The 251,327-nt window shown below is 37.7% G+C and overlaps 12 protein-coding genes, 4 long non-coding RNA genes and 1 pseudogene across 23 annotated transcripts in view; 8 read left to right on the forward strand and 9 right to left on the reverse strand.

Annotated features, from left to right (window-relative positions):
- Positions 1-6,706, forward strand: part of LOC136237703 (mucin-2-like) — a 9,007-nt gene extending 2,301 nt beyond the window's left edge. Inside the window, exons 2-5 of the mRNA XM_066027918.1 lie at positions 1,630-3,699; positions 3,827-6,187; positions 6,240-6,455; positions 6,510-6,706. Of these exons, the coding sequence (XP_065883990.1) occupies positions 1,630-3,699; positions 3,827-6,187; positions 6,240-6,455; positions 6,510-6,541 (4,679 nt within the window). The 3' untranslated portion in view covers positions 6,542-6,706. The remainder of the gene's footprint in view (positions 1-1,629; positions 3,700-3,826; positions 6,188-6,239; positions 6,456-6,509) is intronic.
- A 2,902-nt stretch (positions 6,707-9,608) lies between these two features.
- Positions 9,609-17,206, forward strand: LOC136239644 (uncharacterized). The gene is made up of 5 exons (XM_066030419.1): positions 9,609-9,755; positions 12,069-13,955; positions 14,076-16,631; positions 16,683-16,910; positions 16,964-17,206. Exons 1-5 carry the CDS (start codon positions 9,695-9,697, stop codon positions 16,993-16,995), a joined length of 4,764 nt encoding a protein of 1,587 aa, XP_065886491.1. The 5' UTR covers positions 9,609-9,694; the 3' UTR covers positions 16,996-17,206.
- A 6,401-nt stretch (positions 17,207-23,607) lies between these two features.
- LOC136239648 (uncharacterized) lies at positions 23,608-32,849 on the forward strand. Its single transcript, XM_066030424.1, has 5 exons — positions 23,608-23,746; positions 29,478-31,988; positions 32,121-32,300; positions 32,366-32,581; positions 32,639-32,849. The coding sequence occupies exons 1-5, from the start codon at positions 23,686-23,688 to the stop codon at positions 32,668-32,670; spliced, it is 3,000 nt and encodes a 999-aa protein (XP_065886496.1). The 5' UTR covers positions 23,608-23,685; the 3' UTR covers positions 32,671-32,849.
- Positions 32,850-36,562: 3,713 nt separating this feature from the next.
- On the reverse strand, positions 36,563-49,315 carry LOC136237704 (uncharacterized). Its single transcript, XM_066027919.1, has 4 exons — positions 49,153-49,315; positions 48,512-49,084; positions 37,206-42,288; positions 36,563-36,791 (listed from the first exon to the last, which is right to left on the reverse strand). The coding sequence occupies exons 1-4, from the start codon at positions 49,313-49,315 to the stop codon at positions 36,719-36,721; spliced, it is 5,892 nt and encodes a 1,963-aa protein (XP_065883991.1). The 3' UTR covers positions 36,563-36,718.
- Positions 49,316-54,384: 5,069 nt separating this feature from the next.
- LOC136239650 (histone lysine acetyltransferase CREBBP-like) lies at positions 54,385-77,170 on the forward strand. 7 transcript variants are annotated; one of them, XM_066030429.1, is made up of 15 exons: positions 54,385-54,650; positions 56,384-56,519; positions 62,482-62,564; positions 62,610-62,892; positions 63,080-63,187; positions 63,311-63,415; positions 65,103-65,190; positions 65,292-65,409; positions 65,517-65,613; positions 71,059-71,141; positions 71,205-71,362; positions 71,417-71,490; positions 71,875-71,979; positions 73,538-73,648; positions 77,027-77,170. In XM_066030429.1, the coding sequence occupies exons 2-15, from the start codon at positions 56,402-56,404 to the stop codon at positions 77,077-77,079; spliced, it is 1,584 nt and encodes a 527-aa protein (XP_065886501.1). In that variant the 5' UTR covers positions 54,385-54,650; positions 56,384-56,401; the 3' UTR covers positions 77,080-77,170. The 7 variants fall into 7 exon arrangements, with proteins under 7 accessions (XP_065886501.1, XP_065886499.1, XP_065886500.1 ...); XM_066030430.1 differs by lacking the exon at positions 54,385-54,650 and adding exons at positions 61,404-61,486; positions 61,531-61,739 and having other exon boundaries at positions 56,383-56,519; positions 71,205-71,490; XM_066030427.1 differs by having other exon boundaries at positions 71,205-71,490; positions 77,030-77,170.
- A 34,481-nt stretch (positions 77,171-111,651) lies between these two features.
- Positions 111,652-123,035, forward strand: LOC136239643 (mucin-17-like). The gene is made up of 12 exons (XM_066030418.1): positions 111,652-111,836; positions 114,075-116,573; positions 116,692-116,844; positions 116,894-117,121; positions 117,234-117,455; positions 117,895-118,299; positions 118,410-118,612; positions 118,680-118,824; positions 118,879-119,033; positions 119,453-119,920; positions 119,970-122,695; positions 122,916-123,035. The coding sequence occupies exons 1-11, from the start codon at positions 111,767-111,769 to the stop codon at positions 122,031-122,033; spliced, it is 6,612 nt and encodes a 2,203-aa protein (XP_065886490.1). The 5' UTR covers positions 111,652-111,766; the 3' UTR covers positions 122,034-122,695; positions 122,916-123,035.
- A 110-nt stretch (positions 123,036-123,145) lies between these two features.
- LOC136237705 (N-acetylglucosamine-6-phosphate deacetylase-like) lies at positions 123,146-128,293 on the reverse strand (annotated as a pseudogene).
- A 331-nt stretch (positions 128,294-128,624) lies between these two features.
- On the reverse strand, positions 128,625-136,956 carry LOC136239652 (N-acetylglucosamine-6-phosphate deacetylase-like). The gene is made up of 9 exons (XM_066030435.1): positions 136,693-136,956; positions 134,221-134,354; positions 134,112-134,166; positions 129,656-129,871; positions 129,523-129,611; positions 129,251-129,470; positions 129,068-129,197; positions 128,963-129,009; positions 128,625-128,911 (listed from the first exon to the last, which is right to left on the reverse strand). The coding sequence occupies exons 1-9, from the start codon at positions 136,892-136,894 to the stop codon at positions 128,718-128,720; spliced, it is 1,287 nt and encodes a 428-aa protein (XP_065886507.1). The 5' UTR covers positions 136,895-136,956; the 3' UTR covers positions 128,625-128,717.
- A 79-nt stretch (positions 136,957-137,035) lies between these two features.
- LOC136239651 (transcription initiation factor IIA subunit 1-like) lies at positions 137,036-138,682 on the forward strand. Its single transcript, XM_066030434.1, has one exon. It carries the CDS (start codon positions 137,154-137,156, stop codon positions 138,585-138,587), a length of 1,434 nt encoding a protein of 477 aa, XP_065886506.1. The 5' UTR covers positions 137,036-137,153; the 3' UTR covers positions 138,588-138,682.
- A 1,879-nt stretch (positions 138,683-140,561) lies between these two features.
- LOC136238406 (von Willebrand factor-like) lies at positions 140,562-149,786 on the reverse strand. Its single transcript, XM_066028860.1, has 8 exons — positions 149,509-149,786; positions 145,862-146,146; positions 145,127-145,379; positions 143,738-144,649; positions 143,417-143,584; positions 141,820-142,737; positions 141,213-141,386; positions 140,562-140,785 (listed from the first exon to the last, which is right to left on the reverse strand). Exons 1-8 carry the CDS (start codon positions 149,695-149,697, stop codon positions 140,688-140,690), a joined length of 2,997 nt encoding a protein of 998 aa, XP_065884932.1. The 5' UTR covers positions 149,698-149,786; the 3' UTR covers positions 140,562-140,687.
- Positions 149,787-150,763: 977 nt separating this feature from the next.
- LOC136238109 (uncharacterized) lies at positions 150,764-156,388 on the reverse strand. 2 transcript variants are annotated; one of them, XM_066028439.1, is made up of 6 exons: positions 154,384-155,719; positions 153,325-153,525; positions 153,053-153,241; positions 152,902-153,003; positions 150,936-152,843; positions 150,764-150,855 (listed from the first exon to the last, which is right to left on the reverse strand). In XM_066028439.1, exons 1-5 carry the CDS (start codon positions 154,993-154,995, stop codon positions 152,133-152,135), a joined length of 1,815 nt encoding a protein of 604 aa, XP_065884511.1. In that variant the 5' UTR covers positions 154,996-155,719; the 3' UTR covers positions 150,764-150,855; positions 150,936-152,132. The 2 variants fall into 2 exon arrangements, with proteins under 2 accessions (XP_065884511.1, XP_065884512.1); XM_066028440.1 differs by adding an exon at positions 155,933-156,388 and having other exon boundaries at positions 150,770-152,843; positions 154,384-155,874.
- LOC136238110 (uncharacterized) lies at positions 150,861-155,845 on the forward strand. Its single transcript, XR_010692760.1, has 13 exons — positions 150,861-151,291; positions 152,144-152,310; positions 152,357-152,658; positions 152,719-152,834; positions 152,890-153,018; positions 153,103-153,252; positions 153,299-154,235; positions 154,397-154,512; positions 154,566-154,642; positions 154,695-154,888; positions 154,998-155,144; positions 155,209-155,486; positions 155,538-155,845. It is a non-coding gene; the product is annotated as an uncharacterized lncRNA (long non-coding RNA).
- Positions 156,389-167,665: 11,277 nt separating the features above from the next.
- LOC136239514 (uncharacterized) lies at positions 167,666-168,090 on the reverse strand. Its single transcript, XR_010693501.1, has 3 exons — positions 167,954-168,090; positions 167,826-167,902; positions 167,666-167,765 (listed from the first exon to the last, which is right to left on the reverse strand). It is a non-coding gene; the product is annotated as an uncharacterized lncRNA (long non-coding RNA).
- A 38-nt stretch (positions 168,091-168,128) lies between these two features.
- On the reverse strand, positions 168,129-168,699 carry LOC136239166 (uncharacterized). The gene is made up of 4 exons (XR_010693379.1): positions 168,607-168,699; positions 168,490-168,558; positions 168,352-168,437; positions 168,129-168,245 (listed from the first exon to the last, which is right to left on the reverse strand). It is a non-coding gene; the product is annotated as an uncharacterized lncRNA (long non-coding RNA).
- Positions 168,700-168,741: 42 nt separating this feature from the next.
- Positions 168,742-182,522, reverse strand: LOC136237706 (uncharacterized). Its single transcript, XM_066027920.1, has 15 exons — positions 181,653-182,522; positions 181,190-181,238; positions 174,152-174,405; positions 173,111-173,263; positions 172,357-172,602; positions 171,225-171,356; positions 170,505-171,074; positions 170,333-170,446; positions 170,111-170,278; positions 169,888-170,058; positions 169,634-169,722; positions 169,403-169,527; positions 169,232-169,359; positions 168,954-169,166; positions 168,742-168,906 (listed from the first exon to the last, which is right to left on the reverse strand). The coding sequence occupies exons 1-15, from the start codon at positions 182,520-182,522 to the stop codon at positions 168,742-168,744; spliced, it is 3,447 nt and encodes a 1,148-aa protein (XP_065883992.1).
- LOC136238252 (uncharacterized) lies at positions 178,298-243,486 on the reverse strand. The gene is made up of 13 exons (XM_066028611.1): positions 243,396-243,486; positions 243,215-243,340; positions 238,288-238,373; positions 237,738-238,233; positions 229,551-229,655; positions 215,235-215,910; positions 215,132-215,183; positions 214,929-215,079; positions 192,256-192,800; positions 181,653-183,833; positions 181,190-181,238; positions 178,825-178,887; positions 178,298-178,698 (listed from the first exon to the last, which is right to left on the reverse strand). Exons 2-10 carry the CDS (start codon positions 243,267-243,269, stop codon positions 182,598-182,600), a joined length of 3,402 nt encoding a protein of 1,133 aa, XP_065884683.1. The 5' UTR covers positions 243,270-243,340; positions 243,396-243,486; the 3' UTR covers positions 178,298-178,698; positions 178,825-178,887; positions 181,190-181,238; positions 181,653-182,597.
- Positions 203,380-204,171, forward strand: LOC136238253 (uncharacterized). The gene is made up of 3 exons (XR_010692865.1): positions 203,380-203,543; positions 203,597-203,656; positions 203,742-204,171. It is a non-coding gene; the product is annotated as an uncharacterized lncRNA (long non-coding RNA).
- Positions 243,487-251,327: the final 7,841 nt, after the last annotated feature.

The following is a 251,327-nucleotide window of genomic DNA, read 5'->3' on the forward strand; positions in this document are numbered from 1 at the left end:
GTTGCTCCTGGTTTGGTAGGGTTTCATTTAATAGTTATGCCTTGGCTTTACTCCTGGTTTTATATGGCTTTGCAATTCCTCTCAATTTTGTGAGGCTTTGCTCCTGCATGCCTGCTGAACTTCTGTTTCTTTCTCCCACTATATTTTCATGATTTCAGAACTTATCACTCTACACCAACCTGTAATTTGAAATCACATTTTGCAGCTCTTGTTCGATTTTGTGAAATCTTTTGAAATCTTGAGAAATTTGTTCAATATTTTGAAATCCGTACCCCCTTTTCATGAGTTAGTGACCCCTCGCAAATCCCATATCATTTCAAAGGAATTAAATTAGACAGTGTACATAACTGTTCGTTACCTCAGATGATTGCTCTCCAATTCGAATAAAAGCATTGCATTGCCAAGGCAATTTGTGTGTTAACATCATTGGCATGTATTAATTGGCTAGTATGGAATTTCTGCTCTAGAAATAATATGGCATCTGTTTTTGTGAAGATGTCATTCACTGTTTATTTATCACTGCCCACATGGTAATTCCACTAGTGATGTCATAATCAACTGTCAAATACGGTGAATCATGATACATGTTATTTCACCTTGTGTGGTACAAAGTTAGTAAGGAATTGGTATACATTTTTTGCCTATCTTTGCAAGGGGTGCAGCTTTCAGAAAATCTTGAATTTACAAAGTCGTAAAATAAAAAAATGGTTGCCAAGAAATGGCTGAAATGATGTTAAATCACATGGTGATGCTATCATTGTTGGAAATTAACATCACTGAGTTGTATCCTTTTTCTGCCTTGGTGAATATATATGGTAGCCAAGATGGGCTGAACATCTATTCCATGGTCAGGAGTGTATGTATATAGTTGTGTTGCAAATGCCAAATAGGGACTGATTTAAATTTGGTTCAGCTGCTTGCTTAATACATAAAAGAGTAATATCCTTACTTTTGATTCATATAGTACTGACAGTACATGCAGTCATTAATGACCACAATAAGATACCATTTTTTTGAGGGGAAAAGCATATGCACTCTATGCTAGGAAAAAGTTTTAAAATGTTATTGTGAAGGAATTCTGCTTAGGGAAGGGAACACTTGATACACGTTTTCCTGGAAATCTGAAACTGTAGCAACATTTTGCCAGACCACACCTTAGGTCGCAATGCATAAAAACACATTCACTGTAACTTGTGTGTTAAACTAACTTAAACTAACTCAAACATTGTCTCCATATTACTAACTTAAATAGAAACTCTTATTTCCATCGTCTTCCTTGTTTGTGGAATGCTCTTCCTGTAATCAATACCAATTTATCAATTGCAACCATCAAGAAAGAAATTTATGTGGAATCATTTTGTAACTCATTTTGACGATGACAATCACTGTACCTACCATTATCTATGTCCGTGCAGCAAATGTCACGATCTCTCGCCACCATCAAACTTTCAAACACTATAGCTAAGTTATAATTAGTTAAAGTAATTATAATGTATGTATAACTTGTGTTTTTAGGCTGCAAGCACCAGTTGCTTGCAGACCCTTGGCATACTTGCCATAAAGTAATAATAAATAAAAATAAGTAAATAAACTATGTGTTGCACCATTGTTTGTTTGTTTGTATGATAGATGCTCTCACTGTCACTACCAACTTCAACATGGATGGTGTTAAAGGAACTATCACATTCACACAACAGTCACCTACCAGCAAAACTGTAATAATAGTATCACTGACTGGTCTGGACCAGTATCCACTAGAACAATATCCCTGGCATGTCCACAGTTATCCTTTTAAGATACGACCTGACCCTTGTAGTGCTGTGTCTGTTGGAGGTCATTTTGACCCATACATGGCTAGAAGTCAGCAAAATTATTTAACGCTGTGTGCAAACAATCTTTCATTGTGTGAAGTTGGTGATTTAAGTGGGAAGTTTGGTCAACTGAACCCTAGTAGTATGACTACTGAGACATTTAATGATATGTTCTTGCCATTGTATGGAGTATACAGTATTGTTGGCCGTTCTGTTGTTATACATCGTGGAAATGGAGCTCACTGGGTCTGTGCTAACATTGAATACCCAGGCAATGTCGTCATTGCCTATAGTCCATTTCGTCATTTCTTATTTGGTGAAATCTACTTCATTGAACCTTACATCCCTGCAAATTTAACTTCTGTGTTTACTAGCCTATTGTATGGATTGGAAAACTCTACTGGCCATAACTGGCATGTCCATGAAAATGCTATTGGGGACACCAGCAACTGCCATGATGGGGGACCACATTATAACCCCAGGAGAATTCCCATTAATGAACCAACATATCATACATATTGTAATCCATCCAATCAGACTGGTTGTGAGATAGGAGATCTTTCTGGAAAATCATCACATTTGGACTTTATAAATGGCCAGGCTACACTATTCTATTCTGATACAGAACTACCATTAAGGGTTAATACTCTTGGTGAGAGTATAGTCAGACGATCAGTTGTGGTTCATGAAAAAGATGGTGGAGGTCAAAGAATTTCCTGTGCTAACATATTAGAATATACTCCTAGGACAGCTATTGCAAGGTTTCAAGTAGACAGAGTTAGTGGTCAAATCACTTTCCACCAAGTGTCTCCATTTTCACCCACAACTATTACAGTAGAGTTGACTGGATTATCCTCCAGAGCAGGTGGCTATCATGTACATGATTTTCCAGTAGATGAAACTGTTCCAGGTAGTGAGAAATGTGCTAATGCTTTTGCTGGTGGTCACTTTAATCCAAGAAATGTTGTACAAGACACATCCTCACAGACAACATTTGATGCATATGAGATAGGTGACTTGAGTGGTAAATATGGTAGTTTGGCTGATCAAGACTCCATCAATGCTATCTATTCAGATCCTTACCTACCACTGTTTGGTGTTGACAGTATTATAGGTCGATCTATTGTGATACATTATCTAAATGGTAGTCGGTGGTTGTGTGCTAACATAAAGTATGACATGGATACAGTTTCTGTTACAGTCGACATCACTTCAGGAACACTTCAAGGGAAACTTGTCCTCACTCAGTTATCTAATGATCCATTCTCAGAGACTATGGTATATTTAGATCTTTCATTGGTGGAGGCCACAAACTTTACCACACTAACAACAACACAGGCATCAACCAATGTGTTTCCTATTGTTTCAACAAATACTCCTGTAGTCACACTCATAGCATCTACAACTCTTTTAGTAATGAGCACTTCGTTACCAACCATGAGCTCAACCATCGCAACTAATCCTACATCATCAAACTCAACTGTGGTACCAACTAATACTACACAATCATTACCTAGTACAACCCTAACCTCAGCACAAGCTAGTATTATTCCTAGCCCAGAAATACCATATATATCACTTACTTCTTCAGTGACCCCATCTTCTATGCTTTCCACTACTGTAACACCATCACCCTCTGGTACAGATCCAAAGAAGAGGGATGTAGTTAAAAGACAAACACAGGCTTCTGGTGGTTTAATTCACCTCTCAATACAGACCAGTTGTGAGGAAGAAGCTCCAGTATTTAATCCTTATGGTGCTCCACTGACTTGTTCACCTGATAACCAACTAGCTTGTCCAGTTGGTGACCTGACAGGTAAACATGGAGTATTATCTGAGAGGAGTTTATTGACTGATCTTAACTTACCATTAACTGGACCAAATGCTAGTAAGTACAACATTTGTGTGTGTGTGTTTTTTTTCATGACTATAAGATTTACAGTTGTAAGTTATGCCCCTGTGAGCTGTTGTCCATTTGTTCATTAGGTTATCATTCTAACTTTTTCTTTCTACAGTTACTGGTTTGGGGCTGACAGTCAGACTTGGAGAAGCTAACATGTTATCAATTGTTTGTATATTACTGCCAAAGATAGTTCCTAAACATACTTCATCTGTAGCCACTCCCACTGCTTCTGCAACTTTAACTACTCCTATAACTACCTCTGTCACCACTGGCTCGGCTATTCCTATCACCACTGGCTCAGCTATTTCTGTCACCATTAGCTCAGCTATTCCTGTCACCAGTAGTTCAGCTATTCCTGTCACCAGTAGTTCAGCTATTCCTGTCACCAGTAGTTCAGCTATTCCTGTCACCACTGGATCAGTTATTCCTGTCACCAGTGGTTCAGCTATTCCTGTCACCACTAGTTCAGCTACCACTGGCTCAGTTATTTCTGTCGCCACTATTCATGTCACCACTGGATCAGCTATCCCTGTAACCAACGGATCAGTTATTCCTGTCACCAGTGGTTCAGCTATTCTTGTCACCACTGGATCAGCTATTCCTGTCACCACTAGCTCAGCTACCACTGGCTCAGCTGTTCCTGTCATCACTAGATCAGCTATTCCTGATACCACTGGATCAGCTATTGCTGTCACCACTGGATCAGCTATTCCTGTCACTACTGGATCAGCTGTTCCTGTCATCACTGGATCCGCTATTCATGTCACCAGTGGTCCAGCTATTCCTGTCACCACTGGATCAGCTATTCATGTCACCAGTGGTTCAGCTATTCCTGTCACTACTGGATCAGCTATTCCTGTAACCACTATTCATGTCACCACTGGATCAGTTATTCCTGTTACCAGTGGTTCAGCTATTCATGTCACCAGTGGTTCAGCTATTCATGTCACCAGTGGATCAGCTATTCCTGTCACTACTGGATCAGCTGTTCATGTCACCACTATTCATGTCACCACTGGATCAGTTATTCCTGTTACCAGTGGTTCAGCTATTCATGTCACCACTGGATCAGCTATTCATGTCACCAGTGGATCAGCTATTCCTGTCACTACTGGATCAGCTGTTCATGTCACCAGTGGTTCAGCTATTCCTGTCACTACTGGATCAGTTATTCCTGTAACCACTATTCATGTCGCCACTGGATCAGTTATTCCTGTTTCCAGTGGTTCAGCTATTCCTGTCACCACTGGATCAGCTATTCCTGTCATCACTAGATCAGCTATTCCTGTCACCACTGGATCAGCTATTCCTGTCACTACTGGATCAGCTATTCATGTCACCAGTGGATCAGCTATTCCTGTCACTACTGGATCAGCTGTTCCTGTCATCACTAGATCAGCTATTCCTGTCACCAGTGGTTCAGCTATTTCTGTCACTACTGGATCAGCTATTCCTGTAACCACTATTCATGTCACCACTGGATCAGTTATTCCTGTTACCAGTGGTTCAGCTATTCCTGTCACCACTGGATCAGCTATTCATGTCACCAGTGGTTCAGCTATTTCTGTCACTACTGGATCAGCTATTCCTGTAACCACTATTCATGTCACCACCGGATCAGTTATTCCTGTTACCAGTGGTTCAGCTATTCCTGTTACCAGTGGTTCAGCTATTCATGTCACCACTGGATCAGCTATTCCTGTCACTACTGGATCAGTAATTCCTGTAACCACTATTCCTGTTACCACTGGATCAGCTATTCCTGTCACCACTGGATCTGCTATTCATGGTTCAGTTATTCCTGTCTCTACTAGCTCAGATACCACTGGCTCAGTTATTCCTGTCTCTACTAGCTCAGATACCACTGGCTCAGTTATTCCTGTCTCTACTAGCTCAGATACCACTGGCTCAGTTATTCCTGTCTCTACTAGCTCAGATACCACTGGCTCAGTTATTCCTGTCTCTACTAGCTCAGATACCACTGGCTCAGTTATTCCTGTCTCTACTAGCTCAGATACCACTGGCTCAGTTATTCCTGTCTCTACTAGCTCAGATACCACTGGCTCAGTTATTCCTGTCTCTACTAGCTCAGATACCACTGGCTCAGCTATCCCTGTCACCACTGGCTCAGCTATTGCTGTCACCACTGGATCAGCTATTGCTGTCACCACTAGATCAACTACTACTAGCTCAGTTATTCCTGTCTCAAGTGGCTCAGCTACTAGTTTAGCTATTACTGCTATCACTAGTTCAGTTACTCCTATTACCACTAGTTTAGCTACTAATGCTATCACTAGTTCAGCTACTACTGCTACCACTAGTTCAGTTTCTCCTACTAACACTAGTTCAACCACTGCTGGAATAGCTATTACTGATGTTATTAGTTCATCTACTTCTACTGCTATCTCAAGTTTGGTTTCAAGTTTGAGCGCTACTCCTACTCCACATCCAGGCAATTCAGCTACAACTAAAGGTAACTAGCACAGTTATATTTCTTGGTTACGATAGTTGTAATATTATAACAGATAACAGAACAACCATTATAATTGCTTCTGGGACAGCTGGTGGTGTGGTTGTTGTAGTATTTGTGGTGTTGCTGTTGGCTATTGTATGGGGACGTCAACGTCATAAACGACAAAGCCGTTACTTTAGAGGGTCCAGTCAGTCAACTGTAGGGTATCAGCCACTCTCTGTGGAGCTGAACAAAAAGTCTAAATTTAGAGGGAAAAGGAAATATGAAGGTAATTGTGGTTGCTTGCTTTAGTAATGTATGCAGAGTTTTTTTTACTCTACAGAGAATGACGGAGAAGATTGTGTAGCACTGTGACATCACTTTCACAATAGGTTTACCAAACTATGAAGCATTTTCAGGTTAATAACTGCTGTATATACTGCTAGTTCATTATATTGCTAGTTCGGATCCAGTACAGATAGTATACTTTCCTCTAGATAAGATAAGTGTCTATATTATTATCACACATTTGAATTTTGTATGAATGTAATATATAAATAATAATATTATAAAATTCAATTACCTAATGTTTATTTATGAAATTAGTTGGCATCACTGCTTGTGAGCTAGCTAAATATTGTAAATGTATTTCAAGTTTTCTTGGTATAAATTCTTGTATTATCACCAGAGCTTGTAAAGTTTTTATTTTAAGTTAAACTACTGTTTTCAGTTTTAAACTGACCAAGTGAACTACACACATCTAAAACTTTTAAAAGTAATTTTTGGCTGTATAAAACCTTGACCAACACTAATCAGCTGCTGCAGAAGTTGTAAACCAGAAATATACAAAATTGTGTTGTGTGCGGTAGTGTACATTATCAATTATGAACTCAGCTATGAATATATATATAGTCCTCAATCATCATAAATACAGCCAACTTAGTTGGAAATTAAAGCTAGTCATCTAAGTCATATACCTCCACTCCACATACATGTTGCATAACATAAACGATGTGTTACTGCTTCCTACAGTGATAAACTTTTTTGCAATACAAGCTTTTACTTGGGATGTTATTTTTATTGTTGTAGTTGTTAATTGGTTTAGGTGTAGTAGTCAAAGTATACTCTCATGTATTTCCACTAGATAAGTGTATTATGTAAACTGTTATTTATGCTGAAAGAGCGTACGTGTTTCATCGATGATATTCTCAAAGTGTATGGCTGCATAGAATTATACGTAGCTACATATACATGCATAATAAAGAAAGATTGTACCATGTACATTTTTTGACTGTCTGTCCTTCATCTCTGCCACAATCCCCCATGGGAGGCACTAGCCTAGCCAAAAGAGGCTGAGTAATAACCTCATTACAAGCCTTTAATTTGTCCATATGATCAGTGCCAAAAGGAGGGTGGATGTGAGCCACTTCTTGGTTTGTCCTCACTGAGACTGTACAGATGATGTAAGTTTCATTGCTGGCTTGCGAGACTTACTCAACTGAGAGCACCTTGTCCCTGCCTGGTTACCACCATGGTCAGGGACAGGAATGCTAGCTGCCATTACATCCACACCACCATGGGTCCATGGTGTATTATCAGGTCTACCATGAGGAGATTGGCAGCATGCACACACAAAGTCAGTGTTATGTGTCAGTCTGTAACTAGCAATGGGTCAAATTGACCACCTACATAGTACTGTTGCAGATGCAAGAACAGCAGATTTAGGTAAATAGCCTGTTGACAATTCCATACCATGTGTTTTAATAGCTGCTTGCAGGGGCAGATCCAGATTTTTAAAAAGGGGGGTTCCACTTTGGAATTGCAACTTCAGCCTAGCTGTAGGTTGAAGACCAAAAAAAAAAAGTCATCACTTACTGACAATATATAGCTGCCCTCACCAACTAGATTCATGCATAACTTGCTACACCGCTCCTCAAAAGACTACTGTGACTGCTCTATTAGAGTATCTCGAGTAAGAGAGGCTCTCTTAAAAGGGGGGTTCCATGGAACCCTTTGAACCCCCCCTGGATCCGCCCCTGGCTTGCCATCATCATCATTACTATCATCATTACCAGTGCCGCCCACGGGGGGGGCGGGGGCAATTAGGGCATTTTTCCCTGGACCCCCATCAAGGGCCCCTTGAATACCTGTTTAAAAGATTGTTATACTCTAATAGAGCAGTCAGATCTCGATACTCTAATAGAGCAGTCACAGTATTCTTCAGAGGAACAGTGTAACAAGCTTATAAATAAGGAAATATAGTTGGTGAGGGAAACTATTGTCATTGTCAGCATGTAATGACCTTTTTTTTGGTCTTCGACTTACAGCTAGGCTGAAGTTGTCCCTGGCGCCCCACTTTAACTCTTTGCCCTGGGCCCCTTAATTTCTCTGGGTGACCCTGACATGTACAAGTTTCCAAAGATCAACTATACCCTGGTATACATAGTTCACACATTTCTCAATTCATTCAACATACTCCAAAAATAGAGCACTAGGCAGCCTACAGGTAAACTGGACCTAAAAGTGTATTTAACCTAAGGCCACTCCAAATGAATTCTCTGTTTCCCGTCCACCGCCCGCATCTGGTTACTGCCAGCTCTAAATATTCCATTATTCCGTTATTTTCCGGTTATTCTTGCGTACTGATAGACTCAGTAAAAGCTATCTTGAAACAGTGTCAGCTCACGTGTCAGCAGTGCTATCAAGTCAGCACAAACGTCGCGTTTGTGTTATTTTTGCAACTTACTAAGGAAGGAGCAAGCTTAAGCATGCTTTTATGCAGCCTTTTTGGTTGTTCCAGGTAAATAATGGCTTGAAAGGCTAGCCAATCTTATAATGAAAAATGGAAGGAAATGGACCGCCCGCCCGCATGCTAATATGCCAGTGTCCAGGACGGGAAACAGAGAATTTATTTGGAGTGGCCTAACCCTGAACGTTGGTGTACTACTAACTATATGTGTTGCCCTGTAAGTTACTTAGCTACTACGATTAAACACACACTCATGACACACTACACGCTGTACTGCTTGTCTGCCCTAAACATCCATGGGAGATACCCGTCTGTTGTTGGTTTTAAGTGAGGAAACCATAGGCCTGCCGGTGCCCCGGTGATTCAATCCTTATGTATAAAGCAATTGACAATTAATTATTTTGGCTCAGATGTTCCAGTTCATTCATGAATCCCACCACACATCATGAATGTAACTTTTTTACTACCAAAGATAGCTACAGTCTCCTTCAGATTATTATTTAAACAGAATCATCGATGTCATTTCTATTGTGTAACTACATAGCTTAATGTTGAACAAGTAAACAATGCAGCTATTACATTAACCACACAATTTATAGCTATTAAACTAGTTTGTAAAATAAATCAAGTTACCCACAATCGCACTATCAATATTATAGCGCCAGACTTCTGCGGGCGCTTAGCGCACGTGCATGGTTGTGATGAAACACGTGACACAAACAAACAAATGGGTGCTCTGGGGTTGACATCGGAAAAACCTGAATAATAGATGAGTAGCTATGGATCGATGGAGTATTTGTCACATGCTCCTACTTATGGCTATCAGCTGGAACAACAGCGGTGAGTCGTACTGGACGCATGAAGCCACGCAACCAATCCGGCTGTTCTAACGAGCTATCGCCGGTGTGGCGAGTCTGCATGTATTATAGAGCACCATCTATGAATGTATCATGTATAGCTGCATGGTGCTAGGGAGCCTGGGGAAACTTTAAAGCGTAAAGGTCTGCAGGACGTGGTTTGTCACACCGGCCGAACCACGCCCAGTTATGTGATTTTTCAGGGATGACAGCATCAGCCAAGTCAGGCTGCTTTTCAGCTGTGGACTGGCCATGCGATAAACACTAGTATCCTGGTTTTATAACTCGGCCGGTGGCTGGAGCAATGGAAGTAATTATAAGATTTCTGCTCAAGGAAATAGAAAATCCCATTCTGGGCATCAAACCTGGAACCTTCCAATTATCAGGCCGATCCCCTATCATTTGGGCTACTGCTGCTGATTTTCCTAATAATAGAATTAGTGGAAATGCCAGGCAAGTTTGATTCTGCAGTTTGAATGACTGTTTATCATCACTTTAAAACTCCTAGGACCTTGGAATTTACAGTGCTTATAAACGTATACTTCCACCTGCAAGTCACAGTGTTTAGTCTTTCATGGCCAGACCACTTTCTCTGCCTTGGTGATTATTATATCATTCCTTCGGGGTTGTTGCTGCTTACTTAGTGGTACTAAAATTACTTCCATTGAATAATTATTTGTCAGTACAAAGTTAATTAAGCTTCTAAAATATTTATAGCTAGGTGATATAGCAGAACAAATGTACTCATTGTGCAGAATGAGCTCGAGTAACTGGTTGTGACCTATGCCAGACCCGGCCCTTTTAGTAAGCACTATTATTGAAACCAGGTCAGGTCAACTGGGTCATTCAGTCATCCAGGTCTGACTTGCTTTACAGATCATCTGTGTCTCGCCGAATTGGATTACATGTTAATTTGGTTGGTGGTGTAGAAGTGTATTAGCACATTATCATCTAATCCTGTTATATAGCCTAACTTCTTTTGTATGCCATGTCCACTAGTCAGGAGTTGACATACGTACAGCCACACCCATTTATTAGTAGGTCTGTAGTATGTACAAATCCATGCCCATTGCTGTCTGCAGGCTTACGTGGAGCCAAGCCCACCAATCAAATTTTATTGTAGTCATGGCTTAGTCTTCAGCGGCCAGCTTCTTCATGAGCCACACCCACTTTAAGGTTGGTATGCTTAATACTATTTATGGTATACATGGAACCATGCTGATTTATCAGTATACGGTGTGTTTGTATGCACCTGACACCCACTTATAGAAAACGTGGTTTAGACTTGCATAGAAACATGCCTACTTACTGATTGTTAGTTATAAAAGTTACTTGCTATCATATAGCTACCCATTTACTTACCTAGTAGAGCACCCAAACGTTTCCCTTGGTGCACACCTTGCTTTAATTCTAGGTCACATCCGGATCATGATCAAATTTGGGTGTGATCCGGATTTCTATTGGGTCATCCAGGTCAGCGGTAGTGAACCAGTTTCAACACTGGTAGGCCGCTCTTACAATTTAAAAAATGATATAACTATTGTAGGTATAATGATAAAACGTTGTTGGGCTGTTGGCCATGTGACTTGCACAGGTATCTAGGACAAGTATAGAATTTGTGAAATGGTATAAAGTTCCAAGAAAAGGGGTCCATGCAAGGTTCTAGGTCCTTTGGTCGTCTGTTTAGCCAACCTGTAACTTTGTACTAATTTTATGTCAAACATACTATAATTGGGTGAACCACGGTAAATGTCTACAGTATAGTTATACCGCCCTGTGTGGAATGCAACAATTTGGCTTGTGACCAGTTATTACTATTTAGCTATAGCTATGTACTATACTGTAGCCATGCACTTAACAAATTTTGACATGTAGCTAAATAATTATAACCCTACTTCTGATTTTGTAAAATTGACAACTGATGCATGCAGCTCGCATTTGTAACTTAAAGTATAAGCATTTATATCAGCTGGCAAATTTGCTGGACATAGTTTACAATAAACTTAGACACAGAAACATGTAGTGTGCTTTATTAATCAGACAAAATTTTTAGCGTGCAAGCTACTGGTAGCTTTGTATGAATTTCAACAAGGAAGAGAAGCTTTACCAATCTGAGTAAAGTCTATTATGAATCAGTATTTATTTTTGTGCAATACTGTTTGTAAAGTACACTATTTAACACATGTTTTTGAAAATCATTTGATTTATGATTACACTCTACTTCAGGTATTTTGTAATCCATTTACACTACATTGTTGCAATATAACTAATGTATGCATCATTGTTTGTGTGTTAGATGCTCTCATTGTCACTGCCAACTTCAACATGGATGGTGTTAATGGAACTATCACATTCACACAACAGTCACCTGCTGTAAACAAAACTGTAATAACAGTGTCATTGACTGGTCTGGACCAGTATCCATTGGAACAGTTTCCCTGGCACATCCACAAGTATCCATTTAAGACACGATCTAACCCTTGTAGTGCTGCATCTGTTGGTGGTGGTCGTTATGATCCATTTATGGCTAGAAGACAACAAAATTATTCAACTTTATGTGTGAGCAATCATTCATTGTGTGAAGTTGGTGATTTGAGTAGGAAGTTTGGTCCACTATATCCTAACAGTACAATGAATGTGATATTTGTTGATGAGTACTTGCCATTGTATGGAGTATACAGTATTGTTGGCCGTTCTGTTGTAATACGACGCAAAAATTATGGTCGTTGGGTGTGTGCTAATATTCAATATCATAGTAATATCACAGTTGCCTATAGTCCATTTCGTCATGTCTTATTTGGTGATATCTACTTTACTGAACCTTACATCCCTCCAAATTTAACTTCTGTGTTTACTAGCCTATTGTATGGATTGGAAAACTCTACTGGACATAACTGGCATGTCCATGAAAATGTTACTGGAGACATTGACAATTGTGATGATGGGGGACCACATTATAACCCCAGGGGAATTTCTACTAATGAACCAACATTGTATGCAAAATATTGTAATCCATCCAATCAGACTGGTTGTGAGATAGGAGATCTCTCTGGAAAATCATCACAATTGGATTTTATAAATGGCCAGGCTACACTGTTATATTCTGATACAGAACTACCATTGAGGGTTAATACTTTTGGTGAGAGTGTAGTTGGTCGATCAGTTGTGGTTCATGAAAAAGATGGTGGAGGTCGAAGAATTGCCTGTGCTAACATATTAGAATATACTCCTAGGACAGCTATTGCAAGGTTTCAAGAAGATGGAGTTAGTGGTGAAATTATTTTCCACCAAGTGTCTCCATTTTCCCCTACAACTGTTACAGTAGAGTTGACTGGATTATCCTCCAGAGCAAGTGGCTATCATGTACATGATTTTCCAGTAGATGAAACTGTTCCAGGTAGTGAGAAATGTGCTAATAGTTTTGCTGGTGGTCACTATAATCCAAGGAATGTTGTACGCAATACATCCTCACCAACAACATTTGATGCATATGAGATAGGTGACTTGAGTGGTAAATATGGTAGTTTAGCTGATCAAGACTACATCAATACTATCTATTCAGATCCTTACCTACCACTGTTTGGTGTTGACAGTATTGTAGGTCGATCTATTGTGATACATTATCCAAATGGTAGTCGGTGGTTGTGTGCTAACATAAAGTATGACATGGATACAGTTTCTGTTACAGTCAACATCACTTCAGGAACACTTCAAGGGAAACTTGTCCTCACTCAGTTAGCTAATGATCCATTCTCAGAGACAACAATATTTTTGAATCTATCAGTAGTTGAGATCCATAGCACTATCACACTGCCTACACAGGTATCAACGGTACCAAGTACTATGCAATCATTCATATTTTCAACCAGTTTAACACCATCTGCAACTCAGAGTAACAGTACAGTGACATTATCACCCTCTGGTAATGGGACAAACAGTGGTCTAAAAAAGAAGGTTACATTTAAAAAACAAACACAGGGATCTAGTTACTTTATTCACCTCTCAATACGGACCAGTTGTGATAAAGAAGATCCAGTAGCTAATCCTTATGGTGCTCCATTGACTTGTTCACCTGATAACCAACTAGCTTGTTCCGTTGGTGACCTGACTGGTAAACATGGAGTATTATCTGAGAGGAGTTTATTGACTGATCTTAACCTACCATTAACTGGACCAAATGCTAGTGAGTACAATATGTTTGTGTTATTTGCATGTCATACCCCTGTTTAGCAATTGTTGAGCTGTTGTTGCCTTTTTCTTCACTCATTGGGTACTTGTTTTATAATTTCCCTTTCCATTACAGTTATTGGTTCAGGGCTGGCAGTCAGACTTGGAGATGCTAACATGTCATCAATTGTTTGTATTGTACTGCCAAGCATAACTAGCACAGTTTCTACACCTACTCCAACTGTGGCCACTTCTACAACTACCTCTGTTACCACTGGCTCGGCTGTTCCTGTCACCACTAACTCAGCTACCACTAGTACTGGCTCAGCTATTCCTGTCACCACTAGCTTAGCAACCACTGGCTCAGTTACTCGTTTTAGCACTAGTTCAGTTACTCCTACGAGTTCAACTACAGGTACTACTAACACTAGTTCAATTACTCCTACTAGTTCAACTACTCCTATTAACACTAGTTCAATTACTCCTACTAGTTCAACTACTCCTACTAACACTAGTTCAATTACTCCTACTAGTTCAACTACTCCTACTAACACTAGTTCAGGTACTCCTACTAGTTCAACTACAGGTACTACTAACACTAGTTCAATTACTCCTACTAGTTCAACTACTCCTACTAACACTAGTTCAGGTACTCCTACTAGTTCAACTACAGGTACTACTAACACCAGTTCAATTACTCCTACTAGTTCAACTACTCCTACTAACACTAGTTCAGGTATTCCTACTAGTTCAACTACTCCTACTATCACTAGTTCAGTTACTCCTACTAGTTCAACTACTCCTACTATCACTAGTTCAGTTACTCCTACTAGTTCAGCTACTCCTACTAACACAAGTTCAACTACTCCTACTAGTTCAACTACAGGTACTACTAACACTAGTTCAGTTACTCCTACTAGTTCAACTACTCCTACTAACACAAGTTCAACTACTCCTACTAGTTCAACTACAGGTACTACTAACACTAGTTCAGTTACTCCTACTAGTTCAACTACTCCTACTAGTTCAACTACAGGTACTACTAACACTAGTTCAACTACTCCTACTAGTTCAACTACAGGTACTACTAACACTAGTTCAATTACTCCTACTAGTTCAACTACTCCTACTAACACTAGTTCAGGTACTCCTACTAGTTCAACTACAGGTACTACTAACACCAGTTCAATTACTCCTACTAGTTCAACTACTCCTACTAACACTAGTTCAGGTATTCCTACTAGTTCAACTACTCCTACTATCACTAGTTCAGTTACTCCTACTAGTTCAACTACTCCTACTATCACTAGTTCAGTTACTCCTACTAGTTCAGCTACTCCTACTAACACAAGTTCAACTACTCCTACTAGTTCAACTACAGGTACTACTAACACTAGTTCAGTTACTCCTACTAGTTCAACTACTCCTACTAACACAAGTTCAACTACTCCTACTAGTTCAACTACAGGTACTACTAACACTAGTTCAGTTACTCCTACTAGTTCAACTACTCCTACTAGTTCAACTACAGGTACTACTAACACTAGTTCAACTACTCCTACTAGTTCAACTACAGGTACTACTAACACTAGTTCAGTTACTCCTACTAGTTCAACTACTCCTACTAGTTCAACTACAGGTACTACTACCACAAGTTCAGTTACTCCTACTAGTTCAACTACTCCTACTAGTTCAACTACAGGTACTACTAACACTAGTTCAGTTACTCCTACTAGTTCAACTACTCCTACTAGTTCAACTACAGGTACTACTAACACTAGTTCAGTTACTCCTACTAGTTCAACTACTCCTACTAGTTCAACTACAGGTACTACTAACACTAGTTCAACTACTCCTACTAGTTCAACTACAGGTACTACTAACACTAGTTCAGTTACTCCTACTAGTTCAACTACTCCTACTAGTTCAACTACAGGTACTACTACCACAAGTTCAGTTACTCCTACTAGTTCAACTACTCCTACTAGTTCAACTACAGGTACTACTAACACTAGTTCAGTTACTCCTACTAGTTCAACTACTCCTACTAGTTCAACTACTCCTACTAGTTCAACTACAGGTACTACTAACACTAGTTCAGTTACTCCTACTAGTTCAACTACACGTACTACTAACACTAGTTCAGTTACTCCTACTAGTTCAACTACTCCTACTAGTTCAACTACAGGTACTACTACCACAAGTTCAGTTACTCCTACTAGTTCAACTACTCCTACTAACACTAGTTCAGTTACTCCTACTAGTTCAACTACTCCTACTAACACTAGTTCAATTACTCCTACGAGTTCAACTACTCCTACTAACACTAGTTCAATTACTCCTACGAGTTCAACTACTCCTACTAACACTAGTTCAGTTACTCCTACTAGTTCAGCTACTCCTACTAGCACTAGTTCAATTACTCCTACTAGTTCAACTACTCCTACTAACACTAGTTCAGTTACTCCTACTAGTTCAGCTACTCCTACTAGCACTAGTTCAGTTACTCCTACTAGTTCAACTACTCCTACTACCACAAGTTCAGTTACTCCTACTAGTTCAACTACAGGTACTACTAACACTAGTTCAATTACTCCTACTAGTTCAGTTATTCCTACTAACACAAGTTCAGTTACTCCTACTAACACTAATTCAACTAATTCTACTACCAACAGCTCAGGAAGAAATAAAGGTATCTATACATGCATTTTTGATTACTGGTAGTTATCATAATCTACAACAGATAACAAGGAAATCATTATTATTGCATCTGGGACTGCTGGTGGTGTAGCTGTGGTAGTATTTCTGGTACTCCTAGTGGCTATTAGTTATTGCATGTGGAGACGCCACAAAAAACGGAGTCAATATTTTGGAGGGTCTGGTCAGTCATCTGTAGAGTATCAACAGCTTCTTCCAGTGGAACTGACCAAGAGATCTAGGTCTAAATTTAGAAGGAAAAAGAAACATAGAGGTATGCATGCTTGCTTGTTATCCTAGTGTATACAATCTTTTGTTTCCATACAGATAATGATGGAGAAGACTGTATTGAACTGTGAAATTGCATACCGCATTAATTTTATCTAACTGAGAAGCATTTTTTAAGTTGATGATATTTTAAAGTTGCTAGTGTAGGTATAATACTTTTTTCAGATAGAATGATAGAGATATGCATTATTTTTGATTAAATATGTAGCTACATTTGTATTGCGTGTAGTGACATGCATAAAGTGGTTTACTGCATTTGTGTTTATACATTTATTGGTATGACTTTCAAAGTGCACTTGACTCTGCAAGCTTACAGCTCATCGACTATACATACATTGTGCATTTATAGCAAGTATACGTAGTGCTGAACGATTATTTGGTTATTTGACTATTCAGTCAGGCATGACACTATTCGATTTGTTAACACACCATTTGAAGATTCGTTAGCACTGTACAGATTAGATGGATAAAGCCAGCCTTGACACTTAAGATATTATTGTAAACAAAGTGGCATATTTATGCTGTAAAAGTTCTACTAGCTCTCAGGCTTAATTACCTTGCTTCCTAGCAAAGGTTTTTACCACTTATTCAACAGAAATACATGCTTAAAGAATAATTGAATATTCGGTCGCTTTGTTCACAACTACATTCAAATAGTAAAAATTGCTATTCGCTTCAGCACTAATAGCAAGTATTATGCAAAACACTGGTGGCTGTCATTTAGTTAAACAGCCCTGTCTGATATAATGCACACTGAAATTGTTTCATTGCATTTACGTAGGTCTGGATATGAAAATGCATGTTTGTAAATAACGTCACTGTTAATTTTGTATCTTGTGTTTAGAGCATGCAAGTATAATTTCCCTATGTCGGATCTAATGTTGTTTTATATGGAGGCGGTATTTCAAATTAACTTGATATACAGTAGTAGCATATGATAATTGATATTTGTATACAGTAGCTATAGTTCCAGTGCTCAGTTCAGTGAAATAAAAGTGATGCAATATCATACTATGCCACAACACTATAGTACGAGTGCTGGTGTTAGGTGTTTGTGGGACTTACTTCCATTCTGGAAACTGAAGTACGTAGTACCTTCTGGATACACTGTGTATTATGCTGATAGGAGTCATCATGGTAGTGGGTTACTGATTGCCATTGTCAATACATTACAGAGTACTATTCGCCATTTTGATCTGGAAAAATTGGAAGTTGAGTTGCTCTGGATACAGCTTCCCTACAATTGATTCCACCTAATTTACCCATCTATTTGTGTGGGGATTTTAACTTAACTTTGGTGAACTGGGATATTTCAGGACTTACATCCCCCAACAAATTGTCATTCAGTTTTGCAATATACTCCATGATTTTTCATTGTGTCAACTTGTTCAAGATCCTACCAGGGGAGGTGATGTATTGGATTTAGTTCTTACTAACAATTTGTTCTCTGTTTCCAATCTCCATGTGTGTGACAATTTACCAGGCACTGACCATGATGCTGTGCAATTTACATTTTTCATTTTACCTCCTAAACAGCATCCCATTCACTGTTACTTGTACAACTACAAAAGGGTTGATTTTGACAAGTTTGAGAAACTCTATCATCTGTTTCATGGGAAATGGCTGAGTCTAGTGATATCGATTCCTAGCTGGTGGGAAAAAAATGTTTTTTTGCTGCTCTTTCTACTGATGTTCCTGTGGTACACTGGTGTAGGTTCAGAGTCAGGATGAAGTGTTGGGTCTCTGTTGTTACCATTAAAGCTGTTAAGCAAAAACGTATTGTTTACCGTAAACTTAAGTGTAGTCCTTCTGATTATTTACAAATCAATGCAGAATCTAGTGTGTAAACGTATCAGAAAGGATTACCAGATTTATGCTGAAAAGCTATCTAGTTCTCTTGGCACTGACCAAAAGGTCTTTTGGAACTGGGTCAACAAAGTTAAATTTTGCCGTCATCCTGTTCCTCCTATTCATAGTAATGAATCATTGCTGATTTCTGATTTAGACAGGGCTCGTCACTTCAATGAATATTTTAGTTCAGTGCTTACTATTGAAGATACTTCGTCTCTTGATCTACTTTACAAAGAATTGAATGATCACGACTCTCCTGTACTTCTGGACTGTGTGAAGACATCAGTTGAGGAGGTATGTTGTCTTTAAAAGCAAGTAAGGCTTGTGGTTGCTTACTCAAAGAGGGAGCTGCCAAATTATCTCCCTAATTAACTGCCCTTTTTAACAAATCCTTACAGGATGCCGTTTTGCCTTTGGATTGGGTGAGTGCTAATGTTTGTCCCGTTTAGCCAGCAATGTGCTTCTAATTATTGCCTCATCAGCTAAGAGAGAATTATTTATTCCAGGTTAATGACACTTTATAATTGAACTGTCATGCCCAGTAGCTATCATTTTTTAGCTGAAAATGACTGGGAGCACTTTATTCATTTGCAGTGATATTAAAACTGCAGCAGGAATATAATCACACTAGAGTAATTTGACTACTGTGGTGGCTGAAACAAGCACTAGAAGTGTGACATGTACATAGATTGCACCATTCTTTTGTGATGCTATTGGCATGGATTATTATGTTTGATGATTGAAGACACACATACAAAGTCTCCTGCTGCTACACCACTATTTCAGTGCAAAGGCTTATCGATTAGAGATTATAAGTGCCTGTGCTGAAAACGGTCTGGCAGACTTTCAATAGGCTGGCAAATAAGTTACAGGTGCTTAATGAATCAATCATAACTCACGACTGAAACAAGCTACTAATCTATTCATCATGAACTGACAAACAAGGTATAGTGCTTTTCCTGTACTCCTTCATGTGTATAAAGAAGCAGGCTATTTCAACATGGAACTTACGATGACAACCTACTACATTGTAAATTAGCACCCATAACTTGTGTATCATTTGCTGTGTAAGTATTACGTACTTCATGAATTCTTCTAGTGTTTTCCAATCTTACTTAGTATACACATGCATACAAAGTACACAATACTTAAAAAGTGCTTAAAATACTTATAAGTACTTTAATTACCCAAGTACTTAGCAAAAAACTTACAAGAAATTTGAGGTAAAGCCAGTATTTTCAAATTTGTACTTAAGTATAAGTATACTCATGTACTTGGACCCATATTTGTAGCAGACCCTTTTCAGCTCAGGTGTTTATAATCATCCCTTGCATTAAAATAGTGGTCTAACACATACACAATACACATACACAAAGCAAAACCTTCAGCTGCTGCTAGCGGTCACACCTACCCAGTGAACCATGCAGCACTGCGCTACTCATGTGTTTCAAGTCAGCGCCGGAAGATCTTCCTGGGGCAGGACTAGTAATCTGCAGGAGGCTGTACCATGTCTCACAGGTGAAGGTGTGGGCATCCAAAGTCCCACCTGGACCTTCGAAGATGTGGACAGTTGGCATTTGGTTCTCCATGCAGTTTACACCAGGTACCTATTAATGTTACAGCTGAGTGGGTTGCTACCCTAGTTGACTTTCTCATTCTCTAAACTTTAGCCATTTCAAGAGCTCCAATCACAATTCTAATAAAGCATGGCAGCACAGCACATTTAGCATGACCCCATATAAGGCAATTAATTGTTTCTCATTCCTACCTGCATTAATTTTAATCTTCCCGCCTCAAATTTAATTAATCACATGTACACGTATTTTGATCCTGGCCTTACAGTACAGAAAAAAAAAATCCCAGCTCAACAAAAGTAAGCGATAACTTTAAGAAGGCTAATTTCTGCATAGTGGATAACCTGCTTTTGCAGTGGTTTGTGAGCATTTTGTTCAACAATGAATAATGTACCTATCATCTGTAACCCTAGTACAGGCTTGGTAGGTGAGATTTACCAACAAAATATCCTGCCAGGTGTAGGCCACTGCACTGTCATACATCTAATGACAATAGCTTATGCTAGTTTACAGGTAGCGGCAGTATTCCAGCAGGTAGCATTTGCTTTTCCCACTTGATCACCACCCTAGCTGCCTGTATGGGCAGTACGGGGTTAGCATTATACACAGTATTATTCAGTAGATAGTAATTATTTAGTCATTAGCTTATTTTTCTAAATCATTGATGTGTAAACAAAACACCTAATATTGTAAACAAACACATTAAATGTTTGTGTATGACTTGGAGCCAGTTGCTATCACAGCTTCCATGGCAACTTCAAATGTGCCATAATCCACAGCAGTGCATGGCAAAGTCAGAGTCATTGGGCATGTTGCCGCTGTTATTGCTGTACTGGCTATGCGCCATGGCATTGTCAAATTCGATTAGAATTTTCTTGTTAATCCAGTTACAAACTTCAGAAACTCTGTATAAAACAAAATCATATAATAGCATACATGTAACCAATGCTAACATGATAGTATGTCATAATAAACACTAGTATAACTATGACTATCGAGTATATCATTGATAATGTGACTACTGGTACAGTCTGTCCAGTTGTACATCTCTTATCACTTACACATTCTACAGAATCAAATGAAAGAGTGTATCCTTCCTCACAGCTGCCACAAGATCTGTGTGAAAGACACTGATTTGTTCTGATTGATGAGAGTTGATAAAATCCAATGGTTGTTTCACAACAGGTGAAATTACAATAAATATTTGGACAAGGTAAGACAGTGGATGCATTATTAGCTACACCAAACCGATAGCCTTTTTTGATGGATGATGTCACACACAACATCACTACATATACCACTATAGCCTACACATTTTTGTGTTTTATTGTCATAGTAGAAACTAGGGTGACATGGAGATAGTTCTGCTATTACTTGGATAGAAAAATTGTCTTTAATTTTGATTTATCACCATCATGTGAAGTAACGGTCATTGAAAAGTTGTGTCTGTTGGATAGTTTAATCTCAGGTTTGAAGGTTCCCAATATTATGTGTTTGTTCTCTGCGATGTTTTTAAAGGCATTGGTAACTATAGTGGGAAACAAACTATCCAACAGACACAACTTTTCAATGACCGTTACTTCACATGATGGTGATAAATCAAAATTAAAGACAATTTTTCTATCCAAGTAATAGAAGAACTATCTCCATGTCACCCTAGTTTCTACTTTTAGTGAGATAATGTCACACACTGTGAAATATAATTATTTCATTAAAAAATATTATGCTTGGTCAAGAAATTATAATTGATGTATGTATATTGGACTATTATGATGAACCTGCTGATGGGACGGAGTTTGTTGTGAACGGTGAAGACAAGATATTTCACAGTGTGTGACATCATCTCACTAAACACGATGTAAACATTTGAAAGCAAAATATATAGCCATCTGCTACATCTTGCCTAGCTACATTGTTAAAAAATGATACTGATGAATTTCTTAAGATTGAAGTATTAGAGTTACCAGAGTGCATTGCTCCACCATCAACAGCAAAATTATGTATAAAACATTATTTACCTGTAAAATATGTTCAAGTACCAAATTTGAGCTTACGCTACAGTGCATAGCTCCACCGGTTTCTGCATGATTAGTTTCAAATGTTATTGTAGAGTTTCCATATAGCAAAACAACGTGTGGAGTATACAGGTGGCTCTATTGTTCATAAGTCACTTTTGAGTACCCATCAAACCTGATGTTGCACTAAGCATAAGAATTTACAGATCCTCCATTTTCACGACCTTCTTTACTATTGCAAGTCAATATTGTGTTTCCATTAAATGATATTAATTGAATGAGTTCCAGAGAGCACTGCCCCTCTAAATTTAGCTGATCCATTGTCCTTAAATGTCACGTTTGAGTTTCCATCAAATGTGAAGAATCAATGCCTCCTCCATTATCACTAACTTTATTAGCTTTAATTTGTATGTCACTATCATGTTAGCACCAAATGATATGTATGGATAAGTTGCAGAGCGCAGTGCTCCTCCAAATCTTGCTCCATTGCATAAATTCCACCATTAAAGTTCCATTAAATAAGATGCTACAGTTCAAGTAAGACTGAATTCCCTCGCCATTTTCACTTGCTTCATTACTATCACATATCACCATCGTGTTTCCATGAAATGATATTTCTGAATAACTTCTCAAGTGTACTAATGCTCCACCATATTGAGCTCTGTTGTCAATAAATGACACATTTCTACTATCAAGGAAATCTGACCATTTTATTATATCAATACTGAGCCCCGGCTGCCATTTGTATCAGCTTTATTATCTTTATACCTCACTGTAGTGTCTCCATCAAATTTTATAGCTGAATATTCTGTAGAGAATATAGATCTCCCAAATGTAGCATTGTTCAGTGATGGCTAGCTAAATGTCACAGTTGAGTAGCTAGCTAGCTATTCATCAAATTAGTGTGACGATACATTTCTCATGAAAGTAAAGTAAAGTACAGTACTCCGCCACTTATACTGGCTTTGTTATTTCTGTGTATCAGTATCATGTTTCCAGTAAAGCCAATAACTTCTAGAATAGGTAGCTATATAGCTATAACTCCATTGTTATTGTCACTACTAATTGTCACTTAATTTTGAATATCTATAAAATGCGTTGTCACCATTTTTTTTCAATTTAAAAAAATATATTGTGCCTTGAAAGTGCTGGTGTGTATCTGTACGTGACGAAAATTGGTGTATGGCTATGCACGCGAGACTGTATAAACATGTTGACAATTGTATACTTTTGTTAAAATTGAATATCACGTGCCATAAACAAACTATCGGATGGTGATCGGTGAATCTGGAAATCGAAGAACTACCCGGTATGAGCAATCATGACGGGATGGAGTGTTTGTCACATGCTCCTACTTCTGACTATCAGCTGGAACAACACCAGTGAGTTCGTACTAGTCGGCTAGCCAGACCACTTTTTCCTCGACTTTTTCTTACTTTTGTATTGGGTCGAGAAAAACCGACTCAATACAAGAGAAGAAAAAGTGGTCTGGCTACGCATGAAGTCACACAATCAGTCTGGCTATTTTGTGGGCCACGTCAAGGGTGACACGTACGTGCACTCTGGCGAGCTTGCGGTATCATGGAAGTATTACGTAGTGCACGGTGGTGCTAGGGAGGGATGAAGACCTTAAAACGTCATACTGTGTTTGTCACATATACAGAGCCACGCCCACAGTTGGGGTTGCAACCCGGAGAACGAATTTTAATTAGGTCACTTATTAATTATTTGTAACCGGATTTAGCAAAATCAACCATGTGGATGCAAGAGCCAAAAGTGAGACAACACCAGCATGAAGTTGCTGCACTATCAGGCTAACAATTTCCATATCAAACTCGCCTTCAACTTGTCAGGTCTGATTTTGGTGGACTGTTTTCTGACAGCTCTGTACAGGTCTGTGAACAACAGGGAAGTGCTTTGGGGTGTTCATACATTCTGTACAGACGAGCGGGGAGCTGAATGTGTGGTGTATGTCTGTTTTATGAGATTTCAGTCTATTTCCTGTCTCTGACAGGCTGTTTTGTGGTCTGGTGCCTTCAATTACCATACTCGTCCATTTTGTAGTCTATCTCTTGCCCACCCTGTTCCCCACCCTCTGAGCAACACTGGTGAAAAAACCTATCTAAAATGGTGGGAAACTCTACAAGGATTACCTTGGCCACCAAGTGCTCTTAAAGGTTGTGAATTGCTCCATCTTTGGTGAAAAATCCATATGTGTAGCTGCCAAGGCTGGTGAGTAACAACACTGTAAATTATTAAAATACATTTTTTTAAATGCATTCGTAAGGGTGATTTTCCAAAATCCAGGCACATCAATTTATGTTTCAGATCCCCATATCAAAAACTTTGACACCAGGTACGAAATTGTAGTGTGAAGAAACTTCGTTTTTTCATATGTTTTGTGATGTATTTTTGTAGAATGGCCAGTCAAGCCATTAGTTTGGGCGGATTCATCAAATGAGACAAAGTTTAGCGAATTTGGGTAAAGGCAACCCAGCACACTTTTGAGGTTTGCATACTGAGGTAATGAATTTCTCCTATAAAAAATTGTATGGAGCATGCATTGTGGTGGAGTCAACTGTAAATAGCTGCCACTATGAAAGTGTTACAACAATAGTTTGGATGCCATTGTATAGAGAAATTCAAGGGCTTTATGGTTTGTCGGGCAAATTATCGATTCTTTTTTTATTTTTTAGACTTTACAGCATATAGTATACGAAGGCATAGTGATGGGAAGAAAGAAGATACAAATGTTAGAGTATGCTGATGGTCTGGCAGCAACCTGTGCTGCCAGCCAAACAAAAAGTAATTACTAACAAAAAAAATTAAAGTTAATAAAACTACTTACTTAATTACTTAGCAAAACCACTAATGGGCACACTTTTGCCTTATTTGTATATAACGCGAATACATGTATTTTCTATTGGGCAAGAAACAATGGCTGTTGACAAGATTTTTTAACTGATAAGTGGGACCAATCTAAAACTACAAAAAGGACATAAAGTAGTTTTTAGGCTGTTTTAGTGTAAGAATTGGGGTTAAAATTTAATGCTTTGTAAAATTTTCCAAATGTGACAATTTCCAATAGCCTTTTCTGATATGCACCCACATTGCTATGTCTCACCGCATGATCCCCTGCCCGCATCGCTCTCTATTCGGTCGAAGTGGCCTGCGTTGATCAAGAACTGTGTAGGAATCAGTGACAGTCACGAATAGTTCAGTTATGAGCCTAATGTCATAATGGCATGCAAAGAACCATGTCCATTTAATTTGCAAACAAATCCTAGCAGTGTGCCCATGGAATTATAGTTCAGATGAATATTTTGTCATACTTAGCAACAACTGGTAATCTCTTACATGTGGTGACTGTTCTATTAGAGTATTTGACTGACTTCTCTAATGGAGTATATCTTGATCTTGTATGGATTTATTTTTTCTTTTGTATGTGTGTGGTGTGGGAGGGGCACGTGCCTTCTATGTCCCTCCTTGTATCCGCCACTGACAATTAGTCCAGTCATTTTAGCCAAAAAAATGGGTCAACCTTTAACTAATTGCAACAAAAACAGTTTCAACTGTTTCTGGTACAGAAAAGTGTGCTCTACAACATATTAAAAGTCTCGGTAAGTCTCGTGAGGGGAAAGTGCTTTTTTGTGACCTTTTATGGCCAATTTTAGTGATTTTCAGTTCTATTTCATCTGTGCATTATCAAAACCACTCAAATTGGGTATAAAATGATTGGTCTTACCATAAGGAACAATGTGATACTTGTTTGGTGTCCATAGCTTAATCTGTTCAAAAGTTATAACCATTTTACCTGTCACTTTAGTCCTGCCCACGCATATAATTGAATTTTGTTTAAAGCAATTTCTATTAATGATACTTTAACTATGGCAGGAGACACATTTTCACAACAGAGGGTCATGATGAAACCTTAGATGTATTTGTTGCCATGGAAACACATAAGTACATACTTTTGTACAGTTATTGTAATTATTGTAAGATATGAACAATACTTAAGATGATATGCATTACAGAAGATGTACACAACTGAGTTGGTGCAAGTTTAAAGTAGAATTGTTTTCAAGTACTTCTGAATTAGTACATCCTGGCCTTCCCATAAGCAACAGAGCATTTCACATTGTGCTTCTTGCATGTGCAGTTGTACACTTCATACTGCCAGCTAAAGTCAGCCTCACTTGGTGCTTGTGGCAAATCAGAAAGTAATGGAGTTTCATGCCCATTGTAGGGGGTTCATTTTGCCACAGCTACCTCTTCACTCAAATATTTGAAAATAAACTTAGCATTTTGTATGGATGGGTAAAAGGTGCGTTTGTGGCAAATTTTTGTTGATATGTTTGTGGCACAGAATTTTAGTGACTCACCAGGTGTCAAATTGTATAAAATATCTAATGTTTGTTCTGCAACGGAAATTTCTTCAGGGGTAGCTGACTCTTTAACATTACAGGTTTGGCTTGTTCTCAAATGACTTGATGGATATGTGCACTTTACGATACCATACAGGTGTGAGGTAGTATCACAGCCAAGGAATGCATGCAGAGAAAGGACCCAATTACTCATTTATAGCCTTGATGTTCAGCTTTTTTGTGCATTTATTGGAAGAAAAAGTAGACTGAGACTCCAGACTGGCATGATAGCATAACCAGATGTGACTGTCAGGCTGAGTGTACTATCTAATAGACTTACCAGTGTTATTGATTTATAATTACTAGAGATTTAGATTGGCCGTCACTCGAATCTAGACAAAGAATTGATCAACTGCAAACATTTTATGAAGGGATCAACAACTTATCAGGATTATCTGTTCCACCAAATTTCTTGTCAAATCAGTAATCCACCAGACACCACCACACTCACCAATTTTTCCAACTCAGTACGGTCCAGTTATTACCAACACTTTATTTTCGAGAACAATCAAAGATTGGAACAGGTTACCAGTAGCTGTCTCATAGAATCAGAAAACATACGTAGATACATTTACCAATTGCTTATTGTCTATCTAATCATTTGCTGTATGTTTTGTGTAAATGTGATGTCTTTCACTCCCTGGGTGCATTGACAATTGCTGTCTGCACAGTAAAAATAAATTAATAAGTAAGCAAAACGTTTTCTGTTGCTTGTGGCAAATACAGAGAGTCGGGATGTACTAATTCAGAAGTAATCAAAAGCAATGATGATGATGATGATAATGATGAAGATATGAGTAAATATATTTGTATTGCACTCATTCTACTTTAGACTCAGTTGTGTACATCTTCTGTAATGCATATCATCTGAAGTGTTGTTGATATCTTACAATAATTATCACAATAACTGTACAAAAGTACACACTTATGTGTTTCCATGGTAACAAATACATATAAGGTTTCATCATGACCCTCTGTTGTGAAAACTTGTCTCCTGCCATGGTTAAAGTATCATTAATCCAGAAAGAAATTGCTTTAACAAAATTCAATTATATGCGTGGGCGAAACTAAAGTGACAGGTAAAATGGTTATAACTTTGAAACAGATTAAGCTATGGACACCAAACAAGTATCAAATTGTTGCTTATGGTAAGACCAATCATTTTGTACCCAATTTGAGTGGTTTGGATAATGCACAGATGAAGTAGAACTGAAAATAACTAAAAATGGCCATAAAAGGTCACAAAAAAGCACTTTCCCCTCACGAGACTCACCGAGACTTTTGATATGTTGTAAAGCACATTTTTCTGTACCAGAAACAGTTGAAACTGTTTTTGTTGCAATTAGTTAAAGGTTAAACAGTAAAATGACTGGACTAAATGCTGTTACTACGATCATTACAGTTGATTTTTTGTCACCATAATTATTTGATGTCTCAGATTTGTAAACTTGCACCTTTTTATCACAACTTGGCTTCTTGATGTTATTACCCAAGGTAGACCGAACATGCAGAACACCAAGGCCATGGTCAGGTATGCAGAGGCATAGCCAGAACCCTGGCCCAGGCCCAGGCATCAATACTTTGATATACTCTAATAAAGCAGTCACAGTATCAGAGAAGCAGTGGTATGCATAATAGTTGGTGGAGGGCAGCTATTGTCAGCTGGTAGTAGTTACCTTTTGTTTCTTTTTTTTCAGTCTTTGGCTTACAGCTAGGTCCTGACATCACCAAAAGTCTGGCTACACCTCTGCAGGTATGCACTTGCTGCAACCACAAACTCTAATAAATAGGGACTGCATGGTTTAGCTCATACCCTATTTTTGTTTTGCATTACTGGAAGTGCATGCAGCCCCATGCACCTCCATGCATTTTGAAACACCCTTGATTGCCAACTTTGTCTGGACTAAGATATATATGGCAATAAAAATGAACCTCTTTTGTTTCTTCTCCAACTGTAGGTGATTATATCAAAGTCTACATCAAAACTGAAGTCTAATATAAAATTTACAATGATTCCCCTAGCTTGCTGTTTGTGTAATGTGCAGTTCTTTTCAGGGTCTTGAATAAAAATGAGCAACAGTGTTAGTAATACTATTCATCATGCTTAAGCACATAGCATGATGGTCATTATAATGAATTCATATTGTTGGGTTAATGGATGCTGATAGTAGAAGAACAATTACAAATGATCCACTTGATTTGATCCAGAAAGGTTTCTAAGAATGAATAATTCTATTTTGTGCATCTCCCAATAACCTATACATTCCTTCCAGCAACATGGTTGTATCACAAACAAAAGACGTTTGCTCTGTTTAATCCAACGTTTAAAATAGACCATTAGTATGCTCTATTCCCATGAGTTACAAGTTAGGATCAATTTTAGTAAGACTAAGAATAAGCATTCATCAGCTGGTGTCAAATTTAGAGGATCTACTCTTAGGCATAGAAACATAACATTACTAAACTTCATATTAGTCACAAATTATATCATGCAAGTTACATACTGTGCATGTAAATTTTAACAAGGTACATGTAGGACACTAGATAGGTTGTGTGTAATAAACTTGCATAACCTTTATAGCACCACGTGATTTTTATATGGTAGTTTAGGCATTAATTTACTGGTATTTGACAGTACAATGTATGTATGTTGCCATAGTAAATGTTGCCTTTTTGGTTTGTGTGTTAGATGCTCTCACTGTCACTACCAACTTCAACATGGATGGTGTTAATGGAACTATCACATTCACACAACAGTCACCTACCAGCATAACCATGATAAGATTATCACTGACTGGTCTGGACCAGTATCCATCTGAACAGTTTCCCTGGCATGTCCACAATTATCCGTTTAGGACGAGACCTGATTTCTGTAGTGTTGCATCTGTTGGAGGTCGTTTTGACCCATTTATGGCCAGTAGTCAACCGGATTATTCAGCAGTTTGCATGAACAATCGTTCATTGTGTGAAGTTGGTGATTTGAGTGGGAAGTTTGGTCGGCTAAACCCTGACAGTATGACTAGTGAAGTGTATGAAGATGTGTTCTTACCGTTATATGGAGTATACAGTATTGTTGGCCGTTCTGTTGTTATACATCGTGGAGATGGAGCTTGTTGGGTATGTGCTAATATTGAATACCCAACTGATGTCACCATTGCTTATAGTCCATTTCGAAATGTTTTAGCAGGAAATATTTACTTCATTCAGCCTTACATGCCTGTGAGTTTAACAACTGTATTCACCAGACTATCAAATATTAGTGGATCAGTGAACTCTATTGGTCATAACTGGCATGTCCATGAAAATGCTATTGGGGACAGGGGTGATTGTGTTGAAGGGGGACCACATTATAACCCCAGGAGAATCCCTGTTAGCTCACCAACATATGAGACGTATTGTAATCCATCCAATCAGACTAGTTGTGAGATAGGAGATCTTACTGGAAAATCATCACGTTTGGATTTTATGAATGGCCGTACCACATCGTTGTACACTGATACAGAATTACCATTGAGAGTTAATAGTGATGGTTACAACATAGTCGGTCGTTCAGTTGTGATTCATGCTAGCAATGCTGGAGGTCCAAGAATTGCTTGTGCTAATGTAACAAAATACAGTCCTAGGATGGCTGTTGCAAGGTTTCAAGAAGACGGAGTTAGTGGTCAAATCATTTTCCACCAAGTGTCTCCTTTTTCTCCTACAAATGTCACAGTAGAGTTGACTGGATTATCCTCCAGAGCAAGTGGCTATCATCTACATGATTTTCCAGTAGATGAAACTGTTCCAGGTAGTGAGAAATGTGCTAATAGTTTTGCTGGTGGTCACTTTAATCCAAGAAATGTTATACAAGACACATCCTCACCAACAACATTTGATGCATATGAGATAGGTGACTTGAGTGGTAAATATGGTAGTTTGGCTGGTCAAGACTCTATCAATGTTATCTATTCAGATCCTTACCTACCACTGTTTGGTGTTGACAGTATTGTAGGTCGATCTATTGTGATACATTATCCAAATGGTAGTCGGTGGTTGTGTGCTAACATAAAGTATGACATGGAAACAGTTTCTGTTACAGTCGACATCACTTCAGAAACACTTCAAGGGAAACTTGTCCTCACTCAGCTAGCTAATGATCCATTCTCAGAGACTATGATATTTTTAGATGTGGACTATACTGGTCCTCCTATATCAGTCATGTCTAGCCCAAGTATGACACCAACTCCCACCCAGTTGTCAACCAGCATAATGTTGTCTACGAGTATGTCCATGTCCACGTCAATTTCCACTACGCTGCCATCTTCTAGTAGTTCAATGATATCATTGTCATCTTCGGTTTCTACTATGCTACCAACTTCTAGTAGTTCAACAATGACATCCATGTCCACTTCTACCGTGCTGCCGTCTGTCGCATCAACTTCCACATCAACGACTACCTCTGTGATGCAACCATCTACTCCTACAATGCTACTGTCTTCTAGTATGGTGTCCATGTCAACTTCTACTGTGCTATCTTCATTTGCAACTTCAGTGATGACATCTATGTCAACAACAACTTCAACAATCGCAGCTATGTCAACTACAGCTCTTCTGTCTTCTTCATCTACAATGATGGCCTCCATGTCTGCATCATCTGTGCAGCCACAGACAACAAGTATGACACAGTCTGTCTGTAGTTCAACTGCTGTAGTATCATCTACTGTAATAGTCTCTACAACACCTACTATTGAAGTTACTACTAGCACACCTGCTGTTACCATTTCTACAACTTCTACTAATGATGATGCTAAAACAACAAGTTCTGAAGTGAAGGAGGAAACTACCACTAGTGTTACTGAAGCACTCACTACATCTAGTACCAGTCTCACTGTTAGTTCTATGATGTCAGTTTCTTTTGACCCTGATCCGATGATGACAATGGACATGAGCTCTATGCTTCCGTCACCCACTGGTGGAGCTCGAAGGAAGAGGGATGTTTTTAAAAGACAAATACAGGGATCAGATGGCTTTATTCATCTCTCAATACAAACCAGTTGTGGGGCAGGTGCTCCGGCAGTTAATCCTTATGGTGCTCCACTGACGTGTTCACCTGATAACCAACTAGCTTGTCCAGTTGGTGACCTGACTGGTAAACATGGAGTATTATCTGAGAGGAGTTTATTGACTGATCTTAACTTACCATTATCTGGACCAAATGCTAGTGAGTTTGTTCATACATCTTTTAGTGACTGTTATTTACTGCTAGTATGTATGTTAATTTTTGAAACTATTGATGGCAATGCAAAATGTGGAATTCATACACATTGATTAAATGATATGCTTCTTTCTACAGTTTCTGGTTCAGGGCTGGCAGTTAGAGTTGGAGATGATAGCATGCTACCAATTGTATGTGTGCAATTGCCAGCAGCAAATGTATCCCCTAAAGTGATGACTACAACAACTTCCACCGTTTCTGCAACTCTACCAACCACCCCCACCCTCAACCCTCCTAATTATCAACCTTCTGCAACAGGTAATAAATTGTAACCCGTACAATACATGGTTAGTGAAAATTACTACACTTCTATGTATATATAGATAAGAAACTAATTATCATTGCCTCTGGAACTACCGCTGGTGTGATTGTGGTAGCATTTCTGGTGTTAGTATTAGCTATTAGTTATTGTCTGTGGAAACGTCACAAAAAACGAAGCCAATATTTTGGAGGGACTGGTCAATCAACTATAGGGTATCAACAGCTTTCTGTGGAGTTAAACAAACAGTCTAGATTTAGAAGGACAAAGAAACATGAAGGTAATTATGCTTACTTGCTATATATATGGTAAATTTTTAATTTGTTCTAATGTACAGATGAGGATGACGAAGATTGTGTTGAGTTGTGAGATTACACCTAGCTATGAAATACTTTTAAGAACTATTTTTAAGTTGCTAGTTATATGCATGCTAGCTAGTATAGCACTTTTCCAGTGGATGGAATGACAGCGTCTGCAATATATGTCATAGTAGACCTACATTTTTGTATAGCTGAATAAAGACAAGGTTACTGCCTGTTTATGTTTAACACTATACACACTATTGGTTGCCCAAATTATATGTGACCTGAATGTAGGATTTTAAAACCAACATTTGGTTTGGCTTTATCATATAGGGTTCATGCATTGTGACTGCCTGCAGCTGGCAGATCATCATCAGCAAGATCAAATGCCACAAAACTCGACTCTCCTAACCAAAATTAATTATGACAAAACAAAAAGTTTTGCTACTCATAAACATTATAAACTCTTATGCCCACAAACACTTATGCTTTTAAAAATACTTTAATTAGTTAATATAGTTGGGGTCAAATACTTTGAAAATAGAAATACAGATACTCTGAAAACATGAAATACAAAATACAAATACTTTTATCCAGGATGTATTTCAAATACAAATACTTTTAACAGCATTTAAATATTTTTGATCTGAACTACACTTTACACAACCAAATAGTACACACCTCTGTTTTAATATTGTTCTAATAAAATTTTAAGTGTATGGTAAAAACAACTGACCACTTGTAATAGCTTAGTAACTAGTTAGCTACATTTACAGATTAAGTCATACAGATTCTCTTCCAAGCAAAGTATTTGCAGAAAGTATTTTAGGTTTTTACGTAAAGTATTTAAGTACAAGTACATGTTGTTTCAAAACTTCACAATACAAATACCAATACTCAAAAATAGTACTAAATACAGCTAAATACAAATATTCATGTACTTGACCCCAATCTTAATATAAAATATCCTGGCTGTGCTAGCTGATTTACTGACAAAATATAAACTCTGTTTGTCGTGATGAGGTCTCCAAATGCGCAATCAATAACAGATACCGAACAGAAATATTACTAAACAACCCCATTTGAGCTGCAGTAATGATCATACATACTAGATGCAACCGTTACCACTTAATATGCTAGCATTATGCTGGCATAGCACCCCAGCCTATCATGCTTTTAATTATGCCACTGGTATATTTGACACATTCCTAACTGGTAGGTGTGAACTAGGGAGCTTAATTCCATGAAATAGATCAATATACTCCCTAATAGAGCAGTCAGTGGAAACTGCATTGTGCATCTAATAGAATATTCACTTTGTAGTGAAATACTCTAATAGAGCATTCATACATTAATACTATTATTGTTACTAAAGCTTTACAGTGACCAGCACTAAAGGTCTGACAGCAACATGTGCTGCAGCCTTTAAAATGTTCCAAGATAATTGTTGCTAACCTAGGAGCATAATGCAAGAAGCACTGAAGAGCATAACAGGCAAAAATTTAGAAATTCCTGAAAGCATTTTGGGAAAAATTTTGAGCATATTTGACTCGGGCCTACTATAAGTTCAGCAACTACTCAAATTGTGTATAATTCATATTGTTACCCAACCTGTAACCCTGAATGCTACCACAACCATTTTTGATAACTACACTAAGCAAATGTTACATATTCAACATTAAGCCTTCTGAATGCAGATCATTAACTACTCTATTTGCAAGCATTAGTGTCACAAGTACAACTCCCACCACTACTTTAGGTTTAAGGAAGAAAATCCATCCCTCCTGGAGGAAGACTGAGTGTGGCCCCAACTAGACATTGGGTGACCTGCAGTTTGAATCTTGGGGTTGGAGGGATTTTTTCCTTACTTTGGCCCCTTTCTGTTACACCTTTTCAGCTATAAGTCATTAAGTCTAAGTCCTTGAAATTAGGTTAGGTAATCCTAAGGCTGCAGCACATGTTGCTGTCAGACCTTCAGTGCTGGTCACTGTAAGGTGTTAATAATAATAATAATGCTCGTATTGTCAAGTCAACAACTTCAATAATATTATTCTCATCCCAACTGTAAAAAATATTTAACCTCAATATACTATTATCAATTCAAAATTTACTACAATGGCTGCTATTATCGTTTCAACAACTAAGTTTTCAAACTTGATTGCTACAACTGGTTTAACAACCATTCCATTTACAAGTAATTCTGTGATTAATTCAATGACAGATGCTACCAATTCATCTTCGGGCCTGAATACTGGTTTAATAACAACAACTTCGAATATAAAGAAAACATATGAACTACTCATCAAATAACAATCACCACAAGATCTTGCAATAGTAACCAAGGCAACCCCAAGGTTTTTATTGCATCATTGTATATGACATCTCCTTTGGAGTGAATTATTAATGCTTCCAGTCTTATTGTCACAAATTGCCAAAGCTTGTGGTTTCTTAATGTTGTAGAAATTTGTGGGTGTGATGTTTGTGGGTGTGATGTGTTCATTATTGTAATTGGTTGAGCCACAAGTGTCTTAGTACAACCTATACAGTGACTGTGTGCTGCTAGGAGGGAAGAACTTCCCTCCAATGTGGGTGAAACCTATGTATACTGTACTAACTACGGTACCTGCTAGTATGCCCTGAAGGCCTGAACTACTGAAATACATTCAAACAATAATTTCATGGTTAAGTTGCATGTGCCATTTTTGAAGGTAAATTATACTCTGAATTTGAGGGTTTGTTGAGATTTGATATCAGTGAGTCCAACTTAGGTATGTTTGTGCAATGTGTGATTTTGTGTGTACATGTGTAGTGTTGTGTGTGTGTGTGTGCATGCGTGCGTGCGTGCGTGCGTGCGTGTGTGTGTGTGTGTGTGAGGCGGAATAGTCTGGCAATCAAAAGGTTCCAGGTTTGATTCACCGCTTTGGTGTTGTTGCTGTTTCCTTGAGCAAGACACTTTACTAACATTGCTCCAATCTACCCAACTGTTAAAATGGGGACCTGGTGGTCTGGTGCCAACTGAGGAAGCAGCCCACCCACATCAATGGTGTAAACTGAATGCCAACTGTCCATGTCTCATATAGCAGGTGAAGGAAGGTTCAGGTGGGACCTTGGGTGCCCACACCTTTGCCTGTGAGACATGGTACAGCCTGTTGCATGTTACTAGTCCTGAGGTTTGCCTGTGCTGACTCCTAGCACCTGAGTAGCACACAAAGGCTTTGTTCTTTTGCTTTGGCACTGAAGACTTAGTAATGACTTAAAGTTTGGAAGAGGAATCATTAATGGAAAATATGTTTTTTATACCCCTTTTAACTGTCATATGAGGGAAGAAAGGTACAAACACAATAATACAGTTATGCATATGCATATCAACTATACTATAATTCAATCATGAACGTTTGCTTACCCACATATTCTATACAGTTAATTGTAACTTCAGTTATAGGCAGTGGAAATGAGAAGGGAGTAGGGGTCCTTGCCCCCATATTCATTGCAGGATATTTAATAAGGCAAGATGGCGTTCCATTGGCCCAGTGTGAACACAAAATGACCCACACAACTCATGGATTCTGCTCCAATTTTCTCAGCACTAGTTCAGCTTTGTGACTAATACACACCAACATAAGCTGATTGGCCCAGTGGTATACTACTGGTGGAGCAGATGTCTGGTTTGGGCCAGTTTAGCTCAGAGTCGAAACACTTATCAAAAACCCTGATTCATTGGACAATGGTTGTAGTTAAAGATCATCGAGAGATCGAGATACTCTAATAGAGCAGTCTATCATTCTAATAGAACAGTCACCTTTATATGCTGTTAGTAGCTACTTGATTTATTTGCAAAATATAGTGAGATCATCATACTGTCTCAGAGCTTCTAACATCTTTTCCTGGGAACAAGCCCCCCCAGACCCACATTCATACTACTGGCTTCAAATTCCACTGTATAAGTTTCATTTCCCCCACAGTCCTTGATCTGAGTGACTACACACAGCTAGCCATATTGTTGTGTTATAGACATATGGTACAACACTGATGTATTTTGTATATAGTGAATTTTGATATACAAATGTGTCACAGAATGGCCATATTGTCATACTTAAATAATTTGCATACAAAAATCAGTCTTCAATTTCAATCATCACTTCCAAAAAAGATTCACGGTAGCAAGTAACATCTTCATCACGATTTCCTCTAAAATTTATGTACACAAATAAATGTTATGTTTGATCCCACAATATAATTATGTATGGATTTGTAAGGAAGCTAAAACCTAGGAAGTCGGAAGCTTTACATGAACATGGAGAAAAAATCCCAGGCTAATATGGCAACCTATTCAACCTGCAGTCTATAGTTAAAGGAGCCACAGAGCATATAAGGTTGGGATCCCATCTGTATTCAATCTAGTAGACATAAACAATAACTTTTTGTAGAAATAAAGAGCTTACTATCCTACTATATAGGAGATATTCAGAATGAGTAAAACACACATTAAAATGTTTACACTTAGACACTTTTACTGTTTTACCTCGCACCATGTACATATACACAATAATACATGCACAGGTACATACTCACATACTCACCAGTATGTATGTATACACTTACATTTCACATATAATAGCATTTCTCCTCATGTTATCATCCACAACAATACCAATATCATTCACTGGCACTTCACTGTCAGCAGTAGCATTAGCAGTATCAAGTGTAGTTCTACAGTGTGGGATCACTGTCTTGATAGTCTCTTTGTTTACTAATAATTCCATGGCAACAAACCCTACTAGTGGTAGTATCACTAAATTGAAAATGATTACTAACAACCCGTTGTGATCAAAAGTGTCAATGAGCGGCACCATTAAAAGTAAAGTCACTAACTGTAAAATAAAGCCATCAAAAAAGTTAAGAGTTTTATTTTCATATGGCTTAACAGTTATTAGGATGAGTGCCAATAGTGTACTTGCAATGATTAGCAGAAACTGTGCAGTGTTGTTGTTTGATGGGTTAGCAATGATTATCAGAATAATAACCAGTCGGCAAATCATGTAATAAGCTGCAAAGTAACGATATTTGTCTTTGAAGCATCCTTGGAACTGATCCAGCAATGGTTTAAACCTGGTAAAGTTGATCTTGTGGTTAAGGAATGGTTCTAGTAGCAGTAGAAGTGGTAGACCAACCACAATCACTAGTGTACATAACACTGCTATAATGAAATATGGTAAATGACGACCATGAAAATACTCTACATCTGGCGACAAGTAGATGTATACCTTATCCAGGTTATGAAACGTCAGTGATCTTAATAGCAGTAAGGAAGTTGTGGCCACAGAAGTGTAGGATAGTAGTAACAAAAAGCAGACAACATGAATTATTCCCCTGCTAACAAATGCTGAAAACCTGTAAGATATTCTTGCTGATAGGCAGATCGTTATTACAATGATTGTGACAGCTAGTGGATGGACATAATGTATAAACTGTTGATCAATGCCAACCATGTTTTTCACCAGACAAAGCTGTCCTAAAAATTGTGGAGTAACTTTAGCAACACTGGACATAACATTAACAGATATGAATAATCCTTTAGATGTATTCAAATTTCGGCCCAGTAAAGTATCCAGCATACTGTAATAGTATGTAATAGCATACAAGTAACCAATGCCAACATGATAGTATGTCATAATAAACACTAGTATAACTATGACTATCCAGTATATCATTGATAATGTGATTATCAGTACAGTCTGTCCAGTTGTGCATTTGTTATCACTTACACATTCTACAGAATCAAATGACAGAGTATATCCTTCCTCACAGCTGCCACAAGCAATGCCAGATCTGTGGGAAAGACACTGATTTGTTCTGACTGGTGAGAGTTGATAAAATCCATTGGTTGTTTGACAACAGGTGAAATTACAATAAATATTTGGACAAGGTGAGACAGTGGATGCATTATTAACCACACCAAACCAGTAACCTCTTTTGATGGATGATGTCACACCACTACAAGACACAACATCACTACCACTATAGCACACACATTTTTGTGTTTTATTATCATAATAGAAACCAGGGTGACACGGTGATAGCTCTGCTATTAATTTAATAGAAATTGTCTTTAATTTTGATTTATCACCATCATGTGATGTAACAGTCATTGAAAAGTTACGTCTGTTGGATAGTTTGTTTCCCACTACACTAATGCCTTTAAAAACATCGCAGAGAACAAACACAAATCGGGAGCCTTCAAACCTGAGATTCTTGTCTCCGCCACTCACAACAAACTCTGTCCCATCAGCAGGTTGATCATAATAGTCCAAAACACATGCATCAATTATAATTTCTTGACCAAGCATAATGTTTTTAATAAAATATATTTCACACTCTGTGTCATTGTCACCACCAATACATTTAGCAGGATCACCTAACACTAGTTTACTGGGAGGAGTATTAATGTGCTGGCTAAGCTGAAGATTTTCCTTACTGATGCCCACAACACTATGATTTAAGCAGACATCATCGCAAGTTGTGGGTATATCAATATAAACAGAGGAACCTATAAGGGCATTGTTGCTATAAAAATTGATGACATTATTATCAAACGTGATCTTATTGTTAGTATATTGGGGTAAATCCCCATATATGGCCCCACCATATTGATTAGCAGTGTTACCATGGAATGTAATGTCACAGACATCAGTGAAGGCTACAGTAAAGTTACTTGTAAGATACATCGCTCCACCGTTCTTTGTAGCTGTGTTGTTATAAAACCATGAAGAGGAATTATCTGATAACAATAAATTAGATTTCAAGACAGAAATAGCTCCACCATACTCAGCACTGTTCTTTGTTAACTTCACTGAAGCATTTCCTTTAAGTATAACATCAGAATGACTTTCTAAATGCATGGCACCACCATATTGAGAGACTTTATGGTCAGAAAAAAGTACCATAGAGTTATCTTTGATGGTAGCTGTAGAGTTGTCAATGACGTATAAAGCACCTCCACTCCTTGTGGCTTCATTATTGTAAAGTTTAACTTTTGTATTTTCTACAACACTTAAATTAATTTTGTCATTAAAATATGCAGCTCCGCCATAAAATCTGCCATAATTTTTGAAAAATAGTATTTTAGAATTTCCCTTCAAGTGAATTAGACAGTGACTAAAAGAATACACAGCTCCTCCACTCAGTCTAGCTCTGTTGTTAAGGAACATGACAGTACATTTTTCTTCAAATAAGACACTTGATTGGCTGATGACATACAGACCACCACCTGACTGCATTGCTGTATTGTTTTGAAAATTTACAAGGGAACTTCCTTTAAATTGTACTGTAGTGTTGTCAAATGAATATATTGCACCCCCATGCTGTATTGCCGTATTGTTTCTAAAGGTAGCTGAACAATTTTCACTAAACACGACGTGGACATTTGAAAGCAAATGTATAGCTGCTCCATCTTGTCTAGCTACATTGTTATAAAATGATACTGATGCATTTCCTAAGATTGAAGCATTAGAGTTACTAGAGTGCATTGCTCCACCGTAAACAGCAAAATTATGATAAAACGTTAACTGTGAAATGTGTTCAAGTACCAAATTTGAACTTACATCATAGTGCACAGCTCCACCAGTTTCTGCATGATTAGTTTCAAATGTTATTGTAGAGTTTCCATAGCAAGACATATGAGAGTAACGTGTGGCATATACAGCTCCTCCAAATTTGGCTCTATTGTTAGTAAATGTTACTTTTGAGTACCCACCAAACCTGACGTTGCAGCTTGCATAAGAATTTACAGCTCCTCCATTTTCACTAGCTTTATTACTGTTGTAAGTCACTGTTGTATTTCCATTAAATGACAATTCTGAATGAGTTCCAGAGAGCACTGCCCCTCCAAATTTAGCTGCATTGTCCTTAAATGTCACGTTTGAGTTTCCATCAAATGTGATGTCACAATTCTGATAAGAATCAATACCTCCTCCATTTTCACTAACTTTATTAACTTTGTATATCACTGTTGTGTTAGCATCAAATGATATGTGTGAATATGTTGCAGAGTGCATGGCTCCCCCGAACCTTGCTCCATTGTCAGTAAACGCCACCAGTGAGTTTCCATTAAACATGATTCTACAGTTCAAGTAAGATCGAATACCTCCTCCATTTTCACTTGCTTCATTACTGTCATACGTCACTACTGTGTTTCCATGAAATGATATTTCTGAATAACTACTCAAGTGTACTGCTCCACCGTATTGAGCTATGTTGTCAGTAAATGACACATTTGATCTACCATCAAAGGAAATGTGACCATTCTCATACATATCAATAGCCCCACCATTTGTATCACCTTTATTATCTTTATACCTCACCATTGTGTCTCCATCAAATGTTATAGCTGAATATTCTGTAGAGAATACAGACCCTCCAAATGTAGCCCTGTTTTCATTAAATGTTACGGTTGAGTATTCATTAAATGCGATGATACAGTCTTCATGAGAGTAAAGTACTCCACCACTTATGCTGGCTTTGTTCTTATTATGTGTCACTATCGTGTTTCCAACAAATGATATTTTTGAATAACTTCTAGAATACATTGCTCCTCCAAATTTAGCTGCATTGTCACTAAATGTCACTTCTGAATATCCATTGAATGAGATATCGCAGTTCTGATAAGAATCAATGCCTCCTCCATTCTCACTAACTTTATTATTTTTAAATGTGACTGTTGTGTTGCCATTGAATAATATATGTGAATAAGTTGCAGAGTGCATGGCTCCCCCAAACGTAGCCACATTGTTACTAAATGTCACGTTTGAGTTTCTGTCAAATGTGATACAGCAGTTTTCATAAGAATCAATAGCTCCTCCATTTTGACTAGCTTTATTATCTTTACACAGCACTGTTGTGCTTCCATTAAATAATATCTGAGAATTAGTTGCAGAGAACACGACTCCTCCAAATGTGGCAGTGTTGTCAAGAAATGTAACAGATGAGTGATTATCACATGTGACATTGCATTTATCATTAGAGTAAATAGCTCCACCACTCCCACTGGCTTTATTGCTATTGTATGTCACTGATGTGTTACCAATAAATGATATTTTTGAATAAGTGCTAGAGAACACTGCTCCTCCGAACTTAGCCTCATTGTTACTAAATTTCACTTTTGAGTTCCTATCAAATGTGACATGACAGTTATTGTAAGAGTTAACAGCTCCTCCATTTTTACTTGCTATATTACCTTTAAACACCACTGTTGTGCTACCATTAAATGATAAAACAGAATGGCTTGCTGAGTATACTGCCCCACCATATTCAGCAACATTATCATTAAAAGTTACTGTTGTGTCTTCATCAGATAATACACTACAGTTTTCAGAATACAGAGCTCCCCCACGTGCACCAGCCTTGTTGCTTTGAAATGTTACTATTGTGTCTTCACCGAATGCTATTACAGACTTGCTGTTGGAGAACAGAGCACCACCAAATGATTCAGCAACATTGTTTGCAAACTTTGTGGTTGAAGTTTTTCCACAATATAATTTGGAATTATTAAGGAATATTCCCCCACCTTCAGTACTTGCTGAATTATTGTAAAAAATAACATCAGATTTGTTTTTAATTGTAATTACTGAACCACTGCTGAAAATTCCACCACCAGCAATTGCTGTATTTTGCTTGAAAAACACATCACCTGAAATGTGTAGGCTATGTTGTGAAATGTAAAGAGGTACTCCTTTATTGTTGGTAAACACTGAATTTTGCAAGTATGAATACTGTAATGACATGTTACCTGAACCACCAATGTATACAATATTTTTAGAAGCTCTGTTGTAAGAGAAGTTACAGCCATCCATCACCAACCTTGTTTGTGTAACACTTGTAACCTCAGGAGTATAGTACAGCGCTGCACCGTGCCCTTTATTTTGAATGTTATTTGTAAATAAAGAATTGCTAATGTGAATGCTTATTGACACATCTGAGAAAACCACAGCTTGTCCAGTCGAGAATTTAAAAGAGCAACTATGAATGTTAAGGTTGGATGATTTGTAAAAACTGATTCCTGGATAATTTAGTTCATTGCTAGAACCACATTTCTCCCAACTGATTCCTGTTATAGTAACATTGATGCAGGAGGTAAAGCTTACTGCTCCAGTGCCATTGCAGTTCACTGTAGGATTTCCATGCCCAATTATTGCAATATTTTCTAACTCTTTTAAATTCACCTTAAAGGTAATCACCACATCCGTCATTATTTTGATAAAGGCATTACTAGTGAAATTGTTGAGTGCATCATCAAGTAAATAAAAGCATTGATCTCCAATTACACAGCACGGATGTTTATCTTGATCTGATGTATTGACTAAGTCAACTTTACATTGATCTGATATGTTGACCAAGCCTTTAGACTGAGTTGCATTAGTAATTCCCTCCGTTTCCTTGTAGAGCAGAGCTAGTAGAAAAATGATTGAAATTATTTTTGTTAACATGTCAGTAGTACACATGTATAGCAACCGCAAACTTGAGAGCTGCTCAATATTAGCATTTGAAGTGACATAGTATTTAAACTGTCAGAAACCATACATAATTTACCACAGCCATGACAAGGAAGAGCATAATGCCATAATACTTGAAAGTCCGTGACAGTTGAAGACATGCATGTAAACACAGTTAACTGAACAATGCAAGCAGTATAATTATACAAGACATTTGTGTGGCAATACAAGAATGACAATTTATGAATAATTGCAAAAACTATATAGTTGTGATACTTTAAAGGTATGACATGTGACTGGATTTGCGAAAAAGTGCTTTTTCCATCCATTTTACACACCAGCAAACAAAATGTCATAACAGTTGATTCCTTACACTGATTAAGTTGCTTTTTGCATACAAATGCAGCCAGATACTGTAGCTTCACTCATGGATGATTACGTATATGCAATGATTAAAAAGTTATGAAGTTGTAAAGTGTGAAAAATGGGTCAAGATTTGTGTGTAAAAAAGGTACATTTTCTTTGCAAATCTGGTCACATATATTGTCTGCCAAAAGCCCATAATATACCCGTACTATAATAACTCCATAATTGTCAGTTTGCCTACAATGATACTTATTTATGCACACAAGAAGTGCCAAATACTACAAACTTCCTTGCAGGAAATAATACTGTGGTCACCTATCCCACTCATAGTTTTGAATTGTGTCTATATCTTTATCAAAATACTTCAAGTTCTTATTAAACACTCCAAATATTCACCAAACACTTCAAGTTCTTACAAGAAATTTACATTGATTCTTCAGTTCTTGTATGTAATTTGCTGTGGTGTAATAGATGTAGGTATGTGCTAATGTACTGCCTCCATGATTCCGTGAATAATGAATGACACTGTCCATTTAACTAGAGAAATCCAAGCATGTAGCTATGCATGCAGTAGTATAAAACTCACCTTTAACTAAATCATTTGAAACATTTTTAACAAGGCTTTGCAGTATATTTATGTTTTATAAAAAAAAGCCTGCAAAGTCAGTATATAGTCTTACTAGAATTCTATAAGAGAAGTAATATTAGCATAATCAGCACTCTTGCAGCAGGTGCCTATAGTTGATGTACAATAGTGCATGATATCACACTCCCACTCTATTATGACTTCAATATACAATACATGGATTAAATGTTATATGTCCATTGTTATAACTCACTCTAAACAGATAGCAGCTGTGATGTATTCTCAATTCTATAATATGTTCAGTTATAAGCAGTTTTCCTTCAGATATAAGGTGTTGAAGTAATACTCTCTACGTACTCGGTGTAAGAGTCTTGTAAAATAGCAATCAACAAATCACTGAGTTGGCCACAAGAGATCAGCACTCTTTAAAGCATAGGCTATTTTAGGATTCTTTTAATTTGGGAATGGTATCACCTAATATAGTAATTACTATTCTAAGCAACTTGTACAGCTATAATATAATGATAACCAAATCTTTATCAGTTTGGCTTCTCATAGCTATATTTCCTTTTCTCTTTATAACTACCAAGAAAAGATCAACACACTGTAACCATTGCACGTAACTGACATAATTAATATAATTTATTATACTCTGTTCTGTTAGCAGTGGTGGATCTCCAAAATGGGATTTCTGAAAATTACATTATAGATAGCAATAAATAAGAAGGTGTCTGAGGACATGCCTCCAAAAACTTTAGAAGCTCTACATGCATGAGATTGGATTTTAGGCTACTTTCATGCTAGCAGTCATGCGCAGTAATCCAATGTTTTAATAAACAAACTAACTGCAGGGTAGCAAAAGTAGAGGCCATAAGCTGTAGCTTTGATTGTTGTATTAGAGTAGCTACTTGACTGCTCTATTAGAATATCTTGATAATTTTAATACAATGGGAAACGAAAAATGAATTGAGCATTTCTGAGAGTTTATGGATGCTATTTAAATGCAATTATATGCCACACGCATGCTACGGAATACAGTACTATGAATTAATGGTATGCTCACTGCAGTCACCGTCTTATGCAGTATGATGTACGCACTTCACAGTAGCTACTATGTGTATAAGATCCAACTACATATGTTTGATAATTGAGATTATACAACTTTCTTTAATGTATATGGTGCATGGCTATTAGTCACAGGAGTCCATGCTATGTGACTGGGGTTGTGAAAACAGGGCTTATGGGCATATCAAATTTGCCTACTTAACAAAACTGCATGACTCATAACTTATGCTGTGTTGCCATGACAGTACAAGATTCTACTCTTATTTAATGGCTAGCTAAATGGCAAGTTACAGCCAGAATCCAGATATTCCAGACTAGTAATTAAATATAACTTGTTATGTGATGGGATGTAGTTTGTGTCCACATGCAGATTTGGTTTTCTCAAATATTATAGCAGGCCTATATAATGTCTTGTAATGCCATCATGCTAACAAAAAGAGTCCTGACATTCTAAATAGAGTTTGAAAAAGAATTGTTAAAGAAAACTCTGTGCATTTTACTTGCAAAATTGGTTTTAGAAAAAAGAGAGTAAAAATTGGTCCAGTAGTCCAGTCCATGCAGTCCGGTGATTAGACTCTATATACTTACATTATACTAAGTGATCACAGGGAGCATACCATTAGTTTACAGTGAGTGGTAAAAGATAAATTGTCAATAATAAAGCTAATTAGGCTGCCACTGAGCTAAGTTGCTAAACCAGGCATGCCCATAGGTGGCTTTTGGCTGGCTGTGGGCTCGCACCTGGTTTACTGAAATTGTTTTCCAAAAATGTGTATGTTTGTATGTATATGTATGTATGTTTGTATATTTGTTTGTCTTTCTGTACCCATGTGAGCTAAATGGCTTATATTAAAACAGCCTGTATGTGAGAAATCAAGGCTGCACAGAACCAATATAAACCTTCTCTGGTATGTAAGCTTTTGCTTTGAGGTAGTTATTTTGAAAAAACGAGTGAAGCACATTTTTGAAGACATTATGAATGCCTTTCACAACAGGTATATGGGAGTAAAACAATGGGAATATTAACTGCATGGGCACCTGGTTTGTAGGAAGTAGGGTAACATCAACTCAAGTTGTTGTTATTGATGTGACTGCTGGCAAAATATACTGATGTGCTTTTTTAAAACTCATTTCCGAGAATACATGGTCACCGGTGTACATAACTACTACCGGTGAGTTGTTGTCATTCCAGACCATTTCAGACCTCTCGACTAACTTTAGGCTGCCAGAAAATACAGCTATAGGTCTACTCAAAGTCTCTACAATGCAAAACATAGCAGCCTATCAGTTCTCGGCCTGTACGTGTGTACAAGAGTCATTGATTTAAATTTGTACTGCAGTGTGACAGACAACTGATCATCATTACAAGTTTATTAGTTGACAGAATCATCCTCGGTCTGTAAAATATACCCTGTAAATTTGAAAGTATGAATTTCATGCCAAATAGATGGCAACTTGAGTCATCCCTTCAGTATGAAATTCATACTTTTAAATTTACAGTGTAACCTTCATACAAATATTTCTTCAGTTTCTATTAACTGTTTTGTGTGTATGTATATACAAATATTAAACTGTCCGCTGATAAATAGTAATAATTGTGCTGCACTCTGAAAAATCCTCACAGCTAGCGTAAGTTGAACATTACATATTGTCAAATTTAACACACTATAAGTGAGCTATACAATAAATAAAAACCAATCAAGGTTAACTAGAGACATATTGAGCTGTAATGGCCAACAATACAACACTTGAAATAATTTCCTTTAGTAGTTTCTATTGGTAAAGTGCTCCCCTCCTTGCATAGGCTTTATAGTGGATATGTGGTGGCATGAAGTGAACAAAATTACAATTACTTCTACACTATAACTTCTCACCGCAACATCTTTCAATTTTTTTGACTCTGATGATACTGAGAGCTAGCTACCTCAAAGCAGCTATAGATAATTTTGCATACCTGCATACCTAAAATCTCCACTAAAAATGCCCACATGGTTCAATTCATATATATGCCACAAGATAAAATGCTTAGTTAATTGCATACGATAAAAAAGTCAGCATGATCTGCAACAAATTATTACAGCAGCAAGATTAGATTATGAGCCTCACCTAGTTTTCAACTTTGCCCATACCAACAGTAATAAAATCTTTCAATACATTCTTCAATACAGCTTACCATCACAAATGTCTCATAACAATTATTCAGCATCCAACGACAAAGAAAAGGCACATCTATGTACTTTTATTCAGTATTTTCAGTCAACGATAACATATCAACCTTTGTACCTGACATGTGCACATTTTCCAACTCTCTTAGAGGCATAGAAATGACTGAGCCTGATGACCTTGCCATTCTTGAATCATTAGATGTCAACAAGACATGTGGAATTGATAACATCTGTCCAAAACTATTCAGATACTGTGCTCTACCACTATTCTCCATAAGTTTACGTACACACTGTGTCATCCCTATCTATATAATCTGCATGGAGACAAGTCCCTTGTAAGAAACTACCAGCCTATTTCCTACTTCATATACTTTCCAAGGTCCTATAGAGGAATTGAAGTATATCTTAAAGAGTGTTTTACAATTTATCAGTTTAGCTTCCTCCCTGGAAGATATCTGCCTTACAACAATTACTACTATAGTGCAGTAGATAAGTGAAACACATGTTCACTTCTAGCAGAAAGCATAAAAATTGGTACCTTGGGGTTTTAGAACATGCTGATTCAGACTTTTAGTGGAACCACTTCATCAGAGTATGGCTTCCCATTCAAAATGAAGATTTTTTAAAATTATAAATAAAATTTGACTGATTTCTGTTCTTTGCACAATAAAATTCTGCTGATTGTATTCTGTGCATATTACAATTTTGCTGATTAACAACAAAATTGTAATATGCTGTAACAGCAACCAGGTGTCAGCAACCAGGTGTCACATAACAGCAACCAGGTGTCACTGCACATGCTCAATATTGTGCAGACATATCACTTCGTGTTTACACTTGTAGTGGAATAGATAAGCAACAAAAAAGGCGAAAATGTTCACTTCTAGCAGAAAACACGAAACTTGGTATTTGGGGTTTTAGAACATGCTGGTTCTGAATTTAAGTGGACCCAGCTCATCAGAGCAAGGCTTCCTGGTTAAGGTTGAGCTCAGTATGGCTTTAGTCAAGATTTTTAGTTTTGACATTAGTTGTTTTGTTAACTACATTCTAAGCAAATGTTATCATTATATTAACTCTTGTTCTAAACAACACAGTCATAAACTTAATATACCATAATTATTGTTCAAATTTATTGTATCTCTTGCTCAGTGCATTGTCCACTACAATAGCACAACATTGTGCACTTCAAGTTGGCCTTGTGGCATTTGCAGTGTCCAAGACAGCGTTTCTTGCAGTTACATTTGATCAGTTCTCTGCATTGTTTTGAAGCTTCCGAAAGTGTTGTCCATAATGGTGTCCATTTTCCATCTGCATCCTTCTTCCAACCCCAATCACCAGGACTTGGAAGAGATGGGTTAGCTATCAGTGCTTGTCCCCAAATATAGCCTGCTTGGAATGATGCACATTTCACATGCTGATATAGAGCTGCTCTCGAAGGAGGAAGATTTTCCAGCTTTCTATTCCCATAGGAAAAGAGTTGCTTTCTTGCAGCATTGACAGTGAGAAGTTGGGAAGTACGGCTGTACAATAAAACCACAAATCTTTCTATCTCTTCCATGTAATCATCAATAATTGCCTCTGGAGTATGAGAAAGACAACCAAACAGAGTTGTTAGGCTTGGTAAAGACCTCCAAACATCCCAAACAGTTTTCTTTCCTATACCACAGAAAGATGAGACTGTATCACAGCCTGAAAAAGCATGCATGAATAACAATCCCTTGCACCAATCATCTCCAAGTTTAGCTGCAATTGTGTGAGCTGCAATGTATCTGAAGTTCTTATTGTGACCAAGTGCTAGCCATATCTCACATCCTTCCAATACACTATGGCAATTACAAGCACATCTGTGTCAGTTGCATGTACCATAATCTTCTTCATACCATGTTGGTAAGCATGAGCACAATGAAGCATAATAAGATGGTCAGCTTCTTCTTGCGTGCAAGGCTGAAGAGCAGAGATGTCTAATGTGTTGGTTGATATAACTCTTTCTCCTTTTGTGGAGACAAATATCTTCCCCTCAGGTGTGACAGCAGATTCAATCATTGAAGTAAGAAACTGGAAGAGTTCAGTTTTGTTGGAATCAACACGCAAAAAGCTCCTCCAGTTCTGAGGTATATGTGCTCTCTCAGATAAAACGATAATTATTTTTAGAGGCGCTTATTTCATATGAAGTTTCTATGGTGACAGAATAAGAGCAAAAGGCAATGAAATAAATGCTTTTCCATTATTTGTGTTTGCAAAAAAAAGGTTTTTATTGACTGATGGTGGATAAATTAAGTGGATTTTAAAAATTATCAGCAGCTTATTACAATAATTATAATATTAAGACTCTTCCAAAGGTACTCCATGGAACCTTTTGAACACCCCTAGATCCACCCTGACCTCCTAGTTATTTTATTACCTCTAAATCATTTAGCTAACCCCATGCATGAAAAACTCACCTTGATCCAGGACAGAGCACTCAAATCTACTCAGCAGCTAGATCTATGACCAGTATAAACATGAAAGTGATATGTCAGCACATTACTGAGCATGTTTAGTGACACCTGGTTGCTGTTATGTATAATCAGCAAAATTGCTATGTGCACAAATACAATCTATTGTGCAAAGAACACAAATCAATCAAATTCTGTTTATAAATATTTAAAACCTTCATTTTGAGTGGGAAGCCATACTCTGATGAGGCGGTTCCACTAAAATTCTGAATCAGCATGTTCTAAAACCCCAAGGTGTCAATTTTTACGCTTTCTGCCAGAAGTGAACATCTTTGCCATTTTTTGTTACATATCTGCTCCACTACTATAGTTACAGAAACTCTCCTCACAGCTAGATCCACTCATGCCAAACCTGACATTGTCTACATGGACTTTACAGTGTGGCTCATGATGGCCTTCTACAGAACATTACATGGCAATGGCTTAAATCTTCCTTAAAGTACTTATCTCAGTGTGTCAAAATAGGAAACTGTTCTTCAGATTTATGCAATGTTCTTTCTGGTGTTCCACAAGGTAGTTGCCTTGAGCCACAGTACTATTTGTCATTTTTATCAATGATCTCCCTGAGTGCATTCATTCTTCAATGCCTTTTCTGTTTGCTGATGGTACTAAATGCCTGCAGATTATCAATTCACCCGATGACATAAACCAATTTCAAGAGGACATTACTACAGCATCTCACATTGGGTAACACTGTACTAATCTTCTTTTATAATGAAGCTAAGTTTATATTCATCTTCACTCTGGCCAAGAGTTTCGACTACTCCATATGCATATAAGGTCAATGGTAAAACAATTCTCCAAAAATCAATACACAAAGACCTTGGTATTACCTCTACAGACAGCCTTCACACTATAAAAACTGAAGTGTTCACAGGACACCAAAATGTCCAAATACAGACACCATTATATTGTCACCATCCAGTGGTGTCCGTGTTGGAACATTTTGGTATCCTGTGGACACTTCAGTTTTTACAATCAGAACACTATAAGATTAAAGCCTACCAAACTCTGGGACTTCTCCACCATACTTTTAAGACAAACAATATCCAAGTGAAAAGCAATTATACACATCCCTATATATATAGTCAGATCTCAGTTGCTCTAATAATTGTTCTTTGGAGACCACAATTAATCAAACAATTCCTATACCACTAATAGCTCAATAATGTTTCTAGTAGTAGCTAAAGTGCCTTATCTGATCATTTTAACATCCATCAACATATAAAATTTTCCGAAAGTTCTAGCTACATATACAAGATCCGGAAATTCCTGCAAGTTAGTCCACTCCAAATCATCTTCTGTACATCAGCATTTCTTCAGTATAGAATTGTCAGACTGTATCTTTTTCAATTCATCAACTTAAGCAAGAGAGAGAAAACCATCACTGTTGATGAATAACATAGTCAAGATACAAAAGTAACTAGTAAGTGCATGAGTGAGTCCTTGGATACACACTTCCATGGATAAGGTAATAAAATGCTCCACAAGTAGATGTGGTAAGGAAAAATACACTACAATAAATAAGAGAATTAAAGCAGTCAACGTTCAAGATTCCCTGTTTTGGGAAATTTCTTGCCATGAAAATTCTTCTTGAAGAAGACATTGCAACACCAGCAGCTGAGTCAAAAATCCGTCTGCAGGTTGATTTAGTGGCCTTGATCTAATTTTGAATAATTATAGTGAACAAATATAACAAAGGTGATGGCAGATAATGGCGAGGATAATGGCCTACGTAAAACGCTTAGTTCAATTGTATCATAAAAACAATTAAGCAACCATTTTATAGCTAAACTATCCCTGGGAAGAATTCTTAACTTGCACTTTTCATATTGTCCGTCCCTGTTATCAATGCTCATGCTGCAGTTCTTCAAGTTTCAACTTCCACACAATTAGCTATTCATAACTCTGATCAATGACTCAACACAATTTACTTGTAATTCACTCATGCACACACCAGAGCTCCCTTTCGGATTGATATCTTGCCAAAACTATCCTTCTTTGAGGGGGTTGAATACCGTGAAAAATTCAATATACCCTGATAGAATGCTCAAACACCCTAATAGAACAGTCAAAAAGCTTCATAAAATGTGTTCATAAAGTATAGTCAAAAAACGGGAAAAAATTGCTAACAGCGGGAAGCAAATCACCAACCTCTTACTTGAGAGTTGGGTTGGTGTATTACCACTGTACTACCAAGTGTTTCCCAGGCCTGTGAGCAAAGGTTATCCAGCAGTATTCAACTATCCCTCTAGGGACCTGTAGGGAGGCAACAAGTTGGCACAAGGAGTCAGAAACCTGAACCTGAAAACTATGTTGAATGCAGAAAAAAAAACAAAAAAAAACCCAGACCTGGTGGTGAGTTGACAGGGGCGGAGTTTCTGAGGTTTCCAGAAACTGGTCAAGTATATTCAGACAATCAGAATTGATTTTGCATTGATTTGCAAAGATATCAAAGGTTTAGATCAAAGTACTCTAATAGAACAGTCATATCACATTTATATTTATAGTTTATACCTGTACCAAAAATTGCTCAGAGCATTTAAGACCTGAATTTTTCCTGGGTGCATGCCCTCAGATCCCCATGCAGAATGGCATCCATGTCGCTTGTATGCTTCAAACTTAACAGCTTCACCTCATCACTCTTTAGCATGCTCCTGATTATGAAGCAAGCATAAGCAGCTATATCAACTTTTAAGATATTTTTTGGAGAGATTGTTACCAGATTTGATCTCAGAATACATAATTTTCAAAACTTTCCTTGGGGGGACATGCCCCCATGAAGATTTAAGTGTGCATGTAATAGAAAATTTGGAAACCTGTCACCAAAATTCCTGGAGCCACCCTTGGTTGATCCACAGACAGCTTGCTATATTTATAATGCTGTATGCCAATCAACATTGCCAAAAGTGTTTTTATTAACTACAAATAGCTAGCCTGCTTTGACTAAAAAAAGTTGTTGGTTAATTGAAAAGCTTCACTTGACTCCTGTAAATTAATTCCGGTGAACTTTGAGATATTCAACTGTAAAAACTAAAATGGCTACAGCTTTTGGGGGGCACAGCTCCCTAGACCCCAAGATTCTATACTCTGGTCAGCCCCACCTCACATCAACTACTTCTTCCGCCACTGCACACACCGTATGTACAGCTGTAGCCTTATAAGTTGTTTTTCGGGATACAGGACCGCCTAGTCCTGCAGACTTTCTGCTGTGAAATTTTACTGATAAAAGGGACACAACAACAACAATAACAATAATTAATGCATGTACTTCCAGTTAGGAGACTTTCAGGGCTGGCTTTAGCATCCTTGACCCTAGACAAAATGAAATTTGGATTTTATGGCTGAGTAGATGGTATTCATGCAAATCTTAGAAGTGCTTACCATAACATACTGCATTCTAAGCTTTCTTTTAAACACCACATTGATGCCACTTGTCAAAAGGCAAACCGCACACTCGCCTTTATTCGTCGAAATCTGAAATCCTGCATAAACAAGTGAACTGGATGCTTACAACATATTTATCAAACCAATCTTTAATTATGCTGCCACAGTTTGGACACCACACTCACAATGTCATATTAACAAACTTGAAGCTATTCAAAACCGAGCGGCACGCTTTATTGTCTCAGATTACAGAAGAACAAGTAGTGTATCAGCTATTAAGCATTCCTTAAATATCAGTGAAATCAGTACAATGCCAACATGAAGAATTACGATTACTAATGTTTTTTTAAAATCTTACATGGTCTTGCTGAACTAGAAATGCAATTATATTACACCTGCAATCAGTACTACACGTGGAAATAGTATCAAATTTGTCCAGCCATCAGCTCAAGTTGATTCTTATAAATTCAGTTTCTTCTCCCAATCAATTCACTTGTGGAACAAGTTACAAATTGACAGTACTATTACCTTTAATGACTTCAGATCTCTAATTATGTTGTAGATATTGTACCATACTCATATATTTTGAGTTGTACAATTAACAAATACAAACGTAAATAAACAAAAGGAACTGCCTGAGTGTGAATGCAATCAGCTCTATGAATAGCATTTTAACAAATAAATTCATCGATAATCAGTCTAAAAGTTTGAGGCTGCCTACTCAGCTTATTGCCCGTTATTGCCTATTGGTAAGGCCGGCTCTGGAGACTTTGTTCCACTCTTCAGTTGCTGAGTACCAAGTTTTGACATACAATCCCTCGGCGAGCCTAGCGGACTGAAACCATGGTTGTTACTATAGTCTGGTCTGGTGACGACATACCAGGGAGCCTACGGAACTTGTACTCGAATATCTATGGTATGGTTATAGGTGCTACCGTTGGGCTACCCTTGCTGGTCAAAATAACTCGTGAACGGCATATTCAATCTCCGCAAAATTTCCGGTAAGGTAAATGCGGGTATTTCCGGACAGCGTACAATTCCGGACACTTTTGTACCTTTATTAAGCTAGCCGAGGAACGAAACAACGGATTGCCTTGAAATTTCTGCTGTGAATAGCTATTCTTATAGGGATTATAAAAATCGAAAAGTGTGTTCTAGTTGATTCATTCTTGGGTGCTATACACGAAGTGTCCGGAATTGTGCGCTGTCCGGAAATACCCGCATTTACCTTACTCGAATATCTCAAAGTGGCAGGGTAATTCCCTAGTCAGTAATTCGAAACCGAAAATTGAAACACTGGTCATGATCGTTGAGTGAAGTACTGCTGTTCGATAATACGTACCGGTGTTTGAGGAGTACGTGGTAAACGATAGGTTCTACTGTTTCGCGCATAACTCGCAGTGTACCGGCTGGTGTGATTTACTTTCAACTTTGTACCCAGAGACTCGGAGAGGCCAAAGGCTGTTGTCCAAACCGGAAGTCTGTGCATTGTTGTGGTGAGGAATTATAAGAAAATGTGTTCGATAAATGGTGAACCCGCCTTGTCTAGTCTTATGCACCTATCAATGTCACGCCCCACCTACCCCGGGTATCACTCTTTTCACCCTATTTCATAACCCTACAGAACTTAGACAAAAAACGGTGAACCAAAAAGGCGAAAAAAAAGTGCAATAATGAAGGGGGATCGAACCCAGGATCCTAGTGTGATGGTCCAGTGTTCTACCGATTATGCTACCGCTGCTAGCTCCCTTGATTCCCTTCTTTTGTATCTTATAAATGTGACTAACGAAATAAGCTGTATATAGTAAGAAGAACCTAACCCTAAAGGTGAAGAAAAAACCAAAGCTGAACTCTAACCCTAACGCTAACACTACTAGACGCTTCCCCTAAAGTCTACTACTCGCCGCAACTACTGGACGCATCCCCTTAAGTCGACTACTCGCGGCAACTACTAGATGCGTGCCCTAAAGTCGAAGAGAGAGAGCAACAACTACAGTAGGAAGTCTGGATGTTTTTGAGCTTAATATTACGTAAGGGTTATGAAAGGTGGTGAAAAGAGTAAAACCCACCTACCCCAGGTTGGGCAGCAGGTGGGGATTTGTAGGGGATTTGTCACCCAAGCTCGTCCCCAGGGTAGGGGCATTTGCAACACGAATATCCGTACTTTTCCACACTGTTGTGATTCCCGGGATAATTAGTAGGGGATTCGTAACTCAAAGTTGTCCCCAGGGATGGGAAATTTGCATTCTCGCATTTGCAAATCCCCAACAATCCCCACCTCTGGGGTAGGTGGGGCTTGACATTGATAGGTCTAATAGACCTATACTTTTCTTTTGTGTGTGGGCGTACCCACACACAAAAGAACAGATAGTGGTCTGGAATGTGATACTGGTCATGGTCCTTAAAATATTATTTGTCCATAAACATACAGAAAGTTGTTGAAGTACGGTGGAACCTCTATTACGGACGTTTTGGGACCCAGCTCACTTTTTGCTGTAAGATAGAGGTTTTCCTCTTTCAGAGGTAAAAAATGTATTAACCACACCTGTTGGGACCAAAATTTTTGTCCTTATTATGGAGGCTTTGTCTATTGTGTCCTTAATTCAGGGAGATTGTTAAGAGAGGTTCCACCACTTTAGGTGAAATACCTCACCACTTTAGGTGAAATACCTTTGGTACAGTTAGCAATAGGATGAAGAATTGACAAAGCAAAAGGTGTCGAGACCCCAAAACATTCCACAACTAGTGGAATGAATGCCTACCACTGTAATTTGATAACAGTAATAGTGAAAACGAAACTGTCAAGATAAATTTGAAAAGAAACTGTCAAGATAAATTTGAAAAGAACAATGTAGAGTTAGTGAGATCATAGATGGTATTATACCTCCGAAGGTATATACTATCTATGGTGAGATATGGCCACTCAAAGTCTGTCTGTATCCGTAATGATGAATCCCACTGGCGGTACAGGCATTGCCAGCTGTTCCTATGGAAATTATCTATGCTTCTAGTAAAACTAAAAGTTAAGTATATAGCTATCAATGTCAGTTGTTCTTATTCAACAGGCTGGTAGCTAGTTACACTACAGCTGGTTGTTAAGAGTCCCTGAAGAAGTTTGAACACTAAAGCATCTCAAGTTGAATCATTTTCCTGTTTTCTAATTGGTCTCTGTCACGCCTTCCAGTGCAAACTAGTAAAGTTGTTATTGTTATATATTTTTACTGTACAGAAAACATCTGGGCATAAGATGAGCAGCAGAATTACACGTAGAAAAAGAAAAGGCAATGCTCAGACAAAGATAACTGAAGGTGACAAAGGTACTGCAGTAGGTGCTAAGCATCTGAAGCTTGATAAGGCAAAAACTGGTAAGTAAGGGAACTGGTGAAGAATCCAAGAGATAGTCTGGCATACCTGACCAATGTACAAAGTGCAAGTGTCTGGTGATAGCCATATTACACACCTGAGCCAGTTGTATGAAAACTAGTGCATCCAATTGAATCTGTCAGTGATCAATTAACATGGTTTTACAACATGATTGCTGCTGTGGCCGCTTTGAATTAATTCACACATGCCGTACAATTAAAACATGTTGGCAGGTAACAGTATAGTAGTGTCCTCTTCCCTAGTGAGTTTGTTATATCAAGTTCAAATGCTGTGTGTAGCTAACTGGAAATTGTGCATATATTTTTGCACACATTTTCAAATTATTTGCATTTCATGGGTGTAACTAATCACTGGACTGACTTATTTTTTGGTTTTTACACATTCTGAGATGGTTTTATGAGTCCTGCTAGCCAAGTGCTTTCAGAAAACTTGTAGTCTGCTACTAAAATGATGAGTGTGAGGAATGGAGTAAGCAAAAACTGACTTCTCACTACTTGTTATGCTCTACAGCATTTATATACTTCTTAGTATTGTGTTTTGGAGATTGTAATATATAGCAATAGCTAACCAAAAATCATTTTATTATATTTGTACTACCTGTGATACACTGTATCCTTGAACTAAATAGCTCAGACCCCTGGGACACAACCTTTCCTTCCTAGGACAATCTATTGTAGTTAAATTCATTCCTACATGCAATATACAAACTCATTACACACCTGTAGGCTTTTTCTGCTATCATGATTAGTTCTTACATGTGCTGGTTGGCATACTATAATATGTGACCAAATTTATTAGCATTGTACAAGCTTGTTACTACATCCAAGATGTTATCGTTGGTTAACCATAACTAGCACATTCCCTGCAGCATACTGATAAGGAGTATGGGTATATGCACTGTAGAAGAACATAATAAATACTTGTAGAGGTGAAATCACTAGAAGTCAGTTTTTGCTTACTCCACTCCTCACGCTCATCATTTTAGTAGCAGACTGCAAGTTTTCTGAAGGCCCTTGGCTAGCAGGACTCAATAAAAGCAACCATAGAATGTGTAAAACCAAAAAATATGTCAGTCCAGTGATTAGTTACACCCGCATTTCATTTACATAAGTGTTCAATGTGGCTGTCACCAGACCCTTGTACTTCTCACATGTGCCAGATTACGGAAGAAGTTCCAAGGATTCCACCCCTCCCGTGTTTTTGACAGGCTACAGCATTAAGAGTTTTGTGAAACCAAAATCAGTACAGTGGAACCTCAGTTATCCGAACCCCTTGGGACCAGGGGTGGTCCATAAGTCTGAAAAATCTGTATCTCTGAAACTGTATAAATAACATTAAAATAGCATAATCAAAATTTATAAAAATATCAGTATTTCAACTACCCTAATAGAACAGTCACCACTCTAATAGAGCAGTCATTTCCGTAATCTGGTTAACCAAGAATCCAGATAAATGGGTCCAGATAACTGAGGTTCCACTGTATTTGATATATTATTTCAAGCAACCGTTGTGTGCTTATCAATGTCATGTCTTACCTAACTATTCCAGTCAGTATATTACCTAGGAGTGTAGTGTGTACTGTAAGTCAAGTAGAGGGTGCGGATTTGTATATAGGGAATTTGTCATCCAAAGGGTTGGAGCATTTTCAACTACCGTATTGAGCATAACCGTGTTGTATAGTGGTTCCCTGGGTAAATTGCTAAAATATGATATTTGATATTTATAGCTGTGAAGTTGTCCCCAGCTGTGGGGGAATTTGTCATGTAGCTTTATGAATTGTTAGCTCTGCCCTACAGCACTATAGGGAATTTTGATGGAATTATAATACAACCAAGTACTAAGAATAATACGAAATGTGGTTGAACTTATAACTTATATCATAAATTAATAATTAAATTAATGAATTAATGTTTGAGAAAACTACTAGGCCTAAGGCTTCACACTCACCGGAATGCAATCTATAGACACAAGAGTATAATAACACCTGGTGAGTGAAATGGTACAGCAATTCTATTTTATGCTGATCAGAACAACTAACATAATTTCTATAGCAGGAACGTGTTCACTATGGTTTGGTATAACCCTAACCCTAAAGTGTTTGCTATGGTTTGCTCATTGTTCCAAGAGAGATGAAGGACCCTATGGAGATGACACGCAGATGTACAACAGGTTATTCAGGTTACATGTGTTTTATTGCAGCTGGTTGTTTACAGATTACTTATTAAATACCGCTAATGCTGAGTTTCGCTAGCTCATAAGCCTGATGAAGAGAGGGTGCTTGCAAGATAATGTAAGAAGACTCTCTTTACTATACAATTGAGATGCTCTAAATATAGCGGTCACTTAACTGTTACAGTAGTAGAGCATGTGTTTTTAATTACTCACTCTTTGGTTAGCTACCCTGCAGTTCATAAGTTTAAATCACTAAAGTAATTAAGTCCTGTGTATTCATCTTGCAGACTTGCTTAGTTTGTGTACTCTAATAGTAGGGATGTCAAACTAGGGCTAAAACGATCATGGTGTTTTAGCAATTGAGTACTCCCTAGAGTTATTGATCGGGTACTTGCAAATACTAGCCACTTGTAGGCATACCCATATGACATGTTTTATAAGTAACAACAATGATACACACACTGTATTAAAATACTGATGTTAGTGTTCCTGACAAGAGATTATGCCAATCAAAACTCTATAGCTTTCATTATGTCACTCCCTTATGGCAAATGCATCATTTGTGTGATCTTAACTAGTACTCGAGTATCAATTTTACTATCCGAGTACCAAAATCCTTAATGAGTACTCAAGCATTTGCAATATTTATTTCAGCCCTATGTCAAACTCCACAAAATTATGGAATTTTCTTCCGAAAATTTCATGGCACAATCCTGCAGACAGTTTAGGCATGCACTACATTTTTTTCATTTCGTAGTGATGACCTGGTCAAGGTAGTGCTCTTCTGGTGAGATTAGAGTAGCTAGTAAACTCCAATCCCGCCTAGAAAATGTATGGAAGATAATAGCAGGCTAGTTTTGTCGATCACCACCTAGAACAGTGTTCCAGTTTATCAATGGGGTGGTTTTCAGTCAGTACAAAATGTAGCTTGAACATCTGTATTAGTATCATTGACATTTGGCAATGGTACACAATTGATAGTACAAAGTGACGTAATCCCCCATACGTCACTTGTTTTTGTTTTGTGTCATGGCTACCAATGGCGCTCAATAGAGAAGTCTTGAGAACCACCTATTTGCTAATAAAAAAGCAAATGTGGCAAACCTATGTACAGTATATTTAATGTTCAGTATTTTTTGAGCTGTACAAGATGCTGTGGCTAAAACATACATTGTCATACTTTTAAATCCATCCAACATACCTACTAATAGAGTGATCACTTACCCTAAATATATCATAGTCAGTTTCAAACCCTTAATTCTGTTGTAGCAGTGACATCTATGGTTACCAGCATGCTGATCTATGTAGGTGTAATACACTTACATAATACTGTAATATGTTTGTAGTTTGTATTGCACCACTGGAAGTAGTTATTGTTTGTATTGTTCTTGTGTGCTGGCTACACACCGTATATGCCTTGCCCTGTTGTTAGGTTGTCCCATTGGTACATGTACTTGATTGTATGTGACCCGGTCTTAGTAATAGTAGTAATATCAAACGGTACGGTTGTACCGTTTAAGTAGGGATCCAGGTGAAATGTTTGCGCGTTGCCCAAAATTCTGCCTTAAAAATCATCTTAGAGATATCTTACGAGATGAAAATCACCTTTACGGAAGAGTACTAGTCCATATAATACGTAAAACAGCATTAAATACAACAAAACACTTACAGGTGGCCAGATACAGAATTTTTAAAAATTGCCAAAACTTGAATTTTAGCCTGACTGACTGACCACAGTCGCAAGCCTAGAGGCCAAACAAAGCAGTGCACGGACACCATTTTACGTCACAATGACAAACTCACCAGTGGGATGTGCCTTTTGGGGTTCTGACGAGTGTGTGCCCACTGCGCCTTGTCTTATTCTTTTATCTTCAATCAGACTGCTTGTCTTCTTCATCCAATGAAACCATATCGAGGCATTAATTTTCCGTATCAACACTTTTCTTTAAGCAGCATAATAGACGCCACAAGATTATTTAAGGCGCTTAGACTACACTACTGTATGGAGGTACCGGTACTACGTAGTTTTCACGATAGACCACAAGATCACGCCCATTCTTCATTCTACGCATTATCAATCTATCGATTGAAACCACGATGACACACCCCTTTTACGCTAGCTGTATTTCAGTGACTACACACCTTCAAGTTGGAAGGCTGACTCGAGATGCTCTAATAATCGATCGAAACCACACCCCTTTTTGGCAAGCACACATCTTTACAGGCTGGCTCAAGACAGCAGTCACCCTAATAGAACAGTCACATGTTTATAGCTAGCTGTATGCCTTAACAAAATACTAAACAAACTAGTATATTAAAAATTACTAATTTAAAAATAAAGTAGGGATCCAGGCGATAAAAAATTGTGAAACAAGAGATGAACGATGGTAGTTATTACAGCATAGCTCGGTGGAAAATCCCTACTTTGGCATTGAACACAAAATAATTGCTATACCATGCCAAAGTAGGGATTTCCCACCGAGCTATGCTGTAATAGCTACCATCGTTCATCTCTTGTTTCACTACTTTTTATCGCTTGGATCCCTACTTTATTTTTAAATTTATAACTTTTAATATACTAGTAACAATTAGTATGAATTGGTCAGCTTTGAATTGTAGCTGATGAGGCTGGTACCTGGTGGGTAAGGATGACTCACCTTAGCAAATCCACTGTCTTACTATAACCACTGTAGTAGATATGAGCACATCTGATAGCGGTGATAATTAAAAGTTAAAGATACAACATGAAATCCAAAAGCAACACAAGGAGAGAAAGGTGGAAATTACAACAGATGTTACCTAATTAATGTGTACATACAGTCTTTAGGAGTGGATGTTTAGATCATGATTTTCCAGTTCCTGGGATAACTGGATGCTTTGCACACTATTGTCATGTAACATGGTAAAACTTTTCTTGTAAGCAGTGTTGTTCTTTGAGTTGATACTAGTGTTTTTTTTGTTTCTGATGGGCTACGATAGTTGCAGAAGACAGTAGAAGGTTTTGCAAGACCATGATGTGATGTACATGCGTGCGTGTGTGTGTGTGTGCGTGTGTGTGTGTGTGTGTGTGTGTGTGTGTGTGTGTGTGTGTGTGTGTGTGTGTGTGTGTGTGTGTGTGTGTGTGTGTGTGTGTGTGTGCAAAGGTTGTAGTGTTGAATTAACAATGTAGGACTGTTTAATTCACTGGTCTAGTGATATGTAACTGTTTTGTTTGTGCCCAATCTGTTTATATCATTTTGCATCTTTGTTGTGTTGTTAATTACTTTGCGGCTTTTGTTAAACACAAACAATGTAACTAAGCTCATAAGTCTATAGCAATTGTTGTGAAGTGTGGTTACTAAGTAGTTTAGCGTACTGGTTAGTGCTGAGCAGTATTAATTTTTAATAGATAATACTAGGCCTGTGTGATAATCGAAAATGTTTGATTATTATAGTTAGAAATATTATTGCGATAATGATTAATTCATAAACATTATTGACGATGATGCTCACATGAGTATTGATGCATGTGGTCACTGACAAATGGCTGATGACTTATTATACTGTAAATAGAATTTTAATTAATTTGACTATCATCCTATTCCCTGATTATTTCCCACCCATTATTCCCAAAAATAATTACTCCAGCATTTTCAGTGGGTACCTACAGCTAGATGAAGCAATATCTATGTACATTTTTTCACAAAAAACAAAGTTCATTTGTAGTATATAATAAAAAGTCGTTTACATTTACAGCCATGACTAGATATATCATTAATTTATCTGCTTTAGAAACATCAACTAACAACACCAATCTAGCCACTACTAGTGTTAGTCAAGATTCAACAGTTGCTTTGCAGTCATTCTCTCAGCAGGTAAGTATGCATGACTATTCTGTATCTTATGAATGTTGCCTTTAGGCTATGAATAGTGATGGAGTGACCAGCACTACTTCCACTTCTAATCCTAACTCAAAACAACCATCAGACAATGGTGGTGGACTCTCTGATGATTTGGAGAACTGCAATCTCGTAAAACAACAACAACTTCTTTTATTGCTGCATTCTCACAAGTGCCAGAGAAGAGGAGAGCAAGAGCAAGCAAATAACCCTGAGTACCAACCATGTAGATTGGCTCACTGTCGTACAATGAAAAATGTTCTCAACCACATGACAGAATGTACTGATGGTAAAGAATGCCAAGGTGTGTTTAACGAATAACTGTTGTAGACTTTGTGATTTTGTTTTTAAAGTGTTTACAAATAAGGGTCCAATTACAAATGGTTTCTGATCAATGGGAAACCCTATTAGCTATGTTAAAGATTTTGAAAATGTGGTGTGCTTTGATTGGGTTACTGATATACTTTTATGTCGTTTTGCCATCACTACAGTTCCCCATTGTTCGTCATTAAGGCACATCATTAAACATTGGAAAAATTGCACTCAAGTAAACTGTCCTGTGTGCTGTCAGCCATTAAAGAGTATAAGTGACAATAGAGGTGAGATAAATTTTAGTATGAGTGGTGTATAGTGTCTACATGTTTTGCTATATGTGTAACATGTTGTATTTGTATCTGTCTGTCTTTGTAGTTGTGTATATGGGTGTGGTACTTATATATTAGGTCAGTTTAGTGGTCCTGTGGCTAACACTAACCAAGATGGTGGTAGTATGGATGCAATGATGCCATCACCTTTATCACAAATGCAACCAGAATTCCAGCAGCCTGGTAGGTTATTTGTATTGGTCTTTCTCTCTTCCTTCTACCTCTCACTGTGTTCACGCACACACACACACACACACACACACACACACACACACACACACACACACACACACACACACACACACACACACACACACACACACACACACACACACACACACACACACACACACACACACACACACACACACACACACACACACACACACACACACACACACACACACACACACACACACACGGACGCACATACGCACACATACACGCACCCACGCACGCACACACACACATGCAAGTGTGTAAATGAGTCTATATTGTACTTATGTTAAAAAAAAAGCTTTGGTGCATGAAAAAAGAAATAACCAATTTTACATATATTACAAATGTGATACAGTGGAACCTCTAGTAATAAACTTTCTAAACTAAGAAGACAATAGAAAATGCTACCATAATAAGGGCAAAGATTTTGGTTTAATTATACGTGTATGTTTCTGATCTTACCAACTCCCCAATCATAGGGACAGACATAGTTGACATATACTGTAATTTCAGTTAGAAAATGGTATGCATAATATGCTCTGATCTTTGGAGGATAATGAGGTCTTTAAAATCCACTAAGAGACCTGCTAGCAGGTTCTAATGGTTAGAAACCTGCTAGCAGAAAATACCTCAAGCATCACAAATCTCACTTTGGTTTGCAATGCTCCCTCCAAGTATATTCAGGCTGATAGCCTGCAGTGGGTGACCAGTCACCCAGGCCAACATGTGGTTAGCCACTCTATTCATTTTATAGGCATACCTAAAGAGTTCGATTATGGGAGGTACAATCTAATGTTGTATGTATACATTTGTTATGATGAATGGATCGAGAAGTCCAGAAATATCACGGAAAAGTCTGTTTAGTGCCCATTTGTTTCTAAAGTGTTTTCAGGCTGTTTTTGTCTTCTATTAAACTATGGATGGACTTTACTAAGACCTAAATGGGTAAGCTCCTTGTAGAAGCGTTATTTTGCACTGCATGTAATGTAGGTGTTGTCCATATTAGAAATCGTGTCTGTTCTTCGTAGTACAGTAGCGTCACTGAAGGCACAATTTGTGACAACTCGTTCCCATCATATAAATCCACACAAGCTGCTTCTTTGACACACGTGTTCTGTACACTACTGTGACGCCATAGGCACTGGCTACCACTAACCCGGCTCAACATTATTGATCACTGCCATTTCCCAGCTGTGCCAGATCCAAGTCTAACTTGTGAAAGGAAGCGGTGTGAGCTTCGATTTTTCAACACTTGGACGAAAGCACATTCAGTCTTCCGTGATTATTTTAACACTGTGTGACGATTTTAGAGCATATAGCCCAATCCCACTATGACTCCTCCTATATTCCCATATATTGTACTTTGGGTGAAAAGATCACTATTAGAGTTTATCAATTGAGCACTGGTTGGTTTTCGTATTATAACTTAATTGTTTTTAATCCAATTTCTTCTCAATGACAAATCTTCTACAGGTATACATGGCAAATGTATCCTCTGGAATTCCTTTGATCTGAGGTGTGAGAGTGTTACATTGACACTTAAATTTGTATGTGGGTAGCACTGTAAATACCACTTTGGGTTTTAACTTAGTTAGGTAGTATAGTAAGTGTATCTATTAATAGAATGAATGTGTGTTTGTTGTAAATTTAGTACAGGGTCCTAACCAACCAATCCAAGGCACACAGTCATGGCACCAAGATGTCAGCCCTGATCTTAGACAGCACCTAGTTCGAAAGCTGTAAGTATCAACTGTCACATGCTTATATATATTGACCAGCAACTACAGCATATGATATTGTTGTTAATGTATTCTGTATTAATGGTTATTACGTGTTATAGGGTTACAACAATCTATCCAGTACAAGACCAGACAGACCTTCAGGATCGCAGGGTGATGAGTCTCATACAGTATGCTAAGAGGGTTGAGAAGAGCATGTTTGAAGTAGCTCGAAGCAGAGTGAGTTTATGTATAGTGTGTGTTTTTAATATATTGTCTGTGCTGTGTGTGTTGTGTTGCACAGTGTGTTTTTACATGAGTTTTTGTACTTTACATTATTATTTTAGGAGCAGTACTTTGAGTTACTAGCAGAAAAGATTTATAGGATTCAGAAAGAACTTCAAGAGAGAAGAGCAAGAGTACCAATGCAGGGAAGTAGTAAAGGTATAGTCCTCCTACCAATTCACTTGTTTGGTTTACTCCCCAATCTGAGGCTACATAGGCGTAGTAACCTGGGAGGAAAGGTGGGGGGGGGGGGCTCCAGGGCTGAAAAAAAAAGATCGAGATGCTCTAATAAAGCAGTCACGGTATTCAGAGAAGCAGTGTGAAGTTGTAAATGAGGATTTTGATGTGCTTTATCAGTGATACAATGTATATTTGGTGGAGAGCAGCCATTCTTAACAGTTATTGACATTTTTTACTCTTCAATACTGTGCCTACCAAACCTAGAGTCTAAAGCCCCCTATCTAAATATGCTATGCCTATGGTATAAAATAATCAACGGTTTATTTCCTCACAGAACAAAACAAGTTTATTTTCTTATAATGTCTACCATAGACAATATATTTTAGTTACTAGTATTTTAATTTAAATAGGGATCTATGCAAGAAACAAGAGATAAATGATGGTATTACAGCATAGCTCAATGGGAAGTCCTTACTTTGGCGTTGAACAAAATAATTGTTATAGCTAATGTGCCAAAGTAGGGACTTTCCCACTGAGCTATGCTGTAATACCATCATTCATCTCTATTTTTATTGCATAGATAGATCCCTAAAATAGAAATACTAGTTTGTTTAGTTTTTTGTTGTAGCACAGCTAACTACATTGTAACTTGTAACTGCTCTATTAGAATACCATACGTGACTGTTGTATTAGAGTATTTTTCGAGTCAGCCAAAGAGGTGTGCAGCTAGCTAGACCAATAAGAGGTGATAAGCAAATAGCTAGATTGTTAAAGGTCACCGTACTCTATCACTATTAGTCCACTTAGATCTTTATTTGATGGGTGTGGTTGTAAACCTATCGCGAATGGGATCCCAATCGCAAAGTTGCAGATATCTATCTAGTATACCTCTTATAGTAGCGCCATGACTGAAACCCTTCTGAAATCCAGCTCTGAAATAATTCTGTGGCATCTAAATATGCTGCTGAAAGAAAGTGTTGATACGAATACTGAAAATTTATGCCTTGTTATGGTTTTGTTGGATGAAGCGAGACTAAAATTCAAGTTTTGGCAATTTTTAAAAACATTCTATATCCGGCCACCTGTAAGTGTTTTATTATATTTAATGCTGTATTATATGGACTAGTACTATTCCATAAAGGTGATTTTTGTTGCGTTTGATAGTGAATTTATACATGTTCGTTTGTAAGTACTCGTTCAGTGATTCAATCTGTGAATTGGCCAGTAATTTGATAACTGGTAACATTTTAAAGGTATTAGCAATCATTGGAATGGACTGGTAAACTGGACTCATATTTGTTTTTATGGCATATTTGGATAACTGGCTGTACGTACATAGCTATTGCTACACTAAATGTAGAATATACAGGTGGACCTGTCATATTTGCACAGCCATGAAAGCTACCAACTAAATTTTGAGTGTAGTGTTAAAATGCATGCATAACGTGTACTTATCCATGCCAATACAACCGAGCTGTGAAAAAAAATGCAACCTTCAAAATAGCCAGGAAGGTGGCGGCAATGATGCTATAGCTAAATATGTGGATCAGAAACATCATAACACCTTTTATGGTGACTTAATTGGCAGTATTGGTTGGTGTAATCAAGTCCCAAAGTGCCTTCAGGGCGACCCAAAATGCTTCAAAAAAGTTGCTACAGATAAATAATTTTTATTGTAGTGGGAATTTTGTGTGCACTGTCAGCAAATAATAGGACTCAAAGGTAAAGTAAGTATCCTACATGTTTTGTACATCGAGACCGCCTGTTTATGTATCCTTTCCACACAGCTATAGTAAACTCTGAGTACTTTCTGGGGAAAAAACTACATGGTCTTTCATGTTAAGTCTTTCTTCATGTGCATGATCTATCTTATTACCACTTTGAAGCAAATTTGCTTCTTGCAGGTTCACTTGCCATTGATCTTCTGTTGTCTGGACATTGTGGCTGAATCAATCAGACAGCAGCCTTACAAAGGCAGTAATATTTAATTAAGCTGTTTGTTTATGGTTTGTGGCCACAAGCTTTACTTCAAGCCAACCAAAACAGTGAGGTTTGAACACCAGCCCACTCATTTATGAATGTGCAAAATGTATTTAAAACCATATTATCTGTTGCCTTTGACTTGTGGGATGTATGAAGTTTCATATTAATAGCTTAGAGACACTAGAAACAGTATGTTACATTATTTTAAAAGCTTACAACTGGGTACCAGTATATACATTCTTATGTTTTGGCAGTGCAAAATCTGTGTTGTATTGGCAGTTCAACAGTATCAAAAAATTTACCGGGAGCCCTGAGGTCCACTTCCAGGTAGTGTATAGCAATTCAATGAGGCCTGCCATATAGAGGGAAACTTTGGCGGGGGAAAACTTTGGCGAATTTGGCGATTCGTTACAAATTCGCCAAAGCTTAACCCGCCAATTACTCGTAGCGCTGGCGATTAGCTATAGATTGAGCTTGAATTCGCCAAAGTTTATTTCACCAAATGCAATTTAGCTTGTTATTTGTCAAAGTTTCCCCCCGCCAAAGTTTCCCTCTATACGGTATGTAGTCTGCCAGGACATTTACCATGAATGATTTTTATTAATAATTAGATTGTTGTAAAATAGCCACAGCTAAAATAACTATCAGCAAGGAATACCATGTGGGTTATACCAATGAGTAACTTGTCTAATCATCCTTTATGCTATTGTCCATTCAGCTTCTCTCAAAAATGCCATTCCTGGTTTAAAACAACTCCTTTGCCCAGTTTCTGGTTCTAGAATGTGTTAAACCCACCTAAGCCGAAAAGCATCTCTGCAATCAAATAGTCACTATTATGAAAAATATGGACAATTTCAGTTACAAAGCCATCACGTGCTACCACTCAACACTTTTTGCTGTCAGCAAATATGAATGGGACAGAAAGGAGGACACTGGTAAGTCCATGAAGAATGCATTGTACATACTGCGGTATGCCAAAAGGCACCAGTTGGGCCAAAGCGACGTCGAACAGTGAAAAAATCAAGCCTGTAGTTTTAGCCGTTATAGAGTTACGCTTGTCTGAAGGCATCAGTCAGTTACTGTCAGTAGAAAATTCTGTTAAATAAGTTGTTTTAAAAAACAATTCCATAGCAACTTGTTGAAAATGTTTTGGGTCAATCTGAAGGCTTGTTTGGGCTTAGTTATACTGCCTCATCATCGTCAGGAAAAATTGAGGCTGCTATTTGGGTGATGTTATCCTGTGGGCCATGCCTACTCCTTTGTGGTCCCTACTATATAGTTACTATCATACTGTATATGATAGTACAGGTTGAGCTGTCTACTTTGCACTACCTGTGCATTTTAACATAATAAGCAGGTATCATTTGCCAATCAATCTTGAAGGAGACAGCTGTTAGCTACATCATTGTGTTTAAATGAAAGTATGTACTCATCTGTTTTACAGTCAAACATTTCTTGCATGGCATGGTCTCCAGAGAGTCATATCATGGAGTATATTAATCGTACAGTACGTAATCTACATATATATAATAATCATGCATCCTAATACAAGTAATGGTCTTCCGAGTCAGCAAAATGAAGTGATTGTCTTTCTATTCCATCCATTGGTAGGCGATACATACACCCTGTATAACTGTAGCTGGTCAAAGCTGACATATTCTGGCATAGCTACACTGCTTTCTTTTGTGTGTGTGGAGGTGGGAGTGGTCTAACTACATAAGATTAGCATACTCTATATAACAAACAATAGCTAGTTGACCAATATTTGGTGAAAAAGGAAAAAAAAAATCAGTCCAGTAGTCCATTCCACCAGTCCAGTCCACTAGTCCAGTCCAGTGATTGTATACAGCCAGTTTCATCCTGTACTGTCTACTCAGAATTTGTATTGTGACCAGTCCATTGGCTAATCACATGGTAGTTGGCTTGAATTACTGCTGATAAAACATTAGCTATACAACTACACTGCAAATGCTTGGAGACTATGTGCACAAGTGTTTTATACATATATTAGAAATTTGAGAATGTCAGCAGGATCACAATCTGAAGGTTAACCAGAAACTCCAATTTCAAGGCTTTATATAAATTATAATGGCTTGCAATTGGTGCTAAAGCGTAAATGGTACTAAGCCAACAATTCCAATCTACATTGCAATGATTTTAGATTTTAAAAAAAGCTTGATATGCAGTGGTCTCCCATCCCTTTAAATCACCTTTGAGCTAAGATAGTTTACATTTGCAAGAAAAACTTTTTTGCATACATATAAATGGTTAGGTGTGTAAGGTTGATAGTAACGTAACAGGGATGTATTGTATTGACAGTCTAACACTGTTGGTGATACATTAAATGCCACATGGCATGGCACAATCTGCACAAACCAGATATAATGTTTTCATCTTTTCGTGGGAGATTATTGTGATCATTTACCAAATAACAAAGAAAAGTAGATCTGGTAGATGAAGGGGACACATGAAATTTGTTCCTATTGTTGTTTCTAGCATTTCTTTTTTTCATTCCATAATATTTCCTGGAGTGATTCCTGAAATACAGCAATTCACATCTGTATTCTCCTCCAACTATGTATACTAGCAAGCAAACAAATTGTTGCTTAGAAGATTGAAATACTCAAATAGAGCAGTCACATTACGTATGGAGGGAAACTTTGGCGTCATTTAAAATTTGGCGAATTTGGTGAATGACCATGAATTCACCAAATTTTCCACATCCAAATATTTTTGCTGGTGAAGAAAATAGCAAGCCAAGCCTCAGATTAATCAATTTTCTACTCGACCAAGGGCTACTGGGCCAGGCATCATGCTAGAGCAAGGCTTGCCTCAACTATACCTAACTAGGTAGCTAGCTATACTCAACTGGCTACTGTACACGTATCCTCAAACCTCACCTCGAAACGGGTGTGACAAGTAGCAAGTCCTACCATATTAAGTACGACATTCACTATTCCAGAGGGTGTAGATCTACTGTTAGTTGATAGCTGACTCCAGGCGCTGAAGAGTTGTGGCACTCCCAGTTCTCTCTTCAGACACAGCAATTAGTAATCTAATTAATTAAATAGGGCGTGCGCTTTAACTAATAATTCGCCAAATTTTATTTCACCAACAGCAATATTTTGCTTGATTCGCCAAATTTTTCCTCCTCCAAAGTTTTCCTCCGTACGGTATTATGTGGTAGGTGAATGCTCTATTAGAGTATCTTAATCTTTTCTTCCTAGTGGTGTCTCAAAAAGACTTTTGCATTATACTGCAAGTCATTGTTTCTGAAAATCAGCCTACTCCTGATTTTTATTTTTCTCAAACTTAGTCCAGCATATTCTGATGAGGCAATATTTGGCATAGTAACCACAAAAACACAGCTCATTTGCAGTGTATATTCAAAAAATTAATTTCCTTAACAGTTATAACTATAAACAATTTATCTGTTTTTAGAAACATCAGCTAACAACACTGATGTAGCCACTACTAGTGTTAGTCAAGACTCATCAGTTCTTTCGCAATTATTCTCTCAGCAGGTAAGTACTGCATGCATGACTATAATTCTGTATTGCTTGTATCTTATAAATGTTGCCCTTTAGGTTATGAATAGTGATGGAGGGACCAGTACAGCTTCCACTTTTAATCCTAACTCAGAACAACCATCAGACAATGGTGGTGGGCTCACCAATCCTCAGTCAGATCCAGAAAAGCACAAGCTTATACTACAACAACTTGTTCTATTGCTGCACGCTCACAAGTGCCAGAAAAAAGAGCGAGAGCAAGCAAATAACCCTGACTACCAACCATGTAGATTGCTCCATTGTCGTACAATGAAGAATGTTCTCAACCATATGACAGAATGTCCTGATGGTAAAACATGCCAAGGTGTGTTTAACCAATAACCGTTAGACTTAGTAATTGTTTTTCAAACATTTTGATAAACACTTGGTCTAATTACAAGTTGCTTCTATAAAATACATTTGGAAACCATATTGGCTGTATTAAAATAGATTTGAAAATGTGGAGTGCATTGATTAGTTACTAATATACTGTAATTTGCTTTATTTTCAATTTTCATGATACAAATTTTCATGTAGAAACTTAATATTTATGTGAATGACAGCTCTATTAGTCTTAAGAGTATTTTGATCTTCTGCAAAATTTTGCGTAAGACATTTTCATATAATTTTTGCATACAAAAATTATTGCATAACAAAAAAGAAGCAAATTACTTTTATGTACTATTATGCTGTGTTGCTATCACTACAGTTCCCCATTGTGCATCATCAAGACAGATCATTCAACACTGGAAGAATTGTAGTCGACCAAACTGTCCTGTGTGTCAGCCATTGAAGGGTAAAGGTGGCAATAGAGGTGAGCTACGTAAATCTAGAGTTTTAGTATGGGCCGGTGGTGTGTATTGTCTATATACTTTATCAGGAAAATATTTGCATAATTTGTTGTACCAGTGTACTTTTCTCATTGAAAAATAATGTGTGAAATAATGTACTTATAAAGAGATTTATGTTTTAAATATTCTGTTACACACAATACTCAAATTGATGAAACCCATGTACCATCTTATTCACCTGCTTGTGGAGAGTACATAAGAACATTTTTGTAGCCTAAAAGTAATGCTATGTTTATGCTACAAAGAAGAAACATAACACCTTGGTGGATTGCTGATTCATTGCGAACATGTTGAGTCGAATCCTAACTGTATAGACCAATGTACACACAAGATGTGCATGGCTGAGAATTTAAACACTTGTACTTTTAATTTCAGTATACTCATTTTCTTTGCTTTAACTACTGTCTGGTGATTAGTGCTCTGCAATATATCGGTAATACCGTTTATCGTGATAAATTATTGTAACCAATTATCATACCGTGACAGCGTTTGATAACCGATATATCAAAATACTGGTATACCGATAAATACCGGTATAGGATTGCTTTTAACCCAGCCTTTGGTGTTTAATTATCCAATTTGTTGATGGTTTAGCAGACACGCCCTAAACAAAACTTGAGGTTGTCACATTATAACACATGCTTACTTGTGCTGAACTATATAGTTTTTGGTTTTTGGGATGATACCGCTTCATACTAGGCCCAAGAAATGATGCAATAGTTACAATAACAAGCTAACTATATACCGCGATATTTTCCTGTTACTAATACCGTGTATTCAAATTTAAATACCGCCAAGCTCTACTGGTGATTACAAATAATCTTCTGTGACACATTCCTTAGACACTGTAGATAATACTAAAACAACTAAAAAAAATTTGAAAGTAATACAAATTTTACTGAGACGGTCACACATGTCTTAGTATGTGTGTAATGTATCGTGAGTGTGTGTATGTGTGTGTAAATGTTGTGTTGTGTTATGTACACTGTCCTTCTGACATGCTGTATAGGCAAATTTGGCGAGATGACTTTGATTCGCCAACAAAATTCTTGTCCAATTTTTAGTGAACTAAATAGAGAGACTGCAACAAGCATTCACCAAAATATTATCCACCATATTCTATCTCAAGTTAAAAATTGCCAATAATTATTTTATTGCAAAAAAAATTGTATTGCCCAGTACATTATGTGAGGTGTGCATACCTGTGTAGTCTTGCCTTTTATGTTATGTAGTGTATGTGGTCTGTGATTGTGTATAATCATGTATATACTTTTGGACTTTTCATCAGTTGACTTTTATATCTATAGGTCAAAGTACAAATAGAAATCAGCCAATTTGAAATATATAATATATATTTTGAATTGGCTGATTATACATATATATAGGACGTCTCATTTATATAATAGTAATTGACGTCTCATTTATATAATAGTAATTAATGTATACCAGTGATATACTTTTTGTTCCACTGAAGTATGCAAGTGATTGAAGTATATATTGTTGTTGCTATATGACTTGTAGGTCAGTTTAGTGGTGCTGTGTTTAATCCAAAACAAAGTAGTAGTGGTGTGGATATGATGATGCCGTCACCTTCATCACAGATGAGAGAACAACCAGAGTTCCAACAATCTGGTAAATTATTTGTATTGGTCTCTCTCTCTTCCTTCTACCCCTGTTCTCCTCTCTTACATGCATACGTACACATTATACTGTGCACTGCCTGTGTAAATTTTAAAAATGAAGCTACATATATATTTATAGAGTTTAGTCAGGATAGTTGAAACTGATTGATGCTGTGATGTTTCTGAAATCCTTTCTGGTAACCTACTAAAGGTCTGCTATGTTGTCTTGCAATTAATTCCCATAGAGCCCTATGACATATGGGAAGGTTATTCACAAAGTCTGTAGAGAGAGTCACTACATCTGTACCACTTCTGGTCAATGAGTCATAGCTTACCTGTCTGGAACTTTAATTCAGAATTTATTTCCTACATAGAAGCTGATTGCTCACTTGGGTGCATACAGATAAGCATAGCTACATAGTCTAAAAAATGAATAGGAAATTGTAATGCTGACAAAATCCACAAAGTATTATAAATCCCTATGTTGTCTTTTCTCCAAAGACATAATTGGATGTTAATTACTTTAAAGTTGTCATAATTTAAAGGGATCTATGTAATAAAAAGTAGTAAAACAAGAGATGAATGATGGTATTATAACATGGCTCGATGGGAAAGTCCCTACTTGGCATTGAACAAAATTATTGTTAATGTGCCAAAGTAGGGATTTTCCCACCGAGCTATGTGTGATACCATCATTCATCTCTTGTTTCACTACTTTTTATTGCATAGATTCCTACTTCATTTTTAAATTAACAATTTTTTAAATACTACTTTGTTTAGTTTTTCACAGCTAGTTACAGTGTTTAACTTGTGACTGTTCTATTAGAATATCATACATGCCTGTTGCATTAGAGTGACTGTTGTATTAGAGTATCTCGAGTCAACCAAGGGGTGTGCAGCTAGCTAGACTTACTCCCACAGACTCTAAGAACTTAATCCACCCAGTTTACTTTACTGCCGCACTTGAATGGACCTGATTATGACTTATAAAATTAGTATCAGTGCAAATGGGATCCCAACATGAAGTTGCAGATATCTAGCTAGTATACACTCCTATACCTCTTATAGTAGCACCAGAACTGAAGCGCTTCTGAAATCCAGCTCTGAAATAATTCTGTGGCGTCTAAATATGCTGCTAAAAGAAAGTATTGCCAATATGGAAAATCAATGCCTCAATATGGTTTCATTGGATGAAGAAGAACACAAGCAGCCTGATTGAAGATAAAAGAAAAGACAAGGCGCAGAGGGCGTACACTTGTCGGAACCCCAAAAGGCACATCCCAATGGTGAGTTCATTATTGTGGCGTAAAATGGTGGCTACGTTCTGCTTCGTTTTGGCCTCTAGGCTTGTGACTATGGTCAGGCAGTAAGTGAGGCAGGCAGACCAAATTTCAAGTTTTGGCAATTATTTTAAAATTCTATATCCAGTCACTGGTAAGTGTTTTCTTGTTTTTAATGCTGTATTTCATGTTAGATGGACTAATATTATTTCGTAAAGGTGATTTTCATGGCGTAAGATATCTCTAGGATGATTTTTGAAAGCAAGGCAGCGCGTGTCATCATTATTGGGGGATTCCCTACTTAAATAGTACTACCATACTGCTTGATACCACTCCAATGATACTCATTTTCAAGTCAAAATAGGGATGTGGTAAATCCATTCTTGTTTTGTGGCTTTGTCAGTGATCCTTATTCCCCTTTTTAAATTTCCAATTTTTATTCACTATAATTGCAATTTTGATAGAGCATTTTCTGCTTTGAAGATGAGAAACTGATGAAACAAATTGCAAATTGTGTGATGTACTTCTTATATGAACTAGGATTTGCATTAATAGAAACTTACATAGCTCTTAAATATGGTGCAAGTTTAGTTTATATTTTCAGGTGTGCTTGACTGTTTTATTAGAGTAATATACAACTTCTATCAGAGTATCAGACTTTTATGGCATGGACATCCACTTTACAGCAAAGCTTTGAGCACACATTAAGTTTCCTTTACATTTTATTTATATTTAATGCAACAGGTTGTAGGCAAATCCAACTCTGGGCACAGTCTTGTATGACTTCTTTGTAGCAATGGCAAGAAAAATTGCCTTGTTTGGGATGTTTTTACTTGAATTAAAAAAAGATACTCAGTTGCATGCAGACACACACCATATGTATTGTATCATAGTACTCATTAATGTAGGAATTGCCCTTAATTTCCTTATAGAAAAATTGTGCTGATGCTCGATGAATGCAGTGAATTCCACACCTCCTTGAGTCTGTAACATCATAAATTTGCTTCATTTTCATGCATTAATTGTGACCAGATTTTACAAAACCGTTTCAAATTGCACATCAGGCAAAATCAAACTAGTGGCGTTCGAGCGTTAATTGGATGGCTGCAGGTTCGAGGCTGCCTAGGTCCAGTCATGGATTTTTTCTCCTTTCTCCACCTTTTCAAACACACTTTCTGTAACAACTTTAAACAGGCTGTAGGACCATGTGTCCTACAGACCTTCAGCACTTGTGCTGTAAAGCCTTAATAAATAAATTTAAAAAAGAAAAAAAAAGAAATACACTATTGTACTACCAGATTACTACTGAAACTACTCAAGGCTGGTTTTAACAGACGTCTTTTCTGGGTGGTGTGGAGAGCTCGAATGGCAGTTTCAGGCACGATTTTTCTGTTGATTTTGTTGCATATCAGCCACTAAGATGCCAGCACAGCCCTGTAATCGTGGTCTGACTCCATTTTGAAGTCTATCTCTTGCCTCCCCTTTGTGAACACTCGTGATACTACTTCACTCATCCAACTGCTTAGATTTATTTTTATTTGATGGGAAACTCTACAAGCAGCTACAAGTACTGGAAGTGGTCTGAAAGGTAATAGATTGATGCACATCTTGTATAAATTTCATACATGCGCTTGCCATCCTTGGCGAGTTATGCTGACTTGAATTCTTTATCTCGAAACTTCTAATGTGCGATTTGGAACGTATTTCCGAAATTCAGTCACAATTCATAATAAAATTTTTTGTGTAAAAATATTTTCATATTATTATTATATTTGACTGCTCTATTAAAGTATTTTGGTCTTTGCTACAGTGGTAAAAGAGATTAAGAGCCATGCATATTTTTGATGCTTAATTTGTGACTTAGTTGAAAGCTGGCCAATACAGTATTAGCTAAAGGTAGTAAGCCACACAGTTATAAATGCTTGGAAGCTTTCTGTAGTTGTGTGAAAATTTTGTGTAAGAAATTTTGAATAATTTAATTTACGACACTAAATGAATTACTGTAAGCTGCAAACTGTCAACATGGGGATTATATACTGGCCTGGTATTTTTTCTGTATATTGATGTATCACAAACTGGTATTATAACAACTTATTTATGCAATTTAGCAGAAACTGTGATGAAGTCATTACTCACTACCATGAATCTTTTTTGGAAGTGATGATTGAAATTGATGACTAATGCTGTACCATTGTATGACATGTCCATGCATAGCTATATCACAATTTTCTATGTAAACTACATCAGCTTAATTATGCTGTAATGCAACAAAAAGCTAGAGTCACATTGCTCCATATAAAATTTACAAAAGTTCATAATTAAATAGTCAATATACAAAGTCTTTACATTAAATAATTTGTGCATAATTACCTGCTACAAATATAACTGCGTTATTGTGCATGCACCTTTAGGGGTAAAGAGTATTTTCATTAACAATTTAAACTCTCAAAATTTAAGTCAGTACATGTCCACTAACACTGAATATATAATGATAGCATCAAAAAATAATTTTATCATGGGTTAACGTTAATCAGTCAGTTTGATAATGAGAATGATACCTACTTCAGCTTTATAAGGTATTCAGTTGATTGGTCCATGAAATAGGGCTGAGCAGTATTGTCATTTTATGATATTTTGGAAGCATCAATATCACGATATTTTGCTATTAACTATTGTGATAATATGTCTGTACATTAGTGTCATTAAAATACAATTTGTTATGCAGGTTAGGTCAATAATTGGCTAGGCCACCCACCTACCTGGTTAGCTATACATTACCCCTGGATAGAGGTGTGAACATCATTACATAACTTCAAAGCATGTATTATGATCATTGTTACTGTAAACAAAGACGATAGTGTATAGATAATAATGCCCCTGCTAAACAATACAAATATAGGTCCAGCATTGATTGTACTGTAAGTATCATGAAGTATTTACTATCTTGATTAATTGGTTTAGTGTCACTAAAGGCAGTATCGTTCAGCCCTACCATGAAACATTAAGTAACTACATGGCTATAATCATTGTGGCCAGAAAAACATTGTACACTATTAGTATACTGTGAGGTAGTAAATAATATTGCACACTGTCAATTTCTATGGTATCTATATGCAAACGAGATACTCTTGTATAACAATCAATTGCCGTAATAGTTCAACCATTAAAATACTCATCATCACTGTATATTATATGCCTCATTCACAAAGCTCACTCACACAGACGTATTAAAGATACTTTATGTACACTGTATATAGTGCACATTATTGCCATAGCTAAGGGAAACTTGTCCTCACCACCTGCACCTTGGTCTGGGTGTTCCCCTCCCTAGCTCCTGAATCAGGGAACCTGTAAGCTGCCAGCGTTTTTATTGGCTCCTGCAGGAATACACATGTAGTAAACTTGTATAATATTTTTGCAGACATTACCATTCTATATGTATAGGGAAAATTTAATACCAGCTGCAGATACTGGACCCTGCCTAAGTAGCAACTTAAAATTATTCCTTAATTAAAAGTTCATGCATATATCATTATATGCAACAGAGGCGGATCCAGGAACTGGCAAGGGGAGGGGCACATACACTCAAACAGGCTAAGTTGTAGGTGGTTAGGGACAGCCAGATTCTCTTGTTAGTTGCTGCACTTTTGAAGCAGCAAATAATCACCTCTTAGTAGTGTCTCACTGATGATTTTTGCCATTTTGGCCTTTGCAGATGGTTGTGAAGTCTCAAAAGTTGTTTTAAAGGCTCCGAATGTCCTAAACAACAGCAATATGATAATAATTTTTAGAGGCGCTTACTACTCATGGTTTAAGACAATCTTTGTCATCATCTGTGTATATGCACTACTCTAGCAAGCAGTCATAATTATACCAGATATCTTGTCCATCTCCAGAGGAAGCTGTTGAAACTCTATAGTTGACTGACCAGTCCCTTCAAAATGTTGCTTTCATTTTTTTTGTGAACCTCCGTACACAATAACTAATAGTACTAACACCAGAAGTACTACCATGACCACACCACCAGTTGCTCCAGAGACAATAGCAATTACATATACATATACTTTGATTACTTTCTTATTATCATCTACAATAGAAATATAGTAACCGTCAGATACTCATTGAATATGTACATGTGTCACAATTTATTATGTAGACGTTAATCTCAATCTTAACTTTCTTAGTGTCACATATGTACTCAATCTTGTAAGCATTTTTGACTTGAATCATTAGCTCAACACTAAATGATTTTCATCAACTTCAGGAGGAAACATGGCCTATGCAACTAAGTAGTCACTATATTGCAACTACACATCAAGTAAGCATGTTCAGAACACATAGCTAATGGCTACTGAAGAGAAAACTGAACATATTGTACTCACTAGTGTTTTGTCCAGTTAATGGTAAGTTAAGCTCAGCCAATAAACTCCTCTCAGATAATACTCCATGTTTACCAGTCAGGTCACCAACTGGACAAGTCAGTGGAGCACCATATAAGGATAGCTCCTTCCTCACAACTGGTCCATATTGACAAGTTTAAAAAGGCACCAGATCCTTGTGTTTGCCTTTTGTGATGCAACCGCAGTGCTCATCTCATGTCCATGCAGTATTTATCCCACTAATATTGCAGTTTCTGAGAATGGATAATTATGTAACTGATCACATGAGTGATGCTAATGTATGTACATTTAGTTGAGATGTCCGTGAGGAGAAGTAAATTCCATGGCCAGTTGTGGCCATAACACATCTATAGTAGTTATACTATATTTTGGTACACAACCATTTGGATAATATATCGACTGTCAACACCAAACAGTGACAGAATTATAATGGATCTTGATCAGCCAGTTACCACTCAGGCTATCTTGTATGCATCAAATGTTGTTGGTGAGGACATCTTGCTAGATGATCAAGTAATTATACCCCTAGTTACCTATCTACCCAGTGAACCATGCAGCTGTGCACTACTCAGGTGCTATGAGTCAGCACAGGTAAATCCTCCTGGGGCAAGACGGACACACACAAAGTAAATCCAATGGCTATTGCTGCCCACTGGTGACCAGTGAACCAGCACTGGGATGCTTGTGCATGCACCGGCCACTTGGCTAGGCACTTGAGCCTTGTGCAGGGCTAGTAACCCACAGAAGGACTGTCCAGATCTCACGGATAGAGGTTGCAGAACCATAAGTTCCAATACAGCCCTGCATTGCTAAGCAATTCAAGACAAGGACAGTTGGGTATTTACTTCCCCAAGTAACACCAGGTACCCACTGATGTTACAGCTGAGTGGGCTGCTTCCCTAATGTGAGTAAATTTCTTACTCGTGAAGGAAACACCAAATTGGCATAACTGAGTATCAAACCAGGAACCTTTCAATTACCAGGCTGATGTTCTAGCCACTTTACAGACACACACACACTGGCACACAATAAAGAGACTGCGCATGATTATGACATACCCAGTACTTACTGAATAGGTAGTTAGTTGTATAACATCAGGTTTGTAGCACTTTTGCTGACTAGCCGCAGAATTGCACACTAAGATTCAAACAGACACATTATGGGATTTAAATTAATTGTGTAATGTGCACTTGTCAGCACACTTTCATAAACAATTAATACCAGATCAAGAACTGACCATAGTTTTAATTTATTACAAACTATTATAGTAATTGACCATATTTAATTAATATCATAATTACGTTCATGTTGTGTTGCTCCATGTCACCATTAACTATTATGATTCAAATATAGACACATGTATGCACACCTATAGCCAGCTCCTAGCTGTAGCTATAATACAACTGTGTAGTGCATGCATGTACGTAGTATGCAAATATCCAATCCCATGCTTAATTCTTTATACATATATGCTGTACATCAGCGTTGAAACCGGGTCACTACTGGATGACCCACTGACCCGGATTAGTTAAAGCCGAGGCGTGCGATAAGAACTATGTTTCAGGTAGTCTCAAGCGAGCGAGACTACGTTTTGAGCGTTTGATTCGTGTTGAGTAAACGAGTAGTTATGTGATAACTACACTGTAAAAATTTAGGTGCTACCACAACACTTTATATAATTTTCTAAAAACTAAGGGGGTGTTGTTGCAGCACCCCTGAAACCACCTTAAGAGGTTTATAGTCATACTTATTGGGAGTTGACACCTTTAATTGTTCATTGGAAACCCCAAACAGAGTCTAACACTTCATGATAGGGTTTAGTATTATGACTGTAATTGCATACAATTACTAGCACTCTTAGAAGTGAGGCAGAAACACTTAAATGCAATTTATTTATGGGCCAAGTGATTTATCGGCCCTCATGACAACAGCACATGCTCTGAATTATCACGAAAGATAAATGCCTGCAGTTTAAAGTGAATATAATTGTAGCTATAACAGCATCAGATTTTACAAAACTGATACAAGTTGCACATCAGACAAAATCAAATGCCACCAGAGGGTAGCCACACTACCATACTAGTTCATGGTTTTGAGCTCAAACTACTTGAGGCTGGCTTTAATGGTGCAGGTGGTGTGAAAAGCTTAATGGCAATTTCTGGCCTCGGTAAGGTTGACCATCTTGGGTTGACAAGAATTGATGGATGGCCTATTTTAGTTGTCCAACATAATATTCTGTGTTGATAATAGATTTTGCTGCATATACACCAGGCACTACTGAAGGAGCCAGCACAGCTCTGTAACCTCATGCATGTCTGGATTTCAATTGTGGTCTATATTTCCCACTCCCCTTCCACCCCTTTGTGAGCAGCCATAATTCTACAATAAAAAGTGTCATGTGTATGGGTTTTGCTCTAAAAATATTGTACATAGTGTGGAGTCCTGTAGTGTATGTGATGTGTAGGAGATGATAGTTCACATTAAATAGCAAATGTGAACTATTATCTCCTACATATTACTTACCCCACCTAAGTACATTTCATGCATATCACATTTACAGCTCATCACATATGCACAAATATGAATTTTATTGTAGTGAGCTAACTAGTTCGCTCATTAAAGTCATCTAATTTTCTTTCTTATTTGGCAGGAACTCTACAGGTATCTGAAAGGTAATAAATTGATGCATCTCTGGTATAAATTTATGTGTGCCTTGGCAAGTTACAATAGTTTTAAATCTAAACCATTTTTTTCAAATTAAAACTTCTAAATAATTATTAAATTAAATAAATATGTGACCAAATTTGACAAAACAACCTAGGCTTCCACACACATCCAATTTTCTGACTATAACCAGCTGTAACTTGACTGTATATTCAGCAAGCTATTGGCTTAAAATTTGCACAAAGTCCTTCCATAGCATAGTACAATATACCAGGTCAAAGCTTGAAACTAATGGCATATTCCTATACATAATGATTGAGTTGTCATAATGGTACTTCAAAGTCATAAAAGTGGATGTGTGTGGAAGCCTTGTTTTGTCAAATCTGGTCACTAATGCGGATTGGTTTTCCAAACAATAGTTGCATAAATGCTTTTCCATTGTGCTAAAGGAAACTTGTTTACTATGCATGAAGTGTTGCACTTCTGAATATAGATGACTGATAATCAATGCAACTACATTTCATTGATGAAGTGTAATGGGAACACCCTTCGCACCTACAAGGGTGTTTCTGTGAATGAAACCCCACAATTAAAAGTTTCTTTGGTAGTTACGTTATAATTACAAATTGCAACTTACATAAAGAGTGTAGAAAGATAAGCAAGTAAGTGTATTTGTGATCATGTTGAATTACTGTATTTTACAGGTCATAATAATTATGTGTTTCCTAAATAAACCATCAACGAAAACGAAGGGATAGGAGGAGCCCCACCCCCCATGAAAGTGTCGGAAATTAAGTGTACCCCACCAGACACCCTGGATTTACACCTCCTGTAGCACTTTTATACTATGGTGTTATATTTCTTGCAGCACCTTAGCACTCTTCTTTCACACCCTCCAAGTGTCACCACAGCACCCTTTTCTAACACCTGATGAAGGGAGTTGTTTTTAAACATGCAACTGGACACCCCTAAAGCGGGTGCTTTGGTTACACCTGAATTTTGTAAGCGGGTAAGTTTATAATTTAAAATCAGTCAGTGGGTTTAGTTCCACGTAGCTAGTGTGACAGCAACATAGGATATGCACACTGTATTATTCGAAAGAAACGGTTTATAATCAATTACAGTAGTGCGGTGGCGCCGGCTTTCCAAAAAAGTTCAGTTACGGTGAACGACTATTGAAATTTTGTGAAAATTTTTTAAATTCGGACACAACTAGGCTTATTTGTGTTGCATTGTATACTATATGCCTCACCTTCGCCCTTTTTCCAATTTATAAACGCTATCATAGGGAAACACTATCTCGCCCAATACCTCCCTGTACAAAATCCCCACACTAGCACGGCCATTTTGTTTTGTGACGTCAGAAAACGTCATTGCGGATATCGTTCATAATCGATTAGTGGGCGTGGCTCCATGTAAGCTTGTAGACAGCAACGGACATGGTTTTGTGCTACAGACTGCACTTACTAATAAATGGGTGTGACTCACGAATGAGTTGTGCGATTAGCGTTGCTTTCCACGTTGTCAAAGCATCGCTTAACCAAGGAAAACTACCTTCTGACTGGAAATCATCTAATGTAACACCCATACATAAAAAAAGGTAAAAGAACAGATCCTTCAAACTACAGACCAATTTCCCTGACTAGTGTTTGCTGCAAGACTCTAGAACACGTAATATACTCATCTATATTCTCACATTTAGAAAACCATAAGGTATTAAATGATAGTCAACATGGGTTCCGTGCACGACGATCCTGTGAAACCCAGCTAATTGGTGCCATCACTGACTTCCACCAATGCCTACATGATAGAAAGCACGTCGATGCTCTATTTCTTGATTTTGCTAAAGCGTTTGACAAGTCTCTCATGACACTGAGCTCTGTCACAAACTATCTCATAATGGAATTAATGGACAACTCCTTTCATGGATTAAAGACTATCTATCTGATCGGTCTCAATCAGTAGTACTTGATGGAATATCTAGCAGACCACATACAGTTACTTCAGGTGTCCCACAAGGGACAGTACTAGCCTCACTGCTATTTCTACTATACATCAATGACATAACTACCTCTGTAAATAGTACAATCAGACTGTATGCAGACAACGTCCTAATATAAAATGACTGCCTAATCTTACAAAATGATATCAACAAATTAGAACACTGGGCTGACGTATGGTCAATGAAATTCAATCCTACCAAATGTGTGCACTTAACAATAACAAACAAGAGAACTTTCTTTAAACACAGTTACAGTATTTATGACCAACAACTGCAACACGTTTCATCAGCCAAGTATCTGGGAGTCACTACTGACCGCAGCCATCTTACTTGGAAAGATCACATCAATGATATCTGTTCCAAAGCTAACTCTGCAAAGGCGTTTCTACAAAGAAATATATACCAGCGTCCAAAAGCCATAAAGTCAAATTGCTATAAATCACTAGTCAGGCCAATTCTAGAATATGCTGCACCAGTGTGGTGTCCCTTTCTACAATGCCAAACTTATCAAATAGAGAAGATACGACGTAGTATGGCACGCTTTGTAATGAATGACAATTTTCGGCATAGTAGTGTCACAAACATGATGAATCATCTATCTTGGTCCACATTAGCAAGTAGACGAAATTACCTAAAACTGATTTTGTTCTACAAAATTAAAAAAGAATTTGTTGAAACCACTGTAAACTTACTGCCACTAACTACAGTTACACGAGGACACCCTTGTCGTTACATCATCCCTCCAATCAGAACTGAGACTTTTGCCAACTCTTTCCTACATTCCACTACCAAACTGTGGAATGAGCTACCTGAGCCACTAGTGGTGATAGACAACTTGTCTGGTTTTAAGGATCAACTATCACAGCATGTCACGGTTTTGTTATAACTAGCACTTAATTGTAATTGTATCTGTGTGTTTATACTCCCTGTGAGGTTCTATACAGTAATAATAATAACAATTTCGTTTCTCACGTGATCCAATCCGGGTCAGACCTGGATAATCTGTAAACCGGGTCGGACCCGGATGACCCGACCCGCTTTCAAAGCTGCTGTACATGTAGCACGTGCAATCCCATACAATGCACTAGCTATTAGACCCTATATAGCTAACTGATCCATCAGCACATGGTACCCCTGTGTCTAGGCCCCTGTATGCTTGTAATGTATATTTTGTCTTAATCATTAAGACGTTTATTCTCGGTGGGGTCTATTCTACGGAACGGAACGGAACGGAACGGAACGATGGGCTAAACTACGGAACGGAACGCTTTCCCAAATTGAAGCCTGCAGATTACCATTGCTGAAACTGGCCTTACAAGTTATCAACGGACTTCTAGTTGGTGATCAAACATACCTCCAAGAAAGATAGAGATGATTAAAGGATTGATTGTGGGTTCGTGTTAGTCGTTATTAGCAACGAATTTGTAATTGTGGTATTAGCTGTCTCAGTGACTGTTCTCCTCCCTAATATACCAAGCAGCGCTCTTTAATTCATTTATTGATGACCGAGGCGAGTTTGTTGCAGTGGCTCAGATGCCGGATTGGAAGTCAGTTAATTGTTTCTGCTGGTATTGACAAGCTATTCAGAAGGCTAATCAATTTCATCAGTTTCAGAGCACAGTCACAATAAACTGGCTACATCTTCCAGAAACCAGAAAGGCACTGGTGACAGGAAAAGGTTAGTTGATCACAACTTGATTCAGTCTAACTTCAGCATAATAGCTATGTGGCTGAGTGAGTGAATTATCACTTTCAGAGTTTCAGACCACATGTGAAGATTTATGAGATTGGATTCATCAAATTTTAGTTGCAATGGACTATGATGATGATGTTTTTGCTTGTACTCTTTTATACACAATACAGATGACTGTGTTGCCTTGCAACAAGATCTGGACTTGCTAGTCCAATGGTCTCACACTTGGATGATGTCAGTCAATCCTCAAAAATGTGAGTTTTTAAGAGTGACAAATGAGAAGTCCCATCGTACATACTTTCTACATTGAGAACACACTAATCAAGGAAGTTTTTGTCTGCTACCTATCTAGGGGTTTTGATAGCAAGCTGACTTTGAATATCATATTCAGAAGAGCCAACCAAATCAATACCTTCTATATACACAGAATTTTACATCACTGCGTTCCCAAGTTGTGTAAGTGCAATTGTTACAGAAGCATGGTTAGACCTATTGTGGAATATGCATCACCTGTTCGGGATCCCCACAAAAACAAAGCTGAAGCCATCCAGAAGAGAGTTACCAGTCTCTGTCTAAATGATTTTTTTCGAGATACTCCAGTGTTCTAATCTGCTGATCTACCTACACTACAACAGGGAAGAGTCAGAGCTAAACTCACAATGATGTACAAGATTATTAATGACCACATTGATATCACTAAAGATTTCTTTATCCATTGTGACCCTCAGTTAAAGGAATGGATATTTTCAACTAATGACAAACAGAACATTGATTCATATAAATTTTTTTCCCTTCAGTAATTAAGCTTTGGAACCCACTCCCCCTTATGTAACTAATTCTCCCTCCTTCATTCAGTTTTGTAATAACTTAAGTACATGTGAATTATAATCTTGTGTGACTTCTGCACAGTAAACAAATAAATCCAGTTTTACTGACGAGCTGAATTTTTCTCTAAGTAAAATGAAATCTTACTGCATCTTTAATTGCAAAAATTCTAGCCTCACATACAAGTAGCTATGTACTAAATATAATTAATATATATGTGCTATCATAAAGTATGTACTAATTACAAATACACTTGAAGTTGGTGTTTCTGACATATTATAGCTAAAACCAAGGACCTTTTAGACAGCACTGTCAAAGATGATTCATTAACTATCCAAAACCATACTGACTGTGTCATAATAATCCACTCTATCTTCTCTTGAATGGGAGTGTAACAAATCAAATATTATATCAATTTCATCATGTTGTGTGCAACATAGCTACATAATTTTTTAATTTGTGTACATATTTTCGAGTGATTCCCAGTCCAGCTGGTCCAATGGGTTCATAAATTCATGTATTTGTCCTGCTCTGTATGCATGTTAGCTTCTTTGTACATGTGCAGAGAAGTATGTGAAATGTTACACTACAGAAATCCCTGTGGTGGCTATCAACATAGTATACATACATGGGAGTCTTAGGAGATCTGGTTGGTCTCAAGTACTGATTAAAGGCTAGCAGTTGAAAACAGAAACTTTTCAACTCACTACTGGCTTTAGTCCACTGCAGTAGTTAATGGATTCAGGCATGCCACTTTATTGATGCTCACAGAATATAGCCTCCTTATGCATGGCACACGGCCCAGTCTGTCAGTATCATTTCTCCACACACTGCATGAAATTCCTTAACTTTTTGACTGAGTTAATTCCACTGACTCTTTCTTGTCTCCTTGCTTTCTATGTAGTGTACCTCCAGTGTACAGATGCATAATTGAAACACCGGCCCAGGCCCCAGAGTGTATAAGTAAGCATAAACAACTCACATACTATTAGCCTTGATGAAACAAGCAATGAATTAAATACCCTTCGTGATAAATTCATCACTGAGACAGTTAATCCCACAATAAGTACTTCGTTACTAATGATAACCAACAAGAACCCACAATCAGTCCTTTAATTGTTTCTATCTTTCTTGAGAGCATGTTTAATCACCCTCTGAAGGTCCGTCGATAACATGTAAGAGCAGTTTCAGCAACGGTAAACTGCAGGCTTCCATTTGAGAAAGCGTTCCGTTCCGTAGAATAGACCCCACCTTTATTCTCTCTTATAATATTACTAAGAAAACTTTTAATAGTAAACAAAAGGACAGTGCATACTTATTAAACATATAGCTGCACACATAACTTAGTAGTAATATAATTCTTTACAGTACAACATGATAAGTTTTAAAGATAGTTTTACATACATTGTATTGAAGGTCGACTGTGTTAGTGACCAACAAGAAGAATCATATTGGATTGGTGTAGCTAACTAGCTATTTAGCTACAAATTTTTGTCTCAGAGATTTAAGTATAGTGCGTCTTGTACTCACTGGTCCGTGACGTGTGCATCTTATGATGAAAGATTTTTCATCTTGAATGGTTGAGAAAGTATCACAGTGTTCCATTGCCTGACGATCATAAGCTTTTCCGCAAACCACAATACTTTTGATAGTAATCCTGCAGCTTCTAGCAGAGCTTCCAGCAAACCATTTTGTAATCGAACTTGCCTGCTGGGATTGTTGGTAGCGCTTCGTAAGTAAGCATTCAACACTCTCCGCCACTTGGAGTAAAGTCCTTATTGTACAAGGATCAAAAAAGCAGTCTATTGTTTGACTCTCCCTGTCCTCTGTTATCCAGAGCCTGCGGTTTTTCGCATCGTAATTTATGTGAGGAATACAGGTTAGAGTAAAGGGCAGTGTCATTGCTCCGAACAATCTTCACCGTGACTGGACTTGAGAGAAAGAAATATCACTTGCAGACTTGAGCCACTTGCCAAGACACTTAACTTCGATCGCTATAGATTTTTTGCTAGCTAGTCAAATAAGTTAAATGCTTATTCAGCCTGTGAGGGCTATTTTTTTTAGGGCTTTAACCATAGATACTATTACACCTACCTGGGATTGGAAGCCGGTTGTTTATGACACCTCTATCCGCACCTCCGTTGACACCTTTCAGTCTAGACTACATGAAATAAATCTATGCTCTGCCAAGTTATCAGTTCCCACTGTCGATACTGTAGTCAGCAGTAACAGTAAAAGAAACTTCCAAGGAAGCACCAAAGTGGTTGCGAACAACGTAATTCCTGCGCGTTCAACTGAAACAGTATAACATTATGCAGTTGAGACTTTTTTTTTTTTAAATAGAAAATTTTGTTTTCAAGGCTATAGTTGAGTTTCAAACTGTGTTGGTTCAATTAACTGATGTCTTATCTATCAGGAAATGAAACGATAACTTTCGATTCGTTACGCTAGAGCTAGCAAAACAAGAGGTATGCACCGCAGTATTAGCTACCAATAATAATAATCAAGACACACGGCCCAAGAAGCCGGCGCGCAACACCCGTGAATATATTGACAGGAAGAACGAAAACGCAATTTTCGCACCTCCGTAGCTCTGTGCTACCTTGATGAAACAAGACAATTTTTGTTGTGGACACGCCCTCCAACTTCAGTACTCCACATTCCAAATTTGAGCGAAATCGCATCAGGCGTTCCCGAGATATGCGACTTCAAAAATTGGCTTAGTTTCTTCGTTTTTTTTCTTCTTATTTATCTTCCTCTTTTCGCACACTTACAAAAACTGCTATAAAAAGCGAACGCCTTATCCGATTGCCACACAGAAGGGGGGTATAAAGGCGCATCTCGGTACCAATATTGGTTGGAATACGATAAACAGACAAAGAATTATGAGCAATTATTTACGAAAAATAACACCAATATGTTGTCACGCCTACAGGGTAAACCGCGTATGGGAAGAAGCTGAAAATCGGTGGGTGAATAGGTTAACTATTGAACCTCAAACCTTTTGTGGTTTGAAAGACTAAAAACCAGAAAGATACAACAAAAAAACCAACAGTGTGTAACAATTACGCAATCGAGATTAGCTAATAAAAAACGACTACTTGCCATGCCTACCAGATAAACCACTTGGGATAATGCTTTGAAAATCGCTTTACAGATGGAGTAATCATCTTAGAAAGGCTCTTCAATGGTGTAGAAGAATCAGACTTAAAGCCACGGAGTTATAACATGAAATCCAACTTGGTGTAGCAAGTGCGAGATCGAGATACTCTAATAGAGCAGTCATCCTAATAGAGCAGCCACCCTGAAGAGAATTCAAGAGATCAGTTAGAAACAAGTAACCTGTATAGAGATCAGCTACAAATAAATCACCCTGTAGAGAGATCAGCTACAAGAAGGTACCTTGTAGGGAGTTCAACTACGGAAAGAGATAGTTCAGCTAGAAGAAATCACCTTGTAGAGTTCAGCTACAAAGAAACCACGATGTAGAGAGTTCACCTACAAACAAATCGCCCTGTAGAGAGATCAGCTAGAAGAAGTTACCTTGTAGAGAGTTCAGCTACAAAGAAACCATCATGTAGAGAATTCAGCCGCAAACAAATCACCTGTAGAGAGTTCAGCTACAAACAAATCTCCCTGTAGAGAGATCAACTACAAGAAGTTTCCTTGTAGAGAGTTCAGCTACAAACAAATCACCCTGTAGAAAGATCAGCTAGAAGAAATCACCTTGTAGAGAGTTCAGCTACAAAGAAACCATCATGTGAGAGTTCAGCTACAAACAAATCGCCCTGTAGAGAGATCAGCTAGAAGAAGTTACCTTGTAGAGAGTTCAGCTACAAAGAAACCATCATGTAGAGAGTTCAGCTGAAAACAAATCACTTGTAGAGAGTTCAGCTACAAACAAATCACCCTGTAGAAAGATCAGCTATGTAGAGAATTCAGCTACAAACTACTGACACTGTAGATACATCAGCTAAAAGAAGTTACCTTGTAGAGAGTTCAGCTACAAAGAAACCATCATGTAGAGAATTCAGCCGCAAACATATCACCTGTAGAGAGTTCAGCTACAAACAAATCTCCCTGTAGAGAGATCAGCTACAAGAGGTTTCCTTGTAGAGAGTTCAGCTACAAACAAATCACTCTGTAGAAAGATCAGCTAGAAGAAGCCACCTTGTAGAGAGTTGAGTTACAAAGAAACCACCATGTAGAAAGATCAGCTAGAAGAAGCCACCTTGTAGAGTTCAGTTACAAAGAAACCACCATGTAGAAAGATCAGCTAGAAGAAACCACCTTGTAGAGAGTTGAGTTACAAAGAAACCACCATGTAGAAAGATCAGCTAGAAGAAGCCACCTTGTAGAGAGTTGAGTTACAAAGAAACCACCATGTAGAAAGATCAGCTAGAAGAAGCCACCTTGTAGAGAGTTCAGTTACAAAGAAACCACCATGTAGAGAATTCAGCTACAAACTACTGACACTGTAGATACATCAGCTAAAAGAAGTTACCTTGTAGACAGTTCAGCTACAAAGAAACCATTCTGTAAAGAGCTCAGCTGCAAACAAATCACCTATACAGAATTCAGCTACAAACAAATCACTCTTCTGTAATGCACTCCTTAGACACTATAGGGCAAATGTAAGAAATTTGGAAGTACTGCATGCACAGGTTTTGCTGAGATGGTCACACATGTCTTAGTATATGTGTACTGTAATGTGAGTGTGTGTATGTGTCTGTGTGTAGTCTGTCTTTTTATGTAATGTGCACTGTCTGTAGGCACCAGCCTATTATGCTAGCATAATTTTGAGCATAATAGGTACCTGAAAGCATCAAGCATAATGCTAGCATAATAGGCAGAATAATTGTCATACTGTAAGCAAAAATGCATGCCACAGAATAAGGTTGACTTACAATAATAGAACAGTTGATACCACTGATATGGCATTAAGTAGTTATCTGACACAACTGTTATTATAGTTTACAATGCAGCCAAATTCTTACTGCACAACGAGTACTTTTTACATTTAAGCAGTTGTTCATAGCCAAAGTTTACCATTATCCATAGAAAGTAACAAAACATTGGAACTGCATGTGGCCAGCATAGTTATGAGGCATAATAGGCAAATTTTTGAGCACTGCAGCATAGCATAATAGGCAAAATTAAAAGCATAATAGGCTGGTGCTTAACTGTCTGCATAATATGTTTATATACATACATAGTGTGTGTATGCATTCTGGCATGCTGTATATATATATTATGTGAGGTGTGCATGCCTACGTAGTCTTACCTTTTACACTATGTATCTATAGGGTATGTGGTCTAACTTTTTGCATGCTGTTGGTCTTTTCATCGTGATATCTATAGGTTGAAGTACAGATGGAATCAGTCATTAGAAATGTATAGGACATCTCATTTGAAACTAACAAATAATAATTAATGAATACCAGTAGTAGTTTATAGTAGACTTTTTGCCCCACTGAAATACACAGGTGATTGAAGTATGCATTGTTGTTATATGACTTGTAGATCATTGTAGTGGTGCTGCAGCTAACCCAAAACAAGGTGGTAGTGGTATGGATATGATGATGCCGTCAGCTTCATCACAGATGAGAGAACAACCAGAATTCCAACAATCTGGTAGGTTATTTTTATTGGTCTCTCTCTTCCTTCTACCCTATTCATCCTCTTCTCACGTGCATACACATGTTAATGTGCAATCCCTGCATGTAAATTTTGAAACTGAAGTTATATTTATAGTTTAGTTCGGATAGGTGATGTGATATTTCTAAAATCCTTCCTGGTAACCTACTAGAAGGCCTGCTATGTTGTTTTACATTTTACAATAGTTGATACCCATAGAGTCCTATATGGGTATGGGAAGGCTATTCACCAAGTCTGTAGAGAGAGTCACTACATCTGTATACTGTTTCTGGTCAATGAGCCATAGCTTACCTGTGTGGAACTTTAATGAAGGTTTTATTCAGAATTTATTTCTCACATACAAACTGATTGCTCACTTGGGTGCATACGGATAAGCATAGCTACATAGTCTAAAAAATGAATAGGAAATTGTAATTCCACAAAATATTATAAATCCCTATTTTGTTTCTTCTCCAAAGGCATAGTTGGATGCTAACTACATACAACTCCGATGATCTTCATTTTCAAGTCGAAATAGAGATTGTGGTAAATCCCTCTTGTTTTGTGGCTTTGTTAGTATTCCTTATTTCCCTTTTTAAATTTTCAAGTTTTTTTCACTATGATTGCAATTTGGATAGAGTATTTTCTACTCAGTCCATCTTTAAAAATGAGAAACTGATGAAATGAATTGCAAATTACTTCTTGTAATGAGCTATTAGTAGAGACTTCCATAACTCTTTAAAGATGGTGCAAGTTTAGTTTCTTTATATTAAATTTGTGACCGAAATTTGGAAAATCACCGTTTTGGTCATGCCTTAAACAATTTTTGAAACTAGCATGGTGCTGTTAATAGCAGAAAACACTTTTCAAATATTTCTAAAATTTTTCTTGTGATTCAAGGGGTCTATGGTTTATTCTACCCTTAAATGGGTAGAAATCTAACTTATATAATGCTGTGTTTCAGAATAGGTAATGTGTTGAATGCATCCATAGAAATGATTTTCCAAATTTCAGTCACATTTTCAGGGACTGTTTTATTAGAGTAATATACAACTGTTCTATCATCTTGATATAGACTATTCATGACATGGAAATCCACCTTGCAGCAAAGCCTTGCATGAGCACACATTAAGCATTCTTTTCATTATCGTACTTCATGAACAACAGGTTTGATAACAAACAATATACGTGGGCAAATCCAACTCTGGACACTTCTTTGTATCAATGGCAAGAAAAAATGGCCTTTTTTGGGCTGCCTTATTTGAATTTAAAAAAACTTGGTCGCATGTAGACATGCAAACCATATGTATTGTACCATAGTACTCATTTATGTAGGGATAACCCTTAATTTCTTCATAGCAAATTGTGCTAATACAGGATTGAATGCAGAGTGAATTCCATACCTCATTGAGTCTGTAACATGAATCCTTGCTTTATTGTCATGCATAAATTTATGATAATTTTTTTTTGTGTAAAATATTTTTACTGAATTAAAATTATTGTATACATGACTGCTCTATTAGAGTATTTTGGTCTTTGCAGCATCAGTAGCTACAGTGGTAAAAGATGCATAGTTTTGATGTTTATTTGTGACTTCATTGAAAGCTGGCCAATAGTTACAGTATTACCTAAAGATAGTAAGCCACAAATGCTTGGAAACTTTCTGTAGCAAGTTATGAAAAAAAATTGTGTAAGAATAATTTAATTTATGACGATAAATGAATTACTGTAGGCAAAACTGTCTGTGTGGGATTGAGTTACCACACTGGCCTGGGAATATTGGTGTATCACAAACTGGTTATATTATACTTATGCAGTATGTAATTTAGCAGAAACTGTGATGAAGTCATTACTCGCTACCATGAATCTATTTAGGAATTGATGATTGAAATTGAAGACTAATGCTATATACCATTGTATGACATGTCCACGCTTATGTCACAATTTTCTATGTAAGCTGCATCACTACTGTAATGCAACAAATAAAGCTAGTTAACTAGAGTCACATCCATATGAAATTTCATATGTTCATAATTGAATAGTCAATATACAGATTCTTTGTGACACATTAAATAAATTGTGTATAATTATCTGCTACAGACATTAATGTGCATGTTGACAATTAATAAATGGAGTAAAAGAGTATTTTACATTAACAATCTAAACTCTCAAAATTAAAGTCAGTGTGCATGCCCATTAACACTGATACATATAAAATGATTGCATCAGAAAATTAATCTTGGGTAGGTTAGTCAGTCAGTTTGTAATGAGGACGGTAGCTAATTCTTCAGCTTTAAAAGGTTTATACATAATCCACTTCAGTTGATTGGCCCATGAAATAGGGTTGAGCAATATTATTGTTTTACGATATTTTGAAAATATTGATATTGTAACTATCATGATATTATTTGTGTACGTTAGTGTCATAAAACACAATTTGTTATGCAGGTTAGGTCTATAGGACAGCTTAAGCCCACCTACCTGGTTAACCATAAATACCTGCAGAGAGGTGTGAACATAATTACATAACTTTAAAGCAAGTGTTACAATACAGAGGATTGCAGAATCTTTGCAATACAGGAAGTCACCAGAAACGTGACCTATTAATGTTGTGGTGATGCATTTCAAAGTTAATGGATCACTTTTTTTCGGTTGGCACTTTACGGTTGTGTTGCAAACATTCCGCAAACCTCTGTAACTGTTACTGTAAACATTGATGATAGTGGGGTAGGTAACAATGGATCCAGGGACTGGGGATCCAAGGCCCTGGGGACCCTACGTTTTGTAGAATTTGGGGAATTCTACAATGTTTATACATTTCTATCCTTGCATGAGATACCTTTGCTAGTCACAGTGGTTGCAAAGTAACAGACTGACTATATAAGCCTCCTATAGATCACTTTTTCTCAGTCTGTCCTGTCATCATGACAATTCCTTACACAATGCCTAGAAATTATAAGTGCCCTGTAGGTCACTCATTCTTCATGCCTTCAGTACCTGTACGGGCTTGTTTCTAACAGATTACTGCCTTCGTGTGATTCATGACACAAAGTCTGTTTATCAAGCTACTGATGTACTTTGCAGTAAATGCTTCACTGAAGCCATTTTCATTTGCACTGAGCTTTATTAAATAGGCTAGCGTGCTCTTTGTGCAGCACGAGTAGCCTACTGCATGCAATTTTCAGAGGCACTTGTTGAGAGAGAAAAACCATCATTGTTGATTGATGTGATATAAAAGGCATGAGCAATACACTTAAAAAAATGTAATGTGTCTACTTTCTGTCACAATTTGTTATCTGTGACAATCTGTCTTAATTCTTAGTGTCACATATACACTCAATCCTATAAGCATCTCCGAATCATGAGCTCAGCACTGAATGGTTTTCATCAACTTTATGAGGAAAACATGGCCTACACAGCTAGGCATTCAGTATTGTAACTATACATAAAATAAACATGTTCAAAACACATAGCTAATGGCCACTGAAGAGTAAACTGAACATACTGTACTCACTAGCATAAAATTCTGTTCTGTGAATGCTATCCCACTATATACAGGGACCTGTGAGAATTAAGGGAGTCAGAAACATGTAGCTGAAACAAAAAATTCATCCAGTTAATTAATGTTATTAGTTAAGATCAGTCAATATACTCCTCTCAGATAATACTCCATGTTTACCGGTCAGATCATCAACTGGACAAGGTAGTTGGTTATCAGGTGAACAAGTCAGTGGAACACCATAAGGATTGCTGCTTCCTCACAACTGGTCCATATTGACAGGTTAAAAAGGCACGCACCGGATCCTTGTGTTTGCCTTTTGTGATATAACTTACTGCAGTGCGCATGTCCAGTATTTAATTCACCCACTAATATTGTACATAATTTCTGAGAACAAATAATTATGTAACTGATCACATGAGTGATGCTAATGTATGTACATTTAGTTGAGATGTCCGTGAGGAGAAGTAAATTCCATGGCTAGTTGTGGCCATAACACATCTATAGTAGTTATACTATATTTTGGTACACAACCATTTGGATAATGTATTGACCGTCAACACCAAACAGTGATAGAATTATGATGGATCTTGATCAGCCAGTTACCACTCAGGTCACCTAGCTATCTTGTATGCATAAAATGTTGTTGGTGAGGACATCTTGCTAAATGATCAAGTAACTATATGCCTAGCCTAGTTACCTATCTACCCAGTGAACCATGTACCTGTGCACCACTCAGGTTCTATGAGTCAGCACAGGCAAATCCTCCTGGGGCAGGATACACACACACACACACAAAGCAAATACTATGGTTATTGCTGCCCACTCATGTGATGACCACTGACCAGTGAACCAGCACTGACCACTCAGCTAGGTGCTTGAGCCTTGTGCAGGGCTAGTAACCCACAGAAGGACTGTCCAGATCTCACGGAGAGAAGTTGCAGAACCAGAAGTTCCAAAACAGCCCTGCACTGCTAAGCAAGACAAGGACAGTTTGGTGTTTACTTCCCCAGTAAACACCAGGTACCCACTGATGTTACAGCTGAGTGGGCTGCTTTCCTAATGTGAGTAAATTTCTTACTCGTGAAGGAAACAACTTAACAACAACACCAAATTGGCATAACTGAGCATCAAACCAGGAACCTTTCAATCTGATGTTCTAGCCACTTCACACACAATAAAGAGACTGATTGTGACATACCCAGTACTTACTGAATAGGATAGTTGTATAACATCAGGTTTGCAGCATTTTTGCTGACTTGACAGGGTTGGCCACAGAATTGCTCACTATAAGATTCAAACAGACACATTATATGATTTAAATTAATTCTGTAATGTGCATTTGTCAGCACACTTTTGTAAACAATAATACCAGATCAAGGGCTGACCATAACTTTATTACAAACTATTATAATTGACCATACTTAATTAAGGTGGCGCTGAAGTAATTATGTGAAGCCGTACAATGCCCATCTGTCACTATTAAAATTAGCCCACGTGCTTAATTAGCTATTTTAGGGTGGTGGAGAACTCTGCTTGTGAACCATGTAGTCTACATTTAAAGGATTCTTATGATAGTCTTTAATGTTGTAGCTTAGCATGCCAAGTTCCGTGAAATCACCCGCTTTAATTTCGTGGCTATTAAACTCTGAACTTACGAGCCGATTTTAAAAATAACTCACCCCAGAAACAACCTAGCGCTAAGCCGCCTTGGCTCTTATGGTTTCTCACCTTGTAGAACAACTCTATGGAATCCTTTTTAACGATAACAACGTGGAAACTGGTTAAAATGCAAACCCGCATTTTTCAACAAGTGATATCACGCCCGTCAACAGCGAATCGCGAAAAATCTTTCCATAGCCCTGTAAAGAAACGCTTCACCAGTGCCTCTGCCAAATTTTGAGAGTCTATGGTAAGTAAATATGGAGTTATTTCACGAATTGTGGGACAGTGTAACTGGCCAGGGCGCGCTCCGTAAAGCAGTAATCACGCGATGACAGCTGGTGTTGTTCGCTGTGAAGTTACCAGAGTTTTGACAAGGCGATGAAGTCAGTACGTGAATATCGTTACTTGTATCAGCAATAGTAGCCTGACAGTCTGATAAAGCTGGTTCTTTCAATATTTCGAAGCGCTTCGCTTTGTTCTATTAGTTTTCCGTGTTTTTTCGTGCATGACCACAAACGTGATGTCCCATTGGCCTTGTAAGGCTTCATTTGATTACTTCAGCGCCACCTTAATATCATGTACCACGGTATCATGTACCACGGTAGTGGTACATAATAGGGATCAGGCAGAAATTTTTCAAAACACTCTAATAGAACGCACGCCAAAAGCAGCCTTCCGGGCTTTAAATTTTATTTCTAAAACATTCTAGACCTTTCTTTTGTGTTTACAACACTAGCCAACAAGTATTAAAAGTAAGGGAAATGGTTTTAGGTGTTTTTTAAAATTTTGAAAATGGTTAGATTCTCCATCTTCTTCTTTCTTTCTTCTTTCTTTCTTGTTTCGCGCGCCTACAGCTCGTAGGAAGTAGATATCAGCCCTAAAAACGTATGGCGTATTTAAAAAACATTCGTACCCAGGTCTGTGTGGTATTAAAATCTTCCCTCTCTAATGCGATTGCGAGATATAGAGCAAGAATCACTCTTCGAGACGCCATTCGATCGAGAAGCCATACAGATGATAATATAGAATTGTTTAAAATTCCATTGCTTTAGCTCACAGGACTAAAATGCATCAAGTTGTATCACACTAAACATTAAACATAACTATTGTTCACTGAAACTCGGGTTTTAGACTTCCTTCATTACGAGACAGTGAAGGGGGTGTGGCCCGCACCTCGTCACTTAAACTATTACTGTACGCCTTTCGTGTATACTTTCTATTATATTCTTCAGCTGTTTACCAGCTAAGAGTCGACATAACAAGGCTTGTAAGCTATTGGAACACACTGGTAAATTTCGAATTGAAAAGGGGTGTGTCCCTTCCGTACGCGATTGAAAAATAAAAAGCGGGATACTCCGTATACTCAGCACTTTAATTGGAGTCGACCACGTTTTGTCAAGCGTGTGTTTTACTCGTGTTGAGATTTCGCACCGCTTCGTTGCAGTAAACGGTCACACTAGTGGATTTATCTACTCGTCAAAGGAAAGTGGTATTGTTTACTGTATTGTTAACTGTATTGTTAACTGATTGTTTATTAAACTTATTTATGTAATTGTTTATTGCCAGTTGATATTACAATGGGTTTCTTTATTAAACAATCATGTACTGTTGAACGTATATTTAAGAAGTAGTCCATGTGCATGGACATGAAAAAAATCATGAAACTAGTGGGGCAAAAAAATTATTAATTTTCAACAAGTAGAATAGGGATCAAAGATTTGATTTTGAAAAAAACTGCGTAAACAAGAAGTAATAGGGATGATAATCCACAAAATTCTATGCATCATCAGTTCAAAGCAAGTTATTTGAATAGTGTACACTCAATTTGCGATTCCTATTTCAACTTGTGGTTAAATTTTGTTAAAATGTTGAAATAGGAATCGCAAATTGAGTGTACACTATTCAAATAACTTGCTTTGAACTGATGATGCATAGAATTTTGTGGATTATCATCCCTATTACTTCTTGTTTACGCAGTTTTTTTCAAAATCAAATCTTTGATCCCTATTCTACTTGTTGAAAATTAATAATTTTTTTGCCCCACTAGTATAATTATGTTCATGTTATTGTTGCTCCTGTCACCATTAACTAATGATTTAATATAGACACATGTACACACACCTATAGCTAGCTTCCCTATAGCTGTTACAGTATATTAAATGCAACTGTGCAGTACATGCATGTATGTAGTATGCAAGATCCAATCCCATGCTCAACTGTTACCTGGTACATATATTATGTATAGCATGTGCAGTCCCATACAACGCAGCTCTGGCTGCTTATAATACTAAGAGAACTTTTAACAAAAGGACAGTGCAGTATAATAAATTACATACATTTTATTATAAGTATTCAACATAACAGCTACACACATAGATCAGTAGTAATATAATTCTTTACGGTAAAACATGATAAGTATTACAAAAGATAGTTTATTTACATACAGCTATTATTATTATTATTAATACTTTACAATACAGTAAAAGTATTGAGCTATCCCACTAGGGACCATTGTATTGAAGGTCACACTGTCAAGAAGAATAATCATATTGGATTGGTATGCTATATAGCTATTTACAAATCAAGTTGGCTTAGCAAATTTTTGTCTCAGAGATTTAAGTATAGTGCGTCTTGTACTCACTGAGCCATGACGTGTGCATCTTATAATAAACGATTTTTCATCTTGAAGGGTTGAGAAAGTATCACAGTGTTCCATTGCCTGACGATCATAAGCTTTTCCGCAAACCACAATACTTTTGATAGTAATCCTGCAGCTTCTAGCCGAGCTTCCAGCAAACCATTTTGTCATCGAGCTTGCCTGCTGGGATTGTTGGTAGTGCTTCGTCAGTAAGCATTCGACACTCTCCGCTACTTGGAATAATGTCCTTATCGTGCTAGGATCAAAAAAACAATCTATTGTTTGACTTTCCCTTGGATTCCAGTCCTCTGTTATCCAGAGCCTACGGTTTTTCGCATCGTGATTTATGTGAGGAATACAGGTTAGAGTAAAGGGCAGTGTCGAGTCTGTCGACGTCATTGCCCCAAACAATCTTCACTGTGACTGGACTTGAAAGAAATATCACTTGCAGACTTGAGCCACTTGCCAAGACGCTTAACTTCGATCGCGCTATAGATTTTTTGCTAGCTAGTCAAATAAGTTAAATGCTTACTCAGCCTGTGGGAAGGGCTATGAGGTAAAATCCCTTGATTAGCTCGTATACGTCATAATCACTAAATATTTAACATGTGGCTACGTAGATTTCGAAATCTTTTAACAAACAAATAAAATCCAAGTCGTGTCAAATAACTGATTTGCTGCTGGTTGGGAGTGGAGAGGTCCCTTTGAGCTGGGTATGGCTGGATGGCATGTTTTTCCATTGCTGGTATTCTGTTCAAGCACTACTGAGTGCGGTGAGTCTCAAGAGTACTGAGTTTTGTCACACGATTAAGGGCTACCAGGAACTGATTAGGATTCGCGGCGAACACCGCGTGATGGCATAGTCTAGTCGCGCCTCGGGTCTAGTCTCCACTAGACAAGTTCATGTACGTTTCATAAGTGTAGGGAATGTATACCTTTAATCTATGTTTTCATAGGTCCCAAGACTGATCAATGAAATTGGGTTTATACAAGGGGGTGTCACCATAGGGTGTCACGTATGTTGGTATGTACGCGCTGTAGGTAGATCTGTGACCGCGGTCAAATCTTGACCCGCCGAAATTTCGTTTTGACTTGTGACTAAAAGCCTTTTTTTCAATCTTTGACTGGTGACTTAGCTCAGCACTTTTCAATTGTTAATTGGAAGTTTTTACCCTTGACCGTTGATTTGGCACAGATTTGGTGGCCTTGACCTTTGATTTTGACTGTGGTCACAGATCTACCTACAGTGAGTGCCTGTATGTCACCCCCTTGTCATACAAGGGATAGTCACTTTAATACTGCCAGTTGATATACTTGCAACTGGGATAAAGAAGTTTGGTCTTCAATATTTCACCTTGATTGCTTGATTTCACCTATAAAAGAGCCTTGATTATTGATTGTTTATTAGTAAATTCTCGTGCTGGCTTACATCTTGAGCTTGATCATTACTTTTGTGGACATCTTGATCGCTTAATTCACTGTACAGAAGCCTCTTGATCACTTGATTGAATCTTGATCCTGGTCGTAAGACTTAGTGCTTCAACATACAGTATTGAGGTGACTACCCCTTGGTTTATAGGTCTAGTGCTGAAACAAATAGCATTTTTTTTTATTTCGAATGTCTAGCTGTGAACAAAATGAACGATTATTCAATTATTCTTTAAACATGAATTGATACTAATATCTTTGTTGGGCAGTAAGGTAAAGCCTCAGAGCTATTTCTATCTTCTAAAATGGGAATTTTTTTTGCTACGAATATATATGCCACTTTGTTTACAATCTCAAGCTTCTAGGTTGGCTTTATTCACTGATCACAGCTTACTACAGTGCTAAAGAATATTCGAATAGCATGTTAATATTGTCATGCCGACCGAATAGTTGAATATCCGAATAATCGTTCAGCACTTGTTAGGTCACTCAGTACAAATACATTAATGTACAGACTGAGGTATGAATATTATTGTACATGTGTATGTAAGTGTGGTAGTATAATTAGTGTAGATTATAAAGTCTCTCTTTGAAAGTTTGTAAATCCGGTGAACTTATCAGGTACTGGGGTAAAGTATTCCATAATTTGATCACTTGTGGAAAAGGGAATAGGTGTATGCATTCACTCTACAAGGTAACTGTTGAAGTTTTTCAGTATGTCCTCTTAGTTGTAACGTTGATGGTAACGGAATTGTATCGGTAGGTACATCTACCAAGTTGTTCATAATTTTATACTTCATAAAAGTTCTCAAGGTGTTGCATCTGCTTTCTAAAGTATCGTATATTAATCATTTCCAATACGCTTGCATACCTATCAAACTTGTTTAATGTATATCTGGCAGCATGTCTTTTTACCATTCTATTGCCTTTACATTACATTTGTGGTATGGTGACCAGGCTACACAGGCAATGTCAGGTATATTCTAACATTGGGCGAACAAGTATCAAGTAGCACGATGCTTTAACATCTGGTGAGCACTTCTTAAGATTACGCTGAAGGAACCCTCTCACTGTGTTTGTTAATTCTTCCCATCCTCCGCATATTTGCATGTGGGCTGGTGGTTCATTTCCATTGTTTCATTATAAGATTGGCAGCTTTTCAAGCTATTATTTGGCTGGGCACAACCATAGCAACTGCCTAAAAGTAGTCTCGCATGAGCCAGACATTTTTCTTTCTTTTGTGTGGCCCCCCACACATAGATAATATACCTACTGACTAGGTATATTACCTATGGTATAGTACACTGTACTAACATGTGAGTTGATAACGTTTCTACTGAGCCTGTACAGTATGCAAGAGAAACTGGAAAATAATGGAACATATTAGAGCTGACAGTAAACAGATTCGGGTGGTGGGAATGGCCTTATTCCCAGGTTATTCGCAATATCTAGCATAGCCACTCTTCCATACAAGAGTAGTTCTTAAAGTGAGCCATGCTAATATATCGATCGATGTACAAACCTGGATTGGTAGTAGTAGTGTGATAGGGAGTCTCCAGAGCTTTATAACTATGACTTGTAGAACAAATAGCATATTTGGCCCAAAAAATTAAGCATACTTTCCTATCAGTATTAAATTTTTGAGATACATCAATAAGTAGCCTTTAATAATACCAATAACAAACCCCTAAACTTCAGTTTCTCTTCATACCTTCTTTAATGATCCTTTCTGAAGTGTTTGCATATACAATTAGCTAATGTTTTTGCATATACAGATTGGCAGTGTTGGGCAAGTTACTTTGTAAAAGTAACTAGTTACATATTACGTATTACTTGCAACAGAACTATTTAGTTACAGTTACATATTACCCATAAAATAAAGTAACTGTAATAATATTATATTACTTTGTGTCCACAGCCTTAAGCTGTCACGTGTGAAACTACCACCTTATCACATGACATGATTGCGTTGTTGGACAATGTGCATATCTTGGTTATAAGTAAGAAGCTGGTGAATAAGCTTCATTCAGTAGGCCTCGTTACTTCGTTGTGGCTAGGCGTTACTCAGTGGATTACTAACGAGATTAGTAACTTTGTTAGTTTTAATAATAATATTACGTTATATTAGACTCGTTACAGTAGTTATATTACTTAGGTAATGCGTTACGTTTGTAAGTAAAGTATCTTGCGTTATATTACCTGTTTTCATAGTGTATTTCGTTATATTACTTTGTTACCACAAAAGTAATAATATTATGTAATGCGTTACATAAGTAATGCATTACTCCCAACACTGCAGATTAGCTTGTATGCAGGGAATGTCCTATAGTCATCACTGTGACAGTATGGGTCAAGTTTTTATGTGGTTCACTAATCAGCCATTATTAAGAATCATCCTATTAATCCACTGTAGAGGTGCGCTGATGTAAAATATTGGTGATAACGCTGTATCGATAATGTCAGAAACCGATTTGTTGATTTTAAGCGGAACTTATTATCATCTCTACCTATTATCGGACACAGCTTACTGAACAAACTAAACAATATGTCCTAGTGAACTGTAACAAAACAATGTTTTTCTTTAGTATTTTCTATCACTCAAATGGAATATGCAGAAAATCATACAGTACGGTAGTACTGCATATTAGGGATCATGGAGGTTTGGGGTTTTCTGGCCAAAAGTATCACCCATAATCCAATTTTGCAATACTATCCTGCTGCCTTAGCAGTATTGGTTAGATATAACCAAGCCCAAAAGTGCTTTCTTACATGCTTCCGATTGTTATGAAATTTTGATTTTTTTTCAATGGAATTTTCTAGACTAACTGCCCTTCAGGCAAGCGTAACTTGATAATGGCTAAGGCTATGGGCTTCATTTTCTCACTGTTTGATGTCACTTCAGCCCAACAGGTGTCTTTTGGCATAATGCGGTATGTACAATGCACACATCATGGACTTCTCTTTGTCCTTTTTTGTGTCCCATTTCTTTTTGCTGACAGCCCAAAGTGTTGATTCACGGTAATGCGGTGGCCTCCATATGTACGTTTATAAATGGGAATTGCATGTCCTCTTGATTTAGAACATCACCTTGAATTAGCCCGTAATCGGAAGCAAAATACATCGAAATATTAGCTGAGCTGGATCGTTTGAATATTTTGCATTGTTACTCAAATATTGAGATCAGTGTCCTGGGTCATTTCAAGGCAATCAAACTAGTTTCATACAGCCTGATCAATTACTTACTACAGCCTGATCCATTACTTACTACATTCATTGTTAAAAACCTTTTAAATGACATGGCAAGAGCTTTAATTTGTGCTTCTGAAAGAATTTTTTAGCAGGAATTATAAGGAATGAACAGTTAACTGCTTATGTATTATTTTGTACGTAGCTTCACACACACTTTTCCCTTCACATTTTCTCATTTGATGATCGTCTTAATAAATGAAGCCACTGAGTCTGTATTTTCTGTGGTGACTGGATTGATTGCAGAGGTGCTTCTCCTACTGTTCTTTGTTTGGAGCTCTGTATACAGGCTGAACATAGTTGAACGTGAAGTGAAATGGCCACTTCACTTTCAAGTCAGTAATTTATTATTATTATTATTATTAGCGCTTTACAGTGACCAGCACATTGATAGCTGGGGCACACATTTAGATGAAAACATCAACTCTGGTGCCATCCTTTCTTTTGATGCAGTATGCATTGGTTCACCAGTCATAATAATGTTACAAAAATGTAAATTAGACAGTTGATTAGGAATCATAGAAAAAAGTAGAGAAACAAGGAAGGTCGCCTACACCTACAGATATACTAGTGGACGTTTAATGCCTAGTTCAGTCATGAGTATAGACTGAATTAGGGATTAAATGTCCACTAGTATATCTGCAAGTATAGGTGACCTCCCTTGTTTCCCTACTTTTGCCCCTACTTGAACTTAAAATTCCTAATTTTTCCTTGTACTTGTTTGTTTAGGGTCACTGGTATGTCTGCAGGTGTAGGCGACTTCCCTAGTTATCACGACCAACCTGAATACACACAAATCTCACAAATGGCATGATCAGTCTCTGTGACATACACATATATAGTTATCCTGTATTTTTATTTATTATTATCAACTTTACCAGTTAGACACTGGAGGGGGCAGAGCCTGTATGATGTGTTTACCACTAGCCTAGGAGGCTATTAAAACAAAAATCTTTGAGTAAAGTATCCTAAAGTGAAACGGGACAAATACCTAGAAAGGCTGAAAAAAAAGCCAACAAATTGTGACTTGATCTGTAGGCTACCTGGATTCCAGCCAGGCAGGTAGCCACACTCAGTGCCAACTAGGGGAGGCCACCTAGGAAGGGAAATTAATGTTACTGTATTTATTATCAACTTTACCAGTAGGCAGATATCTAGCTACAGGATACTTTACTCAAAGATTTTTGGTTAGGCTCCTAGGCGCTAGTACAGGCTCCTCCTTCTGTGTTTTCCCTCAAGTGCCCACTGAAAAAAATTCCCAGTAAATGATAGACTAACTTTTTGATGCTTGTTGGTTAGGTAAGGCATTGCTTCTTCACAGGCTTTGGGTGTGTATGTGCCCTGCCATGTCCTTCCTTTGCATTTAAATAGTTAATTGGAAATGGCCTACCTTGTACTACTACCAAATATTTCGGAACACTTGAACTCCCATCAAAAGACTGCAATATATTTCCGTTGCTGGAATGATAAGAATTTTAGCAGACAATGCGAATTTAATACCAGATATGATTACTACCCATGGCCTGATTATCACTTATTTGTACTTTCTACCATCCTATGCATGCAAATTATATTACAGGACTCCTGGATAGACTGATATATTGTGAATGCATAATTGCAGGTAAAGCAATGGTAACGTCAATTTAAAATTAGTATTGTTAACTTGAGTTAAGCTATATGGTTAAGCGCTAAAAAATATGTTATGCATCCTGTAAGTATGTTGTGTATTACATGGTAAACGTGGTAGTAGGTCCATGTTGGATCACTGTGCTAATGCCACTCTAAAACTGGAAAGCTGCATGGTAGTCCCTAGGTCATAATGAAGCACAAAAACAAAGTGTAATTTACTCTGTCAATAAATTTTCCAAAGCCATGTTGTCATGCATGGCTTCACTCATTGTTTGAGTCATGTTCACAAAGATGTCTCACACTTGCCAACCAAAATCTAGAGTTGTTCTATTAGAGTAGTTGATGTTCACTGAAATGCATTAGTGTTTTATTAGAAAGTTCGTATTTTATTTTTGATGAATAAATCTATATGAAACCACAAGGTCTTTAAACAGTCATTAAACATTGCTGAAGAACATTTTAATCATGAAGAGACATGTCTCTCTATATTCCATGTGGAGCAGCCAATTTGACCAACCAGCCATACTGAAAACAGTGTGTAACAAACAGCCATTAGTTGGTTTGCTGGAATTTTCCACCTCAATTAAGTTAAAGTGCTGATGTGGTGTGGTAGCCAAGTTCCATTGTAATTTATAATGTATGCATTTTATGTAGCACTCTATGATTGTGTACATGTCCTGTGGTTACACAACATTGTGTAGGTACATAGCAGTAGGTCCACTTTGGATCACTGTGTTATTTCCAAGTATGGGCTGACACAAGTAAAAGAATACATGCATACCACTGTTATGTTGAGGCCTAGTCCAGCTAGTCTGGAAAATAATCATTATAGCATATTATGCAGATCTGACCCTCCAGCAGTCCAACTTTTTGTACAATACCATTTGAATATGTTAAACTGTGGGCATTCACGCCACATGTGTCAATCCAAGCTATATAAATACATGTAATGGTATTACTGTGGCCAGTCATGTGACAGCTTTATTTTATCAAAATTGATGTGTGACTGTTCTATTAGAGTGTGTTGAACTTTTTGTTTTGGTTTTGAATTCTGTGAAAACTGATAGAGCTCATTCATTTCCACCAACAAACACAAGCAAAAAAGCCTACAGCAACTGTGCTATTGCCGCCCAGTGAACCAGCACTGGGATACCTGTGCACCACCCAGGTGCTTGAGTCTTGTGCAGGCAAATCCTCCTGTGGCAGGGCTAGTAACCCGCAGGAGGACTGTCCAAAGGTTGCGGAACCCGAAGTCCCCTGCAATGTTAAATGAGACAAGGACAGTTGGATATTTGCTTCCCCACTAAACACCAGGTACCCATTGATGTTACAGCTGGGTGGGCTGCTTCCCCAGATGACACCAGGCCACCACATTCCCAATATACAGTGGAGCAATGTGAGTAAAGTTTCTTGCTCAAGGAAACAATAACATCAAATTGGCACAATTAACCAAGCATCGAAACCCGGAACCTTTCAATTTCCAGGCCGATGCTCTAGCCACTTGGCTATGCTGCCTCACCAACACACACACACATGCAGTGCTCCCTATGCACTATACATGCTTGCTTTATTGGACATATCCCATTGGTGTGTACAGTGGAATCTCAGTTGTCTAAACCCTTGGAGACCATGTCACCTGGTGCTCAGATAACTGAAATGTCCATAAGTTGTGGGCTGAACAAACGACATGTTCAACACATTGTAAATTTGAATTTTCAATTACTACAGTAGAACACTCACTATACTCTAATAGAATGATCATTTTCAGCATTCAGTTAGCCAAAAGTTTCAATAGCTGGTGTTTGTATAACTGCATGAGGTTCCACTGTAATTGATTGTATGTGACCCAAGCATAGTTAGTGGTTTAATTTTACATCAAAATTCTGATACCATATAAGGTAATGAAGTTCTGCAGTATAATACATGTATGTCATTAATGTTTACATGTAGGTGCTATTTTTTTCAAATGGCGTAGCTGAAAATGGTTTGAAAACTATTTCAGTGGTAGACTCAGTGGTTACTTCAAATGGTTTGACAACCATTTCTAAATCAGTGATAGACTCAGTGGTTACCCCAAGTTCAACTGCGAATCTTAAAAGTTTAACTTCCAGCTTAACATTTATTACCACTCCAAGTAGTTCAACAAGTACAGTTGGTCCATCCCAAACAGCTCCACATTCAAGCCCAACCTCTCCTGCAAGTAGTTCAACAGCTGCTATAAGTCTTACAGAGACTGTTTTAAGGTTAACTATAAGTATGACTACTACTCCAAATAACTCAACAATTACTTTAAGTTCAACTACAACTGTTACAAGTTTCACTACAAACCTGAACACTACCACGAGCAGTTCAACTAATGCTGTAAAAACCTCAAGCTGTAGTGCTACTTCAAGTATGTCAATAACGTCTGTAAGCACGACTTCAAGATCAATTTCATGTCCAGTTGCTGTTTCAACCACTAATCAATTGCCTATGACTTTAACACATACAAGCACCATGGCCACTACTACTAGCCATTCAGCTCCCAGCCCCACGAATGGATCAAGTAATAAGTCAGGTAAGTAAATGAGGTTCACTTACACTCATGTAGTTACTGAAAACTGTTGCATGTGTTTTATTACAGACAAGAAGATGACAGTCATCATTGCGTCTGGAGCAGGTGGTGGTGTGGTCATTATAGTATTTCTGGTAGCACTTTTGACTGTCTGTTATTGTGTGTGGAGACGTCACAGAACACATGGTCGACATTTTGGAAACACTAGTTAACGATATCAGCAACTTCCTGGTGAAGAGAACGAGATTTCAAGACAGCTGGAACATGAAGGTACATAGTTGTTTACTAGAATTTGTATTGTATATGATTTATCTGTTACAGATGATGAAGATGAAATTTACCTTGAATTGTAAACTGATACACTATAGCTTGATTCATCCACACAGTATATACCTTTAGTAAACTATAAATCATCTTGTGCAGATACTGCTGTGCTTGTGTCGTACTAACATTTATGTGTGTTGCATATGGACAAAATCCTCATCACGATTATAATTATAGTTCAAGATTTACACTAATATGGCAAGCAAATGTAATTACTTTCTACAGTTGACTAACTGGTTATTTAAAACTACAGGGTTTGTTTTTGGTGATAGTGCACACACACGACCACAGCATCATCTGTCCCAATACTGTATAGTGAGCTAGCTTACCTATAGCAAATTTAAAAGTAAAATTTTCACAAACAGATCACAGTAACCTATGCATGCTGGTTTCAGACATTGCAAAGAGTTGTTTATTTACAATATATTGCTCAAATGCCCATACTTAGATGTTTTATGAATAGGCATATACTATATCCTTTCTGTAGGAATAACAAAACCGGACTATCCCTCAACTTTTGTGTAGGCCTATAACCAGAGAGGATGGTTATTGCTTTTCTATACGAAAACCATCAACATGACATTATTAGACCAAGGAACACATCTTGTTTAACAGTCAACTAATATCGTTCTGTTAAATTATTTCTTGTATATACATTCACAGACATACCACTGGAGAATACATAGTCCACTAGCTGGGAAATACTTTTAGTTCTTATATATTGCCAGTTAGAAAGGATCCATACATTAATTTTAGATTTCAGTTACACTTTTTTCAAGAATGACAATGCCTATAATTTTCTTCATGCATGCATGGTGTACCTATATAGCTGATGATTTACTTTTTCTGACTGCTAGCTATCATCCCTAATTAATTTTTTTTTTTTTTTGCCAGTCTGGTGTATGCATGGGTAAGAAAATAATAATAGCATCTTTAATGGCACCAAACTCACGGAAAAGGTGAGAATTTCAAACAATAGAAGTAACACTTAACTGTTATTCAAGCACAGCATTTGCATTGACAAAAGGAAGACAATTTTGCCCCATATAATTAAAACTTTGTGGATGGAGCTCATGTTAAGAGGTGATGCTTTCAGGATATAGTATAGGATATATTAACCTAAAAATTTGTTTGGAATGGCCTTTTAAAAGCACACTGGCCATGGCCTTGCAGTGCTCACTGCTCAGACATACATAATTACAATAGACCAAACACTGATGGCCATATGCATTATATGATTTAATAGCCCTGTGTCTCAACCACTAGTGTAGAGGTTAGGTCTGGCTATGAAATGACATAAATACATCACAGTTCTTTGGTGTATGTTTTATTAGAGTATATGGTATTATCAGTTCCATATAGCCAGCTCTGAAGGTCTGATAGCAGCATGTGCATGCTGAATTACCCTAACAAATACAAACTAGAGATTATATTATTACGTAGAGAGGTCCAACACTGTGCTAGCTAGATATCAGTATAGTACATTCTAATCCCTCTGGAATTTTCACCATTTTTTCTTCTATACCTTTTATGTTGCCCTTGAGTGATTGTTGAACTATGCATGTTCTGTAGAGAAGCGTAATATTTGACCAAGTGTACATGACTATGTGTGTTGAGGCATCACTAGTGTAGCTGTAACCAGTGTTTTGCTAACGTGTTAGCTATCATTAATTTTCTTCAGCACTTGTTTAGTAAGCTACCACCAGTACTCATATAGTTGCTGTCTTATACAACAAACTATGAGATGATCATCCTCACAACTGGTTGTTGCGTGAATGCACAAAAATAATGTCAATCACCTCAAAAGTTTTGAGATTACAGTTACAATTTGATTGATAACATGTGGTTATTCCAATGGTCAGATGGGCTATGCCATCTAGATCTCATTACGCACCAACATGTTAGCATATAGGCCAGCACTGTGTGTTTAATAAGAGTACATGCAATGCACCAGACAATATATCATTTGTGCATGGTAAAGTGTAGAGCAACTGTATATACTTTCTGTTGCTGCATATATACCTATAGCTATATAGCTAACTATGTCATGATTTAGCTGAGCTCTTTATTGGCTAACATGCATTTAAACTAGCTATATGACTGACATTTAGCATATAGCTGCTTCTGTAGCTGAAGCAGCTACATGTTTAATTGATACCTAGAGGGAACTGAGACAAATCTCTGTATGCCATGCACTGTGACATGCCGGGATACTGGTGGGATTTAGCTATATAAATCAAGGCTAACTGTAATGACTAACTCGCAAACTAAGGGGTTGACAGCAAATTAGAGGTAGCTGGGTGTACTTCAATTTTACCGTTCTTTTCATGCCAAATATGGGCATGGTGCATGTATTGTGTTATAAATACCATGGAATCAGTGTATGCTTGTAGTCTAGACAGTGTAAATAATTGTCAAGCCATTCAAAATCCAAGCTAGCTTGACATTATACTAGCATAGACTTATAAGGCAATGACACAATATAAAACCACAATCGCATCTTTGTGGTAAAATTTAAAGTCACGAGAATGGATCACGTGACACAAACAAACTAATCTCCCCCAGTAGCGATCCTGAAGAAGAAACAGAAGAGCTTTGTTCTCTGTACTAGTAGGTTTTGCGTTATAGGCTACTGTAAGTAGCCATGGCTCGATGGCGTGTTGATCACTCGCTTCTACTTGTTGCTGTCGTAGTGATTGGCTGGAACAAATGTGGTGAGTTTTTGTCAAGATCATCGTTTTGTTTGTGGGCTAAAAGAATGTGTAGTATTATCTGGTATTGTAAAGGGTTTGACTATTCAAGCTTCATATATTGCAAGTACCCAGAGCGCCTTTATATGTGACATCGTTGGTCCGGTAGTGTGTTGCTTATGAAAAGCGTTGGAGCGGCACATGTAGGCTGGCATTAGGAGGAAAAGCCTAACTTGTTTATGACAAATATCGCACTCCCTAGTGTTTAATGCTATACAAACGAAAGTACTCCCTTGCAGTATTTGGTACCAGTTCGTGAACTGTCATATGGCTTTGGAAGCCATACACGTAACTTAGCCTACACATGTGTGTTCTGGGGGAGCCACACACTTGAAATAAATGATGCAATTCTTTTACTTAATAAGAAGCTCTAGTGTCAAGGTTAAACATCTTGAATGTGATGTAACTGTATAGCATCATGACTTTAAAATTTCATGGATTAAATTTTCAAGCTTAAGGTTAGGGATTTTCAAAACATTTCGTGAACATATTTTGGAGGATGCAGAGAGTAGTTTTGCAGTGTAGGAAAATCCTCACAAACATAAACTTTTGGCTATTGAAAATCTATGTATGCAACGTCAATTATTATTTGTCTGCCGTAATGAAAACAATTAAGTTGAAGTTCAATTTGTGCTACTCCAAAAAACCGTATGTCCTGTTAATACTGCCTCTTGAAATTAATCTACTACAATACATACTATGCTATTAGCCGATTGCCTTTATGCAGCAACACTATCAGTTATTGTAATTTAATTTTTGTAATTCATCAATTCATTGCTATGCACTGCTGAGGAAGCGAAACTACTTTAAACCACAATTCACAGTTATGGACAGCAGTATCCTCTCAACTGTTTTATAGTTTATCTATTGTGTTTCCTTGTTGAAATTATCTACATAAAAAACCTCAGGGCTGTTCTACATTTCTTGTATTCAAGTGGACAGATAATGTCCCTTTTCAGCTGGAAGGAATTTAATAATCCTAGTAGCCTTGGCGGCCAGCTACACCATTTTGGGGGTTGCTGTATGCCTGTGTGAAAAACACTTTCAACATCTTTGTAAACTTGCTTCATCCATATTCAATCAGACCTAGCTTCTGTGCATGGAAGTCTAATACTGGCTTTGAACAGCCTTCATTTCTTGCATACAGAATGCTTTTAGCTTAACTTTTGTACACATGAAGTGTTGTAGAAAGACGAACAGATACATATATACATACGTACATACATACATACACTATTACATACACATTTTTTTCAGAAAATAATTCACGAATCAGATGCGTGGTTGGTTTTAATATAGTATGTAATAAATCATGTAGTAAAATTGTATATGATTGCAGGCTGAGTAAGTTGTTTCCAAAAATGCCAGAGAGTCGTGGTTGAATGGGTAGTTTGGTTTTGTAAATTGTAGCATGCCTTGTAGTTGCTTACAACATGAAGCTGCTTTACTGAAACTAGTGGAGATTCCCTGCAGGTGGCAAGAGTAATATGATATCACATTGAATCCCTATGTATAAGTTATTGAATGCATATCTTCCTCTTGTAATTTTTGGAGGCATATAAATTTTGTAATGATATAGTTGCTGTCTGTGAAATTTATATTTTGAGAATCCATGCTAAGGTAGAATACTTTGATTGTCTATATGATTGTTTGTTTTGATTAGTGGCAAGTCATGACTATTTGTGTGTGGAGTACTGTAAGTGTTTGTGTAGTCTCTTAAAATATTCATACTATGTACTTGTGTATGTAAGTATTACCCTTTATTTTGGTAACCACAAAACCAGTTTTAGTGTTTTGTCTGCCAAAATTCAATTTTGCCCCATCAAGTCAACCACTGTTGTATTCAAAGAAGCACAATCTGAAGTTGAATTGCTTGTCAATCATTAGTTTGTTGTTTGTTCAGAATTATTACACAAGTGCGATGACCTATGGACTAGATAGAGTTTAAAGTTTAACTGTGTTCATCTTACAGAAAGTTGTGTGGTTAGGAAACCAAACACAGACAGTTCTAAATTTTAACATGTATATTGAGTTGCTTATTGTGAATAAGAAATGTCTTTATTGTGGAGCCCTAAGAACTATTAGTCATCCCTGGAAAATATGTAACCATTTGCTATACATATGTACATAGACTACATACGTATATACAATTGGTACCACGTGCACATGTATGATGTAGTTGTCATTGTTGGTTTGTGTTAGATGCTCTCACTGTCATTGCCAACTTCAACATGGATGGTGTTAATGGAACTATCACATTCACACAACAGTCACCTACCAGCATAACCATGATAAGATTATCACTGACTGGTCTGGACCAGTATCCATCTGAACAGTTTCCCTGGCATGTCCACAATTATCCGTTTAGGACAAGACCTGATTTCTGTAGTGTTGTATCTGTTGGAGGACATTTTGACCCATTTATGGCCAGTAGTCAACCGGATTATTCAGCAGTTTGCATGAACAATCGTTCATTGTGTGAAGTTGGTGATTTGAGTGGGAAGTTTGGTCCACTAAACCCTGACAGTATGACTAGTGAAGTGTATGAAGATGTGTTCTTACCATTGTATGGAGTATACAGTATTGTTGGCCGTTCTGTTGTTATACATCGTGGAGATGGAGCTCGTTGGGTGTGTGCTAATATTGAATACCCAAGTGATGTCACCATTGTTTATAGTCCATTTCGAAATGTTTTAGTAGGAAATATTTACTTCATTCAGCCTTACATGCCTGTGAGTTTAACAACTGTATTCACCAGACTATCAAATGTTAGTGGATCAGTGAACTCCATTGGTCATAACTGGCATGTCCATGAAAATGCTATTGGGGACAGTGGTGATTGTGCTGAAGGGGGACCACATTATAACCCCAGGGGAATCCCTGTTAGCTCACCAACATATGAGACGTATTGTAATCCATCCAATCAGACTAGTTGTGAGATAGGAGATCTTACTGGAAAATCATCACGTTTGGATTTTATGAATGGCCATACCACATCGTTGTACACTGATACAGAATTACCATTGAGAGTTAATAGTGATGGTTACAACATAGTTGGTCGTTCAGTTGTGATTCATGCTAGCAATGCTGGAGGTCCAAGAATTGCTTGTGCCAATGTAACAAAATACAGTCCTAGGATGGCTGTTGCAAGGTTTCAAGAAGACGGAGTTAGTGGTCAAATCATTTTCCACCAAGTATCTCCATTTTCTCCTACAAATGTCACAGTAGAGTTGACTGGATTATCCTCCAGAGCAAGTGGCTATCATGTACATGATTTTCCAGTAGATGAAACTGTTCCAGGTAATGAGAAATGTGCTAATAGTTTTGCTGGTGGTCACTTTAATCCAAGAAATGTTGTACAAGACACATCCTCACCAACAACATTTGATACATATGAGATAGGTGACTTGAGTGGTAAATATGGTAGATTGGCTGGTCAAAACTCCATCAATACTATCTATTCAGATCCTTACCTACCACTGTTTGGTGTTGACAGTATTGTAGGTCGATCTATTGTGATACATTATCCAAATGGTAGTCGGTGGTTGTGTGCTAACATAAAGTATGACATGGATACAGTTTCTGTTACAGTCAACATCACTTCAGGAACACTTCAAGGGAAACTTGTCCTAACTCAGCTAGCTAATGATCCATTCTCAGAGACTATGATATTTTTAGATGTGGACTACACTGGTCCTCCTATATCAGTCATGTCTAGCCCAAGTATGACACCAACTCCCACCCAGTTGTCAACCAGCATAATGTTGTCTACAAGTATGTCCATGTTCACGTCAATTTCCACTATGCAACCATCTTCTAGTAGTTCAATAATATCGTCGTCTTCTTCGGTTTCGACTATGCTGCAAACTTCTAGTAGTTCAACAATGACATCCATGTCCACTTCTACTGTGCTGCCGTCTGTCACATCAACTTCCACATCAACAACTACCTCTGTGATGCAACCATCTACTACAATGCTACTGTCTTCTAGTGTGGAGTCCATGTCAACTTCTATCATGCTATCTTCATTTGCAACTTCAGTGATGACATCTATGTCAACTACAACTTCAGTTATGTCAACTACAGCTCTTCTGTCTTCTTCATCTACAATGATGGCCTCCATGTCTGCATCATCTGTGCAGCCACAGACAACAAGTATGACACAGTCTGTCAATAGTTCAACTGCTGTAGTATCATCTACTGTAATAGTCTCTACAACACCTACCATCGAAGTTACTACTAACACACCTGCTGTTACCATTTCTACAACTTCTACTAATGGTGATGATGCTAAAACAAGTTCTGAAGTGAAGGAGGAAACTACCACTAGTGTTACTGAAGCACCCACTACATCTAGTATCAGTCTCACTGTTAGTTCTATGATGTCAGTTTCTTTTGATCCTGATCCGATGATGACAATGGACATGAGCTCTATGCTTCCATCATCCACAGGTGGAGCTCAAGGGAAGAGGGATGTTTTTAAAAGACAAACACAGGGATCAGGTGGCTTTATTCATCTCTCAGTACGGACTAGTTGTGGGGCAGGTGCTCCAGCAGTTAATCCTTATGGTGCTCCACTGACTTGTTCACCTGATAACCAACTAGCTTGTCCAGTTGGTGACCTGACTGGTAAACATGGAGTATTATCTGAGAGGAGTTTATTGACTGATCTTAATTTACCATTATCTGGACCAAACGCTAGTAAGTACAATAATGCCTTTAGTTATCATTATGTATACTAAATGTCTTTGTTGATGTTCAGTATACTGGTGTGGCTGTTGTCTTTTTTGTTCATGCATTTGTTGTTTTCTTTCTACAGTTCCTGGTTCAGGACTGGCTATTCGAGTTGGAGATGCTAGCATGCTACCAATTGTATGCGTGCAACTGCCAGCAGCAGTGACCACTTCAATTACAACCCCTCCCACAACTACTCCACCTATTGAAACTACTTCTGCACCAGGCGGAGGCTCAGGTATATAGTGTGCCCTGTATATACCCTATTCATTCACATGTTGTTACAGGTGGTGACAGTATGACGATAGTCATTATAGTATGTGGGGCAGTGGGTGGTGTGATAGTGTTTGTGTTGTTGGTATTGATCATTTGTTATTGTGCGTGGAGACGTCGCAAGAGAACGTGGAAGGCTGAATTTGTGACTACTAATCGGTCAGCGGATTATAAGCCAAGATCTTCGGCTGATATTGAACTTGGGGAGGCCAAATGGAAACAAAGTCACCCAAGTGCTAAAGGTGTGTGTGTGTAGTAGTAGTAGTAGTAGTAGTAATAGTAGTAGTAGTGTGTGCATGCGTGCGTGCGTGTGTGTGGCTATGTGCATACGTTATGGTGTACATTTTACTATAGCTGCTCAATACATTGCACTGTATGACTACAAGCCCCAGTCTGATGGTGACTTAGAGCTGCAAGAAAATGACCTTATCATGTTATTGGAGAGATCGGAAAATGGGGAATGGTGCCGAGGACAAGTTGGTGAGAGAATTGGGTGGTTCCCTACAAAGTATGCACGCCCCGCTGATGAGTCTAACGAAGCTGGTGACAATGAAGGAAAGAAGACGATGCCAGAAGGTCAACTACATAATTACTGTGTACTTTATACTATTACTTCTACTGCTACATACTTTGTAGTGAACTCTACACATAGTCCGCTCTGATACAAATCTTTCTTCCTCTGAAGGAACTTCATTAGTAAACCTCTGTGTTAAGTTTAGTCCTGAAATGACTGTATTATTAGGGTTACCTGAACCTATGTATGTTAGTTGTGTTCTTTTGTATTTTTCTTACTTCTGTATAGTGATACATAGACAACCATGTTAATAACAAGATCACCATTTTACTATGGTCATCCATAAATCATTAGTTAAGTGCACTTTATTATTAGCGAGAACACTGTTCTAAAATTTTAGTCCCACAGGTGATTGTATTATTGGGAGATTAGTTTAGAATTTTTGTTGCTCATTGGTTTAATATTTGTAAGAGCTGTCGATATGTAATGTTTCTTATACAGGTCATATGTCAACAGCTGCTGCTGCCATTTTAGTAGCTAATTTCAATATTCCACGAACTGGTACTGGCACTGCTACCATATCAGAGAATGACATTAGCAAGCTGAAGAGAGCACACAGTGATGTGACTAGCATGAAGAAACCACCTGCTCCAAAAGTTTCACCAAAGAATCGAGACAGGAAGTTCACCCACACTGGTATAGTAGAACCTAAAGACATTGACAGTACACCAAGAAGTGCGAAGAAGTTAAATATTGTGAAGGAAACAGCTGCAGCACCAGCACAAGATGTTATGATCATTACTAACCAGACTGTGAGTAATATTCCAGTTGGTGCTGCTGTCGCTTCTGGATCAGTTGGGTTGGACCAAGTTGAGGTTATCGAACATCCTATATCACCAACATCAGGTCAGTATCTTTGTGGAATGGTAAAGTGTTCAGTAGTAGTTTATTCAAATCCAATGTGTGCGTGCGCGTGTGTGCATTGTGTGGTTTTATCATCTTCTTTCATACTGTAGGTGATGAGTTGTGGATTGCTGAGTACGATCTGGAATCAACTAAGGAAGATGAACTATCTCTCAAAACAGGAGACATGCTGTACATAGTAGAGAAGTCTGATAGTGGATGGTGGAAAGGCAGATGTGACAATGGAGACACTGGGTGGTTACCTGCCAGCTACTTACGAGCACCGACTGCCCAAGAGCTGCAAGACAAAAGAAAGGTATACAATACATGACAATGCTTTATTAATAAGCTGTTGTGTCTAATTTGATTTGTTATTTGTACAGAGAAAGGAGTTTACCTTATTTGGTGATAAGCTTGTTAGCACACAAGATGAAGAGTCTCTGGCTTCTGTGGCCTCAACATCATTAACAGAAAGACAAGTGCCAATTGGAGGAGACAAGGATTTTCCCCCATCTACTGAAGGAATAGGTAAGTGTGTCTTAAGAAAGGAATTAAGTGTTATATACACCTTCTGTTGTGCAGAGTATGTGGCAAAGTTTGCGTTTGAAGGAAATAATGTTAATGATCTCAGTTTTTGGCCAGGAGATGTCATTACAGTATTATGGGCTGAGGACACTGGCTGGTGGCATGGTCAACTTGGTAATAAACAAGGATGGTTCCCCGGCTCTTATGTGGAGGTATGGGTTATAAGTGGATGCATACACACACTACACACGACATACACGCATGCATGCACACAGACAAAAGCAAAGCCTATAGCAGCCATATGAAACACAGCCCAGCAAACCAAAACTGGAATGTCTGTGCACCACTCAGAGCACTTGAGCCTTGTGCAAATCCTCCTGGGGCAAAACTAATAACCGACGGGAGGACTCATGGAGAGAGATTGCAGAACCCGAAGTTTCACAATGACCCCAACACCGCTAAATGAGACAAAGACAGTTGGTTTCCTAGTAATGCCAGGTACCCATTGATGTTACAGCTGGGTGGGCTACTTTCCCAAATGATACCAGCTCACCAGGTCCCCAATATACATGCAACACAGAATACACACACTGTACTGTAGTTATCGTAATTATTGTATTCTGTGATTTAGCCTCAAGAAGGTGTACATGGTGCAGAAGAAGTAGAGATGGAAATTATAGTGGAAGAGGAAGATGACGAATTTAGCACTGACGAGGAAGTGGATGAACCAGTTGCTGAACTAGAAGCAGTTGTAACATCTCAACCTGCAGTGCCACAACCTGCACCATCAGTTGAAGCTCAACCAGACTCATCCGACTCACTAGGTTTTACCAAAGAACTCTCATCTCTTCTAGCTAGCAAGATGGGATCACTTAAAGACAACACAGCAGAAACAGTACCTAAAGTGGCAGGAACTAAGACACAGAACACTACTACAGTAGCTGAGAATAGACCAGCAGTATCAAATAAACCAGTGGTAGCTAACAAGCCAGTCATAGCTAACAAACCTACAGTGGCTAATAAGCCTGCAGAAGCTACAGAAACTGGAAGGATGAAAGGTTCTCAAAGAAGACGACCTCCTCCTCCACCTACAGCAAAGGTATGGTAGATAATTTTACTGCTAAATGTTATTGTATTTTTCTATATAGTCTACTGACACTGGTACTGCTGATGCACCTATAGTTGGTACACCAAAAGATTTGGCAAAAGAGGCCATGGCTAATACTATTGTAACACTAGCAGAAAACATGACAAAGGACATGAAAGATGGCAAGGATGAAGCTGTCAAAGAATCTGTTGCAAAACCAAAGACATCAATTAGAAGAAGACCCCCACCAGTGCCAAAGCCTAAAGCTGCTGATAAGCCATTATCACCAGATGAGACAGATTCATCAGTAAGCAAGCCCACTGCTGTGACAGACACAGATAAGCCAACTACAACTTTAGCTGCAGACAAGCTAGCTGCTGCAGTTTCAGCTTTAGATAAGTCAGCTAAAACAGCCCCAGCTGTGAATAAACCTGGTGAAACAGTACGCACAGTTCAACCTAAGCAGCCCAAAGCCAGGCCAGTGTTACCAAAGAGGTCAGTGAAATCTAAGTTAATGGTCCCCAAAGAAGGTTTGAAAAAGGAACGACCAATAGCTCCCCCTCCAAATAGACCAATTCCACCTCCTCCATCCATGCCTTGTCCCCCTCGACCACCTAGTGCCACACGTTCTGCCACAATTGAAAAGGAAACTCCAGTAAAGCCAGTGGAAGTTAGTACAGTGGAGGCTAGTAAACCAGTAGAACAAGTAGATGCTGGTGATAGTGCTACTGCAAAGCCACCACTAAAGCCCAAACCAAAACTGTTACCTAAACCTAAACTTTTGCCCAAGCCAGGTAAAGACAATGTTTCTGATAAAGAACCAATAGTGGAGAATAAAGAGACAAAAGTCACAGCATCTCCCAAGTTACCAGTTGCTAAACCCGTAGGGAAACCGGCTGAGCCAGTACCAGCACCAAGGAGGAAAAAGCCAACTGCTCCTCAGCGTTCCAGTAGTGTTTCTTCACAACAAAAGCCACCTACAAAGCCGACAGAAACTAGAGACTCCCCAGATGGAGCTGAAGATAACAAAAAGGATGACAGAGCAGAGGTTAAAGAAAAGGTGTCGTCACATCCAAAAAGGCCACCCCCTAGACCCCCTGTTTCCCAAAAATTGTTAGAAAAGAAGCAAGAAAGTCTGAAGAGACCAATTCCTGCTCCTGCTGCTGAAGTGAATCAGCAGGAAAGCACTAAAGCTGTTGAGGCTAAACCAGTAGAACCTAAAGTTTTGTTTGATCTCTCACAACAACAACAACCAGAAGAAAAACAAGAACAGCATCGTGGCAGCTTCTTGAAATCATTGAAGAAATTGGTTCAAAAGTCTGAATCAGAGCCAGTTAAAGAGAAATCACGTACAATAGAAGTTGTACCGATAGGTAGTAAGCAGCCACCTGAGAACAATGCTACACTTGATGCTCCTGTGCCTAGAGCACGATCATTGACCACTCCATCTATTCTGCCATCCCAAGATGAAACTGATGGTGACAATAAAAGACCACCGAAGCCAAACAAGCCTGTTCCAACTCTTCCTCCTAACCTTAAACTGATATCTGAAACAGATGCAGTAAAAAGTGACTCTCAAAGCAATGAAGAAACTACTAAAGTAGACAAACCACAGGCACCAAGGAGAACAAGGAGGCTACATAGTTCAGGTGAAGCTCCACCTACTCTTAAGCCAATATCTGAAACATTGGAAGACTCATTAAATGAGGTACAAAACAATACTAATACTGTAGAAATTGAGAAACCAAAGGCACCAAGCAGAACAAAGAGATCACACAGTTCTAGTGCAGCTCCTCCAACTAGCCCACCAACAACTTCTCCTGTTAAAACAAAGACTAAACCAGACCGGCCTCCACCCCCAAAATTGGGTCAACCAAGGGAAACAAGGTCGCACTCGGTGGGAGCAAAGCCAAGCAGTGAACAAGAAAAGGTAGCTGCCAGTGTGAAACTGCGTAGGGCTGCATGTAGTTATATTGCCAAGAAGACAGGAGAACTTAGCTTCAATAAAGGTGACGTTTTGACAGAAGTCGAACCACAAAACAAACACGGCATGTGCTATGGCATGCTGGATAATGGCACAAGTGGTTTTTACCAAGCCAAACTGGTCGAAGCATTTGCCAATTAAATATTGTATATTTTTATTACTTTGTTTTTGATGTTGTAAAGAGACTCAGTGGATGTATTGTTGTATTTATTTATATTTGTGTATGTTTTTACGTGCAGCACTGTTGTTACTATAGCAACAAAACACTTACAAATCGAGAGACACGTGGCTCTACTCAACATCATGAATGCCATTTTGGGGTTCACCGCTTCCGGATTCTGTCAGCTTTTTGTTTATGCGCGTTCCTTGACACATTAGGTCAGCGGCGCTAACCATTGTCGCATTCCTTATGTACTTAAATGTAAAGAGTGCTGGAACAAACATGTTATTTTAGCATCGCGTTTATGTCTCATCCGAGGGCTCAGTCGTTGCCAGTCAATCCGTCATTACCTGAACGGCAGAGGAAGCCTCGTGGATCAATTTTTAGACGTTTAGCCCGTGCCATCCGAAAGAAAAGATCTCAGACACACGATGACCCTGCGGCGTCTGGCGCGAGTTGGACGATTGCTGAATCACCACAGCCTCTAACACCCAGTACAAGTTTAGATTCGTTAGATGATTTATTGCAAGCAACTTCAAGCAGCCAGGTAGAGGAGTTAACTTCTGCAGAGCCATTTTTGGAGATTCTCAAAGAAGTCAAGCCACTTCTCCGATCCCTACAATCTACAAACAAAACTTCCCAAGTATGTGTATAGAGTGTGTCTTTTATACTGTTTTGTAGTATCAAAGTACGTAAAGGATCTATGGTAGCATGAATTGGAACTGCTGAAAAGCAGTGAGCAGACTTCCCTTTAAAAAAAAACTTTCCTAGTTCATTTTCTTACTACCAGTTTTCACTGATTTTAAGCCTTCTCACAGGTCCCTAGTGGGATAGCATTTACAGAATTTTCTCTTGTTTGGCAGGGTCGAGTTGGAGCTTTGCGTCAATATTGGGAGAGTAAGATGCAAGGTAGTGACAACCCGATGTGGGATTTGATGAAACGTGAACTCACCTTACTACATGAATATCACGTCGGTCAAGGGGTAGGTGATAACACACATACAGTCAGCAGCATGACTCCAAACATGTTGTTATTCATTTTAGAAAGAAATTGATAATGTACTAGCAAACCTTGAATGGCTGCAGGCATAAAATTGACACTTCACTTGAAGCATGCTAAACATGCACGCATGGATAAATTATTCTATATTTTGTATATACAGTTATGCAGTTCTGTTTGTAATTGTGCGTAATTTCTTCAATTTAATATTAATACTAAAATCATGTAAAAATGAATAATAAATATCTGGTGCTGGTATGTACTCAGTGATTTATAGTATATTAAATGTTTCTTGTGACCAAACTTTCTTTCCAGCAATGTTTGTTGCTTGTACTTCTAACCCATCATTGAGAAATATAAAATCTGCATCTTTTCCAAAGTTCAGTGATCCTTTTCGGTCATCTATTCCAAGAAGTTTGGCAGAATATAACAAAGCAGCTTCTAGTTCCTCCACTACATTGCAACCTGGGGCAGAACAACAATATTAATGATAAATTAAGAGACTTGTACACACTTGTCCATCATTGCCATACTACAAAAAGAGAACTTGAACATTGTCACAAGAAAGGCCAATGGCACATACCTTCCTGTTAAAATGTCAGTATCACCTCCACTATCATCTGTCAGTATCACCTCCACTATCATCACGCATAACACATTTGCCATTTTTTACTTCCACAGGTAAGTCACCTATTACATAAAACCCATCTGGCTGCCCAGCCGTGGGAGCAGCATCAGATACTAATACAATACCAATGAGGAAGACAGCAAATGTACACATAACGCTTAGGTGATAAATCAAACCATTTTTGTTTGCACGGTAAGCTATTTGGATTGCGTTGGGTGAAGTGTGGTACCCATCTGCTATCAAGCCATAGTAAAGTTGCTTGTCAGAGTCCCGTGTGATTAGCCCAACTATTCCAGTAAAACTGCAGAGAGTGATTAATAGTACACAAACAATGGAATGTATCTCTATTACAGGCATAGCATTGAACAGATGGGTGATAAGTGTGACTCCACTATCCATCGCCATCTCTGCTTCCTTGTAACTCGCACAAGAATGACCTAGAAGAGGATTATCATGAAGACACAACACTTCACCCCAGATTATTATATCCTTATGTTCTTTGGACAGCCATTCAATAGTTTTCATTGCCCCAGATAGCTCGGGAGCCAAAGTGATAATTTTAACACCATCCAAACTTCCACCATAATATGCCAACAAGTCTTCTTTACTAACAGAATTTTTAATATAGTGAATTGATTGTGGCAGCCTTTCTTCTGTTCAGAAATGAAAGGTCCTTTCCAAATGTAGCCCTACAATATTAGCAACACAATGAACACTAAGTCATGAGATCCATGGCCATTTACTAATACAATTAGGCTGATTAAATGATTGGTGATTTCTGGACTGGAATACCAGCCTGGAACCAAAGAATGTAGTAATTATATTCCTAGTAAAGGTACTATTAATCACTTATCACATGCTAATGTAATAGCTCTCATTACCACACTATATATATACATGTAACACTTTCACACCTCAGATCAAAGGAGCCTATATATACCATGCCTATACTTAGGGAAGATTAGTCAGGTAAAACAAGTCAGCTATTCTTAAAATTTAAGTATGTTTTGCTTTGTCATCTGTGTGATCCTAAATTTTGAAACCTACACAACAAAGCTAAACCTATTTTGTTGATGACATCAAGCACTCACAGCTGTACTGTGGTTTACAATAACTATTGTATACAAACAAAACAATGGAGTACACTAGTCGAGAGAATATACTTTAATATACTTGTCTAATCTGACCAACATTTTTCAGCCCAGTACTCTGATCAGATTCTAACAATCTAGTAGTTGCGTAGTACTAACAGATTGAAGCTAACAATTATGAGTATCTACAGTACAAATTGGAGTACAGCTTGGAACTTCACAGAATAAAAGAAATAAGGTAAGGTTTCTTCATGCACTGTTATTCAACTCCCTGTAGTGAAAACCTTTCAACAGATTACATGTTATGAGGAGCCAACAATAAACTGTTACATCACATACTGGTGGACTTTGTGAAGATTTTTAATTTTATTGTGGGAAACTATCCATTAAAGCTAAAAGTGTAATAATTGTATCTCCCACGCGCACACACACACTACACACATGCGTGCACACACCAGCACACACACACACTACAATATATTAGGCTGCTCTAAACACACAAAGGGTATATGGGAAAAATAAACAGTGACCAAATCATCTCACCATCATATATTCCCCATCCACTCAGTTTCAACAAGAGGCAATGCTATCACTGGGATTCGATCTGGGGACTGAACAATTGCAAGTTGAACGCTATACCGCTTTGACCAAATGTGATCTGTGGTTTACTCAAGCCTATATGTAGGTTTACATGCAGTTTAAAGTAAGAATTCAATCGAATTTTCGTCTACATACTTGCACTAATCACGCTGTAAAAGACAAACGACGGCAGTTAGAAGCTTCATTTTAATATGACGGATTTCTTAGATGAGCGCTTTGCTTGACACAGCAACTGCTTCGATACATGCATCGGTTAGTGAGATAATCGCCTGACTTCAAAGGAATGTAGACAGACAGCTTTTCAGCTTTATATAGACCAAGTATGCTAGTGTCCACTGATGATGGTAGCAATGCAAACTTATCACTATAATACATAACGCCATAACAACTAGTTGAGCTCATGTATTCCTTGTAGCATGTATGCATATGCACATTACATAACAGGTGATTCAATTATCTAAACAAGGAAAAATTTTTTCCTTGTACTTGTCTGTTTACTTTTTTGTAATAATTTTTGACTGGTGAACCAGAATTCTGAGCACCCGTCCCAACTACAAATTCTGAAAAGTGAAACAGCCATTTTGCTTCATTTTTAGCCATGTTCAACCATTTTCACAACAGCATTATAAACGAAAAACAGTATCAAAACTACCTTTGAATCCAGTTACTATGGACAATTCCTGCTATAAATGTGATAGTCAGCACAAGGAAGACAAAGCAATACTGTGAATCGACACCTTACACTGTCACAGAAAAGAAATGGGACACATGAAATTGACAAGGAGAAAACATCCTGACCACCTGGCAGACTCCTGTAAACGTTCAAGCGTTAATCAGATGGCTGCAGGTTCGAGGCCGCCCAGGTCCAGTCGTGGATTTTTTCTTCTTTCTCCACCTTTTCAAACACAGTTTCTATAACAACTTTAAACAGGCTGTAGGACCAGGTGTCCTACAGATCTTCAGCACTTGTGCTGTAAAGCCTTAATAAATAAAAATAAATAAATAAATAAAACAAAGCAGGACAAAAGTAAGTCCATGACATGATCCATGAATTGTACATGCACATGTATGCACTACAGCATCTCCAACGGTACCTGTCAGGCTAAAGCAATGTCTAAAAGTAAGCCTGTACTGTAGCTTTAGCTGTTATTAGGAGCTGAAGGCATCACTTAGTCAGTCAGCAGAAAGTTCTATTGAATAAAATATTTATTAAAAATTGTAGCAGCATACTGGAAGGGGTTGAGTCACACTAATATTGGGCTTGGTTATAGCTGACTGTATAATAATACTTCCAAGGTGCCACGAAGGCATTGTGAGGTTTCTAGTCAATTTTTTGGTACATAGAGACATTACACAGGCATGTAAGTCTATGTAACATACAATGCAGTACAGTAGGTCATATTAAACCTTTTTACTGTATAATGTATTACTGAAAAAAGAAGCAATTTACTGATTTTATCATACAATACAGTAGTACTGTGTTTGCATTTTCATATGGTCGCTACAGAAAGTTGTGTAGTGTTTACAGCACAATTTACCCACTTACGGTACCGCTCAAATACAACGTCGTCTCATGAAAGTGAAAGCAATTAGAAACTCACTAATTTAAGGGCATGGTACTTGTTTCATTCACGAGTCTTCAGCCCATTTCATTTGGGATAAATATCGCAAGCAAAACAGGTGTCACACTCTTTAATTTACAATATTTAAATTGCTTGCACTCTTGTAAGACGATGTTGCATTTTAGAATGTATTGTTTAAAATGCATGAACATTGTCTCTAAACAACAGTACATGTCTTTTACTCACTTTTGTTACAGATCTCAAAATCCTATATGAGTTCTGCAAACAATATCTGAAATCTACTAAAACATTAATTTTGAGCTAAATTACGTACCATCTAATGTTCAAATAGTTACTAAGCAAGCTGTCGCTGTACTACAAGGTTTGTTAATACTGTACAACAACCATACTAGAACCTTTTACTTGTCAAAACACATACACACAGAGCACAAGGGTCTTGTAGATGAGTTTCAAATACAGTTTTAAAATCCAGGTTCTTAGTTGATGAGTGTCTTCTCAACTGTTTTATAGTTATGTCTACTGTATGCAACAAAGCCTCAAAGCTGCTCTTCATTTTTATACATGTACAAAAGAGATTCTCTTCTTCTTAACTTCACTATGCCTAATGACCAGACTGTAAGACCAGGAAAGACATTCTCAGGACCTTCAGTAACTTATCATATTTTAAACTGCCACCTTAGAAAAGCTTAGTTGAATACAGGCGGCACTATACAGCCCTAGTGTAGGTTCTCATATACAAGCAAGCTGGATGCTTTTGGAATGACAAACATATGTGACTGGGTTTATGAAAACTGGTCTTATCAGCAGGTTTGATTTTTAGCCCCAAGTGCAATGCTATGCACATGATTACACAACAAATTTCTTTGCCATAATCAGCAGTTAAGATGGTCTGCTTCTGCTGACTGCTTTTACCAGGCAATAAAAACTGGTTTTCCAGAAATTGTCACATACGTACAAACATACATACACGACATGAGCTGTGGATTCATGCAAGCAGTAAATAACACCCAATGTTGTGAAACAACACAATAAAGGTATAGTATACAGAACCACCTCAAGAGATTTAAAATATTGCTTCAGAGACCTGACCTATAATTTCTGCACCCATGACTCCTCGGCCTCACTTTAGACACAATCTAGGTAGACACATATAAACAACATTGTGATAGTAATCATGGCTGCTGACTTTTTGATAGCTTATAGCTGGGATAATTGTGAGACAGAAATCAGTGACACCATTTTCAAGCAGTTGTTTTGAAAGAAAGTTGACATGCTCCACTGCATTTTCTGGATCACTAGCAATATCTTTACCATACGCACCTAAATGATGAAACAACATATTGAAACTATTTTGTAAATAACATTATATATCTAGCTTGTGGAAGATGGGTGGGATACAAGACACTACTCGCTACTGTGCATTTGACACTGCCCCAGCAAGTTGATGCATCGGTCAAAAGATAGGTGATAACATGCATACAGTCAGCAGCATGACTCCATACATGTTGTTATTCATTTTAGAAAGAAATTGATAATGTACTAGCAAACCTTGAATGGCTGCAGGCATAAAATTGACACTTCACTTGAAGCATGCTAAACATGCACGCATGGATAAATTATTCTATATTTTGTATATACAGTTATGCAGTTCTGTTTGTAATTGTGCACAATTTCTTCAATTCAATTTTAATACTAAAATCATGTAATAAATAACAATCAATTAAATAATAAAATTATATCTGGTGATGTATGTGCTCGGTAATTTATTGTATATTAAATGTTTCATGTGACCAAACTTTTTCTCCAGCAATGTAAGTTGCTTGTACTTCTAACTCATCATTGAGAAATATGAAATCAGCATCTTTGCCAAAGTCCAATGACCCTTTTTGATCATGTATTCCAAGAAGTTTGGCAGGATGTAACGAAGCAGCTTCTAGTGCATCTACTATAGTACAACCTGGGAGCAGAACAAACGTTTATTATTATAACAATTGTTGGTTTGATTTACCAGTCGCTTCTTTCAGTCCTCGTACACATTTGTCCATCATTGCCATACTAAAAAAATTGAGAAATATAGAATGAAAGGAATATAAGAAAAGTCAAAGAACAATACCTTCCAGCAAGGATGTTGGTGTTGCGTTTTACACATATGCCATCTTTTACTTCAACTGGTAATTCACCTATCTCATAAAATCCATCTTCTAGGCCCGCAACCACAGCAGCATCAGATACTAATACAATTCCTGTGTGTAAAGTAAATGTATAGACATTTAAAATAAATGAACAATTATCGAACCCTTTTTGTTAGAACGGTAAGCTATTCGGATAGCATTGCGTAAAGTGTGATGCCCATCTGCTATCAAACCGTAGTAGATTGGTTTAACAGAGTCCTGAGAGTCTTGTTGATCTTTAGAGCCTTGTTGATCTTGTTGATCTTTAGAACCTTGTTGATCTTCAGAGTCCTTATCAGTATGCCGAGTAATTAGCCCAACTATTCCAGGATCTCTGTGGTGAAACTGCAAAGGGTGATTAATAGTACACAAACAATGGATTGCATTAACTCCATACAGGAAGCATAGCGTTGAACAGATGTGTGATAAGTGTGACTCCTTTATCCATTGCCTCCTCTGCTTGCTTGTAATTTGCACAAGAATGACCTAGAAGGGAACTGTCATAAATACACATTTCACTTCTACCTTACCTATTGAGATTACTATTTCTTTATGTTCTTCGGACAACCATTCAATGGTGTCCATTGCCTCAGGTAGCTCAGGAGCCAGAGTGATAATTTTTACACCACTCAAATTTCTACCATAGCAATTTAAAAGATCTTCTTTACTGACTACTTCTTTAATATGGCTCTCAATGTGGCAGCCTTTCTTATCTTTAGAAATGAAAGGTCCTTCCAAATGTAACCCTACAATAATTGCAACACCAAGTAATGAGATACATGACTAATTTACTATTACAATTTGACATTTAAGTAACAAATAATCTGATTTCTGGACTGGAATACCAGCCTGGAACCAAGGAATGGTGTAATTGGATTCCTAGCAAGGGACTACACATCACATATTAGTGATGACTCAGTGATCAAAGACAGTTAATCACTTATCACATGTTCATGATGTAATGGCCATTACCACACTACACTACTGGTCAGCATATACTCAACTCCCACAAAGGAGATTGCAGTATCTTTGCAATACAGGAAGTCACCAGAAACGTGACCTATCAAAGTCGCGGTGATGTATTTCAAAGTTGATGGATAATGTTTTTTGGTTGGCAGTTGGTACCTTACGGTTTTGTGTTCTGCAAACCTCTGACAGGCCCAAATAGGCACTTTCTGTACAACTGCACAATATTGTATTACATAGGGGAAAAAAATCTTGTCACTTTTGGGTTTCTCTGACCTTATTTAGTAGGTAGTTGGTATCATGCAACACTCTTTTGACCTTTTAGGATAGGTGGGTTGTGCTGTATTACACACCTGGCTGCATTAAAACTGTATAAGTTAGGTAAACAGTTTGAACAGTAAACCAAGGTTTTTATAACCTTTAAAAACACACACACAATTTTTTTCCTGCTTTCTCATCTGATCTAGATTGTTGCACTAGTCTCTGTGAAACTATTCACTGGAAGCTACAAACACTTTTGTTTCATTTTTGAATCCAGCACTCACAGCTATATATGGTTTTAAATAACTATTGTACCAAACAGCAAAACTCTGTGTACACTAAACCAGTACAATTTCAATCCGTATTCTAGTAAGCCATATTTCCAATCCAATGTCAAGTTACAAACCGACTAGTACATAGTACACACATACATTGTACCAGGTTGTAGCTAACAATTACAAGAAAATACAATACAAATTGGAGAAGTAGATCATAAAAAAGGAAAAATAGTATAAGGCTTCTTACCACTGTTTTTCAACTCCTCGTAGTGAAAAACTTTCAACAGACTATACATACATTAAGAGGAGTCAACAACAAACTTATACACCACTTGGGAAAGAATTTTTGCTTCATTCTAAACTTCCCTAAATTTGGGATCTACCCATCAATGCTATAATTGTACCCCCACAGCTAGTTACATACTAATAATAAGATCAGCCATATATCAATCAACCTGTAGGCTAGTCTCCCTTTTGGGGAAAATTACAAAGAAACTAGCACTTGTGCTTGATATTTGAAGGCCTTTTCACACTACAGTCGAATGTGCATTGAAGCCAGACCAAACAATTTCACACCTGGGCCGGATTGACCGCAATGCGCATTCAATCCGGCTTCATGTCAATCCACCTCGAGTGGTGAATTGGCCGGACTTGATGTATATTAGCTCCATTAGCAAGGGGGTGCTGTACAGTTTCCAGATATCTCGCGCAAAGCATGGCTATTGCATCAAGACTAAAGCGACGGCATACCTACATGGTGTTATACTCGGCTTCTGGAAGCAATGCAGTGACCATGAGTGAGTGTTGAAGGAATAGCTTACCCTTCTGAAATCATTGTTCCCAGTACAGGTTTCCTCCTAAGAATTAACCAGCTTCTTGGCACCCAACGTTTTGTAAGTGTACTAACAACATTCCTCGCTGCAAATATTTTTCTGACTCCAATGGAATACGAAGAAGGTAGTACAATGAAGGACACCATTTAATTTTTCGTTATGTAATTGGGTATTTAATCACATGTTATGAAAGCGAATTGAATTCAGTTGCTACACACGAAGTGTGAAATGGATTGATGCGCATTCGATCCACTTTCAGTCTGACCACAGCTGGATCCGCATTCAATGCGCATCAAGTGTGAAAAGGCCTTGAGATGTACAATGCAACCATTAATAGAATGTATTGGCACTAATAACAGCTGGAATACTGGTGGAAATAAGCACTTAATAATGGATAAGCAGTCAGCATTTTGAGAAATAGAACGAATCATTGCCAAGTCATTTTCTGATACTCAAGAGGTCTATAAAGAAGCCCACAATCATATGACAAACCATGTTTCATCATTTTAAGTCACATGTTTATTATGCCAGTCACTTAATGGTAGTAATGCATACTAATCATTTAAGACCATAACACAATTAACTAGTTGAGCTCATTTCCTAGTAAAACAGTGGTAACATGGTTTATCCAACTGATGAAATAAAACTACAGTCAAGTGTCCATTACATCAACATATTCTACTAGCTTACTACATTACAAATTGCAGCTCTTAATACATTTGTGTTCAGCTACCTTAAACGACATTATCTTCAGCTGTAGGTGACCCCCTTTGATCCTATGATTCCTTAAAATTCCTAAATTTTCCTTGCACTTGTAATAATACTGCCAAGGTGCCATGAACGTACAGTACTGTGAGGTTGGTTTCTGGTCAATGTTTTTTGTGAGAAAATGCAAACCGTATGACAAAATCAGTGAAGTACTTTCCAAAATACAATTATGCATAAGACCATACTGCATTATATCCACATAGACACTGCATGCTTGTATAATGTTGAGCTGTCTCTGTGTATGGCCACTACAGAGAGTTATGTGTAGTGTTTACAGTGGTACTATACAAAGTGACACATACCCATTAATTTATGAATATTGTGTCTAGACAACATTGTATGTTGCTTACTCATTATCATACAGTACAATAGAACTGTACCATACATTACGATCAAGAAAGTTTGGGCTTTTCTTACCAAAAATAGCACCCTAAAACCAGCCTCACTATATCTTCATGGTGCCTTGGCACAAGCGCAATGCTAAATGTTATTTCTCTTTTTCTGCTAGATACTTTTCTAAGCCCAGTGGCAAGTCTTACAAGTAGTCTGGTGCCTCGGTGGGAGGCCTGGCCAACCTGGAGATGACTGTACAATTCTGCGTGCTGGATAAAGACTTGTGTTAAAACTTCTTTTTATTTTATCCAACCCTATGCATTCCTTGTAAACAACCTTTAATATTTTGTCCTCCCTTCCACCCATCCCTATTGGAGTGCATCTGATCACGGTCGACCTCTGTTAAAAACTATCTAAAATGGTTAACTGTTGACCTACAGGTTAGAGTTAAAGCACCGCTGCGCGTGCGTACAGAAAATACAGTACGAGGGGGTGTGTCGAGAGGCTAAGACAGCACAAGGCAAAGCCGAGTACTGCATTTGCCTTGACACACCCCCAAGTACTGTATTTTTCTTACACAAGCAAAGTGGTGCTTTAAGTGTTATATTGTACTTCCCGGTCGTGTCTGGCTAGTAGCGATTTTCTCTAGTACTCAAACCGCTGCAATTTTCGGTGATAAGGATACCAGTAAGTGTTCATATAATCATAGAACAAACTAATAGGATTAGTTTGGCTAGTTTTAGCTATTTACAATGTCACGCACGTGATCAATTGTACTGTCTTAGCGGAGTCGTGTTTAAAAGCTTCGTGATCAGGCGATCAGTAAGTGTTTATACAATCTATTCCGAGCCATAGAATGAACTGGTAGGATTAGTTTGGCTGGTTTTGGCGATTTACAGTGTGTTGTGTACGTAACATTCCTTAAATAAATTCTCCGTATAATCATATTGTATTTGCCTAATTAGCTGCATAACTGTTCTGTATGACTCATACAGTACAGTTATGCAGTTGATTAGTACTGTATGGACAATACGATACACGGCATTGCTTTGATCCTCCCATGCAAAGTACAATATTGGAAGCTAAGGAATTGGTATAAAACATGAGAAAATTTGGTACCCAAAGCTCTACTACGTATATTATGAACATTTCGTGAATAGGCAATAAGATAGCTTTCCCAGAGATTGTCATACGCACACACACACACACACACACACAAAGCAAAGCCTATGGCAGTTGTGCGAAACACAGCTATTGCCACCCAATGAACCAGCACTGGGATGCCCGTGCACCACTTAGGCACTGGAGCCTTGGGGCAGGGCTAGTAACTTGCAGATGACTGACCAGTCTCACAAAGAAAGGTTGTGGAACCTAAAATTCCACAATGACTCCAACACTGCTAAGTGACAGTTAGGCATTTGTTTCCTCAGTAGCCAGGCCAATGCTCTAGCCACTTGGATACACAAACATACACACAATTAAAAAAAAAAAACTTTGAAAAGGCAGACACAATTATATCTTCAAAGAAGCGTGAAACCTTACAGTACCTATAATTTCTGCGCCGATGGTTCCTCCTTTCCTTGGCCTCACTTCAGATACAATCTAGGTAGTGAAGTAGACACACATAAACTACGTTGTGTATTCATGGCTGCTGACTTTTTTATAATTATCAGTTGAGACAATTGTGAGACAGAAGCCGGTGATGCCATTTTCAAGCAGTCGCTTTGAAAGGTAGTCTGCATCCTTAGCTGCATTATCTGGCTTACTAGCAATATCTATACCATATGCACCTAAATGATGGAACAAACATGAATCATATAACCAAGAGTTCACCCATACACAGTGATACTATTTTATGAATAACATATAATTTTTATACATATCTTGTGTAATAACTTCATGAGTAGGGTACGGCATAAAACAAGACACTGCTCACTAATAGAGCTCGACAGTATTGAAATTTGAATATGCGGTATTAGTAACAGGAAAATATCACGGTATATCGGTATATAGTTAGCTTGTTATTGTAGTAACTATTGACAACCTCAAGTTTTTGCTTAGGGTGTGTCTGCTAAACCGTCAACAAATTGGATAATTAAACACCAAAGGCTGGGTTAAAACAATCCTATACCAGTATTCATTGATATCCTGGTATTTCGATATATTGGTTATCAAACGCTGTCACAGTATGATAATCGGTTATGATAATTTATCACGATAAACAGTATTACCGATATATTGCAGAGCACTACTCACTAACTGTGTATTAAGGTGATACAGTGCTACAGACTAGTCTCCTTGTATTAGTAGGATTGATGGTGCTGATGGGTAAAGATATCACAAACACATCTTCAAACACTGATGGATATTTTGTGACATAGTGTAAGTTACCAATTATTATTATTATTTTACCAATATTATCAATACTTGTTAGAACAAGACTACGGGAGAATATAAAGGCTATCCAGTAAAACAGAGGGCTGTTATACCATCTAACACGTTTCTCACAATCATCTTTATTCAGTGATTATTGTTGCCAAAGCACTTCACAAGCTATGTTGGCTAATGGCACAAAATTACTTCAAAGTAATTTGGTATTGCTTAATTGGTAACTGGGATACGCTTGGTACTACTGATAATATTCTGGGGAGCTGAAATATCACAACTCCAGTAAAAACAATATGCAATACATTAAGTAATACTTACATGTACAAGTACTATGCTTGAAACTTGAAGGAAATCTCAATATTGCATGGAAAGAGGCACAATTATGTAAATGTGTTGCGTTGTGCTCATAATCATAAACTTATAATCAATTACAACAAAACTTGGCTACAAATAAGTAGCTTGTGCATACCAAATTGTAATTGATTTGACTTGGCTGTTAGGATAGTGCAAGTCGCCAACTACAGGCATCATTTCGTCAAGCTATTACAGTCGCACCTCTCTAATCCAACACCTGTGTAATCCAGAATCCTCTCTAATCAGACCAAAATGTCATTTACCAACACTTTTGTGTAGAAAGCAACCTCTGTTATCTGACACCTCTGTACTCCATAATCCAACACAAACTTTGATTCCCTAGACTTGAAAATACATTGTTTTGACCTTTGTAATCCAACAGAGAATAATAGCGGCATTAAAAACAATCACAGAAAATAAATTTTAAGCAACCAAAGCATTTTATTGGTTGACAATAATAGGAAAAAAGTTGTAACACTTGCAAATTCCAAAAATAATTCATGTTAAAATGCTTTGTGTGATCTGTTTTACCTGTAATTTACTGCATAATCCAACATAATTCTAGATATTGTACAATGTCGGATTACAGAGATGACTTGATAATCCAACAACCTGCTTGATCCAGCAAAATTTATGGCTCCCATTGAGCGTCGAATTAGAGAGGTTTGCCTGTATGTAATTCCTTACTGTAATGACACATATACACTTCTAACTTGCACTATTTAGCCTTTTACTACAAACTATATCAGCCATGTTCACAATAACAGTAAGCCATTCTTGGTTCCTGATCCATGGGTACCTGCAACCTTGTCATCCAAAAAAATAATTCTGTTCAACTGCACCTTCTTGGTGGAAATGCCGCATGTGTTACAATGAATTTATATTCTCTTTTAATTGTTGCGTGTGTGCTCTGGTAGGGAAGAACAGCTTTTGCCGAGGTTAATAAAAAATCATTGCCAGGGCTCCTGCACTGATCACTTTGGCTATCAGTGTACGGTAACCCTGAGTCTAGGCCCGTTTGTATACTATGTAATATTGTCTTAATAATCAATAAGACGTTTATCATCATCATTCAGAAAAAAACAATCAAAATAATACAAAACTATCCGGTCCACCAATCAGTTTCCCGAGGGGTCCGCAACTACGGGTTTTCGATTGACATGATTCGGGAATCACACTGATTCTGCCATTGATTCCTGGCACTAATTTTATTGATTCTTATTTCCAAATAAGGATACAAACATAGAAATAAGGAGAAACACAAAGGTTTACAGAAAAAAATTGACAAGTTTGTGATTCCTGATTCCAGAATCACGTCTGTAAACCATCGACTAGAGTTGCGGACCCCTCGCAGTTTCCACTGTTTCTAAATACGCATGTACTTACCATTAAATTGAATATCAATTAATCCAGGTGCAATTATGAAACCTTGACAGTCTATTTCTTCGTCTGCTCTTTTTTTAACGTCAAAGAAGTATTTTTGAGGGTTAATTATTCTTCCGTCTTGTATCCATAGTTCATCCTTACTCAATTCCCCGCCTCTCACTATACGAACGTTCTTAAGTCTTACTACTTTGCCTTCAGCCATTGTACTAGTGCTGCTTTATATTCTAGGCTCACAACTGATTGTGGTTTCGTGTGGTTTTAAATCTGTTTCGGGATCTGTTTCTGTTTGCAAACATTGACATATAAAGAGATTTTGTGTAATGTTTATGTTAGTTGTGACTAAAGAAATACGGTTCTATTGTTTCTACGTTGAGTTTTGTGGTTTTACCCTTCTTTAGATTAGAGAATACCAGATATCTCACGTGTCTCTACTCTCACGTGCTTCACCTCGATCTTACAAGATGTCGGGTGGTGGAGCAGCGAACGCCGCAACGGCCGTGAAGACAGCGTACCAAGGTGTAATCGATGATGTTATTAAGGGAGTTCGGGAGTCGTTTCTTAACGAAGGTGTGGATGAGCAAGTGTTGTCGGATTTGAAAGAATTGTGGGAGAACAAGCTGGATGAATCCGGTGTTATTAATCACCCACCGCCACTGATACCGAAACACAAAGTGACTGAAACACCACCAAAACACGGACAGCAGGTGTGGAATGTACGTCAACAACAGCAACAACAAGTCCAGCAACAGTCGCACTCATCACCTAACATTCATCATCAGCAACCAAGACAACAGCAACAACAACACAAGCGACCACAGCAGCAGTCTTCTGTGGCAGTTACTGGCTCACATGATTCACACCCAGTGTTTACATCAGTGTCGAACGCCCCACCGCCTCCAGCTAACCCAGTGACATCTGCCAATACTGTTGCTTCTTCTACTGCACAGAACACAGCATTGTTACAGTCTAACATTGCAAGTACTGCGGCCATTGCTAACATGATACCTAACCTACAGTACATGATACCAGGGGTTGGCACTGGACAGTCCACTCCTGGGTACACCGTGGTCCTTGACCCACAGAATGGTACACCCATTATGATTCCTATGGCCACACTTGCTAGTATGCAGATGGCTAAGCAGTTGCAAGCGTTACAACAACAGACGGCAGCAGCTGTAGCTCGTGGGAGTACCGCCACCAGCACTTCCACCCAACAGTTTTCTGTTATACAGAACCCTGCGTTGTCTATGTTGGCAGCTGCGGCAGCAGCAACAAGTAGTGATACTACAAACACCCATCAGCAATCACAAAGCTCCCAGTCAACTGATTCAACCCAAGTTGATGGAACTTTACCTCCCCTAAGTGACAATGTTACCACTGAAGATGATTGTATTTCTACAGACAGTTTATCTTTACATGAGAGTTTCCTAAGGTTTCAGTCAAAGCAGTTACAGTCAAATATTTTCACACCAGATATTTTGAATACTAAAGAAACTTTTGATGACAATCCTATTACTGCAGGCTCAGTACTTAGTAAACGTAAATGTGTAAAAACAAAAGGTGATGCAGAAATTATTCCACAATTGGATGGACCAAATGAAGAGAGTTCCGAAGAAGAAGAATCTGAAGATAGTGAAGAGGAAGACGAAGGTGCCGGACAGGCTGCAGCTGCTGGTGATGATGACCCATTGAATTCTGGAGATGACGATAGTGTAAAATCAGACGAAGAAGACAAGTTTGAAACAGAGAACATTATTGTATGTCAGTTTGATAAGGTAACACGCACAAGGATTGGTGGTAAGAATCGTTGGAAATTTCACCTGAAGGATGGCATAATGAACCTGGATGGATGTGACTATGTTTTTCAAAAGGCAACAGGAGAAGCCGATTGGTAAAATTTTTGTCATACTTGTAGTTATGTTCACTGTACCTATTAGCTCCTTGTTGCAGTGGAATGTTTTTGTAATTCTATTATAAATTTGTAATTGGGTACAGTTGAGTTTATAATTCTGGCATATTGTGACTATTACATTTCTCAGGAGGAAAGTGTTCTACTTTCTAACACCCTTTTCATGTGGTCGCTTTAAACCAGCACATTCAACTCGGGTTAACGCGTGAGCGGGTTGAACCTTGAAGTCAAAATATAGTTCAACCCTACAAAGCAGTAGGGTTCAACCCTACAAAGCAGTAGGGTTCAACCCGGGTTGAACTCAGGTCTGAAAAGTAAAAGCATGTTGTGGTTTTTGGTGAATACATACATAAACTGCTTAGAAAACAATTATCACTTAATGAATACTATCATCTGATGACTGCTTGTAAACAGAAGCTGGATTGAAAGTGAGTGACCATGTGAAAACAGTGATAGGTTTGAAGTTTTGTAGGGGTAGCTTCAGGACATTTTTCTAAAATTAATAATGGTTGTGAATATAGTTATTTACAAACTACATCTATTATGGACATTTTGGGACCCAGAATTTTTGGCCACTTTTTGCTGTAATATAGAGGTTTTCCTCTTTCAGAGGTAAAAAATGTATTAACCACACCTGTTGGGACCAAAATTTTTGTCCTTATTATGGAGGTTTTTTCTATTGTGTCCTTAATTTGGGGAGTTTGTTAAGAGAGGTTCCACTGTATCTTGTTTTGCTTAATTACAAATGACATCACAACGAAGCACTACCAATTGTTGCCTAATAATTATTATTGAGGTGCTGAGGAGAGAACCAGTTCTGGTAATCTGCAATAAAAGTAGTGACTGCTCTATTAGAATATTTAGTATAATGTGTGTTCTATGATAAAGACTCGGTATTTATTCTCTAATGTAATAATATTTTGGCCAGTTTTTTGCATGTAGTAGCTGATGCCATGATAGTCATGACATATGACATATCGTGACATAAATTCCATGACATAGTGTGTCGTGGCACATTTTTGTCGTGAATAGCACACAAATTTGGCTATTTTAATATAAAAATTTGAATGTTGGGACCAAAAACTACGTGTATCATCCTTTTAAAAGTATAGAAGTTGTGAAAATTCAGCAAAGGGAAACATCCATGTTTTGCTGGATTTTTTTCTAGAGCAAGTTATATTGTGACATGATATATTGGGACATAAATTCTTGTGACATAATTATGACATTTCTATGTTGTGGCATCCCTAGTAGTAGCCAGAAAATGGTCATAAAATTCCGTATTGCAACTTGAGTGCTCACTCAGCTCTACCCAGCTGTTCAAATGGGGACCTTTTGACCTAGTAGCAGCCCACCCAGCTGTAAAATCAATGGATGTCTGGTGTTAATCAGGGAAGCAAATTCCAAATATCCATATACACGTCCCCCTGCTGTAGGAGGATTTACCTGCATAATACCCCTGATTAGAGCCCCAGGTAGAGGTGACTGTGCTAGCATGGTAGCTATAGGCTTTTCTTATGTATGCGTGCATATGTGCATTTGTATGTACCTTGGCAACAATTAAAAGTTATAAAGTGAGGTTTGAAGCTCACAACTGCAAGAAACATATTATATGCATGTCAGGGAAGGAGCGAAAATAAGAACTTTAGGGTTTTAGAAACCCTGAGTATGTGTGTGTGTGTGTGCGCATGTGTCTGTTTGTCTCAAGTGTAAAACTTATCTAGTTTGTTTTAATAGTACAAATGATAAATATTTAGTGTATCTTAAGATGTGCGACTGTTTGGTTTATGTATAGACTGCATGTTCTATATAGCATTGCATGTTCTATGGCATAGTATCTCAGTGTCCTTTTATGCAAATTAAAGTTAGTGTTATTCAGTATCCAGTTTAAAAGATTACTTGTTTCTATCACACCCAATACAATTATACTAAAATTGACACACCCTGATAATGAGAAGAATGAGAATTCCTCTAATGTGATTATCAGTGTTAACAACAAGAATGCAGGTGTGAGAATGAAGTTATTGTACAACTTTCAGTTTAATAGCTATTGGTTCAGTAATAGTATTATAATAGTGTTACAAAGTTAATAACGCAGCAGCATAGCAACAAGTGTTGCAATCAGAGCTTGAAGTATGAAAGTCATCTTGTTTCCATCATGGTTGCCAGCAGCACTGCCATTAGCTGAAAAGGAAAGAATAAGCATATAATAAAAATTTAATTGAACTATGTACAGGAAAGGAAAATGCTCAGTTACACACATTAGAATATTGTATTACAAGATCATGAAGTAGAATCATACTTAAATATCATGTATTAAATATAGTCACTGTTACAAGATGGTCTTATAAGTGAGGTCATGTATAACTATGAGGTTTGTCCAATACATGTACAGTACGTCCCCAGTTATCCAAACACTATTGTTCCTAGGGCTGGACAAAGTGTTCAGAAGTTTAGATGACTGATATCCACTGATTTATATCTATAGAACATACATTAATTTTATGCAATGCACACTAAACACAAATTCTCTAATAGAACATTCGGATAACTGATTCACTCTACTCATATAACTAACTTATATACATAAACAAATCAGTAGTTAGCTAACCATTTAGACAAGTTGACATTGGTTGACATGCTCCATCTCTGCCAGCTATTTGTCCTGTAGGACAAAAGCATCCTTCTGCACATCCACCATAACAAGTTTCATTGAGGTAATCACATGTTTGAGGGCACAGGGAACCACACTGTTGGAATATTGTATCCCCTGGACAATTCATAGCTATACAGAAATTAAACACAATAGTTAGTGAAAGAATTGTATGGTTGTACACATTGCATGAGCTCTAAAGTCCTTGCAAGTATAAACTTTTACAAGTTGGGTTTTAAATGTTAGAGAAATTTTGCAGTTTACTTATAGAGTATTTAGGCTTGTGCATACAGTGGAACCAAACACTTGAAACTGAAGACACCCGGACACTTGATAATGATCCCAAAGTATCTTTAGCATATTGTAAGAAATTCAGGACACTTTTAGTTGGTCCCACATTGTTTCTATATGTTTCACTGTATAGCTATGAGCATGTATGTGTGTTGCTGTGCAATTTCAAAACAATTACTGAGCAAAATGCATAGATAAAAGAGTTCTGATTCCATGTAAAAATACTGTTACTATTTGTGCAGTGTGAATGTAGGATTAAGTAATTATTCCTTACGGCAATCGAGAAATTTTCTCCAGTTTGGCAGAACTACTCCAGCAGCTGCACAAGCAGAGGCATAAGTAGCTAAACTTTCACAGTAGCACATGTCACGATCATCATCATTACACTGGCACACATCATAAACACAATCTTCTTCAAAGGGTTCAGGATTAACAATTGCATTACAAGGTTGAAAGAAGGAACCAGACAGCGCTGAACATCTAACATTTGCTACATTTTGAACTGCTGAATCACAAGCTGCTGCCTCAGGAGTAGTGCAACCAGTTGTACTGCCAACAATCCAACTGTTACCAAAAGCATTTGGTGTACTAAGAGCATTGCCTTCTTGATCCATAAAGTCATCAGTACTATCACCATTGTAGTTACCACATAACCCACAAAGCCTATTTCTCCATCTTGTTGACACAGTGATTTCCACACGATACTGTCCATCCCAAAAGACTCTAACCCCATATGTTGGGAAAATGACATTTGGGTGACCTCCTACTCGGGAAATGTACACTAAGTCTGTCTCTAGAATTACTCCATCTTTTGTACTGGCATGTTGACTACCATTAACACTTATGGTACCTCCATTACCTCTACCTAAAATAATATTTACACCTCCTCCAGAAATCCTTACTTGGTCAGCACAAGTTACCCTCTCATTGTGTTCTTCATTTCTAACAGCAACACTGAATTCATCACTATTACATGGCATGGTCAGGACATATTCACAATTTCCTTGGAAGTCAAAGTTACGGAGGTCAAATGTTTGGTAATGAGGATCTCCAGCAGCATAACAAGTTGCCCCATTGAATAGACAAGTTTGTGGTTCACAGTGAAATGCACCATTACGACATGTACATCTTGTGGAGCAATTTGGTTGTATCTGCTGACCATCAAGCACTGCCACACCATTGTGTTCACATGCTGTATGGATTAGGATAGAATGATAGAACAAGTGGCATTATTGCAGTGCACATGAATATATACAAGGGTGGCAGATATATAAACTTTGTTTTGGTGTAGAGTAGCTAGTTAATTATGTACAAATGTTGTAGAAGTTAATGAGTGGTCATTATTAAACATGAGCTGTTTTGATTTACATAGCTATGACCCATATGTAAGCTATATAAGTTCCTGCTATTGTATACACACAAAGAACATTTACTATTTAAACTTTATTTCATGGGCATAGCTACACAATGAAATATATTTTTATGCACTTGGATGATTATGACAGTGAGAATGAGGGGACTGCTCTATTAAACCATGTAACTTTTCTATTAGAGGGACTAAATCTTATATTAGTTTGATTATGGTAGTATGGGTGGGGGAGGGCACATTCTTTGGTGCTCCCTCTGAATCTGTCACTGATATGTACATGAATGCAATCAAAATTCTTTGAATGCACATATACAATTAGAATATGATATTCTCATGGAAATTTTTAGAACCACGTGCACTAAAATTCAATGAGACATTAAAATACAACCAGCTGTTACCAGCATGTTTTTCAGCATGGACTGTGTAATACACTCTTGTTTTTCAATATAATACATACATAACTATGCACAAAATAAACAATATCCAAAAGCATGTGGTTTACCTGTGCACATTTCAGCTGCTACACATTTTCCTTCTAGCAGATATTTTCCATCAGGACAGAAGCAACCCTCAACACATCTTCCCTCACAAACTTCATCCCTGTTTTCACATGTACGAGGACAAGCTGGACCACATTGCTGGAATATCATTCCCTCAGAACAGTTAACACCTAAACACACAAAAACAAAATTAGATTTTTACACAACACATATAAATCCATTCAGTATCACCAAGAGTCTGTATTCTTATTGTCACTTCATATAAAACCATGGCTTGTAAAATATGCAAGTAAACAAGTGATGTTATTTTAAAACAAACTTACGACATGATTCCAGTTCTCCCCTCCAATCAGAAGGTTGTCGTCCATCATCAGCACAGACACTAGCATAGTTAGCCATTGCATCACAAATGAAGTCTTCTCTTTCTTCTGGATCACCATAACAGTAATCAAACACACAATCATCAATGAAAGGTTGAGGGTCCACTATTTGATTGCACACACTAAAAACACTTTGCTTCATTTGGCTACAAACAGTTTGTGCATCTGCTAAGGAAGCATTATTAGCATCGCAGTCAGATTCATTCACCGCATTTCTTTTTTCTATTGCTCCTCCTGGACACTGTAGCTCAACAGCACTTGTAGGATCATTGTTTCGATTGCCATCATAGTTGCCACACAGTCCACAAAGTTTTCCAGTACCTCGGTGCATGGTAGACACCTGTATGTATAATCTATATTGGCCATCATAACGAACATAGATACCATGTTTTCTTAGTGTTACATGAATATATCTACCATGTTGTTGTATGATGAGATCAGGGTCAGAATCATATATTCTGTTACCAGTCTGTTGTAGTACACCATTAAAATATAATGCACGTCTCTGGCCAATGAAAATTTCTTCAGGGTTACTACCTGGGACTTTGATTCTTACACCTCTAGCACAAGTGACTCTAGGACGACTGCAAGGAACATTGTCAGCTGATATCACAAACTCTTCACTTTCACAAGGTTGGGCCATGACATATTCGCAGTCTCCTTGAAAGTCAAACCTTCTCCCATCCCAGCTCATATAATGAGGGTCGCCAACAGCATGACACTGTGGTCCATCAATAACTGGACACATGGTTTCCTTACATTCAAACATTCCATTCTCTTGGCATACACACTTTCTGTCACAACTTTCCATTATTTCTGCCTTGACTTTATACTTTATACCATCTTTAACACATGCTGTAATGACAAGGTTGAGTGCAATACATGATGAATAAAATTTAAGTAGAGTGACTAGGCCTAACAGTGACCCTTCTATTATTGGTCCCTGAGTACATTAATATAATTGAAAAGTTTGGACCTATTCAGCCCTGTTCAATCACTCTAATAGAACATACACCTTGACAAAATACTCTAATAGAACAGTCAGCTCTACTAATGAATCAACAAAATGTTACTAAAAACATACCAACTTAGGAATAGCTAGTTTGGATTGCACATAAAAGGTAATATCAACCAAATAAGGTACTGTTTGAATGACAAACTAAATGTGAATAATGTATACAGTTTGCACAGTGTCTTCCTCAAAATAAATTCAGTAGTTACTTTTGTATTATGCTCTAACTTATTGCAAGATTTAAGGAAATTGAACAGTGGTACAGCTGGAATGTGCAGCAAAGAATTTATATGCAAATGATAATCATTTCCATCACTCACTGATTGGTTGCAGCTTTTCTTCACCGATGCAGTACACATACTTTCCTGATAGCCCAACATTACTTCCTCTTGCTATTGTGGATATTTCTTCTTTACCAGAGGCAGGGTGGATTAAATGGTTGCCACTTATGCCAATCCCAACTTTAGCATGAGTCCCACCACAAGTGCTCCACTGAATTCCATTGTCTGCATATTGGAATATTACACACGTCTCTAGATCATTTACTGCGATCACTGTCTGAAATGTGTTCACCTGTAACAATAGAACAGGATTTAGGCCTGAGCCTATTATGCTTTTGAAATTGCCTATTATGCTTTTGAGCATTGCTCCAAAATTTCTCCTATTATGCTCCAATTATGCCCAGTTGTGTGCCATTATGCTCCAAATATGATTGTATTTTGACTGCTCTATTAGAGTACCTAATGCATCTAATTATGCTGGCATAATCGGCGCAGGCCTAGCAGGATTTGTAAATATAATTGGTGAATACTTTGTAGTGGGAGATTATAAAGTTGTATATTTTAAAGTGAACTCTTTGGAAGATAAACTTTTATTTAAAGTGGAAAATCTTTAAAAACTGAACTTTGGGGAAGAATCATATTTTGGTGTACATTGTGAATAGATCACAACGGAGCCTAAACCGCTGTAGACTGTAACAATATAGCTACATGCATATGAAAAGTTAGAGCTGTGTAAACAAAAACTATCAGTCATGAGCACACTGTTATACATACCTGGGCAAGGTTTCCACCTACTGCTAAAGCATTACTCCAAGTTGAAATGAACAGCTCATCGGATCTAAAATCTTTGTCTCGGAAGGCAGTGTTCACACTAAAGTCAGCCTTGAACAATTGTCCCAAGGAAGTTGTGGTACCATATGTGATGTTTGTGGCTGTGCCTGTAGCAATGTCACACCAGAAAGGAGCGATGAGGTCATTTTCGCTGTCAAAAGGATTTAGTGTAAAATCTACTGATTTCTCTTTGCTTTTGAACAGCGATATCCCACCATCTCTCAACACCTATAACACATAAAGGATATATGAATATTATAGTTACATGATGTACATAGCTGTACGGCAGTTATCACATTTAGTGACTGACTGCTCTAGGCTAATCTAGGGTCCGCAAACCAAAAAATCGATATCTTCAAATCGACTTACAAACTATAGTCATGTGTAGGGGTAGGTCTAATCAAGAAAGCACTAGAGTGGCAGCAAATTTCATCCATGTCTTCTAGTGAAAATAACGCGAAATACCTTGAATCAGATCGATTTTTCGCCGTCGTAATTTACAATGTTATTCTTTTGGGCCAAAACTCTCTCTCAAGCTTTGAGAGGTTATCCACTCTTACTTTGGAGTATAGATACACTGTTAAAATGAAGAGTAACCACAACTCTTAAGGAGTTCCCAGTGTAGGGAGGATTTAACACCCCTGGAGAGTGACCATTACTGTAAAGGAGTAACACATGCTCTGAAGGTGGTGTCACTTAGCTACTCTTCAGAGTAATGGTTATTCTCTTCAGAGTGTTGGTTACTCTCCAGGGGTGTTAAATCCTCCCTACACTGGGAACTCTTTAGAGTGGTGGTTACCCTTCATTTTTAACAGTGTAGTTTAATATAATTAATTAATATTTGGTAGTGGCGTCGCGCGCATCACCGATCGGCGAAAAAAAAAGACGTTTCGTGATCTGGAGTACAGCAGACTTGCAGGAAATACTGCAACATTTACTGCAGTGATTACCTCCAAGTCAAGTACCTGTGTGCAGAATATGGTGTGGATTGAAGTTTGTTGACCATCTGGCTGAGACCAGCCTCGCCTGATTTAGCAAAAACTCCTCCGCGATCCAACAAATACTGCAGTTTCGTGCACATAAGCACCTTTAAGTGTGTTGAATTATGGAAACGATTACTTAATACAAGTACAAACTTCCAGCGAAGGCTAGATTACGAACACTTTAATCAATTACGGCATGCGAAACGCGATTTATTGCACAAAACCAAGGCTCTCGTAACTAATATATAATTTTACAAAAATATTGTGAAATATACTTGACAACTACTCTGAGTGCAGTTAAATAAACATGTTTGTAATTGTTAATTAATTTCAGTGACATTAAGTATAAAAAATCAATTTCTGACTGTTCTATAGGAATATCTGACTGCTCTATTGGAGAGTTTCCTTCATGCAAGTTATACATATTATAGCTATGTGGCATTGGTGTAAATTGACCTATATAATTAATTTTAATGCTGGCATATTGCATGCTATAGTAAAATCATTGTGCCTTTTTCTGAAAATCTTCCTCATATATACTCAACAGGGTTAACGGTATAGTCTAGACATAGCATCTGCATTTTCATTTTGATATGCAATGTACTATTTGGTATGTATAATACTGATCCTACTTATGCATGGTGGCAGTATTAGCAATAATTATAGTAAATATCAAAAGCAGAACCAAGGGTTAGCTCCAATTCCATAGTTGATGGTAGGGAAGAGTGGCTCTGCTGACTACATAATAGTTATACGGGCACAATGTGGAGTCTATGAAATTTATAAACCCGAAGGCCCGGGCTGTAGCGCACGAGCGAAGCGAGGGCGCTACTAAGGGCCTGAGGGTTTATAAATTTCATAGACTCCACATTGTGCCCGTATAACTGCTTTAGACTCTATTTCACATTACACTCAGATCACTTACCTCATCCATGGCTGTTTCTGCTGTAGGCTCGGCAAAAGCGGCTGGTTTTCTTACGATAATACTAGCGCCATGGCAACTATGCGTCCTCACGTGACTAAATAATCGCGCTCGTTAAATCACTGCACGTGAACAACGCATAGCGATTGGACAAATCCGATTTTGAGCATATGTCATATTGTGCTTAAAGGCGTGGAGTATATTAGAAAACAAGGTGGAGTATATGAGATTTATTACCCACCCAAAACAGCCTAAATAGAGTCTAATGTAAGGATATGTAAAATAAAATCAAAAAAAAGTTGAGATAGCTAGCTACACACCTAAAAGCAATCTTTAAGCCAACAGTTTAATGTATGTACATATTTGTATATCCTATTTGTGTGGACCACTCTTATACATTCCATGTAATGTTCCAAACTACTAAAATTCTACCTCAAAAACTTCAAAATCAGGACCCAGTGCATGACAAATTTTCAACTATTTGAATTTTGTGAACAGATCTATATTAGTATGACAAAGTCATTGTGATAATTACTCTAAATTCAGTGACATGTGACTACTGCTCTTATTAAATGTTGATCTAATCCATTATAACTATGTCAATTTTTAAGTTCCAGTAAATCATCCGATTGGCATCTCATTATAACAATTAAAATCAAAATTTCTTCCAAATCACAAATAACTAAACTTCATCTTTAGAGATTTTGTGTCATGGAAGTAATACTATGTTTTTAATGTCTTGCACAGGATAGACATGATTGAGACTGAATAAGTTGCAATTGGTACTTTGATACAAAATTAGCTACCAGGAAATGTCACGGCTTTGTATGATAGTTTCCATGCAGATGTGATTTCAAGGCATGTAAAACTTGTCTGAGGAACATACCATTTGACCTTGCATGCTACTGCATCTGAGTATCACATAAAAATACATGATCAGATAATTATAAGCCCTAATTTAACTATCAAAAAGGTGTGCATGATTATAGCTATATGCTGCATGACCTGCATGGCTATATAGATCTGGCCATGCACTCAAGACCTCTGGACTCCATCCTTGCTACAGAAATGATCATCTTACTCTGCTCACAGTGATTTATAATCATATTAAGTCAGTAACATTATGTTGAAGATTTTAAGATATCGATTTTTTGGTTTGCGGACCCTAGCTAATCGAATAGCATCTAAAGTGTGTGAATATTTCACATGTACGATTCTAGCTTCTATACTGAGCTATCAAGTAAAACTTCACAACGTTTTGTGGATGTCAGCAAAAAGCAGGAATTCGCTATATTTGGTAATATATATTAAAATACTGCTACTATGAATAACATACTAAAAAGATATGGATGAAAGGTCCTTCTTTCCGACAGTCTCGAGACCGAGCTAGGCTCATGTCATCGCCGAACTACATGCAAGGTAAAAAATGTTGCATCACAAGATGAAGCTAGCTAAGTTAGTATGAAGTTAGGCGGGCAGCCTTAATATTAGCCTGCGTATGTAGGTCGAGAGCCTGGTAGCTAAACATCTAGCTAGCTATCGTGACGTCACGTCATGGTCAGCTGCTCGCTAACTGTAAAATAATATAACTAACATTGATACTATGCTCATGCATATGAGTCTTACATATATAATAATAATAATAATAACAGTGATAGCTAGATACTAGGTAGCTATCAACTTACACACATTCCGCCAAATGATTCTCCACAAGCCCGAAAGTTCTTGTTGAAACTTCTTTTACAATCAGACTCGACGTTTGACCCCATGGTGTGTATAGCCTCGTCTTCTAGCTGGAAGAATTGGTCCAGTGAAACGCACAAGGCATGTTGTATTAAGCACAAGATGATAATTCCGGTGGCTTTGCAGAGCATTTTGGCTTGTACAATGCTAGCAAATGCTGATCTATTGAATCTACCCTCTTTTTATAGTGCAGCTTGCTAGCTATACCATCAACAACAGAAGCACGTGCCACGGATATAGATAGTCACGAGGCACGAGCAGGTTTACGCGCGCCCCTATATATAGCTAGCCCATATAGTATAAAACTTATTATATTATGGTCATGCATCGATTGTGTCCACTACTGGGAAAGGCTTAACAGCATGCGTAATGGAGAAATGTATATATTAGTCCAGGTAACAGACCACACAAACAGCTCTCTTAACAAACTCCCTCAATTAAGGACACAATGGAAAAAACCTCCATGCATGACAAGGACAAAACTTTTGGTCTCAACAGGTCTAGTTACAGGTAATACATTTTTTTTACCTCTGAAAGAGGAAAACCTCTATATTACAGAAAAAAGTGGCCAAAAATTCTGCTCAGAATGTCTGTAATAGAGAGGCTCCACTAGTACTGTACAAGTATATATATACCATGATTCTGCTTTACAAAGCACATGCATGCAGGCAATTCTCGGAAACGTGCATCAAAAGTACAATTAAGATATCCATCTGTCCATAAGAAGTAAATCAACTAACCATGACCAGGGGCGGATACATGCAGGGCCTGGCAAGGGGAGGGGCACAAACAGGCTAAGTTGCAGGTGGTTGGGGAGACCCAGATTCTCTTGCTAGTAGCTGCATTTTTGAAGTAGCAAGTAATACACCTCTTAGCAATATCTCACTGTTGATTTTTACTATGGCCTTTGCAGATGGTTGTGAAGTCTTAAAAGCGGTTTAAAGGCTCTGAATGTCTTAAACAACAGCAACACGATAATTATTTTTAGAGGCGCTTAGTACGCATGAAGGTGCTGGGTGACAGTTAGTTTGACTTTGGTTCACTTTGGTTTCAGGTGAATTTGTAATAATTGCTACATATCTTCGTGAATTTTATAAGCTAATCTTGGCTTGACAAAGTTTAGTATTTTAATCAGTAATATGGCTCCTCCACAAGGTAGAGGGGCATTTGCCCCAAATGCCCCATCCTGAATCCGCCATTGTGACCCGATTTTGGAAAACCTACCTTTTCGGCACACTGGTCAAAAATGCTTTTTATAGCTTAAATAAGGCGAAATATTGTTGTGCACACTGTGTGAAAATTTCAGAGCGATTCATACAAGCGTTATAAAGTTATGGTCAATTTACTCTCCAATACATTACAAACTAACTTTTCATTATTGGTTGAGTTGTGCTGTAGTATGTTTCCGTAAACTGTCCGTAAGTGATTAAAGTCGACAGATGGGAACAAATCACTTCTTGACCAACTCCATTCGCTTTAAACGATTAGAAGCGATAAAATACGGATTCGTTGTAATAATATCACGTGTCCTTGCTTAATTAAATCACGTGATGTTTGAAGAGAGAGCACATGTGTCACGGCACCACTGATTTTGTGCTTCTTTCTTGCCTTACGCAGCGTTCTTTTACAACTTTTGTTGAGCGCACGGATAATAGATGAACACGAAGGGGATAGAAGACAACAATACTAAGGAGAGGAAAATTGCTCCGTTTGTTCATGGATCAAGTAAGTCTTTTTTGAATATTTGTAAGGCCGGCGCTGTAGATTATGTGTAATATTACTCACTGGTAGAGTTTTTGTGTAATTTGATAGCGATGTTCAGCACGACAATCGATTTTTAGCTTTAGGAGTTTTCTAGAGCCACTGTTCTGTTTTTCCCAGTGCTTATAATAGGGAGCTAAAGTTATAATAGAAAGTCACGTACACCGCAACAATAGGGTTCATAATTATTTTGCTGGCAAATGTTAAAAGTTGAATTAAGCTGTCTGATTGCATACCTGTGGGTGTAAACAAGTTTTTGACTTAGCCAGGTGTCTAGGCTACTAAAGGTTTACATTGTTTATACACAGTGTGCTAGCTAAAGCCACTAGTAGTGGCCTGGATTAAAGTTAGCACTGTTGATACCCTTGTAAGTAAGTACCAAGTGAGTAAGGAGCTTTGAATTGTGTTGCAAGTAATAATCGGCAGGAATTGTTTTAGTCTGTTTTTGCTTTTACTGTGGTTATGTGCTAGCATATGCAAGCAGCGTAGCGTAAAATGATACCCACTTCTTCAACTGTACTATATAGCATGGAACTAAGTGTGTATGTTTTTAACAGCAGTTGGCAGAAGCTTGCATTCAGAGAACATATTGGCAGAGTGCAAAAAAATTCATGAAATCAGTGGCTTTTCAGGGTAGACATTGTATACATTTTTTGTTAAGCCTCAAGAGAAGTGTGCAATGTGGCATACGCTTCAATGTACTAGAAATACTTACATGTCGTTTTTGAAATAATGGTCTCCAGAATGAATAACTAAGAATATTTACACATATCAGCTACATATCTAAATAATAATGTTACTATTCTCATGGTTTAGGGACAGTGGGTTTAGGGCAGACCAAGTCCTGTGCCTCTTCAGGAACAAACTCTCTAATTTTCTCGTACAAATACCACTGACGTTCTGCTGACAGTCCTGCTGGAACAATTACATTAGGCAGTTCACCAGGTTCTGGACGCCATGATGATGATTTCAGCAGACTGATCGTACGTTCTGGGTCATCGTGAGTGTTTTTTACCATCACTTTTCCAGGGCGGCTGCTCAGAAACCTAAAATGATGCATCTGAGTGATGCCTTTTAACGCGGTTTTCACTGTTTTCTCCTCGAAGTAATCGCTCCAATTGTACATTGGAACGATGGTTGTTCCATCTTGACTGCCAACTAACTGGGCAAAATTAGGAGCAGCTGACTGGTTGACTGCAGCAACAATGTCATCAAGACAACCTATCTTCGTCTTGCGATAACGTCGCTTGAAAAGACCAAAACACCAGTCAGGCGAGAATTTAGTGTGCCCGACTGGTAGAAATGAAATCTTCACTTCAGTATGGAGACCAGTGAGTATCCTCCACATCAAATAACACATTAAATATCGATTTTTGTTTTGCCCAGTACAGTTGTCTGCATGGAAGTGTACAGATGTTTCACCAAGGCTATGGTGTGCAAGAAAATGGTGCAACATTGAGATGATTATGTTGCCACCTTTTCCAACATTAGATGCCTCGTCAATCAGGTAGTTGATCTATAAGAAAACAATGTGTAGCACTGATCAAACAGTATTTTCATAGATAATGTCTTACTTGCCGAGGAATCGCCTCACAGCAAACGCCAAAAATGGCACACTTACGTGGTGTGAGAAAGTATATTGGACCTGGCTGAAAGGGATCACACGGGTAATGCACCTATAAGCAGACAAGGTACATCTACAAAACTTTAAGTATATTCAAATACCTGCTGTGCCATATCAAAACTGTAGTGTATCGTCCCTTTATGACTCTTAGGTGGTACACAGGCATCTGGAGGTGGGGGTCCAGCAGAGAAGAGTTTCTCCAGAGTTGTTGCACTTTTCTCACAAGCGCCCCGATATTTTGCCCTTTCTTCCTTAACCAGTTTGAGGTGTCTTTCGGCTTGCTTGATGGTCTGATAAAATGGTAATAAAAGATCTAAGTTCATTGTTATTCGTACTTATTTATTTAGGACTCATTAAGAAACAAGCACAATACCTGGGATTTTTCCTCATCGGATCGATTGATGGCTTTCATAATCAAGGTGCTGTTTGTTTGGCAAGTCCAGCACAAATCACTCCTAGGTTTAGTGATCACAATGTGAGGTGCGAGCTGACACCAGTACTTGCGAAATGTTGTAAGTTCAGCATAGCGAATTCCAGTAGTGATGCATGAAGTCTTGTAACATTCCCATACACACTGTAATAAAAATCACTCATGATCAGTATGTGTACAGGTGCATAATTTAGTAATCAATCAATCACTTAACTATTATGTTGTATGTGGGGAATATGATAACCTGGACCGGACCAGACAAAAGGTCAATTCTCCAGGCATGCAAGATTAACCATATTTTACTATGATTTGTATCCCTATAGGTTTTATACACTACTCACCTTGAAGGAACTATGCCAAGAACGAGATCACAATATTGAACAGCACGCGCAATCCACTGTGGAACAATCCAACTAAGTTAAACGCTTTATAATGCGTTTCACCACATGGTCGCTACAAAGCTATGTGTTCTTCCTGCTGTACTTGTGTAGAACAACAGTCACACACACGAGTGGCTGTCCGAATTTATTAGAGTCGCACTGAGCAGTCATTTATCCCCAGGACATTCTACAATAATTTGGTGATAGATAACACATTGAATTAAGCAAGGTAGGCAATAGTGAATTATTCCTGAATATAAATATCTTGTGTAAAGTTCATGACTCTAATAAATCCAGGCAGCCACTCTTGTGTGCCTGTTGTTCTATGCAAGTACAGCAGGAAGAACACGTAGCTTTGTAGTGATTGTGTAGTGAAATGCGTTAGAAAGCGTTTTAGCTCAGTTGGATTGTTCCAAAGTGGATTGTGCGTCTTGTTCAATATGGCGATCGCCTTCTTGGCATAGTTCCTTTAAGGTGAGTAGTGTATAGAACCTACAGGAATACAAATAACAGTAAAATATGCCTAATCTTGTATTCCTGGAGAATTGATCTTTGGTCTGGTCCGGGTTATCATATTCCCAATTGTATGTTACTATATTCCTATTTTTATTAAAAGTAATACCTTCTTATTGCAGCTGGATGGCAACAGCTTCAAATCGTCTCGTTTGTACCCAGGTATCCTACCAGGCAGCAGGATGGCATTATCCTCAGCATAGTTTTGCAAAAACTGTACAAGTGCTGTCTGATCTTGGTACGTGAGTGCTTTAGGTGGTAAGCGTCGTTTATTTTTATGCTCTCTTACAGTCAACCCATTTTCAGCATAATGCTTCTTGAGAGCTTGCAGCTTGTACTTTGGTCCGACTCCAAGAAGGAAAGCAAAGGTAGCCGCACAAACTTGATGTCCATTGTGCATGTGCTCCGTTCTGTACCTAGATCGCTTCTCAATTTTGTGACGACCATGAACGATGTCTTCGTCAGTGCTTATGGTGGACATAATTGAGCCTAGGATTACCATGTCAAGTTGTTCATGAGAAAGCAAAGCAGCCTGTGCTCGAATGTCACGATAATACTCAGCTGTAAACAAAGTGCTACATGGCCTATCACCTACTGCCAGTTTACAACCACAGGTATCATTCACAAATTTTGCACATTTTTCCTCATTTGATTGTTGTGGATCATCGTCATCATGGTCGTGATGGGGTTGTCTCCTAGTACTTGTGTTGTTTTCTCTCATAGGAGTATCATCATCGTTAGTATGGAGTCTGGCAGCTCTGCTGTTGGCAACTTCATTGCTATTGATGGAGAAAGACGGCTGACTATTACTGGTCTGTGCTTCACGAGAGTCACAAACTGGGGAACTACCTAACAACTGGCTTGTAACTGGTAAGTGCTGACCACTACTGATTAAACTGTAACCTTCATTATTATGTGATTGATCACCAACTAGGTACTGGCTGTGATGTGGTTGGTTGTCAGCATTGGCAGCAAACCAGGTACTATTCCTTGGTATCTGTTGACCAGTGAAATCAAGTTGCAATTCACCAGGACCAAGAGTAGGAAGCCAGTTGGTGGTGCTATTCCAATTTTGGACGGGAAATGGTTGTGAAGTGTACAGATGACCATGCTGACTGGTAAGCTGACTACCATAGCCAGACCACTGCTCAGTAATGGAACTACACCAGGACGAATGGTTATAGCTGTTACCAACCCAGTTATGATTAGCAGGTAGCTGTTCACTGACATATAATTGGTGGTTATTTGTGTGCTCACTACTAGGCTGGCTGTGACTAATAGCGCTGTCTTCACAAGAAGCATCCTCCCAGTTTGTATCAATGTGGTTACGTGGTGTGCTACTAGTGACTGAACCAGGAGACGGCAGAGAATTGGTTGTATCTAGATGAGCGGTGTCTGTTGGCACAGTGGTAGCAATAGGAGAAACTCTTATTTCAGCATCAAAAATATCTACATGTATTCAAAATTGTTTCAAGTTAATGTATGTAACTTATGTGTATTAGTATGGTATTACCTTGCTGTATGTCATCACATTCATCAATATTGCTTGTGTCTGCCACAACAGACCTCGATTTCTTTCGTTTGCGCCGCCTGGTTGTCTCTGTGGGTAATGTAAGCGGTTAAAAGGATTGCTGCGGTGGTTTCATCGCATTCCTTACCTTCTTGGTCACTGATTTCGTCATCACTGCTGTCGTCACTTTTATCAAAATAATCCTGTACAAGCGCCTCAAACTGTGCGTAGTCATTAGAGCTTAGTCGCACAATTCCATCATTCGCTAAGGAGTTAATAGCCGACAAAACCCCGCTTCTTCTCGATGAAGTAGCCATAGAGAGTTGGCGCGTAAAGAATGAAGGTTGGCGCGGAAAAGAAGTTACGGCTGGAACAAATGGGATGATTTGTAAGTTCCCGTGTTACGCATACAGTGAAATGGCTACACAGTGCGACATTTTTGGGAATATCTCATGATAGAAAATACCTACGCGTGTAATATTTTATACCGACAAAGAAAGATAATCTCTCTATGTATTCATGTAAAAATATTGCCATGCGATTCTTTTTGAAAATTTTATTATCGCTGCTTTCTGAAATTTCTATTTGTGCCGAAAAGGTAGGTTTTCCAAGATCGGGTCACCCATTGATGACCACAATGTACATGGTTACTAGGCAAAAAGGACTAAGGTGTACATGCATATGGTTAATAGGCAAAAAACTTGCTATAAGCCGCTTGCTGAATGAAATAATATCTTTTTGTTTCAATTCCCTGTAGCAGCAATATGTGATGAATTACCTACCAGAACATTTAATCCCTTTCCATATTTAACTGCATGGTTTCAGAGATTCATTTTTTGTGAATTTGAATGATTATATCATGATCATACAAAAATCCTAGTGCATTCGTACATATATCATATATCATACAGTATAAATTACAGCTATATGTAGCTTATAAGCTGTATATATCTGTATGGGATGTCATTCTTGTTACATTAACTGGTTTAGGCAAATAACTCCATGTTGGCCTGCCATTAAAATGGTTCTCAGGGTATACTATCTGTTAAGCACATAAATTCATGGAATTATCACTTTTGGCTGTGCATGCAATAAACACTGTTTAGCTGGCCCATATTTGTATACACCACAGAGGCAAGCTATCAACCTTATATAGATACTGTTATTCTTATTGATAGTCCCATGTGATACATATAAAATTGTTGTTGAAGGCTATATATAATGACTTATATAGTAATCAACTCATACAGGAAAGGAATGCTATAATCTTTACTGGTCAATATTCATTATCCAGTATCCTGCCTGATGCATTCTTTCACACAAGATGGTCATGATGACCAAACTAGATGATGTAGCAAAATTCATCCATCATAAAATTGATTAGTGGATATATGTGTCATTATGTAATGTAGTGTAACACAGTTGTAAAGTGTAATAATAGCTTACAGTATTTCACTGACTTGTCTGTGGCATACATGCATAATAAACTCGTCATTAATTTATACCACTAATTCCTCTTACACATACAGCACAATTCAACTATATGTATTAATGAGTAATGACTGGTTTAGCTTTTTTGATCACTTGACACTGCAACATGTAGCATAATACTAAAATCCACGTGTTCAAACACATCATGTGATCTGAATCAGTTGTTGGACATTTAAGTAAAAGCAAGATCAAGATCAAGAAGCAAGGTCACTAAGTCTTCTGATGTCGTACTGTAAGAAATGCCAGTATGGGATTTCTGTATATGCAAATGCATGCTAATATATATATATATACAGTACAAAACTGACTTGAAAGTACATTGTGCATGTGCTATCTATTGTAGCAAAGCCACACCAACCCAGTCCCTCAATTTAGTGAAGTGGCTGTCTTTGTAACGCAAGTTGGAATGGAAGACCATGTACATGCAGGCAAACATGATAATTTGCTTATCATCCACAAATAAAATTTGTGATTTACATGTGGGAGGAAAGTCATTTTTTCATTGTTGTTTAAGGCTAACTGTTAAGAGGTTAGCTTAAAGTTATAAAACTTACATTTTACTGCCTTAGTGAGGTGTACATTTCCCGTGTTGTAAAATGACAGCTGGCCTTCTCAGTATCAAAATATATGTATATGTGATAATCATAATGAAATTTGAGGCAGTATATAGACCATAGGGTGGAAAATGATGCAGGTGGGGATGAGAAGCAAGTTATCAAGTTTACCTAACCTAAGTACAGAGGACACATAACACTGCATCTTCAATGTCTTAAACTGATTTCTATATATGGATAGTAAATGTGCCAGTGTGACTATACATACATTATTATCTGGATCATCGACTGCAAATTACAAAAAGAATTTAATTTATTTGGACGCTTTGATATATTAATAAGGATTATATAGTTAATTTAACACTTATTTAACAGAATGGGCTTGATTATGTATTTGGTTAAATGTTATAGTCGTCACATGTGCATGTGTACGCAGCTATACAAAGCTGATCATGAGGGGACGGAAACACACACACACACAGTATTATATAATTTCATAAAGTAAATTACCTGTAAACTATATACACAGGTATGAGAATTTATGTGGTAGTATCATAAAGTGAAAGAGGAATTGTGTGTTGTGTAGGAAATTGATAATAGAAGACAAGGAAAAAATTATTGTGACATTATAATATTATAGTAATCATGAAAGAGGAAGATGGAGGAATGCTTATGGACCAACAGTGTGCCATCTTCATCATCTATATAAACAACCATTAATTACAGCTACAAGTTGCTGCTGTAGTCTCTATAGTAATAGTCGCTGTGGAAAGCAGACTAGGCCTTTTATATACATCTTTGACAACAAGTGTATAATATTAGCGGTGTACCTCTGACTCACATTGCAATTGGTTATGAAACTTGGAATGGAGATGCCACACCTGCAGGAAGTTTGCTTGAGTCCATCATAAGAATTACAGGATGGCTGAGGATGCATGCATACATGGCTTCTGGTGCAAGCAATGGATATGCTGGATCACAGTGTATCACAATTACAAACTAGGACTATTGCCACACCAGTCAGCTTTAAGTCCTATGCAAAGGAAGGTGATGCGGCAGTTAAAAACATGGAAGGAACTGAAGTCATCCAATATTATTGCATTCATGTCATTGATGAATTACCTCCACCAGGTTGAAAACATCTTGTTTTTCTTGCAGAAATGCTAATACTCTCCATCTGGAAGCTGGAGATGCACTGAGTAAACTTTTCTTTCTATCAAATAAAATACAAATGGCTTTGGGTGCCAGATATAAGTATGAATAAAAGACCGAACATCACAGCTACATGGAAAGAACTTGAAGATGGAAATACAAATGTTACCAAGAGTGAGATGCTATTTGTCTCAATAAGTACTGACCATGCTTGTGAATATCTTAACATGATACTAATTTAAAAGGTACATTCTGGCTTAGTAGGAATTTCAAATACTAGCTAGGTAGCAGTTTTTGGCTTCTCTAAGATTCTTTTAAAATTATACTGTAAGACAGCTGAACAAGCCAACAATGTACAACCTTCCAAGAACAACGAACTGTTGACAAAATCAAAGTTGCAATGCTGAACTAGAGTAATCCTTTTGTTGCCAAAGGCAGCCAAATATATATACAATTTTATCACAAATGATGTACCTTCATACAGTTTGACAGTACTGTATAGTAGGGACCACAAAGGAGTAGGTGTGGCTCACGAAATAATATCACCCAAAAAACCAGCTTCAATTTTCCCAGATGACGATGAGGCAGTATTAGTTAGGTAAAACTAAACCCAAACAAGCTTTCAGATCAACCTGAAACACTTTCAATAAGTTGCTACGGAATTGTAAAAAAATTATTAAACGGATTTGTCTACTGACTGACTGACTAAGTAAGTAAGTAAGTAACTGACTGATGCCTTCAGACAAGCATAACTCGATAATGGCTAATGCTATGGGCTTGATTTTTTTCACTGTTTGGCATCACTTTGGGCCGAGAGGTGCTTTTAGGCATACTGCAGTACATGCAATGCATTCTTCATGGACTTACCAGTTTCCTCCTTTGTGTCCCATTCATCTTTGCTGACAGTGAAAAGTGTGCAGTAGCACGTGATGGCTTCCCTTCAAAACGGAAATCATCCGTATTTTTCATAGTGGCTACTCTGATTGTAGAGGTACTTTTCAAAACAGTTCTTGCTGTGTAACAGGTTGAACATAGCCGACAACGAAGCATGTAATGGATACTTCACACTTTTCAGACAATAATTGATATAACTGGGGCACGCAGTGCCATTTCTTTCTTTTGGTATGCAGAAGTGCTTTTTGAACAGTTCTTGATCCGAAATGCTGTGTAACGGGTTGGGAATAGCTGAGAATGAAGTGTGATGGATACTTCACTTTTCAGATGATAATTGGGGTGTGCGGCGTAATTATGCGTGGATTTATCAAGTCATAATAATTAATTTTACAAAAAGTTAACAAACAAGTATACAGAAAAATTTGAAATTTTCAACTAGAGTAGGGACCATAGCACATCGATAAAAAGTACTGAAACAAGCCGGAGTAGTGCATGATATTAAAGTGTTATATCCCTATACTGTGCTCAAGATGCCATAATGGAAATGCACAGTAGGGATATAACACTTCTTATTGTTTTACTGCGATTTAATATCGCGCACTACTCCAGCTTGTTTCAGTACTTTTTATCGATATCCTATGGTCCCTACTCTAGTTGAAAATTCCAAATTTTTCTGTGTACTTGTAAGAATATGTTCCACAGATCTTAAATGCTGATGAAATTTGCTAGAAAAAAATTTATGAAGCAGAAAGTATCAATGGAGACATTATAGTCTTTGGGAACCAGTCAAAAAGCAGAACAACAAATGTATATGTCTGGCAGCAAGGAGCAAACTGTAAAAATCCACGATCAGACAGTTGATCATGATATGAAAGAGACCATGCAAAATCTTGCATATATGGTCGTCTGGTGGACCAAACAGGGACTTTGACCAATACAATCAGCAACCATGATTTCACCCCAACTCCAGAAGCCCTTTTTGCACCAGATGGATCAATGTTGTTACAAGTCACAAACACCTTGAAAATTAACATGTGCTGTTGGTACCAATGAAATTTTTCCATCCAGTGAGCAGAATGATTGCTTATATATCAAAGACTGTCATTGTCCATGGAATGGTTTTATTTTGTCTAGAAGCTGGGAGTTTCAATGACAAATTTGTCAGTAGGATTTAGTGAAGTTACACTGGTATTGATTGACATGTACAAACCTGACTCATTGAAAGAGAAACCTAGAAAGAGATACCACAAGGAAAACTCCTGTACTGAAGATGATACAGACATCAAACATATTCCCCACACAGTTTCATCACATGAACAAACAAAAGCCGATCTGACGGTATACCTTGCACAAGTAATACTCAATAATGTGAAACACATTCACCTTGGCTATTCAGCATCAGGTCAAAACAGATGTAAACTTTGAAAACAGAAATCATGAAGAGGCTGACACGATCATGGGAGGCAAAGCATCAAAACCATATACAAATGTAGAACTTGTGTTTTTAATCCAGATGCATGGATGTTTTGGTTCTGGCCATACAAACTCTATAAGCTATAACAGGAAAAAGATCTCTGTCTTTTGTAGTACAGGGAAAAGATATGTCACTTGGATATGGCCAATAAGGTAGTTCATTTGGTGGCTGAAATAGGTTGACAGGCCTAGGCCCACTTGTTTCATGCAATGTTTGCATATATTGGAGTGGTGGTGGCCATCTTTCTGAACACACTTTGGAAAGTAATTCAAGCAAAAAAGCATTTCTATTTCTGACCGGGCCTGCAAAAACAGGGCATGTGGGCAACATGATTTTTGCCTACTTTTTTACAATTCCATCACTCATAACTTTTTATACCATTATGCTATGGCAATGCACTTAGTAGACATTTAATTGGCTTTATATGATGCAAGTTACAGAATGCTAATATTCTGTTCCCATACTGAGATATGGCTTGTAGCATGAGTGGTTGTAGTTTGTGCCCACATGCCCTGTTTTCACAGGCCCGGTCACATTTCATCTTTCACTTCTTTTGTAAGTTTACCCTAAACTGGTAGTTCCAGCAGTGTTCTGGAAAGTGCAGCTTTCATGTATTGCTAAAACCACTCCATTTTGTTTATTCCTGCCCAACATTGTCAGTTCCAGTGAATGCATGGAACTGTCAGTTACAGTGTATGCATGAAACATAGATAGGTAAAGCTTGTGTCTTTTTCTTGCCAAAAGCTCACCATATTGGTACAATATATATGATACGCAATACCAATAAAATGGATGACTTTTTATGTTCTACAGGTATAAGAGTTTATAGCTTAGAGAGATTTAAGATGGCACAATCATGTTCTGCAAACAACTTGCAGAGAGCAACAAGTTGCCACCACACTAGAAGGGCACATAAACTGGGTGCCACTGTCATGCATCAACAGCCTTTTGAACTGCTTTACTATAAGGACACTATGGCCAGTTGCTGCCTGTCACCATGTTGAATTTTCCTGCATCACAAACCATTATTGAGTTGGTTAGTAGATCTAACCGCTCTATGCTAAAAATGACATGCTGATGCAACAACTCACCTTCTGTTTGTGTACAAGCAATAAAAACTTAAACATCGAAAGTAATAACAGTGCGTGATGATGATTATTATGGATAATCTGCTTATATGTTTGAATTAGCTGTATTAGTTGTATATTAACATTTTAGAGATATGTACTAATAAATTCTAAGGGTATGAAAACATGTAATAATTGTTTGTTTGCAATTCTGTCAATAAGAAACTGTTGAGAAATTAGCCTTTTATAGGGTGCTATTTTTAAAACCGAAAATTAACTACCATGCAGGAATCTGTGCAAATGTAAACATTAATTTTCAGATTCCCTATGCACCCTATATAAGCTTTCCAAAAATATATAGGTTTGCTAATCCTTGTAAATTTTGATTGACATAGTGAACAAAACTTAAAAAAATATGCATTACAAGGACAAAGGGCAATAACACAATGTACGACGAAAAACATGCAGAGATCTAGTCTCAAAAACTAAGTACAAAAAACAACGATAAATGGCATGACAAAAAGACTTTACAGATTTGATAGAGAGTGTATCAATTGAGACAGTGTTCCATAAAAACACAGTATTGACAAAGAAAGTAATGACAGTGAGTCAGTGACTGTTGATAGTAGATTGTAATGGTGCAATACACAGTTTATGGGCTCTGGCGCAGGAAGTATTGCAGTGATATTATAGTGATCAAAATTAAGTGACATTTTGTTGTTGAGGATATCATAATATAGTGTTGACACAGACCGGTACTTATGATGATCAGAGAGACTAGGCCAGCACAGTGAATGGAGACAATCATCAGATGGTATAGTCCATTTCCTGGATCCTGGCTTCCACATGCCTACATAGCAGCATGACGTTGTACAGACTCTAAGCCAGATATGTCATAATATGGACTCCACACTTGACAAGCACACTCAATCAGTGGTCTAACTAAAAACTTGAATATAAGCTACAGATTTTGCAGCTGTGGTAGCTCCTCATCATGACTGTGACGCAAACAGTTAAGTGATCTCCTGGCCTTAGCAGAAACAACTTTACAGTGATGAGACCAAGATTGAATGTGAACTCTAAGATATTAAATTTGAACAATAGAACTCCATGAGATGGTAGTGTTGTTGATTTTATATATAAAATTGATAAGTTTCTCTTGTTGGAAATAAAAATGCAAGACATTTAGATGTATTTAGACATATAGTTGCCAATTGATAGTCCACAAATAGATGCTGTCAAAATCTTGCTGCAGTATTAAACAGTCAGCAGAACTTCTTATTTCTCTATACAGTGCAACATCATGTCATCCACAAGCAGTTTTAAAGTGGAGTGGAATATAACATTTTGCAAATCATCTATATATAATATGAACAGAAGGAGGCCAAGTACAGAGCCCTGTAGCACTCCTGATATAACAGGGAGTCAGTCAGAAAACTTATCACTGATGACCACTCATTGGAATTGGCAAGTTAGAAAAGAAGGAATCCATTGCAACAACTGGTCAGTGATACCTAAACAATGAAGTTTAAGAGGAAGATGCTCATGAGGTACAGAGTCAAAAGCTTTGGCAAAGTTCGAAAAGACACAATGAGTAGTGGTGCTGCGATGTTCTAGACATGAACTCCAGTCATGTACAGCAGGGTAACAGTGGAATGGTCAACATGAAAACCAAATTGAATGTTACTGATATTAAATAAATTCAATTCTGCAGAAAGTTTCAGTAATATATTTTGGAGTGATATGATTTGGGCCACATGTTTTACTGGTGTCAAGATTGGATAGTAGACATCTTCTGGGGTAAAATTCACTGACTGAATGAGAGGTAAGGAACTCTGTGATTGTGCCTAAATTGGAGGTATCCTCATTGGTGAAAACAGAATAAAAATATTTGTTAAACATATTAGCTTTAGCAAAATCATCTAGTAATAATGGAATTTTCTGAATGAAGAGGTGGTAAACATGTACACCTGTATGGTGATGCTTCACTGAATATTTGACTCAACTTTAGAACTTCTTGATGACAGGAGATTGAGACAAGTCTTAGTTTCATATCTTGCCATAGCACCCAGTTACTAATGTGCGAGGGGTCCGACACTCTTGAAATCTCGTACGCTTCGTCAGAAATCACATTTGAAATCGTGAAATCACACACTCAAAAGAAATCAGAAATCACACTTTTTGAAAACGAAAATCGTAAAACTCCGTATATCTCCGTAAATTACGGACGCATTGAATTACGCGATATTATTAATTGGAACATAACAGAAGTGATTTAAGGCCCGAATCACTTGATCTGGCACTGGTTCGGCTGCCAATCTCTAGAATTTTACAGCCCAAGCTGAGTCCACTAATGGTCAAAAGCTTCCATCACTGGAGCCATACAAGTGATCTGAGAATCCATCTCGGAATCTTATTCAGTTTTAACTAGCAATTTAGGCTCTACTCGCAGCCACAAGTGACGGTACATCATAGTGACTGCATGGGTTAATGATGAAACGGGTAAACCATGTAGAAGGGCTGCAAACTATAAGCACACTTTTGCAAAGAAAGTAGTTCCCAGCATTAGCTTCAGGACAAATAATTATGCAGCTTGTCTAGAAAATATGTATGTCAGTACTGGTTAGTAACTAGCTACTAGGTGTAACTTTTCAAAGATTAGCTCACATAATATGATTCTGCTTGTTCAGCTGACCCACTAAACATCTTTACATAACTCGCAAGCAAACATTTCATATAAAACAATCCTGGCATACACAATGAAGACCATGGATGTATCCAGATCAGTTGACTGTGTACTTAGGTGTTTCCTGCCACTGTGGTTGTTAGTCAATATGAAATGAGATCAGGGTTGTTAACAGAGAGCCATTCAAGTTTTCAATACCATTGTGAAGGAAGGGATGTGCACGTTACTGATGTTAGCAGAGATATTGTTTATGTCAACTTTCAGGTGTGATTTAATCTATTGTGTATTATAAAACTGGTAGGTAATACATACTAGTAGCTATCTTTCTGCATATAGCTAAGTCAGCTTCATGCAGATTAAATACATCACATATTGATCAGATAAGGTTTATAAGTTCTGCTAAATTTTGCAGGTATGTTCATTGCTGGCAATGCATCATACTGGTTTGCATTATATTATCTGAAGAACTGATAATGCAGGATGATTGGAGCTAACAGTGTATAGCACACAAATTTTACGGAGAACAATTACCTAATCAGTGACTTTATGGAAATACAATGCCAAAATGGTCCTCAGACACTATGCTCTTTGCACGGAGGACATTATAGATTTTGTTTAGGTTTTATAATGTAGTTAAGTAGGTGTAGCTTGTAAGTAGTTTAGTTTATTGTAATTAGTGTGGTAGTTTGTAATTTGCTAGTCTTTGTATTCTTTTGTGCTTAACTTTTCTGTGTACTTGTTTGTTATCTATTTTTGTAAATAATTTTACACCTTTTTCATTACCTAATCATTACTGATTGAGTCCAAGTCTATCTCCTACCAAAGATACTGTTTTAAATTCATCATAACTCAGTGATAAAAGTGTAACTGAAATCATGTGGACCCACTGATGACACGCAACCATGTAATAGTAACCAATTCCAATATACTTAATTAATCACATGTATCACCATCAGCTATACTTTTATTATTAATATTGCTGGACATGCCGATGTGCCAAGGGGACGTGAGTAATGCTCCAAGGAAAAAATACACAAGATAACAGTACTGCTTTATTATATCTACCGGTAAAGACGATACTCGACAATGCCTAACATTGCCTATACCATTTTTACTTTACAGCACAACTATGTAGTAGCTTTTAGATAATGCAGGCTTACTGACTCAATCACTGAAGTTGGCAAATTATTCCAGTCGATGACAGCTCTTGGAAAGAAGGAATGCCGGTTCATGTAGCTAAGTACCTGGATGAAGTGGTAAGGGTAGTGGTGTCTAGTTGAACATTGTGTGGCTAAGAGGATAATGGTATTGATAGGCTGCAGATAAGTCGTGGATTGCCTCGTAAAAATGCCGGCGGCTAGCTATAACTAGGCCAGTGCGGCATTCCTTGATCCACGCCTATTATTTTTTTACCCTTGTTAGAATATAACTTATGCACGAAGTTCTGGGACGGCTTCTATTCATTTTTAGACAGCCTCTTTACACTGTTAGCTTGCCTGTTAATCATCAGCACTACCGTACGACCACAACCACAAACCATCACCGCTACTGGTGCCTGAAATCATCTCAGCCAGACGGCTTTGGCCCCAGCATCTTTGCTTACGAACTAGACTCTAGTGAAGATATAACTTTTACCATCCAGTTTACTGATGAAGAAGCTTCTGGACCTGTTCTAGCTCCATGAGAGTCAACAATGGTGAAATCACGGAAATCACGAAATCAAAATTGAAATCACGAAATCACAATTGAAATCATGAAATCACTAATGAAATCATTGATTTCAGAGAAATCACTGTGATTTCGAAATCTCGTACGCCCTTCGAGAAAGTGGCGGACCCCCCGCTAATGTGTGATACTTTGTGTGTACTTGACAAGCATACTCAAGCAGTGGTCACATATACTAAAACTTGAATATAAACCACAGATTTTGCAGCTGTGGTAGCAGATATATAAGTGATCTCCTAGCCTTAGCAGAAACAACTTTACAGTGATGAGACCAAGACAAGTTAGATTGAATGTGAACTGTCATGCGACAATTGGTCCCCCCAAAATCAGTTCCTCCGGACTAGTTAAAGCCGCGCTATATGGTCCCCCCGGACCACTTGAGACACTTCAACTTGTCCCCCCCCCCCCCCCCCGGACAACCTAGAGCGCCACGGTTGGTCCCCCTCTGCTACAAGTGGTCCCCCACGCTGAATATGATCCAGGCGCGGCAAGCAACATGGCCGGATCAGTTTCTTCGTACAGCTTGTTTTTAAACTATAAAGCTACAGTGCCAGTGATCGGGTATGAGGCTACAGGCTGTGCCTTGTATGCTCGGCTAGGCCTGTGCTTCGTGGATTCTCAGCCATGATGCCGGTGATCAGTCTATGTTGTCAATTCACTACTAATGTATTCACTGACATGCGTCATGCCAGGCTATATAGCTAGCCATAAAAGCGATGCAGCTAGCATAATTAATGTATGCCATGAAATAGCTAACTAGTTAGCAAAGTTTGCCAATATACATCAACAATTGTTACAGTCATTAGCTAATGTGTAAAGTCTTTACGTTGTTTGACAGAATCAATACAGTTAAATTCATAAGAGGGTGCTGAAGGGTCATCCACAGTTACTCCTGAGCAGATTACATGCACCCACGCATTACAGTTACCACACTGGATCTACATACACAATAAATATACATAAAGTTCTCACATGAATAATATATGTGTATAGCATACCCAGCGATCAGTATAATCTTCATGCTGAAAACTTTCTTCAGATCGTCCACACATGATGCAGCGCTCAGTCATGTCAACTGAATTTGAAACACACGTATATATGCACACTTTAACGCAGAGCAAATTACTTGAATTGGTGAGGAGTGCTGTGCCTATATCTATTCTGGCTTTCTTCATATTCATTTGCAAAATGGCGTCTTCGTCGATACGGTTAAAATTTAACAATTGTTCAGCAATCTGTGTATAATACACAAACTTTATAGCCTTAGCTACAAAAGCGAGATGTTATACCTTTACAAAACACCACAGTTGAAGCTGTCTCATGGCTTTTGCACACCTTTCTTGAGCTGAATGAGCTCAAAATTGTCCAATGAGACGTTGTCTTGACCAACGCAGTTATATCTCATAGCAAAGAACCTTCTATGGAGCATATAAAACTAGGTGTAAAAGTGCATTGCATCAATTTAGTTCACAATGATGCACTGTATAATTATGTTAACAGTCAATGTTACAGTATTGAACATACTTCAAACCTGTGTATGCTCCACGTATGGCTCGCGATGGTCCAAGAGGATCGATGTAGTAAAACTTTTTTTCTTCCATGTTGATTGCCTACAGAGCAGCACAACAAGTGTATTGGTATCACCCTATGCAAATTGCTTACAATCAATATCCAGTGGTTTTCTCCATGATTGTACATTCCAACAATAAACACTTTGGTGCTTAGCGTCTCCTATAGTATGAATAAACTAACTCCTCCACGTAGCATTTGTGATCTTACCTTGCTTAAAAGGTGCGATGATTTCCCAGATTTTGAGCGATTAACCCAGGCAGTGATGGTTTGTGACAAGACAGCAAAACTGTCATTCCTCAACTAGCATGCGTAAATATCCATTCACTATCTATAACATTAATTTTAGTGCATCAAATTTAGAGGTATATAATACAATGCACTGACCTCATCATTTAACCAGTTATTTCCTTTCAAGTTGTGAAAGCTACCTTGATGTATAGCCAAATGTCCAAACCTAGCTTTAATTACATAGCACGGCTTTCTTTTCCAGATAGCTTTTAGCTGATCCTGTATGTATATATATGAGTCATATGTACCACAGCACAAAAACATACATAGGCTGTAAGTGGTATGATGCTTCCATTGTTGGCTCCGGCTGTATTAATCATTCCTGTTACTGCTGTAGACATTGTAGCTGTTACGTTACGTGTGGCTGTTATCTTGGATTCCACTGTCTCTGTTGTTGTCGCAATCATAGGTGCTACCACTGATGGTTCCGCTATTGTAGGAGGCTTTGTTACGGTGTTTTTCTGAAACTCCTCACATCTCTGTGTAATGGTAAGCACACAATAATTACAATAGCTGTCAAGGAATTATCACAACAAAATACAACCTTTATAAGCTTGCGACGTCGTCTCAATGGCTTAACTGAATTCGTATCAGGACTATCAGAGAAATTCAGCTTTCTCTTGGTAACAATGTGCTTTGGTGGTGAGAATATCATATCAACAACCCTCTTTCCTATTGGAACTGTTGTGATGTTTTTCCAGCTATCACAATTTACCTTTATCAGATGTAGGCTTTATTTTAAATTCATTGTGTTCCAGTTTTTGGCTGTAAATAGGTGATAGCGCAGGTGCACTAAAACTGCCAAACTCTGGGAAGTAGCCTCCTGCTTGTTTGGGGGAACTGTAAACCAATGGGCAATTCTGAAAATAGACATTAGTAAGATATGTGAAGAACGAATTGGAGGAACCTCTAACCACATTAATAGCAACTGATACATTGTGCATGCCCTTGCTCCTTATTCATTCGTACTAGATCTTTACAGTGAGTGATATCTTCCTCATCCCATCGTGATATCAAACTGGGATAGCTGGGTTCCTATTACATGTACTCATATAGAATTCCACGTGGGTGTATATAGTATGCTACAGTAGCTATGTAACCAGCAAATCAGTGAGCTTATTAAAACTACTCAAAGTATGTATGCTGGCTGCACTACAACCATAGTTACCATGCTTGGCAATAAGCCTATACATTACTTACTTTGTCACTCATGATGCTGCTAGGATCATAAGAAATGGACGTTCTTGAAGAAGAGTCACTCTGATCATGAGATGTACGAGCATGTAGGAGCACTGATATGTTGCCATCATCCATTTGGTCCAAAATTTTGGTCTTAGTATCTTCATCACACTGAGATGTCAAGATGGGATCCTATAACATGTACATGATATAAATATTACAGTATAGTATCAAATAATCTTACTTTATCACTTTTGGTGGCACTAGGTTCATGTGAGATAATGGACACTGTTGGGTTGTGAGATTTTGAAGTATGTGTACAAGTATTGTGAGTAACAACTGATGTGTTGTCCTCCTCTATTTGGTCAGTCTTGATATTGTCATCATACTGGGATATCGAGTTGCATGGTTCCTATGTATTGCAAGATAATATTACATCAATTAACATGCAGTTATAAGTTCTTACTTTGTCGCTCACACTGGCACTAGGATCATGTGAAATGGATCCTTTTCCACTTCTGACAGATGTGTTGCCACTATTATCACTTTCGTCATGAGATGTTGAGATACAACCAGTTGCCTATACAATTATAACTTACATAAACACACACCTGTGTGCCGCACATACATGCATGTACCTTCTTGGGTGGATAGAACAATTTCAAATGTGTACCATGGACTTTTAAAGTCTGTTTAATGTCATTGGTATTTAGGATCTGAAAAATTCCTTTACCAACAGACTTCACAACTTTATAAGGACCCTGCCACTTATAATCCATTTTTCCACCAGCCCGCTTTTTCCTCTTCATATATTTTCTACGAACCAATGCTCCAACTTTGAATGTAGCTGGGTTATGGTGCTTCCTGTCATACACTTGTTTTTGACGCTTTTGAGCGGTGAGTATGTTCTCCTTCACAATTTGTGCTACTTTTGTTTGATGAATGAAATGTTGTTCTATAACTTCATCATTATGATCCAAGTGCTGTACGATATCTTCTTCTTTGGGAGATTGAATTTCAACAGGTAACAGAGCTTGTCGTCCAAACATCACAGCAAAAGGGCAATATTTTGATGACTCGTGTTTAGAAGTATTGTAAGCAAAAACACAGGTGTCTAAATAATCTTCCCAGAGTTCCTTTTTCTCATTAACAAACTTTACCAGCATATTCTGGATGGTCTGGTTAAAACGCTCAACCAAGCCGTTTGCCTACAACAGACACATAATACAGTTGTATCTACTTAAAGTGCATAAGGTAAATATGCATATTATAGCACTATGCATTTCTTTACCATGCAACTATTAATGTTGATTAGTTACAACATAGCATATAATATAGGATAGTAGAGTAGTAGTTACCTGAGGATGGTAAGGGGTAGTCAAACGGTGGTCAATTTTCATCATCTTCATCAATTTCTTGTCAAGGCGATTGTTAAATTCACTTCCTTGATCAGAAGTAATTACTCTTGGTAATCCAAACTGCATGAATAACTGTAAAGTATGTAATATGCAAGTAAATAACATGGTACACTTTGAATTGCATGGTTCTGGTGGCTGCTTGGGTTATAATGACTACTTCATTCTGTTAGTATTTAATTACATTTTTGCAGCACACTATAATACATTGCTTTGTCTTGGTGTGTGTGTGTGTGTGTGTGTGTGTGTGTGTGTGTGTGTGTGTGTGTGTGTGTGTGTGCGTGTGTGTGTTCATGTATATGTGTGAACTTTTCCGAATGTATTAGTAGATTTTATTTTTCATTGTTTTATTGTTACTGCATGGAAACAGAATTAGATGCAACATACAAAAGTATTCTTTAAGTCAATTTGGACACCTGTGGATGTTATTAACTGCATGCACAGTTTCACATTAATGACAAACATTCAAAGTACATGTATTACTTCTGCACGGTTATTCTGTATTCCGTAATCTCCCAAATATTGTGCAGTTGTTTTACATACTCCTACATACAATAAGCAATCAAGTAGAAATTTTCAGCACCTAGCTGCTTCTCTACCATCTCTATCTAGCTACTTTTCTACCATCCAGTAACCAAGTCAAAATATTTTGGTGATCATAGCATAGGATTGTGATAGGCTTAATTATAAAGGATCCTTTATGATGAAGCTATGACAAAATTAATAAGTTTCAACAGCTGCGTGAAAGGATATGAATACTAAAGCTAATCTATTGACATCCAAGTAAGCAAGATTCACATCTTGCTAAGATAAGTGATTTAGCCAAAGGTTTTCATACAGCTATACAAAATGTTTCAATTAGACGTAGAAAATGAATACTGGAATTGGTATGCTGGAAGAATACGGGTTAAACGGCCCACATAACTGGCTATACAACTCTTTTCCGACCCATATTATATAGCTGCTTTAACAAACATATACTGTAGTTCTGTATTAGTCTATACGTCCAAGTGTTTGCAAACTTTAAGTAAATATGTGCATTATACACACAACATATATATATATATATATATACCTTAAACAAAGCACTAAACACGGTTGAGGATTCCTTATTGCTGCAAGCAAATGCCTGCACAAACTTGCTAAAGTAGTCTGCTACTGTCAGAATATAGCAATTTCCTTGAGTGGACTTGTGCTTTAGTGGTCCGACAAAGTCTATTCCAATGTGGTACCAAGTTGCTACAACTGGAATAGGGTTAAGTTCTGGTACCCCTGTGTCCATTTTCTTTGTCATCCGTTGGCACACATCACATTCCTTCACCTTAGATGTATAGAAAAATGTGATGATGCAAGTTTATTACTGATGAAATATTTTGCATCTTGTGCAAAGGCATTATGTATACGTGCATGGTAAACCATTGTTCTTTACAACCTGAAAGCATATAAAATTAATAGAGTTTTGCAGTACAGTTCTATAGCAACTCCAACATGTTGATTGATATAATTGGGTCATTTTTCATTTATGTAGCTATTTAGAAAACAGAATACTGCAGTTGCAAGTGGTATAGAAGCATGCAAGCAGGGTAAATTTTCAACATAATCATAATTATTATATATGTCTACAACATTATCATAAAGTAAAACTGACAAGACCAAAAAGATGTAACAGGGGCATCATACTGTAATAAGCAACCAAATTACATGTTTGTTATACGTATTGTGAAAGCTGAGTATTAGTCTGCTATTCTAAATTGCAAGGCATCAACTGCATGATATACTTCCGCATATATGTATACCCCCAAGGTATAGCTGTATAGGTATGTACTTACAAATGCTTTTACATCCTTTCCTACTCCTTGCCACATGTAGCGTTCTGTAATCCTTGCCTGTGTCTTCTTTGTCCCCATGTGACCTGATGTAGGGTGCACATGACAACCTCGCAATATCCGCTCTTTCTCTTTCGGGTCTAGTATGTATCTGACCTATACAAACCATACACTTGTATTACCAATCACATACACTGCATTATAGTATGCTGAGTCAGCAGCTATATATGGCCCTACAGCTCTATACAACTTAGAATTAGTGAGTCAATAGGGTCTTGAACTAAAAGAGAAATTATCACACCAAGCAATTTGTCCATGTAGACAACAGCAGGCCATGCAAACTAGGTGGCTACCAAGTACTGGAACCATAACATCCTGAACGAAAAGAACTTCTTATTTCAGTGGAAACTGAATCAGTTCTGTTTCATTTACCAGAGGTTGCACTATATGTATGTTTTGCATTGATTTTGCAAAAGTTCAGAAATACTCTATAGCAGCCAGCCACTCCAACAGAACAGTGACAATTTTGTTTATTCAGCTGTGCATAGCAATTCACTAAAATGGTCCAAAACTTTATTTCAGTTGACCCACCCTGTTTAAGTGAAAAGTTTGGAAGCCATATAGTCACTGCTGCAAAAGTTTATTCCTGACTCATAGGTTTGCTTTCTGTACTCAGGGTTACTGTGATTAAACAAATAATAAATATGGCAGGGAGACAGAAACATAACTATATGTTTAAGTTTTCATAGTACAATTATCTGGAAGCTAGCCAGATGTAATAAATAACAGAAAGGAACCATGGGACACGTGGTAGACTGTAAATACAATGGCTTATACGTTGGCAGCTGCATTCGCAGTTTCTAAGTGTGACTGCTCTATTAGAGCAACTGACTGTTCTATTAGAGTAAGTGGCTGAGCCACTTTCTTTCTACAATAATATAGAAAGTAAGCCCGACTCGGGGAGTCTATGCCACGGCCTCCTAATGCTGGCTTCTCCACCTCCATCCTATGCATACATGATGCATTATAATAGTAAATCTTTACCTTGGTCTTGTCCTGTTTGGTGTACAGAAGCGCTCCATCTTCTAAAGTGTACCTCATTGCCTTTCTTCTAATACACCTCTTCTCGTTCTTTGTACACTCTTGTCTGTACCTCTGCTCTTGAAGATACAGTAAAATATCCTCGTGCAGTTGTCTCTCAATCTCTCCACGACTATCTTCCGACTCCGTACATTGGCTGCTGCTACTGTGACCAGCAGGGTTAGCGCGGAGCCATCCGCCATCATCCTTAAACTGAACTGTTACAAATACTGCTCTAAGCGTCCTTAAAGTGCGAGTTAAAGTGACGAGCCCTCAGCCGAATCAGTACAGCTATAAACTTGAATCAAGTAAAGTCACGCCAACAGTCGAGGCCAACAGTCGCTGTTCAGCAACTGACACGTGTTTAGACTGTAGATCAACCGTATCAATATAAAATATGGCTGAGTCGACAGCTGCCAGTCACCTTTGAACTCCTTTCGACACGATCATCAAAGGCAGCGGTGTGCCGGAAAGCTACTGATAACATCCACATAACTGAGTTTTCCGGTAACGAACAAGTAACCCATATCTAACACAGCTGTTTCATTGGGGGGACCAATTGAAGCAGGGCGGACCACTTGACGCAACTTCACATGGTCCGGCCGGACAGCCTGAAGTGCGCTAGTTGGTCCGGCCGGACCACTTGGGGCGGGGGACCATCTGTAGCGTGACAGAACTCCAAGATATTAAATTTTAACAATAGAATTCCATGAGATGGTAGCAGCGGCGGAGGTAGTAGTTGATATGAGGGGGGGCTCCGCTGAACTGACCCAGGCTTATTTCTATAGTTTGGTAAGGTGAGACCAAAAAAAAAAAAAAAAAGGTCACAACCAACTGACAAGAGCTTTCCACCTCACCAGCTACCATTTCTAGCTGATAAACTACATAAAAATCCTTACATAGCTTGCTACACACTGACTACTTTATTAGAGTGACTGCTCTATTAGAGTATCTCGATCTTTATCACGGTTTTCAGCCCCACTCCAAGAAAGATAATTTCGGTGTGATATCATTCTGAGGGGGGGGGGGGGGGGGGGGGGCTCTAGCCCCCCCTTTCCGCCGCCTATGGATGGTAGTGTTGTTGATTTTATACATAAAATTGATAAGTTTCCTCTGGTTTGAAATGCTAAACATTTAGATGTATTTAGACGTAGTTGCCACTTGATAGTCCATGAATAGATGCTTGTTGCAGTATTAAAGTAAAACAGTCAGCAGAACTTCTTTCATTGTGTCTTTTTGGACTTTGCCAAAGCTTTTAATCACTGGCCAGTTGTTGCAATGGATTCATTCTTTTCTAACTTGCCTATTCCAATGAGTGGTCATCAATGGTAGGTTTTCCAACTGGCTCCCTGTTACGTCAGGAGAGCCACAGAGCTCTGTACTTGGCCCCCTTCTGTTCATATTATATTATATAGTTAGTTCTTATTTCTCTATGCAATGCAACATCATTAGGGACCCGCCGATTATGCTCATAATTTTACCTATTATGCTATGCTGCACTGCTCAAATATCTACCTATTATGCTTAAATTTATGCTCAATACTTACCTATTATGCTCAAATTATGCCCAATTATTTATGCCTCAGTTCTCATGCTCTGCTAATAATTTCCACTTTATGGATTAATAATAAGTGGCTGAAGCACAAACTTACTTGTAGGGACCCGTCGATTTCGCCAGCAAAATTTTTGGCATAATGGTTGGGTAAAAGCAATGAGCAAAATGCTGGCATAATAGGTGCAATTTTTGTGAAGTGGACATAAAAATTGCACAAAGGATCGAGATACTCTAATAGAACAGTCAGGAACGCTAAAATATCGACAATGCATAGCTAATTGTTACAGGAACAACAAGTGACAATCGAGGTACCCTAATAAAACAGTCACACATGTTAAGCAATATTAGCTGGCTTCTTGTTTTACATGTTAGAAGTAATTTCTGATCGAGATACTCTAATAGAACAGTCACTTTAAGGCGAAACTGTAGCTTTGCACTTGGAAATATTCAATTAACAAAGATCAGTACTGAGCAAAATCTATAATTCTTGAGCAAAATATGGAGCATAATAGGTGAAAAATAAAGGAATTGCTGGAAAGAAAAATAGGTAGAAAAAAAAGCAAAATAGACTGGTCCCTACTTACTTGTCAAAATGCATATTACAGAAAAGATCGATATACTCTAATAGAACAGTCAGCTATATGATTGTTCTATTAGAGTTACTGACTGTTCTATTAGAGTATATCGATCTTTCCGTGATAGCTATTTCGATAAGCAAGAATTCATGCTATTATACAAATATTCTACCTATTATGCTAGCATTATGCTCAATGCTTTCAGGCACCTTTTATGCTCATAATTATGCCAGCATAATCGGCGCGTCCCTAAACATCATCCGCAAGCAGTATTAAAGTTAAAGTAGACATCTCTAAAGCAGTTATCAACTGTCTGCTAATAACTTTCTCCATTACTTCAACTACAGTGGATGTCAAACTGATGGGTCTGTATTATACACTGCTTGAAGGTTCTTAGTTTACTAATTTGTTAAGCTGCTTTACTGTAGTTGTGCCCAGTTATACTGATAGTAAAATGTCAGTAACTTTAAGTATATGGAACATAATTGTTTTACTAAGTTTTAAACTCTCAGTAAACATCAGTGAATGCAGGTTTACTGAAAAGCTACTAAAATTCCAAACAATTAACTGTTCCATATACTGGGGATATACCACTCTAGTAAACTAAGAAACTTCAAGCAGTGATAGTTATTGACTATAGACAATGCAACGCTTACCTTCCTTTGTGCAGTAGAACAGTCATTGGGGAGAGTTCCAGATGACATTGATTGATAAATAATTGATTTGATGGACCACTAATAAATTCAATTCTGCAGAATGTTTTATTTTTATTTTGGAGTGATATGATCAGGGCCACATGCTTTACTGGTATCAAGATTGGTTAAGTCATAATATAGACAGTAAAATTCATTAATGCACTGACTGAATGATAGAGGATAAGGTTAAGGGAACTCTGTATTGTGCCTAAATTGGAAGTATCCTCATTGGTGACAACAGAATAAAAATATTTGTTAAACATAATAAGCTTTAGCAAAATCATAATATGGAATTTTCTGAATGAAGAGGTGGTAAACATGTACGCCTGTATGGTAACACTTTATTGAATTGACCCAACTCCAGAACTTCTTGATGACTAGGAGATTGAAACAAGTCAATTACTCTCTTCTTAGTTTCATATCTCGCCATAGTATGTACCAAGTTGCTAATGGTGTGGTACTTCATTTTATTCACAGGTGTATGATATAACTTCCTATTTTTGTATTAGATTAATAATAATACATGTAGATGGACTAAACCAGTGTTTGAGCTTTCTGGATTTTCACTTAGTTTTTGGAATAGTTGAGTCAATGGCACAAAACAGATTTTCCACATAGACCAGGACAATTCAATGTCACCATCATGAGCAATAATATTCCAAGTGATTCTAGAGAGCACAGAATTAAAAGGATTAAATCAATATCACTGTAGTTGTACAAAAACTGTGTATTACTGCTGATGGAGAAAGCACTGCAGATATTGAAAAGGAAATAGTATCATGATCAGTATCTGGTAAACTATCAGAACTGGTGGTGGGAGGCAATGTGATTATAATGGGAAATGTCAAGCTAAGTGTGTATATGTGTGTGGGTATGTGCTTGTATAGCTGCTCTGGTGTGGATGCAACACGTTCCACTGCATGTCCTTATAATCTCCAGCGATTCTCCACACTAAATGAGCACACTGTTATGATATTAATGCATAACTCATGATCAGGTGACCCTGGCATGCTTACATTATACTTGTATTCTACTCTGATTGTATAGGCATTGGCAATTTAATTTTAAGGCAGGTTTGTTACTTACAGGAGGGACTACTATATAAGACTCACAGATGAAAGTGGAGGGGTGAGAGTTAGAATAGATGAATTGGGTTTCAGAAAACACACATGATGTACATGCAGGTCTGAAATTCGCACGGCAAAAGCTTGTGTCTTTATATACAGCATCACATACATGTGATAGATGCTGTTATCATTACTAGAGTAAAACAAAGAGAAATGCATATGCTTAAATTACATCATAATTATGCAACAATACATACGTACAACTATGCAGAGAGCAATACTGCAAAATAATTTTACTGAGAGTTCAAACACAGATTACGACAAATCTCATCACAATTTGCAGTCAATTGTTCTTTTATCTCTTCTGTAGCTCTTGTTAAGTTTTCCACTTTATCGATAGCTGTCATAAGTGTGTTCCATATCTTTGGTGATTCACCTATACCAGTGTGTAGCCATGCTCTAAGCATTTTCAAACAACAGCCTTTGGTATCTCCCTTGGAGTCTGACTTAAATGTTTCGATGCTTTCATCAGGGATTAATAATTCATAAGCAACTTCTTCCCAATGCGGTGCAATCCGTGGTACCACTATTCTGTTAATCCACTTCATCATTGGTTGACCTGTTTGTATGATAATATAATATATCTGTATACTTTGATACTTGACTTAGAACAAGCTTACTATATACTCATATAATTTTGGATGAGAACATTCATTGTTACTATACAAAACACAGACCTACTCACTCTCTGCAACTTTTGGTGAACATAAAATAGTTTGTGGTCTTGTTGATGGACATGAACCTGGTACTATATAATGCACAAAAGACCAAAAATTAATACATAAATTTTAGCTATAGAGTGTGACTTCAAAACAACAATTTATATTAACCCAAAAGCCCTGTGTTGTGGTGCCTGAGGGTTATTCCGTAGAACCCTGTGTTTCAATGTCTAGACTACAGCTCAATGTACCTTCACAGCTGCTTGTGGCATGAGCAATTAGTAAAAACAACCCCATCACACCTCCCTCTCATTAGTATGGCACTTGCTATCCAGTTAACAAACACCCATGCATTGCCAAAGTTACAGGCACATAATTGCCATGTTTGGCATTGCCTAAGAGACACGGATCTATTAAGATGAAAACTAGGGATATAGATCCTTGTAAATAGCCAATGCAGTTTGAGTATTTTATCTTGCTGTGGTCTAAAAGTATTTATTATGTGTATGCATTTAAATGTAGTTGTATACATGTACTATAGCTATTTTATGGATTAAACATGTTTGTATGTAATTGTAAAATATTTAAATTAGCAGTAGCTTGTGACTATATATGGCTTGTACTGTGCAGATGAAAACCACACTACATACAAAGCTAAGTATGCTGCATGCAAATGCATTATGTGACTGGATCTGGGAAACCAGTCTTATGACCCATTACAGCAGGCTTGATTTTCTACCACAAACACAAAGCTACACTATAAAATGTCATCAGCCACACTTAAGTGGGTTTTTTCCTGGCTGACTTTCAGTGACAAGTTGTACAAGCAGTCTTCTGAGACCTTGCCTTGATGGAGTTCTGGCTAATGTGGGGATGGCTGTACTGCATGCGGCTATTAAACTCCATGGCGTTGAATAAAGGCCTCTGCCTTTTATTTTATCCCAGAATGGCCTATAACTGAGCCTAGTTCACTCCTACATGTTCCATTCATGTTGTAAACAACCTGTTGTCCTCCCTCCCACTGCCCCTATTAAAAATTAAAGAACACCTAATACAGTCAATTTTGAGTAAAAAAACAACTATTATAATGAAAGCAGCCTTGGGGCTGTAAACAAAGGCACTGCCAAGCAAAGTAGGATCAATCAAACAAACTTATTCAAATGACTGGTAAGAACAAGGACTGATATCAAGTTGTGGCCAAGTGAATGCAGTATTACTTAACAATCTCTTTGTAGCTAGGTATAGCTATAATAAAACTAGAGCAAAAACAAATGTAACTGTTATTATTAAATTATCATCACACACTACAAAAAAGCTGCAACAGATAATTTGAATCTTAGATCCTACTAAATTATACAAGTCCATTACTAAATTAGGGATTAAATCTCCACTAGTATATCTGCAGGTGTAGGCGACCTCCCTTGTTTCCTCACTTTTTTCTAGCCAGGTACACGCCCCACAGCTGGGCTGGCCAAAGGCCGGCTGCAGAGCTTGCGCCTGGTTGCCGTAATAGTTTTTGAAAAAACAAAAGTGTGTGTGTGTGTGTGTGTGTGTGTGTGTGTGTGTGTGTGTGTGTGTGTGTGTGTGTGTGTGTGTGTGTGCGTCATTTCGCACATGTGAGAAAACATTTGTAAATATTGTATTACATTTTCAAGATGCTAAGCTTTATGGTAAGGCTACTATATCAAAATGCAAGTTAAATGGGTTAAAGCACACATTGCGAACAACTTTGCTAATGGGATATATGGGCATAATTCAACGAAAAGCAGCACAATAAGCTTCATAGTATACCAGAAATAATGAATTTCTTCAAAGAGAAAAGGGTGTGTTCCATAGTTGTGCAAACGAAAATAAAGGGCAGCCTTGAGGCTTTCTCTAAACAATTTGTGTAAGAAAACATGATAGACACACTTGAGAAGATACTTCTGCACGTAATATGCGGTTTAAACAGCCAAATTCTCAGGGACCACTGGCTGAATTGCCGAATTGCATCATACTAACTGTCCAATACACAGAACTGCTTATTAACCATATATCCTAATACTTGCTATAAAAACTTAGGAGGTGGACTATGTTGTTTTTGTTTACATAACAGTAACTGCAACGAAGTTATCAAACAACAAAGTCTAGAAAATTCCATTAAATAATTCTTTTTAAAAAAATTTCATAACAATCTATTGGAAGCATTTAAGGTTGTACTGAAAGCACCTTTGGGCTTGGTTATACCTAACCAAAACTGTCAAGGTGCCAGGATGGTGTTGTGAAGCTGGTTTTTGGGTGGTATTTTGGCCAGAAAAACCAGAACCTCCATGATCCCTAATATTCAGCATAGTACTACCATACTGTATGATGTATACATACAGTACGTAGCACAGATCACAATTTACATACCTGATAATTCCAGGAGAGCACCAAGTGGTTGTAACTGATCAGCAGTTTGCTACACACATGTAAATGAACATCAACACACAGACAAATCACAGCAGTTACATTCTTCTAATAATTTGTACACCATTGGACTTTTGTAATTTACACAAGGGCACGCATCAGAGCTAACTGGGAAACTAGAAAATCTGATGGTGCCAAGTAGCAACACTACTGTAAAATAGAGTTCACAACAAGAATCTTTCTTAATAAATAAAATGCAATCTATATATTCTAAACAATATTTTACCATGGCTATAATAATTTTGTTTGTAAAAATTTGCACTAATTTAAATGCTGTTTAGTAGTAAGGGTGTTCAGTGAACCTATGCGTAGTTTACTGGTACATAACTGCATGTGTAGGTAGTTAAAAGAATGAAAGATATGCGTATCAGAGTGTAAAGTTATACAATTAATTATAATGACTTACTTCTTCAAACCAAATTTTGTGATGTTTTCCTAACTTTGTCTGGTGAGGACATTTCCTGCAACATGTCACATCATTTGGTAGTGGACTCTTTAAACACTTCATAACTGCAATGTGGTCATCATTACTTTTACCATCATGACACAAGAAACCATACTGGAGCTTTTCAAGATTGAAATTCAGTTTCTTACAAACACTGTAAAAGTAATCACATAACACGGGAAATAATTGTGGATGATAGGATATGTCAGGATCTTTTTCATAATGTCTTACTTGAACTTCAAGATAAGATATTTTATCATGTAAACGCAAATATGATTTGTCTGGCAAACGAAATGTTGTAACATTACTGAAATTTTCAGTGCTGCATAATTGATGTTCCCATCTATCTGGTAGGTCTTGTAGTAGATGAACAACAAGTGAACAAAAGAAACCTCTTGGAAGAAATCCTGATGAGAACTGAACTAACAGTGGTTCACTTTGAAGAAATCGATACTTGTCAACATATTGTTTTGTACTGGAGAGGATACATGGCATGTAATAATACTCTGTGTCATTTAGTTTTACAGTAGCAATGACTTTTAGATAATCTAAGAGATCAAAAAAGTATTGGAGAGGTAGTTCACTTTTCCATCCCATTAAACGTAATTCACATTTAGCCAATAATCTTTGATTTATAAACAGGTCTTTGAATTTGTGATCACGAAAATCGATGTCTTCTGGAGACAGATGCATAATCATTGCTAGTTTATCAAACAACCATTGGTGATTGATGAATATGTAATTGCTCAAATTGAGTACTTCTTTAAAACACAACAATACACCTAAGAAGTCAAAATACTGTAAAGACTCTTCAACTTCTTCCTCTACCATTGATGCTTTCTCAGTGGATATTGTCTTGTACTGTTGAAAAGTGATGTAATTCACATTAGATACTTGTTGTAACTGCTACAATTCAAGTTCTAAGATCATCCATCTAATTGGTAATTGATTGCTCATTGTATTTGCCTTTACTTGCTCGTCCATAAAGGTTTCAACTTTTTCACGCAGCTGTTTGATAACAAAGTCTTCACTTTTATCATCACCAGCAGTAGTGTTGTCCACTGGATAAAGAACTTGATTGTCATCTGCAGGCAACACTGCAAACTTGCAATTTCTTTCTTTAATCATACAAGCCAATCTATCATTAATTGCTGCAATAGTTCTTTTGCGGGCTCTTTTTTCTAATTTGTCTTTGTGGGTACCCACAAACCCAACATAAGACTTGGGAGGAGCAGTTACACGTGTAGTTTGTTTGGTAGGTTGTTCTAGAGAATCAGTTGTTAAAGACATGAGAAGTCCAATCATGTCCAAATTGGAGTAATGCAAAGGATAGTCAATAAAGTTTCTATTGTGTTCACTATTGTAATGTACTATCACTGGATCATCAAGCTTTTTAGTCATGTCATGAACAACAAAGTTAATAGTAGGACAATTGTTGATGGCAGGTAACATATGAATGTACTCGGGTTGACCTCCACTGTCTATAACCGTAATTAGTTTAACTGTTTCATTTTTGTGCATTGCAAAGCTTTCAGGGAGTGATTCACTTAATAAAATCTTACTGACTACATCAGTTCGTGATTCATTAGCTAAATCAATAACTTCAGGTGTACTATTTAAATTGACTGAAGAAGCTTCAAGATGGATTGGTAAGGTGTATTGTGTTTCTATTGTTTCTTGAGGTAGTGTAACTGTTGCTTCCTGAGATTGTGTAATCATTGTTTCTTGCATTTGTGTTTCTGTTGCTATTTCCATTTGTACTATTGGTCTTTCCTGAATTGGCATTTCTGTTGCTTCTTGAGGCAGCAGTGTTTCTAAAGGTTCTTGTGAATCAGTGCAATGAAACAAGCGGGATTTAAGTAATGATTTGAAATGAGTAATTTGATGTTTTGGATCAAGCTTAAGCCAAACTATTTCTTCTTCCTTCTTATCTGTTAACATACTGAAGTTTACAACAGACATGGCTTGCTTGCTTTCCATTACTTCAGTACTGTTGTACTCACTTGAAAATTTAGATCGAAAAAGTAAACGACAGAAACTTGTTTTACCAGCTGCTGCTGAACCCGTTAAAAGGATCTTGATATGTTGAAAGTTTATAACCTGATTCTCCTGTTTTGCTTTGTTTAAGAATGTTTCATCATCCTAAAAAAATAGCACACTATAGTGCATACTAATAACTTATATAACAGATTTCAAACATGTCTACTTGGCACTGTTGGAATTATATGAATGCCTTTCTATAATATTAGTTATGATACATTTCTTAAAGACTTTGCTGTGATAGCTGGATTGCTGTATATAATGAAAACCACATGTATCTGTGATTTTAAAGTTGTCAATCAGTGAGCCCAACAGATGAAGCGACTACCACACATTTGTAGTAGAAGAATGTAATTAATTTATCAAGTGTATGCATGTGGTATGTATATACACGAAGTTATTTACAATCTGAATTTGGCAAACATTTAAAAGTTCTCCAGCTAAATACAATATGCATAATTATACACATTATAGCATCGGTACTTCGCCTATGTGCAAGACTATCTTCACATTAACAAAAAATCCTATATACAATAACCGAGATACTAACTTGAAACATCAGTGGTATCCATGCACACAGCATACATGATGATGTCACATTTAAAGGTGTGAGCCTTACACTATCCTACTAGCATCCTGAAATGATGTGAGTGTGCACGTAAGTTAAATAGCAGAAACTGCATATAGCTAAGTTAATGTAATTGTAGAATTGCACACAACCATGTGTGTTTACCATGCAGGTACAATATCCCAGCTATCAATAACTTCTTGACAAAGCATTAAATTGTGTAGATGCATATGGTAAGAATCTAACACTTATTCACAATGGCTATGTGCATGGTTTTTGGAATGGCATATATTATTCTATACTGCCTATTTATATTCTGCTCAACTAAATGGTATAGGTGTACTTTTGTGTTCTCATACACTTGTACAGCTGTATCCTGCCTATACTTTAATGATATAAAATTCACTGCAGGTACAAATGCTAAAAGAAAAAGTGCACACATGCATGTACAATGAGAGAAAATGTGCAGCAAATTTACACAACTGTCACATGAAAAGAAACTCATAACTTGCCCCATACATGTATGACCCAATAGTTAAGTTATAGGCTGTTGATACTTAGCCAGTCATTGCAATTAAAAAAACTTAACAATACAAGAGAATGCATAAGAAAACATAAAAGGTGGCGAAACCAGGGTTGGAACCATCAACTTCTAGGTGTGGAGCATCATGCCCTACCACTGTATCACAGCTGCTTGCTGCCAACTCCTCTTGTTTTTTGCATTACTAAAATGCTATATATCAAACCCATACCCTATTAACTGATAACCTAACAGTTACAAACAATGCAATTACTCAACCTCCTAACCCTAGAAGCACTGTTCCTAATTCTAGGAGTAATGTTCCTAATCCTAGGAGTACTGTTCCTAATCCTAGGAGCACTGTTTTCAATCCTAGGAGTGCTGTTCCTAATCCTACAAGCTTGTTTCTTAACCATAGAAGAAATTCCTAATTTTCGTACAACAAATCACTGGCTAAATAAATATGTGCACCACAACCAGTGACTGGCTAAATATACACTTCATAAGTTACACGTTATACTGAAGTGATTGGTAGGCACTATCCAAAATGTGTAATACTGTAATAATGTCTTATATGCATATGGGAACAGCTATTGACAGTGCCGGTGACACTAAGATTATTGAAAGTGCAAAAGCACAAAAAGTGTTGGGGCTTTGAAAAAGGTACATGCACAACAAGAGAAGCACAAGTGAAAGAACTCATAACAGAAAAACATCGAGGTCTTGAAAAGAGCATTGTAAGTACAAAAGCACTAAAAAGTGTTGGTGTTTGATGCCTGCCCTTAGATGTAAAACTTTTCCTAGTGAGTAGACTATGCATTCAAGTAGGTGATAGATTGTCACTGGTACCTGGGCATGTCCTGCATGCAGAACATTGCATTAAGGCATGCATATCTCTATAGTTGCAGTGTGCTTTCTTTTTTCGCTATTCTCTAAGGGTTCAGCTCAAATTGTACATGTTATACAAAATTAGGAATTTTAAATTAGAGTATAGGACAGTGTATAGTGCTGCAATACAAAGTACTGAAACAAGCTGGATCAGAGTAGTACGTAATGTCCAAATACTGTAAAACAATAAGAAGTGAATATCCCTACTGTGCTACACTCAATGTATGTACAGTAGGGATATTCACTTCTTATTGTTTTACAGTATTTGGACAATATGTACTACTCTGATCCAGCTTGTTTCAGTACTTTTTATCGTAGCACTATACACTGTCCCTACTCTAATTTAAAATTCCTAATTTTTCCTTATACTTGTTTGTGAGGTTTTTTTGCAAGCTCATGACCAATAAATAGCCTGCTTTTCACAAAACCAGTCACAATATTATAATTATAGAGTTAATCACAGTACTATTTGACTCATACAATAACAACTGATCAGTGGGCGTGGCTCTACATAAGCCTGCAGGTAATAATGGACGTGGACTCATGCATACCTACAGACTGATGAATGGGTGTAGCTATCATATATCTACAGACAGTAATTTACATAAGTGGGCATGGCTCATGAAAGAAGCAGGGCTACGTTATGATGTGTTACTACTACACGTCCACATCGTTACACTAATTAATTTAGCACATGGGGTCAGACCCAGATAATCTGTAAAGTGGGACTGACTCGGTTTTAACATTGTTACAAAACTAAATTACAGACTTACACATTACTAGTTCGCCACGACTTGCTCTCACTGATCAATATCAACAGCTAGCCATGTGTCTTCAAATAGTCTGGTGTAACAACCACGTGTATTCGAATAGTTTGATGCAATATACACAGGTAGATGGAAGCCGTACTGTAGTCAATTAGCATTCAGTGGTAGAACCTTGACTGATGGCCATGGTAAAGAAGCGCAAGCATTGTATGATTATCAATATACCAAAAGGTTTTTTCTTAAGCAAAATAGAAACATTTCTGCAAACGAATTAGGGCTGTAGCTGTAGCCAGTTTTCCATCACACTTGACTGAAAGTATTAGGCAGGCAGGCAGGCAGGCAGGCAGGCAGGCAGGCAGGCAGGCAGGCAGGCAGGCAGGCAGGCAGGCAGGCAGGCAGGCAGGCAGGCAGGCAGGCAGGCAGGCAGGCAGGCAGGCAGGCAGGCAGGCAGGCAGGCAGGCAGGCAGGCAGGCAGGCAGGCAGGCAGGCAGGCAGGCAGGCAGGCAGGCAGGCAGGCAGGCAGGCAGGCAGGCAGGCAGGCAGGCAGGCAGAAAATTCCGTTCAATAATTAAAAAAAAAAATCTGTAGCAACTTGACGGAAACGTTTCGGGTCGATCTGAAGATACTTTTGGGCTTGATTTTACCCAACCAATACTGTCATGTTGTTGTGAGGAAAAATCGAGGTAGGATTTTGAATTATATCATATCACAGGCCATGCCCACACCTTCGATACCGGTAAGTAAAATGCTCAACATTAAATTTTCTACCAAGTGCATGTGTATAGCACAACTTCCTTAAAGATTGCGGTAAGCTGTCATTTACTTTTGGTGATTGTAAGTAAAACACTAACAGTGACAGAGGTGTAGGAAGGTGGAAAAGTTGGGGGAAGGGGCTCAAAAATTTTGAGCTGACACATGTGGAGGATGGAGGCTGGAGGCTTATTCATGGTTGTAGTGATTACAACAGTGTGCAAAGCATACTCCCTTAATGGGAATGTAGGGACATATCCCCAAGAAATTTTTGAAAAATACATACTACAAGATTGAATATGGTGGACCTTTTGCAAAAGTATTGTCAATTAAAATCTTTCAGGTACAACATCATGTATAATGAATCCTTCCACTATATGATACATAGCTGCCAGTTTTGAAGCCACGACGATATTGAATCATGTGATACACTTGTAATGTCACACAAGGTAATTATTGGAGGAGCTTTGCCCCTTTCATCTGAAAGTTGGGGGGGGGGGCTTCAGCCCCTCTAGCTCCCACCTTCTGCCGCCACTGTTTAAGACACTAAAGATAAGAAAGAAAAGTAAGTGAGAGAAAAGGTAACATGAAAAAGGTATTGCACAACAGTAAAAAAAAAAAAAAAAAAAAATTGCACCATGAAAACAAGAAGAAAGGTTAGCACGTAAAGGTATATACAAACAAACAGTAAAAGTTGTAACCAAAAGATAGCAAAAGTGGAAAAAAACATTACTGTGGAATCAAGGGCTCAAACTCTCCACCTCATAATAACAAAATGCTTGCTCCAACCACTAAGCTATATACATCACACACTGTTTTAATGTTAGTAAAAGCTACTTATAAAGGGACACATGAGTTGAATGGCCCAGGTGTTCACATGCAATTCACTATGAGGTTTACACAAAGAATTTCAATCAGTTTTATTCTACATCCTTGCATGCATTCAATGTATCGTAGAGGGAAAACTGTAGCAGTTGTAAACGTCGTTTTAACAAAATTGGTGAAGCCAGATGAGTACTTTGCTTGCAACAATGAACACATTAATATGTGTAGTAGCTGGCAAGTAGGGTTGGGCGAAATTGAAAATTTCCTCCCACGGTTATTGTGGAGCTTATATCACAATTATTACAAATATCACGGTATTGAAATGAACTATAGCAAGTACACTCAAAACCATTTACACAGTATATTTGCATGGGTGCACTTTGTTTACCAGCTAGCACAACCACAAGGAGTTTGGAAATACCAGCCTACCTTATAGAGCATGGAGTGCATATAAATTTGAAGGAGGCATAGCTAATTTCTATGTATATAGCAAGCAGATAATTTACTAAGGCTTACTAATGTAAAGCCAGAATTTTTATCCCACAATTACAGTAGTGCTGCATCCAGTACACGTGCCTCGCCTCGCATGTATTCTAATAATTAGTGCGTCGCTTCGTGTAGTAGAGCATGAGTTAGGCTTGTGTGCTAGTACAAGGAGGCTGAAATACTACTTGGCAAGTACAATATGGCGTTGTTAACATGTGTAAGTGTGTAGTTGCAACTGTATTCTCGCTATGATATCGCAATAACCGTTTATACCAGTATGGCGGTTTTTCAAAAACAAGGCGGTACTGGTTATTGCCAGCTGTAATATCGCCTTGTTACCGTCATACCGTCATACCGGTATATCGCCCAACCCTACTGGCAAGATAGCTGTCTGATCTCACAGAATGTAGACAGTTGGACCACTTTTTCAGTTTTATACATCAGTGCCATTCATGCCCTGCAGCATGCATGGTGACATCACCTTTAAATGAGCCTTATACCACTATCTTGCAAAGTATACTGAACGATGGGAAGCATGCAGGTACTCCTGAACCTGCAGAATTGCAGTAGCTAAGCTAAGGAGACTGTAGTAACGTGTATGCTATAACACACAAGTGTGAATGATGTGCACGGTTCTAGTGGTACCTGTCCTATTATGCAGGCTACACATGTAGCATCATTTGATAATAATTGTATTGACACATTAATTTGCACTTTAATACTGTAGCATTGGTATCTTCCCTACAATGCAGAACTTGTCATTTATATTGGGCACTAAGCTGGATCATCTCCACATAGTGTAATGGAAACCAAGCATCAAAGTTCATGTAGCTATGTTGCATATACGTGAATGTAACATGAGGCTATCCTGCAAGTACACTGAAATGATGTGAGCATGCATACAGGTAATTTTAAACAGCAAAGCTGTGTAGCTACATAAGTAAAGACAACTGTAATATTGTGCCTACCTATATATCTACCACACAGGCACAAACTATACATGCATATTATGTGGTGTTAGTACAGTACCTGTAATGGTTCAGGCTGAGTTTTGTATGTTAACAATACTACACTCCCTTCTGTTCCCTTTACTACACTACAACCTATACCTATTGGCATCACCTTCATACAGTAGAGTAAGCTACTACTAACTATTATCAAGAGTTAAATAATGTGGTAAGAACTATGTTTTTTCCCACTCTACAGTGAAACTTGTGTGTTAAGGATACTTTGGGACTGACCAAAAGTGCTCTAATTATCATGGTGTCCTGATTTTTCAGGTCAGTATACATGCTAAGGGATATTTTAGGGCCATTATCAAGTGTCCAATTGTGCAGGTATCCTCATTTTCAAGTGTCCTGATTAACAGGTTCCACTGTATTATTTTTTCTTATTGCACGAAAATAGAAAAAGCTGTTACCAAAAAGGCTGCCAAAATGAAAAAAATTGCAACAGAAAAGGTTGTTGCAGGAAAAAAAAAGTTGTAACAAAAAAGGTTGTTGGAGGAAATAAAGGTTTGGCAAAAATAAAAAAATTAGGATTTGAACTCACACACCCTGTCAGTTTTAAGTTTCATGCTCTACCACATAGATTTATGCTTACAGTGTCTTTAAAAAGTTGTTTATGTAAGTTGGATGGAATAGGTGTTTACTTGCGGCTTGCATGTGGTTTATCAAAAGAATTCGGGTGAGTTTTGCTCTACACCCTCACATGTAACATGCTGTAAACAATGAACGACGGCAGTCAGAAGCTTCATTTGAAAGTGAGACAATTCTTAGAGAATGAGCGCTTTGTTTGATGCAAAATCCACACTGATACATACAGTAGTAGGCGAGATAATCGTCGGACGCCAAAGCAATGCAAGATGGACAGATAGACATTTTTCAGCTTTATAATACACACTGTATATCAACTGCAAGAACTTGACAATGTGTGCACGTGAAAATGACATGTTTACAAAAATTAGTATAATAATGAAATTAAGAAACTTGAAACATTTTTATCTCAATAACAAGAACTGTATGATAGCTATTGTCCAGAGCATACATATATGGTTTGTATAGCTATCAAGACACATAGTAGTGTGTCGTGCAGCCCAAAAATTTGGTGCACTACATTGTGGGTATATTGATAGGAAGAAAAAACTTGATTTTCACACATATGTAGCTCCGTGATCCCTAACTGATTAGAACCAATTAATATTTTGCTGTAGAGATGTGGTAGGTGAGTACACATACCAAACTTGAAAAGATACAAGTGGCCAAAGTTTCCTCCATTTATTTCTTCTTTTTTCATACAGTTTACAAAATATGCCATAAAACACAAACATGTGCTCCAGTCTAGCTGAAATTAGGGATTATTAAAGCTAATCTCAGTACCAATGTTGGTGAAAATCCAATCAATATCATGGAGTCATGACCAATTATTTGCATAAAATTAGATTATACTTCTGTCATGCCTGCAGGGTAAACCACTTTGAGAGATCAGTTGGTTTGTAGTTAGATTAACGATTAACCATCGTAGGAGTGCCTTTTGGTAGTTTGAAAGAAATCGACAATACGACCATGAAGATACAATACAAAAACCAACAGTGTGTAACAATCATGTGATTATGTTTTGTTAACTGCCATGCCTACTAGGCAAACCACTTATAGGAATCAGCCGAAAATCGTTGTATAGATGCAATAACCTTCAAAATTTGGAATTTTCAACTAGGGTAGGGACCATAGCACATCGATAAAAAGTACTGAAACAAGCAGGAGTAGTGCACGATATTAAATCACAGTAAATCAATAAGACCTGTTATATCCCTACTGTGCTCAGTACTTTTTATCGATGTGCTATGGTCCCTACTCTAGTTGAAAATTCCAAATGTTTTTGTGTACTTGTTTATTAACATTTTATGTAAATAATTATTATGACTGGCAAACCCACACATACCACATCTGAAATGGTGCTGCACACCCCAGCTATGCGCTACACATCCCAGCTATATCAATTATTGTCTGAAAAGTGAAGTATCTATTATGCTTTGTTGTTGGCTTTGTTCAACCGGTTACACAGCAATACGAATCAAGAACTGTTCGAAAAGCACCTCTGCAATCAAAATAGCCACTATGAAAAATATGGATGATTTCCATTACGAAGGGAAGTCATCACGTGCTACTGCCAAGTTGACACTTTTCGCTGTCAACAAAGATGAATGGGACACAAAGGAGGACACTGGTAAGTTAATGAAGAATGCATTGTACGTACTGCGGTATGCTAAAAGGTACATCTCGGGCCGAAGCAACAAACAGTCAAAAATCAAACCTGTAGCCTTAGCCGTTATCAAGTAACGCTTGTCTGAAGGCATCAATCAGTTATTCAGTCAGTCACTAGAAAATTCTGTTAAATAATTTAAAAAAAAAAAATTCCGTAACTACTTGCTGAAAGTGTTCCAGGTCAATCTAAAAGCTTGTTTGGGCTTAGTTTTTTACCTAACCAATACTGCTTCATCGTCGTCAGGGAAAATTGAGGCTGGTTTTTGGGTAATGTTATTTCGTGGGCCACGCCTACTCCTTTGTGGTCCTTACTATACAGTACTATTGTACTGTATGATGTGCATGGGACACCAAACAGTGTGAAAATATTAACAAGTCTTATGACAGCAGAGTATGTATCAATTACACGCACACTTATTAACTAAGTAGAGTGGTTATTACTACTACAACAGTTTACCTTAATAGAATGATAGATATCTGGTAAATGTATACCAAAATCTAGTGTAACAATTTTGTACAACCTTGAGTATCTTGGTATGCACATTTCCTGTACTTGTCCAATAGTAATTCCATGTTCCAGTATAGCAGAAACTAATAATGCATGATCTTGTTCTGGTATATTAGCTCCAGTAACTTTGATTTCTCTAATAAATGGTATGTCCCGCAATTTTACATCATTATAAGTCTCTTCATATTCTGTCACTTGTGTACTTAACGGCGTTAATGGTGCACACTTGGTAGCTAGATATTTTAGTAATCCTGGATTTAAAAAATTATAACATACAGATGTCTTGAGTGCATCAAATAAAATGACAATTGACTTAACAGTACTACTGAGAAGTAAGTTGATATTTTCATCATCCCAATGTTCATTACAGTATACTCTGCAATGTTCTATAACAGTATCAGTGTTTGAGTATAGTGATAGCACAGTCACAAAGTATTGTGTCAAAACTTCAAAATGCCGTATCATATTAGCAATGTGAAAGTTGTTGGAAAATTCTATACATAAAAAACAAACACATTATACATAATGTTATGCAATTGCAGCATATACATCAATTACTAACAATAATTTGGAAAATGTACAGTAGAAGACTGCATGGGTAATTAATTAACTGATTAATCTTAAAAGGAAAATAGTTTTATGTAACCATACAAAAAATTGCTTAATCACTGTTTTGATTTGTACCATAAGGTACTATTATGTATTAGCCAAAAATAAGAACAAAGCACTTTAATTAGTGCCGCTCTGCAGTATTATTTGAGGGTGAATTGCTACTATTATAAACCTGCCATTACAAGCTATTCTATACATTCACAGCACATTGCTACTTACTTAATCTATACAAGAAATTTCTTTCATCCAAGTCATTGTAGCAAACGTTATGCACCATGTTTTACTAACTAATATCTGGAATTTCAATTATGTGGCAGCCATTCAAGTTTACCAGGACAATGCCTTACTTAAATCATGATGGATATGAATACTATAAGTATAAGAGCACTAGTAATGAGTATTTACAAAAGTATAGTGCAGTATATTTGAGGGTGTGGTATAATAGCTATTTCAGAAACTGGAATAAAACACTGTGAATACTACCAAACCGCAGTACTATTCGAGGGTGCGGCACAGATTAAGTAAATACGGTGTATATCATACAGTACGGTAGTACTGTATAGTAGGGACATCAAAGGAGTGGGGGCGATCCGTGATATAATGTAACCCAAAAACCTGCCACGATTTTTCCTCACAACGACATGACAGTATTGGTTGGGTAAAACCAAGCCCAAAAGTGTCTTCAAATTGACCTGAAACGTTTCCATCAAGTTGCTACAGAATTTTTAAAAAATTATTCAACGGAACTTTCTACTGCCTGCCTGCCTGCCTGCCTGCCTGCCTGCCTGCCTGCCTGCCTTTTGGCATACCACAGCACATACAATGCATGCATCATTGTCCTCCTTTGTGTCCCATTTCTTTTTGCTGACAGCCCAAGGTGTTGATTCGTGGTAGCACAATGCATGGCTTCCTATATTTGTAAATGGGAATCATCCATATTTTTTGTGGTGACTGGATTGATTGCAGAGGTGCTTCCAATACAGTTCTTCATTTGTAACACTGTGTAACGGGCTGCAAATAGGTGAAACCGAGGCATAATGCCCACTTCACTTTCGAGTCAGTAATGGATAGGTGGGGTGCACATTCAGATGAAGACATCGACTCTGGTGCCATCCTTTCTTTTGATGTGGTATGCATGGGTTCACCACTCATAATAATGTTACAAAATAGAAAACAAACAAGTACAAGGAAAATTATGAATTTAAGGGATCATAAAAAAGTAGGGAAACAAGGGAGGTCGCCTATACCTGCAGATATACTAGTGAACATTTGATCCCTAATTCAGTCATGGGTTAGACTAAATTAGGGATTAAATGTTCACTAGTACGTACATCTGCAGGTGTAGGTGTAGGTGACCTTCCTTGATACCCTACTTTTTTTTCTATGATCTCTAATCAAACCTAAAATTCTTAATTTTTCCTTATACTTGTCATAATACTTTTCACCACAATACATATTCAATTGGAATATTGGAGGGGCGTAGCCAGACATTTTGTGATGTCAGGGCCTAGCTACATAATGATACTTAAGTAGAGAGAAGGCATACCTAAGTAGCATAAGGGGGTCTGGGGGCATGCCACCAAGGAAATTTTGACAGATAAGCTAATTTGAGAGTGATTTCAGCAGATTATCAGAAACATTTGTTTTACTGTGTGATGCTCTGGCTACACCTCTGGAACAGTGTATTAATAGATGTTAGCTCTACTAGAGACAAATTTGTACACAAGAGCTTAAGCTACTATACACACGGAATTTATTGTGGTATGAAATTTTCAGTTGCATATTAAAACAAGATTTTCACAATTATATTGTCACGGTTTCATGCCAAAACAAAATTTTCACAATTTAATTTGCATGAATCACACATACTGGTTGAATGGTTTCTTGGTTGATTAAGACAAAAAACAGTCGTCTTGTATGTTCGAGCTCATGTTGCACAATGACTATGAGAGATATAACTAATTATTTTAAGTCAGCCAAGCCAAGTGCTTTGCCAAGCAGTGTGTTGCAGTCACCTATTGATTGTGTTATCACAGACTGAGTTGAAAGTGCTGATCTTGACTGGATGCTTTTAAAAAGCTGAGGTATGGTGAACATATCAAGCTTGATGATCAAGCAAACTATGTAGCAAAACATGTACATGCATGGCATTGCAGCTGCCAACAGTTGCACCCTTCAGCTAGTGTTGCACAGATAACCAAATTAGCCGATTATTCTGATATCTGATATTAAGCAACAGAATTAGCTGATAGCGATAACCAATCCGATATACACTAATAACACTAGCACTAATCCTCATCATCATTAAATGACTCGTAATAACATAACCATTGATATACAGCTCATTCTAGGCTAAAATGTAAAGTTAGATGTATGCCACAAGTGAACATTACTCATGGTAAACAGGTTTAAGTACATTTTACTACTGCTATACAATTGAGACAAGTGACTGGTACTACATAGAAACCTAAAACCTGACAGTTTATTATGGGCATGGCTTGTAGTCACTGCTAAACCATCAACACGTAACTTAATTAAAATGCAAAATAACTTATGTCTAGCCTCCCCCACATCATTATACAACACAGCGCAGTGTAGATTAACATTGGCTTTGATTTAATCAAAACCAATTAATCAGCTGGTAGCCAATATCAGCCCGATTCCGATTATTGAACCGATTATCGGTGCAACACTATCTTCAACCTACCATGAAGAGATCTAGGCTGTGCTTGAATTGATCAATCTCTATTAGATCCATCATTTAGTTTATTATAATTCACTTGAGATGCCTTCACACTCACTGTGAATCCAGGAGACTTGGCACAAATCACATTGAAGTGCTTTGCATTTAGTGATACAATATCCATCACAGTGAGAGCATTTGCCACCAGGTAGATTCTGAACCTTTTCTAGCTTGTCTTGTTTGTAGACAGCGAAGATTCAGTAGAATTGTCTTAGGGTTTCTTAGTTGGGGAAGTGTCCCCACCTGGCCTCTCTGGTTGCTTTGACATTCAGGATTCATTGCTGATTCCAGATAAAGAACACTATGCATTATGAATGTTGGAACTGGCCTTAGTAGGCACACTGTTATCCAAGAAGTGCCATGGTCCACAGCATTTACGTTAAGGATAGTTAAAATAGTTGAGGAAATGACTTGCTAAAAAGTATACTTAGCACAGTTTCAATCATGTGATTATTTTAGGTTCCTGAGCTTAATGGACAACACTTTTCAATGCTATTTGTGCATGTTTTACTACACAATGACTGTTGTTTGACCCTGTGATTTTACACTAAGTTGGTTTTTACCGTGTTACACTGTAGCTGATGCTATGATTTCTTTAATCATGCAGTGATTCAGAAAAAAATCTTTAAAATTACAAAAGGTTGAGCTACTGTATGATGGTTAAACTATACACAGACTGATTTTCTTTCAAGTTATTCCTTTACCCTTTGGCCCTGAATTCCAGGCTTCGCTTCTTAAAAACAAAACTTATTTTTGACTGGATCTGCAAAAACTGGTCTTATCACCCAAGACAGGAAGTTTTTTTTTTTTTTTCACATAAACACAAAGCTTTATAATGCACTATCAAATTTCACTGTCACAGTTGACCAGAGTAAAGTGGTCTGCTTTTGCTAGCTGCTTTTTTCAAGCATAGTGGCGAGCTGTAAGAGTGGTCTGGGGTTTTGATGGAGCCCTGGCCAACCAGGAGATGGCTGTGTGTGGCTGTACAGATCCGTGGTATTGGACAATGACCTGTGCTGGAAATTTCCTTTCATTTTAGCCAGTTTTGAGCCCTGAATGGCCCATCACTTGACCCAACATGTTCCTCTTCAATGTTTAAACAGCATCTTGCCTGCTTTCCAGGCCTCCCACTCCTTTTGGAGCTCACCTGATACAGCCAACCTCGATTAAACATCTATCTAAAATGGCAGGAAACTTAGCTGTTGACTACTTCTTCTTCAGTGAATGATCTGGAAGGTAATAAATTGTTGTAAAACGTGTGAAAATTTGGTATGGGTAGCTACCACCATTGGCAAGCTACAACAATCTGAAAATTTAAAACCTGCATTTCTCAATACTTTAAAATGTGCAATAAGACTGGGTTTCCCAGAGACAGTCACATTTTACATAAAATATGTACTTTGACATACAACACTTGGCTTAACCATTCTTTATTTCTTATATATTCACTGTGAAAGGTAGCATCATCATAAGTATCATCTTTGAAACAACCAAAATTCTTTCCAATGCAGATTCACCTTATATAATGCTTGATCATACTACAATGTTCTGATAAAGCTTAAGAAAATAGCCGTTAACCACAGAGTAATGTGTCCCAAACCATTTACTCTAGGGATATTCCATTCATGAAAAAAATGCCTTTGAATGTTGTGAGAGCCACTATAGTGGCATTTTCATAAAGAAACATTTTTATTCACTTTGGGACCAAAGGGTTATTAAGTGGTTTATCTTGCAGGCATGCCAAAAAATAGATATTTAATGCAAACAATTTATCCATAGTTCCATAAATGTTTTATCAGATTTGCACCAGACTTGGTACGTGACTTCGCCTTAGTACATCCTAAATGAATGCTAACTTCATATATAGCAATCAATTAAGTTATGACATTCACTGGATTTTGCATGCATGAAAAGACGAAGAAGAAAGGTACGCCATGGAAATACAAAGAAATTAAGCCTAACTTTGAGGGCTTGTATTTGGTATGTGGGGTGCTGAAGGTGCTAGGCAGCTATAATGTAAAATTGTGTGCTTTTGAGAAGGAGCCATGAAGCTACGCATGCATGAAAATGTGTTTTCTTTTCCCTGCCAATATACCCACAGTACAAAACAAAAGTACAAAATATGAAAGTATGCATGTATCCACGAAAGTGCAAGTAACTTGAAATTGTAGCTAAACAGAGTAGTGATGTAGCCAAGAGGAGTTAAGCCCAAAAGTGTCATCAAATTTATCAAAATGCTTCAATGAGTTTCATTCAGATTGAAAGAGATTAGGTACTAGTATATTAAAAATTATAAATTTAAAAATGAAGTAGGATTTCAAGCTATAAAAAGTAGTGAAACAAGAGATGAACAATGGTAGCTATTACAGCCTAGCTCTGTGTTAAATCCCTACTTTGGTATTGAACACAAAATAATTGTTACACCATGCCAAAGTAGGGATTTAACACTGAGCTATGCTGTAATAGCTACCATTGTTCATCTCTTGTTTCACTACTTTTTATAGCTTGAAACCCTACTTCATTTTTAAATTTATAATTTTTAATACACTAGTTTGTTTAGTTTTTTGTTAAAGCATACAGCTAGCTATAAACATGTGACTGTTTTATTAGGGTGACTGCTGTATTAGAGTATCTCTAGTGAGCCTACGAAGATGTGCTTGCCCCCAAAAGGGGTGTGGTCATTGTAGTTTCGATCGATTATTAGACTAGAGTATCTCGAATCAGCCTACCAACTTGAGGGTGTGTAGTCACAAATACAGCTAGCGTAAAAGGGGCGTGGTCATTGTGGTCTCGATCAATAGATCGATAATACGTAGAATAAAGAATGGGCGTGACCTTGTTACCTATCGTGGAGCACTGTTACCTCCGTATAGTCGGGGGCCGTACAGTAGCGTAGTCTAAGCGCTTAAATAATTTTGTGGGGTCTATTGTGCTGCTTAAAGAAAGTGCTAATATGGAAAATTAACGCCTCGGTATGGTTTCGTTGGATGAAGAAGAAGACAAACAGTCTGATTGAAGATAAAAGACAAGGCGCACAGGGCACACACTCGTCGGAACCCCAAAAGGCACATCGCACCGGTGAGTTTGTTGTTGTAGCGTAAAATGGTGACCGTGCGCTGCTTCGTTTGGGCTCTAGGCTTGCGACTGTGGTCAGTGAGTGAGTGAGACGAAATTTCGAGTTTTAACGATTTAAAAAAAATTCTATATCCAGCCGCCAGTAAGTGTTTTCTTGTTTTTAACACTACATTTGATGTTAGATGGACTAATATTAATACGTAAAGGTGATTTTCATCACGTAAGAAGTAGTGTTGCACCGATAACCAAATTAGCCGATTATTGCGATAACCGATATGGATAACTGATCCGATATACACTAATAACACTATCTCTCAACCTCATCATTAAATGACTCACATTAGTGACATAAGCATTGATATACAGCTCATTCTAGACTAAAATACAAAGTTAGATGTATACCACAAGCAAAAGCTACTCATGTTGACAAAGTTTTAAGTACATTTTACTACTGCTATATGGTTGAGACAAATGGCTGGTACTACATAGAAACCTAAACCTCAGTTTATTGTTGGGCATGGCCTAAAACCTGACAGTTTATTATGGGCATGGCTTGTAGTCACCGCTAAACCAACAACACATAACTTAATTAAAATGCCAAATAACTTATGTCTAGCCTCCCCCACATCATTATACTACACAGCACAATGGAGATTAACATCGGCTTTAATTTAATCAAAACCGATTAATTGGCTAGTAACCAATATCGGCCCGATACCGATTATTGAACCGATTATCGGTGCAACACTAGTAAGAAGTTTCTAAGCTGGTTTTTAAGGGCGGTATTTTTGGCTGCGCGCGTCACTTTTGATGCAAACCCTACTTAAACAGTACTACTGCACTGTTTGATTAAGCAATGGCTGGAGACCACTTTGCAGCTATTTGATTAAGCAATGGCTGGAGACCACTTTGCAGCTAAAAAGATCGAGATACTGTAATATAGCAGTCGCCATAATATACTCTAACAGAACACTCATCTTGATACTTTAATAGAGTATTCAGTATAGAATATAGCCACTGTTCTAATTACACTGTTTGCATGGTTTGAATCATTACATCTATGTTAATTGTCTTAAAATTACTTTTCAACAGTTCCAGTGAGTCATCTGCATGGCATTACATTGAGCTAATTGATCATGCATGTCATACATTAGCAGTTACAATAAAAAATAGCATCCAGATGCCATTTCAAAGTAAAATATGTCCCTAGCTTGGCATGTCTGGCACATGCAGTTGAATATCACATGAAAGAGATAATCTCTGACTTAAATATCACATCAGATTAATCTATGGATAGCCTGATCACTCAAAATCTCTGGGCTCCAGTCCTGATGACTCATGATCACCTGATAAAGGTTAATGTTGTTTTGCTTTCATTTCCAGGTATAAAATCAAACTCTCGACCTTAGCTGTCTTTTTCACTCTACTTTCAGGTAGCTACTATTTTGATGTTTAATTGCTAGTGAAAGTAGAATCCTACTAATTTAAAAATGCATTTGGAAAAGAAGCATAAGGAAGCATATGAGGAGTTCATGAAAGAGAAGAAGCAAAAAGAAGAGACAGCAAGGTTGACATTAACAAAAAAGGGGATAAAATCAGCCAACAATTGAGCCAGCTCTAAAACATGCTACTTCTTACTCATCAGATGACGTAAAATTAAAAAGGATTACAGAGAAATTGGCCATATTCGTTGCAGCCACTAATGTTCCTAATAGAATTGTAGAGTGCCCTGAATTTAAAGAATTTGTAATAGAATTGAACTCTCATTACTGTGTCCCAGGAAGAAATTTTATTACTAAGGGGTGGTCCACAATTTTCAGCTGTTTTGTGAGCATACAAACCGTACGCTAGGGGGGAGGAGGTAAAATCACATGTACGCTTTTTACAAAAGTTGATCACATGAGTTGGCAAGAAATCCAAATGCAGTGATAAGGCTCTAGTAAGCCCTACTGCTACTTTACGCAATTCAGTGTCCAATTAAACGGTGGACTAAGGGAGCTCATGCTGTTAATGCATGGGCCCAAGCCAACACGTGTGCCTTGGCGAACTCTGGAAAACAGTGCCAGGGCTAGCTAGCTACCAATGAAATGAGGCTTTATAAGCTGAAGGCAAAGATAAACCTCATTGAATCATGTTTCAAACTACAGCTAAGAACAGTTATCAGCGTGATAACACATACTACAGGCTTTATATACTTTTATAACAGTACTTACTTATTTCCCTTTAGTCTTAGTCTAGCAATTAACACTGATAAATGATTACAATTGAATAGCATCTAGCTACACTGGTTGTTGCTTTTGTTTTGTACCTGCAGAAGGTGTTGTTGTGGGTTTAGGAATACTATTGGGTATGGGGGGCTGGATTATGTGGGTACTAATTTGTTCACACTACATAGTTGTGGTAGTTGTGGGTTGCCCATAGAGAAAACCTGTCTCTGCAGAGTGTACCCTCATCTCCTGACTCCAGTCCACCTCAGACTATGGTGAAAATACCCTACAGACTAGTACTGCTGTTGCTACTGCCAGTGATATGGTTTTGTATGAACACATCGAAGGTAGCCAAGAACAAGTTGTTTCTATGATGTGTATGTACACATTTGCAAATGTGCATCAGGTTAATACTAATGCCTGCTGTGTGTAGGAACATTTCCTTCAGGGTATCAGCTTCAAAAGCATCTAAATGATAAGTTGCCTAAAAGACAAAACAAGCACCATAGCTACATGGATTTTGCAATATTACAGTATCTGGGTGTTTGTTCTGCTATACAATACATTCATGTGTCAAGATTTATACAGTACGATTTTGGCTAGGGGGGGGGGGGGGGGGGGGGGTCAGAAAAGAGTATTCTTGGGTAGTTGGAAAAGGCGGGTACGGTCGGACGCGGACACGGACGCGGACACAGACATTTTCAAAAAGGACTTTTACATTTATATAACAGTTATTTTTCATACCTAACGCTGTTTTTACAGCAGTCTTCGTCTCCAGACCCAGGCGTCGATCTTTTCATAGTGCTTATCCATTTATAAGCGCACGTGCGAAGGATAGACTAGCACTGTAAAGACCATTACAGTGTTGTATACGTGTTCTAGAAATCTAATTCAGAGTCACAGAGATTAATCTAGCATGTCCCAACTTAATCTCGTAGGCCAGGTCCTTGAAATCCTCAACACTCGGTATAAGCGCCTGCGCCTTATACTAAAAGGCGTAAGATTGTGGATTTGGCCTGCTAAGCTAAGTTGTATGGGGGATACAAGCTAATCTCTACAATTATATAACTCTGTATTAGACTTTAGAACATGTATACAACACCATTATGGTCTTTGGCATGCTGTGGAGTGCTGGTCTAGTCCTTCGCACATGCGCTTATAAATGGATAAGCGCTATGAAAGGATTGACGCCTGGGTCTCGAAGCGAAGACTGCTGTAAAAACAGCATTAGGTATGAAAAATAACTGTTACATAAATGTAAAAGTGTTTTTTGAAAATGTCCGCGTCCGTGTCCGTGTCCGCATCCGACCGTATCCGCCTTTTCCAACTACCCAGTATTCTTTGTACGCTTGCAAAAAGCTGAAAATTGTGGACCACCCCTAAATCAAATTCTAATGAAGATGAAAGGGAATATCTAAGGAATGCAAGAAAAGTGCATGTTACTGCAGATATTTGGACAAAATGTGGGATGAGCTCTTCATATTTAGGAGTAACCGCCCATTTTATTGCTTTTGAAAAGGTTCATAGGGCTACACTTGCGGTTCGACAAATTGATGGACCACATAATGCTGAAAATATCAGTGACACCAAAAAGAAGGTGCTCCTTGAATGGGATATACCAGCAGAAAAAGTTTGAAAGATCGTAACAGACAATGGAAGTAACATGGTCAAGGCTTTTAAGAACCACTTTTTCTGGTGATGATGAAGCAACTTCCCAATCTGATACATTGGATCAACCAATTGAGATAGAAAACAATTCAAGAGATAATGAGGTCACTGAGGAGATTGACAGTGACGATGGCGTTGAATTAGTCGTTGATATTGATGATGATGCCAGTGATGAACCTATTATATAGACATCATTGAATTTGAAGAACATGAAGTGATTATGCACTTGCATATCACAACCATCAACGGCTTTCTTGTTTTTCACATTCATTGCAGTTAGTAGTTTGCTGCAATGACCAACTAAAATCATTTACAAGAGTTATTAAAAAAGAAAAAAAAACTTATTAGTAAATTTAACAAATCAGTAAGAGCTACTGAAAAACTAATAGCTCTGTCATGAAAAACATTAATTGGTGACAGTCCACCTCATTGGAGTTCAACCTACTTGATGATATCATGCCTTCTCCTTTTACATCCACATGTTACAGCAGTCACTGAAGACTTGTCATGGGAAAATCTAGGAGCAAGCGAATACAAATTATTGGAAATTTTAATCAATCTACTCCAGCCATTTGCTATTTACACTACACTTGTTAGTGGAGACATTGCAACAATTTCATCTGTCATTCCTGTATTGATGGAACTGGAAATTCACCTAAGAGAGGTATATGTATAGTATGCAAACTTTGGGTGCTTTGCAATGTAAAATTTTAGATGGAAAAAAAAATCTGGTGTAAGAACAGCATCTATAGAGTCCTGCAAGGTGAGCTTCAAAAACGATTTATGCAGTACCAGGATACTAAGCATCCAATGTTCAATCCAGTTTATCTGGTAGCTATACTTCTTTTGATCTACTATACAGAGTGCCATTGTCTACCGACCAAATTGAACAAGCTAAAATGGAAATCAAAGCTTTAATACAACAGCCAGAGGTAAACATTGCAATTGTACAAGTTCTATATACCAACAAAATAATTATTTTTAGTACCAAATCAACTATCAACATAACTCTGAGTCTGAATAGGGAATTTTACAAGACAAACAGGTAGGCAGTAACATTAGTATGCATAAGTATGCATATTGTTATTTGTAATACACATGCAAATTTTAATTTGTATACACACTCACAGGTTAATTTAAATACTTTGCCTGCTCAGCTGGGATCATCAGATACAAACACTGTAAGCATGAATGAAAAAGAAGGACCACTCACATCCAAACAATTCAAGCATTTTAATGCACTGATTATGAAGCGTCTACAGGAAGAAGGAACTACATCTATGAGTTGTACTGATCAACTGATAAACCAATATTTTAACACCTGTGAAGTAATGCAAGAAGATGACAGCCCTATTATTTACTGGTTACAGCGAAAAGAATTATATAAAGAACTGGCTACATTGGCACTGGATATTTCAGCATCATCTGTACCAGTGGAACGTGCATTTTCTACTGCAAGAGAACGTATCTCTACAAAGAGAAACAGACTCACTAATCAGAACTTTGAAACTGAAGTGTTAATAAAAACAACAAGCATTACTTTGTATTGCAATAAAATAGAGAAATATTAAAACTAAAACTAAACTATGACTAAAACCTCAGTGAAATAATTATAAAACTAAATATCTTCAAGATAACTAAAACTAAGTAAGCTCAGCTAAACTAATCAAAACTAAAACTAAAATATTTTTCTATACTAAAACAACACTAGTCAAGGCCTTGTACACCAACCAAACCCCTTTAATCATCAGAATATGTGACCGGATTTGCGAAAAGGGGTCTTCCACACACATCCAATTATATGAATATGGAGGACCATAACTTAGTTGTCAAATCATCTACAAATCTCAAATTTTCTCCATCAATTCACCTATGTTGGTTCTCAGTACAGCCCAAATGTCAAGCCAAAAGCTTATTGTAATCTGAAGTTATGAATAATCACAGTTGGTATATTGGATGTGTGTCGAAGACCCCTTTTTGCAAATCCGGTCACATATAAGGGGACATCCATGGTGCCTTTGATAGTGTATGGTGGAATGGACTGCTACAACATCTCTGGAGCGTGGGGATGAGGGGTAAGACTTACTCTTTACTGTGCTCATATCTATGTCACAGGACTTGTTGCACATGGTGACACCTCATCCTGGAGACCATTCACTAGTGCTGGGTAGTGTTGCGAACCGGTATTGTCTAGGTCAAGCCAATTATTGGCTAAGAAGCCTTTAAATCGGTTTTGCCCACCCACTTGGTAAACCATAAATTACCCCTGCTGACAAGTGTTAACATCACAACATAACCTCAAAGCATGTGTAAATATGTGATTGTAATAGCTGTTATTGTAAGGCAGGATGTTGATGGTCACTTTGGTACCACCCTAAGGCTTCCAAAAGGCATGTTTAGTGCCATAATGTCTGCTAATTTACAATCAGACAATAACCAGTCAATATCCAATTATTCACCTTCCAATAACTGGTTTTAGTAAATTCTGCAGGTTCACAACACTAGTGCTGGGCGATATTGAAAAAATGAGAACAATATACCATGTACACTAAATATCACATATTACGGTATATCATCAAATTCATAGTAAAAAGTAAGGGACAAGAGAAGCAAAAAGGGTGGTAAGGTGTCATCTCACAAGAAAAAGCTACTAAAGGTCAACAGGTTATAAATACACTAGATTAAAAATTATAAATGAAGTAGGGATCCAAGCACTAAAAAGTAGTGAAACAAGAGATAAACGATAGTAGCTATTACAGCATAGCTCAGTGGGAAATCCCTACTTTGGCATGGTATAGCAATTATTTTGTGTCCAATGCCAAAGTAGGGATTTCCCACCGAGCTATGCTGTAATAGCTACTATCGTTTATCTCTTGTTTCACTATTTTTTACTGCTTGGATTCCTACTTCATTTTTAAATTTATAATTTTTAATATACTAGTTTGTTTAGTTTTTGTTAAAGCATACAGCTAGCTATAAACATGTGACTGTTCTATTAGGGTGACTGCTGTATTAGAGTATCTTGAGTCAGTCTGCAAAATTTGCGCTTGCCCCAAACGGGGCATACATGGTCATCATGATTTCAACCGATTATTAGAGTCAGCCTTCCAACTTGAAGGTGTGTGGTCACTGACTAGCTATTCCGTCTCCTAGCGTAAAAGGGGGGTATCATAGTGGTTTCAGTCGATAGATCGATAATGCGTACAATAAAGAATGGGCATGATTATTATACTATTTGATTTTGTGACCTATCGTGAAGATACAGGTAATTATCTAGTACCAGCACCTCCATACAGTAGCATAGCATAGTCTAAGCGCCTTAAATAATCTTGTGGCGTCTATTATGCTGCTTAAAGAAAGTGTTGATGCAGAAAATTAATGCCTCGATATGGTTTCGTTGTATGAAAAAGACAAGCAGCCTGATTGAAGATGAAAGAAGAGACAAGGCACAGAAGACCTGCACTCATCGGAACCCCAAAAGGCACATCCCACTGGTGAGTTTGTTATTGTGGCGTAAAATGGTGGCCGTGCACTGCTTTGTTTGGCCTCTAGCCTTGCGACTGTGGTCAGTCAGTGAGTGAGGCAGTGAGGCTAAAATTCGAGTTTTTGGCAATTTTTTAAAATTTTATATCTGGCCATCTGTAAGTGTTTTGTTGCACTTGATGCTGTTTTATGTATTATATGGACTAGTACTATTCCGTAAAGGTGATTTTGGTCACGTAAAATGTCTCTAGGGTGATTTTTAAAGGTGGAATTTTGGGTGGCGCGCAAAAGTTTCACTGCAATCCCTACTTAAACAGTACTACCGTACCGTTTGATAGTCACAACTAGTTACAAGTAGGCTGGTACTGCATCTTAACCACAGAATTTGTTTACTATATGTATTGTGGGTGACCACAACATAGGCAACCACAGAGTGTATTCAGGGCAGGGCATGTGGTCACCACTTTACAAGAAGCAAAAACTCAATTAAAAGGGCAATTGGAAACAGTGGAAATGGAAACTGGGAACGGAAAGTGGAAATGGAAAATGGAAGTGGTCAAATTGTTATATAAATGTACCCTTTGTTTAGCCTTTGTTTAGTGGCCACCTCTTAAAGACCACCTTCTTACAAAGACCACCTCCATACAAAGGCCACATTGCAATTACATCTCAAAGATGTCTAAGGCATACTTATAGATAAAAGGCCACTTCATGGTCACCTTTATAAGACCACCCTCTTTACAAACACTACCTCTTCACATTGTAATAATAGCTAAGTTCCAAACATATAGTTTTTGACTTTATCAAAACAGCTAGGTCAGCTAAAAAGGCTAGGCTCTCAAGGTGACCTCCTTATGAGACCTCATTTTTCTTTGATAGCTACAGTAGGTTACAGTATACTAGGTACACTTCACTTATTGTTGCATGATACATTCTGATACAAACTTAGCAACACGGATAGCCAGATGACTTGAGTGAAGTGTGGACCAAAATAGTGGGAGTTGGCATTGACTCCTTATATTAAATACATGTTTGGAACTTATCAAATATTGCCATGTAAAGAGGTGGTCTTTGCAAAGAGGTGGCCAGTCTTTATAGGCCCCATGCGCACAAAGGCGTGGTCCGACAAAAAGTTGCTATGGCTTCTAATTTCACAATGATTTATGGGGGATTTTGGAGGGAAATGAGGGCAAAAATATCCAGCGTTCTATTGCAAAAACCTTCCCTAGGCGGGATAACTCACCATGTAACAAGTATGTTATGTACTTTTACCTAGTAACTTACTTTTTTAACAGCAGTTCTCTGTTTTTCAGTATGGTTACATTTTTAAACTAGGTGCGCACCCACAGCCAGCCAAAGGCCGGCTGTGGGCTTGCGCATGGTTTACTGAAATTGTTTTCGTAAACACGTGTGTGTACCTATCTATGTTTGTCCGTACGTACCCACGTGAGCAAATCCTTTTAGTGGTAAAAGCAGTCAGCCTATGAAAGTTAAACACTAAACGAAGCCTGCATTAAACTTGAGCATAGGCAAGGTTTGCACTGAGGTGGTTTCTTTTTGCCGGTTTGAAATACGGGTGTGGTGACTCTCTACAAACTTTGTGAACCACCTTCCCATTGGGCTCTTCATGTATTTAACTACCAAAAACAACGTAACAGGCCTCTTAGGCTACTAGGAAATGCGTATCTTTTTGACTCGAAAAGAAAGCATGTCCCTGTATGTACATGTACGAAAATGAAGAGTAGCCTTGCGGTTTCGTAGAGAGAATTTGCAGGGAAAAAACACTATAGACGAACTATAAAATGGTTGAGAAAAATCTTCTGTGCGTACTAAGTTGTTGAAAGCGGTTTGTTTGAAATTCGCTTCCTTAGCAATGCATAGCAACGCAATTAGAGAATTACAAAATAATCCACCAATTACGAAATCTGAAATTACAAACTATGCATAATTGCATTATTATAATATGTGACCCAGTCTGAGAAAACCAGTCTTATCGCCCATGTCAGCAGATTCGATTTTTCACCCAGGACACAAAGCTACATGAATAAACTATCTAATTCCACAATCAAAATCAGTTAGACTTGAGTGGTCTGGTTTTGCTGGCTGCTTTTCCCAAGCCCGGTGGTGATCCGTACGTGCGGTGTGGGGCCTTAATGGAGCTCTGGTCAGCCTGGAGATGACTGTATGTGGCTGTACAGCTCTGTGGTGTTGAATAAGTACCTCTGCTGTGAATTTCCGTTCATTTTAGCCAATTTTGAGACCTCAATAGCCCAAAACTTGGCCTAATTCATCCCCACGCCTTCCTTTTCAATTTTTGAACACCATCTTGCCCGCCTTCCTCCCACCCCTTTTGTAGCTCGCCTGATACAGTCAACCTCGGTTTAAAAACTATCTAAAATGGTGGGAAACTTAGTTGTTGGCTACTTGCACAGTGGATGCTCTGGAAGGTAAGGAATTGGTGTAAAACCTGTGAAAATTTGGTACACATAGCTTCAACCATTGGCAAGCTACAACACACTAAACACTTGAAACCGGCGTTTCTCGATACTTTTAAATAGGCGATAAGACCGGTTTTTCCAGACTGGGTCACATATATTTCCAGCTGTATATCTATAGCGTCTGGTTTTTGGAAGTAGCACAACATCAACTTGTTTTTAAAAATCCTAGCATGGAATGATACGGTTATTGCCCTAAAAAAATTGGCGGATGTGTCATTTCAATGATGTAATCAAGTGCCACACCTTAGTGTGCACGGGGTCTATAAAAGGTGATCATGAAATGGTCTAATCAGTTAGATCATTGAGTATGCCTTAGCTATTTTTAGAACCTGTGGTCTTTGTACAGAGGTGGTCTGTGGCCTTTAAGAGGTGACCACTAAGTGAGGTTTTTACTCTATAAGAACAACTTGATCATTTCCGTTTTCCATTTTCCGTTTCCATTTCCACCGTTTCCAATTGCCCCTTAAGGATGTCTGCTCACAGCATTACAGTACCACTCAATGATATGACAGTATGTTGATTGACATTCCGGTATGCATGCCAGTATTAACTTAATATCGTAAACAATAAATATACCAGTATACCGCCCAGCACTACCATTCATAGCAGGCGTTCCTCAGGGTGGCGTTTGGTCCTCTCTATATTGTTTAATTTGTATATACGTCACCTTTCAGCTCAAGTTCTTCATTGTGGTTTGTTTTCATATGTTGACAATTCAACTCTTATAAAAGTGATACCTTCAAAGGATGATAGGATTGTTGCAGCTGATGAACTGAATGCTGATTTGGGAAGAATTTACACATGGGGCAAAAAGTGGAATATTAATTTTGAGCCTGATAAGTGTCATTTACTTTGTGTGTCGCTTACAAAGGATGTTGATTTGCACCCACCACTATTCATGGATGCCCTTTCTATCGCGGAAGTGGATGTATTAAAAATCCTGGGGATCTATTTTGACCATAAGCTTACTTGGAGCTGTATGATAGATCAGTTGGCTGCTTGTTCTCGCCAAAGATTGGGTGCTATTTTTCATGTTAGATTATCTTGGTCAGAGTGGTCTCACTATTGCTTTTAAATCTTTTGTTCGGCCAATACATGAGTATGGTAACATTGCTTTTATGGGAGCTTCTGCCACTCATCTACATAAATTGGATTAATTCAGAAGATGGCTGAGAAGTTGTGTGGTACCACCTTTCCATCTCTGGCTTCTTGTCATAATGCCAGCTCTATTGGCCTGTTGTGTAAATTGTTAGATTTACGGTGTCAGGGACCTCTTCAGAAATTTTGCCCTATCCTTACTTCCGTTACCCATGCTTACTCCTTCCACCATGTTATGGATGACAGTTTCTATTGTGGTGACTGGTAAAATATTCATTGGACTTATTTATTAACAGTCTTCTGGGCATGATTCCTTCTATTTGGGCCACCATCCCATTGACTTTGAGGGAAAGAGATGTTACTGAAGGATGGTCTGCCCTTTGCCAACTCCTGCAGCAACATGTTATTAACACTTGACTGTTATATATATGGATTTTTGTATGTAGCCATTATGTATTTGTTGTGCACACTGTATTTGATGCTGCAAAAAAAAAAAATGTAGCAAATAATGGTCTTTTACTGCAGAGTAATGTGTCCCAACCATTTACGCATAGGATATTCCATTTACGCCTTTGAATGCATGCATGTTGTGAGATGAGAGCCACTATATACTGGCATTTGCATTAAAAGAAACATTTTTATTAACTTTGGGACCAAAGGGATATTAAGCAGTTTATCCTGCATGCATGACAAAAATAGATCTTTTATGCAAATAACTGTCCATACTGTAGTTCCGTGAATGTTTTATCAGAACCACACCAGACTTGGTATACATGACTTCACCTTACTACATCCTAAATGAACGCTAAACTTCATGGAAATTAGTCTATAATAAGTTATGACATTCACTGTCTTTTACATGTGTGAAAAGATGAAGAAAGTTACGCCTCTGGAAAAACTAAGAAATTAAGCCTAACTTTCAGGGCTCGTATATCACAAATGCCTGAAGTACGTGGGATGCTGGGCAGCTCTACTACGAAATTGTGTGCTTTTGAGAAGGGACCATGGAGCTACGCATGTGTTTTTGTTTTTCTGCCAACATACCCATAGTACAAAACAAAAGCACAAAACACGAAAGTATGCATACATCCATGAAAGTACAAGTAACTTGAAATTGCAGAGCTGAGAATTTATCTCATATCAGTAATGTAGCCAAGAGCGATTAAGCCCAAAAGTGTCATCAAATTTACCAAAATATTTCAGTGAGTCTCATACAGGTTCAAGTATTAAGCAATGGCCTTTAGGGTTAGGGTTATAATAGTTGAACAATAGAACTTGTACTTTGCTATTTTTACACTCACTGTATGCAGGAGTGTTTCAGTAAGTGAGTGCATAGAATTCTCATGACAATAGGTATTCCTTAGATCAATAAATTAAAAACTTTTAATTGAAAAACATTCGTACTACTTGCATTCAAACATTTGAATTGTCAAATATAGCATCCATTTATGTGCTAGTAATAGTTACTGCTCTCAGAGCATTATGTAATTTGTTTACATTTTGCTGAGAGTAATATGGCTGCCTGTAGCACACTACATTGCTTAAAAGTACCAAGTACACTGTTTTCTTATGGAATAATCCCAACTCTCGAAATCGATTAATCACAGACAACAGGTTGTTAATTAAATAAGTGCAAATATTCTAAATAGCAATACAGATGTAGTCCCTGACACCTGGAGTATGTCATGTTCTGTAGCACTTCCAGCTGCATGTGCACCTAATTACAGACATTGGACACCCACCACCAGAATTTGAATGATATGAGTTTACTTTTGAATGCTCTTAAATGGACTAACCTTCAAGTTTTAGTATATATGCACTAAACATAACACAATACTATTAATCACTACAAACTATAAAATAATACAAGCTCTCAGCCTACAACTACAAGTAACACACACATTTCTCTCACACAGGCCATCCACAAAATATATTATTGGGTAACTTTGCCATACAAAATCTCCTCTTTTTCATACTTGCAACACTGTCTCTTGCACTGCCAGCTTCATGTAGGTCATATCATGTGTATTGATACCAAAAGTATATTGTGATACCCTAAGTGTGGTATTGTGATATGCAAACTTAAGGTGGTATCACACAGCTCTTCTGAGCAGGGTGTACAATTTCAATATTTCTGTACTGTGACCTTCATCCTTGGTCAGTTTAAAAATGTGCTATAGAGTTGAGCGTAACTTGTTACAAACGTAAAGCATTATGAAGTAACATTTCCTTTGCAGTAACAAGTAATGATGCATTCATTACATGACAAAGCAAAGAGCAATATTTTTTAGATCATTACCTCCAGAAATTGTAATCTGCTACTTCTTTTTACATCCAGTATGATTAGTTGCATTTTGAGTCCAAATGTGCACATAAAATTTGGCCTTTTCATAATTTAATACATGAAAATGCAAACTATGTATCATATTAACATCATCAACTATCTAGATATATTGCAAAAGCGATATCCACGATACCAAATCTTGGAGTACAGTATTGCCAATTGGTGTCACGATATCACCTGGTAGTGTCGATAGTATTGCACAGCTCTACTATACTCAGCTAATTGCCACAATTATGTCACTTGGAGTTATCATACCACACTATACTGTAAATTGGGTTATTTTCGTGCATGAAAATATTCACAAGTTAAATTTTCGTGTAAATAATTTTTCGTGGGTGCCTGGTACCTATGAAAATATTTTAACATCAATTGTGCATTGCTGATTGATAGACTATTTTACCGTTCTTTCTTTACAGGCACAGCAAGGAACAACACCTACGGCAGCGAGGAAGTCCACACAAAGCTAACAAGTTGATCACGTGATCAGTCACATATAGCTGTATGTCCAAAGCTTAAATCAAAATGTCTACGTTTGAGGTCAACTGTTGTGTACGTGGATATCATGTATATCATCGACTATGGACTGCTACAGTTGGTGAAAATCTTACCTGTACACGAGAACCTACAAATGAGAGTGATAGATATGCAGTAGCCATTACAAAAGACAGAAGTATTATTGGACACGTTCCTCGAAAAATGTCTCATGCTTGTTCAATGTTTCTTCAAAGAAGAGGTAGTATTACTTGTCCAATAACTGGAACACGTAGATATTCAGTGGACTTAGCACAGGGTGGGATGGAGATACCCTGTAAGCTTTTTTTCACTGCTAAACCTAAAGATATCAATAAGCTGCGGAAGCTACTCAAGTAGTGACGTACGTAGTCTAGCAGTGACCATCTTGGTAGTAATTGTTATTGTTAAGAAATTTAACGTGCTTTTAATTCATCATGTTTGTGACAAATGAAAATATAAGTGCACTATTGGCGTAAATGGCATACACACGATTATGATAATTAATACCTGTAACATGTGTTAATATGAGCAGACAGCCATCTTCAAGGATTTGAGTCCTCATCACAACTAGATAAAACGATGGCTTCAGTACGACCATTTCCATACCTCCATGGATAGTTAGTACAAATTTCAGTCTCACTATCACTGTTCAGTGCTGTCATCTTCAATGTATATGCTTCCTCCAGCTTCTTCCTCATCACTACTCTCATCTTCATCGCTAACCTATTCTTCCTCACTGGTCTCTTCTTCTTCACTGGCCTCTTCATTATCATCGTCATCTTCCTCATAGTCACGATCACTAGTATCCTCTTCAGAATCCTCTTCAATGCTGATCCCATCAAGTGCTAAAGAAATCCTAGTGCATATGAATCCTCGGACCACAAATTGAGACTGAAGTACTCGGCCATCTCCTCTATCCACTTTGCTCCTAACTCCCTCATTATGGGAAGACCCAGGTTTACAGGTTGTAGTGCCATGACACAACCATCTAACTCATCAATCTGCTAAGAAACTTGTTTAGAGTACCACTCCTGAAATTTCTGTCTATAGAACTCTTTTGCAGACTTGTATACTGCAACATCTAATGGCTGCAATCTGTCTGTTGTATTTGGTGGAAGCAAGCACACATGAATGTTATTTTCTTCCAGCAGGCTAGTTATAGATGGTGCTGTTTGACCTTTAAAATTGTCCATTATTATCAGAGCTGCTTCATTGTCATCTGTTCGAACGCTGTTCACATATGGTATAATGACATTTTGTATGTACTGGATCATGGTGATTTCATTAGACCAGTGTTTCTTTGAATGAGTTATATCCCACCCTGCTGGGAACTTGTGTTTAGGACTTGTAGTCCCTTTATATATTAGTTGTACTGGTAGAAAATCACCTTCTATGGTACAGCAAAAGACAGCGGTGATCTGACGTTTGTCTTTTAAGCCAATCAGCTCAATCCTCCTTGAATCTCTTTCTTCTGTAGTTCAACAAGATGAGGGAACAATGTTTATGCCTGTTTGATCCCAATTCAATATAAGCTGTGGTGAAATCTCTTCCATAGTAACAGTCTCTACAACAGACTACAGAAAGGATTTCTTAAGATCAGCATAATCAGATGGGGTGTGCTTGCTTTTAGAGGTGGTTACTTTGTGCCACACAAAATTCATTCTCTTTAGAAGTGAATATGCCCAGTGTCTATTAACCATTTTAGCCACATCCTCCTACTCGTTAGCATTCCAAGATAAGTAACACACAAATATACGTTGTTTTACAATCACCTTTATCATATAGGTTCACCCCACAGCAGCATGCAGACATTGGAAGATACGCATATTTTCATGGAGTTACAGCAGCAACACGTTTCTGTAGTTAACGATTGCCCTGAGTGAACCAACAGTACGTTCAATCAGAAATATGGCTATGTTTAATATGAGCGGTTTATTACCTACTATATGAGCCACGTGTCTTTTCACTACCGAAACCCTGAGTGGTTTGAACTAAATGGTTTGCTCGCGCAATAACCCGAGATGGTATACGGGAAGACAGTGGCCCGGTAGGATCAGGTAGACCCTCATCACGCGATTTTCTCTTAAAATACCTAAACAAATCCATCTAGTTTAACACCTCATGGGTTTTAGCAGTAGCCATTACATTTCTCACATGCCAATTAAAATTAAATCATGTGCAAAAAAAAATTGCTGTTTGTTTATATTTGCGTGTTAAATTTTCATGGATGTAGCTAACCTCGAAAATTTATTATCGCAGAAAATAACCCGATTTACGGTACACATATACAATACTTCTAAATGCACAGAGTGTGTATTTTCATACGTATTGTAAATGAATGAAGGAGAAATTGAAATAGAATGCCACACAAACAGCCTCACCAAATAGTTGCTGCAGCTGCTGATACTTCATAAAATAACTGGGAGATGACAGTTGCATATTGGAGGTTAGAGAGTTGTAGCTTTCTGATAGTTGTTCTAAGTCAGAATTTGAAGTCAAAGCAGTGGTTGCCACTTCATCACTATTTACAACCTAAATTTAAATAAACAATCTGTTAATACAAGTTTACTACTGCTATGCATACCTGAGAGGTAGTATTCCACTGATTTGATAGTAAAGTTGCATCATTAAAGTTACTATAGGAAACAAAAGCATATACATTAATTGTTTAAGTTAAAGAATAATACCTGGGTAATTGTGATGGTGTGTACTGAAAATGTGGCTCTCTGGCAGTAACATTATTGGGTACACAAAAGGGAGTACCATACTGATAAGGACTGAGATTGTTTTGCTTTTGGTCAGCCATTATCTGCCCAACAAGATGACCTCCAATGTTGGGTGAAGGATTATATGCTTTTAAACTGCTGTTGCTGCTTGATGGTTGGAATAAGGTTGGGTTTATATTTGTGTTAATGGATCCGATATATGTTCCTGAAACTGGAGAAGTAATGCCACTAACTGTCCTGGTGATTTGTTGCTGCTGTAGTTGCGGCAGTAATCGTTTTTGATGCTGTTGTTGGTGAGGTTGAGATCTGTTCATCATTCCTGATGGGTACTGGTTCATTCCAGCATGAGAGTTCATACTGCTGATCATTTGGGGATTGTTACCAACTCCCAATACTGCATTTGGACTAACTGAGGCTGTGAAAGGTTCCACTATCATTCCCTGGTTTGTCATGGCCGACTGAAGGGTACTGCGGTAACCCATCTGTTGTTGAGACATCATGCCATGATTCATGGGGTAGCCACCATGATCCACAGCTCTTTGGGCTGTGTTCATCCCAAACATTCCCTGTTGTTGCAAGGGAGATGGACCACCATACCTTGGGTCATTACCCATTGGATATCCACCCAAATCTGTACCTAAGGATTAACAAGAACATACAGTGAATTGAGAGATGGATGAAAAGTCTTGCCATAATTGTGTACAGTATGTAAAAATAATTTTAAAAATTAAAACATGGGAATAGAGATTACTGAAAAAGTAAAGAAACTAGAGTCAAACAAGCCAGCATGTTAAATACACAGAGATCTCTACTTGGACTCAATGGATATGGTAGAAACTAAGGGAAAAACAGTAGTTTCTCCATAAATCAGGGTCAGATAAGTACTAAGAATGTTTCTGTATAAATGTTTATTTGAGAGATCTCTGTATGTTTAACATGCTGGCTTGTTTGACTCTTGTTTCTTTACTTTTTTCAGCGATCTCTATTCCCATGTTTTAATTTTTTAACTAAGTACAGAAAAAAATTTGGAATTTTCAACTAGAGTAGGGACCATAGCACATTGATAAAAGTGCTGGAGTAGTGCACGATATTAAATGACAGTAAACAATAAGAAATGTTACATCCTTACTGTGCTTGAGATACCATGCACAGTAGGGATATAACACTTCTTATTGTTTTACTGTGATTAAATATCGTGCACTACTCCAGTTTGTTTCAGTACATTTTATTGATGTACTATGGTCCCTACTCTAGTTGAAAATTCCAATTTTTTTGTGTACATGTACCTGTTTGTTAACTTTTTTGTAAAATAAAATCATCATGACTGGTGAACCCACGCATACCACATCAAAGGAAAGAAATGGTGCCGCGTGACCCAGCTATCAATTATCACCTAAAAAGTGAAGTATCCAATATGCTTCATTGTCAGCCCATTACACAGCATTATGAATCAAGAACTGTTCAAAAAGCACCTCTGGAATCAAAGTAGCTACTATGAAAAATACAGACAATTTCTGTTACCAAGGGAAGTCATCACATGCTACCGCTAAATCGACACTTTTCACTGTCAGAAAAGATGAATGGGACACAAAGGAGGACACTGGTAAGCCATGAAGAATGCATTGTACGTACTGCAGTATGCCAAAAGGCCAAACCGACGTTGAATAGTGAAAAAATCAAGCCCGTAGCCTTAGCTGTTATCGAGTTATGCTTGTCTGAAGGCATCAGTTACTCAGTCAGTCACCAGAAAATTCCGTTTAATATAATTTCTTAAAATTTCATAGCAATTTGTTGAAAGCATTACGGGTCAATCTGAAGACTTGGTTGGGCTTAGTTTTACCTAGCCAATACTGTTTCATTGTCGTCAAGCTGGTTTTTGGTTGATGTTTTTCATGGGCCATGCCCACTCCTTTGTGGTCCCTACTATACAGTACTATCATACTGTATAATTATTTTTACTCTAGCTTGTTTACCTTGTATAAATCCATTTATGGATAGCTAAAATGATAAGAGGTACTGGTGGTGCTTGATATTACACGGTACTATACATGTGTATCAAGTTAGTCATCATGTACAGTAGCTATTAAGTAGTCAGCTAATATTATCAGAGATAGCAAACACCAGTGTATTGTTTCTACTATTGAATGTTCTTTGTACTATACAGCTTTGACATATCCAACTATAGGCAGTGTATAGCATGCTGTGGTCAATAATAGTATGGCTTCTGATTTGTGCTGCTATGTGATCACAATAAGTCAAGTACACAGTGGTACACAACAACATTGTTGCTCTGGTATGAACCTAATATACTGTGGTTAAATATAGGTAATGGTCTTGGGTTTCCAAATGAATGTGTTAACATGAATAGATTGGATACTTGTTAACATGTTGGTTAGCCTTGCAGAGACTAAGTCAGAAGATCAATGGCAAAGTGAACCTACAAGAAGCAAATTTGCATTATCATTGTAATATTCATTTAAAAATAGGTCATGGACGTGAAGAAAGACATAGGAAGGAAAATTACATAGTTTTTATCCCCAAAAAATTACGTACTCACATTTTACCCTGTGGAAAAAATAATAAGCATTTGGTATCGGGTTGTTCTAAACTTGCTGGAACTTTGTACAGATTAAGACATGACCGTGTGCTTAAGTATCTTCATTGGCTGCTATGTCACAAATATTCCTTGAATTGTTGTACACAATGGTGGAATCAGATCCTGCCCCTATTATTGAGAATGATCTAGTGAAGATACGTACTTTGGGACTTTAACATTTTTTGTGATCATATTGTTAGTGCTCGTAGGCCAGATCTCACTGTTGTCAAGAATCTTGTAACCCTTTTTGATGTGTCCGTTCCTGCTGATAAACGGGTGATAGAGAAGGAAGATAAGAAGATTTCCAAGTATCAGAATCTGAGAATAGAATTAGAACATCTGTGGAAAAAGAAAATAAGGATAATTCGTGTAGTTATTGATGCTCTTGGGGCTACGAATCTATCGTTGATAATACATATAAATCCTTACATAGTTCGCTACACACTGCTCTGATACTGTGACTGTTTATTAGAGTGACTGCTCTATTAGAGTATCTCGATCTTAGTATACTAAAAATTTTTGGAAGGGGGTCAAGAGCCCCACCTGTATCCACCCCTGAGATCAAGACTCACGGTAGTGAGTCGCGCGGCCAAGGAAAGTAGGGCACGTGACTACCGTGAGTTATTTATACGAACGACTAACTCTAATAGAACGCACACCTAAAACCTACCTTTAAAATTATTCTTTTGTAAAAAAAATATGCGATACACCAAAACCTTTGGCATATTGTTATACAAGCGTATCACTAAGTAATTAACCATGGTTATATTTTTGTAACACTGCATGAAATTTTGCTGAAAACGTTGTATTCTTCTTCTTCGCATACTCGTTAGCGCAAGCCACCCATTTTTTTTACTCTTATATCTTACACTGTGATTATTCCACAGCCTTGGATTTGCTATCACAAATTCTTTGGCTAGTTAAGTTTCTTCAGTACAAATCTTGGAACGCCACCTCTGTTGCGAGAGCCACCATAAGCGATTTTCTCAAAGTTTGATTCAATCACTCTTCCGCTTCATGGTTTGATGTGTAATTAAACATATGGAGTAGTTTCGCTCGATTATGACCTGCAGTTTTTCTGGAAAGTGGTGAGTTAATTTCCATACATGATCATAAAGTTGCCTACACTAATTGCTGATTTATTTTGCGGTCTTTTAGAACCCTATCTTAAATTTAAGACAACTCTACATAGCGTTTGTTTACAGTCGGTGAACTCAGTGCAATTAATTCGGCTGTTAGCATCAACGCTAGGTGAACATGATCAGTGTAGTAAACTCAATGAACTTGCTATCATTCATGCTATTCTCGTAAGTGTTTGTTATTCAGTTGTTATTTAATAATGGGTCTAAAGTACTGAGCTAATGCAGCCCACAATACAGCTTTGTTTAGTTGTGCGTTTCAAGGGACAATCCAGTATAATAAGAAGTTTGGGGCACATTCTCACCTGCCCGGAAATGGCCTTTTACTCAATCGGTTCACTGATGGTTTCAATGGTGCCTAGAAGCCATACCGGTACTGAGGTTACAATACCAACAAGTACCTGCCTACTTGTACCAAACTACATTCTTTGGTTTTGCCACTTCATGTCCCAAGCTATAATGTAGTACACACAATATAACTGTTGAAGCTGTTGTGATATCCTAAGGTGGCTTGTATAAAACTAGCTATTAGCTTTGTGCATCAATTTTTTTGGTCTTGCTCACAAAAAAATGTGTGATATCCTAAAACAAAAAAAAACTGCCTTCGGGCTGTAAAAAGAGGGCGCTGCCAAGCAAAGTAGGATCAATCAAACAAGCATATTCAACATGACTGGTAAGAACAAGGACTGATATCAAGTTACGGCCAAGTGAATGCAGTATTACCCATTCTCTTTGTATCTAGCTATAGCTACATAATAAAACTAGAGCAAATGCACATGCAACTGTTATTAAATTGTCAGTTGGCCACTTGGTAGTGTGTTGCATGTGCATTTGCTCTAGTTTTATTATGTAGCTATAGCTAGATACAAAGAGAATGGGTAATACTGCATTCACTTGGCCGCAATGTGATATCAGTCCTTGTTCTTACCAGTTGTTTAACAGATTGGTCATGGTAATATTCCAATCTACTTGGCCGCAACTTGATATCAGTCCTTGTTCTTACCAGTCATGTTGAATAAGCTTGTTTGATTGATCCTACTTTGCTTGGCAGCACCTTTTTTTTACAGCCCCAAGGCTGTTTTTGTTTTAGGATTCAGTATACAATATTTGATGTGCATGCATGATTCTACAATGGTGCGTTGTTTTTTTTTGTTTTTTTGAGTGACACTGAAACAAATGCCAGTCACAATTGGGATGGTGTTGAAGTGGTGTTGTTGAGTATGTGTATTCCACTTCGGTGTTGCACAAACTAACAGAATAGAGTATTTGAGTGTGATCATGTCTGGGCAAACTGATTTGTTGCTAAGAGCTATTCTAATTCAACTTGCATTTACACATACAGTAGATCAGTGGTCATATGGCATCTGTAACTCTACTGACCACTTATTAATTTGTTGTCAGTATGTGTTCTATTAGAGTAACTGAATTGAGTTCCATTCTCCACCCTAGTCAAGATACTGTGTACATGGGACTGTTGCATTGTTATAGCTACTGTTGTGTTATATTCATTACTATGTTCTGCGGTGATGTGTATAAGCAAGAGGATCAATATCAATTATACTGATGCTCTTTGCAATATTCTGCCATTGTCTTGGCCTGTACCGACAGTTTGGAACTTGAATTGTAATTCTTATTTGTGTGTACTATTTTGTTATTCTCTGTGCGTGGCGGACTGTTGTGTTTAGAGGTGTACCGATAATCGGATCAGCTAAAATATCGGCCACTGATATGGTAATTTTTACCAATATCGGTATCAGTACAGAACAGCAGGAGGATCGATATCGCTACTGATATTTATACAGTGGCAATGGTTTGTGCATAACCGAATTATGCACTGGTTTTCTACATTATCCATGTGACTCTTTAGTGCCAATGGCTTATTGTTCACTCTGCAACAAGTGCTACGCTACGAGAAGCAAAACAAATATACGTTATTCTAGTGTTTATTGCTGTAAAGCTTATCACGGTCTTTACAAATGAAGCAGTTGAGTACCTTTGTAATAAAATGAAGGTTCACAGGATAACTAAGGAAACTTGTTGTACCAGCTTTCTCACAAGCCATTTATAGAATGCGGAGTAATGCAGAAATATCTGTTTAAGGCTTCATGGGAGTATTCATAAAAATGTTTGTGGGTACCTAATTGTCTGGATTGCACAATAGAAACCCAAGCTGTATACCACCATAGGTGTATAGCAATGAATACATGCACATGTTGTAGGTAAATGTACACTTTTGTTTGCTTAAAACTGTAATGCAAATATCGGATCGGCTATCGGCTTTTGGCTTCTTTTGGTGCCATCAATATTGGATATCGGTACATGCCAAAAACCTATATCGGTACACCTCTAGTTGTGTTGTTTATTTATTACATAGCAAAGTGTTTATATAATTATGTAATGTGCTGTATGCAACTTAATCAGCTGTAAGCAAGAAGGTAGTCAGCACTGATAGGCCGGGTGTTCAATGCTGCTACTTAGTAATTAGGGGAAAGTGTGGATGTATTGCTCAGGCAGATACGTGTGATCTGGACTGTTTCCTTCTCCCTTGCAGTGGTGTGCTGGTAATCCTCTGTTTTACGTCTGTCTATAGTCCCTGACCTGCTTGTCTTCTTGTCACAGTAGTTATACTTCATCTAGCACACAGTGGTGTAGGCCTCAGGACATCTATCCTTGTAGTGGACAGCGCAGCAGGGTGCAGAGTGTGTATTGCCAGCAAATCTTCCTTTTGTAGTCTCTATCAAGTAGCCTGATTGGACTTGTAGACTTGCCGCACCCACTCTCCTTTTATATTGGTGGGTGTGCTTGTCGGATGATAATAGATCACATGATCAAATTCACTGATATGATTGGTTAAATCATGAAAAAGTGATTGACTCTATCTCATTGTAAGCTTTTAGATAGTTTAACCAAGACGTCATCTGATTTCTTTTAGCAACGCATATATACCGGAATGCCGTATGCGTATTGTAAACTTATAATGGCCATTGACAGTGATAAGTATCTTGCAACCAAGGTTAGCACATAATGATAGACACGAAAACCACCTTATGACACATTGATTTGGACGGGTAGTTGGTCTAGCGAGTTTGAAGCTAATCAGGGGAAAACTTGGGAGGAGTTTGTGTTTGAAATTTTTATGGCCTCGATTTTTTCATTTCTCATTCTGTCATCCACAGGGGCCATGCCAAGTGCCAGTGGACACGTTTCAGGTCATGAACAAGATTAAGGGTGTGTTAACATGATTGTTGTGTATTTGTATTATTTTGTATACTTCTGTTCTGGCTTGCTAGCTGAATTATTTCCATCTCCAGTGCTCAATGCCAATAATACATTGCTGCATACAGTTCTATGGTACAAACTGCATCTCCTGTATGTAGTACAGTATTGTGTTACACATCAATATGCCATTGTCACACCATTAATTTACTGGCACTCAGCTACCAGTAGTTTTGTATTGGGCCTGGCAAGCCATTGTGTGGAGAACGTTAACGCCAACACAGTTTTCAGCTAATAAGTTTGTGTGTGAAAATACATAACTCTCAACCTGAAGCCTTTCAGTGCCAGGAGTGAGATCACTTTGTCACAGAAGCACAATACGTCTAACAACATGCCCCATTAGTAGGTTGTCCCGTTGGTGATTGTACTTGGTTGTATTTGTCCCGGGCCTAGTTATACAACCAAGTACTAATAATAAAAATAAATTAATGAGAAAAGAACAATAGGTCAGTGCCAGAAATAAGCATTTAGCATTGAGTGGTCGTATGTCCTATGTAGCAAAACCAAATTTGCTATATAGGTCATTTCCAGATCTTGTATCATTGGGAATACCCTTTACAGTGTGTACGAAAGTTTTACAGCAGCTGATGAGTTTCAGTGACAGACAGGATACTAGTGGACAGCAGGAACAATCCTTAATTTGCACACTGTGACATAACCATCACATGTAACACCTACGAACATTTCTGACTCCACCACATACATTTTAGTAGCCTATTTTTATATGGGCTCCTACTAAATTTCGTTAATCAAAAATGTGTGCATCTTTGCTGTGTATACTAAACTCTTTTCACCCTATGCCTTTGATTTTCATGAAGCAACGTACACAGCCACAATTTCATCTTCACAGACTGTCAACGTGTGCACCAAAGTATTACAACAGTCCTTGCTTTACACATGATCATGTGATCCCTGCACAAAATTGCTGGGACGCTGAGTAGCTCATTCTGGCGTGACACTGGTTATAGCTTGATTGAGTTTTATTCATATCATTATTTGGCAATGGTAAATTGTTACTGTTAATTGTGTTTATTGTGACGTCTATTTTTGCTTCTACTGCTGTTCGACCGAACAAATCACCAAATGGTCGGTTGAAATGGGAATTTGCTTGGAAAATGCTGATGGTCGACCGTTATTTCTGGCATTATAGGTCAGAGTGGAGCATTGAGGATCTTAGTGAGGCCTTGTTGAGAGAAATATAAATTCTTGAACAGAGAGTGTTTACACCTACTACCCATTTACCAACTGATAGTTCTTCACCTATGATATTCTCCCATGCTAAAGGTGGCAACCATAGATCGAGGTAAACCCAATAAGAAGCTTATATGTGTATTGCAAGGTCACAAACATATCTAACCACCGTGATGTGGTGCATTAGTGCAGGAAAACACCTACAACATATCAAGAAAGAAAGTCTATCTTTTAATTGCTCAGGTAAACATGGAGTCAGTCAATGCACATCACAACTCACTGCAAGAAATGTAACAGTTCACACCAGTATTGTAATGTTGATAGTACCAAACCAAAACAATTAAATTCTTAATGACCACAAGACACAGTCAAATGAAACAAAGTCAATTCCTAGTGAGTGATACGTATAAACTAGCAGCTACAGTAGCAACAGCTCCATTTGCCTACTGAAGACTGCTATAGCTAGGGTAGTATTTAAAACAGACAGAAATACTGCTAACATTTTGTTTGACAAAGGTGCTCAACGCTCTTTAATCTCCAAGAGGTTGGCAAACACCTTGCAGTTAACACCAAGTAGACAGGAGAATGTTTCTCTAGCTGCATTTGGAGCTGATACAGCATGTGTATGTAACAGATACTACAACTGTAAGTCATACAGGTATCTCTGTCAGTACCAGCCTCCCTCCAGTGTTACACAACTTTAATGTTACGAGAGCTTCCCTACCTTAGAACCTAGCTTACCCCATAATGAAGCAAAACAGTCATTTTGATATATCTCTACCAATCGGAATTGATCACTATTGGAAGATTGTTGAAGACCACATAATAATATGAGGAAATGGACCTATAGCTGTACATTCAAAACTAGACTATCTTCTATCAGGACCACTAACTCCCTCATCCCTCTCTAATACAGTCACAAGCATGCACACTGGCATTCACAGTGATCTTCAGAATGATAATCAAACTGTTGAAAGGCTTTGGGCAATAGAATCCAATGGAACATTACTTCTAGTGAAAAATTCTGACCAATTTATGAACACTTACATGAAGACAATCACACGTCAAGAAAATGGCTCCTACTTAGTTAAATTCCTTTGGAAAGAAGACTATGCTCCATTACCATCAAACTATGAAGTATGCAAATGAAGGATCAACTAGCTAGCACTCCAGAACTTATGATAACTAATGGTTACACTATCAAAAAACAAGAGAGAAGAGGGTTTGTGGAGAAAGATAGCTCAACATCAAAATGACCAAGCACATTACATACCTCACCATCATGTCAAGAGGATCCTATTACTATACAAATACGTGTGGTATATGATTGTAGTTGTCAAATGTCCAACAATTTCTTAAGTCTTAATGACTGTTTAGAACTTGGACCATCCTTGGTGAATGATCTTTGTTCAATTCTACTTCATTTTAGGGTCCACAAGTTTGGCTTGATCACTGACACTTTCCTAAGTGTTAAGCTTCATGAGGATGATTGAAAATTTACCCGCTTTTTGGCTGTCAAATCCACAGGGCCTAGAGTGTAAATTTGATGATTATCATTTAAAGGCAATGCTGTTTGGATCAGCAAGCTCACCTTTCATGCTGAATGTGCTACTCTTCATTTACACCTCAGTAGCCACATGATACAAAACCTATTATACAGACAACGTGAGGTCCTAAAGAGGAAAGTGCTGTATTTTAGAAAAGCCAGAGCTTATACATTTGAAGCAAACTTCAATCTGAGAAGTTGGACATCCAACAGTCCACAGTTACAAACCATTACACACAAGGAGAAGTTGCTGAGTCTAGCCAGATAGTCAACTTGTTGGACATATACTAGAATGTATCAACAGACCGAGTGTGCTCCATACTAAAACAGCTGAATTCTGATTCTGATTTTGTAATTATTAAGTGAAACATGCCACAGTTTTCATCTAAGATTATTGATTCACTTGTCTTCTTATCTCTGGTTAAACTGTTGATGTAGTAACTTCAGCAAATGAATGTGAATCACTAGAACCACCTATAAGGGAACAGTTGAACAGCACTGCTGACAACCTAAGAAGGAAGTCCATGGTTCTATCTCCAGACACTATTTTACCAATGATAATGACTGCAACACTCAGAAAATCCATGACTTTACAGATGATAGTTTAAAGGCATATGGAGCAGTAATTTAGTTCCAACAAGGCACTGAAGTGTCATTTGTCATAGTCAAGACACGTGTTGCTCCACTCAGCAAACTCACTCTGACATTATGGCTGACCTGGTTGCCACAAGGCTCATAAAATTTGTAATCATTAAATGGTCATTTTTTCACAGCTTTACATGGATTTCACTTCTTTTGGTACTTTGTAAGGCCCCAAAACCAGCAACTTTGGGGTTTGTTTTACTCACATTCCTTTTTTTTCTACAGACTCAACAATACTTATTGAAGACAGACTTACAGATATATTGTATTACATGATTTACTTCAATATTTGATAATATTATTGTAATACTACTCTAATAGAGTGCACATTTTTTTTGAGAACTTCTAATAGAACATACATAGATGTTCTAGAATAATCTAGTACTTCTATTGGTAGATCAATGAAATTACAAATACAGATTTAAACTGGAATTTTCATTTATAAAGCAGAAATTTAGCAAGGTGATCAGCCAAGATAGCAGCAGTTCAGTGTTTAAGGATGTGGGTGTTATGTATGGAGGTCTCTGGTTCAAACTCAGGTAAGTTTTTTCATTTTTGTGCACCCTTTTTTACCCCAAGGTGACTGCTCTATTAGAGTAACTTGATCACGCAATTTTACACTTGTTTGGTTTTTACTTTATAACTTTGAGACGGTAGCTCTATTGCTTTTAAACCATCAAAAGGCACTGCTATGATGATCAGTCTATGTACACAACAATTTTCAAGTTGTTCTCATACTCGGTTTCTGTGACAGAAGTTTGATTGTTTATGTGAATAAATGCTAATAATTCCTTGGATATTCACCAGATTCACAGCAAACTTGGTACGTGAATTCACCTTTATATGCTCTTCAAGATCGAGGCAATTGAATTACACATTAAATCTTACGTTTTATAGAAATTTTTGACTGTGTGAAAAGAAATTGAAGCCCCTGTAGCCCCATATGGTATAACAAGACAAAAAAACTGAACGCCCATATCTTGCAAATGGCTATTGTGAATAAATCCAATTTGCTGTGTGGCCTACCTGATCTAGCAGACAACTATAATGCAAAATGGTGTGCTTTGGAGCAGGGACCATGGAGCTGTGCACATGGGAAAAAGCTGTTTTCATTCTTCCTGTCAGTATACTCACGGTGTGGTGGAACGCTGGCTTTCTTGGCCGCATGACATACTACCGTGCATCTATTATCGACCAAAACATTTAACCTATTATCGCCTATTTAATTGATGAAGCTTTTCCAGAGAATCCGTAAATAATCAAAAATTCACGTACGTTTAGCTGATACATGCTACAATGCCGAAACGATCTCACGGATTTAGAGCCCGAAGCGATGCTGCTAGACAAGGGTGGAAGACCAGGAAGGCGAGGTTGAACACTAGTGATTCAAATGAGTCCTCAAGTAGACCTTCCCGTGACTACACTGAAACTGGTCCGCCTAAGAAGTGTATAAGCAGTGGGATGAAACTTCGATGATTCGTGCTATGGAAGCTGTGAAGTCAGGTGAATTGAAGGTGAATCAAGCTGCCAAGGAGTTTTGCGTGCCTCCAACCACCTTGAAAGACAGGACTGGAAGGAACCCAGGACCTGAGCCATATCTAACCAACGATGAGGAAAGTAGTTTAGCTAATTTTTTGATCACTTGAGGGTTCGTCAACTTCTCTTTCTTCGAGTTTGTCATCAACCAGAGAACTTATATCTGAGTTAAAAGGACTTGTAATTCCAAAGGTTAATGTAAATAGCAAAGGCAAAGGAAAAGCTCGAGTGTTGACCAGTGATGAAGCTTTAAAGGAACTCATTGAGAAAGAAAAGAAGAAAAAAGAAGAAGAGGAGGCTAAACAGAAGAGACAGGAAGAATGAGAGCAAAGAAAATTGAAAAACAAGAAAAGGCTCGGAAGGATGAAATCAGGCAAAAGAAGCAGGCAGACAAGGCTTTAAAGAAGAAAACTAGAAAGAAGTAAACTGTTGTAGAAGATCCTGATCCTGTCATTAATGAATCAGATGTAGAACCAGAGCCTAGTGAAAGTGGGCTACAAAGCCATGAAATTTCTAATAATGAATGTGCACTTTGTTTCGGTTTATACAGTATGATGATGATTTTTCAGCAACAGGAAGGTTACAGAGAGAGTGGGTACAGTGCACAAGGGTGACATGCAAGAAATGGATGCACTCTGATTGTTTGAACCAAGAGAGTGATATGTATGTGTGTGGACTTTGTAAAATGCTTTTTTTGTTAATTGATAGCTAGCTATTTGTATGCATAACTCTGTGTGTGAACATTCAATTTTATTCATTTTTCTTGTAGACAATTTTCTTGTACAGCTGATTACAGTGCTTATATTGAATTAGTGGTAATTCAAACTTTGGTAAGTGAAATTCCCCGTTTATTGATAATGGTCGATAATTGATAATCAATTTATACATAGAAGTCGATAATACATTGAGACCGTCCATAATCGCTGGATCGCTACGCAATGCTCCACAACCAATCATTTTATGCTACTTTCGATGGTGGGTTTGTATTTTGATACCAAGGATGGTAAAGAGTGGTGCCATTCGCCTTTCAAATTTCGTGATTCTACGATGTTGCGTGACGAAGTTATAACAGATAAACCGTTAGCTGGTCGATAATACCTAAATTACGCTACTTGGTTTCTGTGACAGAAGTTTCATTGTTTATGTGAATAAATGCTAATAATTCCTTGGATATTCACCAGATTCACAGCAAACTTGGTACGTGAATTCACCTTTATACGCTCTTCAAGATCGAGACAATTGAATTACACATTAAATCTTACGTTTTATAGAAATTTTTGCAAACTGTGTGAAAAGAAATTGAAGCCCCTGTAGCCCCATATGGTATAACAAGAAAAAAAAACTTAAGAAATTTAATTGAAACTTTGAATGCCCATATCTTGCAAATGGTTGTTGCGAATAAATCCAATTTGCTGTGTGGCCTACCTGACCTAGCAGACAACTATAATGCAAAATGGTGTGCTTTGGAGCAGGGGCCATGGAGCTGTGCACAAGGGAAAAAGCTGTTTTCTTTCTTCCTGTCAGTATACTCACGGTGTGGTGGAACGCTGGCTTTCTTGGCCGCATGACATACTACCGTGCATCTTGATTACAATTCACGAGTCTGAGTAATACAACATGTTACTTTTTGAAATGCAGTAATATAACTTTTTGAAATGCAGTAATATAACTTAAGTTACTTTTGGAAACAAATAACTTGTTACTAGTAACAAAAAAAGTAATAATGATAGCCAGAAGTGAAAACTTTACCACAAAGTTATACTACGAGTAACAATGAACAAGTAATGCATTATAAATGGCTTTTACTGACAATTACTATCCACTCTACTATTAATTCATCACCTTAATCCAATAACCTTTCATTTATAATGGTGCTGCATGTACGTGTGACTGATGTGCATCACATGACTACTACTAGTAATGCACACTGTGTGAAAACATGAATGTTGTTTATATGCTTAAGTTGTCTTGATGGAAAAGTAACATAACATATAAGTTAGTAACTTAATATTTGTAACTAATATTTGCACATATAAAAACATGTAGGAAGGAATTTCAAGTGAAGAAATAATAGCAATATAATTCTTTTTCTACCTGTAACATACATAACCAAAATGTATCCCATTTAGGCTGTAGAATATTCTTACTCTCCATGAGCAGATGAACATATAGATTTCAACTTAGCAGTGCAGCAATTTTCATAATTAAATCCTTATAGCATGCATTATTTCACACATTGTTTTTCAGTACATTTACTAGAAAGGTACGTACATTGGTATAAAATATGTGGATTTTTGTTGATATGGTCACATATACACCATCCATACTAAAACCCCTATCATTTAACTCACCTCTATTGCTACCTTTACCCTTCAATGGCTGACACACAGGACAATCTGGTTGAGTACAGTTCTTCCAGTGTTGAATGATCCGTCTTGATTTTGCACAATTGGGAACTGTAGTGATAGAAAAACAGATAAACTTTAGCCAATTAAAGCACACCACATTTTCAAATCATTACTAAATGCAGGGATCTCCCCAAATACGATATTCCTAAAAACTGCTACTTCCACAAATTATGAACATGTTGAATATACTATTTAGCAAAACCTTGGGTCTTTTCTTTTCATGCATATACTAGAGACCTACCCTCTTTTGACTCTAAATGATACACAATTCCTGGTAGCCTTCAAGGCTGCACTTTTGTTTTTCAGTTGTTACAACATTGTACATCCTATTAGGAAAGCTGTTTACACCATATTCAGAAATTAGTTTCAATGTTTCAAACTCGTATAAGCTTCTTTGCCAAATAACTGTGGGTGCGGACAGACATAAAAGCATTCTGCACACACTCACACACATTTTTGGAAAACAATTTTACAAAACCAGGAATGCATCGTTAGCTGGCCTGCGGCCAGCTGTTGGCACATGCCTGGTTTAAGAACACAGATACAATAATTTAACTATGAAAGTCAAGTTAAACAGTCACTAATGACACCTTGAGATAATGTCATAATGTCCTTGTTCCTCTGAGTGTGTTTCATGAACCTAATTATGCAGATATTTGAGTTACGTTTCCTTAGCAATGAAACGACGGTGATTAATGAATTACAAAATATATTGAAGAATTACAAAATACATTGAATAACAATGAAATGCTGAAAATAAATATAAACTAAACAATAAATCAATGCTTATATGAGGGGAGTATTATTGAGAGCATTAATGGTATGATTTTTAACAGGGTATTTGGTAAGGCAATATGGCATTCCATTGGCCCAGTGTGAACACAAAATGACCCACACAATTCATGGCCTCTGCTCCAATTTTCTCAGCACTAGTTTAGCTTTGTGACTAATACACATCAAACATAAGCTGATTGGTCCAGTGGTATACTACTGGTGAGGCAGTAGATGTCTGGGTTGGGTAAGTTTGGCTCAGAATTGAAATACTTATCAAAAACCCTGGTTTTTAGAGGAACATGCAGCTCAACATTAACCTGTTGGGTTGTTACCACGTTACCTTTACGCTTCTAAGTGCTGTGTCCTCATTGTATTCGTAAATATGTCTGTTTTTGTGCTAATGTGCATCTCTTTTCAAGCATTATCATCTATTGCACTTCATTAGGGTGGGGCATATACTGAAGAGCTCTAACCCTATCCAATAATCAATGTTCCCGAAAAGCCTACAAAAATGGGAATATGATCATTGATGAACAAAGGGACAAAGCTACAATAATGCATTTATGCTAGCATTTCAAGTGGCATATCATTTCTATCAAACACTAGCCTAACATGTGCACTACAGAAGAGTCGTGTAGTTTCACAATGAATGGACAAAATAATCATTAACCATTGTAGGCATACATAGAACAGGTTGCTTAGTTTTACACAAGTGTTTCATAGTTGTGCTCATAGTTGTTTACAGGTACTGTGATGATTGCTTGGCAGGCCATTGTGCTGAGAAGGCAGCTTCTGGTTAGTACATACATATGATAGAGTGCTAATGCAAAGTAATTTTTAAAGTGAAATGTTTTCCAGCATGCAAAACATGTACATGTTGCACTTGGCAGATCCAAAGATCAGTGATCTGCAGAAACTTGTAGATGGTTTTGCTTATGGTTCATCTAGACAGATAATTTTCGATCAGTCATGCATTGGGATTTTAGAAAAAAAACTTCATAAGAATCAATTTTCAAATACAGTATTGGTACATAAAACAGTCAAGAAACCATTTACACATGTTTACAAGGATGTTTGTGAGAAGACTCAAACACAATTGTTACTGTAGGTGGAGGTCTCACTTTCATTATGACCACATTCAGTTACGGATGAAACTAGTTATTATTGTTCATGAAATTGAGCATCATTCTTTAAGCAGCACTAAAAATCACCTAGTATGCTTTTGAGAAATTCCCATTACACTACTTAACATTATGCCACCATCTTTGTCCCATTTTCATTGATGTTAGCTTCAAATGGTTTTTTATTCTTTCCGCTAGTTATTATATTAGAGTATTTCATTTAACCATTCTATGTGACCGCTATATTAGAGTTGTGTAATTGTTCTATTAGCAATTCTCACTGTTCTATTAGTGTATCCAAATTCTTTCAATTGTACAAATAGTAGGTTTCTTATCATTAAACTTTATAACTGCTAATACCAGCGTAATTCCTGATTTCCACACTTCCCTATTATTCCCAAAATTATGTAAGCATAAAATCGTCGCATTCCTTTACTTGGTATATGTGGGTATATATCTTTACAGCATGGATCAAGTATTTTTGAATGGAAAGCTTTGGTAGAAACTTGGAGTAGACACAACCTCAATGCTCTAAAGACTGACAAAGGAGGGGAATACACATTTACAAACTTTATCATTTACAGTAAGCAAACAAGTGCAGTATGAATTACTGTGCTATCCTAAAAAGAATGGTGTAGTTGAAAGGATGAATCAAACACTTGTTGAAATTGTACACTCTGTGCTGAGTGTTGAAAAGAATGAGTGACAAAAGTTTGATGCTAATGCGAGAAGATACATTACAGTTATGGTAGTGAACAAGCTTACACACTCAAAATATTGCTGCCATTACGTTGTTCTTTCCAATCACACTTTGCTGCTCTAAATGATTTGCTGTTGTGTGAGTATTCATTTGATCTTTATTGGCAATTTCGTAAAAGCGCCAGCTTGAATGCTGCTCAGTACTTAACACTTTCTGGTTACCATCATACCGTATTTCCTTGGTTAAACACTGCACCTTCAATGGTAGCCACACTTCAGTCACTGATCTTAAAAAGCATCTTGTAACCCCCAACTGTCTAATCATTTCACTCACGTCCATACATGTATATTGACCAGTGATTGCAGTGTGTGAAATGTATAGCGTGTTGTATTAATTATTACAATGTATGTGTTGTAGATCAATCCAGTACAAGACCAGATGGCAATTCAGGATTGCAGGGTGATGAGTCTCACACAGTATGGTAAGAAGGTTGAGTACAGCGTATTTGAAGTATGTAGCTCATAGCAGACTAGTAAGATTATCTGTACAGTGTGTGTGTTTTAATGTGTTGTCTGAGTTCATGTGCATTCATGCACACCATATGTTGCACTGTTACAGACACAAAATGATTATATATTAAAGAAAATGGCAAAAAAAAAATAATTAAAAAGTAAATGAACTCTTCTGAGTATATTGTTTCATAAACAAGTCTGCTTTCTTAGGTGATTACTTTATTAAAAGGTAGCCAAGATTCCAGGAGGTACGTACATGATACTATTAATACTTAATCATAGTATATAGTAGAGATCATGAAGGTTTAGGCTTTTCTGGTTAATGATATAAATAATTATATCCTAAAACCAGCCTCATTTTTCCTTCATGACAGCTTAGCAGTATTGGTCTGGCAGAATTAGACTTAAAAAGCCTTCAGTGTGATCCCAAGTTAACTGAATTTTCCACTGACTGACTAACTGACGCCTCCAGCCAACAATTATGGTTAAGGGTATGGGTTGATTTATTCACTGTTCGACATCACTTTGGCCTAAGGTGTGCCTTTTCACCAATTGCAGCAGCTACAGCACATGAAACATGCACTTGTCCTCCATTTGTGTCCCATTTCTTTCTCCAGTCTCCACTACCACATAGGTGTTGATTTTGCAGTAACTGATGCAAGATGGCTTCAGTGCAGCTGGCTATCATGAGAATCATCCTTAACTTCCGTAGTGACTGAAATCAGTGCAAAAGCATTTCTTGCAAGGTTCTTCATTTGTAACACTGTATAATGGATAGAACATATCCTAAATGGTCACTTCACTGGTAACTGATAATCAGGGTGTGCACTTTGTTGCAATTTCCATAGTGGCTGGACTGATTGCAGAGGCACTTCTTGCATTGTTGTTCTTTGGTTGGAATGCTGTATAACAGGTGGAACATAATTGAAAACAAAGTGGAATGGCCATATTACATTTAGTAAGTAATAGTTGGTACACCCATTAAGTTGCTAAATTGATTTTATCATGTCTGGCCACTAGAGCTGAGCGATACTGCCATTTTAGTATCACGATCGATACTAAAGCCACTATTCACGATACTTACAATTAAGTCAATCATAGCTGGTGCCACATAGTGTATTGCTCAGCATTCCTGCAGGAAGTCCTTATAGGTGATAGCAAACTAGCCACTATCATCCTTGTTTACAGTAACAATTATTGTAGCACATGCTTTGAGGTTGTTATGGTGTTCACACCTCTCTGCAGGGGAAACCAGATGGGTGGACTTTATCATTTACAAGGATTCTTAGCCAAGTACTGCATAACAAATGGTTTTTAATGACAGTAATGTACAGGCATGGTATCACGATAGTTAATAACAAAATATCACAATATTGATACTTTCAAACTATCGCGATATATCACTAAAACGGTAGTATCGCTCAGCCCTACTGGCCACCACCATGGGCTTTCATTTTTTCATTTGATACAGTATGTGTTGGTTCAGCATGCAGTCACCTTTTCATGGCTATACACATTTTATTAGTATTACAGTTATAGTAGTGTTAATACTTACTACACTACTACTACTCCTACGTTTTACAATTGTAAGGAAAAATTAGAAATTGTTTGAGTATAGTAGCAATGAAATAAGGGAGGTCATCTACACCTGCAGCCATGCTAGTGCAGATTCAATGCCTTCATATACAGCCTGTCAATAATGTAGCCATAACTGAAGTAGTTGTACACTAATTGGTATTGGCACTAATAGTTAGAGCACTGCTGCAATTGCTATATGTGACCGGATTTACAAAAAGGGGTCTTCCACACACATCTAATTCCATGAACTTGGAAGGCCATAGCTTTGTGTTTAAGAAACGCACTAATCTGAAATTTTCCCTACTCATTAAGCTATGTTGGCACTCACAACTGGCCAAAGTTCAGGTCAATAACTTGTTGTATTTCAATTTTATGGATCGTCAAAGTTGGTAAATTAGATGTGTGTGGAAGGCCCCTTTTCACAAATCCGGTCACAATTATGTCAAATATAGCACGTAAAGGAGTGGGCAAGAATCTTTCACTGGTATCAAGAGTTTATAATACGTTAGGGAGAGTATTGAACTTTGCTATACCCAAAGAAAAATGAGCCCAAAAGTAGCCCGATTACTTTCGTGTCCTCTCATAAATCTGACCGCTGTTGATTGTCCAGATTTAACACCTTCTTAGTTTTGTCGAGTGGTCTGCAGTGAATCCCTATGGCTAAAACCTCATCTAGATGTGTCACTTTCACTATCAGAACTGTCAAGGCATGGAATGGCGACCGTGATGAATCTCAAATTAAGACGTCTCAAATGCGAAGTTGATATCTATGGTTTTCCAAGTTAACTGGTCGTGTCTTTCTCTTTGTACTGAGTTCCTCAGTGCATTGTGTCATACTTTTCTTGAGCACACTGTTCTTTCACTCTGTAGCTTCAGTCTCAGCTCAACATAGCTATATGCGTGCGCCCACTGTACTTACCAATTAACACAAATCACTGAGTTATTTGAACAATGCCATAGGACTTTACGAGCTCATTTTTCACAGGGTATAGCGTAGATCGACCTTCTCCCTACACCATTACAAACTCTTGCTGGTATAGAGAACTGTCAACTTGAGATACACACAAGGTAAATGAAACAATTAGAAACTAACAGAGTAGTCTTATCATTGGTAGAATAGCCATTGTGCCTGTGCTGCACCTGAATTGATCATTTTGCAGACATCAATGAGTCTAGTCCATCTTCTTAATGACTAAAAGTTTTTGATTGTAGTACTTAATAAGCATATTTCTGTGATACTCCTAGGATTCATCCGTTTATGTAAATAAAACGTAGTAAGAACGTTCATTGCTGCTGACCACAAGCAACCATCATCGAAATCTTCAAGTATGTCTATCAATGCTTCATCTTTTACTGGTTGGGTTGACTAGTCAGCCAGCGCAGCATAGGTTATTGGCTTGGTTGGTTGGTTGGTTGCACTGGCCAGAATTGGGAGATTAATCACTCAAAGTAGGCTATTAGCCTGCAAATAGGCCTGGCATTTATATAACTACCTGATACAGAACTGTGGGGCGTCTGGATTCAGTGGACTGGAATAGTTGACTGGAATGGTGGACTGGACTGGAATGGAACGGTACTTTGGTAATTTCAATTGGTGGTCACCATTTTATAAAGACCACTTTCTAACAAAGACCACCTCTTTATAAAGACCGTTTTACTTTAATGTTTAAAATGCTGCTATCTTGTTGTTTTAGAGTGTATCCCCATAGAATGGTCTTATTGATCAGTTGTGCGCCACATGCCTAGAAAAGTCAGAGTGATATCTGATTTGTATTACAGCAATATACCCCATGCAAAAACAGTTTGGCTGTATAAAAGTGACGTCCCCATCAAACCAAAAGTAACTGACAACTAAAGGAGCTATTATTTGGGTGAAGCCAAGAAATACTGACAAATAACTCGCTATAATTTATAAAAATTTGGTCCTTTATCATTGACTCGTACAGTCTTGCTGCATTCCTAATTAATTCCCTGTAACCCTAATTGGCTAGTAATTTAGCCGCCTTTTTTCTCCTCTACAATGCCGGACTATTGAGAAAGGTACCAATTTACTAGCCTATTAGATTTACAGGGAATTAATTAGGAATACAGTCAGACTGCACAAGTCAATGATAAAGGACCAAGATTATTGTAAATTAATTATACTTAGTTTCCAGTATATATTGACATTCATTTCTAGATATTAGCTCCTTTAGTTGCCAGTTGCTTTTAGTTTCATGGACACATATTTTTTTGTATAGCCAAGCTGTTTTTGTATGGGGTATATAGCTATTACTGTATTGTATCATAAATCAGATATCACTGGCTTTTCTAGACATAACATGTGGCACACAATTCATCAATAAGACTGTCTTATAGGGCTCTAAAACAACAATTCAGATATTAAAGTAAAACGGTCTTTGTAAAGAGGTGGTCGTTGTTAGAAGGTGGTCTTTTTAAAGAGGTGACCACTAATTGAAATTACCTAAGTACCGTTCCATTCCATTCCATTCCACCATTCCATTCCACTGAATCCAGATGCCCGAAGTGGGGTGTTTTATAACTGCCCAATACAAAGCTTATGATAACATCTGGACACCAGACAAAATCCGGTCAAATTACATAGATGTCTGACCATACTGCAATTTATCTGGACACAGTGTCCCATCAAAGCACAAGGAGGGAGCCTAAGGGCTGAGCTGCCATGTCTGTTGATTCTATTAGTAATAACAGTCACTTGGTTGCTAGGAGATAATATACATTATACATTGTTACAACTCAAGGGAGTGACCACTATGTACCAATGCCAACCCTCTGGTGTACTGTAAAGACATAATAGCTGCATCAGGCATGTGACATAATAACAATAATGTAAGGTCCTTCTGCTATGTTATAGTGGACACAAATAGGCCATACTAATAATCTTCCACATGTCCAGTCAATTTAGGCAACTGTCTGGCCAATTCTGATTTGTCAGGACATTGTGGCAGGACAACAGAAATTTCTTATCATAAACTCTGCCAATATAAAACAGTTGTGTTCTGTGTGGCTCTTATAGAACCTTTTATTTGGTTTGATCCGCCCATGCAAGGTTCTTTTGAAGTTATACTATATACTTGCAGATAATTCCAAGTGAGTAATCAATACTTGAAGCAAATATGTACATAGTAAAATAATTGCAGCCTTCCAATATGGATTACTTTGTAAACTTCTTGTCACAATCATTGCACACCCACTGTATCATAATACGATTGCAACAACAGTACATAGATAAATGAGTGATACATGTATCCATATACTAAAAGTAGCAGTGCAGCACATTCCATGACCAACATTTGCGTGGCACTGTCTTAAATATCATATACTTGCTTTGCATTCAGTAAATAATTATACATTAAAACCCAACCATGCATTGACAGTAAGACAAAAACTCCATGTTACAACAGTTATACATAATTTAACATACCTTTGCATTCTTTATTATCACGACACTCTGTCATGTGGTTGAGGACACTCTTCATTGTATAACAGTGGGCTAATCTACATGGTTGGTACTCAGGGTTATTTGCTTGTTCTCGCTCTCGTCTCTGACAATTGTGAGCATGCAACAATAAAGCAAGTTGTTGTTGTATAAGCTTGTATCTCTCATGAGGATTGGTGGGTCCACCACCTGTTCCACCAGCAGTAGCTCCCTTCATACGTGGAAGTTCTGAAATGGAGATGTTTGGTTGTTGCATTGGTGCTGAAGTGGTATTAGACAAAATATTATTAGCAAATCCTGTAATCCCACTTGACATCATAGCATTACTACCACCAGTAGAGATGGCAAAAGGATAGGTGGAAGTGAGAGAAGAACTGGTAGATAATGGCTGCATACTGGAGGTCAGAAAATGGTAAGAGCCATCTGATGGTTGTTCTGAGTTAGAATTTGAAGTGTTGGTTACTCCATCACTATTCACAGCCTAAAGACAAATGAAATATAGATGAGTGTATAAAATATGTGTATACATGGTAACCTGCTGAGAGGATGATTGTAAAGCAATCGATGAATCTTTTGGACTAGTTGCTGGATCAGTTTTGCTGGTTTTCTGATTTGATGTTTCTAAAACAAATGTATCATTAGCCATCGCTGATAATGTACTCGACTATGATAATGATATGGATTCCTGTTCATACATTATAAATTAGTCATTTTTTGTGGTTAATATGCTAAGAGTAGTGCAGAATAGATACTCAAGGCTGGTTTATTCCTTATTGGGTAAATGATCAACAGTAAAAAAAGCCATACCTGGGTAATGAGATGATATACACTGTAATACTAACTTATTAATTTAAAAATGAACTAGGGATCCAAGCAAAAAAAATAGTAGTGAAACAAGAGATGACATTGCAACATATGTTGTTCTAATCCCTACATTGGCATGTTATGAATGTCAATGTAGAGATTTTACCAACAAGCTATGCTGTAATACCATCACTCACCTCTTGTGTCACTACTTTTTATCAACAAATACCATACATGACTGTTGTATTATAGGGTGACTGCTGTATTAGGGTATCTCAAGTCAGCCTCTTGCCTACCAAAGGACATGGTTACTATTCTTTATTTGTCATAATTACAGCCACAGTGTAGACCAATAAGGATGCGTGGTCATCGTGTTCAAGTAAATGGACTGTTAACAGATATGGTCTCCATACTCTGTGGCTATATAGGTGAGGCCATTCCAATTGATAATTATGTTTCTGGTCCTAACTTTATATGTTGGCAAGCAGAATTCAGCCCAACGAAGTGACTACTTAATTATAGTATTTTTCAGATACACTGACTGTTCTATTAGAGTATATCAATCAATGCACTGCACCCATTTTTTGCAGATTTTCATTGACAAATACTGCATGCATTTGAACAGTAACATATAGCACAATTGTTGCAGCCCAAGATGCATTTATGAAATCTGTTTTTTTGTTTTTTTGTTTTTTTTATAGTGACATGGGCATATTCTCATGTATTTCTGAAATTTCACAGTTTCAGAAAGGGATACAAGTGGCGGACTAGAAACATATGAACTACCAATTGAAGTGGCTTAAGTGTCGGTGTGAAAAAATCATACCTCAGTATGGTTGTCTTGAATGAAGATGACAATGAGAAGAATTAGAAATAAACGGTAAAAGGCAAGAGGGTATTTATTAAACCTCAAAATGCACATGCCAAGAGTAAGTTTATTATTGTTGTATAAAGTGGAGGTTGTAGAATGCAACAATAGGCCTTTAGCTTTTCAATCACAGTCAGGCAGGATAAAAATATAAACTACATTTAATAATTTCAGTATTGGTGCTTCTAAGAATATTGTCATGTTTTAAACTCAAGATTTGATGGATACGATTTATTCCAAAGTTGTGGATGTGATTTTGGGGGGTCCCTAGACTCCCTACCATACAGTACTATATGATAACATCAGTGAGAATGGAATGTCTGACAAGCATTTAAAGTAAATAGTGTAGGATCATTGCCCTAAAGACTTTAATGAGTAGGCAGCAACATGAATATACACTGTATGTATATATCAGAAGTATCATGCACTACTCCAACTTGTTTCAATACTTTTTACTGATGTATTATGGTCCCAACTGTAGTTGAATTTTTTGAGCACTTTTAATAATACAAGTCACATAACTTTTAACGAATTTTATGATTTTAAACCTGCACCATGACCAGTACTTATAGCTACAGGGTATGTAAGAGCAATAAATAAAGCTTATCTAGTGTATTTGACCATCTAGAGTCAATGGCTTTTCCTTCTATACATATGTACTGGGTTATAACTTGGTTATCACCCATTATGACACTGCCATACAATTATTATGAAAATAATAATACAACACCTGTACAAATGCACTTTACTTTAAAATGGCATTGAATAAAGAGATCAGTGCTGTGATTCCACAAAAACTGTAGACAAGCAGAGGTGAGTTGCTTACGCTGAACAACTACAGTGAAACTTTCTGATGCTAGAAAAACTGTGTGGGATGTTCGATTATCAAGCAATATCAAACAGACAAACTGATGCAGCAAACAGCCAGTGTCACATTACAGGGGTATTCTGGATTAGAGTTCTAGACAAGTTTAGCAGGAAGGCGTGGTTACCTTACGTAACCTAAAAATCATGTGAATTTTGTCCACCATTTTTGTAGGGAAAAACGTGAAGCTTGACATGAGTGAATTGATCACAATGTCCTCCAGTTGTTGATATGTATGTGACTCAGTCTGGCAAAATCAGCCTTATCGCCCACAACAGTAGGTTTGATTTTTTTTTTGGCACAAACACAAAGCTACATGAACACATTATCAGATTTCACTGTCACAACCAGCCTGGGTTAACTGGTCTGCTTATGCTGGATGCTTTTTCCAAGCCTAGTGGTGAACTGTACGAGTGGTCTTGGACCTAAATGGAGCTCTGGCAAACAAGTAGATGGCTGTGTGTAACTGTACAATTCCATGGTGTTGAATAAAGACTAGTACTGTTCATTTACTTTCATTTTAGCCAGGTTTGAGCCCTGAATGGCCCATAACTTGGTCTTATTCATCCCTTCGCCTCCTCTTCCATTTTCTTTCATTAACCCTTTGCCCTCCCACCACCCCCACCACTACCCATTGTAATGCTCGCCTATTATAGCTGAGCCACGGCCAACCTAGGTAAAAAAAACTCTAAAATGGTGGGAAACTTGGCTGTTGGCTACTTGTTCGCTGGATGGTATTAAAGGTAAGGAATTGGTAAAAAACGTGTAAAAATTTTGCATACATAACTAAAGCCATTGGCGAGCTACAGCACTTTGAAAACTTAAAACCGGCACATTTCAATACTTGTAAATAGGTGATAAGCCGGTTTTGTTAAACCAGGTCACATATATGCAACAAGGAAGTAACAAAGGTGGAATTGTTCTCTAAAAACTCTGAGACTTACCTTGAGAGGATCCAGTGCTGGAAAGAGTGGTTTTAGGGCTCTGAGCCAACTTGAGCCCTCCCTCAAGTCAAACTCTGTGGTGCATTAACTAGATCCTTTGCACACGGCAATTAAATCCGGATAATCAATTTGAGGAATTGTGTTAATTCCACCATAGAATTCATGATGGTAGGAATACCATCTCACTGTATTTAACACAGTGACATCAACATGCAAAGTGCTTGAAGGATGGTGCTGCTTAGCAAATGACTATAAAGTAAGCTAACATATTGAGTTTTACTGATCAGTGAAAGTGAGTTATGACTCCTGAGCCAGCTACATATCAAATGATGATTAAAAGGACTACAAGTTGTACCTGCGTACTACAAACAATTGCAGAACAATTTGTGAATTTCACTACATTTAACTAAACAGATATTTGTATTTTTATAATCACAGTAAAACAATAATCTTTTAATTAGACACATGTTTGATCACAAAGTGCACAGTGAATCACGGTAACTGTTAGTATTTATCCAACTCTGTTTTGTCACAGAACACTGTTTTTTCTACCCGAGCAGCTGCTACCAGAGGGAACTGTTACAGTACAAGCACCCAGTACTGAATCACCAGCATTTTACTTTTGCTTAAATGACCAGTGGAGTCTAGAAAATAATCTTGTAAGACACACATGATGGCTCAACTTTTGGCTGCATTGCAGGCCATCATCTATAGAGGAGGTGTTCGATTAGAGAGATTTTACTTTAGTAGCTTTAACAAATACATAAGAGCAAAATTAATAGTATGATTTTCCACTCATGCCGAGTTGCCATTTTACAGGGTGGTTTCAAATATTTTGCGAGTACACAGTATAGATCAAAGTCCAATCCAAACAGATTGGTGTGCTACAAATCATTCCTCTCGGTATGCTATGGCATGAAATTCTACTAATAGAATGTTTGACTAAGTTGCATAACACAAAACATTAAAAATAAAGCAGTTTCAAAACCATGGTAACGTAACGATCGCCATGTTTTTGTACCTGGCTGGTAGTGGCTGAAGTTGAATTCTTCGTTAAAATCATGCCAAGACTTACCAAATACGAAAGTAATAGATAACAATGATGGAATAAGCTATGTAGAAGAAATATCAGGCATTACAAGGTCCGTGCTTCATCCCAACAGGGCAGTTTCGTAGGAAGGAGAAATGCGTATAGATGGATTAGGCCAAGTTGCGGGCTATTCACCATTTAAAATTTGCTAAAGCAAGGAGAAACTTACAGTACAGGTCTTCATCCAGCACCACAGCATCGTACAGCCAACATCCTGGCATCCCCGAGTTAGCCTGAGCCCCATCAAAATCGCTCATGTGCCGGGACCACCACTTCGTGTGAAAAAGCAGCCAGCAAAATAGCTAAGACCGCTAAACTTTAACAAATGGTTGATTTCAACAATAAAACGTAACTCTAGTAAAATTCACCACTAAGAGTCTTCTTTTGCTGGCGTTTTATCACAGTTTGGTAGTACATTATCAACCAGTCTCGCATCTTTCAGGAGCTCTGGCTAATCCTGGGATAGTTGAATGTGGCTGTACGCTGCTGTGGTACTAGATAAAAACCTATACTGTAAGTTTCCCCTAGTTTTAACCACCGTCACTGGCATCTATTTTACTCACGTTGTAACAAGTCTTGGCATGAATTTAGCGAGGAATTCAACTTGCAACATCAGGTACAAAAACATGGCGATTAGGGTGTGGTCCATTGCGTAATTTTTGGTTGTTTAATATTGTTATCTACTTTACCAGTTGGGCACTGGAGGGTGTACACAGAAGGCAGAGCCTCTTCGAGGTGTTTACCCATAGGTTACCATGGTTTTGAAACTGCGCTATAACCGTGAGTCCACAGCATATAGCCAAGCCTAGGCGTGACATGACGTGGTGTGTTCATGTTTTCGGGTAACCCCCTCTTGGTATCTTTCAACAGAAACCCCCCGCTGTCACTTACTTTCTTCTGGTTGAAATACTGTGTCATACTTTGTACGTTTCGGAGGCAACATCATGAAACGCAGCCGATTATCTCTCACCGCGTCACTGTCAGTCAAGTCAGGATATACTGATCGGGAAGTATAAACTGTAAAAGAGAAGGAGACTATTAACATTAACTTAGTAAAGAAAATGTGACTTACGTGTGTATCAACTCCGAGACCACCACACAAATAAACAAATAAACATGAGAAATGCCACGACCTCCTTGTTCACGTGATTAATGACATTACGTAATCAGCCAGCACCAAAGAGTGTGAACATGCATACAGAGGAATGCGGAATCTTTGCAATACAGGAAGTCACTAGAAACGTGACCTAAGTTGTGGTGACGCATTTCAAAGTTGACGAATCACGTGTTTCGGTTGGCGCTTTGCAAACATTCCGCAAACCTCTGTATAGCTACTTGTATGTGTGCCATCCTCCCTGGTAACACACCACTTGTTTGGTAGGTGGCTAATGGCAGCACCCCCGTTCCTGACTGTGTGCAATGTGTGGTGGAGACCATGTACTAACTACTAACTGGTTTCTCTTGCATATGCAGAATCATGCATGGGTTTACATCATGCTTACTATAATTACTGCGGGAGTGGATTCTGAGACTCTACTATTATTATCCACGCAAGTACATATGCATGCAAACAATGCAGTTCAACAGACCAAACTGTAAAAGTACAATTTTAATAATATTACTTTTGGGTAAATTCAATTAGCAACAACACATTGCCAGCGCAATATAAATATTTTGACTTCATCTGCAAAATCCAGTCTTACAGCCTTCCTTTGCGTTGCATGTGTATCAACTTTAAATCATTTATGTAAATATTACATCATAACTACTAATGGAGTTTCAAGGTCAATCTCATGAGAAGGTATCAATGAAGTCTAGAAAAACAGAATTATTGGTTGGACATGTTTTCAATTCCTCATGTAAATAATCAAGATGAACAAATAATAGCCAACACAGTTTAACATCTAGTTGCAATGTTACATTGCAATCTCCAGATACACTATTATGTTGTTTCCAGGCCAGCAAGACCAAAATTTGAAATGAAAATTATGCACAGTTGTGCAAGCTTGAAAAAGTTGTTTTATATAATGTTTTGACTCATAATTTCACAACCATCACTACTGAATTCTGTGTAGGATATGTGTATACCAAGTAGTCAATCATTTGGATATCATGACCAATCATGTTATGTGTGATCAGGTATGATGTGATGTATGATCATGATCAACTAAATGATAGGGGTGTCGTGCCCCTCTCTGGATGTGTCTCTGAGTTGCTTTTGTTAAATGTTAAATCAATAATTATAAATTATTGTATTATTATAATGGCTCAAACATGAGGTAAAATTAGCTTGTTCCCGTGCACCAATGGTATCCCATATATTCATTAGCTATCTAATATGACCTGTTATATATGCGATCAGGTATAGTTCATGCCCCATTCCTGGCCTATTATGCTTTTGTCTACACATACAGTCACATAATTTATGATGTGTTAGCTAAAACTAGGCACCCATGCACTGACTATATAAAATGCTGTCATAATAAAAATTTTAAAGTATAATGAGTACTTGAAGTATGCACACTTATCCATTCTGTGTGTTCTTGTTTGTGAAACTGGATATTGTGAAAAGGATTGAGTACATGACTGTTTACACTGTTTTTAATAATTAAGCTTGCTTATTGACTGAAAATTCATGAATTATCTTAATTTCCAAGGGAATAAAGTAATGTTTATAGTTACATGCTCCAAGCTAACAATTATCCTTTAATTTTAATCAATCGGTGTTACTAAAGGCAAAGCACAGTTTCATGAATATTCAATTAGGTAGTCTAATAACAACTTCACAAATAAACAACCAAATAATGTTATATAACAAGCTTGTACTGCCTGTCATGCATACGATGATTACTAAGTGTATGTTGGATTTATATTTGGAAAAAATATATGTACTAGGAATCATAAAAAAAACTACATACATACATAACTGAAACCAAAAACAGAGTAAAACAGATGAATATTATTGTAGAGCTTTAGCTTTTACAACTGCAGTAGCAATATTGTTTCAAAGCAGTGATGAGCTTACAGTGACAAGCTGTGTTATCAGTATCCAACCATTGTCAATACACCTCATAGTATGTCTTCAGTGCTTGCGTATGTCTTTCATGGTTTAATAATTCAGTACCAGCTAACCTACAAGAGTGTTTCAAGAGATGTGATATTAACTTGTTTACATCAAGTACAACCAGTATGTGGTGTATGTGTGCGAACATGCATATATAGTGTTTGCACATTTTGTGCATGTCTTGTGCTTGTAAGCGTGTGTTTGTATGTAGTGAAATATAAATGCTAGTGTGTGATCTCTTTCATAACCCTCAGCAAAGCATCTTGCTGTATGAGTGGTAAACCAAGTTGATAAGTTGTATTTAGGACACTATGATCACTATTCCAGTGGCTGTAGCAGGTTTTATTCATTGATAAGTATGGAATGATTGATATACTCTAATAGAACAGTCAGGCAATAAAATACTCTAATAGAACAGTCATCAAAATATAAGTGAATATCTACATCTTTGTCTGACAACACTCCCGATCCCAGATGAAATCTCAGAGTTACTATTTCAAGATGGTGGCATTCCCCAAGATCACCTAGAAAAGCATGCTTTGCGTAAATATGTGCTTTACACACATGTGTAACCCTGACTGTAGCCATTACTTGGCCTGACCAGTAAATTGCAGTAATTTCCACTGGCCCTTGTCCTAATAAAAATTAACAGCTACTATATAGGAATGTATGTTATATGCTCACCACTTATCAGCAGATTTGTCGCAACACCTCTACAAAGCAGAATTCACCATACACTTCCATGGCTTGAACATTGAGTCTATAAATTATACAACTGACAAACAGTAGTGATATTCCCCCAAAAAACACCTTTAAAAAATGGCACATCAAAGAAACTACAAGTATCTGTAACTCCATGTAAAAAAGGTCAGCTGTAGAAAAGGCTCCATGAAATTAACCAGTAACTGAAAGAGCTGATGTCTGGAGCAGCCAAGAATCAGTGTCAGGGGCGTAGGGAGGGGGGGGTTCCGGGGGGTTCAGGAACCCCCCTGTAAAATTTAGACTTCTGCAAGCAGGATCCTAACACACCATTTAGCGTGGCAGGACAAAATGAGTGAGCAATATAGTGTAATAGCACAGCACGACAATTGATAAAACTTACATTCATCTCTCAGGGAAGGATTTACAGAGGTAACATGAGCCCTCTTCAAAACTTGTTAAAAAGATCGATATACTCTAATAGAGCAGTCAGGTATACTCTAATATAACATGCATGTAAATATCCATGTCCATATATTATGAAGTTTTTCAGACATTCCAACATTAAATGCAAAACTTAGCATGACCTTATACTGCTATAGCTTTGGTATGCAGTGTTTAAAGATATAGAGCTCCAGTAATTTATCACTTGTGTTATGCAAAATGAATTCATGCTATGCATATTTGTATAGTTATATTGTTTGATCGTCATTTGTATCAGTGGATTCATGGCTCCTATACCACAGTGAGATATAACCATCACTTACAGATTACTAGCTATATGTGTCTCTATGTGTTATGCTGTCTGCTTCCACTAGATGACTTTATCTAGTACTACAGTACCTTCATCCCAGGGCCACTTAATGCATCATAATTAATGTACTTTTTGCATAAAATATAGCGATTTGCTGAGTTTTGATTTATTAAAATATTGAAAGTCTCTCAGCGGCTGGGGGCTGCGCCCCCAGACCCCTGCTTCTAGTAACTCAATGCTGGTGCTGGAACCCCCCTTCAAAAAATCCTGGCTACGCCCCTGAGTGTTGCTACAACTGACTATGATTAGCTACCAAAGATTTACCAACTCCATGCAAAAATACCTTGGCTGTAAAACAGGCAAATAAAAGTAACTGGCAACCAAAACAGTTGATAATGAAGTGGCCTAGAATAAAAGTTAAGTCGATACAACTAACTACATTCAGGGCCGCCCAGAGAAATTATGGGGTCCAGGGCAAAGAGTTAAAGTGGGGCCCCAGAGGCAAGGAGGTTTCCATTCTGAATCACAACTTTACCCAAGCTGTAAGTTGAAGACCATAAAAAAAAGAAAAAAAGAAAAAAAAAAAGGTCATAACCTGCTGACAATGACAATAGCTACCCTCACCAACCATATCTTCTCCTTATCTATAACTTCTCCTTTTCTATAAGCTTGCTACACTGCTCTTCTGAAGAATACTGTGACTGCTCTATTAGACTATTTAGATCTGACTGCTCTATTAGAGTATATCTATCTTTTAAACAGGTATTCAAGGGGCCCTTCATGAGGCCCGGGGCAAAATTCCCAGTTGCACCCCCCCTGTGGGTGGCCCTGACTACATTATTATTAACTTGCAACATTGAATATTAATCATTCAACTGTGTTCTATACATTCACCCTGTCTACATCCTAAATTAATTTTTTGTAACTCCAATTGGAAGGTAATTTGGCTACCTTTTTTTTCCTGATTATTGAAAAAGGCAGCCAAATTACCAGCCAATTAGAGTTACAAAGAATTAATCTAGGATGTAGACAGGGTGAATGTATAGAACACAATTGAATGATTAAGATTCAATGTTGCAAGTTAATAATAATGTAGTTAGCTGTATCAACTTAACTTTATTCTTGGCCGCTTCATATATCAACTGTTTCCAGTTACTTTTATTTGCCTGTTTTACAGCCAAGGTATTTTTGCATGGATTTGGTAAATCTTTGGTAGCTAATCATAGTCAGTTGTAGCAACACTGATTCTTGGCTGCTACAGATATCAGCTCTTTCAGTTACCAGTTAATTTCATGGAGTCTTTTCTACAGCTGAGCTGTTTTTACATGGGGTTACAGATACTTGTAGTTCTTGGAAGTACCTTTTTTTTACAGCAAAGGTACGTTGTTTTCGGGGGGATAAGGATCTTACTTGTTTCATATTTATTTAACACTGCAGGTTAGCTCTCCTCACTTCCTACACAGAAGTCAAATTATGGCATGAGTTTGGCTATAGGTGTGTAGTTTACGAAGAAAGCATATTCACACTTACTTGGGATTTTAACTTACCATAATAAGCAGCTTTATATATAGTTTAATTTTATATCACAGTTAAGCCAATTCAAGCCGTATTTTAGGAACTGTACAGCGAAGTCAGTTTCACAACAGGAGTCTGAACCTAAAAAGACGCATAAGCCATTTATATCACAGTAGCCATAGAAATTGACACTTGTCCTTTTCTCTGGATATTGTGTCAATAACTAAGATATTCTAGTCCTATAGCATAAAACCTGCTAGCTATACACTATAGCATAAAACCGCATCCATAATAATAAGTAATCCTAGATGTATGATACCGGTTACAGTATATAGATAAAGTACTTGCTGATGGTATAACAGTACAGGATGATCATGAGTTAACCATAGGCGTGGTGGTTAAAACAAAAAGAGTACACCTGAAACATTTTTGTGCAAATGCTATATAGTACGAATTCCTCTGTATATGTGATATGTAGGAGATAAAAGTTTAGGTTTATCCATTATGTCAACTATCATATCCTACTGACCACATGCTAGAGGTTATAATATTACTCTGTATAATACTTTCTCACCACTTGCTATTAAATAGATGAGTTTATGTAATTTGCTAACTTTTGTGCAGTGACATTATGCCAGTCTTAGGGTGATTTGCTGGCAGTTATACACATACATATGTACGTACATTTAGGATTACACAATTTATGATGTAGTGTTTTGTTACATGCCATTTATTCAAAATTTACTCAACTCTACCTATCATACATTCTTTCAATAACTCTGATCCTCTGCACAGTGGTATAACTAATGCTGCCCATTATCTCATTGATGCATATAGTGCTACTACTACTATATTAAAGGTGGTACAGATTGGATAGCATTGGAATCTTGAGCTCATTGTAATTGGAAATGCACGGATTTAGCTTACACTGATAAAATATACAAATAATTTGCAACTATTATAGCTCAAGAGTGTTAGATCTGTTGTGATTATACTGAGAAGCTGCAAGACCATGCATGGTGGGTGGTTAGCCACCCCATCCATGGCCACATGCACTTTCCTAGATCAGCCCCTGAGGCAGGTCACTTTTGATCAGTGAATACTCTATCACTACAAAGTGACTGTTCTATTAGAGAGTATTAATCTTTGTTCTTCCACTCACTGTTCTATTAGGGAGTATCAATCTATTTTCATGGAATTAAGCTCCACAGTTTGAAATATCCACATATGCTAGTATAGCACTCCAACCTATTATGCTTTTCATTGTGCTGGAATATTAATTTTGATGCAGGCGTATACCCAGAGTAGTATATCAAGAGCTATATCATTTATGTATATATTATATAATTATAATCAGGAGCAGTTATCCTAATACAACACTCAGATATTACTGTGATAAACTGCTGAAATCACTCTCAGATTCAATCTCAAAGAGTCTAAGTTAAAAATTTCAGATGCCCTTAGAGTGCACATTAAGGTACGGCATGTTTCCCCAATACTATAACTAGTGCTATTTAGCTAAATAAAAATAATTATAGGCCCTGGTATCACCAAAAGTCTGGCTATACCCCTGAGCCTTGTTAAAGCCCTGAATACACTTGTAACCATCAAACAGCTTTTTAAACAATATATAACTATATATCAAAGATGCTCTGAGATTCAAACATAAGGAAACTAATTTTAAAAGATTTCTCACAAGATATACACCAAGAGTCTTAGAATGTATAAGCACCCTTCATTCTTCAAACTGTATCAGCCAAAGATATGTCAGCTTGTGTATCATGAAGTTCCATTCTTTAAACTTGTAGTGAAATGAATAATTAAACCATTGTTTTTATCCTAAAAATTCTTGTCCTCCACAGGTTTCCTGTGCACCCCTAACAGTGTCTCCTATGACTCTTAAATAGTAGATTCTAAAGGAGATTGATCAGTGTGACTACCACATGCTTGTCACCAACAATATTAATTTTTTTGCAAATCAATTTCTGAATGCTTTGTTTACTGTCTAATAGTTTGAATCGAATATCAAAATTAGTGTTTGACTATTATGAGCAAATAATTTGAACACTTTCAATGTATCTTGTTTAAATTTATGTGATTATTTTGTAGTTGAAATTCCAAATGCACTTGCTAAGTAGTGTTGTTAAGTCTTTTAAATGCCAGAACTGTCTATCTGTATCTGAAAGGCCCCATGAAAACCTAGGATCTGCGGCCCACCAGCAACAAATCCATTATAAATAATTGCTTTAATATGAGCAAGAACAACCGAGTTTTAAAATTATACCACACAAACTTTAGTACAGACAAATTCAGGTGTGCAAACAATATTGTATTACATGATTTTTGAAAACCATTTGAAGTGAACACGTGTTCACCACTTTGATAATGGTAGTTAGTCTACATGTGAAGATAACATAGTATATAATAGATATATAAGTATTTGGTGGGAGGACAAGTATCAGGGGTGACACTAGGAATTTTTGAATAAGATTTTAAGCCCCCATGTGCTGACAAAGTTTCAATATTACAAAGACTAAAAAAAATTATCCATTTTATTAGTTATTACATGTTAAGTACCTATTATGAGATGGATGTTTGCATCTTGCAACTACTTTTTAATGCTTTCAGTTGTACAAAGCCCTAAATGGTAAGATCTGATGGGATAGCATACTGTAAATAAACGTACCGTGTAAGTTCGGTGAATCAGTATGTAAAGCCATTTGGCATATAAAAGTTTGACAAATATGCTAATAACCAATTGATAGAAAATTCAAATTGCCTTTAAAGTTTAGTCCAACCAACTCAAACTTGTGACATTTACAGCAGTATCAGTAGTTGCATTTAATGGAGTATGAATAATGATAACTATACTTCTTAGAAATATGTAAACTCAGAAAAGGGTTTTCCGGAAACCCCACTAGACCACCTACAAATATAGAGACTCTATTAATGCACACCACATTATCCATTCT

This window comes from Dysidea avara, chromosome 11, assembly GCF_963678975.1.
Source record: "Dysidea avara chromosome 11, odDysAvar1.4, whole genome shotgun sequence".
In the NCBI taxonomy this organism is placed as follows: domain Eukaryota; kingdom Metazoa; phylum Porifera; class Demospongiae; order Dictyoceratida; family Dysideidae; genus Dysidea; species Dysidea avara.

Bases quoted from the DNA above. Each gene is read 5' to 3' on its own strand.
- LOC136237704 (XM_066027919.1), bottom strand. From the start codon at position 49,315: ATGATTGAATCTGCTGTCACACCTGAGGGGAAGATATTTGTCTCCACA. The intron at 49,085-49,152 runs GTATGAAGAAGA...GTGTATTGGAAG, and splicing joins TGCTCATGCTTACCAACATG to GATGTGAGATATGGCTAGCA. The intron at 36,792-37,205 runs GTAAGTGTATAC...CATAAATTTTAG, and splicing joins AATGCTATTATATGTGAAAT to AGGAAATCGTGATGAAGATG.
- LOC136238406 (XM_066028860.1), bottom strand. From the start codon at position 149,697: ATGCTCTGCAAAGCCACCGGAATTATCATCTTGTGCTTAATACAACAT. The intron at 144,650-145,126 runs GTGAGTGATGGA...TTGTCATTACAG, and splicing joins AGAAAAGCTGCAACCAATCA to CATGTGTTAAAGATGGTATA. The intron at 142,738-143,416 runs GTAAACCACATG...TAATCCATACAG, and splicing joins AGCAGCTGAAATGTGCACAG to CATGTGAACACAATGGTGTG.
- LOC136237706 (XM_066027920.1), bottom strand. From the start codon at position 182,522: ATGGTAGAGGAAGAAGTTGAAGAGTCTTTACAGTATTTTGACTTCTTA. The intron at 171,075-171,224 runs GTAACTACTACT...TGTCTGTTGTAG, and splicing joins CTACCCCTTACCATCCTCAG to GCAAACGGCTTGGTTGAGCG. The intron at 170,059-170,110 runs GTAAGATTATTT...TACATGTTATAG, and splicing joins GTGCCACCAAAAGTGATAAA to GATCCCATCTTGACATCTCA.
- LOC136239652 (XM_066030435.1), bottom strand. From the start codon at position 136,894: ATGGCTGAAGGCAAAGTAGTAAGACTTAAGAACGTTCGTATAGTGAGA. The intron at 134,355-136,692 runs GTAAGTACATGC...TCCATCATTTAG, and splicing joins AATTGATATTCAATTTAATG to GTGCATATGGTATAGATATT. The intron at 129,010-129,067 runs GTATTGTTCTTT...CAATTTTTTTAG, and splicing joins ACCAACATCCTTGCTGGAAG to TATGGCAATGATGGACAAAT.
- LOC136239644 (XM_066030419.1), top strand. From the start codon at position 9,695: ATGGATCGATGGAGTATTTGTCACATGCTCCTACTTATGGCTATCAGC. The intron at 13,956-14,075 runs GTGAGTACAATA...TTTCCATTACAG, and splicing joins ATTAACTGGACCAAATGCTA to TTATTGGTTCAGGGCTGGCA. The intron at 16,911-16,963 runs GTATGCATGCTT...GTTTCCATACAG, and splicing joins AAGGAAAAAGAAACATAGAG to ATAATGATGGAGAAGACTGT.
- LOC136239648 (XM_066030424.1), top strand. From the start codon at position 23,686: ATGACGGGATGGAGTGTTTGTCACATGCTCCTACTTCTGACTATCAGC. The intron at 23,747-29,477 runs GTGAGTTCGTAC...TTTGTGTGTTAG, and splicing joins TATCAGCTGGAACAACACCA to ATGCTCTCACTGTCACTACC. The intron at 32,301-32,365 runs GTAATAAATTGT...ATGTATATATAG, and splicing joins TTATCAACCTTCTGCAACAG to ATAAGAAACTAATTATCATT.
- LOC136239643 (XM_066030418.1), top strand. From the start codon at position 111,767: ATGGCTCGATGGCGTGTTGATCACTCGCTTCTACTTGTTGCTGTCGTA. The intron at 111,837-114,074 runs GTGAGTTTTTGT...GGTTTGTGTTAG, and splicing joins GATTGGCTGGAACAAATGTG to ATGCTCTCACTGTCATTGCC. The intron at 118,300-118,409 runs GTCAGTATCTTT...TTCATACTGTAG, and splicing joins TCCTATATCACCAACATCAG to GTGATGAGTTGTGGATTGCT.
- LOC136239651 (XM_066030434.1), top strand. From the start codon at position 137,154: ATGTCGGGTGGTGGAGCAGCGAACGCCGCAACGGCCGTGAAGACAGCG.
- LOC136238109 (XM_066028439.1), bottom strand. From the start codon at position 154,995: ATGAGAGAAAACAACACAAGTACTAGGAGACAACCCCATCACGACCAT. The intron at 153,526-154,383 runs GTATTACTTTTA...TTTTTATTACAG, and splicing joins CATCCAGCTGCAATAAGAAG to TGTGTATGGGAATGTTACAA. The intron at 153,242-153,324 runs GTATTGTGCTTG...CCATTTTATCAG, and splicing joins CCGATGAGGAAAAATCCCAG to ACCATCAAGCAAGCCGAAAG.
- LOC136238252 (XM_066028611.1), bottom strand. From the start codon at position 243,269: ATGATGTTGCCTCCGAAACGTACAAAGTATGACACAGTATTTCAACCA. The intron at 215,184-215,234 runs GTATTATTCTTT...TGTTTCCTATAG, and splicing joins ACACCATCACAATTACCCAG to TAACTTTAATGATGCAACTT. The intron at 192,801-214,928 runs GTGAGGCTGTTT...TTTTATGTATAG, and splicing joins GCAGCTGCAGCAACTATTTG to AATTTTCCAACAACTTTCAC.
- LOC136239650 (XM_066030426.1), top strand. From the start codon at position 56,402: ATGAGCAGCAGAATTACACGTAGAAAAAGAAAAGGCAATGCTCAGACA. The intron at 62,565-62,609 runs GTAAGTATGCAT...TGTTGCCTTTAG, and splicing joins TGCAGTCATTCTCTCAGCAG to GCTATGAATAGTGATGGAGT. The intron at 65,410-65,516 runs GTGAGTTTATGT...TTATTATTTTAG, and splicing joins TTGAAGTAGCTCGAAGCAGA to GAGCAGTACTTTGAGTTACT.